This window comes from Lemur catta, chromosome 7 (genome assembly GCF_020740605.2).
Source record: "Lemur catta isolate mLemCat1 chromosome 7, mLemCat1.pri, whole genome shotgun sequence".
Lineage (NCBI taxonomy): Eukaryota > Metazoa > Chordata > Mammalia > Primates > Lemuridae > Lemur > Lemur catta.
Window position 1 is genome coordinate 78797742 of NC_059134.1, and position 261538 is coordinate 79059279.

General features: G+C 39.7%; 2 protein-coding genes and 1 long non-coding RNA gene across 5 annotated transcripts; 1 reads left to right on the plus strand and 2 right to left on the minus strand.

Annotated features, from left to right (window-relative positions):
• Positions 1 to 5765: 5765 nt before the first annotated feature.
• Positions 5766 to 16725, minus strand: LIN7C (lin-7 homolog C, crumbs cell polarity complex component). Its single transcript, XM_045557704.1, has 5 exons — positions 16664 to 16725; positions 12972 to 13090; positions 12682 to 12753; positions 10863 to 11072; positions 5766 to 9605 (listed from the first exon to the last, which is right to left on the minus strand). The coding sequence occupies exons 1-5, from the start codon at positions 16698 to 16700 to the stop codon at positions 9450 to 9452; spliced, it is 594 nt and encodes a 197-aa protein (XP_045413660.1). The 5' UTR covers positions 16701 to 16725; the 3' UTR covers positions 5766 to 9449.
• Positions 16726 to 16794: 69 nt separating this feature from the next.
• On the plus strand, positions 16795 to 149257 carry LOC123642543. 3 transcript variants are annotated; one of them, XR_006736477.1, is made up of 4 exons: positions 16795 to 16877; positions 77328 to 77400; positions 103357 to 103514; positions 146444 to 146829. It is a non-coding gene; the product is annotated as an uncharacterized LOC123642543 (long non-coding RNA). The 3 variants fall into 3 exon arrangements; XR_006736478.1 differs by lacking the exons at positions 16795 to 16877; positions 146444 to 146829 and adding exons at positions 21719 to 21908; positions 149121 to 149257; XR_006736476.1 differs by lacking the exon at positions 16795 to 16877 and adding an exon at positions 21719 to 21908.
• On the minus strand, positions 133808 to 170085 carry BDNF (brain derived neurotrophic factor). The gene is given in 4 exon segments (XM_045557705.1): positions 133808 to 137535; positions 169769 to 169910; positions 169912 to 170054; positions 170056 to 170085. Coding segments are annotated over 4 exon segments (1080 nt in total). The 3' UTR covers positions 133808 to 136770.
• Positions 170086 to 261538: the final 91453 nt, after the last annotated feature.

Here is a 261538-nt window from a genome sequence, read left to right on the forward strand (position 1 = left end):
CACCTGCCTAAAGACTAAACAGCGTTCCTGCTATTCTTGGATACCTCCAGAGTTAGCATACGCATACATCCATGGGTAGTAGAATCCATCTTTGGGCAGTTCTGGCTGTTAGAAAGTTCTCTCTTATGGTGTGCCAAGCTCTTTCTCCTTAATGCTTTTAAAATCCTGTGAAATCAGACACACAGAGGAGAACTAAATTACCCAAGGCAACATACCTCATTACAGACAGAACTGGAGCTAATATCTAGGTCAATTGCTCTTTCCACCCTATACTTGGTTTTATTTATTTATTTATTTATTTATTTAATGTTTTTTTTTTTGAGACAAGGTTTCACTCTGTTGCCCAGGCCAGAGTGCAGTGGTAGCATCATAGCTCACTGCAACCTCCAACTCCTAGGCTCAAGTGATCCTCCTGTCTCAGCCTCCCAAATATCTGGGAGTAGCTTGGACTGTAGGTGTGTGCCACCATGCCCAGCTAATTTTTTCTATGTTTTGTAGAGACGGGGGTCTCACTCTTGCTTGGGCTGGTCTCGAACTCCTGACCTCAAGTGATCCTCCTGCCTTGGCCTATCAGAGTGCTAGGATTACAGGCGTGAGCCACCGCACCTGTCCTTTTATATTTAATTTTCATAGAAAAGAGAATATTTTTGACAAATTTATTGTCACACAAAGCAAGTTAATCTCAATGTCTCAGATGGACTTTGGTTTATTTAAAAGAAGTTGCCATGTCCCCTGTGAAATTACTTTTCTCAAACATTCTGTTTGGGAGAAGATGACTAAGATGTAAAGCCAAAGATAATTTCCATTCAACTAAATAAAGTCCATATTTAGTAGGACTGAAGACAATACTGCCCCCAAACCTTTATACTGGATGATGACTATTCATGTAGTTGGTATTCTATATAGGTTTGTTTGATTTCTTTTAGGGTGTACTTGGGAAGACTTGTTTCTCCACATTTACAATGCTTTAAAATGTATAAAATACATTTCAATTTTAATTTTTCATTTCAAAAGAAAAGATTGGGTAACTTTTTAAGGTTAGGCCTTATCTTTAGTTAGCAAGAACTGCTAGAAAAATGCTAAAATAGAAACAATAGCACTTTGGCGCCACCTTGTGGGTAAATGTGAAAACGTAAACGAAAAAGGTTATCCTTGCACAGTGTGATGAATCTGTGAGGAGCTGTGTATTTACAGGTGACGGGGAAGAAAAGGGAAGCGTGTGTGAGAGATTGACTCCTTCCCTCCTTAATCAGCTTTGAAATAAAAATATTCATATTATAAAATAATCACATATTTGGGGTTTTTAAATGCCAATTCTGCCAATATTTGCAACAAAGGTGATTTAAAAATGTATATTTTAATTTTGTTTCCAGCCATTCTACTCACAAAATTATTTATATGTTCATGTTTTTACCTGGCTGCTGGGACACCACACTTTCTAGATTTTACTTCTACCTCAGTGATCACTCCTAACTGCTTCCACCCTTGGAAACACTCACTCCCTGGGAGATGGAGTGAGGACCTCATCCCGCCCAGGTCTAGGAAGTGGCCAAGCACTGTCCCTGCAGGATGGCGATGGTGGGAGTTCAGTCCTGGCCCAGAAAAGCCTGTGACTGGGTGGGTCGGTCTGGCCAGCTTCCAAGAAGCCCACTTTCTTCTCAAGCCTAAGGTACATGCGCCTGCCCGGCCTTTACAGAATGTAAGCTATGTGAAGGCAGCGGCTTCTCTCCTGAAGTTCTCTACAGAATTTCTAGCCCCTAGAACATGCCTAGCACATCGTAGACATTCAGCAAATACTTGTGGTCAGTATGAATGAATAAATGATAAGGTAATATTTTGGCCCCCATCTGCCACTCCTTATTTCCTACTGTACTTAGAACCCTAGCAGGGAGGAGAGACTCTTTATTGGTCCCTGTCAAAAACCCCAACTCCCCGGATATTTACAGGGGAATTCACATTGTTCAATTCTCTTCAAATGTCATCTTCTCAGTAACTTTCCTGTCCCTCACTATCTAAAACAGCACCATCACATTCTTTCTAATTGTTCTCAATAAATACTGTCTACTATGTCAGGGTATCGCTCTGTCACCCAGGCTAGAGTGCAGTCATTGCAACCTCGATCTCCTGGGCTCACGCAAACCTCCTGCTTGGGCCTCCCAAAGTGCTGGCACCACAGGTGTGAGCCACCATGCCTGACCTGAGTCTTATTTTCCTTACTGCTCTTCGGCCTTCCTACCCTGCTGGACTTCGTGAACCTCAACATCACCTAAAATTACGTTGTTTCTTGTTCATCTTTCTCTCCCACCAGCACATGACCTCCTTATCAGCAGGACTTTGTCTTGTTTACTGCTGTATCTTAAATACACTGCCCAGTACATAATAGATGCTCAATAAATACATATTGAGTGAATGATTAATTTTATGGTTTCTACCTACTAAGATGAAACTCAAAATCAAGCTCATTTTGTTGAAATGTATAAACCCACAGCTGATAACTTTCTTCTCCCAACTTTTCCTATTGTCATTTCTTCACTTAGTCCCTTCTGCTAATTAAAATGCTATTTTGTTGTTTTTTTAAAAATGCTTTTTGCTCTGAAGGTAATTTGCTTAAATTGCTTCCCTTTTCTATAGGCATCGATAGCTTAAATTTTTTTAATTGCTTCAACCTACTTGTTAATAATTTGGTGATACAAAGTAACTCAATAGGTAGAAAGTGTTTTCAATGTGCTAATGCTGTTTAACAGGATAATACCTACATACTAGGGAAAGGATGCCAACTTGAAAATAGTTGACTATCGACGTAATGCACTGGTTAAACTCATACTGCTTTTTTCTTTTTCTGGTGACACAGGGCTTTAGTTCAAAAGAGAAAACATCTAAACAATAGAAAAATCCAACAAGAAACCTAAAAAGGCTGGGCATCGTGGGCCTGCCTGTAATCCTAGCACTTTGGGAGGCCAAGGGGAGAGGATTACTTGAGATCAGGAGATTGAGACCAGCCTGAGCAAGAGCGAGACATTTAGATGTAGTGGCAACTTCAGTTGACACTTGAATGAGGAGCAACCAGTTAGTGGAAGAACCAGAGGGAAAGCCTTCTGTTAAGGGGCACCTGGTGTAGAGTAGAATTAGTGGGGCAGTGAACTGAGATGAGGCCCAAGAGGAAGGAGGGAATGGATTATGCAGAACATTTTAGGTTACGGCAAGGTATTTGGATTTTATCCTAAGTACAGTGGAGTTTTAAGGAGGGAGCAAGGCAATCAGTTCTGGTTGAATCAATGCTTTGCATTAGGTGCACGGACCATAAGGAGCCTGCACAAACCTGTACAAGGTGAAATTACGCCCAGCTAAAGGCAAATTCTCATCCCACTCCAACTGCAGCAAGGGCTGCTGCGGAACCTTCTCTCCTCAGTGCTGAAGAAGACAATATCCTGACAATGCCAACTCCTGGTAAGTCCTTGAGTTGAGAAAGATGCAGCTGTGCAAAAACTGACAGCCTAAAACGAGGAAAAAGCAGAGGGGCTGACGAACTCAGGTGGCAACTTGGAGGCACAAGCTCAAAAGAAGCATTTCAACCACAGGAAAGAAAGAACACAGCATTCTCCTCACCCCCAAGGGCTGGGAATCTCATCTTAGTCAAAACCACTTCTACTGGAACCTCTTTATTGCACAGGGGAAAAACCACATTTAATTTTGCTTTAGTACCCATATTTGGCAGTGAAAGGTGGATTCTTTTATATACTAGTTTTCTATGGCTGCTATAACAAAGTACCACAAACTGGGTGGTTTAAGCAAGAGAAAGTCACTGTCTCAGTTCTAGAGGCTAAAAGTCCAAGATCATGGCATCAGCAGAGTTGGTCCTTCTGAGGGCTGAGGGACAATCTGGTCCGTGCCTCTCTCCTTATTTCTTGTGGTTTATTGGCAATCTTTAGATTCTTTGGCTTGTAGAAGCATCACCCCAATCTTTGCCTTCATCTTCCCATGGCATTCCCATGTCTGTCCAAATCTCCCCCTCCTTCCTTTTTTTCATTAAAGACATCAGCCATATTGGATTAGGGCCCACCCTAATGACCTCACTTCAACTTGATTATCTTTATAAAGACCCTATCTCCAAATAAGGTCACATTCTAAGGTACTAGGGGTTAGGATTCCAACATACCTTTTTGGGGGGGCCATAATTCAAGCCCTAACACCTTAAACCACAAAGTTCAAGGTTAGATAGATAGCATCTAAACTCTGGGCTCAAAAGTATGTCAAATAAAAGATGCCAAGAATAATTTTCCCTTGATCATGTTTTGATTGTATTTCTTTGCCAAACAAAAAAAATTAAAGGTTTGTTACCCTATGATGAAATGAATTACCTTTAATAACTGCCATATATAGGGAACTTATCCTGCTGCCAATAGCTAATTTTCATCTACTTGTTAAAATAATTTTGGAGAGATTATAACAAATTGGAAATCTTCCACACTTCCTCTTCTAAAGTTTTAAAAAGACCAAATCTTTTTGGCTGTGTCCAAAATATGTTTCTGTAGTTGGAGAACTGGGAGAGGTTTTATACACTTTCTTCTTGACATGAAACACTTGTCCGTTTCTTTAAAATTTAAAGTCCAAGGAATAAAATTCACAAATGGGTTCTGTATGAATTTACCTTATGCTCTGTATATAAAGTAAATCTTAAGATTTCATCGGGTGGAAGTTATCTGCCACTAAAGAAATAAATGTACAGGCCAGGTGTGATGGCTCCCACCTGTAATCCTAGCACTCTGGGAGGCTGAGGCCAGAAGATCATTTGCAGTCAGGAGTTACAGACCAGCCTGAGCAAGAGGGAGACCGTCTCTACCAAAAATATAAAAAATTAGCTGGTGTGGTGGCGCATGCCTGTAGTCCCAGCTACGTGGGAGGATGAGGCAGGATGGCTTGAGCCCAGCAGTTTGAGGTTGTGTTGAGCTGTGTTGATGCCACCGCACTCTACCAGGGGTGACAGAGACTCTGTCTCAAAGAAAAAAAAAAAATGTACAAAACATGGGTCACCACTTCATTGTATCAAAATCAGATTCAACAATAGTGAATATAATTAAACTGTAATTGAAAAGTGAAGAAACTGAGGTCTAACACTAAATGTTTTTTGTGCCAAGCCTGATTGCTTGGCACATTTCCATGTTTTTTTAAAGTTAATGACAATGATGCCTTCTACTGTCTAATATCCATTCCAGTAATCCACTGTCTCTAGAGGTAGGTTATCTTTTCCTTACAAATTGCTTTTTTCATTTAATAAATCTTTACCCGGACTTATTTTCCAATGATTTTCATTCTGAATGTGGCCTCAACTCCCAAAACTCCAGGAGTTACTTTGATCAGTGTGGACAGATTTCTATCTGACAATTTCTTATGAATCTTATTCTTCCCAAAGTTTTCAAGCATAATTTAAAGGTCATCTGTTTTCTAGGCATCAAAAAGAACTCGCTAATTTTAATTATTTGGCCAAAATTATTTCCTTTAGCTCATGAGGTCCTGAAGCTATTTTACATGAAAAAAGGCAAATACAAATAGTGCTATATGTCAGGCACCTGTCTAAGGGCTCTACAGATAATGGTCTAACACTTACAGGCACTCTTAATACAAATGACAGATGAGGGAATGAAGGCACGGAGAGGAAAGTAACTTGTCTAAGGCTAACACACAGTAATGGTGGAACTGGGATTCAAAGCAGAGTTTTGGGCCTCTCAATCACATGTCATACTTGCCATTGAAATAACACAAGAAAATGTTTTCTTTAAATTTTATGAAAGACAAAGCAAATACAGAAATTCAAAGTTGCATTTCAGCAGCCACCATGAATTATGCTTTCACCTTAGGTAGAAGTTACTTTATACAAAGCTTTAAGAAACATATCTATTGTGTAGTTATAGCAATTTTTTTCAAATCTAAAGAACAAGGACACAGCTCAGATTTATTTAAATAAGCCTTAAAATCAGAATTGACAAATGAAGTCATGTATTGAAAAGTGTTATTTTACATCCATTTTGGATATATTTATCACAAACTAAAAAAGTAGAAGCATAACATTTGCCAGTATTTTTAAAAACCATGTCCAGATACAAATTAGTTTGAAAGTTCTTGAAAATTAATGATTAAGCAAGTCATTTGTTTTTTTCCCACTATTTAACCATAACTGCAACAACCTTTGAAGAAACACTACTAGTGAATTTTAGACTATAAAAACTATAAAACCAGACTGTGGGCAGAGGAGACAATAAAATGTAAGTTAGAAAATTCATAAACATACATTTATTCAGGAAATGCAATTACTAGACTCCTTGATATTTCAATGATCATTCCACATTATAAAATATGCACAACATGTATTCTTTTAAGTCTACAGCAAGGCATGCTGACATTCTTTTCAGATAAGCCATAACCATTTCTTCTATTAAATGCTATAATATCCACTTTAATTGTAAACAAAGTACTTGGGCCAAATTACTTAAGTACTTCAGCAAAAAAACTTAGAAGAGGAGGACAATGATTTTTTAAAAAACGAAACCACATTCATCAAATCCCAAAGAACCAGGCTGCTATAATCTAGTATTATACTAATGGATAAAGTGGCCACATTAGGATAGCACATAATTATCAATGACAATATTTCTCATATGCAATTTTTAAGCATGCTTTCTCAAATAATAACATTTATTTTTTTGTAAGTTTTAAAGGCAAAGGGGGCAGAAAGATGACAGACATTAAAAGTTTACATTTAAACTACCAGTAGCTATATTTTAAAAAAAGGTAGATTGTAATTATTTCCCAAAGAAGGTATGCCAAGTACCTTTTATTCCTAAAGAAATTACTAAGAAATATAATAACTCATTAAGCACCTATAACTTGAATTATTCTATTCTGATACTTCCAAAGAGTCCAGTGTAATCAGATCATTTTATAATGGAGAAAAGTAGTGGTTCTCACCCCTGGGTATCCACTAGAACTACTTGGAAAGCTTTGAAAAAAAAGTGAGTGATTCTGATTTAGTTGCTATGGGATGAGACTCGGGTAACAATACTTTTTAAACTTCTCTGGGGCATTCCAATACACAGCTAAGGCTGAGAACCACTAAGTCAACTCATTTTGAAATACCAAGAAAATAAATGGAAATTGTTTGTAATTTATAAGTCAAATACCTACTATATACTGTGTGCCTAATTTTATTCATGAATCATCCATTCATGAGATGAAAATTCCCTTCATTTCCTCACTATACTGACCACTACTGTACATCTTTGCCACTGAATGACTGAATTTTTATGATCAAGATTTAAAATTCTCGGATACATTATAAAAACTGCAGTAATGAAAACAAACTACTGCTATTCATGCTCAACAGTAGCAAGCAAACTACTGTAGTTGTCTCCTTTAAACTGTCCTTATTTTAAGAATTATAAATAGGTGCCAACTCACACAAAGAACAGATTGTGGATTAGTGTAGAAAGAAAAAAAATAGCTTACTCAACTTACTAAATTGCAACACCAAAAAAGACTTAATTTGGCTGAAAGTTCTGAAACAGCTGAGACACCAAACCAGGAAGCTATAATTTATAATGAAATGCTGATACGTCCTTAAAAGCTACTGCAGCTGTAGCTATACTAAAACAAGATTTCTTTAGGGTTTACTTACCCTGTAATGCAAGAATACTAGCATAACAATAATATTACTGTTTGTATATGCACCAATAACTCTCTTTAATACATAAAGCTCTACAACAAATACCTCTAATAATTATACAATTAAATTAAAATAAGTCCATACCTCTTCTATACTACTTTGGTCTCAACATTTTAAAAACATCAATTGATTTTGAAAATACACAATTTAACAACATGATCCTATCAATAACAAGCACATTTTGTAGTGGATTAAAGACACATTCAACCATGCAATCCAGTGTTCAATACCTAAATGATAAATAACTATGCTGATTGACTTTTATTCCGAAAAATCATTGAAAACTGGAATAATCTTCTAAGACTCACAATGCTCACAAACATGCAGAAAAAAGTATACATTTCTATTCTTCCTGAAGGAATATGACAAAATGTCCACTTTTTTACACAGAGTCAATAATAATTCCAAATTTCTTATATATTTCAATCCATTATCTTTTTAGTATCTGTCACTTAAAATTTTTTTTTAAATTCAAATGTTCCTGTAAGTTGTAACTGAAAATGAACCTCAACTCTAATTTCAGCCTTTTGGAAGACCTCAGTCCCAGTCATACACTAATAGCTGCCTTTTAGTAAAACAGTGACATCCAGTGGACAAATGAAGTAAAGTTATCTCTCAAAATTCCCATCATTATTTGAAACATAAAGACTGCGTCTCTAAATCCAACCATTTTAACATTAGTTCTTACTCATTTTGACAGAATCTACAGATTCTTATGGATATTCACCTCATAATTTCTATATATCTTAAACACATCTTTTCTTCCTATTTAAAATTAATTCTTTAAATTGAGCTAGTTAAGAATATGTAACTCTTGAGACTAGTGAGGTTAAAGGTATTACTTTTTCTTCCTTATTTCTATTTTCCACCAAATAACTAGTTCATCTCTAAGAATGGAAGGACCAAAATATAAGAAATACTGTATATTTAAATAAAAATGAATAGTATTGAATAATTTTCAAAAGATGAAATCTGACCCTGTTTTATATATATAATTTATGATATACTGAATATAAATAGAAAGGGATGTAATGCTAACAATCAAATTACGTCCTCTTGCCTCAATGCTCAAATATTAATATGTATTTTAGCAATGATTGTTTCAGTGTTTAAAAACTTACTTTTATAAATCAGTATAAATGAATATCCATTAAACATTATGTTTAAAAGTAAAAAACTTCCACTGTGCTGAATTATGATTTACCATTGATTATGTATGTGTTCAAAGTACAAAATGTAGCAGTGATGTTAACATTGACAATGTAATGAACTGCTGTGAGACTGTTATGTTAAAGGTTAAAAAAAATTGATTAAGCCAAAAAAACAAAACAAAACAAAACAAAACTGGAGAACTGTTACTTTTAAATAAGCAGCCAAATGAAGAAAACTTTTTTTCCTAAAAAAAGATTAAGAATGTAAAAGTACATTTTAATATTAAAAAAGCATCTTAAAAAATCTATAACAAGTTTATGACAAAATCTGTATTTGAAAAAGGCCTGTAAAAACAGCAGGACAGAATTGCCCTCATCACCTTTTACTTTTTCTTGTCAGAAAAAAGTGTATGCATCTCTGGAACCACAAATGATGTTAAAATAGGCATTTATAAAATGGTAAGGAGAATTTCATGGGAAGTTTCTGTTTTTTACAATCATTAGCATTGCGGCCATCAGTAGGTCACAAGTAAAACTTCTCTAGCTAAAAAGCAAAATGGAATATCAAGTTTTGAACTGTATTAGGTCTGTTGCCTGCGTTTTGCTGATCTCATTTTTTCAAAGCGTGACTCCATTTCTTCCAAGACTTTGGGTGTATATCGAACAACTAATTTAACCTTTCCTTGAGCGGCTTTTAGCAGTTCTACAGCTTTTTCATGATGTTCTCCTTCCACACTCTAGGAAAAAACACACATTAATGACTAGGTTTTAAAAGTAACTCAAAATGCAAAAATGTTTAAAATACATATAAGTAAAAAAATTTTAATATAATTTCAACAGTATAAAACTAAGAAATAATCCTGCTTATCACTTTAATCATTGTGAAATCCTCTGCTACATCATATTGTTCAGTCTAAAATTGGTTTTAAGATCCAAATAATTAGCACGTCAATCTACATGTCCTATTATTTTACTAAGTCAGAAATACATTAAGCAACTGCCATTCTAGAAAAGTAAAATCAGGGCAGATTTCTAATTTAATGTATTGCCTTAATTACTAAAGAGCTTAATTATGTCATTAAAAAAACATACTAAGCACTGAGCATTGCTACTTTACATGGGAAAGAAGAAAAGCACATTTAAAGTGCCTTTTATTTTTTTTTAAGAGACAGGGTCTTGCTCTGTTGCCCAGGGGCTGGAGCTCAGTGGCATGATCATAGCTCACTGTAACCTCGAACTCCTGGAATCAAGCTTGCACCTCTGCCTCTTGAGTAACTAAGACTATAGGTGCATGCCACCACACCCGGCTAATTTTTATTATTTTTTATTATTATTTTTTGAGACAGAGTGTTACTTTGTTGCCCTGGCTAGACTGAGTGCTGTGGCGTCAGCCTAGCTCACAGCAACCTCAAACTCCTGGGCTTAAGCGATCCTACTGCCTCAGCCTCCCGAGTAGCTGGGACTACAGGCACGCGCCACCATGCCCGGCTAATTTTTTCTATATATATTTTAGTTGGTCAGCTAATTTGTTTCTATTTTTAGTAGAGACGGGGTCTCGCTCTTGCTCAGGCTGGTCTCGAACTCCTGACCTCAAGCGATCCACCCACCTCGGCCTCCCAGAGTGCTAGGATTACAGGCATGAGCCACCATGCCCGGCCTCACCCGGCTAATTTTTAAAAAAATATTTTGTAGAGATGGTGGTCTCACTATGTTCCCTGTACTGGTGTTGAACTCCTGGCCTCAACTGATCCTCCTGCTTTGGCCTTCCAAACTACTGGGATGACAGGTGTGAGCCACCACACCCAGCCTTAAAATGCTTAAAAAAAAAAAAAAAAGGATTATTGTACTAAATACTACCGCCTAGGATTCTTTCAGAGGATTTCCAAACTACAGTTTCTTAGATTTTTCCCCTACATCTTCTGTTTCTATAGCTCAAATACACTCACAAGTGGTCACAACACATTACTACAAATAGAAACAAAATTCATCCGTACCACTCCATTAACAGAAAGGAGTTGATCTCCTCGTTTGAGTCCCCCATGTCTATCAGCAATTCCACCTGGAATTATTCGAGATATATAGATTGGAGAGTTTTGTTCTTTTCCCCCCATAATATTGAATCCAAGGCCTTCTTCTGTTTTTGGTAGCTCAACAACTCGAGGATGAGAATGTCCTTCGCTGGCAGCAAATGCAGCAACAGTAGCCTGAAAGAAAATTTTATGCACTTAAAAACATGAACTTGGATACTTCAGTTCTTTTGTTTCTTCTTAAAAATTACTTTTGAGACACATATTTTTGATGTTTGAATGTCCACAAATTCACTGGTAGTTCTAAGAAAGTAAGTTAAGCAGGTTTTTTAAGAGATGACAAATGAGTAAATACTGTGGGATTATGTAAGAAATATTACGATTTTTCAGGTCACTCCTAGCCCATTCAGTGCCCAGTCTTTTGCAAAGTCCCATATGTACAGGGCTTGGCAAGCAGGCTCACTGAGCAGATGAACACTGTGCACGTTAGGGAGAACCCCTTCTCCAGCGTGCCAGCACCCCTGAGCTTCGGGTCCAGACAGCTCTTTCAGGGGCCCTTGTGCAGGACAAAACCTACCAACATAATCCACACAGAGGTGCACTGATATGCAGTCATTTTGGCTACTATACTAATTGTACTATATACTAAATAACTAAAATGGAAAGAAATAACTCAATATTGACAAAAAGAATGGTATATACAGCCAACCTGAATTTTTGTTTTTTTTGCTAACTGTCTAATTACAACTAAAAACCCCACAGAAGATGAAACAGAGCCATATCTTTTTTAAAGCTCAAGTTTAGACTAAATTCTGAAGTTGGAATATTTTGTTTCATTTTGCTTTTAAAGGTAATTAAGTAATCTGGTACCATTTTTTGTGATGGATTGGCATGTATAAGCAAAAATGGGAGAGGGGAGAAAGGAAATCAAAATTTGTTGAATACTCAACTATCTTTGAAGCTCTGAAAAAGGCCTCATTTTTCAGATAACAGAACTAAGGCTCAGAAATTCAGTATGCTGTGTAGGTCATATAACTCTAATTAAAACCAAGTTTCTATGGTCTTTTCTACACTGACAAACTATAGTCATATGTTTAAGTGTTTGTATTCAACAAAGAATCCAGTATTTTCTTTTGTGAGCCAATAACTATCAATGAAAAATTATCTGCTAATGACTAATTCTTGTACAAGTCACCTACTGCTGATATTAACTTATTCTAACCACATGACAGACAATGAAATCAATGCCTAAATTACTTGAGGAAAACAGTGGCATAGAAATGCACACAAACCTGCCACCTGCACCTCTGAAGAGGTAACCTACCACTGACATTATACCAGATTTGCAGAGTTAAGGTAAAGGAGAAAGTAAAGAGCAACCTGGGGGAGTACTCTACAACCTACCATTTACTATTTGAGTGGTTTGAGGCAAGTAACCTTATCTTAAAGCTTCCTCATTAATAAAAGACAATTCATATTTCAGAATTTGATGAAAATGCACACATTATATGTATAGTATGTACAATGTATCCAACACAATTATGTATTCCATGATATATATTTGTAAGCAAATACACTTCCAATCCATTATCTAAACTGCATGATAAAATACCTTACGTAGAGCCAATGGAAAAAAAGTCCTGTTTCTTAGTACTTGAGAAGTTTAGTGTAGCTTGAAAGACACACGCTAATTTTCAAAATAAGCTTATTATGAATCTAATAATTGCATATTTTTAAACCTTTAATGTATGAATAACTCTCACTTTTAGTAAATAAAAAAACATACCTTTGCAGTTGCATTAGCTCTCACTTCAGGACTGCTACTGATGTCCACAGTCTCATAGACGTGTTCATATACCTGTAAAACCCAAAGTTATCATATTTTAAATCTCAGAACATACCACATTTGAGTTCTTTGTGAAATTAATGTGTTAAAATTTTAGGCCAAGTTATGCATCTTTGTAAAATGTTTTTCTATTAGAATTCTAAAAATGAGAGGGATTAAGTTCTAATGTTTTCTAAAGTTTATTTTCTTAGATTCTGAACTCAAATTTTTAGTAAATCACATTTACTCACCTCTCTCACAGCATTGCAGAACTCACTTTGAAGGACTCTTTGCAAAGCCTGAAGTTTCTGTGGTGGTACCTCTCCACTCCTTTGCAGTTTTTCCAACAATTCAATTGCTCTACAAATATCTAGAGTTAAACACACACACACACACTGATAGATAATTTTCTCTGAGGATTCTCTCAATGCCTATGTAACAGTGTAGCAGTTAAGATTCATTCCTCAAACACTAACAAGAAATACCTAGAAGACAGAAGGAAAAAAGATGCATGTGCACACGTGTATGTGGTGGAAGAGATCATAAATGTGTACACACATGGACGTTGGGAATGTAAACTCTCAGAACAATAACTTTTGCAGATTAGGAAAAATACTAATGTTGCAGAAATATAAAATTTGGAAAACAGCATCTTTGAGAAAATATAAAAAGTGAATATAAAACACCAAATGTCATAGGAAAGGACCAGAGCTCAAATGTGATAGATACATCAACATTATACTGCTTCAGAAAAGCTGGCAGTATTATTTAGTCAAAAAAATTTACCTAATTATTAGTAATGAAAGCACTGAACAGTACAAGACACTGGTGAAATCATTGTTCATTTCTGGAAGGAAACATGATACATATGTAGATACGAACTGTTCAGTAACAGATACAGTAAGTGGTAGGGATGCATGTAAAACAACAGTACAAATGAATAAAGTGAAATAAATTAACTGGTTTGTTTTCAACTTAGCATCATTAACACAATGATTTAATTCATATAAGTTCAATCCTATACACAGGTTTACAAAATAGAAAAATAAAAACAATTAGCTTTGTCAATCTGGTCTTAATAGTACCTGCAGGACTTTGGGCAAGTTATTTAACCTCTTTGTGTCTCAGTTTCTTGCACTGCAAAATGGAAATAACAGCACTTTCTTCATAAAAGTGAGGAAGTTTTAAGTTCAGTTGATGACTGAACCAAACAATATATAAAAAAGGGTCTAGCAAACATAAATGTTATGTTACATAGGCACTAATTAATCAAGAAATATTAAGGAGTTATATACATTTATACAAATATATGAAGCATGTTAGACAATTCTTATTGGGAAGTGTGAGGATATGTGCTTTATGAATTAAGAAATTTCAGAAGATTCAGGGTCATGTTATAACACTGTTAATGACTATCTATACTTTAGGATTTGTTTTTCCCCCCCAAAAAACTGTTTTTGTACACTTTTTGTATGCTGGGGGCTAGAATACCTACTACTCTACTATTCCTTTACCTCTTTTTGACTTAAGTGGAAGAGGTTCCTAATTTCATATTAACCTAAAGGACTGGACATTTTTCCTTATAGAATTAGTATGCTCTTCTTTATGTTTGCAGATGGAAAATTATGAATAAATGTAGTAAAGAAAGCAAGATTTTTCAATTTCAGGTAAAAAAAAAAGCTTAAGCTGATGTTAATCAAATACAATGGAAACAGACATTCCCCATTCTGATTTCCCACCACCCAAATGGCTGATAAATGGAGACTATTTGTTCATCAATTATTTTGATTTATAAAGTTACAACATGTAAGCCATATAAAAATTTCCAATTAACGAAAATATTGAAAAAAGTAAATACTGTTTACTAAATATAAACTGTACCTAATATATGCTCAAATTGTGTTCCATTGAATGTTTTGAGGATTCATAAGGCACTCTAAATTATGTGCGTGTGATCTTGAGCAGATGTATTAATTCTGCACTGTAGGATTGTTGGGAGCATTTGTTAATAGAATCTCTCAGAATTCTAACTAAGAATCAGAGTTGCTGTAATCTGACTTTCTTATCCTGCTAAATGGCAATCTCGGTATTCCTGGGGGAATGGTTCCAGGACCTCCCTCCTATACTATGGACACCAAAATCTGCAGATGCTCAAGTCCCTGATATAATCTATGCACATCCCCCCCCATATACTTTACTCATCTCTAGATTACTAACAATACTTAATACAGTATAAATGCTATGTAAATAGTTGTTATACTGTATTGTTTAGGGAATATGACAAGGAAAAAAAAAGCCCGTACATGTTCAATACACATGCAAGATTTTTTCCTCTGAAAATTTTCAATCTGTAGTTGGCTGAATCCACGGATGTGGAAACCATTTACATGGAGGGCCAACTGTAATTCATCCTATTAAGGGGCTAAGCATTCTATTGTAGAACTGAAAAGAACTCTGAAACAGCAAAAAACAAAGCCATGACTACTAAAACTAAATGCCAGAGGTGAAGTTCCACATTTTGTGCTGCACTGAAAAATACAAAAGACCATCAACATGTTAGATCCTACAACTAGCTTTCAAAGAAAAACATCTCCTATTAACAGATTTGTTCCCATCTATAAAGCACAGTGCCTTTGTGCTCAGGAGAAAGATGTCATTCTTAGGCCTAACTTAGCAAGTCTTCCTAGAGTAACTACTCCTGTGTCATAAAATGATGCTTTAATTAATGGCCTGGTAGGATGAAGGGAGACAATCTCATTTATAAAGAGGCTTCCAAGTGATGAACACCATAAGTAACAAATTAACAATGTTAAGTGCACATTTGTTTGCAGGAAGGCATGAGGAAAGAGGTTTCTAAGCACAATAATTCTAAAAATGTATTTCATTCTTAGAGAAGGATATTAATATTCAAACTGTAATTGAAATGTTATTATGTGCAATATAATTTCAATCTCCATCCTATACTTTGTTTACCACTAGTACTCAAAATGTTTACTTGTACTTCTTGACTCCTACTTATGACTTATAATGCTTATGTGTCAAAAACATGCTTGAAATTTTTTGAAATAAAGGATTTAAGGACAGAGTGGAATGTCCGAAATCTGTAACAATATGTAACAGGACCCTGGTAGGGGCATAGCCAGGTATTTTCACAGGCTTGTCGCTAATTACTCAGCAGAACAGGTTTTATTTTCCTTGACAGTCTGCTGTAAGACGCAATTAACCAACCACAGTTTGCGATCATAGGGTTTGTAAAGAATGAATAACACTGCACCTGCAAGTGTTTTACAATCTACCACTATTCAGCCTGCTTGCATAACCTACTTCCCAAGACTAAATCAGTAGGACTGTTTGTTTTTAAAGCACCCTCTCCATTCCTGGGAAGAGCACCAAAGCTAGCCAATACCCCAATCCAAATACAAATGAGGTTGTGGTGAAAGTAATGAAGGAATTTGTGTGTAAACAACAACGGGGGAGGAGGGGCTGTCTGTGGAAATGCATGGCGTCCTTGGGGAGTGGGTGACACGCGGGTGAAGTCGGAGACCCCGGGTTTGTGCGTGCGTCTGTATAAGCAACGAGCGTAGTCCGTCCGAACCGGGCGGGTGACGTTCGCTTCTCGGGTTTACAGATCTGACTGCCGCCTCTGCCGTGCCCACGCAGAAAGGGCGTGTGCGGCTTATGTCTGGAACGCGGGCAGGCTGTGTTTAGTTGGGCTACGCCCCGGGACAGTCCGTGTGCACAGAGGGGAGCTCTGGGTATCAATAAAAAGGCCGTAAGCGCCCTCCCCAGAGCAGGGCTCGGCGACGTCGGCGGTCTCTGGCGCCAGCGCGAGGGACAGCCTGACTGCGGGCCTCGGAGCTTAGGCCGCCCCTACTCCCCTCCAGCGACATGTTACTCTCCCAACCCCTCCACCCACCTCAGTCCGAGCCTCGGCCGCACTCACCCCTCTCCAGCCGCACAGGCTCCCCCAGCGCCGCCATCTTCTCCCTTAGCCCGCAGACCCACAGGAAATGACGACAGAGGGGCTGCGGGGCGGGGCGGGGCCCAGCGGGAGCCGGAAAGGTGAGGACCGGCCAGTATCGCGAGAGCAGGAGGGACGGCTGGGGACCTCGTAGGCACCCCCAGCGCTAAGGGTGCCTGGATGTGAGGCTTTGAAGGTTAGCCTCGCTCAGTTTCTTCACTGGGGCCAAAGTTCTCTCCTTCCCCGGCTTCGTAAGGTTGAAAAGAGCTGCCTTCCCGACGCTTGCTCCCTGCCTCGAGCCTCACGCCTTATCCCGCCCGCTTGGAACCCTTGACTGCACGTAGAAGGGTCCGGTAGCCTGGATTCCAGTCCCAGCCTGACCATTGGCGGCTCTGTGACTCTGGGCTGCTCACTTAACCCTCCCTCAGCCTCAGTTTCCCCATCTGTGCGACGGGAGGTCTTGTCTCCGAGGTCCTTCGGGTTCTTGAACTCTGAGATTCGGTGACAAGCGTGTAAATGACGTATTGTAAATTTTTCTTTTGTGGCAGCATTACTGTAATTTAAAAAACACAAGGCTTGAATCTTTCCTTCTTTCTCTGAGAGTAAGGGCTGAAAGTATAAACAGCGTGAACATACCTGGGTGAGGGACAGAAGAAAGCACTTTGGTGCACCACAAAGTATAATTTTAGGAAGCTGATTTGAAATCTTAGTGTAAATGAAATGTCATGGAATAAAAGGTATTCTTAATGCACTATAGATTCTTAGGGCCACTTTTGAAAATTTCATGAAACGAAAAAATTTTAGTATTTGAATTCGACTAATATTTATCCAAGCCCTTACTTAGTCTGTGCTGATATTGTTTCAGGTGCTTTCACAGCCAAAATTTTAACACTTCATGATAGGATCGTTTTATTAACCTCCTGGTTGCCCCTAGTCTACCCTTTCCATTCAACGTTAATATTTTCTTCTTCTAATCCATCACGAATGTCACCAGTATGCTTCCTGCCTTCTTGGACCCTGATTTTATCATTACAGGTTCTGTTCAGAAACTTTGAATGGTTTCTCTCTCTCTTTCCTATTTCTATCAAAAATAGAAAAATTAGCCAGGTGTGGTGGTGTGCACCTGTAGTCCCAGCTACTTGGGAGGCTGAAGCAAGAGGATTGCTAGAGCCCAGGAGTTTGAGGTTCCTGTGAGCTAGGCTGATGCCCTGCACTGTAGCCCAGGTGACAGAGCAAGACTCTGTCTCAAAAAAAGCCAAAAATCAAATCTGTACATGAAAATGACTACATATAAAAATACAGTAATTAATATAATATATATTTATTTAAATACTGATTCCCTTGAACTTCATAGACCTTTTTTTTCTGTCTGTTTTTTTTTTTTTTTGAAACAGAGTTTCCCTCTGTCATCCCAGCTAGAGTGTGGTGGTATCATCATAGCTTACTGCAACCTCAAATGCCTGGACGACTCCTGCCTCAGACTCTCGAGTAGCTGGGACTACAGGTATGCACCACCACACCTGGCTATTTTGGTAGAGATAGGGTCTCGCTCTTGCTCAGGTGGTTCTCGAACTCTTGACCTCAAGTAATCCTCTGGCCTTGGACTCCCAGAGTGCTAGGATTATAAGTGTGAGCCACTGAGCACAGCTCTTCATAGACTTCATAAATTAGAATCTGTGGGGAAAGATTCTGGGAATCTACATTTCAAAAACTGTCCAGTGGTTCTGATGAAGTTAGCCTGATCCAGGGACCTGTGTTTGGGGTTCAAAAGATTATTTCTATGGCTTTTTCCAACTAAAATTCTGTTTCTTTATGAAATTGCACATGCAAATTATTGAGAGAATAATTTCTATTATAAAAGAATATCTTGCATTAAGGGCAACATTTCTAGCTGATTTCATAATTAAATTTATATTATTTGAGGCATAGGAAAGGAAGAAAAAAGTTTTGCAAGCCACTTCTGAGAGGGGAAAATATTCAAATTAACTAATAACCCATTTGTATTCAACATACAAATAAGTTAAAAAATAGCTATTGTGTAAAGAGAAAGCCCCAAAATGTTTCTCCCTACTTGATAAATTCTAGAGTATCATTGTTGAGAGAGACCTAGAGAGACCAACTCCACTTTACAGGGGAGAAGATGGATTGCTGTCCTCTATCTCAAAGGAGGCAATTATGAGCATGAACCAGGGAGAGCTGCTTTTACTTTTATGCCTCTGCCAGGTTATTAAATCACCAGACTCCTAATCAAGAATTGCTCTTCCTGTGGAAGAACTCTTCTTCACCTATTGCTTCCTCATATTACTTCCTGCTTCAGAGATGAAGAGGAACTTTAAAATTAGAATAGGAAGTCTGAGTCTAGACAAATCCCAGTGAAAGCTAAATTATGCAAATTTTGTCTTTGTAACGAATGAGTCCTAAATAGGCTGCCAAAGTATGAAAGCTTTCTTAACCCCAGGCATCGCAAATACAACATATTATACTAAGACAGCATCAATAAAGAGAAAAAGAGAATGGGTGGGGAAAGTTAGGGATAGAAGATTGTCTGGAGAGAAGCTGGGAAAATGGAAAGTAATATAAAGCAAGATGTTCCAAGTGAAATGTTTTACTATTTTATTTCCTATTGAACCATACACAAATAGATGCTGTTATATAAAATAGATATTTAAAACAATTATATCTTATTGCAGAGTAGAACATTGCTCTTAAGTAAAGGGGTCTATTTAGGTTTCTAACAGTACAATTAAAGTCTCAATCATTTTTTTCCCCAACAGAGTTTCTATAATATGATCCTCAGAAAAGTAAAATTTGAATAAATGGCTTCCTTTATTTGAGATGAATGATATTGTCAAATGTAAAATAGCCTGCATTTCAAACAAATTAAACAGCATATTTTTAAAAATTTAAAAAAACAAAGAGAGCAAAAAACAATATATAAAAATACTTGGTCTATAGTCAATTAAATATAAAAATATGGGAAAATATCTTTATGAATACCTTGTGAAGGGAAATTTCACCACAGACCTCAGATCAGAACATAAAACTCCATCTTGGAGTTTCAGAGATCTAAGATCTAAAGTAAACCCTACTTTTCCTTGTTAGGATGAGTTGCAGATTATATTAAAGTGCAAGAGTTGACTTTTTTAATGTCAATTGTTTCATCATCACTTTATGGTACATGTAAAGGCACAGATTGATGTATTTTTCTGGCATCTTCCTGACGCACCCTTGCCCTAAATAAATCTGTTTGCCAGGATCTTGTCGCTTAAATTAGCCATCTCAAACTCTTGGTCCTGCCAACACAGGCAATTGTGCCAATGTTCTCAGCATCTACTGGCACATGAGCTGTTGCCTTTTTCTTTGGCTTTCCACGTGTACCTGGGGCCATCATCCTTCCTTCACAAGACAGCAGCCTGGCTTAGTAGTCCCTGAGAAAGACTTCAGGATTGGTTGGACTCACTTTGGTTCTCTCCAGGGTGTGCATCCTGCATGATGTATTTTCAGCCACACAATGTATTGTTTAGAATTTGTCGTGCACATACTTGCAGATTGGCAGAGCCACCTGCCAGAGATGAGAACCTTTTAAGTTGTTGTCAAACGTCATAAAATGTGTTCCATGATTAATTTTGTGGGCACAGATTGGTTTTTGCACGGAGTCCAAAATTTGGGATATGTCACAGTGACTAAATGGCACCGGCATGCTGAATGAATTTGGAATTTGTTTTGTCAAGTGTGGGAGCAGGCACACAGATGGGCTTTGATCCAGTGGTGCTGCTTGGAATTCTCATTATAGCAATGATGTCACTTGTCACGTGGAGTGGGTGATAATGCTGCCAGATTGTAGAAAAAGCAAGGCAAATAAGAAAGTACACAGGCCAAAATAAAGGGCTTAGGTAGCATAGGAAGCTTTCATTATCAGATGACTTCTTCTTAATGGACATAAATATTGTTTCAGGACTGCCAAAAATATGCATAGTGAAAATACAAGCAGAGAAGAAAACTTCCAACTGAAAGGGGCCCTTTAAGAAGGGCCCATATAACCTAGGAAGTCTTCTCAGAGGAGATCAAGTACAACAAACATATCCTTGATTTTTAGATTAAGCTATGAAAGAAATCTTTGAGCTGGAAGTAAGAGTCTTTCTGCAATGTCTAGTCAAACCCAAGCCAAGGCATTTTGCTTTATATAAAAGCTTTGTCTATTCAGAAGGTTAGCAATCATGCTGGAAAATGGAGAAAAAACCCTTATAATGTCAAAGAAATACAGTATATTCTAACCAAGTATGTGCATCAGAATTCTTTATGGGGCTTTAAAAATATATTCATGATGCAGCTAAAGCAGTGCTTGGAGGGAAATTTATAGCTGTAAGTGCCTGTGTTAAAAAAGAAGAAAAATCTCAAATCAATAACCTAACCTTCTATCTTATGACACTTGAAAAAGAATAGCAAACTAAATCCAAGCTAAGTAGCAGAAAAAAACCCAGCAAAGGTTGGAGCAGAAATAGAATAAAATAAAAACAATAGGGAGTAGAAAAATACAGAATAGAAATAAAAGCAATTGAGAAAGTCAATGAAATTAAAATCTGGTTTCTTGAAAATGTCAATAAAATTGACAATCATTAGCTAGAGTGACAAGGAAAAAAAGAGAAATTACTAAAATGAGAAATGAAAGAAAGGATATTACTACCAATATTAAAAGAATAAAAAGAAGTATAAGGGAATGCTATGAAAATCTCTCCCTCTTTCTCTCTCCCCCCCACATATCCACACCCCCCCATATACTACATATAATTATATAACTATACATATACTAATTGTATATCTTCATGCTAGAGGCCCACCATGTAGATTTTTGATTCAAAAACTCTCAAATATGGCATGAACATTTTATATTTTCTGAAAATATGAAAGTTTTTGTGACATGCACTCTTTGTTGAGACCTACTGGCTTGGCATGTAGTAAATATTAAAAAATATTGTTGACTTACAATTAAATATGTATTAATTAGGATTAAGAACTGCTGCATATAAATATAAAAGTCCAAAATAATAGTGCATTTAAAGTGAATAAAAGAAACCCCAAAATAAGTAATTTGGGACAGGTATGACAGCCTCACAATGTCATAAGGGATCCCAGCTTCTCTCATTTTGCACCACCATCCTAGGACATGGCTTCCGTGTTCAAGTTCACTCACAATCTGAGACAGCTGCAGGAGTTCCAGTCATTACATGTGAGTTGCATGTCAGAAAAAAAATAAGGAATTGCAGAAAGGTAAAAATTGCCCTTTCCAGTTGAGTAAGCATCTTGAAAGCACCCTTTCTGGATGTCCAACATAATATTGTGACCTGTATTTTATTAGAAAGAATTCAGTTACATGGCTCCATCTTGCTATAAAGGAACTGGGAAATAAGTTCTTTTATTTTGAATAACAAAGGACCCAGCTACAAAATTGCAACTGTGTCCCCAAGGAAGAAGGAAAAAATGAATCTTAGGATAAGCCTCCAGCAAGCTTTGCCATACCATACCACAACTTCTAAAACTTACCTCTAAACGTAGTTCCTGGAGCATTCCAGGTCAATAGATTTTATTTCCCCCCATTGGAAAGTTTTCAACCAGTTAACTCAAAAGTATTTACTGAGCAAGTGCTGTGGGAGAGAGGAGAAATGTCAGATGTGTTCCCGCCTTAGAGAGACTTTCAAGCAATTTTGGCAAACGGAACCTATGCAGTGGGGCACAGGGCACACAACTGGGGCTGGGGAGGGGTAAAAGAAAGGGGGGTTAGCATTTAAGTTGAGGCAGATTGTGGAGGCTCCTGAATGCTTGGATTTTATTCTTTGGGCCAGAAGGAGTCACACTGAAGGACTTTAAAAATGGAAGGATTTTAAAATCTAAAAATTCTAGAATTAGAACTCTGTTTTAGAATATAATCAGAAGGAGCAGCTTTGATTCTCATAGCAGATAGTAAGAAAATTCCTTTGAGGGGAAGTCGCCTTTGTTTTTGGTATTGTCTGTTGTCAAGCTCTGGTTGCTGGAAAGTACCAAAACTGCAGAAAAGGAGGGAGACACCCTGCATAATTGGGTGGGGTGGGGAATGATGGGAAGTGAGGAGGTAAGGAGGGGTAAGGGAATGAGAGTGTAGTGCAATGGTGAGGTTTTTACTGTGAGACTCTTCCTCGTGGTCTCCAGAGCTTTAGTAATGTTTGCAAAAATCACAACGTGTGTGTTGTATTTAGATTTCTTGTGAAAAATGACTATATTTGGATTGACTGAGGATTGAAGGAGGAGGGTGGTGACAATGGTGCAATGGAGGCTAGAAGTGGGGCAAAGAATTTAGATGGTTCTGTAATAGGCAGTTTGATCTCCCATTCTTTCCTTTCAGATCCTATCATCTTACCCCACAGAACTTCTCATGGTCTTCACATATGCCAGGCTGAGTCATACTGTCTGCCTCACTTCTCTGTCTAGCAAACTTCTGCTCACTCCTCAAGACCCATTTCAAATGTTCCATTCTCTGTGCTGCATTTTATACAAATCATCGATGTTGCATTATGTTTCCTAAAGTGTTTCTTTTCCCCAACCAGAAAGTGAGCCCCTCAGGGATTAAGAATGGCATTTTATTCATCTCTGACTTTCCAGCAGGCAGCAAAGTATTACCCATACTCGATGATCATTCATTGAATGAAGTATGGGTAAGGTCAGTGAGTGGCAGAAAGATTGTGGTTCTGGGCCTATGTAGCCTTTGCCTGGCTGTGGTTAAAACTACACTTTTCCTCCTTATTAATTTTATGTTTTAAGCTTCATCTTCTAGCTTAAATATTTCCGTCCAATGGATGATATTCTATCAGGAAGAAAAAAAAACCAAACAAACAGCATATGGCTTTAAGCCTTGAGTGAATGGGTTTAAATCATGTTTCAATATGCTTTTTAGAATACTTCCATGTTATTAATTTAACATTGACTTTCTTTATTAAGATTCCATTATTAAGGAAACAATTGTAAAAATCATTAAGAGCATTTCCACAGATCTTAGCCAATGACTCATCTTGCTAGTTCTCAATCAGCTTGACCTGAATGTCCCTCATTCAGAGTATCAAGTAAAATTTTATTTTTCTAATCATTAGTAAACATTTACCCTTGGGCTGATTTTTATGTGTTTTTATTGTTGTTGTTGTTATGTGAAGAAAGCTCTATACAGGAACAGCTGCACATATGGGACAATGCCCAGGAATGGTTTAAAGGCCTCTTTCCAAAGCATCTTCCCCACGCTGGTGTTATGCAATGCCTCTCAGCAATTAAGTATTTCTTTTGAGTTAAATCATGAAGCATGTAGTCATACCAGCTTCTTTTGGGATGGGGTAAGACTTCTCTGGCATCAAAAACCTATATTTGGAATGTGGATATTTTGTCATTTCTGTTTGTTATTTCATCTTCTGTTCTCCTTCAGAATTTAGTAAACCTCCTTATGAAAGTATAAGCTGGCTCCAGTTAGGGGTTTTCAACTCTGCTGGGGCAAGGTTTAATGGGGGAGCTGCTCATCCTGGGTCCGAGGAAGTGGTGGAGATGATACCAAAGTTTCATAGGGCCCCAGAGCACTGACAAAGTTCCGGCACGACAGGCCCCCTCCTCCCTCAATGCTCACAGCTTTCCCACCACGATCTGCCTAAGAGGTGATCCAGAACAATCCCACCACTCCCCTTATGCATTATTCCAAATTACCGGGTCCTTCCGAATAACCTAGACCTACATCCGATCCGCTCATTCCCTATTCTGACCACATTGCCCATTTCCCACTTTCCCGCTTCTTCTGTGCTCTGTGTTTCATCAGCAGCAAAAGCCCTTGCGTTCTCGACCTCTTCTCTGAATGCCTGCTATGCACTATTGCTCTAGCTGAAACCTGGCCCTCTGAGTCCTGCTCTCTTGCAGCCTGATTGGGTGGCACTTGTTTTCTGTTGCACACTCCTTTGAGTTAAAGCAGGAAGCCTGTAATCAGTCTAGCTTTTAGGGTGATAGAGTATGACTCTGGTGGGATCAGTAACATGCAGCTTCTATTTGGAATGTGAATTTGAAATAGAATTCTGGACTTAAAGGTGGGATATCGCTTTGGTTTTCATTGCTCCTGCCAGACCAAGTTCTCTTCTTCTTTGAGGAATTTTAGTGTGAAACTTAGATATCATTACCAGCTACCCTTCCTTATTGCAGTCTGCTGACTGCTGCTCACTCCTCCACATTCCTTGAGGATTTAAGCTCCCAGCTCACCCTCACTAATTCCAACAGCATGTCCATCACAAGTCTTAGTGATTTTAATCTCCATGTAGATGATCATTTTCATACTTTGACCTCTGAGTTCCTTGACCTCTTCTCCTCTGGCAATCTCATTCTCTCCCAACCTTAGCCACTGATTCCCATGGAATGGGCTACTCATACCTTACCCTCTACTTTGTCCTTATCAATAACTGTTACCTCTCCATAATCTCAATTTCAAGCATTCCACTCTATGACTACCACTTCATATCTTTTCAGCTCACTGTCCCTAGTGCCCTGACTTAAAAATCCTTTGCCCCAACAATGCATTTGTTCTACTATATTTTCACTGTCTTTCACACTCTCTGTGTCTGTCCTTACCTATCTCCTTAGCCATCCTAGATCTTACAGTCTATCATAATAATCACTGAGTTCTCACACCCTTAACTCCTTGGCACCTCTCTCTCATCTTTTTCCTTCTTTGGTAAAACTCGCGTCCTGGTTGTTTACAACCCTCTTCCTACTCTGCACCTGTTTTCTGGTTGCTGAACTTGGCTGGAGGAAAATACCCAATCTTACTGCATAGTCTCCCTTTAAACTCATGAGCCGCCAAACTTAAGTGAGCCCAGCTATTCTAACTCATTCTGAAGAGTTTGTGAACTCTTGCTTCACAAATATGATTTCAAACCTTTTCCTTGCTCCTCAAACTTTCACTACTTTCTCTTAATTCATTCTCAGCTGATAGCCTTGAATCCTTTTTAACTGAGAAAATGGAAGCAATCAAAAGGGACCTTTCACAAGTGGCTTTCATCGCATCTACCAACCTGCTTGCAACCTTGCCCTGTTCCATCTTCCATTCTGCTACTGTGAGGAACTGTCCATGTGTCTAAGATACACCTTTCTTCTTATGCACTAGGTCCCAGCGCCTCACATCTACTGGAGGAATATCAATTACTCTGGCAATTTTACTCTAGCAAAATTGGAGAGGCTCTCTCTTCTTCATGGTCAATTTATGTCCATCAGCATATAAACATGCTGTATTTCTCCTATTAAAATACTCTACATTGATCCTATGTTTCCCTCCAGCTGCCTTCCCATTTTTCTTATCCCCTTAACAATAAAACTTCTTCAAAGTGTTGTCCATACTTGTAGTATCCATTTATGCTCCCCCAACTCTCTCTTGAATAACTATAATTAGACTTTTATCTACACCATTCCACTAAAATAGCCCTTATCAATGTCTCCAATGACTTCCACATTGTCAAAGCTGATTGTCAGTTCTCAATCCCTATCTCACTTGAAATAATTGATCACTCCATCCTCAAAACATTTTCTTCATTTGGCTTCTAGGATATCATCCTCTCCAGTCTTCTCTGACCTCATTGGACACTTTCTCAATCTTTTTTTAGTGGTTCCTCTTTATCTTCCTGGCTTGTTAATTTTGTAGGACCCCTGGAATTCTGTCCTTAGACCTCTTCTGTTCTCTGTCTGTACTCACTCACCAGATGATCTCATTCAGTCTCAGAACTACCTACTATCAATGTTAGCACTGTCCAGTGTAAATATAATGCAAGCTGCCAATGTGAGTCATAGATATAATTTTGAATTTTCTAATAGCCACATTAAAAAAATAAAAGGGACCAGGTTAGATTAATTTTAATCATATATTTAACCCAATATATTAAAAAATTTAATATTTCAACATGTCAATATAAAGTGATTAATGAGATGTTTTCCCTTTTTTTTTTTACTAAGTCTTTGAACTGTAGTGTGCATTTTACATTTATAGCACATCTCAGTTAGAACTAGTTGTATTTTAAGTGCTCAATAGCCATATGTGCTAGTGGTCACTGTGTTGGACAGCACAGATCTATGTGCTGGACATTAGCTATCTATTACTGAGTAAGGTAGAAGCCACTGGAAAGTTTTGATGTGAAAAATGACATGACTCAATTCACTTTCTTTCTTTTTTTGGGTGACCCAGGCTAGAGTGGAGTGATGCCATCACAGCTCACTGCAACCTCCAACTCCCAGGCTCAAGCAATCCTCCTGTGTCAGCCTCCCAAGTAGTTGGGACTACAGGCTCTCACCACCATGCCTGGCTAATTTTTTAATTTTTTGTAGAGATGGGGTCTCACTGTGTTGCCCAGGTTGGTCTCAAACTCCTGTTCTCAAGTGATCCTCCAACCTTGGCCTCCCAAAGTGCTGTGATTACAGGTGTGAACCACTGCACCCAGCCCTCAATTTACTTTTAAAAGGCCACTCTGGCTGCCGTGTTGAAAATAAACCATGAGGAAGCAAAAAGGAAGCAGGGAGACCAGCTAGGAGGTTAATACAGGTGAAAGATGAGAGAGATAGTGGAGAAGGCGTGGGGAAGCAGTTATATTTTGAAGGTAGAATGACTGGGATTTCCTGATGGGTTTTACAGAAAGAAGGACTCCAGATGATTGCTGGATTTTTTTTTTTTTTTAACTGAGTCACTGGAAGAATTGAAAGAATAGAGTCGCCTTTAAGTGAGACAAGGAAGACTGAAGTAGAACAGTTTTGGAGAAGGCAGGTCAGTAGCTTAATTTTGGATTTGTTAAGTTTGAGTTGTCTATTAAACAAACAAACAAAAAAATGAAGACAGTTTCAGATAGCAACATGTGTCATGAAAAGAAGAAAGTAGCCGTGAAATCACAACTTGATAAGAGAAATAAGGAAGGAAGGAAAGAAGGGAGGGAGGGAGTCAAAGAAAGAAAAAAAGAGAAAGAGAAGGAAGGAAGAAAGAAAGACAAAGAAAGAAAGAAAGAGAGAGAAAGAGAGAAAGAGAGAAAGAAAACAGCTTAGAATGACTGAGGAGATGTTCCTTAGATAGGCTTGTCATTGGAAGCATCTCTGAAGAAGGGGCATTTGAACTGAGTCCTGAATGATGAAATGAGGCTAGCCAAGCAAAAATCTGGAATAAAAGCATTTCAGTCGGAGGGTACTACAAAGATAAAAGCCCTGAGACAGGAATGTCCGAGGAACAAAAAAGTGGCCAATGTCTGAAGTGAGTAAGGTAGAAAGGTAGATGGGTCAGTCATATCATACAGGGCCTTGTCTGTCACAGAGAAGGAGCTTGGATTCTATTTTATGCACAAAGAGAAGTCTTTGGGGGGCTTTAAGCTAGAAGTAGCATGATCTCATTTATGTTTTACAGAGAAAACTCTGGCTCCTGGATGGTGAATGGATATTAATTATTATTGTTATTATTACAGGGAACAAAAGTAGAAGCCAGGAGGGCAATTAGAAGGGTTTACATTAACAAGGCAAAACGTTATGGTTCTTTCCATCACACAGCTCTTCCTCCCTTGCCTGTGAGTTTTTTCTTAATTTCAAGGGATTTCTGGAGGTAGAACATGTGTATTCCTAATCTCATGTCCTCCAGTGTGCCCAGCACTATGTCCTGCCCCCACCGGGAGGCTCAGTACATGTTGTTGAAGGAATTAAAAGCCTCTTCTCATCAAGACTGAGGAGCATATTTTTTCATATATGTGTATTTCTTGTACACAGCATGTTGTCTGTCCCATAGTTAAGACTTGATAATGGTTTATCGGAGTAGAGCAGGGCCTTGCTTAAGATACCTGGTTTACTGAGAGGGATTCCTGGGTGGCCAGAGGCAGCAAAGAGGGTGTGGGCTTTGCTGGGGTGGAGAGTAGGAGGGAAGGTGGAGCATGTTGAAAGAAGAGAGGCGGGTAGGGACACCTAGCTTTGAGCAGGCCAAGGACAGGTTTGGCCTACTTTTTAATTTGGCCTAAGGCTGGCCTGGTTCCATGCATGGTGATGAGATCCCTATGCGTGGGAATGGCTGAAATGGTTTGATCACCATGGGACTATAATCCTCATCCAAAGCCTTCATTAAGGAGATACTTCTGTTCAGCCTCGTACAAAGCCATGCCTACAGGAATTTGCCGTTCAGCATCAACATTCTCTCTGCCGATACTGATGCTGCAAGTCCCAGCAAACACAGGATGGCAGGCTGAATTCAAGCTTTCTGGCACTCCTCCTCTTCTGGCTGGGATGGATGTCCTCAGGCCTAAATCTCAGGCTGGCAGACAGTTAAGTGCTGGGCTGAGTCTGTGCTTTGCTGCATGTGCTGGGCTTGCATTTGATTCTGTCCAAAAGAGGTCTGTGGACCAGAGGGATGACATTTGGCACCAAGAAAACAACCCAGGTGCCTGGCTGGTTTTCAGTCCCAAAAGTCTTATTCATTTTCCTTCAAGTTTCTGCAACCATTTGAAATCCCTCACTCATCGCCTAGAAGTTTCAGTGCCTTTAGACCAGAGATCTACACCCATAGCTGACGATCCACTGGACTACTATAGTTGGTGTCTGAACAGAGCCAACAGGGCTGGTTACAAATTCATCATTAATTACTGTGTGTAATTACACTAGATCTAAGGTTGGAGGGAAACGCCCTACTTTGTTGTTGTTTTACCTCTGAATTGTATATAACTTTTTTTAAAGCACATCATTTTTACTTTCTAATTAGTATATGGGGCTTTGGGGTGGCACCCATTTTGTTCTTTAATCATGCTTTTTGTGGGAGGGGAGAAGAGGAAAAGATTTTCCTTTTTCTATCAACAATTGCTCTCATTTCTGCATTAAGAGGGTGGAAACTTGGTTCCTCCCTCATCCCCTTTAGCCAAAGAGTCCGTGGCTCAGATTCATAAAGGTTGTTGATTTTGAGTTCAGGTTTCCCAACTCTGTTTTCCCCCTCCTTTCATGCTACCTAATGTAATACATAAGTCTTTCTAGCCAACACTCCCTAAGGGTGGGGGTATGAAAGACAGCCCATTTAAGTTTGTTTTCTTTTTTTAAGCTTTGAGTAATCTGCTTTTATATTCAGCCAAATAAGCCAGGTTGGTGGCATATTCTCCTTTGTTTTTATATCTGAGATGAACTTAAAGTTTAAATGGCACCAGAATGAATCACATTGCTTGCATTCTTGTAACAACTAACTGCAAAACGTGCTAGGCTCGGGCTCAGACAGCATGCAGGCAGAGAGTCCTTGCTGCTGTATATTATCCACTCCCTGCCTTGCTAAAAAGTTGCATCTATTATACACAGCCCCATTCCCATGGAGAACTGTTGCCATTCTAAGATCATTCTTGCCCATCATCTCCCTCCCTTTGAGAAGGAGTCAGCATTTCCCCTTTCCCATCCTACTCCCATACCCACTTTCCAGGTTTACTACCTGTTATGTAACCTTTTTGAGCCTCAGTTTCCTCATGAGTAAAATGGAGATAATAAGACACCTGTCTTACTAATGCCACAGAGTTATTGAGAATCAAATGAGATAATGGATATGAAAGTGCTTTATTTCTACAGATGTAGGCTATTGCCATTATCATTTACTTACTGCTCTTTGTTAGCTGGCTACATGGTGTAGCCTACCTGTGTTTCCAATGTGGGGGTCTTGCTGCTCCCAGTAAGTTGAAGGCCATTCCAAAGCCCCAAGAGAGTGACTGGAAATGAATCAATATAAGACAATTTTCTTGTTGGATATAGTTCATTCAATTTTTATGTATGTTATTTATATTCTTTTTACTTGGGTATAGATTGAATTCCGCTGCTGGTACTGTGAAGTAAAAGGCAATACTGTAAGTCTTTTAGTGATCAAGCATTTCCATTATGGCTGCCACTCAAAATTTGATTTCCCCTTGATTTTCAATAAAATGAAGACAATAGAAAGTTATTCATTCTAATTATATAGCAACAGGAATGCTAAGCATTGCTTTACAATAGCTGCCTTCATGTCAAAATGAGTTTGGAGAGGAAGAGCTCTGAGCTTTTTAGTATATTCTTTGTTTTTATGATTCTGTCCCTGTGAGGAAGATGGATAAACTGAGGCATAGAGGTGTGCATAAAGTCTTCAAATCCACAGAATTGTGTCTGAGTTGTGACTTCTCACCTCTTTTTCCATTTACACATTTAAAATATTTTCTATAAGCTTTATAAAAAAATAACTTAGGTCTATGTTTACAATTTTTACACTGGCTTTTAATTTATTTCATTCTTAGTTGGTGTTTACCGTGGGTTTCTGAGAGTTTGAAGCTGCCCTCTAAAAGCTGCTGTCTTTGTCCCAAAGAATATTTAAGTAACTTCTGTGGCATTAGAATCTGCTAGGTGAAGACCATCTTTACTCAGGAAAAAGCAAAAGGAAGATGTTCATTGAGTATCTACTTCATTCTGGGTCTCCTGCTGGGCTCTTTACACATGTTATTTTATTTAATCCTCATAGCAACTCTGTTATATAATATCATCCCCATTTTATTTCTTTTATGTTTTAATTTTTTAATCCCCATTTTATTGACAAGTAAACTGAAGCTAGTAAGTTGCATTATTAGGATTTAAACATATCTATGCTTTATCCCTATGAAAACGCCTAGTTCACTATGTGTCCTGGCCTACAGCATTAACATTTTAAAAACAGTTCATCTTTCCAAAATTATAGTTACTTCCTCCCACCTTGACAGATTCTACTGTCTTTGATTTAAAAAGAATCTCTTCTATCTGCAAAGTAGTGAAGATTTAGTTATATTTGGAAACTTAAATATAAATCTGCAAAAGTGTTAAAAGTATAAAGTTTATTGATAATTTTTATTCAAATATAAAGATAAAATAACAGTGCTACTGCATATATAAATTTTATGCTGATTTAACAATTTTTTAAATTATGACTTATATTAAATCTCAAATTGCATTATGTGGTTTTAATAGACACAGTATACAAATAGTACTCATACTTATTTTTATATTAAAGAATTCTCTGGGTACACAGATTTCCTGGTGGCTGGGAAGCTACCAGCATGTACACCGAGGAAAGTGTGTTGAGTAAACATAGAGACCGGATCTTCTGGTCTGCAGTTATCATCACTGAAGCACCATCAGTGCACATAAATGCCCCTTTGCTGGCAGAAAATTGTGTCACCTTTGCCCCAGGTAAGCCCCAGACAGGATATGAAGGGTCCTTATAGGTAGTGTTACCTTTTTCAGGCAAATCTGAGCCACTTGGAAATAAAATGCCCCTCTGAGCACAGTGTGACCACCCCCTAGTGGAAACTTGCAAATAATATCAGTGCCAACAAGCTAAAGGGCAGAAAAGCAAATGGACCCTTTTCAACTGTCCTTTCAAGGGGGAAGAAAAGTATCACTCGTTGGACAAATTCTTTACACATTATCTGATTTATATCCCATGACCACCCTACAAGGAAGGTGTAATTATCCCCATTTTTTTAGTTTAGAGAAGTGGCTAAGTATCTTGTCGAAAGTCACGTGGGGCCTAGATTCAAAAATAAGGTGGCCTGGCTTTTTCTACTCTATCAGTAGCTCCTCCTTAGAGGAACAATACCTAGAATTTTCTTCAGTGAAGCGTTAACAGATACAATAGAACAAGTACCTTTTGAAAAATAGGAAAACAAAAACATTTCTAGTCAATTGTTGGATTTTGTTGAAGTTCTGGGTTAATATCAGGTAGGTCTTTTCTTAATGCATTTTACTTCCTTCTGTCTGCCACAAGCTGGAGCTACTGTATAAAAGCCAGTCCCTTTGAGTGCAAAGTATAACTCTGGAAGATGACACTGTAATGCCTTTGCCACCAAACAGTTTAAGAATAAACTTTGCAGAATTAAAGATTGGGAAATACAGTGTCATAGAGGGCTAAGTAATTGGACTTGGCCACTGACTAGTTTTGTGATTCTGGGCAAGTTATTTTGACTTTGACTCCCAGTTCAGTTAGTTGTAAAATGAATAGAACAGTACCAATTTTGTAGGCATCACTGTAGTGAGAATTCAATGTTAAGAGCTTAGTAGAAAGCCTACCATGTAATGTGCACTCCATACATGGTCATTAATATCATTGGTCGTCATTATTATTTATTTCATCAGTCCCGCAGCCCAAGAGATGCTCAATTAATTGTAGCTACAATTCATATTGTTACTCATTATTGTGTACCTAGCATATGGGAAGTGCTACTTAATCTCCCATTCCTCAGCAGATTATTCTTGGGTGGATGTTTTAGATGTTATATGGTAAGGGATTATTATGCTGTTGAGCATGAAAATGACCAGAGCATTCCCTGTTTTAGGGATTGGGATTACATTTGAACAGTGAGCTCATTTGTTATGTCAATCACTCAGTAAGGCTGGAAGCCTAGTGAGTGGCAGAACCCAAAAAAGAACAAAGTGAAAAGTTTCTCTTGGATGAAATGTACTAGCCCACCAGGCCATAGCTTCAGTGTGGTGGACAGTAAGATGGCACCTACACATGGACGCATTCTGCTTACAGATCGAAGGAAAGGAACCTGCTAAAGATGTTTTTGAGGTTGGTTAGATCCTTTTGAGTGAGAGCAGTCTTTCCCAGTATGTGTTCTACAGAACTCTTGTCTCACAAGTGTTAAGTTTCCATGGTCAAATAAGAATGGGAAATATACCATATTATATCCCTTTCTCACTCAATTTAGGGAGTTACAATGCATATGAGTATATTGAACCTCTTAAAAATACTGTAAGAATCAACTCTTCTTCTATTTATGCCTAATCATAAGTGGTTCCTTCATTTTTCTCATGAAATTAAAACAAAAGTTTCGGGAAGGATATATAAACTTTGGAGATGAGTGAAATAGTCAAATGTCTTCTTAAAATATGTAATCTATAAATTTAAATGAACATAGGTATTTGTAATTACATATTGTAAAAATATGTTTAGAAATATTGCTTGTTTGAACTCAAATTTTATTTTTATTTTTTTATAGAGGTGGGGTTTCACTATGTTGCCCAGGCTGGAGTGCAGTGGCTATTCACAGGTGCGATCGTAGCTCACTGTGGCCTTGAATTCCTGAATTCAAGTGATCTTCCTGCCTCAGCCTCCTGAGTAGCTGAGACTACAGGCAAATGCCATCACACCCAGGTTGAACTCAAACTTTATGTCTTTTTTCCACTCACATTTTATGAGAAAGACCTCAGTGTTTTCCTCATTATTAGGATCACCTTTTGAGTCACCTAAAATTTTTCTGCTCATTTGCTTACTTGTTTGAGATACAGCATTTTTTAAATATGTATGGTCTGTCAGTACATTTTATGGTGAGTTCCAAGTACCCATTTGTATAACAGCAGAATTTAAAAAAAATTGATCCTGTAAGAATATTTTTGTGTCTGTTATATTAAATGATCTTACTCAAAAGATCACAAAAGATATTTCATGACTGTTATATTGTTTCCTGAAAACAACTAAAATTGTGAGGTTATAATCCCAGAAGTAATCACTAATTTTTGTTAAATTTACATGCCTTCTACTTAATGTTTTTCGTAAGGTAACCTCTGCTAGGCACCTAAACTAGCATTGATTTGGTTAATATGTCTGCCCTAAATAATATATTGTTGATACAATAAGGCAACTATAAGAGAGCCCAGTAATTTTAGAGAAGACATAAGAACTGGGATAAATGACAATTCTTTCTTTTCTGAAGGATAATTTGAGAAAAAGCATTGTCTCATACACATATTTGCATAACCAGTATTGTGTATATGTGTGCTGAAATAACTATTCACATACCAGAAACACCCTCTTGGCAATGGTGGCATAGTGGGTTAATTGTTGCCATCAGGATTTTTGATGAGACTAGGCTGCTAACATGTGCTATAGGTAACAAAGACTATGGTCAAATATCTATATTTATAATACTATTCATTTCTCATATTTTCTTGGTCATTTTTCTTCAGTTTTACCTCAGAATTTAGGCTTTTAAAAAATCATGGCTGAATCATTCTCATCCCTGAGACACTCGACCCAGAGCTTTACAGGAGGATGGACCCTCCACTGAGGTCAGGGTGGTGGTGGATTGGTAGTTAGACCACGGAAGAACCCCCCAGGGGAAAGTAAAGGCCTGGGGATACAGACTTGGCCCCTCTGATTCTGTCATCCCTCTCTCCTTGGAGTCTTAACACTGATTACCCACTAGCATCTCCATGGAAGGTTTTAAAATAATACATGATGCCACCTGAGAACATTAAGTAAGAATCTCTAAGAGTGGACCCCAGACATTAGTATTTTGCAAAATCTTTGCTTGCCTTGGAAGGGTTAAAACTTTTTAGAAGGACATCAGTCCCTTCATGTCATCCTGAAAATTTGAACAGTAGTGGCCTGTTAGAAGCCAGGAGTTGGATCTGAACTGAGAAAGCATCTGTGTAATGTGTTCTGTTTCTTTATGTATCTTCTCCGCGTTCCCAAGTCACTCCTAATATTTCCATTATAGAGTTAGACACGAAAAACCCAGATGAAGACGCTGCATGCTCCCGATGGGATGGGATGTTATTGGTAATGGGCAGTCTCATTTCTGAATTGAATTTGAGTGCTGGGAAAGCATATTGCCTAATGTTTCAGTGCTTTGGTTGAATTTGTATCTTTGACAACAAATGCCTGCGGTTGAGGTTATACAATTCTCATCTCTTTCCATTTCCCCTCACTGGGATGAGCATCCTCCGTGTATTCTTTCCTCTGATGGGAAAGAGAATCTGCAGCTACCTCTCTTCTCAGCCCATAGGCTACCTCCTGGTGAGCTGTGAAGAGGACAAAAAATGGTGTCTGCAGTGAAGAGCAGGACTCTTCTCCCATGGACGTGGCCTGTTCAGGAGACAGACAATTTTAGAGATTCAGGAACACCAGTGCAGCAATAATAATACCTTGCAAGTGTATACCTTACAAGTTACAATATCCTATACTTTTAAAACATTTCCATATTCATTGCTTTCCTTTTGAACATTCCAAAGAGATTGATAGGACAAATACCAATAGCCTCATTTTAAGCTGAAGAAACACAGATGCCGTGAAAATAAATCAGTCCCCATGAGAACATGGGCAAGGACAGAGGTGGGACTGATACCAGGATCTTCAATAATTACCCACTTTGAACAGCTCTAAAGATCTATGTAGACCAGAGGTCCCCAAATCTTACTAGTATGGCCAGGGAAAATTATAAAATATTGCAATTACCCAACTCACCTCTGAGACTCTAAGTCAATTAACCTGGGATAGATCTCAGGGAATCTGTAATTTAAAATAATTTCCCCGCATTTATTCTCAATTCTGATTAAACATTAGAATCATCTGGGGGCCTGAAGCAATCCCATTTCCCAGATTGCACTCCAGACAAATTAAATCAGAATCTCTAGCGTTGGGACCCGGACATCAGGGGTTTGTAAATATCCCCAGGTGATTCCAAGGTACAACCAAGGTTGAGAAATACTGCTCTAGACTAGAGCTTTGCAAACTCTGTTTTACAGAATTTCAGCAGAGCAAGTAGGGAAAGACAAATGTAGAATTGGCAATGAGAAGACCAGGATTCCAGTCCTGGCTCTGCCCCTTGGGAATGTCACTTTCTTTCTCTGTGGCTCAGTTTTTTATTTCATAAATTAAGGAAAATGAGCAGTACTTACCCCTCAGGGATGCTATGAAGGTTAGATGGGGTGATGTATGTGAACAACCAAGTACCATACAGCTGTCAGCTATTCCTGCCATTTCCCAAAGAGCTCCTTTAAAGATTGTGTGTATTTTTTCCCCCAGATGTTCCCTTTGTGTTCAAAATTTGTACCCTCAACCTTACACGGAGACTCCTAGGGCATGAACAAGAGCTCGAAAAGTTTCCACTAATGAAATAAGGTTTGGAAATTGGAGGTATGTCCTCCAGGCTTCCTTTTGCTGTTGCTATTGGTGTCTTCAGCCCTCTGAACCCTGAAGTTATGAATCTGCCAGTTTGCTAAATGTTTACTCAGAAGGGCAATTTTGTTTTCAGAATACAAGAACACTTTTTGCTATTACCATTCACCTTCTCCATTGCTTCTTCTAGTTCTTTGAGTTCCCTTGAATGTGCCCCCAAGCACCTCTTGTTTATTCCCATTCAGCAAATTAAGGAAAGTTCTAGTATGTGTTTCTTATTCAGTAAATGCTGAGTTCACTGTAACCCAGGCCTGCTGGAGAACAAATAAACCCATACTATAAACGCCCACTCCCTTGCCTAACAATTTGTACTGGTTAGAACGGAATCTTCTAATATTAGGAAAGGTAGTATGAGTATCATTTCATAACCACAAACACAGCAAAAGCAATCATGAAATTACGGATGACTCATTGTCAAAGGAACACTTAAATCATCTTGATCAACCCCCTAGATTGATCAAACAGGGAGACTTCTGCACCAAACTCACCCTGAGCTGTTAGTCTTCTCTCTAATTGATTGTTATTGCTGGATTTTTCTTGGCCACATCAGACCTATTTTTAAACCTTTTACAATTTCCTCCCCACTAAGTAAAATATTGCTTTTGTGAGCACCTTTCTCTTATTTCTTACATATTTATTTGTTTCTTTCTTAAACTAGATTGTGTGTTGAGGACATAGATTCTTTTTATTTTTAAATTTCAAAATATTAAGGGGGTACAAATGTTTTTGTTACATGGATAGCTTTTATAATGCTTCAGACAGGGCTTAAATAAAGTAGTATCTGGCAAATAGTAGGTTCTAGGACATACATGTTAAATATATTATACATCCTACATTCTTTTCCAATGAAGAGGGTTGTTTATAACAAGCTAAGGAAACTAAAATTTGCTTTGTATACTACTTTCTCCAAGGTTTCATGAACAAAGAAATGTTGCCATAATTTGTATGCATATATAATCTAGAGAGGAGAGGGGAGAGAAGAGAGAGGAACAATGGAAAGGGCGAGAGAGAGAATACTATGTGTTAGATACTATTCTAGGTCCTGGGATACGAAAATGAACAAAACAGCCAAAAATACCTCTCACTGAGTCTCCATTTGTGTGTGAGTGTTTATTGGGGAACAGACAACAAAAACGTAAATAAATACAACATAATAGTGTTAGATGGTGATCAATGCTATAGAGGAAAATAAGTTAGGGAAAGGGAACTAGTACTGGGTGGAGAGTGGGCTGTTCAATGGAGTGGACAGGGAAGGCCTCACTGAGTAGACGAAATCTGAGCAAAGACTTAAAGAAGGTGAGGTAGGGAGTCTTGAAATTATTTGGGTGAAGAACATTCCAGGTGGAAGAAATAGGAAGTGTAAAGTCCCTGAGGTGGGAGGTAACCAGGAGTGTTCCCAGAGTAGCACGCAAGCCAGTGGGCCTAGACTGGAGCCCTGCAGGTGAGAGTGCAGGAGAAGAGGCCCCAAGGCTGGCTGGGTGGGGTGGTTGGGCGGCAGGGGTGGGTGAGCTTCGGAGGAACCTTTTAAATCGTTGTGAAGACCGACTTTTACTCTGACAGAGGTGGGAAGCCATTGGAGAATTTAATCTAATTTATGTTTAAGAGTCATTCTGCCTGCTGGGATGAAAGTAGTGGATGGAAACAGTTAAGAAATTATGGCAATAGGACACGTGGCTCAGACCATGACGACAGAGAAGGAGGTAGTAGATGTGAGGGAGTCTGAGTAGGTTTTGAAGGTAGAACTAATAGGATTAGCTCTCTGATTGATTATGAATGATGAGAAAGAGTAAAAAATTACCCCAAGTTGTTTGATCTGACCAGCTCAGAGGATGGATGAAATTGCCAGTAATTGAGAAGGGATGCCTAAAGGACAGGTTTTGTGGTAAAAGGGAAGGTGATCTGTCTGTTCATTTGTCTGTCTCTGTTTCTCTCTTTCTCAATCATCTATCTCTGTCTCTCTCTGTCTGTCTCTAATAAGCCCTATTTTACATGTGAAGTATCAAAACTCAGAGATGTTAGGTCTTGCTGAAGGTCTCATAGCTAATATGTGATGATGCTGGGTTTGAAGTGGAATATTACTGTACAGACTTCAAAACCCCTGCTTTCCTTACCCTACTAGGTCATTTTCGTATATTATCACCTTTAATCCTCACAACTTTTATCCCCATTTTTCAATTTAAAAACCTGAAGTTCAGAGAGTTTAAATAACTGGCTTAAGTCATGCAGCTAATAAGTGAGAAAGCAGAGATTCAAACTTGGTTTCTGATTCCAAAACTTATATTTTTTCTGTAAAACTATTCTCTCTACTATTAATAGTTATATCCTGCAAAATGGTGGTAGAGATTAAATGTATGTAATGTATTCAGCACATACAATGTCATGCATAGTATGTTTACAACAAATGATAGCTATTACTGATTGATGTAGATCTCATTTGTGAATATTGTGCTTCTACCTAAGGGAACTGTAAATTCATTAAAATATAGGACTTAATTATTTTTTTAGATTCAAGCACATCAGAAATATTTATTAACATTTATTGAGTAAATTGCATTGGATATAATTGAGTATATTGTAAACAACATATGATGGACACTCCCACAATGCATATTTGTATTTTCTAGTAGAAGAGACTAAGGTAGGAGCAGTGTGACTAAAGAAAGCTAGTATAGGCCGGGTGCGGTGGCTTATGCCTATAATCCTAGCACTCTGGGAGGCCAAGGTGGGATGATCACTTGAGTTCAGGAGTTCCAGACTAGCCTGAATAAGAGTGAGACCCTGTCTCTACTAAGAATAGAAAAAATTAGCTGAGCATGGTGGCATACACCTGTAGTCCCAGCTATTTGGGAGGCTGAGGCAGGAGGATCACTTGAGCCCAGGAGATGGAGGTTGCAGTGAGCTCTGATGACACCATTGCACTCTAGCCCAGGTGACAGAGTGAGACTCTGTCTCAAAAAATAAAAAATAAATAAAAATAAATAAAGGTTAGTATACAAAGGGCCATCAGATGCCTTTTAGTAGAAAAGGTCTAGAACCTTGCACAAGAGCCTCCCACCCTGTTACAGAGAATGCTTTGTCTATTCTTTGCTTCCTGAGAACTCTTGCTTATTATCACTCTGTGATTAATTCTGCACTAGGTTGTCTAGCGCTTTCATATTTGGGATCATTTTGTTCCCCTCTCTCAAATAAATTGATGGGTTCATTATTTCACAAATATCTTGTCTTTCATTCAAATGTAAATCTGACACACCCTTAACTCCCAGGTGTGAATATTTTCCTATACCCAGAGTGTTTTGCAAAAATTTAAAAAATCAATAGCATTAAATGGTTATGTATGTGAGAAAAGAAGAAAGGTCTCAAATCAATAGCCTAACCTTCTGCTTTAAAAAAGCTAGAAAATCAGGAGTAAAATAAACACAAAGCAAGCAGAAGGAAGAATATAACAAAGTTAAGAACAGAGAGTAAAAAAAATTGAAAACAGAAAAACAGTAGAGAAAATCAATAAAAACAAAAGCTGATTCTTTGAAATTAATAATATACCATGGCAGATCTATTAGAATAGCTAAAACAAAAAATATTGACTAGTGCTAGTAAGAATGTGGAGCCACTGGAACTCACATGCATTGCTGGTAGCAAAATGAAACAGCTACTCTAGGTAACACTGGAAGTTTCTTATAAAGTTAAATATACTGACCGCATGACCCAGCAATTCCATTCCTAATTATTTGTCCTAGAGAAATGAAAACTTATGTTCACACAAAAACCTGGACATGAATATAGTAGCTCTATTCATAATCACCCCAAATTGGAAATACCCAAATGTCTGTCAATAGGTAATTATATAAACAAACTGATACGTTTGTACGTTGGAATACTACTTAGCAATAAAAGGAACAAACTGTTTGTACACAAAACAACTTAGATGAATCTGAAAGGCATTTCAGTTGAAAGAAGCCAGTTCTAAGAGGTTGTATACTGTATAATTAATTCCATTCATATACCATTTTCTAAAAGACATAACTGTAGTAACAAGGAAAGCAGCCATTTCCAGGGATTATGTCCAGGGATTATGTCCAGGGATTACGTGTAGGGAGAGGGTTTGGCTCCAGAAGAGATAATATTGAGAGAGAGGGAGAGAAAGAGAGAGAGAGAGAGAGATGATTAGTTTATATATTTATACACATTAATGATGATGGAATAGCTTTTGGATGAAATAAAATGATTTAGTGGGATGATTTATGCCTTAAGGTGTATGTGGGATATTTCTGATAGAGATATTTGTTGTATTCATACATGGAAATCTGGAGAGAGCAGAGATTGTGGAATTCTACTTAGAAAATGAGAGGTGTGGATGAGATCACCCAGGGAGAATGCATAGAGGCAAGGACTGAGAGTGGAACGTGGGAGTACCAATATTTGAGAGAAAATGAGAGAAGGAACTCATAAAGGAGTTTGAAATGGGGTTACGAGGAGACATAGGGCATCAGAGAAGAGAAAAGGGAAGCCAAGAGAGTTTAGTAAGTAAAGAAGACACAACAATCTCCAATGACATGGAGAAGTGGAGTAAGCTGAGATTTTAAAAGTCCTCAATGGGTTTGGCAACTTGAAGGTCATTGGTAATGTCGCAAGAGCACTTTTAGGGTTGATGTAGGGGCAAGAGCCAGAGAGACATAGTTTTAGGAAGGAATGAGAGGTAAGGAAGTACTTTCATAAAGCTTTGGCTTTTCTGTGTTTGGTTTCTTGATAAATTAATAAATGTTAGGTTTTACTTTTATTATTAATTAGGAGTGTGGCTCTATTCTGTAGGAAATGGCCAAAGACAATACTAGCCAACATTTTCAGACACAAATAGTTCCTGTCTTTTGTAAATTGATCTTTATGTGGCTTAAGCTGGCATGGCTAGGCCCCTCAGTGGGAATTGCTGAGATATTTAGAGTTGAATGCAAAGGCCTGAGCTCAAATGGGATAAATGATGAGACACTCCTAAAGATAAAAATGGACAGGCACACTATAGTAAGGGATGGAGGAGGGGGTGGAGGCATTATTTGTCAAGTGGCATCATGTACATAGCCAACTGTGTCTGTGGGAGGAGGGGAGACTGGATGGCAGTTACTGCTGCAGAAGGGGCCTGGGAACAGGGAGCAGCATGAGTAAGCAGCTGATCAGATTTCTTTAGGACGATGAGGGGATTATAATGCCCTGAGAGATTACAGAAGCTTAGAAAGAGGAAGTAGTAGAATCGCATCTTCCTGTCCTTGAGAATTTATGGTGTTGGATACCATGTTTCCAATGTTTCTTATTCATCCATTCCTTTTAAAAAAATTACTTTAAAATAAAGATGACAAAATAGGTTCAAACCATTCAACTCATTTGTTTATTGTAGAAATACTCTTGAATTGCAAAGTAAAGAGAGCAATGGTGCAGGGAGTGAAATTTATATTCCCTTCATCAATCACTGCTGCAACTTAGATATTTCATGTACGAGTGCTTATATACAGATACATGTATATAAGCAAAAGATATTCTATGAAATTCATTTATGAGGACTCACCATTGCACTTCTCAAAACAATTTCCATTTCAGTCATTTTTTTAAAAAATTGTCATGGGATTGTAATTCAGTTACCTCTTTCCTGGAAGCAAAATTCCCTGGTAGACCAGGAAGTTTGCTAACAAGCCCCAGTGGTCCTCAACCCTGGCTGCACTGCGAAATCAGCTATAACCTTAAAAAAAAAAAAAATTCTGTGCCTGGCTTGGGCCCCACTCCAGAGCATTTAAATTAGACTCTCCAGAAGTAATTTTCTTCAGTTTACTCTATAAGAATTTAAGATTTAAAAAAATCGAGTTGGCACATTTGTAGCTCTTTTAACAAAATTCTTGACTTAATGAATCTTCTGTGAATAACTTTCAGAGTATTAAAATTTTGTAAATTCTGACCCAGCATAACTATCCTGAGAAATAGAGCAGGAGGAAATGGTCGTGGATGCATGCAAAAATTGATCAATCATGAGTCATCACAACAATGTTTGAAATAGTAAAAATTGGAAACACTCTAAATGTATAATAAAAAGAAGTGTTTTGTTTCAACTATGGTACATCCATTTGATGAACACTTTGCAACGATTAAAAATAATATAAGAGAAATATGTAACACATATGACATGCAGGCAATTCATAAAGAGAAAAAAAGGATGTTATGCAAATATGGTGAGATATATTTAAAGAAATCTATCATAGTAGAAAAAAGACTAGAGGAATATACTCTGAAATAGTACTATTTATTATAAAGAAATAGCATGGGAAATGTGATAATTTTTATACTCTTTCTTAGGCTTCATATTTTCAGATTTTTTATAACATGCATGAATTACTTTTATAAAGAGAAAAATGTTATTAAATTAAGAGCAAAAAAAAAATCTAAAGAATATTTATTTTAAAATACTACTCTATGGAACTGTGGACCTTGTATGTTTAAAGTAATTGACATTTTCACATGCTACCTGTGTGACTGATGGACTCATCTCACTCCCTCCTGCAAGCACCAGTTCCAGTGGCATGGGGGAATACTGATAAAATAGTTTGGTTCTCCCCGAAGCACCTGCATATTAAATAATCCCTCCCCCAACATGTGTCCCCTTCCCCCCACTGTTCCCTCCGCTCTCTCCAGTAGAAAGAATCCCAAGGGACTAGAGCTGCCATACCCGATACCCTTTATTTAACTCCTATTGTGTTTAACAGAAGAAATAAAAGAAATATCAGCAGAAAAAAAAAAAATTTTTTTACCTATTTTTTTTACCTATTTTACCTATTTTTTACCTATTTTACCTATTTTTTTACCTATTTTCCATAGGTAAAATATCCTTATAGAAACACCCTTTATTTTTGTGTGAAAGTAACCATAGACAAATCCTTGTTCAATGTATGACTTTGATATAGGAAACAGAGTCTGGAACAACAGGCTTAATTTGTCAAAGAGAAAGGAAGATGGGATTTTATATTCTGTGATTGGTTTTTGCAGTTGTTCTGAACTAATAGGCTGCTTTCTTCCTTAATGTTTTATAATTAGGAACAGCTGCTATGAGCTGTGCAGCAGGTTTTCTTCCTCTTCTTAACCCCCCATCCCCTGAAGTTAAATCAATCTCTGTAATTAAAGAATTGGTGGGATAGACAAGGAGGTGGGCTGGCAAATTTGTATATTTTTTCTGTTTTAAGACATAATTTAAGTATCTTGTGGAAGAACCGGACTGTTGTGACATGGTGGAATAATATTTACATTTTCCTAAAAAATGTCTTTTATATATATGTGCATACACAAACATATTCATCACAACATAAGGAGAATGTATGCATGACAATTACAGTTCTCATTTTTGTAACTGATAACATGATTGTAGCTGGTATTTATAACTACCTTGTTCCACTACCCATTCTGTATTCCCTTTGCTTTCAGCAAGTACCTCAGCTGGTTGTGGTCCTGTACCTGGTGGGATCACCAAGACCTTTATTCCTGAAGGGTCTGGGCCATTCTTAGTCCTGCCTGGATTGTGGTGTTGTTTCCCATTGACCTGAGTCACAGGGCATGATAAAGCTAAGAGACTCCATAAGAAATCTCCTATATTCCAGACATACTCTTCTTTACCTCCATGATGAAATAGCAGTCCAATTTCTCCTTGGTAGTTTGGATCAATCATCCCAGCCAACACTAGAACTCCCTTGTCTGCTGAGAGGAATGAGAAGCCCAGCATGGTTGGATGGAAGTCTTAACATCCAGTTCAATGAAATCATCATTGTGTTTCCTGGTGAAAACATTCCTCCCTCTGGAACTAAGACCTCTGGGCCAGCAGAAGCATAAAGTCATGAGAACAACAGCAGAAATTTTGCTAATGAGTCACTAGGGGTAACAGTGAGTGTTGCCACTACCATTTCTATCCCTTGATTCCTGGACCCATGAATCCTGGCTATAGGAGAAATAGCACCAAGTCCTGAAAGAAGAACCTTGCCTAATCCCTGAAAGGTATTGCCACCTAGCTGGCACTGTAACTGAGTCATTCTAAATGAGTGGAAAGGCCATTCCACTATTCTATCAAGGTAGCTATTCAAGATAGTGGGGAACATGGTAAGACCAGTGAATTCCATGAGTATGGGCCCATTGCTGCACTTCTTTTGCTGTGGCATGAGTTCCTTGATCAGAAGCAATACCATGTAGAATACCATTATGGATAAGGCATTCTCTAAGTACAAGGACAGTAGTTTTGCACATAGGGAAGACACATCCATATTCAGAGGAAGTGTGTACTCCCGTAAGAACAAAATACTTTCCCTTCTATGATGGCAGTGGTACAATGTAGTCAATCTACCACCAGATAGCTGGCTAATCACCCTGGGGAATGGTGTCATACTGGGGGCTTTGTGTTGGTCTCTGCTGCTGGCAGAATGGGCACTTGGCTGAGGTCACCCTTTGGTGAGCATTCTCATGGGACACAAATACCTTCCCATTTTTTTGCCCATTCAAAGAGGTCTATCCATATACCTCTTCCCTAAATTTCTTTGTTATCAATTTCCCAATTATGTTGCTTCCAAGTCCCTGACCATCTGGCCAAACTATTGGTTATAGCCCATGAATCAGTATATAATCACATGTCTGGGCATTTTTCATTCCAGGCAAAGTGCACAACCAGGTGCACTGCCTGAAGTTCTGCCCACTGGGAGAATTTACCTTCACCACAGTCCCAAAGAGGGCTATAGTGCTTCAGCTGTCCACTCCAGGGCAGTGCCTGCATATCACACAGAACTAGGCCCAAGTCATCTCTTTCTCTGCCAGTTGACAGCAGGGCACTCTCCATGAAGCCATAGGTACAGCTGAAATGGGGAATGTGGGAACTTGGGTAACTTCCTCATGTAACTCACTTGTGCCTTCAGGGCCTGCTTGGGCTCGATCATTTGTATATTCCACTTCCATTTGATGATGGAGTATTGCTGTGCATGCCTAACTTTATGGTTTGGTGAGTCAGCTGCCCATTCATGATAGGCAGCTCAAGTTGCATGGTAACATTGTGCCCATGGTCAAGTGTTCAGTTTCTACTAAGGCCCAGTGGTAAACCAAGAGCTGTCTTTCAAAAGGAGAGAAGTTATATGCAGATGATGGCTTGGCTTTGCTCTAAAATCCTGAAGGCCTGCACTGCAATTCGCCTATTGGAGCCTGGCAGACGCTCCTAACAGCTTCCCTATCTGTCACTGATACCTCAAGTGCTACTGAATCTGCTGGATCACATGGCCCAAGTGGCAGAGAAGCTTGGACATCAGCCTGGATCTGTTGTAGAACCTTCTCCTGTTCTAAGCCCCACTCAAAACCAGTAGCTTTTTGGGTCACTTGGTAATTGGGCCAGAGTAATACCCAATTGAAAAATGTCTTGCTTCCAAAATCCAAATAGGCCCACTAGGTATTTTACCCCTTTCTTGGTTGTGGGAGAGGCCAAATCCAACAACTTATTCTTCACTGTAGAACAGATATCTCAACATGCTCCATACCATGGACCCCTGGAAATTTCACTGAAGTATATAGCACTCAAATTTTTTAGTTTTTATTTGTGTACTTTTTGTAGAGACAGGATCTTGCTGTTCCAGGCTGACCTGGAACTCCTAGACTGAAGTGGTTCTCCCATCTTGGCCTCCACAAATGCTGGGATTACAGGCATAAGCCATTGCACCCAGCTGGCACCTAAATTTTAGTTGGGTTTATTTCTCACCCTCTGACACATAAATGTTGTACTAATTAAATATAGAGTAGTTGCTACTTCTTGCTCACTAGGTCCAGTCAGCATAATGTCATCAATGTAATGGACTGATATCTTGTGGAGGGGAGAGGTATTCAAGATCCCTGTGAACTAAATTATGGCAGAGAGCTGGAGAGTTAATATACCCATGAGGTAGGACAATGAATGTGTATTACTGGCCTTGCCAGCTGAAAGAAAAGTAGTGGGCCTTATGGACAGAAATGAAGAAAAGGGCATTTGTCAGATAATAGTTGCATACCAGGTACCAGGGGAAGTGTTAATTTGCTCAGGCAATGAAATCAAATATGATACAGCAGCTGCAATTGGAGTCACCATTTGCTTAAGCTTATGACAATCCACTGTCATTTTCTAAGATCCATCTGTCTTCTGCACAAGACAAATAGGAGAATTAAGTGGAGATGTGGTGGGAATCACCACCCCTGCATCTTTCAAGTCCTTGATGGTGGCACTAATCTCTGCAATCCCTCCAGAAATGTAGTATTGCTTTTGATTTACTGTTTCCTAGGTAGAGGCAGTTATAGTGGCTTCCCTTTGGCCCTTTCCATCATAGCAGCCTTCAATCCACAGGTCAGGGAACCAACATGGGGATTCTGCCAGCTGCTAAGTATATCTATTCCAATTATGCCTTCTGCAACCAGGAAATAACTACAGGCTGGGTTCAGGAACTCTCTGGACCCACTGTGAGATGGACCTGAGCTAAAACTTTCATTGATCATCTGACCTCCACAAACCCCTAATCTGACTGAAGGGCCACAGTGAAATTTTGGGTTTCTTGGAATCAGCATCAATTCAGAGCCCATGTCCGGTAATCCCTGAAAGGTCTGATTATTTCTTTTTCCCCAGTGAGTAGTTTTACCTTGGTAAAAGAACATAGATCCTTTTGGGGAAAGCTGGAAGAAAGATTAACAGTATAAATCTTGGATAGTGTATTAGGGTCCTTTCTCAAGGATCCCTTCATTCAGGGAGTTCTGAGTCTTTACACTGGTTCAGGTCTAAGAATTGATTGACGGGCTGTGGCTCTCTGTTTTTATGATAAGAGTTAGACTGTTGTTCACTTGAGCTGAAATTTTCTGTTTATACAGATCAAGTAAAAATTGAGTAGACTTTCTATCTATTTCACTTCTAGGAATACCATGATTAACTAGCTATCATCACAGATCTGCATGAATCAAAATATTCTGTTTGCTGTGTTGGTGCTTTGACTCTGTGACCCAACACAGTAAATATGCCCACCTTGCCTTTGGCAGTTGAGTGCCACCACTTGGCCTCTGCCACTCCAGGATCCAATTACTCCCATTGCATTCACGTTTTTCAAGTTGGGTGGCTGTGGTTCCCACTACAGGGTCTGGCCTACGAAGAGTGATCACAGAGTTCGTCACGATGCTAGGGCTCCCCTCATGAATTTATTTCTGAAAGTATTGGCAAAAGGTACATCTTCTGGACCCTCATAGTGTGGGTGCATATGTCTTAAATGACAAATCCACTCTGGGACATTCTAATCTCCCTAAGCCTTCAAATCCTTCCCACTACATTAAACCAAGGGAGATTGGGCTTTACCAATTTGCTTACAGTGAGCCATCTTTTGATCTATATTTCAGCGAATCAACAAAACAAACTGTTAGAGCCCTTTCTAATTCCCAAGCTACAACATTAAATGCAGACTCTGCTTAGTGAGCCAAGCCCGTATCAACAAATTCAACCTGATTCAACTTTATATTCCTTTCATCATTACCCCATACCTTTAATATCTATTCTTACATATGTTCCCTGGATTTTTGCTTATATAAATTAGAAAACTCAAGTAGTTCTTTTGGAATGTAGCACACCTCTACATGAGTCACATTTTGTACTTAACGGCCTTCTGGGACTTGAGTCTAGTTATTGGTCTAGAGACAAAGAGGGTTGGTGGGATGGATATGAAAGAGAATCAACATTGTCCTGCATGGCAGTTGCCTCAGAGAAGACCATTACTATTTCCTCAGGAGATGCAGGGCTAACTTCCTCAGAAGGAGGTGGAAAGGCTCATACTACCATGTGTGGGGGTGGCTACCATTGGGGGTAGGGATGCTGATGCCACTGGAAGTGGAGAGGTACCTCTGCTTGTATTGGGGATGACATTTTGCTAGGGGTAGGGAGACCGATTCCTCTGGCGGTGGGAGACCACTTTTAGTGGGATGGGGAGACTTCTTTCACTGGCAGAAAAGTCTAATCACAATTTAGGTACTCAGTGTCCCCAGCTTTATCAGGGTCTTCCCACACAGCCCCCATCCCAACTTATAAGATCTCATCTTTCCCAATCAACGCCCTCACTTTAACAGTGTACATTCTGTGTGGCTGGGAGTTCAACTTGCATTATAATTTAGCCAATCACAGGATGAGATCCTACATTCAGCAATTTCAGCCCTGCACCACAGGAGATAAGGCTCTCCCTCAGGGCACAACTAGAAGCTCTTAGATCATTTATGCAGCACTTGAGGTGGGAATCCCTCAGCCATCCTTTTTTTTTTTTTTTTTCTCCTTACCACTTTGTTCAGTGACATTAGGAGCAACCATCCAGTGTCATTATATTCCTATTTCCCAAAAATGTTCAACAGTAACATATGCAGAGTCGCTGAGCTTCTTGCTTCTTATAAGTGGTTGATTAGGAGTATCCAATGCAGATACCTTGTATGCTGTATAAACAGTTTGTACCATGGACTCTCAGTGTTCTCTTTATTACTGTAAAAAGAGTCATTATCATCTTTAAATCTAATCAGATCAAAAAGCCAATTCCGGAAACTCCAGAACCAATTAAAAAAAACTTACCCTTAAAATTCTGTTTCTCTAGAACCAATCTTGGATCCAAAATTTGTATTAGTTACTGTTCTTCAGAAAAACAGAACAAATGGGATATACATGTATGTATGTATATATATATGTGTGTGTGTATGTAATATATATATTTGAAAAGTCATCCCTTGATAACTATGGGGGATTGGTTCCAGGACCCCCATTGGATATTAAAACCCATGATACTCAAGTCTCTTATATAAAATGATGTATTTGCATATAACCTATGGTACATCCTCCTGTGTACTTTCAATCATCTCTAGATTACTTATAATGCCTAATAAAATGTAAATGCTGTGTAAATAGTTGTTATACTGTATTGTTTAGGGAATAATGACAAGGAAAAAAGTCTGTACCATGTTCAGTTCAGATGCAATCATCCATATTTTTTTCTAAATATTTTTGATCTACAGTTCAAGGTTCTGTGTTCTGTATCTGTGGTTGAACCCACAGATGCAGAACACATGGATATGGATGGCTGGTTGGAGAACCAGGAAAAGACAGTGGTATAATTCAGTCTGAGTCCAGAGGCCTGAGAACCAGAGAACTGATGATGTAACTCTAGTTTGAGTTCAAAGGCCTAAGAACTGGGGTGGAGTGGGGGATGGTGATACCTTGTGTTAGTCCTAGAGTCTGAAGGCCTGACTTGTTATTCTCTAAATAATACAGTGTAACAATTGTTTATACTAGGAGCTCCAATGTCTGAGGGCAGGAGGGGTTGGATATCCTAGCTAAAGAAGACAGAAAGAATTTGCCCTTTCTCCACTTTTCTGTTCTAATTGAGCTTTGAATGGATTGGATAATGCCCATGCCATAAGTGAGAGTGACCTTCTTTATCCAGTCTGTCAATTCAAATACTAGTCTCTTCTGGAAATACCCTCACAGACACACCCAGAAATAATGTTTTGCCAGCTATCTGGGCATCTCTTATCCCAGTTAAATTGACACATAAAATTAACCATTGCAGAAATCATCTACTTATCTGTACCATTTCTCAGATGATGAAGCTTGTACAAGTTTACCCAATTCAGAGTGGAAAGGATAGAATTAAAACTTTACCATACCAATGTTCTCCCAATGATTTCCCTCTGCCCCCTCCCCCAATGCTATATCTCATGATGGAAGTGGGGGGATCTGTAGGGAGGAAGACAGCTTCTGTCCACCAAAACTCACAGGCTGATGAGAAGAGATCCCATACAGTATTCACTGCAGAAAATAAGGAAGTGGCAGAGGAAAGTGCTGGAGGGAAGCAGACAAAAGAACAAAGCAATTGCCAAGCTCAGTTATAAGGTCTTCCTGGGGCAATGGCAGCTCTGATGGGAAAGAAGGACCAAATATGAGAACATAAAGGAAGATTTGACCATACTTGTATATAGACCAGCTTCCTCTGTTCATCCTTAAATGTGATGAAAAGCCTTAGCACCATTCCAAGCATTTGATAAGTACTCAATAAACATGAGCTTTTACTGACCATAGACTGGACATATAGGCTACTAATTAGAAAGTTCCTATACTTGAATAAGCCTTAATGAATCTTCCATGACCCATTGCTAGGCAGTTTTATATTTTTGCTGGACTGTCACAGGATTAGCATTAAAGGCACATTAAAATATGTATTAAAGATATATTATATTGCTAATGTATCTGTATTACACATTAATACATGTCTTTAAAGCTATGTCACTTTCTTTTTCTTCCTCTTAACATATGTACACACACATACGTACTTAAACCTCCATATCTCCATATATATATATACACACACATATATGGCACATTAGCATTATGTAGAAATAGATACACATGCATTAAACTATCATAAAGTTTACATGCACCTAAAGGCACGTTAGTTCTATCTAGGTATATTTCTCTACTATGTACTGTATATCTATATGCATATTCATATATTATTCTATCATCTATCATAAATTTCTGTTTCCTCACAGGAAATGACCTTTGTATTTTATGATCATTGCAAGGACAAAAGATTTTGCATCTTTAAATTGTATTCAATACATAGTCTGGGAATAAAAATGCTAGAACTTAAAATATCACCTTTGGTATTTGCATAATGCCTTTCATTATTATTGACCAGAAATGAATCTACACATTCCCTTGGTGGAGATAAGTTCCATAAATGTGATAAATGAGATATTTTCTTCCTTAGTCCTTAAAATGATAGTGTAAAGAAATGGAATTCTTTTGCTTTGAGATGAGACTACCCAAGTGGTATAATATTTCCAGAATGGATACTGTGAAGTGGTGGGAAGCTGCTGTATCTCCTTTCCAGTGAGGCCACAAGAGAAAATGATCATAGCCGGAAGTTGTGGTTTTAGCCTTTAAAATGCCTTTGTTGTAAGATCGCACAAAAGGCCATTAAAGGAGTTTGTGTAGTCTCTCCTTTGTTGATGTTTCAAAAAGGCAACCAGTTATCTGAGATTAAGTCAGTCAGTCAGTCTATTCCACAGCCTATTCTAAGAAGAAATGGCACCTTCTTACTTCCAATAATTTTCTTCAAGGTGGTAGGTGAGTCTAGATACCCAGTTTTGTATCACCATGACCTTAATACTCCTTTCTTCTCCCCACAACATGTGCTGATTGAACCAGGGATGGAAACCCATCAGAAAGCTGGTCTGAGACTCTGTGTGGCCTGATATTAAAATATAAGCTGGACCTATCTTATTTATTTTCTCAAGAAATTACTAGAGAATATACATTATAACAGTGGGAGCTGAAGCTGAAAGGAAGCCATGAAATAGAGGAGGGTTTTGACCAGCCATTTAGTTTAAAAAGTAGCAGACAATGTGAATAAATGGAGGAAATGATGGCTAGAGAGAGGAGACTGAACAGAGGCAGGAGAAAGCATGGGAGAGTGCTCATTTGGCTGGCGAGAGAGCTGCCTTATGCATCCTGGCTTTCCACACCATGTGGTATGCACCCCACCCCTTTTTTTTCTTGAAGAACTTGAATCTCTATATCAACTAGCTGATTTTGGCTGCAAGGAATAAAAGAACCCAACTGAATGCACATTAAACTAAGGACATTTATTATGTCACATAACATGAAGTCTAGAGACCAGGACAGATTTAGGCTGGCTCAGTGATGTCATCAGCAGCATAGTTCCATTCTATCTTTCCTGTTGGCTGTACTTTTGGCTAAGGCTTGCTCCCTCATAGATGCCAGATGCCTTTAGTAGCTCCACTTATCCACCTAATTTTCTTTGATATATCTTCATGATTTCCTACCTGTGCCAACGTGGACCGATTTTCTCCCTAGGCCTGCAGCCCAGCTGTCATCCTGGGTCTCCCTCCACTTTCACCCTGGAGTTCTCTAAATCTATTCACATTCATTCGTTCATTCATTCTCACTATGTTGCCCAGGCTGCAGTGCAATAGCTATTTACAGGCATGATCATAGCTCACTACAGCCTTGAACTCCTGGGCTCAAGCAATCCTCCTGCCTCTGCCTCCTGAGTAGTTGGGACTACAAATGCACACCACCATGTCTGACTCAAGGTCTATTTCTTGTGCTGAATACCTTGCTTCCTGAACTTCTTGATTTCAATTTTTCTGGTTTATTCCCTTGTTTTGGTGGAGTAAATCCTCCAGTAGCTTTCTGAGATAGCGTACATGGAAGGTAAATTTTTTGAGATTTTAAATGGTTGAAAATGTATTTTATCTTCATATTTAATTGATAGTTTGGAAATAATTTTCATTCAGAGGTTTGAAGGCATTGTTTTACAATCTCCTAGCTTTCCATGTTACTGTAGAGAAGTCCAATGCCATTCTGATTCTTGATCCTTAGCCTGTAATATGATCTTCCCCCCACCTCTAACATATATTCTCTTTATCCCCAGTGTTTTGAAATTTTATTATGATGTGCCTGTCTTAGTATGCTCAGACTGCTATACCAAAATAACAAAAACGGGGTGGTTTATGAACAACAGAAATTTATCTCTCATAGTTCTGGAAGCTAAGAAGTGCAAGATTAGGGCACCAGCAGATTCAGTGTCTGGTGAAGGTTTTCTGGTTTGTAGATGGCACCTTCTAGCTGTGTCCTATCATGGTGAAAGGGACTGACTAGCTCCCTGGGGTCTCTTTTATAAGGGCACTAACCCCATTCATGAGGGTGAAGTTCTCATGACCTAAGTAAGCATCTCCCAAAGGCTCCTCTCCTCTGAGTATTTTCTTTTTTCTTACAAATTTATGCCTTAAAAGAAATTCCTTTACTGTTTCTTTGTTGGGGTTTTGGGAGGGACTAGTGGTGAATACATGTATTTAATCATTCAATCTGTCAACTTTATTATGAAGCCCTTTGAGTATCTCCTTTTAAGACTGAAGATATTTTCCCCAGAAGTTTTCTCACTAGACTTGCCCTCCCATATCATTGGCGAGGATGGAGCTGTATGTTAATCCATAAACCAATCACTGGCAAGGGGACCGAGGTCACTTTGATTGGCTCGGACAAACTGTCGTTCACTCCTAGCAATGAGAAGGAGCCCCTTTCCTGAACACACAGCTGAACAACTTGAGAGTGATATTTAAAATATTGAACAATGGATAGAGCATGGACACTGGCCAATCAAAATGGGCATGTGTGTTAGTTTGTTTTGTGTTGCTATAAAGGAACACCTAAGACTGGGTAATTTATAAAGAAAAGAAGCTTATTTGGCTCACAGTTCTGCAGGCTGTACAAGAAGCGTGGTGCCAGCATCTGCTTCTGGTGGGGGCTTCAAGGGGCTTCCAGTCAAGGCGAAAGGCAAAGAGGGAGGAGGTGTGCCACTTGGCAAGAGCAGGAGCAAGAGAGAGAGGAGGAGGTATCAGGCTCTCCTGTGAACAAATAGAGTGGGAACTTACTCATTACCTGGGGGAGGGCATCAAGCCATTCATGAAGGATTCGCCCCCATGGCCCGCACACCTCCCACCTCCAACACTGGGGATCAAATTTTAACATGTGATTTGGAGGGGACAAACATCCAAACTATATCAGCATTCTACCCAAAAAAGAGCAAAGGAAACCCTGTGAATACTCTAGTGAAATCTGTTTCTTCCAGCAAGGAAGAAGCTGGGAAAAGATTTATATAAACCACCCATGGTGGTTGCAAAAGTCTTGGTTCTGGCACCTAAATATTAATTGTAGAAAACAAAGCATAAAACTGCTTTGGAGAAAAGACTAAATCACCTCATAAGGACCATTACAGCCTGTAAATTGTTACCCAAAATAGAATTGCTCCATTTAACAAATCTTTTCTTAGAGCAGCTTACCAACCTGAACTGAATTTCATTGCAGGGAGCCAGAGTACATACGAATTACAGAGTTGAGGGCACTTTCCAATTCTGGCACGACCTTTACGTAAAATGTTAATCCAGTACGTTAAGAGTGAACTTTTGGAAAAAAGGTTCTACCTCAATGGTATTTTCAGTTAATTGGCTTTATCTCACCTGCCAGCTCTTGATTGATGATGACTGGCTGAAGGGCTGGACTGAGAACTCTGGGGTTGGGCTGGGATCCGCTGGAAAGAGCACCGTGTTCACTTACCAAAGTGTGTCTGAGTGTTGGCATGGGGCATGGCAGCACTTGGGCCAGTCTTTCCTCTCTTCTTTTACATCATTCGTATATGGGCTGAGGCTCCATGGAGCTAGAGCCTTCCAGGTTATGAACTGTACCTAAGACAAGGGGACACCCTTTCTCATGGGTGACATTCTCTGTCTAGGAAAAGGAGCATCCTTGAGGAAGAGTTCTCAGAGATTTTGCTAACACCAGTGTCAGAAGGAAAAGGAAGCTTTCTTGAGCTTCATATTTGAGAAGAAGGCAGAAGTCCAGGGTCCAGGGGTGTTTTAGTTACTCTGAAAAATGAAATATGAATGAGAGAACTATGAAATATTTCCAGAGCTCTGCAACTAGCACCACCAAGTTTGCTACTTTTGTTCTATGGTGGTAATAAGCAGTCAAAAAACTTGTGTGCTTTGGGTCATCAAATATGATCATGGGTAGGAAGAGCAACATGATTTCAAGGGATTAAGTGAGTGACAAATATTACAGGAGAGGAAAGCAAATGGAGTCTCTGGTGTCTTGGGTACAGAGGAATAGAGAATGGGAGGGACAGGCTGAGAAGATGCTCTCGGCTAAGCACCAGAAAGGGCCTTGTAAAAGTTTCCAAACACAATGCCTGTACTATTGAAAGCCTTTCCTATCATCTGCTACTCTTTGGATTGGGTGCAGTTGATATTTTAAGCTCTGTTTTTCTAATGAGTAAATTAATTTTCAGAGAAGGCAAAGTAACCCAAAGGTATACAGCTAGATAGAAGCTAATCTAAGACCAGAGACAAGTTCTTCCAAGTTATAGATCAGGCCTTTTCCCACTCTGATAATGCCACTGAGACCCAAAACAGAACTTCCTGATTTGGAAGATTTCTAGGAGTATATTAGGCAAAGGCCGGGTGTGTGTGTGGGTGGGGAAGAGAGTGTTCCAAGTAAAGGAGATAGCACTTGCAAGTCCCTGAGGAAGGAGCGAAAATGGTGGTTCCGAAGAACCCAAAGCAGACCAACATGGCTGGAGGAAAAAAAAAGCAACATGAACATTGGTATGAGATGAGGCTAAACATGTAGCAGGGGCCAGATCATGAAGGGCATTGAGGGCTAGTTTTCTATTTCTTTAGTTAGGTCTTCCCACACTCATCAACAGATTCTCTTCTAAATGAGATCAACACACTGTCTTCTTTGGACTCTTGCTAACATCAAATGGTACCACTCTTTGAACCACTGGTTGTGGGGGGCGTTTTAGTGGGGGAGGATGACAAGGAATTAGTATACGCATATATTTCTATTTACATGCCAATCTTAATCTGAATAAATAACATGTTCTGCACTTTAATGTGCTAATATTTTCCAAACGAATATAGATGTTGTGATGATTAAAACTCAAATTCATTTCCATGTACTCCTGAATTCCTGGGAGCTCTTAGCCATTATGTATGTAACCCTTATTTCTTCTGCTTCATCTACCTGTGACAACAAATACAGTTGCAACTCCTTTTACTCTACAAATTATTATGGCTTGAAAGTTTGCCCAAAGTATCACTCAGCTGTTTCTGCATGTTTCCATGGGTATGGAGTAGATCTCTTGGATTCTACCTACCTGAGTTTCTCCCTTTGCCTCCATACTATTGTCCTTGCTCTGCTCCCTTTATGATTCACTGCTCTTCTGTGCCCATCTTTGTTCATTCCCACCTCCCATGAACCCACCACTACCTTTCTTCCTTCCCCCTGCTCACGTCTCCCTTGCTACCTTTGTTCATGCTTACTGGTCATTTAAGCACTGCTACTGTTGGGCTCAAAGGCTAAGAAAGTTTGCTTTCTACACGGAATGGAATTCTGGCATAACCTCCTGAGGTCAGAGGGTGTCCCTGTCACTTCCCTGAGATAGACTTCCCCTCCAGCCATCATCTTCTGCACTTCTGCATGCACAGTTGCAGCTGATGTAATGAGTGCCAGCACAGGTGCTTGTGGAAAGCACAGACTTGCTTTTACTGCCCTTTTCCAGCCTCCCCCCTATACAAGGACAGCTTACTCCCCAAAATGGGACTTCTCCGTGGGTCTTGACACTTACAATTCCAGTACAAATGGCCCAACAGAAATAGAGGAAGCCTTTTGTTCCTTTAGTCCAAGAGTCAGCAAGCCAACTCAGGGGCCAAATCCACTTGCTTTTATAAACAAAATTTCATTGCAACACAGACACACCCATATATTTATGGATTGTCTATGACTGCTTTCATATGACAGTGGCAGAGTTGAAAGTTTGTGACAGAGATGATGTGGTCTGCAAAGTCAAAAATATTTACTGTCTGGACCTTTACAGGAAAAGTTTGTCAGACCTTTATCTAGTTCTAGTCCATTATCTATTCCATAAAACCATTCAAGAAATGGTTTTAGAATGGAAGGTGGGTGTTATGACCAGATTTATACTTTTCAAAGTTGTAATGACAAGAGGTGATGGTGGCCTGAACCAAAGCAACAACAGTGAAAATAAAGGATTTGAGAACTATTGGGGAGGTAGAACTGATAAAACAGAGTAGTTAATCAGGCGTTCCATGCCTCTTCTCTGAGATCCATCCCCCAAGCTCTAGGTACCAAAATTCTGACAATGGATTTTCTTCCTTGTTTCTGAGGTCTCCCTATTCCTGGGGATCTGTCTGGGTTCACTCCTAACTCCGCCTGAGTACTAGAGGGCTGTTCTCCTACTTTTGCCTGATTGCTAGGGCTCTGCTGTCTCCTGACTGCCCTCTCTGAGGCAGTTGGAGGAACTCACCCTCAGGATTGTATGTCTCTTACCTTTGTCCACAAATAAAAGATACTGCTAACTTGGATTGTATTGCCTTCTGATATCATGGACTAGAAGCTCTGTGGGATTCTATGATTTCTCTGTCAGAGTGAGCTTTCTGTTAGCAGTTGTATATTTCAGGGAATGGATATAGCTCCAAATCCAACTTTTCATAGTTTACTTGGTTCTTTTGTCAGTACCTGAGATGTGCTGGGCCAATTCCAGGATACCACAAAGGTAAAGAAGAGTAGGAAAGTGTCCTGTGGCTTCATTCTATTAAAAAGTACCAATTCTTTTTTTATTTGCTTATCTCAACTGATTAAGAATTTCTTGATGGAATGAGAAGTGATAACTCTCTTCTGCTTGTCCTTCTGGGGTTCTTTCTCAGTTCACTCTATGTCTCTATATGCTGATGACTTCCAATTTTATAGGTTCTCTTCTAAAATCTACAATAGATCCAACTGCCCACTGGATTCCTCCAGCTGGATGTCCCTAAAACACTTAAAGTTCAATCTGTCTAAAACCTGAAACCTTTATCTTATTGCTCCTTTCCCTTCTCTTCCTCTCATATGATTTGTGCTAATGAATGACAAGATTAACCAATCAGTCTTGTCACATGGCAAAAGATGTGCAAGTCACCCTGGAGTTATTAATTCTTCCTATATCCTTATTCTACAATCTATCAGGATTCTGTCTCTTAAACACATTTTTATTACTTTTATAAAAAAATAACATGCTCTAATTTTTAAAGGCTAGGACCTGGGAAAGTCTTAGCCTAGAGAAGTAATCTGGTCCTACTTTTTTTGTTTGGTTGTTTGTTTTTTGAGATGAGGTTTTGCTATATTGCTCAGGCTGGTCTCAAACTCCCGGACTTAAGCAGTCCTCCCATCTCAGCCTACCAAGTAGCTGAGATTACAGGGAAAAACCATTGCATTCAGCTGAAATATATTTTTAAAAATTCCTTATCTCATCTACATTCCTGCTGCCTTAGTTTAGTCTTTTTATGTCTCACAATGACTAGTCATTTCCTGGCTCATCTCTCTGTGTCTTGTCTTGTTCTGATCTAATCCTTCAAGGACAGAAACCAAATGACCATCATTTAACTGAGTACGAGATGGGAACACAGAAGGTCCTTGTTGAATATGCATTCAACTTTAAATAAAGAGGAAAATAAGGATCCCATGTGTCTTTTCCTTTGGATACTTCTTCTGAGCTAAGATCTTCTCTTGTCAATATCTTCCTTCTGGTTCCTAGAAAATTCCTCCTATGCTATGGAAGACCTCAAGCAAGGTTTCTACCAAGACTTTGAGAAGATTTGAAGCTCTTTTAAAATTAAAAGTTTAGCTTTTTCACAGGCACTGTTATGGCTCACTGGGGAGGTGGGAAGGCCTGCTGGGGTGAGAATACAAGTCAGGCTCCTGAATTTTCATAACGGAATGTCAGCCTTGCCACCTGACAGTCTAAAACATATGCCTAAAACATATGGATCTTTTTTCAATCAACACAATGTCTTCACTTCCTCTAAAGAGCTCAGTCTTGGACTGACTGATATTCATTCCTATCCAAGAAGCTCAGCTAAAAAGAGTGATATTTGAGAGATATTTGGAGCTAATCATTCAGTTTCTAAGTTTTCACCTTAAACCAAGTTAAAAATTTGTTAAACTTTTTGTTTAAACCTCAGCTCTTATTCCATTAGAAATGTCATCACTGAATAACATTTAAGTGATATGCTTTCTGGTTTTATGTGGGAATTATAAAGAAATGTTTATGTCTGAAGATCCACCTCCAAAGTATTTGTCCATTATCTTATTCAATGTTTCTTCTTCAAGGAAAAAAAAAAAAGGTTTCTAAAGAAGTATAATGCTTTTTATATTGGGTAATGAGAACTATTATAGTTCTGTTCAAGACAAAATTCAACATCTGAGCTACCTCTTTCTTCTCTGGGTACAATAATTATAGACAAAATAATAAAAGAGAAAATTTAAAGGATAATAACACTTTAAAGAATAAAATAAATGTTTTTTTGAAGAAGAAAGAGAACAGAAATGGAAAGCAATAAGTGGGGCTGGAGCTGAGGGTCTGCTGGGCTCTGGCACTATAAACAGGCAGAGGTAACTAGGAGTTCAGCACTCATGGGATGATAGGATCTAAATGTGTCAAGCAAGTGGGAATGAGACCTTGGATCATTGTTTGAAATTGGAGTTTGGGGTGGAGTACCACTCCATGAAAGGAAGCTTAACACCTTGTTGGCTTATTCTACCTGAATATCAAGGAAAGAAGGATAGAAGCAAACACAGCTTCAAAGCCAGAACTTTTGCCAAGCTGCCTTCTGGCTCAGTGACTGGAGCTGTAATGTCACAACTATCCCTATGGGTCAGGAGCCCTGATGTAACAGTATAAGATCTATTTCTAGCTTGGGATCCCAGCAGGGTTGGGCAAATTCTATTGAAAACCCACCAAGAAGGAAGGAGAAAGAATAGATGGAGGTATGAAATCCTAAATAATATTGACAAAACTTTCTCCTACTCAAGACAAACCTGAAAATCTAAGTTCCATAATTCATAAAGAAAAAAATGCTAAAATAGCCACCAAAATAAATTATTGAAATTAATTCTTTATCAGATGAAATAAAAATAATCAAACAATCTGAAAAAGTTTTCATAATGAGACATTTATAGTCTTTCACTAAAAAGATAAAAAAAGAAAAACATTCACAAGGAAGAATAAGAAAATATGGAACAAAAACATGCAGAAATGAAATTATAATAGGCAGATCTAAAAATAGTCTACTAGAAATCCTAGAAATAAGATGGTATAAACTTTAGGAAAGACAGAACCAAAAAGAGAATTAGGAAATCAAAGAGTAGAACTGAGAAATTGTGAAAAGCAGCTTAGAGAAAGGGAGGATAGATTGAGAAGGTGAAATTTGAGTCTAGCAGAAGCTCTAGCAGAATAGAATAGAGGAAAGAGTGGAGAAGCACCAATTAAAGAGACATTGGCCAAGCATTTTTTTAGTGTTGAAGACATAAATCCTCAGATTAAAAATGTAATCCAGGCCAGGCACGGTGGCTCACGCCTGTAATCCTACCACCACTCTGGGAGGCAGAGGCAGGTGGATCGTTTGAGCTCAGGAGTTCGAGACTAGCCTGAGCAAGAGTGAGACCCCATCTCTACTAAAAATAGAAAGAAATCAGCTGGACAACTAAAAATATATAGAAAAAATTAGCCAGGCATGGTGGCACATGCCTATAGTCCCAGCTACTCGGGAGGCTGAGGCAGAAGGATTACTTGAGCCCAGGAGTTTGAGGTTGCTGTGAGCTAGGCTGATGCCACGGCACTCTAGCCCGGGCAACAGAGTGAGACTCTGTCTCAAAAAAAAGAAAAAAAAATGTAATCCAGGTTCTAAGAAGGATAAATAAAAATAAATGCATACTTAGATGAATCTTAAAACAATTAAAGATAAGGAAAAATATTATAAAGTTTCAGTTATGCAAGATGAATAAGGTCTAGAGATCTTGTGTACAACATTGTGCTTATAGTTAATAATACTGTACTGTGCACTTAAACATTTGTTAAGAGAGTAGATCTCATGTTATGTTCTTACCAAAATAAAAAACAAAACAAAGCAAATGAACAAAAAACTATTAGAAAGAAATATCAGATTCTTAAAGGAATGACAATTAGGCAGACAATTGACTTCTTATCAGCAACTATATATAGCAGGTGACAATGGAGCAATATCTACAGATTGCTGAGGGAAAATCACTGTCAATCCAGAATCCTATGTCTGGCTAAACCACCTGTGAGTAAAAGGTTAACATCAGGCCTGGGACCCAAGTATAAGAAGCCTTTCCTTGGAAGAAGACATCAGTTCTGCCTTCTCACAACATCATTTCCTTGGACACTTCCTGAGTTAAGATAAATATGAAATGTTGCATGCTAAGAGCTAATGACCTGTCTTGTTTACTGTGAAATTACTGATTAGTGGGAGTATATCTGGAGTGAGGTTACTGTAAACAAACATGTAAGCTTTAGGCCTATATGACAGGAAAAAGATATAAGATTGATGGGAAACCAAGGCAGTGGGTTCTTTGTGCCAAGTAAAACCGCATACACATTGAAGTTATCTCCATTTGTTGCACACATCTTGTGTAGGGAAAGAGGAGATACAAACAGCTGTGTACACAGTAGTAACAAGACAGTTTTTCCTGACTTCTGTCCTTCTATAAATCTGAATAATTTGATAATAGATGAAATTCTATTGTGTTATGTGAGTGTGTTCACCAATCCTAACTTGTGATCACTCCTGGGGGTGAAATCCTCATTAAAATAAAATAAAAACATTTTTAACTTAAAAATTAGAATTTTCCATTCACAAACCATTATTGAACAAACTATAAAGGGAATACTTTAGCAAGAAGAAAATTGAACTCAAGAAGGAAGACGGAGATGCAAGATACAACAGCAAGCAGAGAAGCTAAAAAAAGTAAATGGAGAAGTATTTTCCTATTTAAAAAAGTGAAAATTAAATCTCTAAACCACAATAACAGAAAATGAGGTGGGTCTTCACTGGATACTTAGTATGCTAATATCTTTGTTCTAGTTGAGTGGAGATAAAGATACTGATCCTGAATGACTTTACACTCTTCTGGAAACACTTATAAAGGTTGTATTTTTAAAATTATAAAGTATTTATTTTTAAAATTTAAGAGGAACCATTAAAAGGATAGAAGTATTCTCCATAGCTTCTGAATTCATAGAGAAAAAGGAAAATATAGAAAATTTTATCAGTACAACCAGAGAGTAGAAAAGGAGGAAAAAAAGAAGCAAAGAGAAAGGAGGAGATCTAGATAATCAGTGAGTTTCCCTTTTGTTTTCTATGGCTGACAGGAAGCCCAGATAAAAATTTTTTTCCCCAATAATTTCATTCTGTGTTTCTAGTATGGTTATTTACTTTTCATAAGATAATTTCAGATTTCTTTTACCTTCATTTTAGATATATACTCATTCAAGTTAATTTCCTTTTTGTATTAGAATCATACCATTTTAGACCTGGAAAAGTCCTTAGAGATCTTCTATTACAGGGGTTAAAAGCAAAACAGTTATGTTATCATGATCTTATCTTATGCATAAAGCAGACATCATTAATTAAATACAGTGTTCCTTCTCACTAAGCCTAATCATGATCTTACAGTACTTTTCAACAAGGCTTTTTGATAAAAAATCCTTATTTTATTTTATTTTTTTGAGACAGAATCTCACTCTGTTGCCTGGGCTAGAGTGCCGTGGCATCAGCCTAGCTCACAGCAACCTCAGACTCCTGGCCTTAAGCAATCCTTCTGCCTCAGCCCTCCGAGTAGCTGGGACTACAGGCATATGCCACCACGCCCAGCTAATTTTTTCTACATATATTTTTAGTTGTCCAGATAATTTCTTTCCATTTTTAGTAGAGACAGGGTCTCGCTGTTGCTCAGGCTGGTCTCGAACTCCTGACCTCGAGTGATCCTCCTGCCTCCCAGAGTGCTAGGATTACAGGCGTGAGCCACCACGCCCGGCCAAAAAGCCTTATTTTATTTTGTTGGCACAAGAGATGAAACCTATTTACTAATCCAGATCTAGTCCAATTATGTCTTTGATAAATGAAGAGACTGAGACATGGAAAGGTGAGGCAATTTACCCAAGGTCACAGAAAAACTGAAATAAGAACCAAGCCTATCAAGTCCATTGTTCATTCTTCTATATCAGATGGAGTCAATAAATCTTGGAGGTGTCTCCCAATGAAAATAACTTCAAGAACCCCCAGGAATACTGCTGTTAGTCTCCTGAAATCTTACTTTCAAGTTTTATTTTTATAAACCAGTTGTAGTTTCCAATTCTGGACAAGATAAAATTGAAACATGTCATTTCACTCCTCCCACTAATCACACCAAAAATCCCTGGACAAAATACATAAGTATGAAAAGTGGAGAAGAGAAAGTAGATTAGCTAGAGGCCTAAGAACTCGAGAACTTACCTGGAGGTGAGTTCCCTGGGTTTTTTTATTACCTTTTATTTGTCCTGCCTTTGGCATGGGAGAAGCCTACAACTTGGACAGAGGCACAGAAAAAAAAATAAATAAATAAAAATAAATAAATAAATAAAATATATATTAATAGCCACAAGAGAAGCCTCTGCTTTCTAACTAAAGAACTGTGAAAAGTTCTTAATGAACAGTGTGACCCAGTGAGTCAGAAGCCATTAGCCATACTTGCCTGCTCTCAAGGTGAGTAACACAGCAGGTCATGCCCCTCATGCACCTTAATGGGCACTGCAGGGAGTAGAGACCATGCACAGAACCCTGTTTTCCAAGTCCCTTGCAATAAGGGGGAGGTGCCCTTCCCCTGTGAAGACTGTGGGTGGAATTCTGACTTCCAACCCTGTATTAGCCTGCTCCTGTGTCATAACCGAAGACCACAGAGTGAGTGGCTTAAAGACTAAAATTTATTTCCTCACAGTTCTGGAAGCTGGAAGTCCAAGATTAATGTGCTGATGGTGTTGGTTTTTGGGGAGTCCTCTCTTTTTGACTGGAAGACAGCCACCATCTTGCCATGTCCTCTACCTTTCCTCTGTGCCCATACAGAGCGGTAGGGGCAGGTAGATCTAGCATCTCTTCCTCTTCTTATGAGGACACCAGTCCTATCGAATTAGAGTTCCACCCTTATGAACTCATTTAACCTTAATTACCTCCTTAAAGACTCTATCTCCAAATGTAGTCACACTGGGAGTTAGGGCTTCAACATGAATTTTGGAGGGACACAATTCAGTCCATAACAACCCCTGAACCTCTGTCCTACAGTAATGTCCTGTATGCATGGAACCCTGACCTCTATCCTTGCCCTACACTAATGAGTAAACAAAATTGACAAATTGTACTTCATCAAAATTAAAATCTTTTGCTATATAAAATACCTGCTGAAAGGATAAAAAGATAGGGCGCAGACAAAGAAAATATTTACAAATTACATATCTGATGAAGGACTTGTATCCAGACAATATAAAGAACTCTATAAACTCAACAGTAAGAAAACAAACAATCCGATTAGAATATGAGCAAACGACTTAAATGACTTAAAAAACAGATACTTGTCTAAAGATGATATACTGATGGCAAATAAACACATGAAAAAATAATCAACATCATTAGCCTCTAGGAGAATGCAAATTAAAGCTGTATGTGCTACCATGACACACCTATTAGAATAACCAAAATAAAAAATACTGACAGTACCAAGTACTAATGAGGAATGTAAAATGATGGAGAATAGTTTGGCAGTTTCCTGTAAAGTTAAACAGATGCAGACCATACAACCCAGCAATCTCTTTCATCCATGTTTATCTTAGAGAAACAAAAAGTTTGTATCCACACAAAAACCTGTACATGAATGTTCACAGCAGTTTTATTTGTACTGTAACAGTCAAAAACTGGAAACAATCCAAATGTCCTACAACAGGTGAATGGATAAACAAACTGTGGGACATTTATACTATAGAATACTACTCAATAATTAAATAGAATTAACTATTGATATGTGTAACAACTTGGATGGATCTCAAAGGAATTATCCTGAGTCAAAGAAGCCAGTCTCAAAAAGGGTTACAGATCTTTCCCATGTAGTGGATATGGCACCCACCCTGATACCAACCGTCCGTCCCCAGACTCGACCTGCAGCGCAGTCCCTCAGCGTCCTACTGATGTCGGATGCGAGAGCCTGTGCTTTAGTAAGAAGCAGCTTCACTGGAGACAGTCAAGCCAAAGGTTGGACAACTTTCCCAGAACAGAAAGGAAACTCATGCATTAGAAAAGGTGACTAATAAACCTACCAAAAGAATATGGCTACACAAATACCAGAATCTGATCAAACAGTTTAAGGATTTCTTGGGGCCTTTTGGAACTGTGTTAAAGATTTCACAACAGGTGAAGTAAAACCTGAAGAGAACACCTGTTCACAGCATTGCTTACAGAAATATTTAAAAATGACAGAAAGCGTAGCCATGAGATTTCAGGACTATCATATTCAGCAGGATGAAGCTCTGGCAGCCAAAGCAGGACTCCTTGGCCAGCCATGACAGAGAAGTCCTGGTGGATGGACTTTCGATGGAAGATTGCCGAGAGCCACTGCACTGGAAATGAGGAGTCATCTGACAGAATCCCCTGAAAGCAGTAGCTGCCATGTTAAACCATCTATCATGACTATTTGACAAATGGAAACCACTGGAGAAACAAAATTGCTGTTTACCAGGAATAATCAAAATTGAAGGTCTTATTGTTCAATGAAAATGCTAAGATGTAACATTTATGGAGGCCTTCAGATTCAGCGGCTTGGTCACTTGACTAGGAAAATAAACCATTGTTTTTTCAATTGTGACTGTTAATTTTAAAGCAAATATGTGTTTAATCATGTATGAGATAGAAAAAAATTTTATTACTAAAAAGAAAATAAATGGAAATACCACTGAAAAAAAGGGTTACATACTGTCTGATTCCATTTATATACTATTCTTGATGTGACAAAATCACAATGGTGAATAGATCTATGATTGCCAGGAGTTAGATTTGGGGGTAGGATGTGACTACTAAGGTGTAACTCAAGGGAGTTTCATTGTGGTGATAAAACAGTTCTGTATTCTGACTGTGGTGATGGCTACACCAATCATAGAACTATAAACACACACACATACATGCACACCCACGCACACACACACGCACATATCCCCAAAGAAGTTCACTAAAACCTGGTGAAATCTAAATAAGATCTGTGCTTTGGAATATATTGTACCAATGTCATTTTCTTGGTTTTGACAATGTTCTATGGTTATGTCAGTTATTACCATCAGCAGAAATTGGGTAAGGGTACATGGGAACTATCTGTACTATTTTTGGAATTTCTTGTGAGTCTAGAACTATTTCACAATAAGAAGCTATAATTTTTAAAAATGAGTTGTAACAAATTTTAAAAAATGTTCTAGTCTTAAGCCTGTCCGACTTCAAAGTCACAGCCCTTAACCACTACACCACACTGGTAAGGATCCCCTGGAAAATGCCTGTATTAGTAGGCACAAATAAGGGGCTCTTTCAGCTATTGGAAATTCTTTTTGTCTCCTTAGACCCTAGAAGGAAAAAACACAAAATAAGAAACGGCTAATTGGGATAATTATGACATTTGAGGTGGGATAATTTTAATAGATTTTATATACTGTTTCAACTCTTTTAGGGTAAATCCCACTTGTTTGTTGTGTAATGGTCTCAACAGATATTAAGAATTCTCCTTGCTAGATTTTTACATCTGTATTCAGACATCACCTTATTCTAGATGTTTTTTCCCTTGGATATTCTTTTTGTTAACATTTTTACTTCAGAAACCTCTCTCTTGTCATTTTAGGCAGTTAATTGAGAGCAAAGCTTAAGGGAAACCAACATATTTAAGATTTTTAAAATTGGAGACTATGCTTTTGATTATTTTTCTTTCTCTAATATCTCATTAGTGTTATCACATTCCTGAAATATCTAAAATGGTTAAGAGTGTGAAAACCACAAGTATTGGGAGACCTTAGGAGACCACATTTTGAAGCTCTCAAAAATGTTAACTGGGAAATACATAAAACAACCCTATTTGTAAGGGTTAAGGTCATGGGAAATACATCTGTTTGCATTTGTAGAGTATACTGTCATAGAAAACCACACTGCATGAAGCAATGGAGCAAAAAGCACAGCAGCCCTTACATCATCTGCTAAGCACGTATATCACAAATTACTTGAAAGCAATCATCATGATATTCTGGGTCCCACCAAATTGTTATGATTAAACATCCACAACAAAGGCTGTGCCCAGAAGCCTTTGTTCTGAGCAGGGTTTATTTGAAGGAAATGGAATGTGATTGTAATAAGAAGCCTGGGCTGGCTCTGTCTCTTCAACTCATTAGGCTGCTATACTGTGCAAAAGGCAGTGGGGTGAAGGGAGACAGGCTGGGAGAGGCTCATAAGTTCCACACAACACCCTGGGGCTTGACAAGGGAAGAGGGATGACAGGTGCAGAGGAGATATATGAAGTCCTCCATCAGATAGCTCCTGCAGAGTTGGAGTCCTAGCCTTCAGGGCAGAACTCTCAGGAGGGTGCACTCTATCATAGTCAAAAATTCCAGTGATACATTGTTCATGAGAAAAATCAGACAAGGCAATTACAGGAAAGAGCAGGAAGCCACCTCCATCTTCCAATCAGATTTTCAATATTTAACCATCACTTCCTAAGTACAGTTGGGCTTGCTGAATTATGCAGCATCCACAAGGCTGTCGGGAGAAGATTTGTTCCTAATAATGGATTTTTGCATCACAAATGAATAGGGCTCTTCGTCTTTATATTCATGTCTCCTGCCTGTGGTTACTTCTGCCTAATTTGCATTTTTACCTGTGACTGTGCCTATATTATAAGAAACATGAAAAATATGAAGAATCCTCTTTTATTGTCATGGCCTATGAGTGCCCAAACTGCTTGACCCTATAGTAATCAAATACCCTTTTTTGGATATTTTGTTCTCACCTGTATGCAGAGCTTCAAATGGGTACAAATAATATGTGGTCAAATCCAAATGTGCTCCTTCCATCAGAAGAATAAAAACAGGCACTGGCCTGCCGGAAGCTGAAGGTGACAAGAGCTGAGTTGAATCAAATAAAAAAGGGAGCCTTGGGCATTTTTCATAACAGCACTGAAGTTAGTGTTGGCTGGGAATGAGGACTGTCCTGTGGGTGGCTTCGAAGCTATGGGGAGGTCATTCGCATGTAGCACATTCCTCTCAGGCTGTGGGGGTAAGTGTGGTGCTCATTTCTCTTAAAAAGGGAGAATATTCACTTGCTTAAAGACTGCCTGGGCTATGTCCTTTTCCAGGCACCATCTAACTATTAGGATTTCTAGATCATACTTGGCATTAAGGATGTCATAACAAACTTCACTTTCTAAGGCTTCTGATCCTTAAATATAATTTAAGGAAAGTAACGGTTTATTTTTTATCTCTCATGCCTTCATTGAGGCTATGCGAGGAAAAAGCAAGAACATCAATATAACGGTAGTCTCATGGCTCCCTCCTTTTCTCCCTCTCCTCCTTCCCTTCCTCTTCCTTCTTTCCTTCCTTTCTTTCTTCCTTCCCTCAGCAGAAGTTTTTGAGTGCCTGCCATGTGCCAGGTAGGCACTGTGCTAGGCTCTGGAGAAATCACAGCTAACAAGATGTAGCCCGTGTCTCAGGGATGATTTTACAATCCACTGTAGAATGCAGAAAAGTAAACAGGCAATCACAAACCAATGTAATAAGTAGAACAACATCTTATGTTGCTAATGATAACAATAATTGGGGTTTATGTTCATTAGGTTGTTCTGTCAAGTACCGCTTGAGCCAGGTAATAATTTTGTTCCTATTTTACTGAAAAGGCTTGAGGCTGAGTCAATTTTGCAAGTTCATAAACTTAGCAACTGTAAAGCTGGAATTTGAATCCTGGCCTGTGGAATTTGAATCCTGTTTGTGCAGTCCTAGAACTCAAGCACTTAACTTTGACACTAATTGGTTGCTGTGGGAAAACAGGGTAGTGGGAATGAGTGTCTTACATACTCTTGGAAGACCCAGAGGGTGGTCATGGAAGGCTTCTAAGAGGAAGTTACAACTAATCTGAGAAGTGAAGAAAGATTAATAGGGGGAAGAATACGGTATGAAGAATAAGATATATATCAGTCTGAAACCTGGCTATTTCTACTTCTTAGCTCAGATGAAATGTTTAGCTTCTCAGCCTCAACTACCTTATCTATTTAAAAAAAAATGAGGCTAATATCACTATTTCAGAGTTGTTAGAATGGAATGAGACAGCGTATGTGAAAGTTCTAACCTAGGCCTTGGCATTAGGAAGACACCCAGTAAATGTTTTATTTCTTCTCCATTTTTCCAAGCAATAATATTCTTCTTTTTACCATGTGTACCATGGAACATGAGATCTTCATTAACCCCAAAGCCATGGGATAATTCAGATAGTTTAAAATGAGAGTTTATATTATTTATTCTAATTTATATTAGTACTAACCCTAATATTTCCTTAGTTATTTTGGGTATTTCATTTATCTACTTGCTTAACAACTCATTCAGCTATTACTGGATATATTTTAAGATAAACATTCCTGGAGGAAAAAGATGCTTGGCCATTTCTCAGAAATAACAGTGCCTGAAAGGAGCATTTATCAAAACAACTAAAAAAAATATCTCTGTGACTGGTTGCTGGATTAAAAGAAGAGGACATGGATCTAAAACATAATCAATTGCTAATTGTTTCTCAAGTTCATGGCCATTTATAACATTTAAAAATAACTGTGTACATTATGAAAGAATCACTTCCAGATGTAAGAAGCCCCTCTTCTCAACGCCATTTAATTAAATAGTAGGTACTGCTGAAGCAAACTGATGCAATTGGTTTAAGATAAATGGATGTACCACTGGTACCTCAAGATGAATGCTCCAAAGTAAGACTAATAATGTTTCTTATTAAACCTCTTTTCTTCTTGTGTGTCACATCTCAGTTAATGTCATTACCGTCTTCTCAATTACTCAGGCTAAAAACTTGGACTGATCTTGGCCCCCTCCTTGTATCAAATCAGCTGTTAAATGTGGTAGGCAGAATTTTAAGATGGCATCTGAGAGTCCTGCCCCTGGTGTAATATGTGCTATATAATCCCTTTCCTCGGAGTGCTGGATGTCATTCCAGTGACTGGGTTACATTATATGGCAAAAGTAAAGGGATTTTACACATGTGAATAGGTCAGTTCATTATGACTTAATTGGGGGTAATTATCCTGCATGGGTCTGACCTCATTGGGTGAGCCCTGGAAAAGAGGGCTTTGGCCTTCTCTGAGCCCAGGGATTCTGAGTAGCAGAGGTTCTCTTGCTGGCTTCAAAGAAATAAGTTGTAATGTTATGGGAGGAAGGAGCATGAGACATGGCCCTGCGAGTGACCTGTAGGAGCTAAGGGGTGTTTCCAGTCAAGAGCTAAGAAAATGGGGAAGTCAGTCAAATAACCTCAAAGAAATGAATTCTGCTAATAACCTGAATAAACTCGGAAGTGGATTCTTCCTCAGTCAAGCCTCCAGATAGGAATGTAGCCCAACTAACACCTTGACTGCACCCTTGTGAGGCCTGAGTAGAGACCTAGCTAAGCCCAGACTCACAACCTGCAGAAACTGTGAGATAATATTGAGAAATGTATGTTGCTCTAAGTGACCACATTTGTGTTAATTTGTTATGCAGCATAGAAAACTAACACATTAGGTTCTTTTAATGCTCCCTTCCCAATATTACGATTGCCCTCATTCATGCCCTCGTATCTCTTACCTGAACTAATAACTTTCTAACTAGTCTTGCCATTTTTAATTTCTTATTTCTCAGGAAGTCCACTGCCACTATATTTTTTCTTCCAGAAATGCAGTTTTGATTGTCTTTCTCTTTAAAAACTGTCATTGCTCCTGATTTTCTCCACAATCAAGGGAGTATAGCTGAGTCATTTTAGTTATGGGTCTTGGATTTAGAGAGCTGTGGATTTGAATCAAAATTCTAATGCTGAACTAGCTTTATGAACTTGGGCAAGTTGATAAATCTCTTTAAGCCTCAGTTTACAAAATGTGGATCATAATTTTACCTTCCTCATAGGGTTATTGTGAGAATTAAATGATATAATGCATGCAAAGATTATGTCACATAGTATGTGCTCAGCAAATCATAGCTATTATACTCATTATTATAGAATTAAATTTGAACTCCTTATTCTGGTACTCAAAGCCACCAACAATCCTCAGTAGCTTTTCTTGCCATGTCTCCTTCTACATCTTTCTAGAAATCTTATGGACTAGCCATGCCAGTCTATCAATGAACTTGAAGTTTTTGGTTACATATTATGTCCTCTTTTTTTTTTTGTCTGCATATTTATTTCCTTCCCTCAAATTAGAGTTATTTTCTCTGCCATTCCATACCTATCGAAATTCCATTAATCTTTTGAGGCTCAGTTCTTATGAGACCTCCCCTCTTACTAGAGTTAGCTGTCAGCTGGCACCTACAAATGTCCCTATACTTGTTACCGAAAGCCTGAGCCTACTTGCTTTGTCAGAGGCCCATTCTGATTTGTAATGCCGTATAAGTTGTTATTTGTTGTAGCAGTCCTGCCTTTGATCTTTTGACTCAGCATTATTGCTCCCTTCCTTTGTGTTCCTGCAGCAATGTTCTTATATCTGTGTTTGGTATTTCAAACTATGTTTTGAACTTCAACCTACTCACATAATTGTGTACCGTTTTTATATTCCCGGTTCACTTGGCACATAATGAGTACTCAGGTCCTTGTGGGGATGATTAAGAATGAGTTTCATTGACCTCCTTGTCAGTCTTCAGAAGGATGAAGCAAAGTTTTGTAATGAATGATATCTACTAATGGTTGACTGGCTTTAGAAGCATCTTATTTGGCTTAAATAATTAAATATTCTACATAAGAACACATCGAAGTAAACTATGTAGGCTTTTTAAAGCACAATAAAATCTATAAAGATCTAGATGGCCAATTTATTTAAATGAGCATATCTCTATCTCCATATACACTTCTTTGTCAGAATAATTTCAGATCTTCTTTGTGCCAACAAATCATTTTTTTGCCAAGCGATTGCATTTATGATTCTGGAAAAATCTTGAGACACCACCTAGCCTGTGGATCTGGAGATTGAAATCCATGTAAAGTAGTCCTTTCCCTCTTCTAACTTATTGTTTGCTACATATTCTCTTTGCCTGGCTTCCTCTTCCCTTTCCAGTTGAGAATCATTCTTCTTACTGGAAAATGTAGACCTCAAATAGAAATAACATACCCCTGCCTTCTCTTTTTCATCTGGTAAATTTGATAACAGTTCCCAGAGAGTATGTGAGTTCTGTCCCTCTTCTTCTTCCCTCAAAATGTAGCTGAGGAAGTGGTTTTGTCTTTAGAAATATTACTTCATTTCTTTCTGAGCACTAGCTTTTAAAAATTCTGTTCTTAGACGTTTGGTGTTTATTATTAGTCATATCCTCCTTTATTTCATCTTTTATTCATTTTAAATCTGAGCTGGCTAGACTAGTTTCTTTTATGAATCCTTCACTTCTTAGAAGTTAACAGTCCATAAAATACTGTATATAACGTGTGTTGGGGGGTTGTGGTTTAAAAATGCTTATCATTTGCCAAACTCAGTGGTAGGTATTTTACATGCATTTTCTGAGTTAGTTTTTCGAACAAACTTATGTGGTATATACTATGATTTTCCCAAATAAAAAAACAGGCTTAGAGAGTTTAAGTGATTTTTCCCAGTTTGTGCTCTCCTTGCTGTCCCTACTTTACAAAGGAGAACTCTGAGATTTAGAGATGCTAAATATCTTGCTCAATGTCACACACCTAGCATTCAAACCTGCATATTCTTGAGTCTGCTGTAGTCTGGGCTTTTACCCTCTGTGCTATAACTCCTTCCTTCCCTTTGAAGCTTTTGACATCTGCTTTCTTAAAATTTTCAGCACATGCCAGCCTCTGCCCCATATTTCCTTTACTTATTACAAATTCCAAAATGACATGGAAACCATTCAGTTCTTCCGTGTTAGATGGAAGTTGGTCTAAAAATAGCAGTCTCTTTGCTATATTTTCTGTCACTTCGGAGATGATACTGTCAGTAAGGTAAGTAAAACAAGTTTTAACCACTTTACTTTGAGCTGTAAAAGGCTTATAGTAAATGTTGTGAGAGTTGAGATTTCCCATAAACACATAGCTTGCCTCTGTGCTAGTTTTGTCATAAAGGCAGTCCGTTATTTTAGAACGTGATAGTTCCCTGAGACTGCAGGAAATTAGATGTACAGATATTGAATACTAGAGTTGGGTATTATGATGGAGGACTCTGTTTGCAGAAAAATAAAAAATCCTTAGTTGTACCACAACTTTTAAGAAAAAAAAATTGATGATAGTTCTACATTTCAATTTATTTTCTTTAAGGATTTTTTTTCTTTGTAACTAATGACCCCAATTGAGATATCAATGACCTCAATTGATAGCAATGGATCTGCCATTTTTGACACAACGAATAACTCCAATCTAGGTTTTAATGGTAATAAGTGTAGAAGAAATAATATTCTTTATTAGTAGCACTGATACCTTTTTAATCCCTGCTCATATTTTAGGAAATACCTGCAAAGGTATAATAGATACTCATAATTGCATCAACACTGCACTAAAGGCAAAGATGGCTACACAGCTAGCACTAAGCAATTTTGGCCAACCAACAGGAAATGTCACACAGTGATAGCTTGAAATGTTTATTGAAAAATTCACGGATGAATGTCCAAATTCAACATGTGTAAGTAAATTTAGGGATATTAATGTGTAATTATGAAAACTCACGGCTGCCAGTATATTTTAGGAAGGGATTCATTATCTTTAACTTCCATTTGATTAAATACGCTGTATCATACTTCTATAACTATCAACTCTGTTTCTCTCTCATTTTATCTTTACTCAACTGGTCTTTACTATTCTCCCAGTGTCAAGTTTAAGAATTCCACTAAGATTATACCTCACAGAGGTTCAGTTTGAAATGATGAGAAAGTTCTGGACATGAGTGGGGGTGATGGTCATGCAACAATGTGAATGTATTTAATAACACTGAACTGTACACTTAAAAGGAGTTAAAAATTCATGTTACATAGATTTTTACACAGTGAAAAAAATGATCTAAGTCTTAATAAAAAAAAAGATTATCCCTGGGCTTTCCTCCTTCCTTTTATAGTTAATTCATTTCTTTCCAGAAGAAATTCCCTTTGGTTGCCATATTCTTCACATGAATTATACCAAATGCAGGAATAATTCATTGTTACTTTCTTATAGTAAAATATCAAATTCACCTTTGTTATCTGTCTTAGTCAAGGTTCTTTATTAGTAACAATTAGAAATCTGTCGAAATTAGGTTAAACAAATGGGAAATTTATTAGAAGGGAATCAGATGGCTTTTTAAACCCTAGGATAAGAAAAGAAGCTGAGATTTTGAGGGTCTGGAACTGGCACATGGGAAGCCAAGAGCTGAAGTGTCACTCTCTGCCTTCTATGGGGTCGTAGGCTACTAACTTAGTGATTAAGTCTATACCTCTCCAGGAGTTATAAACAATGACCCATTCTCAGAACAAATAGATCAAGGAGCCTATAAGATGCTTTTCTGTTATCCATTACCATTAAATAAATATTTAGTGCTACTGTCGTTCATTTTCCACATTTTCACAAAGCCTCATAATACACCAGGTAAGCATACTGCCATGTACATAATAGAGGCTGAATAAATATTTATTGAATAAATAAATGTTATAACTCACTTTTGGATGCTGTCACACATTCCTTCTTGGATATGAAGGAGATGCAACAGTGGTATCTGTCCCTCCATTGACTTGTTGTGCATATCTGTATTGCCCTGGGCGGGATTGATTTGACTGATCTGACACTTTATCCTTGTGTTCCTTGCAGACTTTAATTTTCCACCTAACGCATGAAAGCCTTAGAAGATCAAATAACACTAGTCTAGGATAATGATCTTAGAAAACCATTTGATTAGTTTTCTTTGAAAGTCAGGCCTCCTGATTTGAAAAATTGTTTTTTTTAATAATTAAACAGTTTGAATTAATTAAAGGTCTGAGTTAAGAAAATCTTTGCAAGAATAGACTTCATTTAAAATTTTTTTTTGGTACAAATTGTAGCTCTACTTGAGTGCCAGGAACTTAATGCTTTAAGATATCCTTGTGGTGAGATCAGGTCAATAAAAAACTGGAAGAAGCAGCAGGAAGTTCCTTGGCAAAATTATTTTATACCAGACCCTCCCTGGCTCCTATCTGGGACTTCTCCCTCCCATTATTTTTCCTGATTAGATTTGGTCCCTGGGACCCCGGTCCTTAGATCTGCTTTTCTCCCAGCATCTTAGCAAGTCCTTTCTGATTTCCACCCAAAATCTTCTGATCCATTGCCAACAACTCCAATGTGGTTTTCTAGTATCTATCTTTAAGTATCTCTCATCATCCCCTTGTGAAAATATTAATTGTTTACTCTACTACATGATTTAACTCCAACTCCCATGCTATAGACTAAGACTGACTCCCAGTCACACATTCCTGGTAAAGATCTGGTTCCCCCTTGTGAGGATACATTATTAATCATTGATATATTTCCAAATATGGGTCTTTGGATCTGCTCTAATGAAGAGATATGACTCATTTATTAGTGTTAGCATCAATGGTAGAGTTGCCATACAAATTTTTGCCTACACTACAAAATGTGTTAGAGAAGGGAGCATTATTAATCATTACTCTGGAATAACAGGTACACATCAGGATTATTATGGGCAAACTGGAACTATTGTCACCCTAGTCATTAGTGATTTTTTGATTTCTCAGGAAAATATTTTGTTTCTCTATTGCAATTCACTTATTTTTCTTTATGTGTTTAAATCTTTCTCTGACTTTGCTCAGTTTTGGAAATAAGCAATTCAATAAATAGATTAGGGACCAGTCTTATTGAAATGCTTTTTAAAAGCAAACAAACATCATCCCAAGGATATTAGACTTTCAAAACTAAGGGACATTTGACATTTTACAACTTACTTGACAGGGACACTTTTCTTTTTAAAATACAGAATTGATTCCCTTGTCAGAAGGAGTTGCCTATTTTTTCTTTATTCATGTACAATCACAGGTCTTCACATTAGGATGAAACTAAGTCTTTAGGTTTTCTTTAGAAGCCCCTGTGACTTAGATCAGTATGAACTATAATTTAAAGTTCTGTTATTAAAAAAACATATCTAGAATTGACTAAGTAGTTTAGCCTCTTTTATGTAACAGTTTCTGAATTCCTAAGTTTTGGATACTTCTTTATACATATATTACATACACATATATTTATAGAATATCTGAATTGATAACTACCTCAAAAACTGTCTAATCTGGTGGTTCTCCCCCTTGGCTGCATATCTGAATATTTGGGGAGCTTTATAAAATGCTGTCTTTCCTATCTCCAGAAATTCTTTTTTTTTTTTTTTTTGAGACAGAGGCTCCCTCTGTTGCCCCAGCTAGAGTGCACTTGCTGCTGTGAGCCATGGCCTCAGCCTAGCTCACAGCAACCTCAAACTCCTGAGCTCAAGCGATCCTTCTGCCTCAGCCTCCCGAGTAGCTGGGACTACAGGCATGCGCCACCATGCCCAGCTAATTTTTTCTATATATTTTTAGTTGTTCAGCTAATTTCTTTCTATTTTTAGTAGAGACAGGGTCTCGCTCTTGGTCAGGCTGGTTTTGAACTCCTGAGCTCAAGTGATCCTCCTGCCTGGGCCTCCCAGAGTGCTAGGATTACAGGCGTGAGCTACCTCGCCCTGCCCAGAAAGTCTAATTTAAGTGGTTTGGGATGGGACCTAGTCATAGGCGTTAAAAACAATGCCTCAGGTGATTCTGATGAGTAGCCAAGGCTCAGGAACCTCTGATTTATTTCGTTTTACATCTGTGAAAACTGAGGCCCTCTTACTTCAACTATCACTGTGGGTTAACAATCTAAACATCCCTGTGAATTGCTAGATGTTTTTAAAAGGGCTCTGTGAATGTGACATCACCTTCTTTATTTAGAACTGATCATAATTTTTATGGCTTCCAACAGATGTCTTGGTTTCTTGAATTATCCTTTGACGTCATGGGACTTCTAAGGCACTTGCTGCCAAAGGAGCCGGAAGGTATGCCTCTTTTTCTGTTCTCCAGGTAGTAGAGCATATTTTAGCTTTTTATTTCTTGCCAGTATTTTTGCTTCAATTTCTTCATTTATTTTTTTGTCCACTGAAGTTTGTCTTCTAACACTTTAGATACGTGGCTTATACCCCTGAAGGTCTCACAACTTCACAAATATTTACCTTTTGCCTTTATAGTTGAGTGATAGCTTAACTCAGGGGTCAGCAGATCAATTCCCATGGGCCAAATCCAGCAGGCTGCCTATTTTTGTAAATAAAGTTTTATTGGAACGCCCATTAATTCATACATCGTCTATGGCGGCTTTCAGGCACAGTAGCAGAACCGAGTAGTTGTGACAGAGATTGTTTAGACCCACCAAGCTGAAAATATTTACCATCTGGTTCTTAAAAAGTTTTCTGACTGGTTTAGTTGGTTAAAATCCACCAACTATAAGACATTTGTAGGCATCGTGCCTCTGTGTTCTAATGTTAAATGATGCAGTGGAGATGTCAGAGGTCAATTTGATTCCCATCTATTCTTTCCTCATCCACATTAATGACTTGGTCTTTTGGGCTGTATGTCTAAAGAATTCTTTATTTATCTCTGAAATCTAGTAACTTCTAGGCTATATCTTGGTGTCAGTTCTACATCAATTTTTTCTTGGCATACTGTACATTTGATTCTTTTTTGTTGTTTATTTTTAAATTTTATCTTGATTAAATACAGAATTGAAAACCTGTAATCCAAAGATATCAGATATCCACATTTTTCTTTCACTTTGTAGGGCTTCTATAGCTCTGAATTTTTTCATGTTTATTTCATTTTGCTCACTTTTTTAGCCCTATAATCTATATATCTTATAGTATTTTCAGTAATATCTATTCATCCTTTCCCTGGGTTTTGTATCTCTGCTTTGAAAATGTTAAAAGTTTTATTAAATTCTTGGAGTATATGGGAATATGATTGATCACAATTTTATCTGCCTGGTGGCCACATTGTTTTTTAAATGAACATTGTTTTCAGGTGTCATTTTTTTTTTTGTTTCTTTCCTCCTTTTTCTTGTAATATCTTTATGTAGTTTGTGTAATGGTTTCTTTTTAATCATTACTTATCTTTGTTTTTTATCCATTTTTAAAATTTAAACAAATTTTAAATTGACATAATAATTGTACATATTTATGGGGTACAGTGTGATACTGTGATATATATATATAAAGTATAGTGATCAGATAAGGGTAATTAGCATATCCATCATCTCAAACATTTATCATTTCTTTGTGATAATATTCACTATCTTCCTTCTAGCTATTTGAAATCATATATTATTGTTACCTATAGTCATTCTACAGTGCTATAGAACTGCCATCCCCAACCCCTGACCCATAACCGACACTGGTTTGTGGCCTGTTAGAAACTGGACCTCACAGCAGGAGGTGAGCAGTGGGTGAGTGAGTGAAGCTTCATCTGTATTTACAGCAGCTCCCCATCACTCGCATCACCATCTGAGCTCCTCCTGCTATCAGATCAGCAGCGGCATTAGATTCTCGTAGGAGCACAAACCCTACTGTAAACTGTGCATGCGAGGGATCTAGGTTGCATGCTCCTTATGAGAATCTAATGCCTGGTGATCTGAGGTGGGACTGAGGCAGTGATGCTAGTGCTGGGGAGCGGCTGCAAATACAGATTAATGCAGGGAAAACAGGCTCAGGGATCCCACTGATTCTGCGTTATGGTGAGTTATATAATTATTTCATTATATATTACAATGTAATAATAATAATAGAAATAAAGTGCACAATAAATGTAATGTGCTTGAATCATCCTGAAACCATCCCCCCTGCCTCCTGTCCATGGAAAAATTGTCTTCCATGAAACCGGTCCCTGGTGCCAAAAAGGTTGGGGACCACTGCATAAGAACACTAGAACTTATTCTTCTTATCTAGCTGTAATTTTGTATCCTTTAACAAAGCCAAGAACAGAAAGTTAAATACTGCGTGTTCTCACTAACATGTGTGTTAAGAAAAGGCAAAGGCAATCTCATAGAAGTAAAATGTAGAACAGAGGATACTAGAGGCTGGGAAAGGTAGGGGGAAGTAGGGAATAGGGAGAGATTTGTTAATCACTACTTAGCTTTGAATGAGATAAGCTATTTCTAACTAGCTATTTGCAGGAGACAGGACAGCATTGTGTTTCTGACCTATAAAGAATTTCTCTCTGGTCCATAGTTGTGGCAGAAACTGCTAACTGCATTCTCCAACATTTGTTTCTCCCTTCTATTACGTGATGATAGAAACCAGATTCTACTCATTGTCATTGTGCTCAGCAAAACCCCTAAAATTCCCAGCTTTCCTTATAGCTGGTTATGGCCATGTGACTAAACTGTGCCCAAGAATATATATAGCAAAAGTGTTGGGTGTGACTTCTGGGTAAGACCCTTGAAAGTAGAAGGAGAATGGGGCCTTATTCCTCATTTCTGCGGCCTGGAATATGGGTTTAATGACTGTAGCTCCAGAAGTCATCTAAAACCACGAGGTGGCTTGAAGATAGAAGCCGTATACAGTGGGTAGCAGAGCAGATAGTTAGGAACCTGGTTCCCTGATGATGCTATGAAGCCACTATACAAATCCTATTCTTGAATTTTTTTAAAGAAACCAGCGTTATTGAAATACTCACACATCATACAGTTCACCCACTGAAAGTGCACAATCCCATGGGTTTCAGTTTGTTCACAGGGTTGTGCAACCATCACCACAATCAGTTTTAGAATATTCAAAATTTTTCTAAATGAGAGAAAAATAATCATCTATCGTCTTAAAGCTTTGGGTGCTTTTATGTCATATAGCTGAGCTTAATCTTAACTGATACGATAATAACGCTTCTTCTAACACAGGGTGGTGTGAGAGTATGTGGGTGTACAAGGGAATTGCTTTGCCTTTAGTTTTTCACTGAGAACCAAAGGTGTCAGCTTGTAGTGCAAAGTCTTCCTCCACCCTGCTTTGTCTCACCAATAAATTGCTTCCTGTTGAGATGTCACGTCTGTGCGATTCTGCTTTCATCCCCAGCTTCCCTGCTTCTTTAAGGTGTCAAATGAGCACCAAAGAAGCTTCCTCTGTAAGCCTGCATGTTCCAATACCATTGATTAGACAAGGAATTGGTGGTGGTTCTCCCACTTCTTAGGAGAACAGGTGCTCAGCAGGCTTTGTCTGAGCTCCGCATTTTCAGACAGGTCCCGCCTTTGTCTTCCCGTGGGCTTCTCTAGTGGTGCCCACATTGGGAAGCCCCTTCCTTCCATAGCATGATTCAGGTTTACAGTTGTTTCCTAGTTTCCTCAAGGATGGAGTCTGCATTTCTGTTTTCCTTCTGCTTGTTGTTGCAGAATGACTTTGGTGAAGAGAAGGGAGACAGATGTCTTTATTCCATCATTTTTAAACCAGAAGTCTCCTTGCTTTATTTTTAAAATAATATTTTTTCAGTTAGAAAAAAATACATGGTCACCAATCAGTGGTAACTACTGTTAACATTTTAGAGGATATTTTTCCAAATTTTCCCTCTCGTAATCTTATTATCTATAAGTAGATTGATAGGTAAATTATGTATGTACATATTTTTAACCTATTTAACTTCTGGGGAACATGATATGGAATATTATTAAATAGTCTACAACATTTTTAATTGCTCTTTGGCATTCCAATGTATGGATATATACCATAAGTTGTTAACCAATCTCCTAGTTTTGAACACTATTTTTTCCCATGCCTTAGTTATTATAAATAATGCTGCAATGTACACTTTTTTTAACTGAAAAAATAGACTAAGCATGTCTTATTTTTCACATTTGCTTGGAAAATCTGTCTACAATGAAATTTCAGATCAGGTCAGATGGTCACTTATTATGAATTAGTAGCTGACTATGAGGTTCTTGTTATTATTCAAGGTCAGGGAGGAGGCAGAATGGTAATTGGGAACCCTAGAGCTCAGTAATTATTTCATCCTCACCGCTGGAGTTGAGGTGTTGTTCTTCAACCCTGTGGCAGGGCCCAGGCTGAAACTCTCTGTATGAACAAAGGCACAAAAGGCCATAGACTTTCACGGACTGGGATACCAGCCCTGCTGGAGGTTCCTAACATCATAAGACCAAATAGCCCCCTCTACCTCCCACTGAGGTCTTTTAAAAAAGTTTTAGCTTTGTATTTTAAGCCAGTTTTAGACTTATAGAATAGTTGCAAAGGTAGTACAGAATTCCCTTATGTCTTTTACCCCACATCCTTTAAAGTTAACATCTTACATAACTGTAATATAATGATCAAGAACAGGATATTAACATTGGTACACTACTGGCAACTCAACAACAGGTCTTATTTAAATTTCACCAATTTTTCCATCAGTGGCAATTATATTCTGTACTAGGATCCTCATGATAATCCCACATTGTATTTAGATCTTATTTCTCCTTAGTCTCTTCCAGTCTACAACACTTCCTCAGTCTTTCCTTGTCTTTTGTAACAATTACACTTTTGATATGTACCGGTCAGTTAATTTGTAGATGTCACTCAGTTTGTATTTGTCTGATGTTTTCTCATGATTAGATTGAGGCTGTGTGTTTCTGGCAAGACCACTACAAAAATGCTCTTGTATCTTTCTTAGTGTATCACATCAAGGTGCTCATGATGTTGACATGTCTTATTGCTGTGACATTTACATTGATCAGTTGGTTAAGTTGGTGTCTGACCAGTTACTCAACATTCTTTTTCTTTAGCCTCACATTATCCTATCAAGATACTATTTTCCATGTTTACTTAGGTTGGTTCTTATCCTCCCCATCCATTTCAGTGCGGTTATATTATTCATTTATAGAACAGTTTGGTTCATTTGTTAGTGTTTTTTGCTTCATTCTGAATTTTCCTTTCCTCACATCCTGTTTGGTTTTAAATTTTTGTTTATTTTTTGGGTATGTGAAGAGTTTAAGGGACATTACTATGGTTTTAAGAGTCATAGCTATACAAAAAAATATACATAGAGAAGTGTCATTCCCTTCTCATCCCTGAGACTCTTCCCATTCTCAACTTCTTTCTAGCCTTTTCCCACTTGCTCCTATAGGTAACCATTTTATTTAGTTTCTATTTAACCTTCTTTTATTTCTTTGCACATATGAGCAGACACCTGTGTATTTTCTTATATCCGTCTCTTACTTCCTAGAGATACTCTTTGGGCTTTGCTTCCTTTCACTTAACAGTGTGTCCTGGAAATTACTCCATTTCTGTTCATAGGGATCTTCCTTATTCTTTTTTACCATTGCATAATATTCCATGGTGTAGATGTACCATTAAGCAATGGTACACATCAACCACTTTCATATGTATGAGCATTTGAGTAGTTACCAATATTTTACAGCTACAAACAGTGCTGCAATGAATAACATTGTTATGTATTTTTGTATTGTTGGAAGTATGTCTTCAGGGTAGATTCCTAGAAGTGGCATGCCTGGGTTGAGAGGCAAAAATAACATGTAGTTTGGGTTAGGTATTGCCAAATTTCTTTCCAGAATGGTTATAACAATTTGTATTTGCACCAGGAATGTATGAGAATGACTTTTCCCTATCAGCATCACCAGCAGAATGTATTGTCATGCTTTTAAAGTTTTGCCAGTCTGATAGTTGAGAAGTGATACTCAGTGTTATTTTAATTCATATTTCTGTAATCATGAGTTTGGGCATTTTTCCATATATCTGAAGTCTGTTTTAATATCTAGTTTCTGTGAATTGCCATTCATGTCTTTTCCCATTTTTTAAGTTGAACTTTTAGTCCTTTGTACTTCAATTATTAAGAGCTCTGTATATGTTAGGAATATTAGCCCTTTGTCTGTGGTATATGTTGTGAATCTTTTCTCTCAGTTTTGTTAGTTGCTTTTTAACTTTCTTTATGGTGCTTTTGTTATGTAAACTGTTTTTTGTTTTTATGTAGTAAAATTTATCAATCTTGTCTTTTGTTGCCTCTGACTTTTTATTTTTATTGCTTTTATTTTTATTTTCTCTGGATTTTGAGTTGTCTTTAGAAAGCTGTTCCCTACACAGAGGTTAGAAAGGAACTTATACATGATTTCTTCTAGTACTTTTATAGTTTCATTTTTAAATATTTATATCCCTAATCAGTTTGGAGTTTACTCATATGGATGATGTGAGATATGGATCTAATTTTATCTTTCTCCAAATGGCTACTCAGGTGTCCTAGTACCATTTATTAAAAAATGTCCATCTTTACCCCAGTGATTTGAGATGTCACCTTTATCACATACTAAGTTTCCATGTTTTGGAATCTAATCCAGGACTTTCTATTCCATTCCTTTGGTTTATCTGTGTATTTGTGCACCAGTACCAACTGATTTTAATTATGGAACCTTTGTATTAATTTTAATATCTAATAAGACTAGTTCTCTTTTGTAATGTTTCTTTGTTTAGTGTTTCTTACCTATTCTTACATGTTAATTCTCCATGTAAACTTCAGTATCAACTTGTCTAACTCTATAAAGTAGCTTATTGGGATTTATATTGGGATTGTATTAAATTTATAAATTATCTTATATTAATAGTAAACTGAGGCCAGGCATGGTGGCCCACACCTGTAATCCCAGCACTTTGGGAGGCTGAGGTGGGAGGATTGCTTGAGGCCAGGAGTTTGAGACCAGCCTGGGCAACATAGCACTATCTCGTCTCTACAAAAAATAAAAATAAAAAGATTGCCAGACATGGTGACATGCACCTGTAGTCCTAGCTACTCAGGAGGCTGAAGTGGGAGGATTGCTATAGTCTCTTCAGTTTCCCTCAACTGTAAAATGTGAGTGGGGTGGGGCAATGGAGCAATAATTCCTAAGGACATTTCTGGAGGTAATTTTGCAAAATTCTTAGAAAAATTTAAATTGCAAAGTGAATATACAAGGGGGCAGTTGTGCAAGCATCCTCATCCCAAGATGCTTCAAGAATACTGAGTCATCACAAAGGCCAGAAAAATGGACCTTATCTCTTACAATCACACATTGAACCATACATGAACTTAAAATGTAAAAGGAAATTACTTTTCTTTCATATGATACAAAATAAGTTCCTGAGAACAATATCTTGGCTAAAGGAGTATTTGATATTAGTTGAATCATAAATTTTCAGGAACTTAATATTTATTACAGCTTTGTACAAAGAAGACATGAGGAATGGCGTGGGCTGCTGTCAGCCAGGAAAGAGTGTTGTACTTGGAACCATGAGAAGTATGTGTAAGTGGTCAGGGTGCTGACAGAATGGGACTGAAATGAGCTGTCGAGAATGCAGAATGATTAATACATAGGTGCAGCAATGTGGCTTGGAATATATTGCACATTTGATTGAGTGGAAAAAGTTGGGGGGGACCTACTACCTATAAATGTATGTCGGATTGTTTTAATCATGCATTAAAAGACACTAACTCGATCCATTAAGAGGTTGTCACCAAGACTCATCAATTTTTCTTACATTCCATTTGTTTTATCCACCCTTCCTTTTTCATTTCCTCTGCCTTAAATTTAGACCCCACATTTCATGTCTTAGCTATTGCAATGGTCTTCTAATTAATTGACATGACCAGTCTTCCCCACATCAAGTTGACAATACCTAAAACCAACAGATCACTATTCCTAAAGCATCATTCTTCTACCCCAATCCTTTATTTTTCTTCTTCCTACCCCTTCAAAATTGCCCCCTTAGTGGGTTTCAAATTGCATCCTAGGACTATAAGTAGCATGCTCCAGAAATATGAATTGTGTTTGTTTTTACTCAACAAAGGTCTCTCCAGCACCTAGCACAATGCCCCTAGACAGAAGTGTTCAGTGAATATTTGTTGAATGAGTGAATGAGATGACTCATTGGTTTCTGGGAAATAGAATTAGAGAAGGACAAGAGACTGGATTCTAGGGCCCTTACTTCCTCTCAAAGCAGTAGCTCTATTGTTAATCTATTTAATATGTTGGTGCTCCTGAATAAGTTTTGTTGAGAAAGAGTCCTGTTGTTTTAAGTGTTTGTTTGAAAACCAATGAACTAAAGATACTTTATCTCTTACACTTGACATTCAAAATCTCAAATTAATCTTTCAATTAATCTTTCAATGGCAACTGCTACTACTCCCCAAAATGTAGAGGATATCATCATGGTTTTTTTCCCCAGCAACCCTTCTCAAAACCCCATGGGTCAATGGGGCCATGATGTTTGTTCTTATACGATGCCATTCCTGAAGAGCAGGTTTTGACCCCAAGCCTGGCCCATTGTAATGCCTTGACATCCAGCAGGGCTATTCATTATCCTTTTTTGGGATACAAAACATTTTTTTTTTATCAGAAACTGAGCAATAACAGTCTGACCATTTCTGTGGCAGAAACTCTTTGTGATCAGGTTTTCTAATATCTGGAGAAAGGCAATCTGGAGTGGAAGAGACAGAAGGAGAGATCCAGAGGGAAGGAAAGGTGAGAGACAGAGAGAGCATCCTCTTGGCATTTGAGTCCTTGTTCACATTTCTTAGGCTCTCAAAGGTTAGGTTCCACTGAAGATGGAGCTTGGTGTGCAGGATATTTGTTAGGGAGCAACACTCAAAGAAAGGAGAAGGAGGAAGCAGGATCAGGTAGAGGGAGAAACTGAACTAAATGCGAGTGTGAAAAGGACTTGGCCGACTCCATAGAGAACTCTAAAGCATAAATGGCCCATTGAAATAGTCCCTTATGGGCTGAGACGGCCTGACCCTTACACTCTCACCATGATCAGTCACTGGATGTGGGCTGCCCAGGGAAGGACATGTTCTTGGGTGAGACAACTCTCTGCAGCTGAGGCAAACCCTGAAGTAGCTGGCTGACAGCTAAAGGCTGTGTACTGAGCATATGGCCAGCGTCTGGGGAAACATATCCTTCTTTGAAAGGGGATCTGGGTGGCACATTTCCATGTGTACCATGGAGACCCACCTTCACCCTGCCTTCATCATATTTAGTGTTCAACTCTTTCTTTTAATGATGTGAGACACTCCAATATGCTTTCAATTCATTTTCATATTTTTTTTCAAACCAAGGTGGTTAGATTTTTGTCACTTGCCACCAAGAAAGTTCTGACTAATATCCTCCAGCCAGGTTGCCCTCCAAAATGCTCTCTCTACCCCTTTGGCCTTGAAATACCTGTATTTTTTTTTATCTCTACTGCTAATGTTTGAAGATTGGTCCTCCCTTTCCCCATTCATATGTTAGAACCTAAAAACCAATGTAATAGCAATAAGAGGTGGAGCCTTTGGGAAGTAAGTTAAGTCATGCAGGTTCTACTCTCATGAATGGGATTAGTCCTCTTATAAAAGAGGCTCCAAGGCACTCCGTTGCCCCTTCTGTCATGTGAGGACTAAGCTAGAAGGCACCACTTATGAAGCAGAGAACAAGCCCTCACCAGACACTGAATCTGCTGGCACCTTGATCCTGAACTTCCCAGGCTCTAAAACTGTAAGGAATAAATTTGTGTTTATAAATTAGTAGTCTAAGATACTTTGTTATAGCATCCCAAATGGACTAAGACATCTACCTACTCATTCGTGCAACAAATACTTCCTGAGTGCCCACTATGTACCAGGCAGGAATCTAAATCCTACTTTTCCTAAAGCTCTAGCTGTTGCCCGACTGCCTTTAGAAAGCCTGCAGAAAGCCTTGCTTTATCGATGATCCCTCAGGAAGTTTGAATGCCGATAGCACTCATATGCCTCATCATCTCTACCATTCATTCAGCACTACTTTGCCTCCTCCTGGACCACTGGCCCTTGGCAGAACTGGTTTTGTGACACTGTTCTGTGAAATAAGGGACCCCAAATGAGAAATGGGATAAGAAAAATCCCATGGGACTTGCCCCAACCTCTAAGGGTGTTGTTCACTACCTTGAAGTGCTTTTTCTGTAAGGCCCTCAGGAGAAATTTCTTTCATATCTCAATATCAATAGCACACGTGTTTCTGAATAACGGCCGAGTTTTTTTCTCAGTACTTTGTAAACTGTGCAACTGGCTAAATTTCTCTTTTCACATTGGCTGCTAGAGAGCTCAAGCCAAATCTGTGCCCTATTAGCAACTGCATAACCTTCTATGTCAGATGTCAGTAACTGTTACCTCCAGGTCATTGAGACTGAGGACATGTTTTATTTGCTTCTTACACATTTAATCTGAATACCTTAAGCCTAGGCATATAGTCTCTTGGTTGCCTCAAACATACTCACTCCCCGCTGTAAACACCATTTGTCACTTCACATGTGTATGTACCTGCTAGTCCTCCTCAAGTTATTTGATTTTATAATTCTTCCTCTGTGCTTTGCATTTTAAAAAATTTAAAATAATGATATGTTTAATTTAACCTACCATATCCAAAAATTATCATGTCAACTTGTAATTAATGTAAAAAAAGGTATTTAATGAGATTTTTTTTTTCTAAGCCTCTGGAGTTCAATGTCTTTTGTTTTATTGTGGTAAAATATATATAGCATAAATTTGACCTTTTAACCACTTTTAAGTGCACAGTTCTATGGCATTAAGTACATTCACAATGTTGTGCAACCATCACCAACATCCACCTCCAGAAATTTTTCATCTTCCCAAACTAAAACCCCGAGTCCATTAAACAATAACTTCCCATTTGTGCCTCTCCCCAGCCTGTGGCAACCGTCATACAACTTTCTGTCTCCTGAATTTGACTACTGTAGGGAACTCATATAAATGGAATCATACAGCATCTGTCCCTTTGTGTCTGGCTTATTTTACTCAGCATAATGTCCTCAGGGGTTCATCCAGCATGTGTCAGCATGTGTCAGCATGCTACACATGTGTAGCATGTGTCAGAACCTCCTTCCTTTTAAAGGCTAAATAATATTCCATTGTATATATATGAGACACATTTTGTTTATCTAATCGTCTATGGTTTGCATTTTTATATTAGCCTCATTTTATGTTGTTACTCTTGCTCTTTCTCTGTAACCTGTCTTTAATTATTTTCTGAACAGGGTGCAGCATAGGTAAATACATCTATGCTGTTCATCCTCAGTAAGACCATAAGCTCCACTCCTTCCTATTCCAGCCTCCACTGCTGTTCTTTGTGGAGACAACCACTGTGACATCATAGTAGACTAACGTGTAAGGTTGCTTTAATGCTAAGAAGTTTCCCAATATTCAAATTCGCTGAGAAATGCTTTTAAGGTTTAAAAAATAGAGATACAATTTGGTGATTTTGGGGAAAGCCTTTAAACAGCAACCTACAAAGAGAAGCTTTAGAAAGAATGTAAAAGCAGAGCCTGGTTATCCCAGATGGCAAGGTTATATGGGTTTGGTGGCTTCTTCCATGGCATAATTTAAAAGGGTTAAAGTCTCTCCAACCCCATCCTCAGGGGGCCTGGAGAATTCTCCCCCTTGTAGTCACACCTTTGATTGAGGGCACTAATGCCAAAAGGCTCTTGTGAACGGGTTGCCTGAGAGGTGTAAGGCAGGGCTATACTGGCACTGCAACACAGGTTCCTCTAGAATCAGAGACGGAAGGATCTGGAAGCAGGTTGGAGCTATCTAATGTAATTAGTTGAGGCCAAGGTGATCCCCTGCACTATCCATCCCTGACAGGTGGGCATCGAGCTTGTGCTGGAGCCACTGCAAGGATGGGAGCTCAAGAGCCACCCATGCCTCCCCTCACCTGAGTAGCCCACTCTGGTTTTGGACAGCCTTATTGTTAAAAAAGTCTATTTTATTGAGAACAAGACAGCATTCTCTATAATCACCTTTGGCTTGTGATTTGCCTTAACAAACATGTTTAGCTAGCACTAACCTAGCCAAGAATCGGCACCAAGGGACCTGAAAACTGAATTGAGTAATTTTGATGACATAGGAGTGGTTTATGTTATCCAAGGAGGCAAGTCCAAGTTGTGGGGTGGGGTGAAGAGTGGGGAAGGGCAAAAGCTCTGGCAAGGTGTTCTGGGCAGCCAACAAGCATCAGATGGGCTTTGAAGGACACCTGAAGACAGTCCGAGAAAAGAATTAAGTGGGCCAAGAAACGCTTCACTCACATCCCTACTTTCCCTGGGATCTCTCCTACCCTAGCAATTCGGGCATCAGAATTCATGGAGCTCTGGGCTGGCAGGTAAGAAAACTTAGAATCAGTCTATTTTTTCACTAGTTCTATCACCTTAAGAAGATCATTTAAGCTCTTCATACCTCAGTTTCCTCATCTATAAAATTGGGTTAATAATATCTAGCCTTTCTACTTCATAGGGTTATGTTGAGGATCAAATGGGATAATGCCCATGAATTCTAGAAAGGATAAAGATCTTCAAATCACATGCATCAGGTCACATAACCTCTCTCTGCTTCCATTTTACTTTCCTGCCTGTTTTCTTTGCATTATGTAGTCACCTATTTTAAATCTTTTGTATAATGTTAAATTGTTTGCTTATTTTAAGGTGCCCCATAACCTCTTGAAATATACTGTGGAATAAAACATAAATGTACAGAAAATCAAAATTTAATGGATTGTTATGATTCCTATTACCTTAGAGAAATATATTAGGGGGATTATGTATGAAATATATTATAGAGAGAAGATATTATGGACAGAATATATTATAGAGAGAATATACGATATTGTATGATTGGTCTAGACCTTGGCGTAAGTACTTTAAAAGTGCTACTCTCTCTACTAAATGGGAAACTCCTTTACCTTGAAATGCATGTCTCAGACCCAGTTCCATAAAAAGGAAAACTCACCAGGAGTTGCTGCAGAGCATTCTTCCCCACTCAACACCAGGAAAGCCACTTGCTTTGTGACTGAGGTGGGGCCTGTGGATGAGTTGGGGTGCAGCCCAATGTGTGGCTTCCTTTTATTTTGTTATTTTAAAATTGCCATCTGTAAGGTATTTTGCAAGCCACCATTTATGTCCTCTGTTCGTGACAATAGCCACGAAAGATGGAGTAGGCCTGCTCCTATTCTGCAGATGGTTAAAAGGTATATTAGGGGACAGGGTTGTATGGTGGGAAGTGCAGACTGGGGCCAAATAGACCTGGGTTGGATGCAAGGTCCACCAGGCATCTGGGTCCACACTCCCTGTTTGGCGTTGGCCTAGTAATTGAAGCTCTCTGAGCTCCAGTTTGCTCATCTATAAAGTGTAGAAAATAATAGCAGCTGCAAAACAGGGTTATAATAAAAAATAAGTGTATAAAATTATACAGCCTAAGCTTAAAGCTTGGCTCATATTATTGTTGTTAATAAACTATTCTCCACCCACACCCTTTCATTTGAGTAAAGCTGCAGCCCAAGCTTTGTTCAAAAGAAAATATTTTGCATTGTGGGAAAAGGAGAATTAAAAAAAAAATCCCTTTCTTGTAATACCTGGAGTCTGTTTTATGAACCTAGAAATTAAATATTCTTATGAACTTAGTAAATAAACGAAAACACAATTATGTCACATCAAACTGAAAATGTAGGTGCATCTTCTTGCTTCTGATTTCAAAAAGCTGTCAGGACTAAGCCACCTAGTTTTCATTCTAATCAGCATTCAGGCCCAGTTTGCACAATACCAATCACGTGCAGGCTCTGAACCCAACAGCTGGGAAGCTTGGCTTCAACAAGAACTCTATTAAGGAAAACCACCTCTTCCCCACCCCCTGCTCATTACCATCCTCAACCCCCACCACAAACCACAAAGGAATATGCTTTTTGCACTTGGCTTTTGCCCTTATTATGCACGCTGTAACATTTATAATTTCACTCAACACTGCTGGATAAAAGCAGTGCTCTTTCAATTTATAAAGACTCACTTTGGAAGAAACATAGGAGGAAGACCAGAGTGCAACTGAAGGGTGTTATCAAACACATTTGCCCAGAAGAGTAATTGTCTTTACTGTGCCACAGTTCCTAGAATTGCACCGGAGATTTGAATTTTTGGTTTCACCAGTATTGTATCCTCAAAGACTTTAAGAGAAGTGCAAATGTTACGTACTGTTCACAATGCATTGCCGTGCACATTTGCATGTGTGTCTGGTCCACTCTATTCCAAGGCCCTCCATGAACTTTGCCCCTTATACCTCTCCTACCTCTTTTTGTCCCTCTCTGCTTCAGCCAAACTGGCCTTCCTGTTCACTCACCAGGCAAAACTAGTCTTGCCTCAGGATATTTGCACTTGCTATTACTTCTGCTTAGAATATTCTCTGCTTGGCTGGCTCCTTCCACCACGCAGGTCTCAGCCAGAATACCACCTCCTTAGAGAAGCGTTTTCTCACCATCACCCTGAAGTGGCACTCTTCATCTTTTCTCTATAACACCCCTTCTATTTTTGCCTTCATGGTACAGTCATCCCCTGATATCCTTGGGGGATTTGTTCTAGGACCCCTAGCAGATAACTAAAATCCAAGGATGCCAAGTCCTTTGTATAAAATGGTGTAGTATTTGCATATGACATAGGCACATCCTCTTGTATACTTTACATCATTTCTAGATTACTTACAATACCTGATACAATACCTACACATCACTTCATTTGTGTGGATTCAGTGTGGTACTTGGCACATGGTAAATTCAAGTTTTGTTTTTTTGAACTTTGTGGGATTTTTTTTCCCCGAATATTTTTAAGCCACAATTGGTTGAATCCATGGATTTGGAATCCACAGATATGGAGGGACAACTGTACTTACCACTGTGTCTCAATGACTTTAGTTTATGGAAGTGACAACATGGAGAAGCCAATATCATTGAAAGATTTATTACTTACATTTTCCAAGAGAAGGGGACATACCACACCATGCAGGGCCACAAAGGAAGCACCAGCTTTTGGTAAGAGGCAGAAACAGGAGAGAGGAGAAAGTTTAGGCAAGCGCCTTTATTAAGGATTCTGTGGGAAAGCCAAGACAGGGCAGAATAAACACTTTAGGATTGGCTCATTTTAATAATTTTGATGGGTTTTTGGGCTGTAGGGGTGGTCTCTTGTTGCCTGGTACCTGGCTCTGAGATGATGCAAAGAAGGGAAAATATTAGCTTGGTGTGCGCGAGTTAGATAAAAGGGATTGTTGGGGGTGTAGACTCCAGGTTGGTTGGTTGGCATATGAAAGGTGTACCCCTGAGCCCTTTACTATCTCTAAGAATTGGCCAGCCTTGGAGGGGGCAGTCTCTTTCCTGCCAAGATTTTTAAGATGTCAAAATATCATAAGGTACAGAAAATAAAAAACATGATTAACACACACTATACAAAATAGTCTCATCTATTTTTTTTGTCTACTCCAATAGAAGGTAAGCCCCATGAAGGTAGGGACCTTCTCCTTATTGTTCCTCACTGTATTGCCAATGCGTAGGACAATGCCCAGCATATGGAAGGTGTTCCATAAATGCTGGTTGCATGAATAAAGAAACAGGAGCTTCTAAAGTCTGCAACTGTGTGATCTTCACATTTGGATCTCCCTTTCCCACCCCATCCTTACACTTTGCCCAGCACAGTGCAGAATGCATAGTAGCTATCGTTTAAAACAGGATTGTTGGATTAAATTGAACTGAGAATGGTAATATACCATTTTAATTCTGTGTAGTTTAAAGTAGTTTTAGCAAATTTATTCATTTGTCACAGACAAGGTGGATGGCACGAAAAAAATCATGAATTTTGGTGGGAAAAAATAAGATCAAATAGATTCAAAACATTTGCCTCTTTTAATCAGGGATTAGCAATAGCATCTTCAAATATCAAGGACAACACATCATGGTTTATGATTATTTGATCTCTGCATTCAGGAGGTATTTAAGTTAACTTTTAAAAATAGGAATGCAGGCATGTTCCTGTAGTCCCAGCTACTTGGGAGGCTGACGTGGAAGGATCGCTTGAGCCAGGAGTTTGAGTCCAGCCTCAGCAACATAGCAAGACCACCATCTCTAAATGTAAATAATAAATAAACAGCAATGCAATACACCAAAATGTTGAAAGCATTTATCTCTAGACAGTAGGATGATAAGTATCTTTGTAGTTTTCCACATTTTCCATATTTTCTACAATAAGCATGCATGACTTTTTAAATAAGAAAAAAAATCACTCCCAAAGAAATTAGCATTTTGGTCATATTTTATTCTGGCTTCCACATTAGAATATGCCAAAAGATTAATAGAACTAACAAAGGAAGCTCAATTCTGCATTATTTTTTCCAGTTCCTTTTTTATTTATTTATGCCTCAGAAGAAATGTGAATCCCTAAATTATCTTTCATTAAATATAATCAGAGTTTTGATTAACTCCAACTAAGAGAGCATAGCACATTATTACCATGTCATGCAAGAACAGAAAATAACCTGGTAAATTCTCTGTGTCCCTCTACCAATGTCAGCCCTGCCAACGTTCTTCACTGACGTTCCCGAAACTGACATTCCCCTTTCATTGATGTCACTGAATCAGGAAGCTGAAAAGCTGTTGCAAAATGACTGTTTCTATTGCAAAGGTTTAAAACTTTAGAGATTGAAAGGTTAAAGTTAAAAATATGTATTTTAATTTGAACAACAGATGGCCTTGGAGTGACTACAAGGCTGAATTAACTCTCGAGTCTCTATGGCTGTTTGTGGAAAGAAAAAATAAAAAAGACAACCAAAACCCTTAAAAAGCCCACACTGGAACACACAGCTCAAGTGCTGGTGACATCAGCAGAATCTCTCTGTTGAATTAGAGTCCCGAATTTGGCTTCAGAGCCATCTGTTAGCCTCCAGATAGAATAATCTTCTATGAAATTATACTGCATAGTTTCACTAATGAATATTTCCAATTGTCAGAGCCTCAGCCTCATAGCTGTTGCACCTCTTGGAACCTCCACAGCTTCCTGAGCCCCTGGGGTACACAGAGAGATCCTACTTGCCACAGGGGATCTGTCCTTTGAAAAGATACGCCCTGTCTGAGAATGAGTTCTACAGAAACAGACTTTGAGTTGGAGAATTGTATGTGGAAGGTTTATTAGAAAATGCTCTTGGGAAATACACCTGTAAGGAAATGAGGAAAGTAGCATTGGGCAGAGGGAGAAGCTGACCCACAAGGCTGTCCCTCCATTTGGGACAACTCAGGACTCAGCCACCCTATGAAGAGCTCTAGTGCTGGAAAGGTCCCTCAGAGTTGCCCCAAACTGAACCACAGAAGCCAGGTCTTTTTCTTTGTATCCTCACATCAGCTGCTCCTTGAGAGAGCGCTTAGTAAATGATTGCTTTATTTTTACTCTTGTTATTATGTTATGAACTGAATGTTTGTGTCCAAAATTCCCATGTTAAAACCTAACCTCCAAGGGGATGGTGTTAGGATGTCAGCCACTGGGAGATGATTAGGTCGTGAAGGTGTAGCCCTCATGAATTGGATTAGTGCCCTTATAAGGAGCTAACAGCACTGCTCTCTCCTTTTATCATATGAGGGCATAGCAAGAAGGCAACATCTATGAGCAAGAGAGCAGGCCCTCACCAGACACCAAATCTGCCTTGATTTTGGACTTATCAACCATCAGAATTGTGAGAAACAAATTTCTGTTGCTTATAAGCTACCCAGTTTCTGATATTTTGTTGTAGCGGCCCAAATGAATTAAGACATTATTATTCTTAAAGTAAGTGGGTCCTTCTGCTCAACACAGGCACCATTCAGGGAGATTTGGGGCCATTGTATGGGTGACTTCAAAGGCCCAAAGGATGAGAGTGGAGCATAAGTCAGATGTGCAGCACTGGAATGAACAGAAAGGCAATGTCATCCTAAGATAACTACAAACATGTACAGGGTATCAAAATATGGGGAGAAGCCAGTCCCCCTACCCAGCAGGGATGAATGAAGCCCTAGAGTCTACTGGCCTGGGCATCTTACTGCTCTAAGCCGGAAGGTTTCCAGCCTGGGCTGCTGCCAGAGTGGGTATAAGCAGTCCCTTTTTAGGCAGAACATTATCTGGATTGGATTACATGGCTGTAAACTGATCAGTGCATCCTCATATGCTGTCAAGCAGCTGAGTTCAAACAATTGGACTATTTTAATAAGATTAGCAATTGGCCCCTTCGTATAATTTTCTCTCTGCAGGATTCCATTCAGAATCCTTTGGGTTCTTAGGGAAGTAGTAAGATTTCAGGGTGCCCTTCATTTTCCTTCCTGAGGCAGACACAGCTAAAAAAGGCCTACATGTCTGTCACCTAGAACTACTTGTGTACCCAAAAATGGGCCAGAGAAATGTGCCCAAAGTCAGGGGAGTGGTAATGTGGGCAGGAGGTTTAATAGGATGAATATGTCTTCTTGAATAGTAAACCTCACAATGGGTGTGCTTGTAACTCACCATGGATTCAAAGCCAAGCTCTGCCTACAAAGGCCAGAGTGTAACAAATGGCCATATGTTCAATAATGTGAGGCAGAATTTCATAATTACATAATGGTTAAGGGTTTAGAATAAAGGTTGTGGAATCGCACAGCCTACTTTTCAAATTTTAGTTCTTCCACTTACTAATTTTAAGAACCTGATGAAATGATTTAACATCTCTAAACCTTACTAGTTTCCTCCTCTTTAAAATGGGATAATAATGCTACTTGTGGCAAACGGACCTAAGCCAATAAACTTATTCACAAATACTAGATCCTCCAAGGATTATTATTATTAGGGGTTTTTTTGGTAGATAGTAGATAGCCTGTAATAATTACAGGTAGAGGGCTATGGGTTTCCTCCTCCAAAATCTCCCTACCAGGTATTACTTTGTAATGAAAGCAAGTCTCAAGCCAATTCTCAACTTCTTCCACAGGTAGGCACAAAAACAGTCATCCCATCCATTCTGTAAATGTGACAAAGTCCCAGGTCTCTATAATTATTTGTAGGGTAATATGAAAATTTTTAGAGGTAGAATTCAACTTATATTTCTAGTAGGAGCCAAGTAACACCATCCTCTCTTCAGAATTCTAAATCTAGGGATTCATTTTTGAAGTGATTAGGGTACTGGGTGGTTAGATTCTTATATTCTGTTTTAGTAATGGGGAGAGGGCCTGTATGATATTTCTATCCAATGCCTGGAACACTATTTCACCAGCGAAAAATGATTTCTAACATTTTTTATGCTACTTAATAAGCCTTTGGTGTTGATCAGAGATCTTGATAGCTAAAGTACTAAAGTAGTTTTGTAGTAACTGCCTCTGAAATATTGGTTCTGATAAGGTCTTGCAAAGGCTAACTAGCCATATGTGAGTGTGTTTTCCTGATTAGAGTTCTTTGAATATTAATGGACCACTCTAAGGTGGTTTTAATTAGGGCAATTAACTAGGTAATTACCCTAAGAAGATTAAAACACATGCACATTCTACTGTCTATGCTGACATATTTTAAAGTTAAAGACCACATAGAATATCTACTAGAGTTAAATGAGATAATCCAATGGTGAGTTTTAGGTATTAATGTTAATGTAATATTAGTAGGTATCACCACATAATAAACTCAATAAGGACAGGAAATTTTTCTGTCTTTTCCCCTGCCGTATCTCAATGCTTAGAATGTGTGCATGTAGCATATTGTTGTTGCTCAACAAGTAGCTGTTGAATGAATGAATGAATTTTTTAGGCCTAGTCTGATTCTCTTGAGGATGTTCAGGGCTTAGTGCAGTGCTGGGCATAAAGCAGATGCTCAATAAATATTTACTGATTGATATGAATGAATGAAGAATAAGCAATTGAGTGAAAAAAATGAAGAATTCCTTAAGGAATATTGTCAAACTAGATCAGAACAATGCTTCATGGAAATTTATGGTATGCTGTATTTATAGCAACTCTAATGACAATATTTTAGATAACTGGTCTGAGCATAGTGGCATTATAACCAAACAATGTCCCTACCTGAAGAATACAGGTGAAGAGATGCATATTCGTCTGAAGACAGGGCTCTTAAGGAGTCATTGGAGGGCTCCCTTCTAAGCTCATCATAGTCTCTGTTAGAGATTGCCATTTTTAATTTTTTATGGCATTTTTTGATAAACAGTTCTTGATTTTAATTATTAAATTTATAAATTTTTCCCTTTTTGGTTTGCACATTTTGTATCTTGTTTAAGAAATTAATTCTTTTCTAGATCAAGGTTAAAAATATATACTTCTTTGTTTTTTACCGAAAGTTTTAAAACTTTGTCTTTTCTCAGAGGTCATCAAGCCATTGAGAATTGATATTTTGTGTATGGTGTGAGGAACTGTAGGATGTACAATTTCATTTTCCCCCCATAGGGTTAATCATTATTTAAATATAATTTTATTTAGTCCCATAACCACATTTTATCACTTTGATCTTTTTGGCCAGTGGGTTTTTTGAGGGGGTGTGTTGCACAAGTCATGCTAATTTCAATCTCCTACCTATTAGTGTGAGTGGGGGCCCATGGTTAGGTATTTGGGGAGAGAAGAGCCTTCCCTCCACACACCCCCTTTTCCAGCTCCAACTGTTTGAAGCCTGACACAGGCCAAGACTTTTTTCTCATTAATCATCAAGGATGTCAGCCTTTTGGGGTTTAGGGTACCTTCTTTATTCTAGCCTCTCTGTTTACCTTCTCCTGCTGCTTTGTGCCCTACCAGCTTCACATTTCATGTGCGGCCCAATAAAACGGAGGCTTTGTGTTACTAGGAATAAGGAATTTCAGTACCAAATTATTTCTTCTTATTGTTGATTCTGGCCTCAAGGACTTTGAAAACTCCCTTTAATTTCCTGACAGCTCATCCATGTATTAAAAATATATTTTAAACATTTAATTCAAATTTTTAGATATTTTATACCATGAGGGAGTTTCCAAAAGCATAGTCTTTCATATTGCTGAAATAGAAGTCTATGGTTTTATTTTTTATGTTTATATCTTTGATCCATGCAGAAATAATTTTGATATATTAAAGGGTATAGGTGATAGGGATTCTGATTCATTCTTTCTAAAATCAGAAAAATCTAAAAGTCCAGTTAGCACAACACTATTTATTGAATAATTCACAGAATGGAAGTTTTAGAATGATGTAATGGGGAAAAGAACATTAATACAAACATGAAAAGACACAGGTCCTGCCTTGGAAGATCTTACAGTCCAATAGACAAACAACCCCTATTACTACCACTTTGCCAGTCTACACTGGATGCAATCAACTTCTTGTATCACTGGGGCTATTTGTACTAGAGATACCTCCATCTCTTTTGAGCTCAAAATATTTACAGAAATACATATACTGTTGGGAGTATAATGGAGGATATATTAACTTTTTCATGTTCATTGTTGTGTTACTATACATAGTAGATGAGTTTCAGAAAAGTTGTATTACATTTAAATCATGTTTTTAGTTCCCTTGGTGAGTTTTCTCTTTAAGGGGATTATACTTTGAATTATTTTTGAAAATCATTTTAAGAAGTAAATAATTATTCCCTAATTTTTCTCTGATGCATATGAGAGTTTTCATTTACTAAATTTCTTAATGCAAGATACACTTGCATAATTCAGATTCTTGTCTAATAGAGGAAAAAAATGTAAGGAGACTGAATTTTAAAAGAAAATCAATGTGTATTTTAAAAAATGCAATTGTTGGAATACAGACTTAAAGACATTTCATAAGGATCATTTACATGAATCCAATTTGCTTGCTTCTGCATGAGAGGCAACATTTTGGGTGATTTTTTTTTTCAAAAGCTAATTTTTAAGCTTTGTAGGGTAGGTGCCAAATGGTATTTTTAAAACACTCATTTAAAAAAAGAAGAACGTGCAGTTTTGCCTGGAGTACAGATGGAGCCTGTGTCAATTGAAGGCATTTTGCCTAAGGACACAGAGAAAATCACTTTTTCATAAAGACCATAAACTCCACTCTTATGTTTTTGTTCATTTTAATTTGCGGATGGGGGAAGGAATCAAATAGGGGGCATAAGTTGTTCAATTGTTTGAATAATCTCATCAGTCAAATTTTATATCAATTATGCTATAAAAATTATTTGACTCTCAAATTAGTAATATAGTTTTATATGAAGGAATAGGATCATTTCTGGTTATTTCTTGTTACTTCTCATTGATTTTTTCCCTATTATGTCCAGATATAGACAAAATTCTATTCTATATCTATATTTAATACATATCTTCTATATCTCCTCACTTTGGCCCCCTGAAGCATGCAGTATATTAATAGTGTTAAAAATGATGATAGGAACTCTCATTACCTGTGCCAGGCATTGTGCTAAGAACTATGGAGGCAACTTTTCATTGAAATTTCAAAACGGAAATGAGGAACCAGAGAGTATTTGAGAGGTAAGGAGTAGGGCCAAGATCTGAGTATGCACTTTGGCTTTAAACCCTTGACCTCTACTGCCCTACAAATAGCCCTTTGTAAAAACGTATATATATGTGAAACTGTTAGTAAATGGATGATATAATCTTCATTTATGGACAATGGAAATATGTCTGTTGCATAATGCTATGTGTAAAACTCAGGTTGTAATATAGTATGTGTATCAGGATCCCATTGTTGTAAAAATAAATTTGTGTATGATTTTCAATATTATTTAAATCTTTGAATTTCATTTTTCAGGGAGCATTTTTCAGTCATGGTTCTTTATTACAAGCAACAATCTGGGGGGAAGAAAAAAATAAGCAGCACCACATGGCCATTAGTAAGATCTTTGGTTTTAATACCATGTGCTGCTACATCACTTATAGATGATAATCTTCTTTTTCACTTTATTTTCTTCCTTATGCTTTTGATTATAAAGCCAATTCTCATATTATCAAATAGCTGAGATAAAATTAATCCTGCCTGGCAATAATTTCTCACCAGTTTTCTATTTTTAAAGATTAACTCATTTTTGTCTGTCCTCTCTATATCATTGAGGGGTATTGTGATGGGGTCAAGCTATAGAAATCCCTGCACAAAGTGGTCTATACTAAAAAAAGGAGATTTATAGACTCCCATGACTGGAGTGCAGAGGTTGAGTCAGAGGTTCTCAATGCCATCAGGGTACTAGAACAGTTTCTCTGCGATTCATTTGCCTCTGCTCTCCCCACTGTGATAGGCTCATTCACAGGCTGGCATAAAAAGGCTGTAGCTATTCCAGGCTCCGCATTCTTACCCTACTCTCTTTAGAGGGAGGAAGACTATCACCTCTGATAGTTCCTGGGGAGCCGTAAAGAAACTTCTTTTCCAGAGAAGCCCCAGCAAATGTCTCCTTGTTTCTTACTGGCCCAAAGAGGGTCACCTGCATATTTCTGAACTAATTACTATATAACTAATTTATTACTAAATACTAAATACCACGAAGCTGATGTGGAGGGCAGGTTCCTAAAGCAAAATTTGGATGCTTTTGGTGGGAGAAGAGGAAAAGAGAGGCTGAGGGGGCCACCCCTGTACATTGGCTTTTCTATTCCAGCTCTTTCCATCCACACACCCCTCCCCTAAATGCCACCTTCCCACCTCGACACACACTCTTAACCCTTCCTTACTTCATTGGTGCAACGGTGTTATTCCACCTACCTACTGAATTATTTTCCTCATTAAAGGTTTTACACTCACCTTAAGAATCTAACATAACTTGTTTGGGGCCACAACATCAACTCCAGGCTCTCACAGCCATTGAAATTTTTCTCTTCCCAAACATTCACCACCACTTGATCTATCATCCTAAATAAAGTTCTCATTTTGCCCCTTCCCTACTGAAATCGTCAGTTTTCCTGCTGCATAACAGGTGAAGTTCATTCACCTTATCCTGTCATTTGCAAATTTCAACAATCTGGCCTCATCTACAATTTAATTTTTTCTCTTGTCCTTCCCCTTACTATTTCTAGAAAACACCATATTCTTTCTTACCTCCACAACTTTGAAAACACTGTTTCCTTCCATCTGGAAATCTTTCTTTTCATAGATCTGGATAACTAAATAACATTCCATACCATGTACTTCTGTATATTTATGCCTTTTTCTGTGAATTATAACTGTTCATAAAAATACAAACTAGCAACGTTTCTATAAATGTATATTTCATTCATTAGTTTATTCACTGACCACGTTCTATCATGTTCTACGTGAGTAGATGCCCACCTTCCTCCCAGTCTCGTGTCACACTCTCCTTTTTCTTGCCTGCTTTAATGCTATTTCCTGTTTTAGAAATTCCATACACGTATCCTCCACCCAAAATGCTCTTTTACCACCTCTTCATCTCAATAAACCCTATTCCTCCTTTATGTGTCTCCTTGAATGCTATTTCTTTAGGAAAACTTTCTCTGACTCCCAAAAGGTTTGGTCCTCTTGTTATATGCTTTTATGGGTGGGACCATCTACTTTTCTAATACTTATTTCAGTCGTAATTAATTATCCATTCAATTATGTCTTGAATGCCTATTTCTCCTTACATATCTCCAAGCACCTAACTTAGGGATGGACTGGGTGCTGCATTCTTTTTAAAATAGATAATGGTGAATACTTTTTCTTCACAGTGGTAGTTTTTTTTTTCACTAATCTTCACTGGCTAACAAGCACTGCTTAATGTAACATTGGTTTTGTCTTTGGATAAAGAATTGTACCCAAATCGTTTCATTAGATTTAGAAGCTTCCTAGAAATAGACACAAACTGCCAACTCCAGAGCTTTGAAGTCACTTTATTTCCAGCCCTTCTGCTGTCTTCTCCTCCTATCCTTAATCCTCTCGCTTGCCTAACAAGTGAGTCATTCCTGTCACATAACATTGAAGAAGCTCCCATTTGCTACTTTGAGTCCTGTTCCACGTCTTCTTTTCCTTAAGGACAACACACAAGATAAAAGATTATAAGCATTACGTGAATGTCTCTTCATCGTGTCTGGACTTTTCCAATCAGCATTCCAAAATATTTTGTTAGTTTCAAATGAGATGTAATTAAATGCTATTTTGTATCAAATGTCAAAAATCCAATTAGCTATTCAAATAGACTCCAAAATTCTTTCAATTTTGTCATTATTTCTGAACACTTGAGGATCTATTTAGTCAAAATCTTATACTGTTGGAACTGAGGATACAGAGTTTCAGAATGAGTTTTCAAGAAACTAATTTCAGGTATATTCCTATTGATCCTGTGATATCTTCCTGTGAGGGCTATAGAAACAAATATTTCTCTTCTATCTTAAAAAATGGGGAAATGGTAACTAGGTCAGTGGCCCACTTTTCTTTAGAACAATGAAAATGTTCTAAATTTTGGCAGTCCAATCTGGTAGCCACATGTGGCTACTGGGCACTTGAAATGTGACTACTGTAACTGAGAAACTGAATTTTTAATTTTATCTAATTTTAATGAATTTAAAATTACATCATCTCATGTGGCTAGTGGTGGTTACTATATTTCACAGCACAGCTTTATATGTTCAAAGTGATGGATAAAGGGCTTCTGGATTTGTGAAAGGAGAGTCAAGAAGTGATGGTTAATTCTGGTCCTCTCTCTCCTTATTTCTCCTTTAGGTGAGGGGGTAATTCAGAAGCAGACACTTGTTTCTAAAAGGATGACCTGCCTATGTGGGACATTCTGTGCTGTAAAAACTACACATCACCTCATTGGAAACACTGAAAGACAGCACTTCCACAAAAACAATTCCTTAAGCATGTTTAAACAGATATGCTGAGTCTCTTGTAAGACTCAAATGTAGGAATGTTGAAAGGATTCCGCGTCATACCAATAATATGAGTACATATTGTGGCTGAGTGTTTGTGGAAATATTGCACATCCACCCAACTCATCACCTGTTAAGTCACATCTGTATTTAATTTTCAAAAGTGAAATGATCCATAATCATTTCATTCATGGGAGTTGGTGCCAATTCATTTCTGGGAGTTCAACCACCAGCTTCTGGAATTGAGACACAAACATCTTATTATAAACAGGCTCTATGCAGGAGCTTTCAATCATGTTTCCCCTTGGAAAAGTATCAGTAATTTCATATTTGGTCTAATCAGTTTCCGGAAGAATGTTTGTTGACATCATTTTTTGTATTCCCCACAGGTTTGATATGGAAAAATAGCCTGGTCATGTTCAAAGAGAGAGATTAGCACTGGTACTGTCTTTTGGCCAGTTGGAGTCTTCACTTCTCTGCAGTCGAGGTTTGGAAGTGGTTCTATCCTGGCACAAGAGAAATGCCTTTGTGAAAGGCATATTTGGAGGTATGTTGGCCAGAAAGGCTGGAAATTGATCTTAACACATTGATTTCATCATGTCCATGTTTAAGTTGTGGCTGCTGTTTGCTATTTTCAGAGACAAGGCCAATGTCTCAACCCATATTCAAAGCTCTCCGTCATCCATCAAGCCAGACCAAGGTGAACAACACTGCACAGGCCCTTCTCCCTCACACTTAAAATTTTATCTATGTGAATTTTCATCAAGATTAACATCAAAGGCAGCCTTGAAGGCAAAGAGAAAAGATTTCATAAAAAAGTAACATGCAGCACGAGCATTCTAAAAAAAGAATAGAGGTTTTCTGTCTGGACAACATACTGCTGTGATGGTATGTTTAAGAGCACAGAGGCATTTCCCATTCAGGCTATAGCTGTTTTCCATGCTCCAATTGTGGCAACTCACTGTGCACTTATTAAGCACCTACTATGTGCAAAGAACTGAGCTCAGTGGTATAGGAGGATTCATTTTAAGCCTAGTTGATTTTTTAAGCCATGCATTTTTAAAAATGAATTTTTATTTAAAAAATTTCAAATATGTAGGAAAATTGAAACACTAATATGATGATCTTCTATATATTCATCACCCAGCTTTAATAATTAGCAAGCATTTGCCATGCTTGCATCATTTATCTTTTTCTGTTGTAGTTGTTATTGCTAAATATTTTTAAGTGAATCCTAGGTTTCATGTCATTTTCTTTTCTTTTTTTTTTTTTGCTTTTTACCGTAGGGTTTATTATTTTTTTTTTATTTTTTATTTTTTATTTTTTATTTCGGCTCTTCATGGGGGTACAACAGCTCAGGTTATATACATTGTCCATGTCCTGCCCATCCCCCTGAGTCAGAGCCTCAGGCGTGTCCATTCTCCAGACAGTGCACCTGGCATTCACCATGTAGTCATACCTCCATCCCCTCCCCACTCCACACCTCCCCGAGTCAGCACCTTCAAGCATGACCATTCCCCAGATGGTGCGCAACGCACTCATCATGTAGGCATACATCCATCCCCTCTCCCTCTTCTCAGTCTGACATCCAATTGGTATCCTTCCCCAGTGTGCATTTAGGTGATGATCAGGGAAACCAGTTTTCTGGTGAGTACATGTGATGCTTGTTTTTCCATTCTTTGGATACTTCACTTAGTATAATGGGTTCCAGCTCTCTCCAGGAGAACCAAAGAGATGTCGTATCATCGTTATTTCTTATAGCTGAGTAATACTCCATGGTATACATACACCACAGTTTACTAATCCATTCGTGGATTAATGGGCACTTGGGTTGTTTCCACATCTTTGCGATTGTGAATTGTGCTGCTATAAACATTTGGGTACAGGTGTCTTTGTTATAGAATGACTTTTGTTCTTCTGGGTAGATGCCCAATAATGAGATTGCTGGATCGAATGGTAGGTCTACTTGAATCTGTTTAAGGTATCTCCATAATGCTTTCCACAGGGGTTGCACTAGTTTGCATTCCCACCAGCAGTGTATGAGTGTTCCTGTCTCTCCGCATCCACGCCAACATGTGTTGTTTTGGGATTTTTTGATAAAGGCCATTCTCACTGGAGTTAAGTGGTATCTCATTGTGGTTTTGATTTGCATTTCCCTGATGATTAGGGATGTTGAGCATTTTTTCATACGTTTTTTAGCCATTCTTATATCTTCTTTTGAAAAATTTCTATTCATGTCATTTGCCCACTTTTTGATAGGATTGTTTGATTTTTTCTTGCTGATTTTCCTGAGTTCTAAATGGATTCTTGTTATCAGTCTTTTATCTGATGTGTAGTATGCGAAAATTTTTCCCCATTCTGTAGGCTGTCTTTTTGTTTTCGTGATTGTTTCTTTGGCTGTGCAGAAGCTTTTTAATTTAATCAGGTCCCATTCATTTATTTTTGTTGTTGCTGTGATTGCCTTAGGGGTTTTCTTCATAAATTCTTTGCCTAGACCAATGTCTGTAAGAGTCTTTCCTACATTTTCTTCTAGAATTCTAATCGTTTCCCATTTAAGGTTTAAATCTGTTATCCACCGTGATTTGATTTTTGTGAGAGGTGAAATCTGTGGGTCCTGTTTCAGTCTTCTACATGTGGCTATCCAGTTTTCCCAGCACCATTTATTGAATAGGGATTCTTGTCCCCAGAGTATGTTTTTTTCTATTTTGTCAAAGATTAGATGGCTATATGAGGATGGTTTTATATTTGGGTTTTCTGTTCTGTTCCACTGGTCTGTGTCCCTGCCCTTGTGCCAATACCAGGCAGTTTTAAGAACCACAGCTTTGTAGTATAGTTTGAAGTCTGGCAAATCAATACCTCCCATTTTGTTTTTATTGATTAAAATTGCTTTTGCTATACGGGGTCTTCTCTGATTCCATACAAAGTGTATAATTATTTTTTCTAGATCTGTGAAAAATGATGTTGGTAATTTAATAGGAATTGCATTGAATCTGTAGATTACTTTGGGTAGTATAGACATTTTAACAATGTTGATTCTTCCAATCCACGAGCATGGTATGGATGGATTTCCACCTATTTACGTGTTCTGCAATTTCCTTCCTTAGTGTTTCATAGTTCTCTCATTTTCCAACACACTTGTATATATCTCCAAAAATATTAGCATTTTCTTCCATAACTACAGTGCCATAATCACACTCAATAAAATTAAGAATAATTCCTTGGTAGCCTCCAATAAGCAGTCTACAGTCAAATTTTCCTACTTATTAAAAAATGTCTTTTTAAACATTGATTTGTTCACATCAGAAATGAAACAAGGCCCAAATATTAAATTAACCCAACCCAAACCAATTTTCTATTATAAAATATCTAATGTGCATATTATATATTTTTTATAAAATATTTTTGTATTTATATAATAGAATATATATATATTTGATATGTTGAAGAGGTCAGGTCAGTTGTTCTTCAGCCTTTATACTCCCAAATTCTAAATGTTTCTACTTACGTCTTTGTGTTGTTATTTATCTTGATCCTTTATTCCTCCATTTTCAATAAACTTAAAAGTTTATGTTCAACCTTTTTTTGGCAAGCATACAGTGCTTCCTGAGTGCTGCTCTGTGTTGCCGGTTATGATGTTGATTATATCACTCTCTAAGCATCCTCCTTCTCCCCCCAAAAAGTTAAAGGTGACTTTGAGGGAATCATTTAACCCTGTAGAACTTCAGTTTTCTCATATAGACAATGAGGACAATAGTAGTACATACTTGCAAAGCTTGGTGTAATGAGTACATGATTTAATCTTTATAAAGAACATAACATGGTGCCCAGTACATCAAAAGACTGTAAAAGATGTTAACTGTTATTATGAATAAGATATATAAAGTACTTAGTACACTGGTCTAGGAGACTCTTAATGTTAGCTATTATTGCCTTTATGATTTATTTTGGCTGAACACCCCAGGTAAATTTCACTGGGTAGACAGTATTTGAAGGATAAAGTGAAAAAGGTGTAGACTCCAAGACACTGAGGCTCAGTGAAATATCTCTGATAAGTTTCTTTTTAGGGCTAGACTGTAAGCTTCAAGATGGTAAGAATTTATTAATTCCTGTATTAATAGTATATAGCCTGGTGCATGGCTTTCAATAATGCATGAGTAAAAAGCCCTGCACAAAATTCAACCTTAGTTTGGCTGGTCCCTTATTGTAGAGTCCCCTGCCTCTACCCTGTGATGCCCACGTTACAACTCCTTATTGCTGGCTCTGGACATTTGCCCCTGCCATCTTCACTGCTCAGAAGACTTAGGCCCTTTGGCTTCTACCAATGGAAGTTGGACCAGTTCTTCCATGCCATTTTCTCACCCATCTCCTCTAGGAGGACCTTTCTGAGACTGTTTCACCCTAGATCACTCTTTTCCTCTTCTCAACACCTACACCGCTTACCATTAGCCCACACAATTTGATACTGATAGTTTATAAATATGTAGGTTGTTTTAATTTCTCATAATTTCCCACACTTCCATCTTATTTCCTGGGAGTTAATTGTGAACTCTTTGATGGCTGATATGGTATTTTCTTCCTTTCCAACTTCTATTCTTCTCTTCCCCAACCCCCACCCCCCAACCCAAACACCTGACACAAGAGTAGACACATAGTAGAACTTTATATAAATACTACTTACTAATTTAGCATCTCCTTGTTACACTTGTTCGATGTACTTGGAAACTCAAGGACATACTCATCAGTACACTTCCAGGATGAGGTTGGTTGTAGCTCTGTGCTCAGAAGCATTCTGTGCATAGCTCCATTACCACTGCCTTATGATTTCTTCTGTGCCTGTGTCCCATCAGACTGATCAAGTAAGTTCTGGAAACAGAAATTATGGATTTTTCACTTCAGCTGCCCTCAGATCTAGTGTAGAGCTTGGCATGTGACTTATGGTCAATCAATGAATGATGAATTTAAGAAATGGTGGGTTAAGCAATTGATAAAATTCACTTTTGTCCAAAAAATAATTTTGACCAAACTGGTTTAGTCAACAACTTAAGATGTTTGAACCATTTACATATGTGGGCCCAGTCCTTGTGAAAATATGAAACACAGTTTTAGGAGGCATATAAAATTAAACCTAAAATATGAAATGGAAAAAAAAATTAAAGAGAGCCATTGACTACTAATGGCTTTATTGTTCTGCTCAGGAACATTATGGAGCTTTCAAGGTTTTATACCTAAAGAAAAACTCTAACAGTAGAATTTCAGACAGGAGAGAGAGCTATTTTGAGGCCTCTTGGTACTGCTTAATTCACACTCAGGAGATAGCTCTTCAGGATGCTTCACTATTGCTTCTCTTTTCCCACACCCAGCAACCAAAACAAGGCAGCTTCAAGTCCTAGGAGGTACAGAACAAAAATAGCCTATGCTCATGTTGTAGGTATGTTTCTTCCACTATTTGCAGTAGAACTGATGAACCAGGTTGAAGCATGTCCAGGCTGTGTTCCACACACCTTCTCCTGAATCCTGAGCCCAAGTATAAATCAAACACCCCCATGTTGGCATTCAAGAGAAGAATTGACATTTCAGTGTGTTAAACATTGACATTTTCTGGTTCAGTGGCCTAGCCAAAAGTAAGGAAAGAGTGTTACCCAATTATCTTCATCCTTTGAGCCAAAAAGATGTCCTTCCTTGAGTTTTACTCCACCTGACTGTTGCCTGGCTTGTGGGGGAAAAAGAAAGCTCACTTCAAGAGCTGGGAAAGTTGGCACTGATGATTTAACATAATTTAGTTAAAAGTTAATCCTTCCCTGCCTCGAGCCACAGCTGATTATTTAGAGAATTATTGCCATTCATTGTTCATTGAGTTTTATCTTTTTGAATTTCCACTGATGTAGCATGATGTGTTACTAAGAAAAATATTATGATTTTAATTGCATTTTGGCATCTTAAAAGAGTGTTTCACACTGCTTAACATCTGCAGTCAACAGATGTTTAAACACCACTCCCTCAATGACTAAAATTTGGCAAAATGTGTAATCGTTGGAACAGCTTAAAATTCTAAATATATTTCTAGGAACATGATACAGGCAGATGAAGTACTACTTGTATGTGTTTTATATTAAATATTAAAATATTATATATACCATCTGTCTAGGAGATGACAGGTTTCATGAAGAAAACAACAACAGGCAAGAGATGTTTCAATTCTACCACCTAAGAAATATTCTATAAGTGGGGTTATGTCTTATGGTCACTGTCAATTGCAGTAGGGACCCTTTTTTTATGTGCTACTATTTACTGGGGTTAACTCTAGAGGCCAGTAGAAGAAAATCTGGGAGGCAGACAGGTTGATCCCTTCTGCTTCTCCTTTTGGAAGATTCCCAGAGCTTCCTTGCAGATAGACTCTGATGTTAATACTTCATACTTTAGTTCAAATTAATTGGCCAACATTCAGTTAACTGAAGCAAAGACCCACTCATATCAATGTGCATGTGTGTCTGTCTGTCTATCTGGGGAGGCAGGGTGCAGAAAAGGAAGAGGATTGCCCAATTAATTTTTGACCAACCAACTGTCTATCTTGGTTAGCATAGCTTAAAGAAATCCAGAGATAATCATGAATTTCATTTCAATCACAACTTTCAACAGTCTACCCCCACTGACCCTCTGATAACTCAGAGCTTAGCAGAGAGCTGCTTGCTGTCCCCATGTTAAACTAAATTACAATGGAAACCCCATTTCCACATCCAGCATCCAGGAGGCTGAGGGAGAAAGTGTGAGAAGCTCACATTTTCTAGAATGGTTAAGTTCTCAGTCACAGGACTGTACGGTATTTGAGATTCTGGTTGCTATGTGAAAGCTTTCAATAGATAACATGTCTGCCGGAGCTCATGATGCACTTCTGTTCCCTGCCCTCCAATGGTGGAAGATCCTATTGAGGAGATAAGATTCAAATACATAAAATAATAGAATGGTATAGGTATGGTGGTGGCTAATTGGGTGTGTCAGCTTGACTAAGCTAATGTGCCCAGTTGTTTGTTCAAGCACCAGTCTAGACTTTGCTGTAAAGGTGGTTTTTTTTTAAATGTGATTAATATTTAAATCAGTAGACTTTAAGTAAAGCAGATGACCCTTCATATTATGGGTGGCCCTCATTCAGTCAGCTGAAGGCCTTAGGAACAAAGACTAAGGTTTCCCAAAGAAGAAGGAATTTGGTTTCAAAACTGCAGCATAGAAACCCTGTATGAGTTTCCAGCCTGGCCTGACCTGTGGATTCTGGACTTGAGACTAACTGCAACATCAGTTATCTGAATTTCTAGACTGCCCCCCTTGCCGTGCAGATATCGGACTTGTCAGCCCTACAATTGAATGAGCCAATTTCTTAAAATCTTTCTCTCTCTCTCTCAGTACATAGATGGATAGATAGATAGATGGATGGATGGATAAATAGACAGACAGAGTTCTGTTTCTCTAGAGAACCCTGACTTTGATACATATGTATATGTGACATCTGGATTCAGAGAAGGTGACTGGCATGGAGGAGGTAGGATCATGCGGAGATGAATAGGATTAGACTTGGAGAAGTACCATGGAGGTGATTTGTCAAGAAGGGGAAGCAGCTTGTAAAGAGACTGGGCGATGGGGCCTGTGCCCGTGAGGGGGCTAGTGGAGAGTCCTAGACTGCTGTTTGGAGGTCACGTGTTAGAGGGCAGTGGGTACTAAGCCTGGATGGACTCGTGGGACCTTTCTACTGATGTGTAGAAAAGAGCCCCTTCCTTTTTCTTCCATGCAATAGGCTTAGCAGAATTATTGCATTTTTTCAGAACTGTGTCATCTTTTCTCCAGCCCTATGATGACAGAGTCCACTTCAGTCTGCAGCTGTCCCCAGCCATCCGTATATCCTCTGTCCTTCCTATCCACCCCAGAAACATTTTCTCTTCCTAAGAGGGATGCTCACCAAAGAAATATAAAATGAATCTCATCAAGGAAACCTGGAGAATGAATGTGAAGGTAAAGTCACAACATTGGAGTGAATAGAAGAAGGGTTCCTTTTTGAGTGAGTAGAGAATTTCAGAGGGTCCAGGAGAACCGGAAACTCAGGACCCAGGAAGGTGAGCATCCCTGTTTATGCAGCATCAGGGACCATTTGAGTAAGTGGATCTTTCACCTGATATTTAAATGAATAAACAATATCGATGTCTCAGGGACAGAAATGGTGCTTTTGTATTTAGCTCTGTCCCTCTTGAGAGGTTGCCACCAGACTGTGAGGGTGGGATGACTTAATGAACATTAAAAACAACACTAAAAGCCCAAATCTAAGACTTATGCAAGGTATCCATGTAACAAACATTTGTACCCCCTTAATATTTTAAAATTGTAAAAAACAGTGTTATTAGAAAAATGCTCCGGGGAGAGGGAGTGGCAAAAAAGGGAAAAATCAGAACTATCAATAATCCTACCACCTGAAAATTACATGATGTAAGAAGTGACATTCTCCCCTCTGAATCTCCAATCCCATTGCTTGTAGCCAATATCTTATTCCACAAACTCTGATGTGCAAAAAATAGCACTTTTTATGTAAAATTAAATCTAATTCTGAGCCTGTAGCCACTCTCTTCAGCCTATCAGCTGATGAGTAATTTACTCTCAGCCATTATTGTCACCCTCCGGGGTAGGCAAGTGTCCCAGGTTTTTTTGTTTTTGTTTTTGTTTTTAGTATAGCACCAAACTCTTGTGAGGTCTCTTCAGCCATTGGACTTAGTCTAGGATATTAACTGCTGGGGTGTCCATAGTCTCAGACTACATGGTCTCTTCCAGTTCTAGCTTCTCTGCTGCCTCTTTTCAAGCCAGGAACATCTCTGGCCAGGCTTTGGAGTTCCCAGCTCCCTCACCCAGTCTAAGATCTTCCTCCTCTTCAAAGTGCTTCAGGACTCACAGACTTCTATCCCATTTCCATTTCAAATGCCTTCTCTTCTCTCTTCAGCTCCTCCAGGACCAAGTATAATCTCCTCAATGGGTTTAGGTTTTATAAAATTCAGGACCAGGATCGGAAGTATCTTGCAGACAACTTTGGCTTCTGGCCCTATGACAAACGTTTCCCTTGCGGCAAGAGGCCATAAAAAGGCCTGACCATCTGCTTACAATGGAGGATGGGAAGAAACACAGGGAGGACAAATGCATGTTAATATTCCAAAAATTATACCACCACAAACTGTTGACAATTTGGTGAGTATCTTTCCAGAATATTCTTGTGCTTACAAAGCAAAATATTTATCTAATCATAAGCTTTTGTTTTTTAAACAAAAAGAGGATAATACTATATATACATGCAGTTGCACCTTGCTTTTTTTTCACTTAGTATAGTGTAGATATATTTCTAGATTATCTTTATTTTATTCAATGACATTGGGTATTGTTCCACTAATGAATACTCAGGTGGTTTCTGTTGTTTTGCTCTTTTACACATACTGTATTGTATACACACACACACACACACACACACACATCCTTGTGGGTTTTCTTTAATCATCACTTCCTAGAAGTGAAATGACTAGGTTGATCAAGTGGCTAATGAATCTTTAAGATTTATTTGCAGACTACAGCATAGTTCTTCATTTCACTACATTGTGGGCCCTGGCCAGCTCTGGCAGGTTAGAAGACAGGGCCAGAAAATAAATTTCTGAAGATTGTAAGCTCCATGAGTTTGATAAAGGTGGTGGGATTGGTGCAAAGATTATTCCAAACATCTCCTTAGTTTTCTCCAGTGATTAGGACTCTCACTATTAATGTTTAGACAACAAAAACCTGAGCTTTACGATTAATCAGCCCAGTGACTCTGGACAAGTCATTTCCCACTCCAGATCTCAGGTGGATCATTTGTCACATGATGATGGGACAGACACATGATCCCCTGAGGACTTCCTGCAGTGATGTCATGCGTATATTGTATGTTCTCTGAGTCTGTACACATGGTTCATACACATAGACTGTCCCAGGCTGGTACCTAGTATCCATCTATCCACCCTGCCATGTTTCTTTAGTCTCCGACTTTATATTTTAGCAATACTAAATTTTTGTGTTAGCTTGTGCTCTCCCAAAACCAGACTCCAGGATAAGGAGTCAAGTTTAAGAGGTTTATATTTGGAAAATGCAGGAAAGAACAGTAAGGAATAGGGAGGGGATATAGTAAAGGGAGGTGGCTGATATAAGGTGTGTTATCAAGCCAGCTGTCACAAGCTTAAGCCCAAAGAGCAATGCTGAGAACGTATAAACCCTTGCTTCAGAGTTATCTGACCTGAAGACCAAGGGAGCTGGGGTGTTTATACCCCAAATCCTATCAGCACACCCTGATGTGCTAATGTGCTAATTACCAGCACATCTAGCCCACCATGAAAGGCTGAGCTGCCTCCCTTGATTTAGAGAAAAGCCTTCAGGTCAAAAGTGCAAGAAGAGTTCTCTGGGACACAGCTCAGGGGTGTGGTCACAGTACCCACAATGTCTGCCAAGTGACTGTCATAATTCCCCTTCACATCCAGGTTGTTTTACTCTTCTGTGTCTTTACTCATGTTTTCCTCTCTCTTTTCTCTTTCTTATTAATTTAAAATCCTCAGACTTCCAGGGTTTGTGCCCTGTCTCTGCTACTTGGTAGCTGTGTGACTTTGGGCACATTACTTAAGCTCTGTGTGCCTCAGTTTCTTCATCTGTAAATAGGTATAGTGATAAGTTTCGTCTCATTAAACAGTTATTAGGATTAAATGGCAATGGTGGAAAGCACTTGTAGCAGTGCCTGCCACTTAGTAAGTCTTCAATAAATGTCAGTTATCATATTTACTATCCTTCAATAGCCACTTAAAGTGATAGTTCAACCTTGAAGAGAGCATCCTTGAGACCCCAGGCTGGGTTAAGGGCTCATGCTCCTTCTTAACATTTTTTTTTTTTTTTTTTGGAGACAGAGTCTCGCTTTGTTGCCCAGGCTACAGTGAGTGCCGTGGCGTCAGCCTAGCTCACAGCAACCTCCAACTCCTAGGCTTAAGTGATCCTACTGCCTCAGCCTCCCGGGTAGCTGGGACTACAGGCATGCGCCACCATGCCCGGCTAATTTTTTCTATATATATTTTAGTTGGCCAGATAATTTCTTTGTAGAGACGGGGTCTCGCTCTTGCTCAGGCTGGTCTCGAACTCCTGACCTTGAGCGATCCACCCGCCTTGGCCTCCCAGAGTGCTAGGATTACGGGCGTGAGCCACCGCGCCTGGCCTCCTTCTTAACATATTATGGTGACATTTTCCATATACAAGTTTGTCTTCTTCTGTGGACAGTGCGTTCTCCAAGAAGGCATCACTATGGCTTACTCAGGTCTGCATCCTCTGCAGTTAGTGCAAGGCCTTGCCTGCTATTCAGTTAACAGATAATAAACAGAGACTTAGATTTCACCCACTCAGAGATAAACTCTGTGCTTTAAGACTCACTCTGAATAAAATGTAAATTTCACCAAACAGTAAACACTTTCTTTATTCTAACATACACACTGTCACTACTGCCCCCCTTGAAACACACACATACACTCACCACTTTTTTACGTTTCTGAAATCAGGTCAAGTCAATCTTAACACAAATATTTTTTTCACTTCATCTGTCTTTCTTCCACAAAGTAAGCTGTTATTTAAGAAATGGTAGCCCCACTATTAAAATTGACAATGTATGGTTTAGACTTCAAAGTGCAGGATAACGTGGAAACAGTTCTCAGTTCCTCTTCAAGAAGAAAGCAGGTTCCTGGGGTGTTTCCCCCCCACCCCCCATGGTGTGGATCTCATCCTCCTGTCATTCTCCCAGCACTATCCCGGGAGCTGAATCTGCTGCGTCTCACAGGGTGTCAGTCTCGTGCTGATCAAGGCCAGGCAGGCCAGGCTGGTAGGGTCCCAAGAGTGAGAAGGGGCAGAAGAATTATGTGGGATGGAAGCCATGTGAGGGTCAAGGCAGAGATGCCAAACCTGATGTCAGGATGAGGGAGTAGGTGAAAATGGGCACCAAGGGACAAAGTTCCATAATGGAGTGAGAGTAGCAAGAAAGTGGGAAGTAATAACCCAGTGCAGAGGTGCGGACCCAGCCAGAAAGTTATCCTGTGCTAGATGACAGCTGCATGGTGTGTGAGTGAACGGGCCTGGAGCAGACACCCCTAAAACAAGACCCAGGATAGAGAGGCCACTGACAGTAGAGAGCCAGCCCTGGGTACCCGATGGGAGAAGCCGTTGGGGGTGTTGGAGGAAAAGGCATTGACAATGATCCACACCTTGGGAAGGTTTGGTGAGTTATTAAACATTGATTCATTCGATTTTGCTTGAAGATAAAAATAACCCTGGTTAGAAAATTTTAGAACATTGGCTTGCTCATATTATTAAACCAGAAAAAAAAAAAAAAAACTTTGTCAAAAAGAATTAAAAGCAAATTCAGGTTCGAATCCAGGCTCCTTGACATACTAGCTGGACGAATGTGGGTTAGCAATTTGGACAAGTTAACTTCCCTGCACTTAAGTTTTCATCATCATGAATACAGATAATATCCCTGCAGTGTTGTGAGGAATCATTGAGATAATAAGATGAAGATAGTGATGACCTATTGAATACTTAATATGTACCAGGCACAGTATCAAGAGTTTTCCCATATTTTGTTTTATTTTCTGTAGTCAACCTACAAGATAGGTACTATAGGTTCTTATTTTACAGATGCAAATTGAGTCTAAGTGTGATTAAATAACTTGTGCTACATCTCATAGCCATATATATATATATAAAACATCATTCATGGAATACAGGAGGTGTTTAACACATGCGAGTTCTCTCCTCTCACTCTGCCTGCAGTGCTAGCCATAGGCGATTTTAATATTGTCTGATTATTGAAGATAAACCCTTGGAAGAGTACTCCTTCTCTACTGGACTAGAATTTGTTAAACTATCATCATGTTCTTTGTGAATTTGATAGCCTTTTAATCCACCGAGGCCATGACCTTATTGTAATGTGTTGACTTTGTCTGCCGCCAGTGTTTCTCGAGGGACCTCCATCTGCATTTGTTTGTGGCTGGTCTCTCAGTGACATTTCCTCCTTTACCTGATTCCCAAGATAATTTGCTTCTCATTTGAGCTTGAGCAGCCTGAGAGATAATGTCAAAATCAATCAATCCCCCGACAAGCTTTATAAATACAATCCCTTGGCTTTGCATAAAGGATCTGTCTACTGCTCCATTCTCACAGGAGCGGTGGGACCACCCAGAAGAGAACGAGGAAGTTAGAATACATCCTAGAACATGCAATCTCATGCATGGTGAGACTTCAGTGTCATAGCACCTCAGACCCAGTGTGGGAAGATGGGAGCTGAGGAGATGTCATCCCCTGGGACTCCTGGGAACTGCAGATGGGACATGGGAGCCCTTGGTCCACTGTGTATAATCAAGATCCCCTTTAGAGAGCCACAGAAACAATCCCTGAAGTCCCATCTTCCCTTCTCCCTCGGTGTGACCTTCTATGCCAGGGGAGGCAAGGATGCCTTGGGAGGTTTGAACTGGTTTCTGAAGAGAGGTTAAAGCTGGACTTTCACGTTTATCTCCTCCCTCAGAAGACAGCCAGAGGATACAAGCCATGGACTGATTGCAGCCCATTGTGGATTTGCCTTATAATGTTTTAGTACAAAATTTGAATTGGTTGCAACATTTAAAATAAGAGACATCACATGAAATTCCAGATTTCTGGCTTCTCTTGACAAATTACATCTGATAATCCTGGGCTGGTACTTCCATGGGCAAGAGTAGACTGAATCTAGGGAAGCCTCTTCAGATGGGGCAGGTGCTGTTCTGTGTGCCCTGGTCCTCACTTGGCCCTGTGCTCAGTTAGGTTACCTGTCTGGTTCCCTGGGCATTTGAGTTCTAAAAGAAGGAAGGGGAAGAATAATAATATTGGGATTAAGAGACTTATAATCTAGTTTAAACCAGGAAAAGTAAAATGTACTTTATGTAACTATTTCCTTTATATATTAACCCAGTTTTGCAGAAAGAGAAACTAGAGATTAGAGAAGTTAATTAACATGGTATAAAAGTTACATGGTTGGTAAGTGGTGAATTTGAGGTTTGGTCTCTCTGGCTTCAAGTTGTGTGACCACAAAATCCCACTCTGCCACAATGGCCTCACCTAGGACCTGCTTCCCCTTACGAGTAGGATGCCCACACATTTCTGCAGCCCCAGGGCACTTGATGCCCTGTCAGGTATCTCAGAGTTAATAATATACCAGTTACCATTCTTGGTATCAGGAAAATCCAAGTGGAGTCTTGTTTTTCTCCTGCCCTGGCTGGCATCCTCTCTGCTCTCTGAGTCTCTAATGAGAATATGTGCAGTGATATTCAAACAGAGTAGGAGAAACCTCTTTGTATATCACTGAGGTTACCATTTGCATTAAGGGGAAAGAGATTGGATGACTCTCAGTCCGGCAATTCAGCAGCCATCTGCACTTCACATCACTGGCCTGAATTTTCAGCCTCATTAAATTCTTTCAGGTCATCTGGTCCCAATCTCTGTGGTTGCCGAGTGCATTTTTATGTCCCATGAGTTATTGCCATTTCTAACCTGTGCTTTACTGCTCCCACCTCCCAGTACCCTTAATTGCTCTTGCAGGACTTCTGGTATTATTTTAAAAGTCTTCCCTACCCCAATTATTTCTGAGAGCCACAGGGGTTGCTGCATGTGTATCAGACACTTTGTCCTCTGGGTTTCTACAGGGTGTCCAGCTTGTTCTGTCAGAGCTCCCTAGTGAGCCATTTTTGCTATGCACCATAGTCTTCCACCTGACACCACTGCAAAGAGGTGTTCAGGCACTCTGAGGTCCATGTGGTGGGTAGAATGGATGCTTCTCTCTTGTGTTCTGCTGGTAGCCCAATGTCTTAGAATGGTTGATTTTTATCACAACACCCCTCTGCCTCCATATATATGAATACTCCTACATTGCTCCATGGGATTCAGAAGAGATGTCATCAGGAACTGGTGACAAACAACACTGAACTAGGGTTTGCTTCTCCCCTTTGGTGACTAAGGCTTTATTTTTGCACCAAGACTGTCCACCTAATGCCCTGTTCCCTTAGCCTGAGTTTCCCCCCAGGTGGTTCTTCACTCCCCTGTGCAAACCTTTGCTGTCTTGCCTGTACTGGGCATGGCTGAATGTCAGTGACGGCTGTGGCTCAGAGTCAAGTTGGAATCTTTGAAATCTTAGGTGGCATTATTTATATATAAAAATACTTAAATCTTTAAAGCCCAACTCATCTGAAATAGGTTTATTACACAGCCTCAATCAAGACACAGCTTGGCTTACGTGTTCCTCTGGGTTCTTGGCCATGCAGCTTCTGTTTCCTCTTTCCTGAAGAGACAAGTCTTGTCACTCAAGGGAGATTTGGGGGTTTGGACTCCAACACAGTATGAGCTATAGGGTCACAGTCGCTGCTGCAATAGGTGGGACTCCTTGAGCCAGCTTAAGCAACAAGGAGGAAATGGGACAAGGTGGAACCCAAGGAAAGAGTTATGGCTGGGTCTAAGGTTGGGACTGAGGCAGTGAACTTTCTCTAGTTTTCGCCTTCCTCTGTAGACTGGCTTCATTCTCTTTCTCTGCAGACTGTCCATTGCCTCCCCAGTTGATGACATGGCACATGGCCATCCTATCACTTTCAGGTTTACATGTAGTAGTTCCAGAAATATGCAAGACTTGTCATGTTCTTTCCAGTCCTCATTTTAAGTTCCCAGGAGGGAGAATTTGATTGTTTTTGTTTAGATCATTGTTTACCTCAACTCTGCTCCATCCACCCAGTCTGCATCTGTGGATCAAAGACAGTCCATGGAGAAGGTCAATGTGAGCTGGACAGCCATAAACGCATCTGTTCTACCTGATTATATTTTTCCCCCAATTTCTCACATTTACTGTACCTTTCTGGAAAGGCATTGAGGAACAGAGGAGTGATACTCAGAGAAGGAGTAACATCTAGCAAATAATCTTAGTAGCTAATATTTACTAAACATTTTATATGTGCCAGATCCTGTCTTGAGTACATCACAGGAATTATCTCACCTATTACATACAAGAAAACCTTACCAGTGATTACTGTTACTAACCTAATTTCACACAAGAACACCAGGCTTAGGGAGCTGACTGAACCAAGATCTATGTGCAGAGCAGAGCTCAAACCAAAATGCAGGCTTTCAATCACTGTATTTAGAGTCAGACACACCTGGCTTCAAACCCTGAGGTTGCCATGAGCCACATGATTATGGACTAATCACTCTGGATCTCAGTTTCCTCATCTATAGATGGAGATAAAAATATCTTTCCAGTTAAAAATGTGTTTCAACTAGGCAACTAAGGCCAATCATTCTTTCCTTCCTGTATTAGGGATTTCCTGCCTCACCTAAGCACACCTGTTCTCTCTTACTCTTCCTGACTATAACCAAAACCTCCACAGCCCTTTACTTACCCTCCCATTGCCATGAAACACCGACCTCAGACAACAGTTTAAAAAGTGACAAGGACGCAAGATTTGAAATCAGAAGACCTGAATCTGAATCTTGCATCAGCCTCATTCTAATTGTTTGATTTAAGGCAAGTCTTTTTATAGTTCTGAATCACAGTTTCCCCATCTGAAAAATAAGATGTGGAGTCGGTGGTGGTGGTGATGTGTATGTCTGTTCTAAGGATTAAATTAAGAAAAGCATGTGAAATGTTCTGGAAACTCTAAGGTACCACACACTTGGAAGAGATTACTATTAAGGCAGGAAAATCCTAGAATGACCTTTTGTCCTCTTGTCTGGTTCTCAGGATGTTTTAGGAAGGCCATTGTTTGCACAATACTTTCACACACTTAATTTGTAGCTGTATATGTTTGCATGTCTTACTTTTTAAGTGGCGAAAATTTTGAGTCTAGGGTGTGTCTTTCAAGTTTCTTTACAGAACTTAGAAATGATCGATGTCTAATAAATGCTAGATGTACGGACAAAATTCAGGCTTTCTATGCATCTGTCTTTCATGTTTTGCAAAGTTTTTCAGTAGTCTGGAGACCTCTTAACAATGGGGGTGATTTTATCTTTCTTTTTTCTTTTTTTTCGTTTCCACTCTTACTTCTGTAGCTTCATAGACAATGGGGGTGAAAGCCTTTGAAAAATCTCGAAAAGTCTTGTATAAACACAAAGGTATTGTTAAATTTACAGGAGGAGCTATTACTACTATTGCTGTGCAAATTTATGAGTAGTAATGGAAATAATAACTCTAACTAAAAATGCTTTCATTTCTGTTTTTTCCTTTGCATTTGGCGAATACAGTCTATATAAGTCAACTTTCTACATTTCTACATCCTGTGTGCCTTAAGGCACATTTAGAGATATCAAAAGACGAAAGATACATATAACATGGAATCACAAAATGTTGGAGCTTAAAGGTCATAATGTTCAGCTATGTCATTGTACAGATGAGGAGAAAAAGTCTAGGAGACATGAAGTCTAAGACTAAGAGACTTGCCTAAGGTCGCACAGCAAAATAGTAATCTTTTTCTGTCATTATTCTCCCTTTGAAATATTTTGATGTCTTTAGTATTGTTGACATATTTTTGGAAAAAGAGTAATTTTTAAAATGAAATATTTTCTTCCAAAGGCCAGTGCAACTTATCTTAGGCGCACTTGAGAGGGCTGTAGAGAAAACAAAAAAAGGCCTTCAGGTGCACCAATTGTTTGTTGGCTCACTACAAAGGTGTCATTCAAGTGGCTAATCATATAACAGCAAAAATGCATCTAACCAGGTGAATTTCTTCAAATTAAATATTGAGTCACTTCATTCAAATAATTATTTCTTGAGCACACCAGCAGTGTGTTAGGTTCTGTAAGAAAATAAATTCAAATGATAGGCCGGGTGCAGTGGTTCACGCCTATAATCCTAGCACATTGGGAGGCCGAGGCAGAAGGATTGCTTGAAGTCAGGAGTTGGAGACTGAGCAAGAGTGAGACCCTGTCTCTACAAAAAATAGAAAAAATTAGCTGGGCGTGGTGATGTGCGCCTATACTCCTAGCTACTGGGAGGCTGAGAGAGGAGGCCAGCTTGAGCCCAGGAGTTTGAGGTTGCAGTAAGCTATGATCACATCACTGCACTCTAGTTTTGGGGAGAGAGGGAGACCCTGTCTCAAAAAAAAAATTCGAATTACAGATAAAACTAATAAACATTTATAGAACAGAAGCAATATAGCACAGTAACCAAGAACATGAATTGTGGAGCCAGTCTAGCTACTTACTATTAATAGCTGTGTGATTAATTTTGAGCAAGACCCTTAAGCTCATTGTGCTTCAGGTTCTTCATGTGTAAAGTGGGACTTACTAATAGTTGCTGTGAGGGCCATGAGTTTAATAACTATGAGGTGCTTGTAAGTGTCTTACATATAGTAAGTGCTATATTAACAGTTATTTTACATATACTATCACAGTGGGTCTCACCCTAACCCTATGAAGTAGGTACTATCCACCTTTTATAGAGGAGTAAACTGAAGCTAAGAGGTCAAGTAGCCTGCTTAAGGTCACCCAGTAACCAGCAGCAGAGCCAAGATTCAAGCCCAGGTCTGTCCAACAGCCAGGCCTGGCCTCATAAGCCCTGTGCTGTGTGTTGCCCTCAGACACAAACCTTGCTCTCAAGAAGGTTGTATTCTAGAAGCCTTATTGCAGGGCTGAAAACACTAAGTGCCACTAGAGAGAGAGAAATAATGTGGGATGGGGATTTCAGGACAGGATTGTTTCTAGCTTAGCAAATCAGAAGCTTCAAGGAGGCAGTGAAATTGGGTTGAGTCTTGAAGGACGTATTTATGCAGAAGCAGGCGTGAGAAAGGACCAGCAAAGGGCCAGGGGTGGGTATAGATGGGAAACATCCAGTAGTTGGGTCAATAAAGATGGACCCTGGGATATGTGTAGGAGAGCAGTGAGGGGTGAGGCTGAAACCCTGAAGGCAGATCACAGGGCCCTCAAGGACCAAGCGAAAGAGTGCCCATCCTTGAAGGGCTCTTTAAAAAAAACCAAGTGGAAAAAGTGTGAATGTGTGTGCGAAAGCAATGTGGAAACTATAAAATATATACAAAAAGAAAAAAAAAGAAATCCATAACTCTTACCTATATTATCTTGTTCTTTCTCTCTGTCATAGATAGAACCAGAGAAAAATATTGGCCCAAATCTCCAACAACCACTCATAGTTTTCAACCTTGCCTGCCTGGTAAAATCATCTGGAGGCTCTCAAAATAATACCAATGCCTGGGCTCCACCTACAGAGAGTCTGATTCACTTGATCTGGGATGGGGTCTAGACATCAAGATTTTTAAAAATGCCCCAAATGTTTAATGTGCAACTAGTATGAAGAATTAATTAGACATCAGGTAGCTTTCCCTGACTGCTGGGTTCCACTCCTTGTGCTGCTACTACCTATTTTGTAGCCACTTAGGGCTAAATACACTCATAATGTGGTCTTACACCACATGCGTCCAGTTTAATAGATACTTGTTTAGCACCTCCTGGCACGTGGCTAGATAGATGGACTGCAGTGAGTGTACAGGTGAATGAAAATGTTCACTGCCCTAGAAGAGCTTAGGGTAAAATATGGGTTTCAGTCACCTATATAAATAACTACTGCCTAGTAAGGGAGCACCTCCTTTTTCCTGGGAAAATCCAAAAGTCCTCATGGAATTGAACCTTGAAGATTCTATAACATGCAGGAACGTTTTTTATTTTCATAGGAGAAAATTTCTTTGTAAAGAGAAAGCTGCTTAATTGAAAATTTGCTTTGATAAGTCCACCATGGTGTACAAACGAGCCTTGGGCTAGTGCCTGGATTTGGAAGACAGAAGCTTCTCTGCATGATAGGGAGTGGGAGCAGGGGATGAGGGCTAAATGCTAGGTAGTGTCAAAAGAATACTTAGCAACTTTTACTCTAACAACAGAGGTCATGAGACTTTTTGGGGTTTGTTTTTTTTTTTTTTTTTTGAGACAGAATCTTGGTCTGTCACCCCAGGAAGAGTACCATGGCATCCTCATTGCTCACGGCAACCTCAAACTCCTGGTCTCAAGCAATTCTCCTGCTTCAGCTTCTTCGGTAGCTGGGATTACAGGCATATGCCATTGCACCTGACTAATTTTTCTATTTTTAGTAGAGATGGGGTCTCACTCTTGCTCAGGCTGGTCTCGAACTCCTGACCTCAAGCTATCCTCCTGCCTCAGACTCCCAGAGTGCTAGGATTACAGGCATGAGCCACCGTGCCCAGCCCCACGAGGCTATTTTTAATAAGAACTTTAAAAAACAAAATGTAGGTATTATAAACTGTAAGCCCCATTTTCCATATTTATTAATACATCTATAAAATACACATTGCTCATTAATGATTTGATGAGAGTGGATTCTGTATGGAAAATACAAAGAGGTGCTAAATCCCCCTTTGAGATGGGCGGAATAAAGCCAGAGGGTACACAGAGGACAACCATGGGTGGTGGTGCCAGGTTTTGCAATTAAAATTGCAGGATACCCAGTGAAATTTGAATTTAAATGAAGGCACAATTTTTTAGTATAAATATGCTCCATGGAATATTCACACATACTTATATTAAACAATTATTCATTGTTTATCTGAAATTCAAATTTAACTGGGCATCCTGTATTTTATCTGGCAACCCTTCTATGGGCTATGGTTGGGTAGCGTTTTTATAATCGGAGAGAGACAGGGAATGAACAAAGGCACAGAGGAGGGATAGTGTAAGGTATATTTAGGGAATAGGGAGAAGTAGGGTGGGAGTGCAATGCAAAGTGTGTTGGGAGTTGTCTGGGCATTAAAAAGCCACATCCTAGAAGGCCATGAACGCCAGTCTCACCAATTTGTGCTCTGTCAGCAATAAAGAGCCCTTTGACATGTTAATGGGAGGGACATCGTATGCTCCATCCGTCCGTCCACATCAATGTATCTGTATCAATATGGCACATTGGAAAGCACATGTCCTCTGAATATCTATTCTGGTTCTGCTATGTGCTCTCTGAGTGATGTTCCACAAATCTATAGCCACTCTCAGCCTCAGTTCCCTGAGAAATGGCATAATTAGATCTGCATCCTATGCTTCTTATCAGGATTATCATGGTGACATACAATTACCAAGCAGACAAGGCCACTTTGAATGCTTTTTTTGAGGACTAATTTAAAGGTTCCAGTACTGTGTGCACCAACTCATATCCTTGTGACCCTAAAATATTCCTCTCAGTCTGCTTATGTCATCCCTTTGCAAAAGCACTGGACTTTACCCCTGTGCAGTCAACAGTGAGTAAGGACTACATCCCTGTCTCTCCTGCCAAATTGGTCCATTTGGGTCCATTTGTGTATAGGTGGGTGTTGCTATTTGTACAACGTGTCACAAAGTGTTTTCACATTCATTACTTCTATGGAACCTTCAGAGCAATCACTCTGCTATCTTGGGAGGATAGACTGGAAGGGCATGGGTAATGGATGGGAGGTGGAGAGATCAGGCTGCCGGGACAGTCCAGGTGAGATGCAATGAAGTAGTGGAAAGGGACAGATAAAAGAAATGACACAGAAACAAAACCGAAGGGAAGTTCTGACACCCACGTTTTGGTCTCCTTGACGTTGCTTCCATTTCCTCCAGGGACATGTCCTGGATAAGGGTGAAACCGGATGCTCCTTGGCAGTTTCAGATGACACCACCCCTAACTTTCCATTGGATAAGGGAGGGCCCAAAATAGCCTCTGGTCCCACAGACTTGTGATTACTGGGACTCAGATTCCTGTTCTGAAAACATAGGGAAGAAGCCAGGCATCTGCCCACTTACCCTTTCACCAGCTGACCTGGGCATTAGCGCCCTGGTGCCTGCTGACACAGAGCATCTGCCAGATTCGATTAGCTCCGTGGCCTGGCTAAGCCAGGCATGTCCTGCATTGCAGCTAAAAGAAGCCCTCCAGGAAGGAGCCATGAGACTCAGAGATGGTTTTTTTTTTTCCTTCTAAGTATCAGTCAGGACTGACTGCTTGGCAATTTGAGGTAGGGGTGAGGAAGATATTTTAATATTAGAAGGAGCAGAAGACAAAGCCAAATATTAATCTAATAGTCATTTCTGAGACAGAGAAAATACTCCAAACAATAGACATAAATTGTTTGTTTTTTCTTCTCTTTGCTCAAACTTTATAAGTCCTTTGGAGTCCTGGAGAATGAGCCAAGCAGCCATGGAATGGCGGGTGGGAACATGCTGCCGGCTCGGAGCAGGTTGCTTGGAGGTGGGACAGGAGATGACCTGCCTGTGAGAAGCCCATGGCGCCCTGTTCTCCCCACCCCTGGGCCGGTTAACCTGCATCTGTGAACTCAGCTTTCTGTAGCCTTCAGCCTCTCCTGTTTCTGATCAGAGGGAATTGGAAGGGATTTAAGGACCCTAGTTTGGGAGCCTGGATGGAGCTTTCTCGTGGGTCCATTCAGACTCTGAATGTCGATTTTACTATCTAAAGTTGTTTTTCTTGTTTCTATGGTTAGGCTCCTGCTTATCTTCAATTTCCCCTATTACTAGGATCCTGTTTACTTAATCCCCAGTCATTAGAATCCCACATCCAAGCCCTAGCCACCAGGTTAGGGCCCTGCTTCCTGTGCGCAGAATTCTCTGATAGCTGTGAGTCCTGTTTACCTGGAAGAAGAGACCTCTAGGGCGTCAGCTCTACCCTGGCTGGTCAACAGAACTCACTGGGAAGATTTTTTTAAAAATAGAGATTCCTGAGCCAAACTCCTAGAGATTGTGACTTAACTTTAAAAAAAAAAATTCCCTATGTGATTCAAATGTAATTCAAATGTACAGGTTAGGATTGAAAGCCATTGGTCTGGTGGTTAAGATTGAGGCCTTGGGATTATATAGATGTGGCTTTGAATCTGACTATATCATTTATTATCTGACCTTGGGCAAGTTATTTAAGCTTCTATGTTGTCAGTCTCCTTGTCTCTAAAATTATACCTGTCTCATGGTTGATGAGTGTTTTAGATAGCATGCAAAGCATCTAGCATGCCATCTGGTACAAAATAGGGATGCAATAGTATTGCCTATTGCCAAGCACTTGTCCTTGTGTCCAACCCATTCCTAGGGTAGTCACCCTTTACTGGGCTTCTCGCATATGGGCCCTCTGTCTGAAGCTCATGGATACCACTGTATATGGTTGTTATAGAACATTCTTCACCCTTTCACACCTAACTTCTGCTTAAGTGAAGGGGCACATCTAGTCCTCAGGACCTTGATTTTGCTGCCTGATCTACCCCACCACCTGTGGGATCTGTTCTCGAGAAACGGGGGAAACCACCACAGCAAACTGAGTTCATCTTTTGGGTCATTTCTATTCAATTGGCAGTTACTATGTGGAGCACGACCTTGAGAAGGATTCTGAGGCTGAGGCTGAGCTCAGCTAGGACTTGCGAGTAACGTCTGCCATACATAGAAGAGTTGGGGAGAGAAGGCTGGCACTGGTGTCCAAGACTACTGCAGACCCATCAGGCCTGGGTCATTGTCCCTTCTCTTCTCCACCAATCCTAGACACAAAGTAACTGTAAAGTATCCACCTAGGGAAGACTGCGAATTCTTGAGTCTAGCAAGTGGTTCCAGAATGCTCTGCCCATCTACCCAATCCTGGTAACTCACAAGAAGCTTTTCAGATCTGCCATGAGGTTGAAGGGATGACAGCTGCCCCATTTCCAGGTATTGGAAACAGGTAGCATGGAGCTCTGGAAACCCTGCACTGAGATTGTTCAGCACAGAGCAGTGTTATGTCCACTTCTGGAAGGGCTTCCATGCAATGTGAGCCTGTATGTATGTTAACCCTTAAAAGAGCAAGCCAGTGCTCTCTTGAATGCTAAAAAATGTAATTACCACTACTATTCTCCCTTTCTTTTTAAATTTCAAAATATTAAGGGTGTACAAATGTTTTAGGTAACGTAGATCGCTTTTGTAATGCTTGAGTGCCAGATGTAGGTGTGACCATCACCCAAACAGCGTTCATTGTATCTATTAGGCAGGTTTTTGTCCCTCCCCCCTCCCCCCTCCCCCCTCCCTTTTGGTTGATTTCCACTGAGTTTTACTTCCCTTTGTGTGCATGTATGCTCATAACTTAGTTCCAATTTGATAGTTAGTACATGTGGTGCTTGTTTCTCCATTCTTGAGATATTTCACTTAGGAGAATGATCTTCAGTTCCATCCAGATTGTTGCAAAAGGTATTAACTAATCTTTTTTATGGCTGAGTAGTACTCCATGGTATACATATGCCACATTTTATTAATCCATTCATGAATTGATGGGCACTTGAGTTGTTTCCACATCTTTGCAATTGTGAATTGTGTTACAATAAACATTTGAGTGCAGGTGTCTTTTTTGATGAAAAGTCTTCTTTTCCTCTGGGTAGAAACCCTATAGTGGAATTGCTGGATTGAATGGTAGGTCTACTTTTAGTTTTTTGAGGAATCTCCATACTGTTTTCCATAAGGGTTGTACTGATGGAAGCCCAAGTCCTCTCAGACATGTAACTATCAACTTTCCATTCTTTTCGCTTCTATATTTTCTTCATGCCCTTCACATTCTTTCAATTTTGCAGTGGTTAAGCAGATCCAGGCTGCATGGAGTCCAGTCCCTGGGCTGCTGCTCACAAGTATCGTGATTTTTGGCAGCTTAATTGAATTCTCTGAGCCTAAATTTCCTCATCTCTAAAACAGGAGTACTAATACTATCGCCTAGTTTATGGATTGTCGTGCCGTGAGTAAATCTGCATAAGGTGCCTGGAACACTGCCTGTGGATAGTAAATGCTAGGCATCACAGTTGTGTGGTGGACTGCGTGTATGTCAATGATGAGGCAGAAGGTCAAGGGAGGATTTTCCTGATGAGCCGTGGTGACTTTTAGAAGTGTGTCTGTGGCCCCTTGTTTGTCTCCCAGACTACATGAGTTCATCCATTTCACCGTGGCTTCAATCATTGCCATTCCGCTGGGTGGACATGTAGGGATAATGGGCTTCATTTGGAATGTACAGTCTAGAAAAACACCTTTTATTGTATGTATCTCCTCCATTTGCCTAAGTGCGTGTCGTGGCCACAGCTTAACTGCCAAGCAGTGTTGTGAGTTAATAAATAAGAATTGCTTCTTAAATAAGAATTCCAGAAAAGATAAAGTGGCCCTAGATGCTGATGACACAGACAACATGGGAATCCCTCCCAGGAGTCAGACTATTAGAAAAATATCTCTAAGGTCTGCTCTAGGTAAGACCAGCTTATTACCGGTCAGCAGAGTAACTACTAAGAGTTTGTAAACAATTTTTGAGGCTTCTTTTCAGGCGCCATCACTTTTCTAAGTGCTTTGTATGTATTACCACATTTGATTCTCACAAAATCCTATGAGGTAGGTGGTAGTGTTTTTACCTGTCCTTTATAGGTGAAGAAACTGAGGTACAGAGAAATTAAGTGACTCGCCCACAGTCCCACAGCTCTTGGGGCAGATCTGGGATCCAGACCCCAGGGGTCAGGCTCCAAAATCTATACCCTTCACTACCATACTATGTGTCCTCTGAGAGGTGAAAAGTTAAATCCCAGAGGAAACAAAGCCCGGAGGTCACCAAGAGGAGAAGCAGGGCATGAAGTGGGAGCAGAGCAGAGTGGACAGAACTATTAAAATAGAAAGAAAGCAGAGGTTTCTCAGAGATTCAGGCCCAAAGGACTCTGGGCTAGGAATAAGCCAAAGTTGGATGGCTAGGACGAGGAACTCTAGACCCTGGTATGCCAGTGAGGTTTGTCTCCTAAGATGGCCAAGTCTCCACTCAGAGTGACCTTCCCCACAATATTGAAGTAGATTTTGTTGCTCTGCTGGTGTGGATTTGCCATGATTTTGTCATGAGACACCCTTGTCCTCAAGGCTATTCTCTCAAGGAGAGAATGTATCCAGAGTGCTTGGGGGTGGCGGTGAAGTAGATTGAGAGCTGCACATCCTTGCTGAAGTTATAAAGCCTGAAGGAACTAAGATGTGAGCCCACTTTGTTTCAGAGAGTTCTATAAATAGTGACTCTACAGGATGCAAATCCAATGGTTTAATCTAGTTTCCTACTCTGCAACTCAGCAAAATACACTGGATCCCTCTTTTTCAGGCACCATGCAATATGGCATAAATGAGTGATGTAAAACATAGGTAAATGACATTGCCTGGCTTTGAAAGAAAGGTTAGAGCCAGGCAGAAAACGTTTGCACCTTGAAGAATATTTGGACACCGTCCTCAAGGCATTTTCTGCCTGATTGTCAAAGAGTTGGCAACATTTTTATAGTTACCTATGAAGTGAAAAAACCTTCCTTGGGGTACATCTCCCGCTCCCCAATCCCCACGCTGACCCAAGGTGCCTCCTGGTTTCAACCTTGTGGCATGTGCCAAGTAATAAAAACACCAACAATGGAGAGAGGCAGGAAATGGACAGGGAATTATCTCAGAATGTTCCCCAGCCTTTCAGTGCTTCAGAAACCTCTTTAATCTCTTTTTACTGCAAACAATGAAGTGGGAAGAATGGAATTGTAGAGTCAAAACTGGAATTTACCCCTAAGGCCATCCAGTGCAGCCTCTTCCTCTGACAGATGAGGGCTTGGAGGCTCAGAGAGCGGAAATGGTTGGCCAACCTAATGACTGAACTACTGGGATTCTTGGCTCCTAAGGCAGGCTTGTTAGAATTCACATTTCCATATTGCTTCATAGCTGGGTAATATATTTGGACACACCCCCCTCCATGCCATGAACAGAAAATCTTCAAATGCAGTTTGCAGCCTAAAACGTGCAGGAGTGTGCACACACAGACATACACATACACACAGAGATGGGGTGGGGATGGGAGTAGCTTATGTTCAGGTCCTCATTTTCAGAAACCAGTTCCTACAGTTAGGAAATGGTTTGCCACAACGTCTGGGGAAGCCCTTTGTATTTACAATCTGGTCATTTTGGAGGCGTGAACCTAGGATTCCTCAGCTGGACGTCAATAGCTGATTAATTCAGGACACTGATTTAATTTGTGACCGATAAACCTCTATTTCACAGAGAGGGCTGTGTTGGCATGTGCAAAGCCCAGCTCCCCAGATGGAGTAATCTTTTCCTTATTAATGTGCTGCATGTTGCGTCTCAATTCTCACAGTCGTTCCAAATGTGTTACAAACGACTATATGCTCTGAGTCCCGAATCCACTACTGCTGTCATTTTGAAAGGAAAGGAAAAAAAATTGTTGACTATAAATGGCAGTGAGCTTTCCTGGCTCACATTTACATGCTCGCTTTCAAATCCTCAGTGCACTCTTCCAACTCCTGCAACACTAGGCATTGCTCCACCTGCAAGCACCCATTGCTCTTGTGTTTTTTAGGAAATGGAAACCCTAGATGGTTTGAATGATATTTTCAGGGTCAAGGAAAAAGGTAGTGATGTGGCTAGGTTAAGAACTCTCAGTTCCAAATTCTTGGGCTATGCTATCTTCCTATTATCTAGAAGAACATTGGAAAGCTGATTGTTTAATTTCCTTAGTCCAGTGAGTCTCAAATTTGAGTAGGCACAGAATCACCTGGAAGTCTTGTTAAAGCACAGATTGCTAGGTCCTACCCCCAGAGCTTCTGATTCAGTAAGTCTAGGGTGGGGCCTGAGAATGTGCATTTCTAACCAGTTCCCAGAGATATTGATGCTGCTGTGGTTGTAGATTGGAGATTGCACTTTGAGAATCATTGCATGAGTCCACTTGGAGGAGAGTATGGGTAGTGCCAGCTCTAAGTAAACACAGCTTAGTATCTTTTGGAGAAGGCCTCTGCTGTTTAAGGGTTTCTATTTTATGTCTTCTTCCTCTTTGCTTCCTGATATGCACCAAATCCCAATTTAGAAACTATTTTTTAAATGTTGGAGCTCAATGGAGAATGCAGCTTGCCTAAATAAATTTGAATGTGTACTGCAGTACTTGATATGTATTTTTCCAAAATGTGAGCACTTAAGCTAGACAGAAATATTTCCCCTGGGTTCAGCCATTCTGTGCAGACCAGCTCCTGGTTTCTAAGGAATCATTTGAAACAGATTACAGTACCACAGTGCAGTGCTGCAGAAGCATCCTTATGTCCTGTCTAAATGTAGAACATACACCTCACGCTCAACCACTTTTTGGTCATTTACAGGCTTAAGACAAGTCCTGTCATTAACTGCAGCATCTTGTGTGATGTTTTCTTCAGGACAGAAGGGTTTGTTTTTCTAAAGGACTTTTTTTTTTTCTGCCAGATATAAATTAGCTGCTTACACTTAAATATGTAATGAATGCAAAGGTCTTGTGTGTGTGTGTGTGTGTGGTGAGATTTAATCGGAAGGCCAGCTTTTACTAATTCCATGCTACTGACATTACCAAGTACACAGAATTGTTGTTAGTCAGGAAAGCAAATGTCAAGTTGAGGAGCTCCTGATCTGGTGGTCCATGCCTCGCAAATAATTAGAGGGGTTGAGGTGAAGGCCTATGGAAATCTTACCGAGTGCCACGTAAGTGAGTCTTTCTCTTAATGAGGAATATAATGTGTAACATCACAACTTTTTTCTCTTAATATTTTAAGCATATTCTTCAGGTAATTTACTGCATCTAATCTTGTATCAAAAAGTAAGGAGGTTGTATTTTTTTTTTTCTACAGAGAATTAAAATAGTGGCCAGAATTGAGAGAACAGGTGAAGGTACTCAAAAGATTGGGAGTAGAGGTAAGGGCTGGGTGGTTTATTAGGGGGAATGCCCGTTAACACTGGCTGGTTTGGGGTGGCTGCACCCACTCTAGTCAATGAGTTTGATCTTAGGTGGGGAGTTCACCACCCACTAGTTAGTTCAGTGTAACCAACAAGAGTCAGATTCCCAACCACTCACCTTCTTGCCCTCAAACCAATCAACCTTTAAAGTAACAGAACAACCCACAGCTAAAAAAGAATGGCCCAGGTTCCATCAAATGCTAATTTTACTATTCAACATTTTGAAATTGGCTCAAATCCATGGATGGCTCTTTCCAAGCTAAATACTTCCCCTACCTACATGTATGCACATATATTGTTTCTTATTCTAATTATTAGAATTCTTTACTTAACAATGGCTTACCAAAAGATGCAGCCATTTCTGCTTTATAGAAAAGGCTTGAAGTTAGAACATGATGAACACATGTATGTTTTAAATTAAGCTTAAACCCTAGTACTACCAGGAGTGCTGGCTGAAGCCTTCTGTTGCAGTTCAAAAGGTTTTTGACATTTTGTCTGGACTCTAGTAACCACTTAAATGAATAACGGACAATGTAACATTGATCCATGCTAGGATTTAGTTCAGATTCTCACTCAGAACTGTCATGTTATTCGTAGACTTAGTAGAGCCAATCAAGACTTCATAGACACAACTAATGACCCCAGAGGCTGATCAGTATGGAGAAAAACAACAGATCAAAGTAACGATCTGAGATATTTCCAGGCATCTTAATGATTAAACAGGTTTAACTGCTTACCCAATGAATACAGTACAAATTGGGTACTCCTATTAACCCCTTGGTTAATTGAGTAGATACTTTCGTATTTTGTTGTTTGTTTCTCTGACCTCATCTTCTAATGAAAACTTGCACTCTCATGTTTACCAAACTCCTTTAACTTCAAGTAATTTAGATGTCATGTTTAATTGTCACTTCTTTTTACTCAACCTTTTCAAAAATATTTTAGTCTTCCTTGACTATGCAAATTGGTTAAGCCTGAAGTTTATGAGAGTTTTAATTCCATGGCTGGGCTGTCACGACGGGCAGTCAAGGGCTGCTCTTAGAGTTTAGAGGACCTTTGCAAGTTCACTGGACACATTAGAATAATTCATCTCATTCGATCTGTTCTTCCCTATACACAACACAAGTCAATGTTTGTTATGACTTCCTTGATCCTTATTTATAAGACAATACAAGAGGAAACCATGTGCGTATGTTTAGAAATAGAAATGATACATTGCACAGATATAGTTCACCACGTTCTGGGATGGGTTGTCAGTGTGTTCAAATGGGGAGTCTGAAGAGTAAGAACAGATGCCTTTTTTCCTTAATGGCCCTTTCTCTAATTTAAATCCTTCCATTGATTTCCCTAAGATTTAGCGATAACTTTAAACACTTTAACTAAATTACCCAGCGGCTTGGCAGCCATCACGGAGGCAAATCCTTTTAGAAATCCTAGCAATCTGTTAGATCATGGGTACTATGATATAAAATCTGTGTGCTCCATGTACAAAAATTAAATCAGTGCAATGGATACAAATACATACTGCAAATGGCACCATTTTCAAACCAAGGGTACATGCCCTATCTCCAAATATTGAATTTCTATATTTTTATTCAGTAGTTGACTTTCTAAATTTGGGCCAACTTATAATCATTATCCCTAAGTAAACCTACTTTGATTTCTTTTAACAGTAATTTATAATCAAATAGAGCCAGCCAGCCCTGATTCATGGATTCTGATGTTGCTAGGATACACGGTTTGGTATTTGATGAAAGTATATCACTTCAAAGGGGAAAACTTTCAAGTGTCCTAGAAAATGACACTCTCATCTTCCACCATGGAAGACAGACCCAATCCTAGAGCTTCTCAGAAGCTCACAGACTGCAGGATTGGCCTCCCCATGCTTTGAAATAAATATCCTCTCTGGAGGGCTGTTCAATTGCTAAAACTAGTCAGGTTAGTCTTAAAGCAAGGAACACACATATTTATAATAAAACATGTTTTCATGTTTGTTTTACAGTGAAGAGAAAAAAACCCAGAACCCCCAGATTTTATGTACTTTGAAAATATATTTAAAAACATTAAAAATTCTATATTTAAAACATATATTATATGTTAATTAGTACACTTAAATAGAACTTGTATTTACAATAGGCTTCTGATGCGGTTAAGTTTTAATGCCAATTTTTTTCAATAACATAATTATATAAATATACTAAAATACAATAAATATTTTTTTTTTGTTTTACATGGTGAATAATATCTTTACCATAAAGAGAACAAGGCCACAGACATTTACTTACATTTTCAATGGGAATCACCATAAAAAAGCAACAGGCCTGCTGCCATGCATGAAAACACTTCTGCCACAGAGACCACAGCAAGACTTTAAAAAACAAAACAGAACAGAACAAGAACGAATAGCAACAGAGAGAGATTTTAACAAAATAAATCTTAGGTCAACATAAACCACCAAGCATGTGACTGTGATGTATCTTATTGGGTAAGAGAGCCACTGACCACACAATTGCTGAATGTCTCCTACAAAACCACTTAACAGATCTGGTCTTGGCAATCCTTTGAGATTGTGATGGGGACTTTTTGTTTGTTTTTTAACTTTGTCCCTCAAAAGGAAGCTGCAAAGGTTAATATATAGCAGATATTCCAAGCATTCCTTACATGTTGAAAATAATTAGAAAGATAATATTTTTTCAAACAGCACAAAACAAACCTATACTACATAAAGTCTTCCTTCTTTTAAAGACAGGTATTAGGATGGTACTGTAAAAGACAGGCTAGCTCCAAATGAAACACTGAACAAATAGACATTATTTGCTGATGGTATCTTCATTCCCTGGATCCTGGTGGACAACCTGTTCTGTTTATCCTCACCCTTCTAAGATGTAGCAATTGCTTGCGGCTTTCTGATACTCAAGGACACTGTTCCAGGTGGTGACCACTAACATTTTCAGGCTTGAAATGGGCTGAGTGGGTGAATGGGCTTAGTTAGTTTTCACTGGGGTACCCATTTCCCCAGAACCACTATTCCAGGCTCCCAATGTGACTTCTCCTATCCCAAAATGGCAGAGGTGAGGCAGGACCCTCTCCATGAACAGACAAGATGGGCAGGAGGTTGCTGTGGCCTTCACTGGGGAGCAACATTTTGTCAGCTCTGTCCTGGCCTCTTCCATTGAGTGAGGCACCTTCAAGCTGTGGTGTCTTGGATGTCCAGACACCTTCTCATAGTGTTATCTCTGGACAAGATTTTCTATTGGTCCCCTTGATCATTCGGCCTGAGTTTTGGGGTTTTTTTCCTATTCCCTTTCCCCTTACCAAAAGTTTGCAAAAGATAAAACCCTGGTTTCCTCAAGTCTAATTTCAAAGCAATAAGTGTTCATGTAGCAAACATCTTTTTTCTCATTGCATAATCTCATGATCACAAATGCCACATTTGGCTTCAAACCTACTCCAGGCTAATCCAACTTTATGCAAAATTATCTAGAGGTGGGATGGAGGGCATAAGTCGGCTTGAGTGTGGTCCTCCAGTTGAGAACCTCTTGAGCACAGTTAGATAATGTAGGCACTTAAAGCACGAGGTCAAACCAACTTGACACATGTCATACCAGGGCCACCTGAAGGGTCCTTCAGAGGCCTTCCTTTTGGAATGTCTCAAGTACCATTCCTCACCTCTACCTAGACCTTGGGAGGGCCACTCAGAAATTCCTCCTGCACTGCCGGTAAATGACACATCAGCTCCACAGAGCCTCCATATAGCTGCTTGGTCTCATTTCACTGGCAATGTGGATTCCTGCTCTGACCCAGGTATTTCTGGGTTCCTATAGAACTCTACCTTTTGCTTGCAAGACATTTTTAAGCCTTACCATGAATTTTTTTTAAAGCCTTACCATGATTTATTCAAATGTTTACCCTTCATAAAAAAGAATCTTAATTTTAGTTTTTTTGCTGTTCTTTTTCTCTCCTAAAAATGATAAATAAATAAATCACTGTTCTCCATGCTTATGTGAGTGCCATGATGTGATACAATTTGTTCACGTATTCATAGCAGTGGTAAAATATTTCGGAGCACGCAATTGATTTTTCTTCCTTAAGATAAAAACAAAACAAAGAGGGGACCAGAGGGGGAAGGGGGGAAAGAATGTGCTCTAACCAAACATAGGTCTTTCCAACAAAAGAAGCTTCCCCTGACCAACACCCAAAGGGTGAGCCAGGGGCCAGGGAAGGTACATCATGGATGTGGAGTGTGAGCATTTTTTTGTTCAGTTGCCTTAATTTTTATTCACTTTCCAGTCTTCTGATTGATATTGCAAACATCTTTACAACAAACAAATGTATCTTTTATCAACCAGAATATATATTTAAGGAATTCTTTCCCCATCCCTACTCCCTGTGGGAACTAAAAAAACAAAACAAACAAACAAAAAAAAACACAAAACAAACAAAAATATACCCTCCCAAACCCCATCCCCTAAAGCCAGTAAAGCAATGACAACAGCACCTTGACATTGTTTTAATTCCAACGCTATCAGAAGTTAAAAGCAGTAAAACAGATATAGTACTAACAAGAACGAAGATACTTACTGTCTAAAATGTAAACGGAATGTTTTGGTTCAAATTTTTGTCATGTTTTTTTTTTTTTGTCTGTTTTCTGAAAGAGGACAGTTTATTATCAATTCACAATTAAAGCAGCATGCAATTTATTCTTATTTTTTTTTTAAACTTTTTATGTTTTCAATTCTTGGCAACGGCAACAAACCACAACATTATCGAGGAATGTAATGCAGACTTTTTTTTAAAGTTGTGCACAAATGACTGTTTCCCTTCTGGTCATGGATATGTCCAATAAATAGATTGTAGAACCACTGTACTGTATAAACTTCATTTATACATGCAGTTCATAAAATTATTTTTTCTTAACTGAATAATTTACCCTGTTATGTATATATACAAATAGATAATTTTTGTCTCAATATAATCTATACAACATAAATCCACTATCTTCCCCTTTTAATGGTCAATGTACATACACAGGAAGTGTCTATCCTTATGAATCGCCAGCCAATTCTCTTTTTGCTATCCATGGTGAGGGCCCGCACGTACGACTGGGTAGTTCGGCATTGGGAGTTCCAATGCCTCTTGTCTATGCCCCTGCATCCTTCCTTTGTGTAACCCATGGGATTGCACTTGGTCTCGTAGAAGTACTGCTTCAGTTGGCCTTTCGAAACAGGGACTTTTTCAAGGACTGTGACGGTCCCGCCCGACATGTCCACTGCAGTCTTTTTGTCTGCCGCTGTCACCCACTCGCTGATACTGTCACACACGCTCAGCTCCCCACGGCGGGCGGGGTCGGAGTGGCGCCGGACCCTCATAGACATGTTTGCAGCATCCAGGTAATTTTTGTATTCCTCAAGCAGAAAGAGAAGAGGAGGCTCCAAAGGCACTTGACTACTAAGCATCACCCTGGAAGTGTACAAGTCCGCGTCCTTATTGTTTTCTTCGTTGGGCCGAACTTTCTGGTCCTCATCCAACAGCTCTTCTATCACGTGTTCAAAAGTGTCAGCCAACGACGTCAGGCTTCTTGAACCTGCCTTGGGCCCATTCACGCTCTCCAGAGTCCCATGGGTCCGCACACCTGGGTAGGCCAAGCCGCCTTGTCCTCGGACGTTTGCTTCTTTCATGGGGGCAGCCTTCATGCAACCAAAGTATGAAATAACCATAGTAAGGAAAAGGATGGTCATCACTCTTCTCACCTGGTGGAACTGTCGGGAGAAAACAGAAACAAGACACAAAACTGGTTAGGGTTTTCTTTCACAGGAATACAACGTGGCCCATCTGATTGTAATTCCAGCCCATTCTGCAGGGTCAAAGGTTTTTATGTCTTGGTGATAAACTCCAGCTGCACCAGACACAAATCATTGTCAGTAGTGTGCTATACATGGTTTAATATAAACCAGAGACATGCAGTGTTTCCCCCAAGATTTACCATCTAAACCTGAGATTAGATGGCTTCTAAGCAAGTGAAAAAAATTGTGGTTTCAATTTCTCCTCCTTCCTCCCACTTTAGCAGCTTTGTAAGTTTAATTTTTAATGATCTCTGCTCATGCTGTCATAAGAAACACAAAATCAGAAATGTTACTAAGCAACAACTACAACTGTAATAGTAATTTTTTTTCAAGTGAGCAACATGGTCCTTTGCAGGAACGTGTGGCAGGAACGCAGTGGCCTGAGGGGTCTGATGGGCCTTGCTAGCTATGTGATGTCCAGGCATGAATAGCACAAAAAACTAGCAGTCAGGGAGCTATAAGGACCCTTTCCATTGATTTTTTCCCCTCCCACAGAGATCCTCTATGATAGCAAAGAAGAAAGATAATTTCATTGAGCCATCCTGTTTTGCAGATAAAGATGCCAAAGGCCATAGAGAACTTGCCTTGTGTCATGAAGAAAGTTTGTATTAGAATTGGGGCCTCCCAGCTCCACTGTTCTTTCTACTATACCTGGGTGGTCATAACTGAAAATGGTTTGCTTATTTCCAAACAGAAATCATTTTCTACATGTTCATTTTAATGATGTGTCTGTGCTTGGGGCGGATACATGAAAACAATGTGTCTGCTTAAGAGAAAACTGACAAAGTCAGCATTAAAAAGGCATGTAAGTCAAATTCAAATGCCTCCCATATGCAGACTCCATGTTTAGCTTCATCAACTCTCTGAAACCCCTTACACCCCCTTGGCTTTTTCTGACTAATACACAGACCTAGCTAAGAAAGCTCAACTTCTTTTTTTATTAGAAATGTGGTCCTGTGTATGTTTGTGTATGTGTGTGTGTGAGCTCTGAGTTTATCACACCTTTAAAATGCTCAGTGGTATTTTACACCTTTTGGAATAGGCAGTTAGTGCTTCTTTCTGTGCTTTTGAAGTTCCCTGGGAAGTCCCTTAACAGCATACCACAAAATTAATCTCTTCCTGTTTGCCAGAGGGTTGTTCTCCTCTAAGTTTGGCTCTACATCTACAGGCATGCTCTAGGAAGCCAATTAGAATGGATGAACAAGCAAAATGAAAACATACATATGGACCAACCCAAGGTTACCATCAGGTGGTGCAGGAGTTCAGAATCACTTACCTGAAGCACTATGTCCCTTAGTAGTAACAAGTAGCATCCCCAGCCCTGACACGCTAACTTTATCCCTGCTTCTCAGTTCCGGGGCATGGACTTACAAAAATTTACATACATGCCACAATCGTTATGCCGTGCAAGTAAGTAGGAAAATGGACTGTGTTTCTGTCCATGAAGTGTCACTGAATGCAAAGGCAACCTACCTCCAGTCAATAGGTCAGAAGGTAGAGAAATGGTCGAAAACTCGGGTATTGAAAATCAAAGGTTTCTGATCTCCACTTTTATAAGAGATGACATTTTCTATCACTAAAAGACTTTATTACCATCCCTAAACACATACAAATTTCCTTTAGATTCCCTCTCATCTTGCATGAATAGCAAGCATGTTCAGAACTGCCTGGATCGCTCAGTGGTCAGAGATTAGGAAGGACAAATTGGTTTGAATAAAATACAGATGTCCATTCTGTTAATATCTAAACCTTTGTGAATGTTTTAGATTTTGTATCATCAAAGAAATGGATCCTCCAAGGAGAATTTTATTACTGGCAGATGATACATCATTGAATGGATGTATCTTTCTCCTAATATTCCCAGGCCAAATTAAAACAATCCATGGGGGTACCTCCTACTTAGGTTGATGAAAGGATGCAAATTTAGAATCCTTCAGCCATCTATGTCAGATTGATAGAGATTTTCTGTGATCAGCTATCTTTTAACACCATATTTCATCAAATCTAAGATACCATCATTATAAAACACAACATTTTATGTACTACTAAGAGAGAAAAAAAATGCAGCCAAAGTATTGCTTTATCACTTAGAATTTTTATTATATACTTACCAAAGGACTTCTTTTAGACTTATTTAGACACCTCTTATCATATATAACTTTTATGCATGTGTAACATGCATCAACTATAATACACAAGCCAACTTGAGAGATGTTAACATATGAAAAAAGGTATATCTTAGAATTAATGAAATATATTAAATTTAATAAGTAGTTACTAAGTGCCCACACTAACTGCTTAAAATGGCCAAGGTAATGAGGCATCTTAAACTACAGGGTTGGAAAATTGTTTTGATATCATTGCTATAGTAATGAGTCTTTTAATGATACCTTTTCTGTACTTGGCTTTGAGAAGTTTATTCTGCCTTTCACTGGTCTAATTTATCTCTTTATTAATAACTTTTTGATTAGAAAGGTGATTAATGCTTTATATATCATTTTCTCATCAGATCCACAAGCAAACATTTCAGATAAACAATTAACATCTGAGTAAATATTACTTGGCTTTCATTCTGAAGACCAAACATGGGCATTCCTCAAAGCTGAACATGTGCATAGAATTAGGAATTAACTAAATGGTGATAAAGTCCAATCTCACATCTATACTTCTGTAATTCTAACTGCCTATTCACTTATAAGGCCTTGAAGTCAAGTTGTTCCAATACCAAACTCAATACTTTTTGTCAGAACAATGGTACCTCCTACTTTTTCTGTTTCTAACCAGCCAGGCATCGAGTAGAAATCTTGGAATCAAGATTGACAATACATTTCTTACATAGCCTTCAAATCCAGTCAGTAAAGATGTCCTGCTAATTTTTCCTTTAAAACACTTCTCCTCATTCATCCCTTTTTCTCCATCCCATTGCCACCAGCTTGGCTCAGCCTTCACCATCTTGTTTGGTGACTACAATGTCCCTCTGCTGTACTGGACACCCATTCTGCTCCATTCAACTCTGATGACCACCTCCTGACTAACCACCCTCATCTTATTCTTCTCACACACAAAAACTTGCAATGGCTTTTTTGTTCCATCAGATCAAATCTAACCTCTTCTGCCTGGTATTAAACACCCTCTAAAATCTGGCCTCACCCTTCTTAGCTAACTTTCTTGTATTACTCAATGCTTCATCATTTCTGCTCTGATCAGACCAGAGCCCTATACACATTATTGCCTGGAAGTGACTTGTCCTATTCTTCTGGCAAACTCTTCTCTCTCTCTTTCTCCCGGCTAAATCTTTTCATAGTCCAGTTGAAGCATCAAGCCACCTTCTCTAATTACCCCAACACATACTACCTTCCTTCTCTACCATTCCACATTATATCTTATTTAGTACTTTATCCCCTACTCATTGTGAACTGTATTCACTAATTATGGTCAGTCCTCAGTTGGAGGATAAGCTCTTTGAGGAAATGGATCATGTCTGATGACCCATAACGCTTAACACAGGAAAATGGAATAGTAGTACTCAGTAGAAACTTACTAATGGGTTTATTAAACTAAGAGAAAAGACAGTTCTGACATAATTTTTATGGGAAGCCTTTTCATTTGGAAAGCATCAGTGAACTCACTGAAATTCCTAAGTAAAGTATAGGCTATATTCACCCCAAATTATAAGCTGGAAGGAATGTGACAGATAGCAATTATCAGCCATGAGCAATTTCTTGAGTGCCTCTAATAGGGTAAAACTTTACTTGAATAATTAAAAAGCAAATTACACTTCAACATACTAACTGTCCTACTCCTTCCTGTGCAGCTCCATTTCTAACAGATCAATAGAATACTTGGAAAGTAGTCAGTAGTAGTAATAATGATAATAATAATATTAAAATTTGGAGTTTTCAGTCTTTTAACTTCCATTTTCCTGTTCCACCAAGTTCATCAATGAGTAATTTTATACACTGCATTAGAAAATCATAAAAGATGAAATAAAAGCTTCCATGACAATTCTTCATTTTCACCCTTCAGATTAGTCTTTATTACATAAAAGATAAAGAGGTTGTGCAATATTGCTAAGTAGATTATTAGTCTATATACCTATTTATACTGCATAAATTCATTGGTGCTGTCTAATTCCGCTCCAAGGCTTAAAGCAATCAACTCAACCACATCTATAAAATGCTAAGAAGGTTTTCTTAGCTCCACTCTCAGAAAATTCAATAGAGTACATAGGATTGAAAAAAGAAATCAAAAAAGTTGATACGAAGTTTAGCTTTAAGCATGACTCACAAGTCTTAAATATTCTATCAGAAGAATGTCCATGACATTCAAATGCTCTCCTTACATTTGTCTAAGAGACTATAGAACATTCACAAGCATCATCTAATTTGATTTTTATAAGGACACAGGATGGGTGTTATTATCCCTATTTCACAGATGAAGTAATTACACTTCAGAGAGGTTAAATACATTGTCAAACGTCATAAAGCGAGTAGGTCACCTGTCTCCTGATCCAAGCTTTTACCATCAGGACATGCTGCCGTTTTTAGGACATTAACTGCAGAAAGGACAGAAGCCATGACAATGAGGGAGCTTATAAAATGCGGACACAGCATCCTACAGTGATGTGTATCCTGGAGCCCAACTATCTAAAGGCAGCACCAATTCAGATACTACTTCATAGGACTGGATTAATCATGACCTCTAAGACCCTTCAGCTTGAAGGCTTGATTACTTCAGTGGATGGAATTTCAGACAATGCAATCTTCTTCTAAGAGAAAGCTTTGCAAAAATTTTGGTTTGTTAGAACTAAGTTTCCATGGCCAAAGCTGAGAAGAGGAACCAAACAACAGCATGGGCAACCCGGGCATACAGGGAAAAAAATGCAAAATTTGTTGTTCCCAGCCCCTTTGTGTTTTGTAATGAAAGAAAATACAGTTTAAATATATGACTGCTCATTTTAGACAGTCCTATAAGCAACAACAATAATGGTAATGTTGAAGAAATTATCAATTAATATTTAATTTCTAACCTATATTATGCAAACCAATTAAGGGACCACTTTAATGAAATCTTACAAATCAATAAAATCTTTAATTTGCATCCAGTCCACTACATCCACATATTAGCCTCCCTTTTGTTCATTCATCCATAAGAACTGAAGTGTACTTTCCAGTCTTATAGTCTAGGAAGGAGGTAAGACATTTATGTAATTAGAATATCAAGGTAGAAACAATCCAGGCAATGTATGAATAAAATTCTGTAAGGAGAAAGAAGTTACTTCCATCTAGACAATGAAGGCATGTTTTGTGAAGAAGATTGCAAAGGGTTTGAATGTACCCAGAAAAGATACCTGTGGGTGAATGGCAGCTTGATTAATGGCACGGAGGTGGGAAGGCATGGAGTGCATGTCCAGGGAGAAGAGTTTTAGAATAGTAGTGAGAAATAAGACTGAGTGATTGCCAGATTTTGGAAAGCTCTGAAGGTAATGCTAAAGACTATGGATGTCAGCATATGGGTACTGAAGAACCAGTGAGAGTTTTGGAGCAGGGGAATGTTGCAAGCAGACCAGTTTATCGGAGGATTTGAAAGAGAGATAGACTGGAAGAAATTAATTAATTGACCGATTTTATTCTTAGTGACTATTAAGCTTTAAAAGCAATATTAGTTACCTAAGTGTGGGGTTAAAGGCCTAGATATATCTTTTTAATTAATTAATCTATTAAACAATTAATGAATTTATAGGCTGACATGGGTTGCAAAAAGAAAAGCAGTTAGAAGTATGCAGAGTTGAGTAGTAACCATCAGTGATGTCTGGGTTGGCAGGAAGAACAGGACAGAGGTAAAGTGAAGGTGAGACCACAAACTTTCATTCCAATTATAATTACACTGAACTTTGATTCCACTGTTCAGCACTTTTAATTGAAAGATCTCTGAACACTTTGCAAATATTAAGTAATTAAGACTCATAGGACCCTAGAGGTGCGGGTAACTATAATTATCCCCATTTCGTCCAGGAGGAAAGAGGACCAGAGTTTTTAATCAACTCATCCACTCGCTGTGGTTCCCCTGATAGAACAAGGTCAGAACTCCAGGTTCCAAAGGAAACTAGGCCTTACACTGCAGGGACTAGTTTGTTCCATTTTTCTACATTATTTCCCCATTATATACATATTGCTTAGCCAAGAAGACTAAACAAACAAATAAAAAACCACCCACCACAAAACTGCCATACAAATTCCTCAAAGAAAATAATTAGTAGTTGAAATCCATAAATAAAATGGAAAAAAATGTAATGATCATTACAGATACTCACCTACTTATCTGGGTGGCCATTCAATTAGAACTAATAAATATTTTAGTAAATGACACCTGATATATCTAATATTACCAATATTAAAAAGCTTTGAAGGAAGTGCCTTTTAAAATGTTGTGTTTAACCATAATGTGGTTTATGTCCTAGTATCCAAATACACGTCCAACAAAACATAGTCCTTCATATCAGAGGACCCTCTGATCCCCCGGTATGCCCACGGTGTTAAGTGAAACTTGCAGACATTATTTAAACTCACTAAGAGTGCCAGAGAGACTGCTGATTCTTAGTTCATACCCAGAGTGATGCACACCTGTAACTATTATACCATGAGGAAAAACTGTATACTCTCCTGAATCATTAATCTAATAGATAAATTTGTATATGCATCTTTGATAGAAAGCACATAGCTCTGGTCCTCTGTTACCTCCCCCTATTCCCCAACCTATCCCTGAAAAAATAAGTCTTTTCTACTGGCAGGCAGTATACCCCTCTTCAAGAGTAAAACTAGACCACACGCTCCTTAAGGATAGGGATTGGGTATTCTTCCTTGAATTACCACCTAGAGCAATTTGTACAGTACCTTGCACAAACTAGGTTCCCCCAACACACTGAATAACTCTTTGTGCTGGTAATATTTGTCTAGTATTTAGGAAGGTGCAATTAAAGTAAGCGCGGTAAGTCTTAAAGTGAGCTGAAATGATGTCATGAATTTCGAATAAGGAATAAATAATGCCCAGCACAAGGACCAGATCCAGGCAGAGAACATCCTACTTGGCATCCTGACCCCAGGGATAGCTGCCACCACCCACAGGGCTCTAAGTGCTTCTACCATTGTTGCCCTAGGAAACTGACTGCTCTGCTATAACTGAAGTCTCCCTGCAAACTAGAGCCATGAGAAACCCAGTCTCATCCAGGCCGTGCCCTCCTCCTCTGCCTCCTTGTCACAAAGCAACACTGCCCAAATTGCACACACCTCTAATCTATAATACAGAAGTCTTAGCATCAAGCATACTCAAGCCACTTGCATATCAAATGAGCTTATCTGAAAATACTTTAAAACTACTATTTTTTAGATTACAGGACCCAAATGGCAGTTTACAGGCAGTTAACATTCAATTAAAAAGTTTAACCTCTTTAATTAGGATTCTAGTTTCTTTAGAATTTCAGGTGGGATGTGTTACAATTCACTAAAGTAAAATTTAGATTTAACAATGTTCCAACTACTGAGTTTTCAACAACAATGTATTATTTACCAAATTCCCATACATGGCAGACAGTGAAATTAATTAAGAAGATAATGCCAATTGGTTCCATGAAGTCTCAGTGACCCACTTTGTAATGAAGAACCTAGAAAAATTATCAAGTAAGTATCACATTTAATGACAGGTGTTCTACAACTACTGGGAAGTCATGTGGGGAAAAATCCTGTGTAATGGAATCATGACTCTGAAAATGGTGAATAGAGAGCTAGAAAAACAAATGTCATTGTAACACATGTAGGCATTTGCATTGTACTTAAATATATATATAAAGACTTTGAAATTTATAGAAAAATTTCAAGTATGAAATCAATTTGCAACCTAAAGTCTCAAACTTCAGATAGTTTTTTGAGTGCTACATTTATAAATTACATATATTAATACAATTCAAATTTGTTACTAAAAATATTCTAACAAAAGGAGAAATTTATGGGGCCTGAAATTAGAGTTTTAGGTAACATAAGTATGAGGTAAACTTCCACAGGCTGAAATTAAGTGAAATCTTATTTCTCAAAGAGTGAGATGGATCAGCAGCTTTAGTGTAACCTGGGAGCTCATAACAAATGCAGAAATCTCAGCTTCCCCTCCCCCAGCCCACCCACCCCACCCACTCAAATCAGAACCTGCATTTCAACAAGATACATATGGTTCAAGGTGGTTCATGTACTTATTAAAGTTTAGGAGCACTAGACTAAATGATAAAGAAAAAAGAAGCTGCTTAAGATAAGAGAATGAAAGGGTTAAAGTCAACTTAAGTATTATGGTACTTTCTCAGCATGCCATGGGGTTACCTGTCATCTTCTCTCTTTGGTTCAACTTGTTTTATGGGGACATTTATGTGGGAAATTCATCTTTGCTTTTGTAATGGTATTAAGTAAAATATGCATTCCCTTTATGTCAACTGGCTTTTCCACTATTGTGGTTATGTCATAAAGTGTAGGATACCTATAAATGTTTATAGAGTACTGTTGACCTAAATCTGGACTTCTACTCAGCCATTAATTTTTACCTAAATGTTACAAGGTAAGTGCAACCATAACTGGCCTCCCTGATCACTTAACACAGCCTAATATCACTCACTCAATCAGAATTATACTACAAATGATATGACCAGCTGTAGCAGGTAGTAGATTTCCGGGCACACTAATATTATTTTCAGATGGATGTCTCTGGCCCTTGTGAGTTCTTTCTGTCCTAACATGGCAAAACAGAGACAGAGGCAGGGAGAACTAACTCACTCACTCAATGACAGATTTCTTATTTCTAGACTTGTCTTGAAGCCAACAGATCCAGCTCTCTCCTACCAAGTACCAGGAAATTTAAACAAAACAAAACAACTCACAAGATAAAACAACAGCAGCAGCAACAGCAACAAAATCTTAAAATACATTATTATTAGTGTAAGTATCAAGCATCAAAAACCCCTAAGGTTCCCAGCAGGTAACCCAATCCTTCAGTTGGTGTCCAATATTTGGGATCATGTGCTTTAAGAATGAAATACCCCAAATGGTATAAAAAAAAGAAAGAAAGAAAGAAAGAAGGAAAGAAGGAAAGAAAAAAGAAAAAGAAAAGATTTCCAGAGAAAAGTATAAAATTTTTTGAGTTGAACATTGTGAGGGAGTTGATGGGGGCAGTTTTGTAAACACAACTAGAGACCAGTCCACTGTTTAGCCTTTTTACAAAAGACTATAAAGATTGCTAATTTCCAAACACCAGGAAGTCACCAAGTTCACCAGTTGAAATGCAAACGACTCTCACTGGAACCCTGATAGTGCTGTTGTTAAATCATTTACAAAGGGGTGGGGCTGAGATGACACATAGCCCTAATTTCCTAGGTGGTATCTCAAGTATGGTTGGGTTCCACCTTCAGCCCCACATTGAAAAGCACAGATGTCAACACAGCTAAGGGACTGCCTCCTCCAAGTTATTATACACAAGGCACACCTACTAACAGGGGATGTTGTAAGAGCCAAGCAGGGCACTGTCTTCCAAGTCCCTGCATCCATGAATCAGCATGCTCTGTACCAAAAATATAAATAAACCAAAAATGCAAGGGTGACGCAACTTCATTCTTTGTCCCTAAGGGGAGGAACATGCACTAACTCTCAGATCCAAAGACAAAGGGAATCTGCCTTTAAGAAAAGAAGTTTGCCATTATTTTGGGATTTGGAATGTGCCAGAACAATCACAATTTTTTTAAAAAAAGAGAGAGAAAAAGAGATAGAAAGTTAAGACCAGTCTGTCTCATTTCCGTCTCTTTCTTCAGAATTGGCAACTGTTAATCAACAGGTCGCTTTTAGAGTATTGCTAGACACCCCAAGTTCCTGCCATGAGTTGCCATGGTGAGCCAACACCCCACTAGACGCCATCACCCCACAACTACTCTCTTAATGGACCCCAGAGCTGCCGTAAAGGCACACCCTTCCCAGTTTTTCCACAGATGGTGCTACCAAAATTTTCCACAGCTAGTGTATTCTTGTGGTTAATTAGTTACCTGAGCAATTTCTATCATAGAAAGAATATCTGTACATAATTAAACCCATCTTAGGACCAAGCTGGCAAGCTTCAACGTCATTAACCCAGCAAGGGCTAAAACGAGCATGGGATGGATAATTCTCACCTGATGAAGGAACCTCACTAGATTAGACCTTATCCTCTGAAGTACACAGAACATTAAATTTTAAAAAGCAAGAGAGGAGAAAACAGGTAGGGGAAGAAACTGGAAAGTTAAGTTGCCTCTAGAGACAAAAGAATAACGTTCCTTTTTGAACTACTATCAAGAAAACCTGGGGAAAAGATAAAATTAGCAAGAGAAGGCTATTAGCTCTGTGTTGCTCACCTTTATGAGACCATTTTCGGGGATCAGTTTGTTAAATTCCACTGAAGTGCAGAGGCACACACCACAGCCCTCCTCCTGGGACGCACAGTCATACCACACAGAAGCATGTGGGCAGATGCCAAAACATGTGGGCAGATGCCAAAACATGTGAGGACACGCAACCCTTTCTGCAGAAACTCAATGCTCTGTGCAGCAATGAGGATTAACCTTGTGCGCACATGGAGAAAACTGGTGGCTCCACACGTCCACTGGTCCTTCGGGTTTTTACATCCAACTCTATAATTTCTTTTAATTATTTACTGTAAAGCACAGGAAAGTGCTCATTGTTTATAGCTTAATGGAGGAGGAAAAATAATTAAGTATGTTCTCCTGCCCACTGCTCTAGCCCAGCTCCCAACTCTTCTGAGTGTCACTGTTCATCCGAACAGCACAAGTAAGGCAGTTTCTGGGCCCTATTCAAGATAATGAGCTGTGTGGGCCCTATTCAAGAGGCCGGCTGTGCTCCAGGGGTACTATAAAATAAAAGGGAAAATATTAACATCTCAGATGACACAAGATCCTTATGGCTGGCCAGAAAATGTCCACATCATTTAAGTCATCAGAATATACCTATACGGAAACCTTCACTTCTGTGGTTTCATGAATAACAGGACTGGGAGAACATCTGTTTGTCTCCACCCGTTTTCACTAAACATTGATTCCTACAGATGACATGCAAACTCAAATACCAATATATTTAATCTAAGCACAGGACGGGGACTGCATTTTTATACAGTATCTATAAATAAATATAGTACTGTATTTGTTGTTGTTGGTGGTAGATGGGTGAGATCTTTGGAAGATGCTCTGGGCAGCTGTATAATGATAAATAATATCAAGCTTCTCTTTGAATTAAACATGATTTAACAAATAATATTAGGTTGGTGCAAAAGTAATCGAGGTTTTAGCATTGCTGAAATTTGTTTTATGATACTGGAATATATTCTTAAATAAATGTGGTCATGTTATACATCATTTTAATGTGCATTTCTCGCTTTATGTTGTTTTGCTAATGACTTATTATTTTCTGTTTATTTTATGTTTATTTTAGACTATGGCAATGATGTTAGACAAAAAGCAAATTCAAGAGATTTTCATATTTGAGTTAAAAATGAGTCATACAGCAGCAGAGACAACTTGCAACATCAACAATGCATTTGGCCCAGGAACTGCTAATGAACATACAGTGCAGTGGTGGTTCAAGAAGTTTTGCAAAGGAGACTAGAGCCTTGAAGATGAGGAATGCAGTGGCCAGCCATCGGAAGTTGACAACGACCAATTGGGAGCAATCATAGAAGCTGATCCGCTTACACCTACATGAGAAGCTGCCAAAGAACTCAACGTTGATCATTCTACGGTTATTTGGCATTTGAAGCAAATTGGAAAGGTGAAAAAGCTTGGTGAGTGGGTGCCTTATGAGCTGACCAAACATCAAAAAAATTGTCATTTTGAAGTGTCATCTTCTCTTCTTGTATGCAACAAACCATTTCTCAATCGGATTGTGATATGCAATAAAAAGTGGATTTTATAAAACAGCCAACAATGACCAGCTCAGTGGTTGGAATGAGAAGCAGCTCCAAAGCACTTCCCAAAGCCAAACTTGCACCAAAAAAAGGTCATGGTCACTGATTGGTGGTCTGCTGCCAGTCTGATCCACTACAGCTTTCTGAATCCCTGTGAAACCATTACATCTGAGAAGTATGCTCAGCAAATCGATGAGATGCACTGGAAACTGTAATGCCTGCAGCTGGCATTGGTCAACAGAAAGGGCCCAATTCTTCTCCGCGACAACACCTGACTGCATGTTGCACAACCAATGATACAAAAGTTGAACAAACTGGGCTACGAAGTTTATCCTCCTCCATCATATTCACCTCTCGCCAACCAACTACCACTTCTTCAAGCATCTTGACAACTTTTTGCAGGGAAAATGCTTTCACAACCAGCAGGATGCAGAAAATGCTTTCCAAGAGTTTGTGGAATCCCCAATTTTTATGCTATAAGAATAAACAAACTTATTTCTCATTGGCAAAAATGTGTTGATTGTAATGGTTCCTATTTTGATTGACAAAATTTTTTTGAGCCTAGTTATGATGATTTAAAAGTCATGATCCAAAACCGCAATTACTTACGCACCAACCTAATAGCTGGTCAGATGTGGTGGCTCATGTCTGTAATTCTAGTACTCTGGAAGGTCAAGGTGAGAAGATTGCTTGAGCCAGGAGTTTGAGACCAGCATGAGCAAGAGCAAGACCCCATCTCTACAAAAAATAGAAACATTAGCTGGGCGTGGTGACATACACCTATAGCTCCCAGCTACTCAGGAGGCTGAGGCAGGAGGATCGCTTGAGCCTGGGAATTTGAGGTTGCAGTGAGCTATGATGACCCTACTGTATGCTAGCCTGGGAGACAGAGCAAACTCAAAAAAAAAAAACTAGTTAACATTTATTAACTATGAAGTAGATAATTTGATCATCCATAGTTTACAGCTGAGGAAACTGAGGCTCAGAGAGATTCAGTAAATTGCCAAAGACCATATACCAGGTATGTGGTAGAGATGGAAGAGGAAGCCAGGCTGGCTTGCAGTGGCTCTCTCCATACTGGGTCAGGTATGCACAGGGTGTTTTCTATTTTGAAAGAGGTCTACTTGGCAGAGATATCTTGCAGACCCTATGCACCAGTTTCTTATTTATTTAAGCAAAGTACCATATGGTCATTTCTGATAAGCTGTTTCTTTACATACTAATTCCACAGAGGTTAATATAACCCTAATGTTTCTTCATTACTACCCTTTTCCAAATACTGAATTATTTCCGCAAGGTACCAACAAACTATGCACGAAGGTAATATGTTTGAGATGTCAGAACATTTTTCCCTGAGATGATCTCTTCAGGTGTTGGAATAGAACCACATGTTTTTCAGACCAGTAACCACAACTACCAAATACTCCTCTGTCAACTCTACTTGAGTAAGAGTTTTCAATCGAGGCCCAAATGTCAATTGCTTTTTTAAAAAATAATTGTGACCTAAAATCTTTCTTTTTGGCACTCAAACCCCTCAAAGTCTTGTGGTCTGATACCCTATATCACCCTACTTGCAACCCATCCATGTGTCCTGTTCTTCAGGGATATAGCTGAGGGCCTGAGGTGTGAGTGAAAAGAAAGATATAGCAAGACAATCTCAAATTTATTCTCAAGGAATAATTCAGACAACTGGTTAAGACCACAAAGACAGCAGAACAGATGGTCCAGCATGGAGAGAGCGGTCAGACGCTCACAGATTGTGCCAACAAGAGTAAAAGAGTCAAAACAGCCAAAGGAATGAGGGGCATGGAATGGGTTCTTTCCCACCAAAGTGGTACCTGGAGACCCTGGGCACAAATGACAAAGGCAATTGGACCCCATAGCCACACTGAGTTGATGCAAAACATATACCTGGGCTGACATCCTGAACGTGCCCGGTGGGTTAGATGCAGAAGGTACAAAAGACAACACCTTACTCCTGGCCCTAATCAACCCTTGGAAGAGAGCAGACTTTTAGAGAAGCAACTGCAAGGAGCCTGAGAACAAAACTGGAAATGCCTGTTATGGAAGCCTTCACTGGCATTATTTGCAAAAGAAAATGTGTATTTGTCATTGGTGTGTCAACTAGCCTTTGGCTATCCATCCATATGCCCCAGAAAGATCTCCTGTGTAGACCACATACAGTCATCAATGCAACTATCCAAGTTCAACTGTTCTGTGAAGGGGAAAAGGAGTGGCTTTCCCCTAAAAAGTGGTCCCGTCAACAATTCTATGAAAAACAAACAAATAAACAAACAAACAAAAAGAATGTCCATTTGGATGGAATAATCACTTTGCCTGGCTCCATTTATCACACTTTTCTATGCAGTAGACCTGAAGGGGATTTTTTTCTGTCCTCAGAGAAAGGTAAGACTGAGAATCAATCTTTCTAAAGAGAATGGTAAAGAGTTATATGAGGATGACCTGGAATGTATACCTTGTAAAATGTGGAGATGTTATCTATGCCATAAATCATGGTGTTTTTATATGATTCCCTATTTGTCTAATGCAGGAAACTGCCTGGCAACTTTAAGGAAGAAATCAACAATATCACATCACAGTTCAATGTTCATACCACATTTTGGCAGTCTTAATTTATCTTATAAAGTACTTGTTAATTACAAATCTTGGGGGAAGTACAAAATCATTCCTCAAAAATGTATCCCTTGGTTATTAAAGTTCCAAGCTTAGCAAGACTTCCTCTGTGATTTAAGATACATCTCTTGAACTCCGCTCCTGGAAAAATGTTGAGAAGAGGGCACTGAAAATTCTCTTCCTGTTCTAACAAAACACTGTTGTGCTCTTTAGATCCAGCGTTGCTAGTTAGGTGCATAATGAATGCATCCTCAACTTTCTGTGACAGGAAATTCTGCAAGTGGCAACATGGGTCCCTTCCATGTGTGTCACTAGAACTGGCACAAGCCCATGGCTGTGGTGAGGGATTATTTCCATTGGAACTGACGCCTGCACCAGCTCTTGGAACTGTGTAGTATTCCCACTGCAAACTAGAGACAAGGCAAAAGACTGAGTCTTCATTTAGAAGTTTGCCTCCCATTTCTCATCTCATCTCACACACTCTGTTTGGCGAAGCTATGGAGAAATAGGTATTCTCATACACTAATGGTGGATGTAAAAACAGTCCAATTCCTTTGCAGGACAATTAGGCAATACCTGTCAAAATATAAATGAATTTTCCTGCTGACCCAGCAATTCCACTTCTGGGAATAAATGTACACATGTACAAAATAATGTATATACAAGGCTATTAATTGCAACAAGGTATATAATAGCAAAAATACTAAAAATAGCTCACTGTCCAGCTACAGAAAAGTAGATAAACTATAGCATATACTTGCAATCCATGCAACTGTAAAGAATAATATTTCCCCATATACTAAAATGGAAAGCTCTCTGGAATGTATTGGTAAGTGATAAAAACAAGGTACAAAACAATGTATATACGGCATGCTATCTTTTGTTTTAAAAATAGGGGAAAATTGCCAGGCACTGTGGCTCATGCCTATAATCCTAGCATTCTGGTAGGCTGAGGTGGGAGGATTGCTTGAGCTCAGGAGTTCGAGACCAGCCTGACCAAGAGTGAGACCCTGTCTCTACTAAAAATAGAAAAAATCAGCCAGGCATGGTGGCACATGCCTGTAGTCCCAGCTGCATGGGAGGCTGAGGCAGAAGGATTGCTTGAGCCCAGGAGTTTGAGGTTACTGTGAGGTAGGCTGATGCCATGGCACTCTAGCCCAGGCAACAGACCAAGACTCCTGTAAAAAAAATCTAATCTAAAAAATGGGAGAAAATAATAACACATATTCACATTTACCTGTATTTACATAAAACACACTATAAAGGATTCACCAGAAAGTAATACAAATGATCATCCATTGATGGTGTGTGTTGGGAGAAACAGGTGAGTGAGGCACAAGTAGAGCAAGACCCCTCAGCTTCTTTTTAATACTATTTTGATTTTTGAATACTACAAATTAACTGTCAAAAAATTAAATAAAAAATTTAAGTACCAAGTACTTATCAATTTAAGTAAAAATGTTTAGCCTAGTGGCTTTACTTTTGGCACCAAACCATCTCCCACAATGCTCTGATGCAACAGATATTCCAGAGGTTTCCTTTGCTTGTGTGTGTCCTGGTGTTGATGACAATTAAGAAGTCTGGTGGTTGCCATCTCAGTTTGGGGGACACTTCCCTGGAAAAAACTAGTTCAAGGTGGGGCAAGTGGGTATGGATGACAGTCCTTGGGTCTGTAGGCTGTAGACCTGAGTTTTGCTCCTGCCTAACCTTCTATTAAGTTGACCCTATGAAATGGCTGATATTTGACCACGTTTTACCAACAAATTAGACATATTCATGGGTGAACATGCTGCCTCACTTCTGTGATACAATGAGGGTAAGTATACCCACCCTGCCTGATGCTCAGCTTCACACCAGGGATTGTCAATAGATGGAAAAGGACTTTGTAAACTGTAAAGGGCAATTCTACAAACAACTTTTATAAAACACAACACAAGCCTGAAGGGTGGCCATGGGCAAACACAGGAGGAGAATGGGACACAGTACCTGAGATACTGAGAAAGTGGAGAGAAGAGGAAACTTCCAAAAAATAAAATCTAAATATAAACCAAAAAACAAGAGCAGGCTGATGCAAAGTGGAAGATGTGGTTAATATGTGGTCATCTGCAACTGAACATACTGCAAATTCTGTAAAGACTACTAGGGAAATCAGGGAGACGTAGCTGGGAGCAAACTATAAGGATACAGACTTGAACATGAATGTGAGATCAATGTTGAATGAATAACTCAAAAGGATGGCCCTCATTCCTGGTGATGAGCGTAGCTGTTGGAGATATGTGTCTGTCACACACAGGTAGGCCTCCACCTTACCTCCAAAATCAAATGCAAACTTCAAACACTTCTGAAAATGCTCCCTAGAGGACCTTTTGCCCCACATTTAGAGACTGAAATGAAAAACCACTCCGTGAAACGGCAAAAAATAAAACAACAAACTTGTCATCTCCATATGTACAGTCATCTGGAAAACAGATCTCCCATTAAATGGATGGTCAAGGTTCAACCACAATGTTTAACTCATCATGAAAATTCGAGGGCTGCTTTCCTTACCTTCCTGAAGTGAAACATTCCAAAAGGCTAGAAATAACCACATGGGCAAGTTCAGAGAAGGTGCTGCAACTTGGTGCTGCTATCCAGACACTGGGTTAGGAAAGCAGTTATTTCGAACTCAGAAAAAGCAAGTAAAGTACTCCTATTTTGACTAGGCAAGGGGTTTGTGCAGGGTGCCTGGTTCCAGTGGGGTCTAAGTAGTCTAACTGGTGTACACTCAGGGACCACCTCTTAATGAAATGAGGCATCTTGACTTTAGGCCCCAGGTTGAGAAGCTCTGAGGCCACTTTGGGCCAAATATAATGTCCTCTCAGCTCCAGCTTCATGTTTCATAGCAGACCATGTTTCACTGCAAAAATTGCCCTAGGAGGTTTACTATCCTAGGTTATTTCAAGTCAGGGCCTCCTCTTGCACAAAAAGCTTAAACTGCCTCTGATTAAGAATTAAAAATGTGTTACGTTTTAGTTAATTATTCATTATTCATTCAGCAAAGGTTAATTAATAACCTTCCAAATTTAGTTGTACTTTGCTTTGGGAAAATCATTTATAAGGTTGCTTTAAGTAAAATGGGAATATTAGTTTGGTAATTCTTAATGGATTTGTTAAGTGATTATCCCAAGTTTAAATCATCACTGATTTTCAAGTATGACAAGAAAAGCAGAGACTCATGGAGGAGGGCACACTCCCAGCTATCAATAGCCCTCAAGAGAGGTGTTTCAGTATTACCCTAAATGGTCAGTTTTACATGGTTAATCATTTAATTAGAGGTTCACAAGATCAAAACAATTCTTAAGAAAATGTTTACGTGAACACAGGGACAATGAGTGGCTACTTCCAAAGTGTATGTTGGGGCAGAGATTTATATCTTTCCTCCTTCATCAGCAGAGTTCTAGTTGGTCAGTTGAAGCTGAAGGTCAGAACCAGCTGTGTTTCTGTCATTCCCTCATGTGAAGAGAACTCAACTGTAGACTATGTTTATTCTATGAAAAAAAAACACCCCCACAAATGTTTTTTAAGCTTCATTTTTGCCTCTTCTCCTTTCAGAGCTACAAAGGTCACCTAAATTTCTGTGTCTAGGTTATCTGTGAAAGCCTTTCTTTCAGATTTCTTTTCTTTTTTTTTTTTTTTTGAGACAGAGTCTCACTTTGTTGCCCGGGCTAGAGTGAGTGCCGTGGCATCAGCCTCGTTCACAGCAACCTCAAACTCCCGGGCTTAAGGGATCCTACTGCCTCAGCCTCCCGCGTAGCTGGGACTACAGGCATGAGCCACCATACCCGGCTATCAGATTTCAAGTCATTAGACTTGTAGCTTAGGATGACTGTGATTTAGCCTCTTTCTAAAATTTACTTTTTAACAATTGGTTCATTTAACAGACATTCTCTGAGCACAGGCAATGGAGACACCAAAATGAATGAGACAGAATCTATGTCTTTGGGGACATCACTGTTAGAGAGGGTATGGGGCACGGGCTAGACACTTAAACCAATAATACAGTACATGCTGTAACTGACATGTGCACAAAGGGCATTACCATAAGAGGGAATAAAGAGGAGAGGCGACTTCTGGCCCAGGTATTGCTCAATGTAGAGCAAAGGAGTATAATATCTGATTTGCCATCCTCTTGGCATGTACAACCTATAAAAGCAAGACAAAAACCCATGAAGAGTTCAATGTTGGTGAGCTTCTGGGGCACATACATTGGAAACCATAACTCATTTATAGATACTTAGCTAGAACTGATTTTCCATTCAAAATGCTTTCCTTGCTGATAACAACAATGCTGAAATACTTCTTTTCCATGTGGGAAAGACATGTTGAATCACTTAGCAAGTACCTACAGGGCCACCTTCTATATGCCCAACAGTCAGCTATGTGCTATGGGGACTAAGACAATGTAGAAGACATTTTTTTCTTTCAAAAGGGTTTACAATCTAATTGTAGAGTTAATACCAAAATATGTGTGAGACAAAAAGCAAACTTAGTTCTTCGGGATAAGGACCATATCTCAAGCAACTTTGAAAAAATTAACCATTTGTTCAACTTCCTACCATTACATATTTCTGGTAATCATATTCCTCCTCCCCTTGGGATTTTGAATTGAAAATAGAATAGAAACAAATTGCCAATGGGAATCAAAATACAGGGTCAGCCTCAATTTCAGTGCAGTGGTCCACTGCTTTGGTTCACATGCTATACAGTCCAGAAGATGCCAGATTCTTGTCTTTTCACAGAAAGGAGCAAGAAATGGGGACAAGGGTCTAGAATATTCTTTTGATAGTGTTCCTTTTTAGAAAGTACCTTTGTGGAAATACAGGATGGGGGGAAAGGAATTCCCTCAACATTGTTCTGGACATAGAGAATTTAAGTAATTTACCCAAGATCAAAGAGCTAGCAAGTAGTGGGCCTAAAATCAAACTTGATCTTCAGACCCAGGAATGCAGGTACCAGACATGGGCTGCCTCCTGAAATTTGTATTTAGGAAATCCTTCTTTCAAGTCAAGAAACTATCCTAAGCAGGACACTCTAGGACATCTTTCTAGACTAAAACATTGTACCTGCAACTCCTAGCATAGGATCTGACACAAAGACACACAATAATGATTTAATGGTTGTACAATTGCTTATATAATTAATTACTAAGTTGTGAGGTACAGACCATAGATGACCCAGGAGCTCTGGATAGGACAGGTTTATTAGGGACAGGAGCCTTTCTAGAGGAAGTAGAATTCCAGCTGGGTCTCGAAGAATGAATAGGATTTCAATGGATAAAAAGAGCAGAAAAAGTGATGAATAAACAAATTAGTCTCAGAGAATTACATCAGAGTTTGAGTTTTGTCAATCTTGCTACTAAGTGACGCTCAAATTTAGTTACGAAGCATGCTGATGAAGCTTTGTATTGTCTTGATGGCAAGTCATTAAAAAAGTGGGGTTTTTTGGGAGCTGGAAAGTACTCCTAATAAAAACAGTGGTTGAAATTCATTAAGCATTTACTATGTCAAGCACTGTTCCAAGCACTTCATATGTATTAACACATTTAATCCCTACCAATACTCTGTTAAGAGGTCAAGGTTCAGAGAATTTAAGTAACTTGCCCAAGATCAAAGATCTAGTAAGTGTTAGGCCTGGGATCAAACTCAATCCTGGGGCTCAGGAATATTGTCCCAGGTTTTTTGCTCTCATGTGGAAGTTTCTTATTAGAAAATTTCTTTTAAGTCAGAAGAAAATCTTCCGCAGGCCTCCCATCTCAAAGCCTCTGAATTTTTGATTATTTACAAGGCTGCAAATCCCTTCTAACCATGCTCTAATCCAAGTGTTTGGACAATGAAGTAAATTATAAGTCTCTCTAAAGCACAGGATATTCAGTTTATTTGGTTTCTAATTCAGGAATTCCCAAACTTTCCTGTACATCTGAACCACCTGTGGAAGTTTCTGAATATAACATAGGCCCAGGGGCCCTATCCAAAATCTACAAATCTCAGACATTAGGACTTCATATCTATAGTTTTTAAAAGTTTCAGAAATAATTCTGATGATCACCATGGTTTTGTTGTTGTTGTTGCTTGTTTGTGTTTGTTTTGAGGCAGAGTCTTGCTCTGTCACCTAGACTAGCATATAGTGGCATCATCTTAGCTTACTGCAACCTCAAACTCCTGGGCTCAAGTGATCCTCCTGCCTCAGCCTGAGTAGCTCAGACTACAGGCAAGCACCACCATGCCCAGCTAATTTTTCTGTTTTTTGAAGAGATGGTGTCTTGTTCTTGTTCAGGCTGTTCTTGAACTCCTGACCTCAAGCAATCCTCCCACCTTGTCCTCCCAAAGTACTAGGATTAAAGGCCTGAGCCACTGCGCCCAGCCTGATCACCATGTTTGAGAATCCCTGTCTATATTCTGTTCTATTTTATTAGTATCTCCAATAGCTCACTTACTGAGGTCATCAGCTTTAAGCAAAATTATAACTAAGAAGCTCAAGGAACAATACATCAAAATCATATATTCAATTTCCCTGTTTTCAAGAGTTTTCCCTTAAAAAAAATTTCAAAAACTTCTTAGAATAAACATTTTTTTATCTTCCCATTACTATATTTTTCCTTGACAAACAGAAGGGTATCAGACTCTGCTGTAGAAAGAAAAGTAAACACTAGGCCAGGGTGACAATATCAGCTTGCGTGTCTGCTCTAGACCCTCACATTATTCTACTAAGTGAAGTATCACAAGAATGGAAAAACAAGCACCCTATGTACCATCAAATTGGTATTAACTGACTTAACTGACCAACACTTAAGTGCACATATAGTAGTAACATTCATCAGGTGTCGGGCAGGTGAGAGGGGGAGGAGGGGATGGGTATATTCACACCTAAGGGGTACAGTGTGCACCCTCTGGGGGATGGACATACTTGAAGCTCTGACTCAGGTGGGGCAAAGGCAATCTAGGCAGCCTAAACATTTGTACCTCCATAATAGGCTGAAATAAAAATAAATAAATAAATGCATCAAGAGTGAAATATGGTTTCTTACTTGAATACTGTAGGTCATGGCTATAGACAACCTGGGTGGTTGTAAGAGAACTGGGTTAAGTAAAGTCACTGGGCTATAATCCTTGCTCTGGTTCTATAGCTGTGCATTTTTGATCATTATTTAGCTTCTCTGAGTTTCAGTTTCCCCCTCTGTTATATACAAATAATATCTGCCCAGTCTTTTAGGGGGCGTTATTTGTAGTATCCAATGAAATGAGACATGTGAGTGTATTTGTTAGTGTATGGACTACTACTTATTTGGACAAGATTATTATCAAAGGATGCAATCTTGTCTACATAACTTTGGCCAGTAAAATCAGATAGGAATTTTAGTGACAACAAACCAGGTGAATTTTGGTTCTTATTCCAATGCCTAACTGGGGCACTACACAAAGGCAAGTTTTTGTAACTCCTCATGTTGCTTGGAACAGCTGTGGTGAGGTTCTCCTAGGTTTTTATATGAGACTGACTCTGAAGAGCAATTACAGGCTCTGGAACAATAGATGCTACCACGTTTCAGAAAGTCATTGTTAGAGATGTGAAAACCACTAGATAATCTGGTATTTTAGGAAAAGCATTTTAAAATAAATTTCATTAATGATAAAAACATTTAAGATGAGGTCATCCTGTAGTGCTTCTCAATCATTATACATGATTATTTCTAAAAATTATGCAATGCAAAAAAATTCATATTTTTAAAGCAATATCTACTTTATCAGGTTATCATTTGTGAATGTTCTCAACAAGCAGGTGAACACTGCTCTCAGTGCGAGTGCAAGTGAATGGTCACAGAAATGGGCAGCAAGACTGTCATTTGCACGATTGCCCTGCTCAGGTGTGAGAGAGAAGGCTAGGCACTTGGCTGTAGTTTTGGTATTAGAAGGAAAGTGGAACCTAGTCCCATTTCCTCATCCTGTGATTTATTTTATTTTATTTTTTTTGCAATTCACAAAAGAACTATGCAAATGTTTGCTTCCTTGCTGTATATCAAGAGGTTAAACATTTATGAGCTGATGATGCTAAATTGTGCTCCAGTCATATTAGCATATTTACAGGATCCATGAATACCACCTGTGGATTCTTACACTACATACTTGAGCAAAATCACCGGTTGACTTCACAGTGATGGGAGACCTAACGAGTGAATGTGTTTCTAGCAAACTCAAGAGATGCCATTACTAAATTACTAAGTTAAACATGTTATTAACTAATATTTGAAGGCAAAATAGTATTCGCTAAACTGATTTTTCGTCTTTTTCCTCATTCAGCATAATCATGAAACCAGCTTCTAGTAAATGGAAACATTCCCACAATTTAAGTCTTTTAAGGAGAGGAACACACAGAATTTATAAATACTGTCAAATTAAAGACACATTCCTGAATACTAGGAGACCCATCCATGTAAGAAAAAACAAATCCATCATAAAGTCAGTGGAAGTAAACAACATCTTTGGTCCAGAAATTTCTTTTCTATTGTGGCTTCTGTTGTAGAGGCATCGCTGCACATAGTTCCTCATGAAATACTCTTAAATAGCAAAATGGCTTAAGATATTGTCTAACAAGCATTTTTGTTGTCTTAATTTGAACACAAAATGATACCTGAAAATCAGAGGATAAAAAAAGTTCAACCTCTAAAAGAGAAATAAGTTCTTTCAAAATGTTACAGTCAATAAATGAAAATACAGTATGGGCAAGAAGTTCTGAAATAACTCAAGAGAATTTGCTCAAGACTTTTTTTTTTTTTTTTTTTTTTAGAACAGGCCTCTTTGGGAGGGAATATATGCATAGGTAATAAGAGCCTTCTGTGGGAGAGTCAATGGAGTTCCTTCTCAAGTACACCTGAAGGAGGATAGGATCAATGTAGGGGAAAGGAAACCCAACTAGCCCAGTGCCCAATTAATGCTTGTTGAATTAATGAGTGAAAGAATCATTCCCTGCAGATAACACTTTTACTTTTTTTAAAAAAAATGCTTTGACATGGAAGAAAATATATATAAATTATAAAATATGTGATATCCTAAAGAGATGGGGAATAGTAAACTGTTTTGCTGACCGACAGTATTAATACTTGAAAGCAGTTTGAAAGATCATAAAGAATAAATATTCATTGATCCTTGGAGTGGGCTGCTTATCTTATGGTCTAAACTTGCATTATGTGACATCTCCATGTTGGTTAATCTCCAACTGTTCTCCAGAAGGGTAAAATAAGTTATATATAAAAAAGTAACTCTATGCATGTTGAAGCCTGATGGAGTTGGGGAAGGAGTCAATTTCTTTGAGAGTTTACATTTAAAAAGAAAAGCTCTTTGGAAAACTAATATCTGAAGATTTTGTACTCCCCAGAAAGTGAAGGGGATAGGAAGTTTTCTTAGTTCAGCTGCTGAACTCTCTACAACAAATCTAATGTTAAAAGTTAATTTCTTAAGCAATTTGGGCATCTGAATCTGATAAGGACTCTCGTTTTCAGACATTCTGTTCTGCCTGACCCAAAGGAAAAATAACTACTTTTGAGAATCCATATATAAGTAAGGAAAAAGTAAAGTATAGCACTTTGCAAAGAAATGGAAAGAATTTCTGATACTGAGTTCATGATACAAAACACATCAAGAATTCAAAGACAGACATATATGATTGTCTTCATGTGGATTGTTTGGGAACTAAGAATAAGGAGCACACTTATGATCAGTATATTAGAAAATAAAGAAGATAAAGGTACTTCAGAGAATATCTAATTCCAACCTCCCACTTTAGCGTCATTTCTAAAAGGGTTTCAGCCTCCGCTTAAACATTTACAATAAGAAACTGACCAGATTCCAAAGAAGCCTCTTTTTTCTTTATCAGAGTATAAATTAAATTGAACTGAAAGTTCTTCTAGCCATCATAGTACCTAATTTTACATCATTGGTCCTAGATCTGCTCTCTGAGGCAACAGAAAATACACCTACTCCTTCTTCTATATGATAGTTCTTCAAATTTTTAAAGATTGTCCTCAAAATAAGGATGTTGAAAATACATCCTGCATGCTGCCACTGTGATCCCCCAGCCACAGCAGGCATTAACAATCAGAATATCCTTTTTCATTGAGCCTGGACAGTTTCGGAATTCTTCCCAACCCAGCATTCCAGGTAGCTACTACCATGAGATTAGAGTTGCTAAGGGAAACAAAACCCATTTGCCATTCCAGCCTAAGTTTTCTTGTCCCCACGCCAGCCATTTCAAGTTCCCTTAATGATTCCTCACATGCAATGCTTTCAACTTCCCTATGCATCTGGTCACAAAGATCTGAGTGCACACAAATTTATCAGTGATGTACCTAAAACAACCTATTTCAGTTCTTGAACCACAGATAATATTTTAGACACAGTCTATTTGACAGAGAGTTATTAGCTTTTGACTTTGAGTATTATGTTTCTAACGGCACAGCCCAGAATTTCAGTCATATTGTCAACAGCCCCTAGTCACACCACTGGCTCACATTGAACCTGTAGTTAATTTAAAACACCCATCCCACCTCCCTTCCTATTCTATCCTGTGTGTATGCAATTGATTTTTTGAACTTAATCACAGTAATTTGCATGTAAGTAAATGTAAATGATCCAGATTCTATCATTCAACAGAATGTCTGTAATATCTGCTGGCTTTACGTTTCAATATGATAAGCGTATCGTCTGCGCCTTCAGACACATTATCAGCCAACATGTCAGTGCTGGGTGTACGTTCCCACTGTTGCGTAAGAGAGAATACCTTGGAGAGTTTGGCCTAGGAATGTGGCCTGGGACTCCGCCAGGCATCTCGTTCCAGCAACATGATTGCAAATTTCTCGACCTTTAGATTCTACATGATGTAAAAGAAATTTGTCTGTGTTTAAAAACACATTCACGAAATAAGTGAACATGTGAAAAGATAGAGAAACTTGTTTCAATTTGGGCATAGTTTCAGTTTCCAAAGGCACATGAAAGCAGAAAGAAGACATCAGAAAATGGAACTGCTGATGGTAGCAGCTCCAAAATCAAGACTGATTAGACTAAATTCCATGTGACAAAAATTTTATTCAATGAGCTTCCTTCTCTCTTCATCCCCCCACCACACCTTTCTTTAAGACATTTTCTTCTGAAAAATATATTTACACACACACACACACACACACACATATCCTTTTTTTTTAGACATTTTTTTTCTGAAAAAGAAAGTTTTCTGCCCCTGATTGCTTCTACGGATGACAAAAAGCACAGGCAATATAATGACTTTCTTTGGTTACCATGCTATATTTTCTCTGCTTATCAAAATGGGCACAACTTTAAGATATACTATATTTCATTCCCCGAAGCACAGTAACTGGCATCTCCACTGGCATCCAAAAATTTCAAGACATTTAAAAGAAAATCCACAAGTTTACAGTCGCTGTCTAAATGAACTTTAACATTTCATATATATATATATGAACTTTTCATATATATTTCAAACATAATTTCATGAGTGAATCAAATTACACATAAGAAATTTTAGAACTAAGCCAACTAAATGACTTTTATAATAGGTATTTCCTGTTTTAAAATTTTTTTCTTATTTTTTTAAATTTCAGAATATTATGGGGTACAAATGTTTAGGTTACATATATTGCCTTTGCACAGCCTGAGTCAACAAGCAACAAGCATGCCCATCCCCCACACAGTGTGTAAACTTATTTCCTTCAATTTCTGCCTTGTCAGCAAAACAAATAATTATTTTTCTATAAAGTTTCTTCACTGTCTACATCACTAGTGAGAATCTGAAGCAACTATTAATCAGTCTATTTGTTCATTCAGCAACATTTATCAAAGTTGTTGAAAGCCTCCTTTGCCATCAGCATTATTCTAGATGCTATTATGGGAACATGTAAAAATGAACTAAATATAGTCTTTAGCATCCAAGAATTTTAAGCCAATTTGCAATTATTGGTTCCTGGTTCATTTACTATTTTTTTGGTGCTGGCTCAGATATATATCTTTATTCTAAAGTTGAGGGAATCATTATAATTTCTTTCCCCTTCTTTTTTTTTCCTTACTTTTTTTGGCATTTAAAATCCTGCTACATATATGACCCTTTATTTTCTTCTTATGCCTTCTTAAATCACTAAAGTTAAAATTGAATCATAGCTCAAAGACATTCTTAAAGGTCTCTCTACTCAATTTATTTGGTGTTACCGTATCTCAGAAAGTGTAATGAATTGCCTGTGGCAAATGAATCAGATCAGAACCTTTTGTACTCAACACTTCAGTACACATCCCTAAAAATAATAAATGTTAAAAAGGGGACCAGCCCTTGATTCCTGGCAGATTATTTTATATTTGGCTACTACGTTAAAATGCTAAAAGGACTTTGTGTATATATCTAGTTGTGGATCTGCTTGTTTTTAAATTTCATCTACAATTCCATATGCACACTCTCCCCTGCCCCCCGCACCTGCTAAATCTGAATAGGATGGCAAGGAAATCCTAGTAACTGTAGCCTTGGAAAAATGGTTCATGTGGAAATAAGCCATTTGGCTGGTAAAGCTGGAGATTTCATTCTCTAGGTGGCACTATTACTTCAATTTTTGATGAGTTGCTTAAATTACTTGAAACTGCTCGGGTGCCTTTTCTTTCTTTTTTTTTTTTATTTTTGAGTTTCCATTATACAAATCTTAATTTCATATGAACTAGTTGCAATTAAACGACAGACTGCCTTCTAGGTTTTATTTTAATAAGCCAATCTGAAGTTCAGTGATTTTTTTTAATCATATAATTTTACATTTCCTTGTTATATTGTCTTAGAATTAAGAAATCGTCTTTTGCCTGTTCTCCTCTCTCCAAAAATGCAGAGGCATGTCAAAAACACAGAAGGTCGTCATAAAAGTTTCCGTCAGACCAAAGGAACAAAGATGAAAGCACATTTAAGAGCTACTAAGTTCTGGGAGCTTTCAAAATCAGGACATTACTACCATGACAACCAATGAAAAGTTCTTTCAAGTAAACCTTTGGGGAAAACTACATAACATTCGTTACTCTCTGGAAATAAACTTTTACTTTATATGGCTGTCACTGAGGCTTGTAAATTTACTTCGCTTCCCCCTAATCACTCTCCTGTCCCACACTCAGTTCCCTAACTTACCTAATGCAACCCATCCTCAAATGTTAGGCAATCTATAAGTGAGATATCAGGGCAATAAGCCACTTCTTAGCAGCCAGTATATTTAGTCAGATTTACCTACCAAGAGCATAAATGTCTCAGAGTTGTACCTGAACTTGAATACTTACATTTAAATGAAAGCTTCCATATGTATCTGACCAGATACTCATGTTTTTCTACAGAAAAGAGAATACCTTCCTGTGCCACTTGGAAAACACACCCATTTACCACCCTCTCCCCAGGAAAACTTTTTCAATGTCAACACATTAGAGAGCTCCATTGTTCTGTATCTGCCATCAATGATTCCCTATGTTCAACAATTGAGTCCATGACTTAGTTCTAAGCCTTTTTAGTATAAGTATTCCAGAAATCCAGTGATGCATTTAAGTATAAAATTATTTAGGATTAAATAATTCTGTATCTTAAGTGGAAGTTTAAGGGGACTTTTAGGATACATATGCCTGAGCTTAATAATACCAAAGCCTTCCTATGTTTTCTAGGGGTAAATCCCATATGCAAATGACATACGGATTTCATTTGCCAACATCATTTATTGTTTAGCATTGCTCCATACTAAACAGAGTAAATGGATGCAGAGTGTAACCAATAAGTTTGCTCATTCACTTCTGAATCCCATCTGTGCATGTTATTCATCCTAATAAAGAAAATTTATCACAACACAACTTAATGTGATTCTTGTTCAAATGATTTCTTCCTCCATTGAACAACAGCCAGCACTTTAAACCTAGAATTTCACAAAATTCTCTCCTCCATTCCTCTCTAAAATGCATTCACAGCTTGAGATCACAGAGCTGCCAGTGGATGAATGGCTGCACTAGATGGTTGAGAGTCCTTCAATTAAGCAGCAATTTTGCAATTAGTGGAAACTGAGTGCTCTACAATTGTTTGAAAACAAGTTGAGACAAGTTAGCAATTACCCTATTAAAGGGATATATTCACTTGCATTGGACTAGGCAGCCCCCTCACACAAACTGAACTCTTCCACACAGGGAGATGCAAGTTGAACATTAATGTTTTTATCATTAAGATAAAATCAGTATTACGGACATCTGAAATGGAAGTGCCTTTCATCTTAAAAGATAGTCAGAGTTGTCTGTTTTCATTCAGGAAGTCTGAAATTGTTCTTCTCTCCACTCTGGGACTAATTTCCTAGATCTTAAAATGTTAAAAACTGCTAGTACATGACCTTTCCATTCTGTACATCTTCAGTTTTCTTAAGATTAAGTCTATGACTGAGATCCAAAGCTGCTGGCTGTGTTATATGTCACAGTTCACATATATAAGAGCTCTGTGTGTGTCTCACACACACACATAGATTTACAGAATGTTTTAAAAGATAAATGCAAAAAAAATGTAAACAAGCTCTTTGCTATACTATTAGGTGGGCGTGCTGAACTCACTATGTGTGCTGAGCTACAAACCAGAGCTATTTATATTAGAAACAAATGAGATTATCAATCATCCACATTTTGACTACTGAAAAGCTGGGACTCTTAAAAGATTCCAGGAAGAGGGGGATAGCTTACATTCTAATGATGCCCCTTGTAAACAAGAAAACCAAGGACTTTGAGCCAGGATTTTAGAAATTTGCATTATTTACAGGATTTCCCCCTCCTGGGGAGTCAAAATAAACCAGAAATACCCCAGCACCACCCTTCCACACCTTTGGCCATTGTAAGAATAAGGCGATTAACTCACATAGTATAAATAAATCATTTGAGGTGATCACTGCATTTTAGGCAAATGATCCCTTTCTTGGTTCCTTTGGTTTGCAAGCAAAAGTTACACACACTGAAAGGATATTCTAAAGCAGATTTCCCAAATGCTTTATTTTCTGGGATACACAAACATTGATCTACTATCTTAAATGGCTTTAAATATCACCTTAATTTAAACAAGATTTCCAGGTACTAACTCAGCTCTGAATGGGCTATGAAAGTCTCCAAAGGTATGTGAAAAATTACTGTTATTTTGCTTTAAAAAAAATGTGATGTCTAAGTGTGTCTGCAATGTTCTAATGCTTCAAAACACGTACGTAAGTCTTGTTTATCTGGAAATTATTTCTTTCTGCTTATATCATTTATAAATAGAAAATGTTCTTGTAATAACTTAAAATAGTTCTACATACATAATGCTTTTCGTGTCATAAGACTTACTACTGGTCTATATTTACCAGCATTTATCACATTTTACAAAATAAAGTAGAAGGAAAAAAAGACAACGACTTTATGGCCCTGGAATTCCAGTAATGGTGACCAACATGTTTTAAATTCCAGTAAAGGTTATGGTTACATTTCAACAAGTGTTTCTTTCCTTTCTCTTACCTCTGCTGCTAACCCAGAGGTAAATTTACAAAAGAAAAGAAGTCCAAAGCAAGGCATTTGCAAAATCAGGGAACAGGAGTTTAGTGATTGTTTTAAAGAGGTGCTGTTCCCAGCGTCAAAACTTGTAGTATAATTTCAGTATGCCATGTGATCTGTCATGTGTAATGGCATGAAGTTCTACATGTCATAATCTCAGAAACCTCCGACCTAAAAATGATAATGTTCCATGAGGTAAAGCACTGAAGGCTCCCACGCTAAGACAAATTAAATCCGTAATTATACTACAATAAATTAAAATGTAAAAAGTACTTATCAAATTGTAAGGCCAAAATGGCTTTTGACCTTATAACAAACTCATATAAAAACAGATTTTGGATAAAAATAAAGGAGGGGGAGGATATTTTCCAAGAAGGTGAGTCAATCTGGGGATCTCGTTTAATAGCATAGCACCTTATTTATAGACAGCTAAAAAAAAAAAATCAACGTTCCCAATTATATATCACTTTGCTTTAAAGATAACTGTACTAGGAAGATCAGTAAACACTCAGAAATATGCTTTTCTTTGCTTCTGGCCAAGAACACGCCTGCATTCTTGTCAGAAAATGTTGCCTGGTTGCTGCTGACAGTGAGGAGTACGTGCAAGATACCTGGAGAACCCTGAAATAACATCCAGGAAGCCCTAACACAACCACCAACTGTGGCTTACCAGGGCTTACCAGAGCTCCCCAGCGCAAGGAAAACTTTTTGCATTGGAGCCAAAGAGGAGTGAGGAGTCTAAATCCGACTAGTCGCACGCCCTACTGAGCTGGAGTCAGAAGCACCATTCAAGTCCCTCCTACCGGCTCCCTAGGGGATCCCGTAAAACCATCCTTACCACTCCCCCACCCCCAGCCTCCCGCCCACAGCAGCTGCTCTTGGCAGCATGGCCGGCAGAGGGCACTCTCTACCTTCCCTAGCACGGCTCTCCCAGCTCCCTCCTCCTCGTCTTTCTCCTCCTCCTCCTCCTCCTCCCCCCTCCTCCCCACCCCGGTCCCTCATCCCCGCTCCACCCCCAACACACAAACACTGCATCCTCCAGTTCATCCCCGCAGGCCCAAGGCTTCTTCCCCTTGGGGGTGTCCCCAGTCCGCAATTTCCCCTTGTCCTTGCCCATCAGGCATGAAGCCCCCAACCCTCAGCTATTGCTTTCCAGGCTCAGCTCACCCATTTCTCGCTTCCTGGCTCTGCATCCCCAGAGACCAACCGGAGTCAGGAATTCCCCATGGACCTCCCACCCACCCCCCAAAAGTCAAAACTTTTACGTCCCCAGAGAGAGCTCAGGAGCGGGGGCGGCAGACGGGGAGAGATGCGGGTACGGCCCGCCCCGGGGTCTCGCAAGACCCTTGCAGGTCTCCGTGGCAGAAATGCTCCAAGTTTTCCAAGCTGTACTGGCTGTGGACTTTTAAGTCCGCTTTGGTCTCAACTCCAGGGGAGCAGGTGACCACGTGCAGCCGGGCCCGAGCAGCGGGGTCGGGATGCGGGCAGAGGACGCAAGCTCCCGGGCCCCTCCACCTCGGCAAATGGGCGCGGGGCCCGACCAGCGCCCGGGGGGGACTCGGATCCCAGCCCCAACACCCTCCCCTGGGTCAGGGCCCCCGACAGCTGGCGCCTTAAATCTCTCGCTACCCCTCCTTGGCTGGGGGAGGGTTTCGGGGATCCCCGGGGCGCCGTCTTGGCTCCCATCGCGAAGCTCCGCGTTTCCTCTTGGCCTTCTCTCCCCTACCTAAGGGCTTCCCGGGGTCCCTCTCCCCGGGGGTGCCGGCTGCCCCTCCGGGGCGTGGGACGCGGGGAGAAAGCGCCCCAGGGGCAACTCCAAATCCTCCCTTCTCCCGGAGGAGAGGAGAGGAGGAGTCCGGCCTCTTCCCACAACTTTGCTGGGGGGGCCTCAATCAACTTTCCCCAGCCGACGGGCGGCCCCGCGCCCAGCCCCACGCCCGGCGCTCGCCTACCTCGGGGTCCACACGAAGCTCACGGGTCCCCGGCGGCGGAGTCACATCGCTGTCCCGCTCCTGGCCCCAGCGCCCAGCCCTGGCCCCCGTGGCGGTGCTGCTCCCCGCCGGCCCCACGGCAGCGGTGGCAGCTGCATTCAAATGTCTCATCAAAGCTCCACGAGGAGGAGGTGAGGGGCGCGCCGGGCCCGCTGCTCGGCCCGGCCCGGGAGCCCGACGAGCGACGGGGAGCGCGGGGCAGCAGGCGGGCGGGTGCGCCCGGGCGCGGCGGCGGGGACCCGGAGCTCCAGCCTGCGCCTCGCGCTCGGGTCAGACATTATTTAGCTCGTCGGTTGAGCTTCGATTGGTCAAACGGCGCCGCCCCCCGCTCCCCTCCCCCGGCTCGCCCGCGCCACCGATACCCGTTCGGGGCGGCAGCTTAAAGTGAACGCCGCGCCTTTTCCCCGCCCCGGCTCGGCCCCCGGGCCCCACGGGACGCCCGAGACTCCCCTCTCCCACGGGGCCCGGCCCCTGCTGCCGTTCCCCCGGGACCGCGCGACGTCACCCCGCGAGCCCCGCGCCCGCCCGGGGCGCCTCGGTGGGACGCCCGCGGCTTCGAGGGCAGGTCGAGTCCCCAGCCCCGCGGAACCCCGCGTCCCGCACCCTCTGCGGAAACCCGGGCAGTGTGCGCTGGGGCGGGTGGGAGCCCGTGCGAATCGGACGCCCCGAGGTCTTGCTCCCCTCGCTTGCAACTCTCCCCCTCCTCCCCATCCCAGCACCCAAGTTCTGTGGGAGAGGTCGTGCGTTTCCCGGGCCACAGACACACCTCTCCGCACCTTCCCGCACGACAGAGCTTGCAAACGCGACCACACAATGAAACGGCACAGAGCATGGGGCTATTGGTTTACTCCGCTGCCTTAAACACGCCGGCTTAAACAGAGTTCGCGCACTGACCTCTCCGGAGTTTGCCTAATAGGAATTCAATCAAGATAATAACAGCATTTTTTATTAATGAACGCCCCCAGATAACGTTACACCAAGTTACTTGTTCCAGCCAGGAAGCCGAGGCAATGACAGACCTCACGGAAGGCACACGCTTTCCAGCAGACCCAACAGAAAAACGGAAAGAGAAAGAAAAGAAACCCACCTTTTCAGTTACTACTTGTCAAAGTAAACATCAAGGCAGCTGCTCTGGGGAAGACTTCGGCCCGAAAACTCCCAGACTCTATTATTTTTTCGCGTCCCCTTCGCTTAAAAAAGGGCGGGTTGGGGGGGCGAGTCTTTGGTGCCCAGTATGTACTCCTCTCTTCTGCAGCAAAGAAGTTAAATTATTGATAGTGGAAATTGCATGGCGGAGGTAATACTCGCACCCCTTGAGCGAGGAGCTCCATTTGATCTCGGCAGAGGCAGGGAGATTTCATGCTAGCTCGCCGGGGGGAGAGGCAGCGCCGGCAGCCCTCTCCGCGGTGAATGGGAAAGTGGGTGGGAGTCCACGAGAGGGCTCCACGGTGCCTTGACGTGCGCTGTCATATGATACCTCCACTGCCTCGAAATAGACACTCTAGTGCACGAATTACCAGAATCAAAATTCAGCGCATTTAAAATGATACATCTTTTATTAGAAGAGTTCCGTTCTAGGGCATTGCATGCTTTTGCAGATGTTTTCACTTCCAGCCCTAGCAAACTTACGCACATAAGCTAACCCTTTTTAATAATGATCCTAGGCAGCAAAGATAAATAAAAAGCCTCCTGCTTTAACCAGAGTAGGGGGAGGGGGTCGAGGGGACAGTTGGCTCTGTTACTCCTCCACCACTCCCCCTCTCCCGCCCCCGCCCGCGGAAGAGCAAACAGTCTTTCGGGTTCTCGTTTGCCTGTAGCCAAGACCCTTGGAGAGAACTTACATGGCCAGAGGCCAGAGGACTATTTTCAATTAGCCATTTGACGGACTCCGTTAACCATCTACCTGTGTTCCTCCTTTAAAGCTGATTTTTTTTTCTTACTAGTTCAACCAATTTGTACGCACTAGGAAATAACCTTAAAATTTAGAATAAAGAACAAGACAGCAGTACCGTACCTAATTTGGAGCCCCTGGATCTCCTGGAAGCATAAAAATCACCTGAGGGAGTGTTAAAATGAAGGTTCCTGCTCCTGAAATTGTGATTTAGTAAGGGTGGGGCACGGTCCAGGAATTAGCGTTTTAATAAGCACCCCAAGCAATTCGGATGCACACACTTTGAGAGACACCCTCTTAAGGTGCAAAAATGGGTGTCAGAGAAATCTCCCACCCACTCCACATCTGAATTCTGTAGGAAGTTTTATGTGTATGTGCATTTTTCTGTAATCTCAGAGGTGGTTTGACCTCATAATTGCTAAGACTCATTGCTGTAAGAATTTTCCTAAACACTCCAACATTAATTTTGCTAAAGGAAAAGATTTATAAACAGTTTCCTTCCCTGGACCCTCTTGTGGTTATCAAGAATGTGCTGTTGAACTGAATATGTAATATTATTACATACTTAGTTCAATTTACCTAAGCGTTTACAGTTAACAAAATGAGTTCACTAACATTGGCTATTTTAGAGCTTCTAAAGACTAATGACAGAAATGATCATTCCTGGCTTATAAAAGAAGAATCTGAGACTCGGTGCCAGGAAACAATTTACCCAAGTTCACACAGTTATGTACCAGGGAGGAGACTTAGTGAACTCAAGAACTCCAGCTAGAAATAACTCTGCTTCCATCCCCTCCCCCGCCCCAGTAAAGGAAGCTATCTGTTCCCTGGCAGTGTTATCAGAACGTGTGATCATCCAGAGCTCCTTTGCAAATTGTTGGACTGAATAGTCAAATTATTCAAATATATGCATATTCTTAGAGTATCACACATTTAGCTTTGCACCTCTGTCAACTTGACAGAGCACATGACCAATACAAACTACCCTAAAACACAGATGGTGGAGTTTATTGTGGAATATTTAACGTATGTGAAATATGCAGGCTAACCAGAAAGCAAAAAGGTCTGAGGGCATGAAGCTGGGCTTGGCCTCTTGGAAGACCTTCTATACTGGTTCCCAGGGCTGTAGGCTGAATGCAGACCCGATTTCTTCAAATATTGTGACACAATTTGAGAAACTGCTTTTACAAATAAAAAAAACATACTTGTACTACATCATAAGGGACTGTAGGATCCCCACTGCAAACTTAGGATAACTTCAGACTGATGCTTACTTTCCAACTTTAAATTTGCTTGAAAATGAGTTATATCCGTAGGTTTTTAAGCTCAATTGTAATTTACTTCCTTTCTGAAAATTACCTGGCAAGTTAACGTCAGGAATCTAAGCTAGCAGTCTCAAACATGCTCAGTTAGGAGTTACGACAAATCTTTTACCTGCTAAATTCACATTGCCACGTCAGCATTTCTGCAGAAGAAAAAAGTGTTCTCATTTCCCAGACTCTGATTGGGCGGGTCTATGGCCAATCTTCTTAATCCTACTCTCCCTTGACATTATATAAATAAATGTGTGTATCTTCACTTTCCAGTGTGTGGTGCAGTTTTACTGAAGAAAAGACAGAGGAGTCAGAAATGGCAGGGAAATTTGGAAATAAAAGAAGATCAAATGCCAATTCAGATAAGCCTGATGAATCACACCTCTCAACACTTCTGAGCATTTCCAAACTTTCTGATTTGTGATTGTAGCATTACCAAAACAGTAAGAGACCAGACTTAAAACACTTACCTATTTGCCTTAAATGTACATCTAACATTCAAAACCAATGAAGCCAGGATGAACTAAAGTTGTACCAGTGCCTTGCATGGAATTCTGAATATTTTTTATTTGTTTAATTCAGGTAGCATACAGAGATAGTTTTGGAGGTCTGAGATTAAACTTTTTTACAAAAGTTTTATCTTCCTATTGTAATAAAGGATGATGCTGATAATATAGAGCAGACATTTCTGATTCTTCTTAAATATTGGCCTCTGATATAATTCATATGTTAGAAGCAAAGATTACAAGTTTATGATTGAAACATTTTCTCTATCTCCAAAAGAAAGAAAACTTCACAGCTTGAAAACACTACCTTGAATTTCACTTTTGTGGGACTTAAAAATTAATTTTGAATTAGTCTAAGTTTTTATTCCTTTTTGGTTATGGTCTAATACTATCCTAACCCAATGTTCCAGGAGGACAAAGGTCAAGAAGAAATGTGAATTCCCATCTATTCTTGTCAGGAAATATAAACTAATCCTCATTACTCAAGTGAGAACAGAGGCTCAATTTGACACTGACATATTTTTTTCTATTAATAATTTTAATTGGCTGAGTTCAATTCTACTATCCCTATAAGCATTTTATGTTTCATTATGTTGGTTTAAGTTTCCTAGTTACTCCTACCTTTCAGTCTTCCTTGCCAAAACAAAAAGGGTTGTCTAGTCTAGTATCAAATGAATTGACCCCAGGAACTGCTGCAAATTGGAGGAAGTAATTAGCATAAGGAAAATAGTATGTAAACAGAAAACTTCTCTGCTGAGCAGAGTGGTAAAGATGTTTTCAAATTCATTCTGAATGATTTCAAAGGCCCAATCCAGCGTTCAACTGTGTAACTCACAATTTTCAGGATTATTGTATAAGGCCTGTTCTGAGAAAAATCTTAAGGGAGAAATAACTTCTCTATCAATTAGATGATACTTTTTCTCTATAAGCTTTTTATGAACCATAAGAATAGCTCTGTGTCATTCTCATATGTCTTCACATTGGTCAACACCTGTTACAGGAGTTATATAACTAGGCATGGCCATTAGTAGCAGACAAAGGAAAGGAACTACAGTAAGAAAATTTTAGAAAGGCCAAGATTAGAAGAGTAGAACAAGAGGTTCAAAAACTGATCCCATCTGGGAATAATATTTAGTTGGATCAAGAAAAACAGCACACAAACCATTAGGAAACTGCTAAGACTAACCTACAAACATATGAGAATCATCAACTCGTAACCCTCTGAGTTACCAGATTTTCCCTGAGAACAGTTAAAAATTAATACCAAAGAATAAATTTGGTTTATTTATTGTAATATTTCTATAAGCATGGTCAAAAGGGATGTCAGGTTGAGGACTTGGGACATAAGTCAGAGCTGACAATAATAAGTGGCTGTGGTATTTGTTAGTTTTGCTAGGAAAAGAGCCATGAGAAAAATTAACAAATTTACCGAAGGGTTTCAGGACATTGCATTGGCTGTAAGGAACAGATTACCTTATTTTTAAAACTCAAGTATTTAGGCTGTGTGATGATTGGAGTGAGAGATTTTCTACTGCTTAATTTTATATGCCTCATGAAAAAAATGAGAATGTTAGAAAAGTAAGCCAAAAAATAGTTTAGAAAAAAATAATTACTGAACTTCGTAAAGTCATATTTAAAAAATCACACTAAGAATTTGGTCTATTTATGTGTGATTCTGATATATGAATCTACACAGTGCCTGTCTTTAGTGATCTTTTTAACTAAGCGCCTGGGCAGGATGTACAACTCCCTCTCTTTTCCTAGTCCTCCAGACAGCATAGGTATGGTGGGAATGAAATCTTTAATCACACACATGTGCAGCACAGGTTAGGCTTTAGATTTGTCTAGCCCACGTACAACATCATTTGGAAACATCTGAAATTCTTGACTTTCTCAACTTCAATTTCCCTTCAGTTTTCCTTCATTGGGTAGTTATATTCGTTCAATTCATGAAAACTTGCTGAGCACCTACTGTGTGTCAGAGGCAATTGTGTGAGCTGTGATACAGGCAAATGAATAAGACAGATTTCAGCCCTTTAGGTACTTGTATTCTAGGACATAAGAGTTGCATTTTAATTTGTTGGGCCACTTGTGAATTTGTTAAGGGTAGGATGTTTTTGTTTTGTTTTGTTTTGTTTTGCAGTAGCTTTGGTATATAGAAAGGTGATGCCCCTAGTGGCCAGGGGGTAGTAGTGATGGACAAGAAACTTGTTCCCAAAGTTGGAGGGGTACCAAGGGGTTGGAGAGGGCCACTGTGATTGTCAGTGCCCCAGTTATTCTTGGTTAGCAGTGTTTTACAAAAGGTAGACAAAGGATAAGAAGTGGAGGGTGTGGGGGAGGGGAAGAAATGAGACAAATCATTTTTGCTTGAGGCAAATAATTTTTCTACATATGGTAGGTAGACTTATGAAAAGATAGGTCCAGAAGGGATCTCAAGAAATTATCTCATCTTCTTCCTCACTTATAAGCCTATCATTGTAGACCAGGAAATTAGACTATACATCCTTCTTCGGAGGACCTTTCTAGAATCCAGCAATGCTAGTGCTTGGAAGTTCCCACTTACAATGCATTTTTGTTCTTGTTGCAATTTATATCTTATTTCATTTCATCCAACCTTCATGAAGATGGGGAACAGCTGCTTACTAACCTCCTTGTGTTATTAAGTCACCACTCAGACTTTTCTCATAGCGAAAGATCAGATCTCACAACCTTTCTTCATAAACTCCAACTTTCAATCCATTAATCATTTCCCTTGGTCTACTCTGGACCTCCTCCAAGGTCTCCATATTCTTCTGAAAATGTGGAGCCACAAACCAGACATGTGTGTGAAATTATCCAGGGCTCAGGAAACATGGGAGCCATGAATTATCTAAACGCAGCTGTTGGGAAAAACTAAAGGGAAGATTCAATCAGATTGACAAATCCTTCCCTTGCAACTTGGAGACAGAAGTGGTTGTTTAATAAAGAGATGAGTCTTCATAGCAAAGTTATATCTTTTATACTTAGCTTTTAGATGAAGCATTTTTTTTCCAAAAGAAACTCATCTTGAATAAAACATTTAGCTTTCACTTTTTTCCCCATCAACAAAATTGTTTAAGAACAAGTGATTTTTCTGTATTCCGCTTAACATCCCAAGTTGTGGACCTTTAACTGTTGGGTTGGGATAGTGCTTTCGTATTCTTAGGTGTTTATATTTTGATATAATTTCTCTCAGAAGGTAAGGTCTATGAAACTCTACACTATATCTGAAGCTTTTACTTTCTCCTAAATTGAATCATTTCCTTTCATTTTGTCTGCATACAAAACCTAATTAGAATAAAGTGAATGAAACTAGGTTGAATCCCATAGAAGAGAATTGTGCTAACCTAAATGTTAACTAGAATGAAGTTTACCTGAATATTTAACTCATCCGTTATATCTTCATTATAGCCTCACAATTCAATTCGACCAAATATTTTGGGCCTTCTAATTCTCTATAGCCCAGCTGAAGAGTGTGAGATCAGCAGAAATACTATTCCCAGTACTCATGGTTATCTGTGCAGGGCATATTCATTGGTTACTGTAAAATCAATCCAATTGTCCCAAGAAGAAATTAGGCCAGATATAGAATGAAGTCAGCACTCTAAAAAGAAACTGGGTAAGAGTGGAAAACATTTACTCCTTCTTCATAACATCACTTTGAGAAATTGTCAGGGGAATCTGTGACCTAAAGGGGACTAATAAAAGTATTTGCTATAAGTGGTTAGTTCCTTCTGAAACCTTAATCTGCCAGTGAAGGGCACCAAGAAGTGGTAAGTTTAGTTAGACCTAAAAAAGAGTGATGCTGACACAGATGGATAGGACAAATATAATATTTTATAAAAGTAGAGGACAGAGAGATGGGATGGAATGAGGAATGAATGAGTGAGAGCAGAGCCATGCATTTAAATTCAAAGACCCCATAATTGATTTTTTTCCTTTTGATAGTCACTGCTATATATGCTTTATATTTTACAGCTTGGACAGTAGTCATGACCTGGGAGAGGGGGTGGTGTGTGTGTATGGGTACGGGATGGGATTGTATATGGTAAGATACCCAATTTTGGAAGTCAGATGTTGATGCTATGACACAAATTAAATATATTTCTGGGACATAGACCACGGTCAGCTTTCCTCAAGACAGCCTCCATGCTGAATTATTAATATAAAAATGAAGACCCAATACTTCATTTATTACCACATTTCCTGCCTCTCCCAAGTAGAGTAAAATTTAGCATTGAGGATCTTTTATTTCATAGGCATGTTTTCCTGAAGACCTCGGGAAGAATAAGCCAAACATATCACCCACCGACCTTTTTCATAAAAAAAATTCCCAGTATAAACAACTGAAATTAGCTTTGCATTGCTCATTGCATTATGTTGATACCGAATACTAACTTCAACTACCATTCTCACATGATGAACATATTCTTATAGCATTATAACAAGATTGTGGATGTATTATAGATCATGTTATAACTACTTTGCAAGCCAAATTTCCATTGCCTTACATTTTGTCTGCACACAAAAACTAATTAGACTACAGTGAGTAAAAATAAGTGAATCCCATAAAGAAGAATCTTGCTAATCTATATGATGCCAATTTATCTAAAAAGTATGCAGAAGTTTGACATATTCTTGACTATTTGCTAGACTAATGTTTTTTGTAATACTACTTTTTGTCATTGTGTTTTTGAAAATTCATATTTATGTATATGAGTTTGCCCTCCATTTCTAGAAAGAGTTTATAAAATATCTACCTCACTCTTCAGTTAATTGATGTTTATAAGAGCAAAACTTTAGGACAGTAATGGAAGTTAATCACGAAAGCAGGGTTGTATGTATGGATGTCACATGACGGACAAAGAAACAGCTTTAAGGAGTATTTCTTTAGAAAATGTTGTGGGTTAAAAAATATAAATGTTAAACTATTAAACATTTTCTAAGATATTTTGGACTGGGGATCTTAACAGATACAATTAATTTTAGAGTTCCCCCCTTATCTCTTAATCATTTTAAGGTAAACAAATCAGTTGTTGTTGATTTCCTGGGGGTGGGGAGGGAAGCAAAAAGAATTTTGTCACTGAAAATCAAATAAAACTGTCAAATCTTAGATAGGAGAACCAAAGAAAGAAACTCTGAAACACAATAGTAATGTAGGAATCAATGAAAACTTGAGGTTTTAATTCATCTTGTTTTAGCTAGTGTCTCAATAATCATAAAGTAACTATAAGGTATTTAAGAAGTTTAAAGGATACTTAATTTTGTCACACCATTTTGGTAGTAGTAATATCTTGTTAGCATGCTGTTAAAATTTTGTTTATATTTTAGTAATTAACCTAAGTTTTCCACTTTATTTTGAAAATCAAGGTAATTTAAAATCTTTCACAGACTGTCCATGGTTTTCTTTTATTTTGATTATTGAGAAATAGAAGAAATATCATTGTCATGTGATATGATTTTAAGGCCCAGATAGTACTCAAGAGAACTTAGGTCCTAATTTAAACTCTGTCACTTTCTGGCCATAGGACCTGGGCAAGCCACTTCACTAGCCCCAGCTTGTTCACATAGCTACTAAAAGTACCATACAAATGTTTACTGAGTAAATTGAGAGATCTTCATTACTGTGCACCCCAGTTGCCCAATCAATAAAATGAAGTCAGTGGGCTATAAACTGTGGTTGTCAAACCTGGTGACACATTCAGACCTTCACTCAAAAAGAATAAATGGTTCAGGCGATTTCAATGTACCAGGGGAACGAGTGAACTGGATCATCTTTAAGGCAACTTTTTACATTTAAATTTGGACTCCTTTCAGGAATTGTATATCATTTGGTAAACTTAATTTGGAACTCATGTAATTATTTCCTCTAAAGTGAGAGCTCTGAGCCAAGGTAAGGATTCATACTCTTCCATTATATTACTTATTTATGTCTGACAAGACTTTAGGTGGACTTTTTCACACATTGAAATGTCCTTTAAGAGCATCCTTTCTGCTGAGCTGGTTTCTGAGCTCTGGGACATATTAAATACATTATGAGTTCACAGTATCCTTCCCTGCATAAATCTGAGTGGAGGCGGGATGAGGTCTCTCCATAGACTTCTGCATCTTTGATTACTTACATGACTTTGGCAGTATTGCAAAGAGATCTGACTTGTGCTAAGACATACCAGTATGCATCCAACCCCTCATTTAAAACCACATCTTTCTAGGAGTTGCTTTCTAGGAGGAAGACGGATGAAATATATCAGGAAGATGCTCATGTAGATATATGACTCCCTTATGCAGACTATCTCCCAGCTTAGTTTCTAGAGTTGGTATCCTGAATTCTGAGTCAGTGCAAAGACACAAAGGACCCAGACATCAATTCCTGGAATTCTCCCAAATGGGATACTATATCCAGAGAAGTTCCAAGTTTGGAGTGGAGCCTTTGGAGGAAGAACATTGAATTACACAAGGAAAGCCAATAAACATTTCAGTCCCCAGCAGGGACTGTAAGCCCTGTAATTATGTTTAAGACTGTGCTTGCCCATCCTCTTCTTCTCCATATCTGTAAACAACATGTTAGCTTTGGAGGTTTGTCATCCACTGTGTGTCTTTGGAGAGGGCGTTCCTCATCACAGCATCTGCAGTGTTACAGCCAGTAACAGTTCGAAAAGGCAAACTTATGAAATGGCTTCTAAACACACTAAATCCTAATCTAAACAATTTATAACGTTTCTTACTCAATAACTCTCAGAAGTCAACTAACTTGGAACTGCTCTAAACAAGTTAAGAAAGGAGTTAGACATCATCCATTGCATTAATAAACTAAAGTAAGTGGAAGGAAGAAATGTGCAGGTGAAGAGTTCCAGATTCTCATCTTTCTCTTCAGTGACCACGATACTTATTTCTGGACAATTCTCTATCTTGATAGTGTTTTAAGTGTGATAATTATAAAAATAATGGCTAAGATTGCATAGTAATTTGGAGATTATTTTAGTGATTAAAAGAAAGGGCTTTGGCATTAGACAGACCTAGGTTTGAGTCCAGCTTTGCCACTTATTGGCTCTGCTAATCTAGGATAGTTAATTAATTAACTGATGCCTCAGTTTCCTCATCTTTACAATAAGAATAACAGTCCTTGCTTGGAAAGATTATTGTGAGGATTCAGTGAATTATGGAAATACAGAATGCTCACCATAGTGAGCTCAATAAATTTATTATTCATTTATTTGATCCTCACAAAACACTTTAACACTCCATCCATTCTATGATTGTGAAAACTGGGCTGCAGATAGATAGGTAACAATTAGTGATTTGAAAGTCTCTCATTAGTTAGCAAAAATTCAAAGTGATTATAAAGTAGCACATATGGCAACTAATTTTGAGACTCTCAACCATCTCAAAGGGTTGTGGTTAAAACCTCTTTAGAAAATGTGTGTGCAAACCATCCAAAAATGAGACCCAAATCAAACCCAAATCAAATCTGGGTGGTACCTATTAGATAGGAAGGCATGATTGTATAATGGACTTTGGAACCAGAAGTTTAGCTTTTCCACTTGAGATTTGCTAGTTTAGGCAAGTTACTTAAATTCTCTGAGCTCTAGTTTTTTAAATCTATCTCTGAGAGTTCCTTTGAGGATTAAATAATACATATCAAATACAAAACAAATAACTTAGCACTGAATGAATACAAAATAAATTTTTTCCCACCTCATTGTAATTTGCATATACCTTCCCACGGTGTAGTAATGACAAACACGAAGAGTTTTAATGGTCTATTGAGTTAGTGAGGTCATATCAGGGATCTGAGGCAATGCTCCCTGGGTTAATGACCAGAGTCTGAATTTTTTATTTTTTTCAACAGAGTTATGGATATCTAGGGCAGTGGGGTTGTGCTGGTGACACTAAGGATAAACTTCAGAGTAATAGCAAGTTCAGCCAATATAAACATGCTTATCACACCCTAGACATCTCATCATTTGGTCTTTCCCCCACTTGGCAGCTTGTCTAATGGCAAAAGTGAATTTTACAAGTTTTCTTCCAAAGCCAGTTTCCTTTTGCCAGGAAGGAAAACCCAATGGCTAATGTTGTCATTGACTAAATGAACATCTCTGAATTTACACTGTATTAATAAGTGCTTCCCAAGTGTTCTGTTATCAAAAATGTGTGGGAAATGTTATGCAGTAGGATTTACAGACTTTATCACCTATAGAAATCACAGACACCTTCATATCACATAATAGTTGTTATAGATATTTCAAAAGACACTGATGCTTATCAAAACTACTTCAAAACTATAGTATTTACCTTGCTCTTAGATCTTATTTATGCATTAAAAAATACATATATTACTATGTCACATATTATACTGCTTAAAAATATTTTTATAACTGTGTGTCAATGTAATTGGCTTCCTGTATAATCTTATACTTTTCATTTTATTTCACTTAGCAACATTTTTTTGAGAAGGGTTTGCATAGGCTTTACCAGACTGCCAAAAGAGTGGAGTCCATGGCACAAAAGTGGTTATAAGCCCCATATTAATTCAATATACTGTAAAGAATAATAACAACAGAACAATTCTTAAACATTGATTATGGGAGTTGTTGGGCAGAAAGGAGCCCTTGGTGGAGGAGGAAGGTGAAAGCAGAAGAAATCATTGTTTCCTACTAAAGTAACCATAACAATAATGCGCTGGAAGGTAGATATCAATCTCAACAGACAAATGGCCTTAAGGAATACTCACAGAAAGGACACTGCAATTCCAGAGCCCTTGTATAATTTTAACCCTATCTTGGTTTCCCTTTTTATTTCTGTACTCAATTTTCTCCACATTCCCTATCTCTTCCCCATTCATGCACCCTGCAATGTCCTATCCCAAACCCTTTGGATGTTGTGGAGCCTTTCTGCAATCACCTAATTTGGATATTTCTTCCCACAGTAGCCTTATTACTTAGGGATAGTAGGTGGTTGATATATTTCCACGAAGCCAGAGATAAATCAGTTCTAACTCCTTCTGGTACTGATGAGTAAGGGGTTTAGCATATTCTGAGGGAATTTCTAGATACCATAGCATCATAACATGTACTCTGGGCACAGATATCTCAGAGCATTTTCTGCTGTTTAGGGCAATTGTTGGATTCCCTTTCCCCACGTGAGAAGGTTTTGGAGTGCATTTAACATTCACTCAGAGGTTAAAAACATTGGCAAAGTACTTTCTACTTCCTGTGGTGGTCCAGAAAATGCCCACAAGTGATCAAAATGTCTCATATAAGCTATATATTTCTCCCAGCTTCATGCTGAATTGTTAAATTCTGAGGTCACATGTTGCTAAACTACTGGTTTTTAGAAACTAGCCTTTAAAGATCTTTTTTTATTTTAAAATTAATACTTTGGAATATATTTTGCCATTTGTCTAAAATAGAATTCAAGAATGATGTCTGTCATCCCTAGTGCATCAGAAGTTATTTTAAATATGGCATCTTTATAAAAGTCAATAGCTGCCTCATCAAAGGGCAATCATGTCTAGTGTGGGTGGTTGTGCCAATTGTTTTTGAACTACTGCAGCAATTTAGCCAATCCCAGGGAATGGCTTGCAGTCTTTCTACACCCACATTTTTTCTTAATTATCTCCACCAGGCTGAGTTAGCTAAGGACAGATCTATAGCATTTCCTGGATGTCAAAATGCCCACACACCTTCTGCAATCCTTGGGCTACCCACTTTCTTTCATGTTTTCTTTTGGGTGGTCCATCTAATTATTTATTATCATGTGTATATAATGCATTTTTCACGAGACCCAGGCAACTTCAGGATGTGACATCTTTGATTTTAAAAGGAAATGACCTGAAACATCAGAACTTCTGCTTTCACAAAGGAAATAAGCATTAAATGTGACGGCAGGTCTACCATCACATCACCCCTTTCAAAAATAATCTGCAAAAGTTTGAGATCTTTGTTTACATTAAAACTATCCAAGTCATCATTCTTCATAAAACAGTAGGCTTAATACCTAGATTCCTTCTGTACTGGGTTCAAATAAGTTGCTTTGGTTTTTCATAATGTACTTCTTAAGTTAAAAATCGGTGGTACCCAAAATTGTAAATCATCAAAGGTTAGGGTAACTTAAGCCCTAATTCCCACCACGGAATTGTTATCAACTATATCTTTTATATCACTCAAACTTGGAGCTGAAATGGAATTTAGATGTTATCCTGAGAACATCTTCTTTGTTTTACGTGTGAAGAAACAGACTTGAGATCAAGGGTGACTGATTGACTTTTCTAGCTACTGACAACTAGTTGGGAGTACAGCTTGAACTCGGGCATTTTAATCTAATTTACTGTGTTCTATTCAAAAAGGTTAAGAATCAGAAGTCCTTCCCCTTCTAGGGATCAGAACACTTTCTATGAGGCCTGCAGAATTTTGGGACCAGTCTTTGTCTCTATGATACAGGCCCCACCAAGATAGGGACCATTCAGTCTTGCTCACTGCTGAATCTCCAGATTCCAACACAGTTTCTGGCACATAATAGGTTGTCAATTAATATTAAATACTTATAGAATAAAATTAGGAACGTGAGCATCTCTATACAAAGTATACCTTTGGACAAATTGTGAAATGGCTGGTCAAGCTCATGATCCACATAAGTATCAGAATATCTGCCAAGTTAATTGAGCACCCAGGTGTCCAAGACTGGGATGAAATTCCAGAGGGCTGAAAGAAAACAAACCAGCACGAATTCATGCGTCAGATATGGGCTGGGCTAACTGACCTCTGAGAACCTTCCCAGCCCTCAGATTCTATGACTCAGAAGTAAAAGTAATGTACTTCTTGGCTTCGGTACTTCCTATTCTCTGTGTGTGTTTTTTGGGGAATTAGCAACTATGACTTAGATGGTGTGTCAGCTACAGGAAGTTTCTTGCTCTCTTTGCACCTACAACTGTGGGAGAGGGAAAGAATGGCTCAGTAAGGGAAGTTCGTAAGCTGGTTAACACTTTCTATTAGGCCTGCAGAATTTTGGAAACTATTTGTAGATAATGTTTTTTATTTAATTAAATAAATCAAAATAGGAGAAATAATACATACAGCTCCTTCAGATGCCATAATGGGGTTTGAGGCAGTATGGTCTAGGGAGGAACAAACACAAATTTCCTTGAAGTTTGAAGAAATAGATTTTGAGTCAGTCTTTACCTCTTACTGGCAGTATGGTCTTGGACAACTCTGCACCTTAGTTTCCTCATCTGTAAAAGGTCATTGATGATTTCTACCCTACATAATTGATAAGGAACTCAAATGAATAAACCTGTAAAGAGCTGTCAAAACACTATATGAATATATAGCACTGTCCCTAGGAAATAAAAATGAGGTCTGCACTATAGTAGAAAGAATTCCTTGCAGGATTCTTTTGTTGGAAACCAAGCAAGCAAGAAAGTCCATGTGAATTTTAAAAAACTCAGAATGAACACTCCAAAAATCATCAAATGAAAGTGGAGGAAAAAATAAAAGAATTCAATATTTCTATCTCTGCACTAGGGTGTTTGTGGGGGGTTAATCTTTAAGGAACATGTGTATCTTTCTCAAGAGACACTTGTTACAGCAGCAGCTCTAAACTCCAAAGTAAAAGAAGAAAGATTTCATATTTTTGAAATTATGGCCATGGTTAAGCTAAAAGGGAGAGAAAAAAATTGCTTTTATTTTTCAAGAATTTAATATTTCTCTTCTTAAGGCACCCCTCTCATTTCTATAGCACTCAATAATGGTAAGCTTTCACTAAATGCTAATGTTTATTTTTATCATAAAGTACTATGCATTGTTCTTTACAAAGATTATGGCATGTAAATTTAAGAGACTCATTGCTTGTTAAATTCCCACTAGAAAACACACAGAGACACACGCCCATACACACACACACACACACACACACACACACACACACACACACACACAGCAGTAGCAGATCAGCAGAGAAAGACATCAGCCAAAGAAAGATAATTTGAGATACTTCTGAGGTAGCAGTTGTAAAATTAAAATAGGCAACTCATTAAATTATCCACAGAGAGTGAAAAGAAAGCTACAAAAATAGATATTTTTCTGGCAAGTCAGTGCTTTTCAGAACAAATTTAGTTTTAAGCAGAGTTTTAAAATCAGATGATATCAGCTCATATTCATTAGGATTATTTAAATGGTTAGATTAGTTTGTCCTTATTAAAAGCAAAGAATAGCTTTACTGGCCTTTGATAGAAGTATATTTAATACAAAAATATGCTCAGTTAGACATCATTTTAACTGACAGATTGTAAGCAATATGATTGAGTGAATGTCATTTGTGCAAGTTGGAGTCTGGTCCCAAAAGCACAGAACTGAAAAATAAAAACCTTGTGTAAGTCATGCTTTAATGCTGATTTTCTCTCATTTCTATTTGTTGGCTTTGTGACTGATTATTTATTTTGTGATCATCCAGTCCCTTGCCTTCTCTCTCACTGCCTGATTTTGGAATGATGTTTCTTACTAAAGCTTCCCCTAGAGGACAGGCCAGGAAAAGGAAAGAAACTAAATTCACCAGCTTCTCTTTTTATTAAGAATTTAGATCAGAGATTTGATAGGGAAAGCGTCTGGCAAATGAAAAAGGAAGCTTGTGTATGTTGATTTTAGATCTTTTTAAAGCCTTCTTTCCAATTTACGTTGATAGACAATTGACAACATTTTGTAAGCCAATTAATCACTTGCTTTTCAAATCCCCATTTACTGCCTTGAGCATACAAATTAGATGATGTTTTTAAATAACTAGTACTCTGGTTCAATCAAATGAAAATGCTGTATGCAAAGAGAATGTCATAATGATATCTCCCATTTATGGAGTGCCTGCTTCCCAGTTTGCAAAGCCCTTTCAGACAGTCTTTTCTATTCTCCAAAAATCGCTGTGTTGTAGGTCTTACTATCAATGACACTGAAAAAGCTATGGGAAGGATGCACATATTTTAATCTGAATCAATACTGATATATTCCATTGGGGGAGCTAGACCAAGCTAAAATCTCACATATAGCAATATTAATATGCAAGACTAGGGTGTACAAAAGTAGGCTAGGTTACTGTTAATTTTTTAAGGTTAAAAATTCTCTCTCTCCTTCCTCTTTTTTTCCCTCTCCTCTCTATCACCTTCTAATTTTCTAACTGATTCCAAACAGGACAAGTGAAATTTCTTGCCTTCATGCTAAAAAGCTCTATGTAAATACGTATAAACAGTGCATGTCAGGTGCACTATGCTTAAAGTGACATCCATTTCCACGACACTTTAGGCAAAACCATTTCATCTTGAGAGAGAGAGAGAGAGAGGATGACGTGACACTTTTGAGGTTTATTTAAGTTGTTAAAGATCTCGAGGTTACAAAAATTAGACTGTTAAGCATTTTTCCTCCTTGTCTCCCAGAGACACGAAATCTACAATTTTCTCGGTTCAACTGTCAGATGAATGGGCAAGTCGACTAAAAGGATAATATTCCCTTAACGATGCATTCATTTGAAGCCCTAGCAACTGTATTAGGCGGCAGCGAGCATTCGCTAGCAAGGCATGGCGCGAGGAGAGGGAACTCTGCAATTTAGAGTGACAGATGATTTTTTTCCCATCCATCAAGCTGCCTCAAAATGTCACAATATTTACACCTCTTCCTTGGTGAATTAGAATCCAGAGACAAGCAGACAGGAAAAAAAAAAAAAAAATTCCGACCAGCTTCCGCTTGATTGGGAAAAGCAACCGTTGCACCTTTAAATTCTGCCCCTCCATTCCTCGTTTTCCCCCCCTTCCCGGGATTTTGCAATAAATCTCCCAGTTCTGCGTTCAGCCCTGCAGATCCGTATTTAAAACAGCACCATCTGGGAAGGGTGGGTGGCGATGGTGATGCGGGCGCCTTGGAGTTCCTTTGCAGCACGCTTGGAATTGCATCAGACTGATCAGAAATCCCCCCGCCCCCAAGCCCAGCCCCGCCCGCCACGCTCCCCTCCCTGCCCCTCCCCTCTCCTCCCTTCGCGTAGATCTGACTGAGAAAACGACTGGATCTCAGAACAATCTGTGCCCCATTCGCTGCAGGCTTGCTCCGTAAACCCTGCCCTACGCTCCCTTTGTGTGCCGAGCAGCCTATCACCGTCATCTGATCCTAGTGCCTGTTTTTTTCCCCCCCCTTCTAAATTTCCACAATATCCTCGCGTTGCCTATGAATCCATCCTTTCCACCTGCGCAGAGTTGGGATTCTTCCTTTCGTTTGGAAAAACAGTGGAGTCTGGAGTTTCGGAAATAGGTTTTTCCCTGCGTTCCCCTCACCCCTACCCCAAGCCCTCACCTCTTAATTAAGAAGGGCTGAAGCGGGGAGGAGTCCAGAACGGCCAAGCCCTGGGGCGAAAAGCTGCCACCGGGCACTGCTCCGTGGCCGGAACAAAGGGCCCGGGAAGGGGGTGGGGGTGAGGGTTCCGGGAGTGGAGGGAGGCCGGTGGCCCCCGCCCAGGGGCGCGCAAGTCCCCGGGCTCCCCGAGGAGAGGCGAGAGGACAACGCAGCCGCGCGCTCCGGCCTTTCGCGGTGCCCCGGGGGCGCAGGCGGGGGCGGGGAAGGTGGAACGAAAGGCTGGGCTCCTCCGAGCCTCCTCCGTCTCACTCGCCAAGCCCCCCACCTCCACCCTTCGCCAGGCCCCGGCCCACCCGGGTGGAGGTGGCCGCCTTCCACCCGCGCCCCGGGACGCAACCTCGCCCTGGCGGGGCGGGCTGCACGCCCAGCGGATTGGTGGCTCTGTCCAGCCGCCGCACGGAGCCACGGGGTGTTCTTCTCCACCGCCTCCGGCCAGCCAGGCCTCCTCCCCCGGCCCGCTCCCTAGCTCTTCGGTCCGGAAAGGACCTTTTACTCCCAAGTGGAGGCCCCCCTTTCCCTGAGTTACCCCGACTGACTCGGACCTGGGCTCAGTGAGGCATCCGGCCCGGCGGGGGAGCGGAGCGCGGTCTCGGCAGCTCCCCTTCCCTCGAGAAAGCGGGAGCCCTCTAAGCCAGCGCCCAAAACTCGCGGGAAGGGAGGACAGAAAGAAAAAAAAAAAACCCCAGAAAGAAACATCCAGCGAGGAGCGAGGGCGACGGAGAAGAAGAGATAGAATGAGGGAGGGATGGAGGCAGGAGGAGGGGGCGGGGTGGAAGAAGGGGGGGCGGGAAGGAGGGAGGGAGGGGGAAAGAGAGGGAGGGAGGAATACAGAGAGAATGAATCCTTCTCACTAGAAGAGCTGAAATTACCTTGATTCATTTTGTGTTGGGGATTTAGCTTTACCTCCTTCCCCCTCCGCAACCTCCACCTCCCCTTTCCCCACCGCACACCACCTCCACCGCCACCGCCTGATTCTAAATGGTACAAAGTCAAATTTTAGGAAATCGAATGTTGTGCAAAAGCTTCATAATTAGTAATGAATCTACTGTACATACACCACACACAGACAGACAGACAGACACACACACCAGCAAAGAGAACGGAAAAGAGGGAGGTGAAGGGGAGAAAAAGAGAGAGAAATCTTACATTTGAATCAGACATTTGCAGGTCCAAGTTAACTAAACTCATTATATCCGCAGGAAGACTGAAGGTGTTTTTTTTTTTCTCTCTCTCTCTCTCTTTGCCCCAGGGTTCTCACCTAGGGCAATTCAAACTGGGCAAATACCAAGAAACAACCCCCTCTCATGCTCTCCCTCTACCTCCTCCCCTCCACCACGCGTCCTTTCCGGAAGATCGAGTATCAAAATAGCTCAGGAATTGGGGATCAAGGGGTCCCCGCCCTGGTGCTTACCTTCTTTGCGGCTTACACCACCCCGGTGGCTAGATCCTGGAGATAAACACTTGCATTTCCCAAAGTTAACCCAGTATACCAACCCGGAGCTTGCCAAGAGTCTATTCCAGCCTACACCGCTAGGAAGACAACTTCAGCGAGCTCAATGAGGGGACAAAACTGGGGCTCGCTTTCCAAACGCTCCGCTCCAAAATCTGACTCTCTCTCCAGCCCCGATCTCAGTGTGAGCCGAACCTCAGAAAAGATGCTTTTTAAGGGCGACACGGGGCTGGCTTTACCGCTGGGCCAAGGAGGCTACCTGGGGTTCCGCCACCTCGGACAAATCCGTTGGCTCTGTCCAAGGTGCTGAATGGACTCCGAACGCCCAGATTACACACCCGGCACAGCAGGAGGAAAAGGCTAAAAAATCTCTAATTAAGTGATACTTGATATTGCTCTAGACGGTTTCTTCCACTTCCTTACGTTTTGTCACGTGCGGATGGCTTTGCCAAAGCCATCCTGTTAATAGTTGATCACATGTTGATGAGACCCTTTTCTTCTATGAGAGGATTACCCATTTCATTACCGGTGATATGCACTTCTGACTTATTTCTCTCCCCCAACCCCACCCCCATCTGCACCTAAACTCCCAGCCTCTACCCCACCCTTACCCCCACCCCACCCCCTAACCCCAAGCTCTAACAGAATTCTTGTTTTTAGATGGAAATTAACCCCCTTGCGAATGTCAATTACATGCCCACATATAAATCATAGAATATGCTCATACACCATACACATAAAGGCAAAGAATGGAATGCAAGACCGCTGAGAGACAAGCATCAGCCTTGAACAGCCAATATAACACACCCCCCTCCAGCTCCAAGTTTGTTCCACGCAGTTCCACATTGCCGCGTTAAATCTCAAATGATTCCAATTAAAGTTGCACTGTGTAAAAACCCGATTCCCCTGGCCTGAGTAGCTGCTGTTCTTTGGCGTGTGAAGTGCTAGGAAGAGCCGTGATATGCCCGTTGTTAAGCAACATGTCAAGATTTTTCAATTATAATGCAGGGTTTATTGCTACTCACCATTGTGCCTTTGCTGTCCTGGAGACTCAAGTGTCTTAAAATCTCGTCTCCCCAACAGATGCTGGAAGGTAATGTGTCTTGTTTGAAGTCATCATGTGAGAAGTTCGGCTTTGCTCAGTGGATCGCCCACCACTTGGTGTGACTTATGAATCTAATAACCCTTTGCAATATCCGCAAGCTTAAAACTCTCAACCACCTTGGCGACTACAGAAGACAAAGCAACTGGCACCGATGTTGAAAAACCTATAGATTTACGCAAACGCCCTCACTCCGAGAGACACGTTTCCCTTTGAGTTCTTACGTGATCCTAATGAATGAGCGAGGTTACCAATGATTGCCCAACTGTCCTGCTATATAGCGGGTGGTTTCTGGGGCTGCCTTCTGCCCGCCCGTCACTGGGTCCTGGCACAGAAAGTTCACAGAGAAAGTGAGGAGTTTCAGGGTACCCCCCCTAAAAATAACCCAGCCTGCACACCGCCCCCTTGCCCACCGCTCAGGTCACACCTGGGGCTCTGGCAAAGCTGAGTTCGGCTCGGGAGATTTCCCTGTCGCCAGGTAAGAAAACCTTCGCCTTGTCAGGCTAGGGCGGGAAGACCGCTGGGGAACTTGTTGCTTATCGGCGCCAGCAGGCTGCCGCTTTAATAATAATACCAGAAAAGCGCAGCGGGGAGGGGGCGAGGGGGGCGGCAAAGACGACGACTATCCGTGCTGTTTACGTGACCAACTCACTGTGACTTCCTCGGTAAAAAGGAAACTTCTTAGAAAAGTTCGTGCCCCTCCCCCTCCCCCCATCATGACTAAGGGTCTCCAGCCGCTGAGGTCGTGAGTGATGATCAAATGGGAGCTGGGGGGCAGGGCGGCGGGGGGAGGTAAGTGACTTGTCGCTGGGCACCACTGCATGCGTCGAAGCGCGCATCAGCCCGGCAACTTTCCCTTTTCCTCTTAGGGACTGATGACTAGGCGAGAGGCACCAGGGCGAGCCACTAGTTGCCCACAGGAACCTGTGTAAGCCGAGCTCCCGGGCGGCGGCTGAGTTGAATGAAGTTCTGACTGCGTGTGCTCTAACGGGTTATGGCTTCTCAGCTGTGCGTTAACGGCCCCGGTGCGCAGCGAGGCCGGCCTGGCGCGCCGCGGGGAGCGGAGCCGCAGGCAGAGGCGGGGAGGGGAGGCGCCGCGGCAGGCTCGGAGCTCTGCGTCCGCTCGGTGCTTCCTCCCCGAGCCGCTTCCGCAGCATCCGGGGGCCGCCCCGCCGCCGCGGGGCCTGGATGAGCGCGCGGGGAGCCGGGGCCGGGCCCGCGAGCCCCGGGAGGGGGCTCTCCCTTTGAGCCGCGCGGTCGGCGCCCGCGCGTCCCCACCGGTGGCTGCGCAGGCCGGGCAGAGGCGAGGTCACGTGTTGGCGGAAAGTAACTTGGAAGGGAAAGGAGGAACTTCTCCAGAAAGAAAAAAAAAAAAAAAAAGCAAAATAAAACAAAGCACTCCCCACCCCGGTGTGTAAAATAAAGGGAAGGGCGGGCGGGGGTGGGGGAGGGGCGCCGCTCTTTGCTGAAGACCTGGAGAGAACTCTGGAAACCTCAGGAAATAAGCAGTAACTCGAGCGTTGGCGACGTCCCCCAGCGTGGGGAGGCGCTAACCCGAGGTATCTTTCCACTCGCGCTGCCCTTTGCCTACCCCCCAGCCGACGCCCGCACAGCCAGCGGAGGAACCGAGCTGGCTTGCACGCCAGTTGTTATGGAGATGCCCGTCGCTCTGAGGAGCGCTACTGCCCTGGGAAGTCCCCAGACGCATTTCAGGTTTCTTCGTTTTGGCGCTGACACCATGATTTTACTCTCCGGCCAGAATTCCCACCGAGGGGAGCCCACCAACGGCGTCCCAGGCCCTGGCCGTGGCGCTATTGACTGCAGGGATGAGGCAGAGCGATGCTGCAGTTGGTGGATAGCTCTTAAGTTTCAGACCACTCGGCCCTTTCAAATTTCCAGTTTCTTTATTCCAATCACAAGTGCTGTGTTTGAATGTTATTCGTGCTTGCTTATGTATAAAAACCTCAGTTACACGATAGGATTATGAGAAGCAACAGAACATTAGCATTCAGTGGCTGCTTGAAGGTCCTCCCCCCATCCCAGAAATGCTTTCTTATGGAAAATAAGCTGTTCTTCCTAATTCTGTATGTGGGCCTCTGTTCAGTGGAGCCCCCATTGGTACTGGGTTATTATTATTAGCAGTAAGTCCATGCCTCTCTAGAGATGTTTCCAAGGCCAAACCAGCTTGTCCTAGGCTCCAGACAAGGTACAAATACACAAATGCTTCCTGGACCTCATAAGGGACGATTCTAGACTTGCCAGGTTCCTGAAGACCTGAGGTAGGTCATCATTAAAGGATGCCAAATACCCTCAGAGCCACCAATGCAACAGTTCCCTCCAAGTAAAAGGACTGCTCAAATTGTCCACAAACTGCCACTTTTTGTCCATCCATGAATTAGCCAGCAGATGCTGCCCTAAGACAGGGACAGCTGGCACATACCATCTTTAGAGGTCTTGGGGTACAGGCTTTGTGGGCAAAACTGGTTTCCTGAGAATGCCATCCATAATGCTGTTAATAACTTTCCTTGCCTACTGACAAATTCAGTGACTCTAGTACAAATCAGCAATTCTGAAATGACACAGGGAGATGATCACTATATGAACACATTTATTCCCCATTGTCATCAACGTGTTACATCTATCTGACTTCCTTGTCAACAGTTTGTGGTCTGTGTAGAGATTTCAGCTATTCCTCTGATGGATCATTATCCTGAAAACTGTATTTTGTAGTGGGGTACCCTGAATTACTGGTATAGTTACCTGATGATTCAAACATGAATGATTGATTAGTGTATAATTATTAATATTTAGACAACACATGATTATGCTCAGAAAATATGTCCCAAGAAAAATTTCTGACTATTGCCCTTATTTCTTGGAGCCATTACTAAAACCTCCAACTGGTGGATGAAGATGAAGAGTTAGAGTTGCTATATAATCTGAGTTGCTACAGGGAGCTGGGGAGAGTGGTGAAGAGATGGTATTTGACTCATAGTAGTTTTCTTTCCTCTCTTGGTTTCTCAGTGATCTGAGAGAGAATTCTTTTCTCTTGGTGCATTATCAGCTCTCCAGCCTTTTATCTCTATCCACTCACTTACACATTTTCTTTTTTTTTTCATCTGCAGAAATCCAGTGTCTAGTATAAGCAAAGGTTACAATCATTTCATTCGTTAAGATAGATGCCAAACACTGTACCTGCCATGATTTTAATCTCAGGGGCACTTATTCCTGAGGTTATCTTATTTTTTTCACACAATCCTAATCAGTGTGGTATGAATATCACACTTCTCTAGATTCATCTGACCTTATTCATTTTTAGTAATGGTAAGAACATTTCAAACTGAATGGTAAACAAGTCTTGTTCCTTAAAGATCACTACCTAACAATGTAGCCAAACTTAAAGCAAAATGTATTAACACAACCTAAAAGGAAGGATTTTTTTGCTTTCAAACTTTGTTCCTTATAGGTGAGCTGTTTGATGTTCATAGTTTTCTGCCAAAGCCATAGCTCTATGCCCATATCTTTATGTAGACAGGTTCAAAAATTAATAAGGGGTTTATCAAGACTAGAAAGCACAAGAACATCATTAAATAGGTATGCAGAGAACCTTGAAATTAGTGGGAGGGGGTAAAAAAACAGAGTCTACCAAATCAAAAATGAAAAAGGACTCATTTTCCTTAGAGAATTAAGAGATACTTGGAATATCGCTTCAAAGTCTACTCTATAGATTTCTAAAAGGAAATTCAGCAAGTCACTTTTATTTATTTTATTTTTTTTGAGACAGAGTCTCGCTGTGTTGCCCTGGCTAGAGTGAGTGCCGTGGCATCCGCCTAGCTCACACCAACCTCAAACTCCTGGGCTTAAGCGATCCTACTGGCTCAGCCTCCCGGGTAGCTGGGACTACAGGCATGTGCCACCATGCCCGGCTAATTTTTTCTATATATATTTTAGTTGTCCAGATAATTTCTTTCTATTTTTAGTAGAGACGGGTCTCACTCTTGCTCAGGCTGGTCTCAAACTCCTGAGCTCAAACGATCCACCCGCCTCGGCCTCCCAGAGTGGTAGGATTACAGGCGTGAAGCCACCGCGCCCGGCCTTGCAAGTCACTTTTAAAAAGATGATTTGTGAACTCTTTCCTACATATCAAAGCAGATGTAGATGAGATAGTACTTCCATTCTCTCCTCCTAACTATTCTTTCCAAATCTATTTGGTTGTATTTAATTGCCAGGCTCTCCATTTTACCTGGTATTAGGTAGATTATGTCCTTCCTTCCTGGTCCTACTTCTCCTTTCTTTTTGGTACTCATTCTAAGCCAGGTGCGTTGATAAGGGCTGGTGATCCATTTATTAATAATTCCCTACCCTAAAGCATCTTAGAATCTCGGAGTTGAAGAGTGGTTAATTATTGCTGAGATGTCAACAGTGCCCTTTCCTCCTCCAAGTCTTGCCCAAGTCATTACCTTGGGATCACTTGTTAGAATCAATGAAGAAGAATGTTCACAGAGAGGCTTTAGATGGTGGCATAATTGTTATCTTGGATTCTAAGAAACAAAAATAAAACAGGTAACAAAAGACTTGTGCTTATGATACAAGAAGTGATTCTAACCAGCTAGGAAGAAAGATTGGCTTTCTTAGTCACTTCCTGATCTCTAATGGTTCTCCACAGGCAATAGAAGGAGAGGCAAAGAATCACGATGCACAATTTGGAAAGCTTTCTAAAACAAGATTAGTCAATGATTGCCAAGAACCTGGTGTTGAGCTCATATTTAAAAAGAACTCAAGGAATCTTCCATCTACCAAACTTAGTTTAGTTAAAAGGGAAACAATCAGAGCATCAAAAAGAAACAAGCAAGAGAAATACTTGGGAAATTCATGATTTAGTTTACAATAACCTCTGTGCATTCCTGAATCTGGCAAGTAAGCATGAGACAGAAGATCTGGACATGACTTAACTCAATTTCAGAAAACCAGACAACCCATAATGAGGATGAAGCAAGACCACATGGAATACTGAGGAAGAACTGAATGACTCTTTCTAAACCATCTTACAGACAAGAGATGAATAAGAGGAAGTATGGGTGGCAAGTAAGAGAAAGTGACGTTGATATGAAAAGTTGTTAGGAGATTAAGACAGTTCAAGAACATGTCAGGTCAGGACTTGAAAGGAATACTTAAGGAAAGGTCATGTTAGGAATCGGGTAAGATGAGAAATCAAATTTCCAAGGAGTCACAAAACTTAGATTTATGGAAAGGCACATGAAAACTAGTAAAAGTAGTAGAGAGTCTATATCATGGTGGGGCCTAGAAAAGTATGCTTGCGATTTAATCTGCCTTGAACATCTGGAGGGAAACTTAAGCAGATGCTAAACTATGCTCCCTGTAATTTAATGTACACATGAATCTCCTGGGCAGCCTGTTAGAAAGCAGATTCTGAGTCTGAGGTGGGCACCACGATTTGGTATTTTCAACAAATTCCCAGGTGATATGAGGCTGTGCTACATTTTGCATAGCAAGGTGCTAAAGCATGCTGCTCCCGCCTAAGGTTTCATTTATATTATGGCTTTATTGAAGACTAGCTAATCTCTTTAGTAACTGAAGTGAATGCCATATAACAAAAATTAATTCAAGGAAAAGGCCTGTTCCTTTAACCCTAGTGTTACACAAACCACAAACTCGAACCTGTACCTGAGCCCATTAATTCTAGAAAGTTCCTGAGCACAGAGGACATCAACCTCTTACTATCAATATCATTAGCTGTCATTTGAATATTTGTCATTTCATATGTCTTGGAATAAAAGGAAAGAGAATCAGTTTGGAATACATTGGGCACACTGCAAAATGGGAGAGAAGTCAGGGAAAATTATTCTAGTCATGTAAAGAGGATTGGTTAGGTCATATTATGAGTCCTGAGCTCATTCTGGGTTTCTTTCTATAAATAGGATATTTTGGAACTAGAGAAGGCATAGCAGAAGGCAACCAGAATGACAGAGGGATTTGGGGAATTTGCTTCTGCTGAAAGGTTAAAGAAACTAGGTCTGTTTTCTTTTGTAAGGAGAGAAAAGATGGTACCTCACTGAGGTGATATCATTCTAAAAGTAGTGGAAGTAATAGGATGCGACAAGAGTGCCTTATGGAAAAAAGAGTAGAAGGATTCTGGCAGGGAATGAAGGCCAGAAGAATGGCTCTAGCTTTTCTAAAGGTCCTCAGTTAGCAGTGTTCCTGTTGGCAAAACTCCACTGCTCACAAAAGGAGGGGTAAACACTGGATTGAGATCAAGAAATAAGTGAGAGAGAGAAAGTGAGGAGGTAAGAGGGACCTTATCTCTTTGTTCATTGAGAACATTTTCATTATTAACTTATTAATCCTATAGAAGCCCTGCACTCCCAGCATATGGTGAACTTTACCAACATTCCCCAGGCTCGAGGGCTCTGCTTCTGTAACACAGCACATTTCTGTTTCCTCTTCATCCCAAAATGGCACGTTTTTCATCAGTTCAGCAAAGAAATGTAAATAGTCAGTTACAATATCCAGGGTTCTTCCTCTAAGTTACTTATTCCTTTGCATCAATCCTGGAAAACATTCCATTTTTTAGTTGTTAGAAAAGCATTGTCCATGACTTTGCATATAAGGTTCCACCATCTTCATTTGATCTCTGAAGCTCAGGGATGAAAAGACCGACAGGTCATCCTGGGCAACCCCATCATTTGACAACAGGGGAAGGTAGAGCTCATAGAGTTGATAATCATACAGTTTTGTCTGTATGGTAGTAGAATATATAAGCTTTCCAGAAATTTAAAAAATTCCCCAATGAGCTAACTAGAAAATATCAATTATACCATGAGTTAACTCAGTACTCTGGGCCTCTGTCAAAATTTATTTTCAGCTCTGTGTCTTTTCAATAGGGCAACCCTTGGGGAGAATTGTTCTAGGTTCACTGCCTTAGGTGGTTGCTTTTAGGCTGCTGTGAATGGTTGATAATTCAGGTAAACAAGTGAGAGAAGGAGGTAGCTTTCTCTAGCTTCTCCTTAGAAATAATGATGCTCATATGCATGCTTGTTATTGCCTCTAACTCCCTCTCCCTCCAGCAAGAAAGTGCATTCCCACTTTCATACTACCTTTCCCTCCTCTGTTTTCTGAATAAGGGTTAGCTTGAGAAAGAGAGGAAAGAGTATTCCAAGAAGAGAAAATTGCCTCTGTGAGGCTTCTGAGGTGGTGTTTTAGTTATTTACTGCTGTGTAACAGATCACACCAAAATTCAGTAGCTTAAATAAAAATACACATTTACTATACCCATATTTTCTACGAGTCAGGAATGCTGGAGCAGCTTAGCTGGGCAGTTCTGGCTTGGGAAGGAGGGAGGGTGTTCTCTTATGATGTCTCAGTCAAGATTTAGCTAGGGCTGCAATCATCTGAAGACTTGACTGGCTGCGCTGTGAAGACTGGATTAGAAGAGTCTAGGTTTGGAGTCCAGGTAGGAGTCTACTACAGGTGCCATGTGAGAGATGACAGAGGCTTATATTTAGAAAAATAAATGGATGTGAGATATATTTTAGAGGTAAATCAGAAGGACTTGGTCACTGATTGGTTCATGGGAAATAAAGAGGAGGGAGGGTTCTGACATGAGCAACACATGTTTGGAGAAGATTAGAGGAAAAGCAGATACAATATGGGTGAGGGTGGGAGAGATCAAGAGTCTAGGTCATTAAATACTTATAGCCATACTGAGAGACTGGTTAAAATGATAGCTACCATTTATTGGGTACTAATCCTGTGCCAGGCACTGTGTTTGGAACATTCCTACATTCTTCTGTTTAATCCTCTCAGTAATGCAACTATTATAACTCAGGTATGGAGAGGTTAACTAAGTCACACAGCTTGTAAGTAGTAGAATAGGAATTAAAACTCAGGACTTTCAGATTCTAAAGTTTATGCTTTTAAGCATGAGACTATATTTACCCCCTTCTTGCCTTCTCCCTCCCTTAGTACACACATCTTTGCTTTTGTTGCAGTTTATTTTGTGTTATCATATTGGGACAAGCCATTTGTACATAACTATACTGCTCCCCCCTTCCCCAACACCGTGACTGCTGTATAATAGAAGTTTAATATAATTTTGCTACAGGAGTTGGAATTAAATTGCTCCTTTTACCTCTGGGAAGACTGTTTTTTTAACCTCATACAACACAGAAATACAGATTGGAATGCAAGGGGAGACTGGAAGAAGAACAGTGAACACCCATTGTCCTGTGTTCTGGGAGGCTTAAACCATTTCTGGAGTCTTCCCTTCCTCCACCTCCATCCTAGATGGTAGCAGATGCATCCTAGAAGAAGCGTAGACAGAACACAGGCCAATTCCTTTCTAAGATGCAGGTTATTCTTGAAATCTAAGCACTGCAAATCAAAGGTGGGGTATACACTGCAAATTAGGGGACACTAATGTGATGACTCAGAGTACCAGAATGGGTCTGAGTTTGCAAATCACTGTGGAGTTTTTCCCAAAGTCTTGACAGATCTATGTTAAGGCAGAAACAAGGACATCATATTCTCCAATATTACTGTGATTCAGAATCTAAATAGTGACCTGAACACTAGAAATGTCAGCCGAGAAATGGGAAAAGGCACGAGCAGGCCAGAGATCTGGGTCTGTTGAGAGGCCCATGAACCCAGTGACTTGGAATAAAGACAATTGTAAAAATCCTGAAATTTCAAAGGAAAAGGGAGAATCTCTGGCTTCCACACTGGGTCTTTCTAGATGTTCCCTGCCTTTGTTTCCTCATTCCTGTAAGACAGGATATGTTTTGAATCATCTGATGTGTTAGAAGGGACTGCAATGAAAAGAGTTCTCATTCTGATTATGCTACAAGTTGGATTGCCTGACCTCAGCAAACCATTTTCTCTGTCTGGGTCTCAATTTTTCCACTTATATAGTGGTGTTAGATTTGACATTTGTTGTGGACTGAATTGTGTCCTCCCAAAATTCATATGTTGATGTCCCAACCTCCAGTACCTTAGAATGTAACCATATTTAGAGCTGGGTCTTTAAAGAGGTGATTAATTTAAAATGAGGAGATTAGGGTCCTAATCCAATATGCCTGGTTTCTTCTAAGAAGAGAGAGATGCCAGGAATGCACATACACAGAGAGGTGAAGACACAGCAAGAGGGTATTTATCTGCAAGCCAAGGAGAGATGCCTGAGGAAACCAATCCTGACAGCACCTTGATCTTGGACTCTCAGCCTGCAGCACTGTGGGAAAATAAGTTTCTGTTGTTGAAGCTACCAAGTGCGTGGTCTTTTGTTTTGGCAGTTCTAGAAAACTAATACAGATTTCAAACAGCCGAATTATCTGCCTTCCTGTTTCTGTGGAACTTTCTTCAATAGGCTTAGTATTGGGATGAATTGAAGTTGACTGTAAATTCTTTGGTAGTTCTCCCATCAAGAAGTAGGATCTTTCCTCCCTCACCTCCCTCCTACTCTCCCACATTTTGGAGTCTCAGTGCCTATTATATCACTCTGTATGTCCATGTGTACCCATTGTTTAGCTCCTACTTATAAGTGAGAACATGTGGTATTTGACTTTCTGTTTCTGAGTTATTTCACTTGGGAAAATGGCCTCCAGTTCCATCCATGTTGCTGCAAAAGACATGATTTCATTCCTTGTATGGCTGAGTAGTACTCAATAGTGTATATATACACACATTTTCTTTATCCAGTCACCCATTGATAGATGCTTAGGTTGATTCCATAACTTAGCTGTAATAAATTTCACTACTATAAACATGGGTCCAGATGTGTTTTTAAATATTAAATATAATGATTTATTTTCCTTTGGGTAGATACCCAGTAGTGGGATTGCTGGATTGAATGGTAGTTCCATTTTTAGTTCTCTGAGTAATTTCCATACTGTTTTCCATAGAGGTTGTACTAATTTACATTCCTACCGATATTGTATAAGCATTCCCTTTTCTCTGTATACTCACCAACATCTGTTGATGAAAAATTACCTATTACTTTAAATGTACAGTACTCAGATGATGGGTACACTATAAGCCCAGACTTTACCACTGTGTAATATATTCATGTAACAAAACTGCTCTTGTATCCCCCAAATCTATAAAAATAATAAAAAGGTGGGATCTATGTGCTCCTCCCCTGCATCCAGGTGGGCTCTGTCACTATTTTGACCAGTAGAACATAGCAAAAGTGACACTGTGTCAGTTTTCGGGTTCCAAGCCTTAAGAGACTCTTCACTTCCTCTTCCTGTCTCATGGAACACTTGCTCTTTGAGCCCAGGGCCACCATATAAAAAGCCCAACTACCCTATGGGAGACACCATGTGAAGAGGCCATGAGACGACATGCAGAAGAAGAAGGGCCCAGCTGAGTCCAGCCTTCCGGTTTGCCCTGCTGAGATGTTGGGTATGTAAGTAAAACTGTCTTGGACTCTCCAGACCAGACCAGCTACCAGGTGAAGTCATTAAGTGACACTTGGTCAGTGCCACATGGAATGAAAGAATTGCTGGATTTTTAACACACAAAGTCATCAGATGTAATATAGTTGTTGATGTGAGCCACTAAGTTTTAGAGTAGCTTGTTACAATAACGTAACAAACATTTCTGAACTGATTTGCTAGAGGCTTATGGCTATATCAATTCTATACAGGCCCATTCTTACCAGGTCTTATTTTGTGCCCAGGGATGAAGTAAGGTGCTATTAGTAAGGGATTGGGTTTGGGACTGAGATTTGGATTCTGGTAAGCTCTACCACTACAAGTTACTTGTTTTGCATCAGACAAGTCACTTGACATCTCTGAGTCTCACTTTCCTCATCTGTAAAATAGGGGTAATCACACCTGCTGTGTGGAGTTTTGTGAGGATTTAATGTGTTAATTAGGTACCACATTGTAGGCAGATAGTGAGCATCCTATAAATGGTAACCACTCTTACTACAGTAGTAATGTTACTGCTGCTGCTGGCGGTGATGGTGAAATCAGGTCATCTTGCCTATGGCTGCCAGTGGGGTTGAGTGAAATGCCCCTTCCAGACAAGCAGCTCTCATTGGTCTGCCACAGGGCCAGCATCTTACCACTGGCTCCTTTGAGTTGTGGCATTTCAGTTTAAGGACTTCACTATCCTTTAAATTTTCAATCACACCTGGCAAAATTAATGTATGCAAAGGCATTACAAACTGGAGGCAGTGTAGCAAAGTGAAAAGAGCATAAGATTTAATTAATTTTAGAATTAGTTATGGCTGCAAGGGGCTCAGGATCCAAAATAATAGTGGATTAAATGTGTTAGAAATTTGACTTTCATGTAAAAGTACAAGTTGGTGGTCCTGAGCCCTATGATGTTTTCTGGTGGCAGGAGCCCAGGCTCTTTTTGTCTTCAGACTTCCTTCTGCCATGGGTGGTCTCATTCTCCATGTCACCTCATCATATAATGTGGCTGCTTCTTCTTGGGAAGTGGTTGGAGAAGGGCATCCCCTACCACTTTAAGGACACTTCCCAGAAGTTGGACACATTCCTTTTGCTTATGCAACATTGGCCAAATCTAGATGATATACAGGCTGGGAAATCTGGACTTGATTCAGGGTACCCATGTGCCTAGCTAAGTTTTAGGAATTCCATTATTGAGGAAGAAGAGAGGCTTACTGGGGAAAAGAAGTCGACTTGTGACAGTTACAACTTCTTGAGCACTATTTCAAGTCAGGAATGGTGCTAGGCACTGTTGTAATGTTTGTGCTGTTTGCTAGCCCTATGCGCTTATTTATTTTTTTCCTCTTTTTTTTTCACCTTGTCATCCAAGGGCAATTATGAGTTTATTAATATCCCTATTTAAATGCAAAGGAAAGTGAAAACTGAAAAGTGACTTGCATAAAGTCACATAGCTAGTTAGTGCCTGGGCCAGGATTGGACCCAGGTCTGTGTGATCCAATGTTTGGGCTCATTCTACTCAAGCAACCTTGGTTCCAGTTTTGGCTTGGCCTGTTCACTCCCTGTGTGACCTTGAGCCAGTTATCTCTGCAAACAAAGGCAGATTTACTGCGAAGCTAGGAAAGCACCTCACTTGCACAGACCCCTGGAGAGACAGGAGTTTCTAGGAGCTGCAGGGTGCTGGGGCTGGAGTGGGCAGATGGAAGCCAGGTGGAAATCAGGAAGTATTCCTATGTAAGCATTTTTGGCAAGTTGACAAAGAAACCCAAGAAAGGGACCCAACCTCTAAGGTTACAACAATTTGTTGTGATTTCTTTTCTTATTCTAAACAAATATTTGCTTTGGGACCTATGGTTGTATTTGTAACATTGTATTCTTTTCTTAAAGAGGGTCCCCCAGATTGTATGTACTTTAGCCAGATCCAAGCCTGGATCCACCCCTGTCCCCATGCCAAAATTGAGCAAAGTCCAAAAGCATGAAGTTGAGAGAATTTTGCATAAAAATTTAGGTCTGAGAAATGGCAGAGCAGGGACCTTGACCTGGAGGACAAACCCAGTGGGAAGCTGTGATGGGGTTTTGGATGCCCAGGAAGGCAGACCTCCCCCAGGGAGCCCTCCCAGATTCCTCCAGAGAGGGTACTCTTTCCTTCTGGTATACCCTGTCCCTTTTTTACGCTAACCCATAGCACCTTCTGCCTTCTGATAAAATTTCGTACGTCCCCATCATTTCCTCCATCCTGAGTAGCAGTTGTTAGAAAGCAGAAAACAGGTATCCCTCACCTCTGTACATTCCCAGGACTCCAGCAAAGGGCCTGGCATGGAATAGGAGCTAATAAATAGTTGCTGAATTAAGTTGAACTCAGGAACTGTGGACTCAGGATCCTAAAAAGGAGCACAGAAAAACAAAGTTACTAATGCATTTTTTTAATTACGTGATGTTTTCCAGGCCTCATTTTTCTTCTGTGAAATGAAAAGTGTTGGATCTATTGATCTCTAGGAGGGCAATTCTGAACCTGACAGTAGTGAACTAATTAACATCTCTGCACCCTATACTCTCAGAGTACAGGTTTTATATCTCGAATTGAGGTGAAATCCAATCTGGAGGCCTCATGTTCATTAAAAAGTCTTACGGCATTCCTTGGAAGTGTCAGATGCTGACCTGACCAAATTCCAGCAGGGATAATTACATTCCGACAACTTCAAGTTCCCCTAAACTCTTCGATTGGATAAGGTAAGCTTTGCTTCCTGGCCCAAATTATTTTGTACTGCTGTCCTCAGCTGTTAAACAGAGATGTCACCTCGTTTGTAAGCCGTTTTGTTCTTTCTGTTAAACAGCTATGTACTTTTGCTGGGGTTTAATAATAATTTTGACCAGTTAAGACATTGTATGATTTCAGGTAGTTCTCACAGATGAAAGGCTGTTCTTGCATACTGTTAAAATATTGGAATTATTTCAAAACCTTACAATTTGCCCTCCAGTGCTACAGAAAGGCACTTTGAATGACATGACAATTCCGTCACAGTGATTGATCCTAGTGTTTATGGGAGGAGAATGAAATGAGATGAGAATTCAAGCTTCCCTTTATAGATGCATGGTCTTGGCTCTAAAATTTGCCAGGCGCCACATATGTTACCTAGTCAGTAAAATAAATATGATTTTAGTGGGGCATATACATTTGAGATTCAAGCATCCCCAACCTGGCTTGATACGCCTTTCAATCTTGTAAAGGAATGGGGATATGTGTGAAAGGTATTGGAAAGTGAGGCAGCTCCATAAATACTGGTGTGATCATGATCACATTTATTTGTTCATGTTCCATCTTTGTCATGGAATGCAGTAACGGGGGTGCTAGTGTGCCATGACCTGCCCTCATGCTCAGTTCCAGCAAGACAGCACTGTAAAATCATTGTTTAATATTAAGGAGGTAATTTAACCCATTTTACGAGGCTTAATTTTATTAGAAGCTGCTATAATAGGTTTGCATCTAATCATCTTTCTGTGGTTATAATACTAACATCCTTATCCTTATAATGATGAAATTTTCTCTACCCCTTTGATGTCTTTGTTAATTGCTATCTATTGTAATATTTAAATTCAGAATTAGAATGAGTTCCTTCCTTCATCTGTCGCCCTTAAAAAAGCCAGTTTGTGAACACTATGACACCAAATCAGACCCAAACTTGAAACCCATAATAATCTGGCTTAAAACTCAATGACTCTGGTGCTTTAAATAGATGGTTCCTTCCCTCTATCACCAAATGTTTACTGAGCAATTCCTTTGCCTAAGTACAGGTGATGGAAGAATTGCTATACCGATATGACCCTCTTTCCTTGCTCCTCCTTGACATGGGTAGTATATATCTTGAAAAAAACTTAACAATTTCTAAGTTGTATCTAAAGTTAAGATAAATGAAGATGGGATGTGGAGGAGAGGTGGTCATGAATTAGAAGATCAAGGCCCTGTAGGAGGCTTCTTAACTATTTTTGGACTTTTCCTGGAGGCCCTTCTTAGAAAAATGTGCCCATTTTCAAAATTTCACTTAGAAGTTTAAAGTATTTACAGATTCACAGAAGTCCCTCCAAGCAGCCCAGCTCCATAATATAATAGTATATCTGGTAACATTGAGAGAGCATTTAAGGTGTTACACAAAGCATGCGATATACTACTTGTAAGATTTCCCACATGACCATTAACCTTGCTCCAGAGTTTTATGTATTGCTAAGCTATGTTATCCAAGACAGTGAGCTTCCTGTTAAAAGGCCAGAGTGTCTTTATAACTCTAAGTTTATTGTCATTATTTTAGTTAGTAAAATTCTCCTAATTGTGTGTTCACTCTATTGATGGTTAAAAAGCCTTTGGATTAGATACTTTTTCAGTGATTAGGATTTAATTTAGTAGTTTAGTTAAAAAACTGTCAATATTTACCCCTTAATTTAGGTGACTGAAGGCAGAGTTGTCACATGATATTCATACAACTTCTAGGCCAACTTGATACTTTATTTGCCTGCTGTTATCACTTTAACAAAGAGAGACAAGCAGAAATGCTCATGGATGAACATAAACTTAGGGTGGGTAATGTTTCTAGGAAGAGTCCTAGAGACATGTAGGTCTTACAGGCAAACCAAGGCAAAACCATAATCTCTGTTATCATGGTTTTATGAATGAGGGGTATGTGTGTGACAGAGAGAGAGAGAGAGAGAGAGAGAGAGAGAGAGAGAGAGAAAGGGAACACTTTAGTCTTTTCAAGGAGGGAGTGAGAAAATTTGACAATCTACATATAAGGGGACTTCTTTCACCTGGTGGATGCTCAATAAATGTGTTGGTTGGGTAACAAAAGTAACAGATATATATAAGGAAGCCACCTAGTTTATTGCAAATAGTCTTAAAAGTTACTCTCCTTCCATTTTATTGAATTCAATGAATATGCACTGTGTCTACACATGACATAAATTGTGCTATGCTCTCTGAATGACTGAAAGATAATTACTCTCTTTTCTTGAAGGTATTTACTGCTAGTGCAATTGGAAAGCACGAGTATAGGCACTCTCCCTTCTTTCTCCACATCAGACATTTCCAATTGATCATAGTGCTCTTTCTGTCTGAATCTGAATTCAGTCTCAAAATGTTTTTGAACCCAATGCTCTGGGCAGCTGTTTCCAATCAATTTGAGTTGGAACAAGCAATAAAATCTATTTGCCATCTTGGCTCTAGAGGAAGGACAGATATATAAACAGATACCTACGGTATCAGGAAGATTATAGTCATCAACAAAAATAGATATTCCTTAAGTATTTACTATATGCTGAATCAAGTTCTCAACAATATATTGTAGTAGCAATGTCCAGCAGATGAAAACTATTTAAAGAAATCCTATTGGGACCTCCTTTTGGAAAGCAAAGAATTATTTTGAAAGCAAATCATCATCCTCTGATTGATCTGTTTGATGAGATCAACTGTATATTAAATTTTCTTTTTCTATCACATACCTAAGAAGGAAAACAGGGTTCAATATCAATGCCTTAACTAGAATATGAGATGAAGCTGAACAAGCAGAAAGGAGTGGTGTCTTAAAGAAAAACAATTCAAAGTTAACAAAAAAAAATTAAAGCACCCCCAGGAATTAAATGGAAAAAATATGGAAACTAAAATTAGTATATGAACCTCTTTTTCCCTCCACTTGACATAGAAAAAAATATTTATTTCCCTCTTTTTCCCTAATGGAAAAAAATATCTGATACCTATTAGATCAGCTTTTTAAAGAATTTCTAATCCTTAATTTGCTAAGAAATCATAAAAGAATATTTTTTAAAGTGAGGCATTTCAATTTAACAAGGACTTTCCTTAGAACCCATAAAAATTTTTAAAAAGTGAAGGATATGCACACAATGCAAAGAGAAATACTGCATCAACAAAGAGCCCCAAGTATGGCATTTGTTAAAAGATAAAATAGACATATGAATCACTAAGTGGACAAATTTGAGCCCCATTGGGATACTTAAAAATAACTTAATTTTCTAGTTCAATCTTTGTTTTGAGGAAATCTTGGGCTTAAAAAATATTGGATCAGTTGTTGATCACCTATCATGTGCCACGTAATAGTAATAACAGCTACTTGGATGCTTTCTGAGTTTCAGGAACTGTTCTGAGAGTTTAGTTCGTGTGTCTTAACATCTAATCTTCTAGAATCTCTGGGGTAGATATTGTTGTTATCCTCATTTTAAAGATGATGAAACTGAGGCAGAGAAAGCCAAGGAACTTGGTGAAAGTCATGTAGTTAGTAATAGAGCTGGTCTGGTCCCAGTGTCTGCACTCTTAACTGATAATACTTTACAGCTTCAGATGGGAAATTGAGGCCCAGAACAGGTTTCCTGGGATAGTTCCACTTTGAAACATTACTATTAGGGCTACAGTATTGCCAATATAATTATATTTCTCCTTTTAAGACTATATGTTACTAAGAACATAAGGATGACCAAGACTTTTGCTCCAAAAGCAATATCCTATTCATCCATTTTCAATACAAATAATTACTGGCATCTTCTTTATTGTTTTTCTCATCTCACTGGCCACTCCTTCTTGGTCTCAGCTTGCTGAATGTTCAGCTCTCAGTTTTAATTCTTGTTGTTTTTCTCTATTTACAATCTTTTTCCAGTTGAGTTATTAAACCTCATAGCTTTAAATACCATTTATATGATGTTAACTCTATAATTTATATTTTTATCTCAGACTCCTCCTTTTAATACCAGACTTATATATCCTACTGCCTACTTGATAGACACTTGGATGTCTAATGAGCAACTCAAATTTAACCTGCCCCAACCTGAACTACAGATTCCTGCTCCTTCCTTCAAAGCTTGCTTCTCCCACCATCTTTCCACATCAGTCAGTGGCAATTCTATTTTTCTATTCAGGATAAAAATCCTGATGTCATCCCTGCCTCTGCTCTTTCTCTCTCCATTTCCAACCCATCCACAAATCCTGTCAGCTCTCTCTCTCTTTGAAACATAACCAGGACCCCACAACTTTCTACCACTCTCCAGTATTCCCTTGGTCCATGCTATCATTATCTCTGCCCTGAGTTATTTCATCAGCCTCTTAATCGGTCTACCTGCTCCCACCCTGGCCCATTTTCAGTAGTGCGTCTATAGTATCCCTAAGCACAGCACTCAGAGAGATCATTTTAGAATGAAAGTCAGGTCAAGTGGCTTCTCTGTTCAAAACTCTCCAGGGGCTTCCAACCTCATTTGGTACAAAAGCCAGCATTCTTACAGGGCTTATTATGACTTAGTCCTTATAGGACCTGTGAGACGCTACGTTATTTCCTCCTCAAGGCTCCTACTACTTCTCTGACTATATTTCCTTTCCCTCTCCTCCAACTTATTTTGTTCCAACTACATAGGAGTCCTTACTGTTCTTTAGACATGTCAGACACTCTTCAGTACCTTTGGACTTGCTGTTCTTGGCCTGCTGGACACTCTTGCTTCCAACAACTACATATCTCATTCCTTTACTCTTTCGGATCTTCAGTTAAATGTCATTTTGTCAGAGAGGTCGTCTTTGGCCACCTTAGATGATATGCACCTTATCCTCACTACCTGTCCTCTTCTCCCCACCCCTTAGCATTTCCTATAATATTATTCTGCTTTATTTTCCTCTAAAGTACTTATCAATGATTGACATTTTATATCTTCATTTGTTTATTGTTTAGATCACTCCATCAGAATGTGAGCTCAATGAAGACAGAGACTTCTCTTTTGTATTTTGTTCTCTGTTGTATTTCGAGCTCTCAGAGTGGTATCTTGCATGTAGTTGGTACTCCAGAAATCCTTGTGGACTGACTAAATGAATAAATGGGTGAACAGATGAATGAATGGAGACTGAGTATGAACCAGACACTGGGCTCGGCACTGTGGATTTAGCAGTGAACAAGACCTGGTTACTGCCTGTATGATGCTCACACTATTGGTTGTTGGCATTCTTATTTTCTCTAAAATGTAGCTCAAATTTTTTATAGTCAATTGAAAACAGAAAGTGAGGAAAAAGCAGGGAAGGATAAAGTGGTACAGTATGATAATGGCTTGGGAAAGGGAAGGGTAAAGATTTTAATGTACAATGTGTTACAAGAGTTTTAATACTCCCTGTACTACACTAGCTCTGAAAATACTGAAGTTCTATTAGGAAGCCTTCAGATACAGCCTGTTCCAAAATTTGCCCTGTGGACTGTTGTTATAATGCCCCATCAAGGGAAGGAAGCTAGAAGTCAAGCCAAACTGCCATGATGGCTGCTCACCGTGGCACAGGTGCTACTCACAAATGCTTTTTTTACCCAACATTATTCTTGGAGCACATTCTACATGGAAAACTCACACCTTACTATTTGCTTTGTTTCACTGAATATCAACCTGCTTTTTCTGGCTTGTTCACATTTCCAGTGTTTCATGTGTAGCAAACCCAGAAACATCAATGCTACCTGAATCCTTGGGGCAAGTTGAACATTTTGGAAATTATTTTCCCTCTCCCCTTAGAAAATCCTTGAGCCCTCCCCTGCTCCTTTCCTGCTTAATTTTATTTAAGGCTGATTTATTTAGTGATAATGGATTCTCCTTTCTTACTCTATGGATAGTTCTCCAGCCACTTTGAGCTGTGAAGAGGCCATTGGAGGAACCTTGCTAAGTAGAGGGACAGAGGCAACCTTTAGGACTCCTTTAAGGCTCACTGACATTTTAGGCATGGCTTGGGACAGTAACTGGCTACTTTGCTACTGTGGAAATGAGCCTTTTACTACCAGCTGTGTGGGTCAAGGTGTCAGAAGACAGAACCACTTTTTTTTTTTTTTAGCTGGTTGTTTTTCCCCATAGTTATAGAATATTGAGTAGATTTATTTTGCTTCTTGAGATTACCTTAGTGGTGGAGGATGGTCAGAATTTGTGTGGGGATTTTACAGGTATTAATTAAAATAACAATGGTACTATAATAGAAGAAATGCAGGTGTGCCACATTGTCCTGACTCAGTGAGAGTTTCCCACCTGGTCCTGCCAAACATCTTTGTCAGATATGGAGGACTTCTACTTGGACTGCCATCACCCATTTAATTGCCTGGGCTAATGAGTGTTCTGGTCACCAAAAGGGAATTACAGAGTAGGTTGGATGGGTCTGAACAAAGCCTTAGGGAACAAATGGGGATCACTTTCAGACAATCATTGGGTGGTCATTGGGTAACATGTTGGTGGCTGTCATTGGGTGATCCTCACCAGGTGATGGGAAGAAAGCTAATATAGCTGCTCAAGTCAGGAGATACTCAGGGATCACAGGAATGGACAGGGAACTCTATGTGGGTGCTGAGCCAGTTCTCTGCTGGTGCCTCCTTTGCACTTTGGCCAAGTTCATCCATTTCTCTCTACTCTGTTCTCACCCTTTCTGTGTTAATAGTCCCTCTCTCTTCTCTGTCATGCAGTCTTTACTTGGTCTGGAGAAAGAAAATAAAACTTAAATCATTTATTCTTATAAATCTTTTTTGAATAACATTTAGATCACCGTTCTCAAAACTCAAGAGCCTAACACGTTTTTGCCTTTCTTCCCTGATTTTACACTGACCCCTTTGTTTAAGGCAAAGGGTGACTGCCAGACCTGAGGAAAGGGTCCCAGAGTTCATGTGAAGAAATGAAATGAAGAATAGAGGAGGAGGTAGAATGAGGAAGACAGTGCATCACAGTTCAGAATGTTCTCTTGCTCTACTACCGTTTTATTTGCTGGTTAAGATGCTGCGTGCCAAACAATGTATCAAATTCTGTCTCAGGTATCTTATTTAACTTGCATAACAATCCCCTGCAAAAAGTATTATTTTCTGATTTAATAGATGAGGCAAAAACAAAGCCCAGAAATGTTAAGTAACATGTACAAGATCATACAACTGATAAGGGACAAAGCTGTCATTCAAAGTCAGGGCTTTCTAATTCCCAAATCCATTTGCTTGAGCACTCGTTCACTACCCCTAATGCCAGCCCAGAGAGATGCATTTTGAGCAAATAATGCTGTGGCCTCTCCCTTGCTTCATTTCTATATTTCAAACACCATATTAGATGGAAGGCACATACAAATTGATATCGTGGGTGAATAGTCCTTTTGGTGTAGAACTGGACTTTGTGGTAAGGATGCACGCATTGCTGGAATGTTAAGGAGTGGAGCTTCTTGTTGCTGTCTGAGCCAGTGCAGAGGTGTCAGTTTTTCTTTTATCTACTGGGGGTGTCTCCTACAGAGGCCCTAGGGACCCGAAGGCGCCCAGCCTGCATCCAGCACTGTCCTTCCTTAGGAGGCTGTGGAAAACAGCGATCAATTGTTTTCCTCCCTTTCACTCACAACTCTCTTTGCTTTCACCTGGGCCTCCTTCTAGTAAACTCCATTCTTCCATTTCCTCTGGATGGCTACTCTGGCCCAATGCCATCTCCACAGGAAAACAAGAAGCCTTCCTTTCTGGGTTAAGAGATTTCTCATTCCCCACTGTAGCTCTCTCAGTAAAGATTTTTTGGCACGTTTTCAAGGATGTTGTAGCTGAATTATCCACCTCTGTGCTTTCTTCCATTTGCTTTTATGACATTTCTTTCATTCTCCATTGTTCCCTGTAACTTTTGTTGATGACAAAAGATATCCTCCATTTACATTTGAAAAAGGGTAGCGACTGCTATTACCAACCCAGAACAATACCCACAGAAGCTCAGTTTCAGTCCCACTTACTCAGTTGAATAGTCGTTTAATATTTTAATAAAATAAAGACCACTTTTAGTACCTGCTGCTGGGTCTGTGAAGTTTATGATGCATCTTTTACATTCATTTCCACGTTTAAATTCTAATATTTTCTCTTTTGCCCCAGAGCAGGTTAATACACTGTGGGGAACACTTTCCCTTGATGATGAAAACAATATTTTTAAGGTAAGTAGGGCTTTTAGCTTAAGTATAACCAGGGGACTCATTAAGGAACGTGTTCAATGTACCAGTACCTGTATTCTCACTTCTAAACCACTAGTATGTGTGCTCAAATTTCAAATATTGTTATTTGATCGTTTCTGGGGGGAAATAAACCATTTGTGTAAGGTTAATGAAAAACCAGTTAGTAACATCTACTACCCAACCCCTACAAAGCCTCAAATGATGACATTATCTTGGTGAAGTCAGGTGGTTCAAGATCTGGCCTTTAAGGCTTATAGCCTCTGAAAACTGATTTGTCGTTACATGGAGAAAAGTATTATTCTCTCCTAGACAGATTTATATTAACTGGGTGTATTAAGATTGTTATATAAATTGCCAATGTCAGTTGATCAATTCACAAAAAGAAATGTAATTATCATTTGCCCTGGAATACTTACATGGCAAGAATCAGCATATTCTTTCTCTGTACAAAGACCTGCATGTAAAACCAAATTGTAACTAAAGATTGCATGATGATTCTGGAATCTGTAGAAAGAGGATTAAATTGATTCCAATGTCAGGCTAAAATTATCTGGTGCAGTGGTGGTTCTCCACCCTGGCTATATCTCTGGGGCGATTGGAGTTTACAAAATTTTTAGAAGCCCATTTCAGACCTAAAATTAGGGCCAGGTGTTTGTATTTTTTTTCTTAAAAATTATATATGCAATTCTCTTGGTCAATCAGGGTTGAAAGTATTAGTCTGAAACATTTGTCTCCACTATAGGAAATGTTTTGCAATAGTCCCATATTGCTTAAAGTCCACTGGGCAAGACTCCTTCTCTCCGGAATGGTGCTTGAAATCACAACATCAAGATTTGTTTTGGTCATTTCCCTTTGTCTGGGGTTACAAGGACAATCAATTCTCTTTTTAGACAGGTTTTTGCATCTAGACAAATGCATGCTCTGGCCAGAGTCCTTTTAATTTTAGATAACTTTGCCCATCCCTGCTCTTGTCCATGTTGCACTGATCATGCAATTAAATCTTCCAAACACATACAATCTTGTTTTTTTCTCTGCAGGTTTTGGGAGACCCCTGTTATTTTAATCTGATGTTCCGCTTTTGCAAACAAGAAAAACAAATCAGTGGGCAGAGGAAGATTTTTCCCCCAGCCCTGTAAGATTATGCAAAAGTAAGATATTCCACACAAATATGTATTTGTTGTCATTGGGACCACAACCAGAGGCTTTTAACCCTTTCCCCAGATTGTAGCCAAAATGATCTTTCTTTAACATCAATTTGATCATGCCAGTCCTCTTCAATGAATTCCTGTAGTTCTTGTACTAAACTCTGAAGCTTGCTTCCAAGGCCATAGGTAGCACGATCTGTGCATCTCTTACTTCTCTTGTCTCTCACTCTCCCTCACCTCCACAGTCATGCTAAGCCGTTTCTGCACTTTGTTCAGTTCCTTGAATGTGTGCGTCTCTTACATTTTCTCTGCCTAGGACGCTTACCATCTTCTTTTTCACCCATTAGCTTTTCTCCCCCTTTGATTCCCAGACTCTACGTCACTTCTTCTGTGAGGGCTTTCCTGAATTCCTGTCTCAGCTTAGGAATGTTAACCATGAGCCCCTGTGATGCTCTTGACTTCCATGGTCATAACTCATTATCATGTTTTTAAAAATTGCTCAGTGACTTGCCTTTGCTTTTAGGATAAAGTCTAGTTTTAGCTCAGTATTTAATCCATTAGCCCACTGCTGGGATTCTTATTCCTGTATCCTCTGGACCATTCTTTCTCCAAGTCTCTTGATTCCAGTCATGGTAGGTTACTTCTTAGCCATCTATAACTGCTTTTATCATCACATCAGTATACCAGAAAGACATCTCGGCCTTTTATATTGGATTCATATTATGATGAGAATTAAGGCCAGGTGCGGTGGCTCACGCCTGTAATCCTAGCACTCTGGGAGGCAGAGGCGGGAGGATTGCTTGAGTGCTCAGGAGTTCAAGACAAGCCTGAGCAAGAGCAAGACTGCTTCTCTACTAAAATAGAAAAATTAGTCAGGTGTTGTGGTGAGCGCCTGTAGTCCCAGCTACTTGGGAGGCTGAGGCAGGAGGATTGCTTGAGCCCAGGAGTTTGAGTTTGCAGTGAGCTGTGATGATGCCACTGCACTCTAGCCTGGGTGATAGAGCAAGACTCTGTCTCAAAAAAAAAAAAAAAAAAGAAAGAATTAAACATATGTTCTTTACTAGCGACTATAGACATAAGTAGAGAAGTGTGATATTTTCAAGGTGGATTTAGTTCAAAACTTTTAAGATGTTCTCTTTCTTTACTGCTTCTAAGCTTCATTTCTAAAGGCAGCCACTCTTGCTGTTAATCGAAGTGCTAGCCCTCCCTGTGTCTTTACTGAATAGAATAAGGGGGAGAGAACTCTTTTGTAAGCATAAGGTCGCAGTCAATCACATTTCCCAGCCTTAATTGGGAGGAAGCTAGGCTATCAATGTGTTTGGACCGATCTCAAATTTTCCAGTAGTGTTAGGATTTCATGTAATTTTTTTTAATTTTTCTATATTGGCTTTGTGTTAAGTGTTTCCCTAAATGGGATTTCATTTTTAGAACTCTTAAAGGTATAAATAAATTTGCAAACTTTTCAAATAATCCTTTGTCAAGATATATAACTATATTTAACTGGATATCTCTGGTTTGGCAAATTCTGTTGCTGTATATATAGAACCTTCATCTTTCTCCAGTAGTTGTGTGAAGGGAACAATGTTTCCCTTTACAGTTTTCTCTGCAGTCTTTCCGCCCATCCTGGATGCCCGTATTCTCTTTGCATATAGCCCACTTTTCGGAAAGTCCTGGATCCAATTTTGACTTACTGTCTTACTAGCTCTGCTATTTGAGTTTTTAGTTTCCTATTCTAAGGGCTAGTAATATGCAGTGGGAAAAATTAACTGAGATAATATACACAATATGTTCAACATGGTTCCTGGCATAGATCAAGATTAAAAAGATGAGAGTTTGATTTGATTTCCCTTTAGCCACATTGACTTCTCAAATCTTCAAACCCCCATGTTAGTGCATATCCTCTTCCTTCCACCATAAAGCCTTCCCACATTCAGAGTTATTCCCTTCTTTCTCTGGGTATTCATAGCCCCTTTGTTCTTCTTACTCTCATAACACATCTCTCCCTGTGTCGGGAATCATTAGCACGCCCCAAATGCTGTGAGCCCCTCCAGAGGAGATGCACTGCCCTATTCATGCCTATGTCCCTAGGGATAACAGTAGTACCTGACTCCGAGGTTGTTGTGAGGATTGAGTGAGCGAATACCTGGAGAGCTCCCAAGAGTATCTAGCACATAGGAAGGCTCCATGAGCATTAGCTGTGTTATTATGTTTATGATTATCATTAGTGCCCAGCCCAGGGACTTGTACAGAGCAAGTATTCAACATGGGCTAAATGAATGAGAAAACGAGACAGGAAGAAACACACATTTTTCTCCTCATTATGCTAGCTTAGCATCTTAGAAACAAATTTTACTGCAGTTGACCTCTGTATTTCCATCTTCCTTTTTATGGTGATAGCACCTCTGTTTTCCTTTGGAAAACCATCTTTCTCTGTGCACGTGGTTCAGAGGGTATTAAACTCATTCCCTCAGCTCTAGGGCGAGCAAGCAATGCAGATGTGGTCACTGAGCACATTTCTTGCCCATTGTAACACTGTGCATGGAGGATGGGCACGTGACCCAAGTTGGTCTATTGAGAGTCAGGCTTTGGACTTCTGTTAGCACTCCTAGAAAGGAGGTACTGTTTGCCCTGGGGGTGCTAATTTACTCAGATGTAAGTCTGGAGCTGCTGATCGCCATCTTTGCTGCTAATGGGAGAGAATCTGCCTGAGAACAAAGCCAACACAAAGCAAAGCAGAGCCACAAGACAGAGACAGATGCTCGACCATATCTCCTGAGCCCTTGGATGTGGCTCTGCCTGAATTCAGATCTATTCCTGAACCTTTCACATTCACACGTAACTAAAAACTGTGGTCTGAGAAACCCTGAGGATCCCTAATACCCTTTCAGGTGTCTGCAAGGTTAAAACCATTTTCACAATAATATGTTATTTGTCTTTTTCACAGTCATTCCATCAGGAATGTATTGTGGAACTTTAAGGGCTAAGTTGTATGTGATTTAATTCAGTTTTTTGAATGTAGAAGCAGATACAAGAATGCAACTAACTGGACATTGAAGAGATTCACAAAAATGTAATATAATAGTATTCTTCTGACTAATTTTGCTCTGGGACTATATGGTTTTTTTAAAATAAAATGTTTTATATCAGTATATAATGGGCTTATAATTGTTATTTTTAAATGAATGAATAAATATTTCAAAATAATTGTCAGTATTAATTTCTAATGTGATAGATATTGATAGATATAATCCATGTAAATGAAAGCTTTTTCAGGGTCATAATTTTGAGGAGTGTAAGGGGATTCTGGAGCTAAAATATTTGTGTACCTCTAAATTACACAAACTAATAAATTCTATTTTTTATGCTGAGGTCATTTTTAGTGGGGTCTCTGTCACTTCTCAATGAAAGAGTCTTGATATTGCGTTGGGTTTCATAGGAAAATCATATTACCTTTAGAGGCTTGTAATAAGTGGAAGACTCCAGGAAACAGTGTGTGTTGTAGTGTGAGCTACATACAGGAAAAAGACTCTTCTGTATCCTGGCAAAGGGGTCTATGAAATCTGTCCTTATGGGAGTACTGGGGGATGTTCCAAACCATTGGGATTATTCACTATGATTTTGGATCAGCAAGGCAAATGCTTTAGGTTAAGGGGCAGCAGTTCTTTTGTCTTTCTAATCCATCAAGACAAAATTTTATAGCCTGAATTCTTAAAATCACTTTCCTCTAGTAGGGTTTGTTACTTGGTTTTTGATTTTCATCAAAATTGTTCTCAGTTTCAAACTTTACATGTCAAGAAGCTGCTTAGAAAATGTCTGAAGATTCAGCTGAATGCCGATTTTGGTACTTGGGCAGGACTGGTCTATCTGTAGATGAGGCAATTTTGAAAAAAGGCCCATAACAGACGTTGTACTTTATTTTTTCTTTTAAATTGCAAACACGAGCAAGAATGCATGGATTTATTTATTCAAGAAACACTTAAGCAAAATGTCATAATGACATGTCATAATGACACATAGGTGGAGAAGGCCTCTCTGAAGAGATGATGTTTGAGCTGAGCCCTATTGTGGGAAGATGAGGTAAAAGAAAGTTATTGGCAAAGCAAAGAACAAATGCAAGAGGCCCTAAAGTGCAAAAAAGCTGATAAATTTGAAAGTCAGAAAAGGGAATGGTGGGGCTAGAGTAGAGTGAATAAACAAATTCTATGAAGAAAAAGAGAAGTAGGCAGGAGACAGATCATGAAAATATTATATAATTGGAAGTCATTGACGGATTTCAAACAAAAGGATGAGGGGAGAGATGTATATGAACATAGAAAGTAAGGATGTCCTTTCCTTGGATTGGCATCCAGAGAAACTGGCCATTGGTGGTTCCTATGTGTACTCCTAGCTGTGCTACGTCTACTCAAGCCATTCTTTGTATTCAGAGGCAGTTCCTCCATCTATGCCTGTTGAAATCCTACCTAGCCTTAAGAGAACCCCTTAGATACCAGAGCTCCTTGATGAAGCTATAAAGTTGGGCTGTCTGGTGCTATGAAAAGCCCATGGGCATTGGCACCCCAGAAATCTGGTTTTGCATCCTGGCTCAGTCACTATTAAAATCACTGTGGGTTTTGTGCAACATTCTTAACCTTTCTGAGACCATTGTTTCCTTATAGCTGATAATAACATCCATCTTGAAGAGCTGCTGTGAGGATCAAATGAGATGGCATTTGTAAAGGGAATGGCATATGATAGATGCTTCATAAATGTTAGTTATCTTCTGCCTTGAAAGGCAACATGGTAGTATTTAAGAGCATGCCTGTGAATAAGAGAGGTTTGGGAATCGCATTCCACCCTGCTATAAACTTCCTGGGTGATTTTAGGCAGTATCTCACCTCATCCCAGGTTCCTCATTTGTACATGGAGAAAATAATAGTACTAAAACCATAGGATTGCTGTGAAGATTAAATGAGATAAATACTGAAAGCCCTTGGCACAGTGCCTGACAAATAATAAGCATTCAATAAATATTGGCTATTATAAACTAGAGCAGTACCCAGAGTGAGCGCTTCAGGAAACACCTATAGTGTGCTCTGTTCATACTTTTGGGATGAATAACTGCTGATGGGAGTTGGTAAATTCAGGTCTGGAGCATGAGCAACTGGGTGAGTACAGGGGGGAGAGGAATGGGGAGCTCATGTGCATGGTGGGTGGGCCTCCAAGAGTAAATTCAAGGAGGCACAGACAGCAAAGTGGGCTCAGGAAGCTGATGGTGACAAACCTTGCCCTCTTCATAATTTTGGTGCATGAACAACACAAACTGAATCTCCCAAGCTATAAACAACAAGAATAAACTTCTTTAAAAATACAACTGAATTTCGATGAGTCATATTCCTTTCTTGATGGTATTTGGAGAGATCTAGGGTCCAGACGTGATTGCTCCCACAGAATGCATGCATCTCTATCTCTGCTGGTGGAGTGGCGAGCTTGCCAGCTCCGCCCAGGGAGGGGGTGGGCGTCCAGGCTGGCTGCACTTGATTAGGTTATGTATCACACTCTAATGCTACCCCCATAATCAAGGGGTGCCACTGGCTTGAAATTCTTGAGTAAGGAGTCTTGGGGAAATGCCAGGAAAGAAGGCTCTAACAACATTGATCACTGATGACACGAAGACTCCTTTTCTTGGTATAAGCTCATATTCCAAGGGAAAGCCCTTGAGTTCTAGAATATTCCCAAATGAATGACACATGCTCAACCCCTGGTACAATGGCTTTCACAATAAACACTCAACTCAGTTTTTTTTTTTTTTTTTTGTTTGTTTCTTTGACTGACATCAGAATGGATTTGTATCAACTCGTTTTATTGGAGTTATATTTGGTTACAGAAAGATGGAAAAAACCCTAAGCATAATATTGACAAAAAGTCAGAGAGTCCTGAAAGTCAGAATTTTCCCTAAAGGAACCTCTTTACATGACTCCATTCATATCACAATCTATATAATAGTGCCCCTTAGCGTTGGGCAGTATATGGGCTGTGTGACCACTTTTGGCAGCTTTGGAATTTTCAAACTGAAAACTTCCTAATTCCAAAATACATAGATGGATATTGAGCCCCTATTATATGTACCAAATACTTTCTTACAGATGATATTAGCTTACTAAAAGCAGGCCAAAAATCCCAGGGTTCATTCTTGATTCCCCTTTTTTCATTGCCTTACCCCCAAGTAAGTAGCCAGTCTGGTCAGCTTGACTTTTAAAGTATAACATGAATCTGGTCACTGCCCAGCACCTTCTCTGCTACCATCTAAGGTCATACCCTCATCATCCCTCACCTGCAGGATTTCAGCAGTCTCCTAACTCTGCCACCTGCCCAGCAGCCAGTGTGCTCTCTGAAAAATGTATGTCAGATTATGCTGCTTGCCTTCTTGAAACCCTGCAGGGGGCTTCCCATGATCCTTCAAATAAGATGCAACCTGCTTACAATGGCTTCCAAGGTTCTACCTGATCTGGCCCCACTGCCTATCTCTCTGATTTCATCTTCTCATTCTCCCTCTTTGCTCACTATACTGTGGTGGAGCTAGCCATTTGGCTGTCCAGGAAAATCTGCAAATCTGTTTCTTCCTTGGGAATGCTCTTCCTCTAAATAAAATGTCTTCCTCCCTTTTTTATCATTTTTGATCAGATATCACCTCCTCAGAGATGCCTTCCCTGAGACTGCTGTATCTGCAATATCTTTCTCAATGAAATTCACTCACTAGCACCTTAACCTGCTTTACTTTCTGCAACGTACTTACCATAATCTGAAATGTTATTGTTCATTTATGGATTTCCTTATTGTCTGCAGCTAGAATGTAAGCTTCATGGAGGCAGGGGCTTTCTCTTGTTCACTGCTTTTTGTACTATACTTGGAACAGTCCCTAGCACACAGTGGGCTCTCAATAAATATTTGTTGAATAAGTGCTCAATAAATTTAATCTGTAGAGTAGGGGTTCTCAAAGTGTGGCCATGGTCCATTAGCATTAGAGACAACTAAGAAATTGCTAAAAATGCAATATCTTGGTTTCTAACTCGGATGGACCTACTTAAAAACACTAGGAGTGGAGCCCTGCAATCAAGGTTTTAAGAAGCTCTCCAGGGGATTCTGATGCATACTCAAGTTTAAGAACCATTGCCTTAAAACAAACATGTAAAATATTATTAGGCTTGTTGTACTGATAAGAAAGTTAAATTTCAGAAAGGTAACACAGTTCAGATAAGAAAGAATTCACATTTATTGCCAAATATCGTACTATAAGCACTCAATAAAAAGTATTACTAAAGTATTTATAATTGTATTGTTATCTACTATGTACCAGATGCTGTATTTAATCTTTACAATAATTCTGTTCAGTAGGTATTAATACTTCTGTTGCTTATATAAATTTATAGAGGCTCAGAAAGTAAGCAATTTATCCAAGATCATCCAGCAATCAAAAGGCAGAAAGATCTGCTTGCTTGCTTGCTTCTTTCCTTTTTTCGAAGAGATCTAACTAAGGACAGATCACTGATGTGGCAGCAGATATGCAAGGAAAACACATTTGGCATTTTCTGAAACAAATGCCAAGTTTCCACATTTGGAAATGATGAATGGTGGGTCTTGACATCAAGGAGCCCTCAAAAAGAGAAGTAAATGCTCTTTCAGCCTGGTGGCTTCAACTCAGAGATACTGGCTCATGCTGACCTGATGAATTTCAAGCACTTCTACATCAGAAACAAGGGCTACATGGACTTTGGATGTGGGCTGGCAAAAGCCTGACTTGGGCATCAGGAAGCATGAATAACTGTGGGCTCAGCAAATCACATGGGCCTCACTGCCTTCATGGAAGAGAACTGACATTTGATGGTGATGGAGAAGACGATGATGGAAATATATAAATACATATACTTCTGAAGTCGAGTCATAGTTGTTCTTGGAACTGCACACCCTGAACACATACAGACAAAACCCCAAACAGCAAACTCCTAAAATTATGCTACAGCAATCTGGTCAATTTAACCATGTATATTGATGGGGAGATTACGTCAACTGGCCTTTCCAATTCCTCCTTATTCCTTTCTGTGTCTTGGTTTTTATAGCAACATTAATCCATTCTCCATATTTTTTAGTTCTTTTATGATATGGAGGCAAGCTTTCATGGGATGAATATACTTTTAAGTCTCTCATGTAGACAAAATGAGTGTTGTATTACTTTCTGCCTAAAGTTGACATTTTTACACATGTGCATTTATATATGGAGGACTTCCCAAAGAACCAAGATATTGCTGTTGAAGTTTTGCTTTGAGATGGCTTAGACTCTACAGATTAACTGCCATGAGTTAGCTGGACTTAGAGAAAGCAAAGCCAAGGTGCTTTGAGTTATCAGAGAAAAGGGACACTGTCTGAACCATGTGTGTCCCAAACCCTAACTCAACACCTAGTGCACAGTAGACATCTGATAAATTTGTATCGAGTGAGTATTTAGATGATGGATACACAATAGGAACTTAAAAATATTTTTTGATTAGATAAAAGAAGGAAGAAAGGAAGGACTCTGACTATATTTGTCATATGATAGGCTTTCAACATTTCTTGATTAAGAGCCTCAGTGAATGTCCCGTGAAGGTTTGAATAAATGCTTGCCACATAGTAGGCAAAGAATGACACCAGAACAAACAAGCAGTCGTGTTTTCTGCCACATAAATGATGTCCACAGAGTATAATGGAAAGACACTGGGCTACTTCCTGAGAGCAGAATCCTTATGCTTGGAACATGCCTTTTTATGTAAGTCTTTGTGTGTTCTATAGCATTAACAGAAACTTGGGCTTTAGCTTTGTTTCTTTTCTCACCATTTCTCAGAAGCACATAGACACTCATTTACCCAAGCTCACACATTAAGACAAGGGTACAATTCAGGCTTCTGATACATCCACATTCATTAGAGCCACTAGAAAAGTCATTTCCCCCCCAAATGCCTAAAGAGTGGTTCAGTTTGCGCACATAGATCCTCTGTGTCTGCCTGCATGGTGCGGTTCTGACACATTTGGTGTCATGAGCCTGTGACATCATGAATTTTTCTAGACATCTCCCTTCGCTGCCCAGATACCAAGGCCATGGAACCAACTCTACTAAGCTCTCAAAAAGGACTATTGTGGAAAAACTTTTCTGAAAAACAGTAATATTTCACCTGTGACTGGTGTTTCCTTCAAAACCAAGATGCTATTCTCTGCTCGGTTTTAGTTTTCTTTGGGTCAGGAGACCAGATCTCACTAAGGATCTGAAATCTCTTCTCATTCTGGAAGGAGGCATTCACTGTTAGAAGTTTTAATTCTTGGGCATGTTGATTAAACTCTTTGTGCCTCAGTTTCTTCTTCTGTAAAAAAAGGGTGAATAATGATACCTATTATATAGGATTGTTGTGAGGATACAGAGTTATAGTATGGAAAACACTGTTCATTGGAAGCCAGGAGATCTATCTTTCACTATTACAACAGTCACGCCTAGGAGACCCTACGGAGATTGTGGGGTCCTTTATTTTGCAAAGTGGTCTTGGTAGGAGAGAAAGAAGGGCATAAGAACTTGGTCCTATCGAAAGAGCTCTGCACCCCTGTGCTATTTCAATCTGTGTAGCACTCTTACCCTATAGTTTGGGGCTCCATGTCAGATTTCAGGAGCCAACACTATTACCTGCTACCTAAGAACAGTTACAAAAATTAAAAATCATGGATTAGTATTATCTCTCATTTTACAAATGAGAAGACTGAGGACTTAGGGTGTGCTGATCCCCACACCAGTGACTGCTTCACTCTCCATCTTTGCTCCAGTCATACCTCTCAAAATTGATTGTTCTCACCCTATGGCTACAACCCAGACCCCACTGGATAGACACAAAACAGACAAAAGTCAACTCTCCTTTTCCAGTTGCAAATGAAGCCTAAATATTTTCAATAACTTGTCTGAGGCTATGTAGTTAGAAAGTTGCTTGGACTATAATATGGGTTTCTTTTATTCATTATTCAATACAATTTATAGAACATCTACTACATTTCAGTCACATTCGGTACTGTTTCTAGGTGCACTTTAGGACCTTCTGCTCAGGATAGGGCTATAGCCATAAGGCATGAAAATTCCTGTAATGCTACAAGATTACTTTCCAAGGTTTTCTTCCCTCTCATTTCTCTTAAGGAGCCAAAAAGGACTTAAGAAAACTTTATGCCTTCCAGGGGAAAAAAAAAATCTCATAACCTCAGTTGTGAGGAGGCCAGAATCTACCTTTAACTGGTACCTTTGATTTCTTGGTGTGGCTATTTTCATTAATGAAACGAAGACGAAAATGCCCATCTCACTAGGCTGATGGGAGGGTTGAATGAGCTAATGTTCACCTGTAGTCAGTCCTCATTGAAGAAATTCAGCCAATTAGATCTTCCTTCTTCTCCCTCAGGGAGTATGTAACACTGTTTTACCTGATTCCTTTTAGGGAACCACCCAGACAGTTTGGGTGTACAAAGTTCTTGTTTCCAGACTTTTCCTTCTGGCTCAAATGAAATTCTTCTTTGAGTCCTAGCTCCTCAAGGTCCAGTCCCCTGGTCGGCACAGTGGCTGTGATCATTTTTTTTTTGGACCCTCACGTTAGCCCAATGAGGTAAGCAGGGCAGGTGACATTATGCCCATTCTTCAGATAATAAAACTGAGTTTTAGGGAGTGACTTGCCCAAGGTCATGTAGCTTATAGTATCTGAGCAGGAATGCAAAACGAGGTTTGTCTGACTTCCGTGGCCGCCTCACTTTGAGACCTTCCTCTAACCTTTGCTAGCATGGTGAGCTGTATTTTTATATAAGACAATTTTAGTCTCCTCTCAACGGGTGATAAAAATACTGGTAAGGGAGGTCACTCCACCTTGGCGGCTGCTTCGAAGGCCTGGAAATGTGTAGGAGGCAGAGGGAGAGGGTTGGAATGACATTCAGCCCCCAACACGGTGAGAGTTGAGGAGGTGGGAGACATTGGGATAAGTCAAGCGTAAAGGAAGAATGAGACTTTCCAAGCACTGCCCTATATAAACACAGCCGTGGCAGAGGGAAGGTTGCCTACAAGGACACACTTGACATTTCCTTGGGTCTTTGAGGGGAAGGGCTGAGTCATCACGGAAACACCATCACTTTTCCTCCCCCAGGGTGGAGACAACTGAGGTGTGACTCTAAAACAACGTGACTGATGCTTTGCATTCCTGAGCTGCTCACACAGCCGGAGCAGAATTGCCCCCTTAGCCCACACACTCCTCACCCTGGCCTTCAAGGTTCCACTGCTGTTCTAATCTCCCCTTCTCCCCACCAGTATTCTCCCAACCTAGAATCAGAGACCTTGATCTTTAACTTACAAGCAACCTATCTCTCACCTACCTGCAGACTCATGTAAAATTTCACTTGCAATTAATGGAAGACGCAAGTTAAAGTGGTTTAAATGTAAAAAAAAAAAAAAAAGAGTATTATCTCAAATAAGAAGAAATGGGGAGGATTGGTTAATTCAGAGGCTTAAAGTCAGCAGCTCCCCTTTTCATCTGTCTCTACTATCATCTTTAGAGGGTTAGTTTTATCTTTAGATTCACATGATGATGGTCCCAAGAAAGCTACCACAGCCTCAAGATTCACACTCATAAACAGATGCACCCAAAGGCAGAAAGAGGGGTCTTCCTCTTGGTGAGGTTTTTGTTTTTTTAATCAGGGAATAAAGTCTTTCCACAAGTCCTCTGTGAGGGAGAAGAGGATTTCTTTTTTTGATCAAATCTCATCTTGCTCTTAGCTGAAATGCTCTGTGCCAACAGGATTGGAATTACTATCACCAGCTTAGACTTACGAAGAATTATTCCTTGGAGCTAGGGAAGGGCTCTTCCACCAGGACAGGTCTGTCCAGGGGGAATAGCCAAAACTAAATCAGTGCTGGGTGACAAGGATGGAAGAAAAACAAGGCTGTTGGGCAGGCGACCAAGAGTGTCTTCTACTCCTGCAGTCCTTGACCCAGTGCCAAGGACCAGTACTGGTCTGTGGCCTGAGTGGTGGGCTAGCAAGCTTCATGTGAATTTACAGCTACCCCCATCGCTTGCATCATGGCATAAGCTTCGCCTCCTGTTAGATCAGTGGCAGCATCAGATTCTCATAGGAGCACAAACCCTACTGTAAACTGCGCATGGGAGGGATCTAGGTTGCACGTTCCTTATGTGAATCTAATGCCTGATGATCTGAGGTAGAGCTGAGTGGTGACACTAGTGCTGGGGAGTGGCTGCAAATACAGATTATCGTTAGCAGAGAGGTTTGACTGAACAATAAGTGTAATGTGCTTGAATCATCCTGAAATCATCTCCCCCCAACCCACTCCTGGTCCATGGAAAAAACTGTCTTCCATGAAACCAGTCCCTGGTGCCAAAAAGGTTGGGGACCACTGTTTTACACCATGACCTAATATTACCCAAGACTGCTGGTGAAGATTAAATGAGATTTGTGTAAAATACTGTGCTTGGTTTCTGGCAGATAGTAAGTCTCAAAGAAATGATACATGCTACCTTTTCTGCCCCAGTTTTTATCCCATCCCTCACTTGCTATTCTTCAAATGGGCTCACAGCGTTAACCCATATTCTCTCTGATTAGGATGCCTTCTTCCCATTGCAGTGCTACCAAAACCCAAAGGCTCATCTCAAATACCAAATCTCCAATAAAATCTTCCTTGAATTCTCAACCCTCCGAGGTATTTGTTTCTTATTTATGGTTTTATCACACTTTGTCTTGTATTTGTGTACTTAGAGAACTCTCTAGAGTGTGGGCTCCTTGAGGATTAGACTAGGTCTCATGAATCTCTAAATTCTCTGAATAGCCCTCTAGCAGCCCTGACATATAATAGGCACTTAGGAAATGTCTCTGGAATGGAACTTAAGGCATTTTGTTCAAAGCTGCTACCTTGGAACTGCAATATCAGCCAGAGCTTGTGGCATATTCTTTTCTATTGTGGTAAAATAGACATAACATAAAATTTATCATTTTAGCCATTTTTAGGTGTACAGTTTAGTGGCATTAAGTACATTCCCATTGTTGTACAAATATTGCCACCATATATCTCTAGAACTTTTTAAATTTCCCCAAACTGAAACTCTGTACCCATTGAACAATAACTCTCCATTTTTTGCTCCCTCCAGCCCCTGGCAACCACCATTCTAGTTTCTGTCTCTATGAATTTGACTACTCTAGATAACTCATAAAACTGGAAAAATACAGTATTTGTCCTTCAACGTCTAGTTTATTTCACTTGGCACTTGGTCCTCAAGGTTGATCCATATTGTTGCATGCGTCAGAATTTTCTTTCTTTTTAAGGGTCATGTTCCATTGCGTGCATATGCCACATGTTGCTTATCCATTCATCCATTGATAGACATTGGGGTTGTTTCTACCTTTCCACTGTTGTGAATAATGCTGCTATGAACTTTGGTGCACAAATATCTGCTCAAGTCTCTGCTTTCAGTTCTTTTGTATACCTGCCCAGAAGTGGAATTGCTGGATCCTATAATAATTTTATGTTTGATTTTTTTTGAGGAACCACCATACTGTTTTCCACAGTGGCTACACCATTGACACATTCTTTTGACTTGTGCCAGTGGTAGCAAATCTCAGACCTTGGAGAATGGATGTGATTTTTAACACCAGCCAGATGTCATGTCAGTTCTTGTCTATTATAAGCCATCAAGCCTACCATGATAGGTTGCCGTCCAAAAGAAGATGTAGGGCAGATCAGTATAGTGATTCAGAGATCATGGTCTGAGCCAAACAGACCTACTTTCTGAATGTTGCCACCACCACTTACTGCATAGCCTCCGGCAAATTGCTCTACATCACTGAGTCTCAGTTTTTTCATTTGTAAGATGGGGATAATAATAGAATGCACCTCTTTGGTTATTGTGGTAATTAATAGGATAGTGCAGGTAAAATTCTCACTGCAGGGCCTGAGAGAGTAAACATCCAATATATGTAGTGATTAAAGCATATGATAATGATAATGAGTGATGGGATGGGCTCCCACACTGATTTTGAACGCTATTCTCAGAGGGAAGCTTCAAACTGGCTTGATCAACAGTGATATTGACGAGTGTTTAGCCCATGCTGGTGTCTACCTCAATGCATAGAATTCATTTGGATATCACAGTTTTGTCACATGTTGCCTGAGCTAAGGTTCTTTTGGTTACTAGTAAGAGAAGCCTGCTCAAACTGGTGTAAGGAAAATGAAAAATTTATTTTAGGGATACGAGGGGGTGGTCTTAAAGAACCCCACAGTAAGCCAGGCAGAGTGTGTCTATTTGTGTCTGGTGCCCCGTGATATCTCGTTGCTGCTTCTCTCTGGGCATCTGCTCTGCTCTCCTCCTGTCTGAAGACTGGCTTCCTTTGCTGGTTGCTATACATGATGTGCCCACAGCTCCTGGGTTTTGTGCCTGTCAGCTCCTGCCTCAGAAGCTAAATTGCTGAATCTGAATTCCAATCACGAGTTCCCAGGAAAATCTGATTGGCCCCGGTGGGTCAGGCCCTCATCCCCTATGAAACTGGGACAGGGAGGCTGTGCGAGACGTTCAGGTAGAGCAAACTTGGCTGCCAGAGTAGCCACAGGGGGTGGGGGGTGGGGGGTCTTGGAGAAAGGGAGTTCCTGTGCTTTTTGTAAATCCACCAATAGGCATTCACAACAAAGGACTTTAACACTCAGTGTGGCTGTTTTTAGTCCCATATTAAACCCATCTAAATCATTTCTTTAAACATTTAAATGGCTTCTTGGCTGTCCAAGGGGAGGAGGTGTCTCCCATGCTTTAATCAGAAATTCTGCCAAGAAATTGGGTTAAGAGAAACCTCAGACCGAGTGTTCCCCTTCACATTTCTTCTCAGTCAAAATATTTCATATGTTCCAGATGTCATTCTCTTTTGAGAAGTCCGCACTGGATAGGAGGACTGGTCTTTGGCACTGTTACAGACGGATGACGGATGGCCCATTATTATGACTCTATAGATGTGTTTTGCCAGCACAAAAGGGGAAAAAAATACCACAAAAGGAGAAGATGGAGGAAAGGTCTTTAACATTTTGGCCACTGAAACCTTGTCATCCATCAGGACCTGGAACTCTGCCATCCACTCACTTGGCTGCTACTGGACCAGAAATGATGAACATAAGTCACTGTGGTTTTTTGGTTTCTCAAAAATAGGGGAAAAGAGATGTGGCTAGAATGTGGCATGTCTGGGTTTCTAGATATATCTGCTTATGCAGGGAAATGAAGGCCCCAGCAGCGTGTGCTTTTGTGGATGTTATTACAAGGCCCCCCCAAATCTCACTTTACAGAAATGAATGACTCCTCCATAATCTTACTCTTCAGATACAACCACTGGAAGTCTTTGGTTTATATTCTTTCAAAATTTTTTCTATACATGTATGCTAAATATAAATAAAGGGACACTTTTTGTACATATAATTATTTTTACCTAAGTGGACCAACACAATAGTGAAGCTCTGAAATTCTTTTCTTAAAAATTTTTTAAAAGTATTTATTGATTAATCAATTGATTGAGACAGAGTCTCACTCTGTTGCCCGGGTGAATGCCGTGGCATCAGCCTACCTCACAGCAACCTCAAACTCCTGGGCTCAAACAATCCTCCTGCCTCAGCCTCCCGAGTAGCTGAGATGACAGCTGTGCACCACAAGACCGGGCTAATTTTTTCTATTTTGAATAGACACAGGGTCTCCATCTTGTTCAGGCTGGTCTCGAACTCCTGAGCTCCAGCTATCCTCCTGCCTTGGCCTCCCAGAGTGCTAGGATTACAGGCGTGAGCTACCACACCTGGCCTTGAAATTCTTTTTTCACAACAATATATCTTAGACATTTTTCCTTGTCAGTACCTAAAACTCTCTCTCATTCTTTACAGGCTGCACAATTTTCCATTGTATGAATGTACTTTAATTTATTTATTCAGTCTCTATTAACAACTATTCAGAAAATTTGGAAAATATTTAATATTCATATTTTCCCTCATTCTCTCTCTTGCTTCCTGCATCTATAATATTTTACGGGTGAAGGTAATTTTTGGATCAGAAGTCAGAGTGGCTTCTGTTTACTCCAGTGGCTGCGTGGTTGCTTTAAAATTAGCATCTCTCTTAGTTATTCACTGTGAGGCTCAATTATTTGGTTATTCTCATCTTAAAGAAATTATCCTTCATCTGTCAATTAAATGGTATAGAATGCTCACAGACCTACAGAAATCTAAGGGGTGTCTTGGAGCTGCAGGTCTGGGGAGAATCAGAGAACAAGGTCAGAGCTCTTCCATAGTCTCTGCACTGCGTTTCGATTTTTCCCCCTTGTTCGGTTTCCATGGGAATTGGTGGAGTGGATGGTGTGTGTGTGTGTGTGTGTGTGTGTATGTGTGTGTGTGTGATATGCATGAGTGTGCGTCTGGGGAAAAAAAGGGCAGGCAAGGATGAGCTCCTCAGAGCAAATGGTGAATCTGTACAAAGCCCAAGGAAGCGGCCAGGCAGAATTTTGGGGTCACCAGGCAGTAGGACAAGTGACCCTAGTAAATTAGGACAAAGCTCAGGGCAAAGCTTGGATGCTATTTTTGTGGTTTTCATGAATTTGGAAAATTGATTCTTTTGCCAGTGTGATAATGCCTCGGGCATCTCTGATTAATTAAACACCTCTGGGCCCCCTTTGTGACAAATGTTGTGACTTCTGTGGAACACACCATCGCATAAACTAGCAGATCCTGGAAAAAAATCTCTGGTGGTTCTTATTATTCATATTTGTTTGGGCCACAAATGTTGGAAAATAGCTTCAATTTAGGTTGTCAGGGGTGTGAGGCTGGGAGATGCAATTGGAGAGGGCTGGGTAAGGATTTAGGATGAATTCAAGGCATCTTGCTTTCAAAACACTGTTGTCTGTAGTGATAGAAATGTTAGTCTGTGTTGCTCAGAAGGGCAGCCTATCTTAGAGAAGCTTTTATTCTTCAAGTGCTAATTTAAGCACAGCGTGGTTTCCTGAGTATAAATACAGATTTGGTGTGTACTCTTCCCTACTCAATATACGATTGTATATCTGCAAAAGCCACCTTGTTGTCGGTCTCACATTACCAAACGCAGATGAAAATAGTCTTCCAGTTTGGATTTTTTCTGGGGACAGGGATTGTTTTCTAGGGACCAAACCCTTTCTGATAATAAGTACAATTTTTTTTTTACATTAAATTGTTCTTTTAGTGTAGAAAGCCCCTTCAATCCATGATTTCATATGTTCCTCTCTAGAAATCCTGGAAGGTAGACATGGATAATTACCCTCCTTTTTACAGGTGGGGAAATGAGCTCAGCAGCACTAAGTAGGAGCCAGGTACCACGGTGATTAGTAACATGGACTCTGGGGTTAGGGAGAACTGGGTTCAAATACAAGCTTCACCCTTTATTGTCTATGGGACCTTCGCCAAGAGATTAAATTTATCTGCTCTTCAGTCCCCTTTTCTATAAAGTGAGGATAGAGATTTCTACTGTACAGGGATTATTGTGAGATTAAGTAAAATAAATCATATTAAGCATTCAGCATAGTGCTTGGCACGTACCTCAGCAAATGTAGAAACTCTGAATTATACATTCAAGGACAAAAAGATGGTAAGTTAAAAAACAGGACTAGAGTTGGAGTCTTACTCTGAGCAGAGTGGTTTTTACTACCCCATACAGCATGTCCCGAGACTCTTTTGGGGAAGTGAATTCCTTCCTGTTGGAACAGTCTAGAATCAATCTGTTGTAGAAGATGCACATTTGAAATGGATTGATTCTGCCAACCTGAGGCAATTTTAGGAATGAAAGTATGCAAAAGCAGCTAACATGTTCTGAGCCCTTGCTGTGTGTCAAGCAGGTTTGCAATGTTATCTCATCTCATCAGGACACTCTTGCTCATTATGAAGACAAAAAACAGGAGGCTCGAGTAGGTAACTTGCCCAAGGTCAAGCCATCTTTCTGCTGCTGCAACTAAGGACCACAAAAAAGGCCCAAGAGACAAATTTGGGCTGAGAAGGTGTGGGCTGTATTTGATTTGCCTGCCTGTTCAAAAGCCTCCTTCCTCAGTCTGACTCCCTGGACTATTTCGGGGCTTTCATGTCATTTCATTCCCCCTGAAAAGAGCCCTGAAGAATGTGCAGAGGAAAAAAGAAACCCAAGGAAATCTATTACTGGCACTTGCCCTTGATTTGCTATTATGACGTCCATCCTGCAAAGAAGTGTTTATCCCCTTATAAGGTTCCCAGCATCAATTTAACTGAGTTATCTCCCAGTAGATGAGACAAAATGCAATCTCAGTAGCATACGGCACAGAGAGGTGGGAGAGTTTCTTGGCTGGGGAATGAGAGAGAAATTAAAAAGGGCCTACTATGCTGAGTCACTAAGGCAAAGCAGCTTACTATGGACCACATTCAGGCCCGAGCCAAGACACAGCAGTGAGTCAGTTACTGGTTAGGGCCGCTGAGATGTTCCTCATTGGGAACGCATCTTCTGAGAAGCTGCAGCCAAAAAAAGGGGGGAAAAATGCCAACATCCTGAACATTTTAAGTTCATCAGTTATATTTTTATACAGTTAAATCAAGTACAAAAACAGAAAAAAAGAAAGTCATGTTTCCACCAGCTTTCCTCGAGCCTCCCCCAACACAGGCTCACCAGCCGGATGCGTTAGTTCTCCTCCCTTTGTCCTCATAATAATCCGCCTAGAAGGACTGAGTGCTGTTCACGGGCCAGGCACTGGGCTCAGAACACCAAATGCTTTGTCTCATTTAATCCTTGCAAAAGCCATGGGGTAAGTACAGCTACCATTCCTGCTTTTGAAATGAGGAAACTGAGGCTTAGAGATGTTCAGTAGTTTCAGGGCTAGAGAGCTAGTTACAGAGCCAGAATCAGCCAGATGATTTCTGACCCCAGAGGCGGAATCTCTAACTGCTGGGCACTGCTACTTCATCACTACCTCAAGCTATTAATAAAAGAGACGAGAAATCTTTTAGTTCAGGGGTCACAAATCTGGCTTATTATTAGAATAACCTGGCAAGCTTAAAATAAAACAGAAAAATGAAACACTAAAAAACCTCTCCTAATTCTGGACCCACTCTGGAAGATCCTTATTTGGATAGTTTATGTTGGACCCCAGAAATTTAAATTTAGTGAGCCCCTCCACTCAGGTGATTTTAATCAATCCAAGTTGGGAAACACGGATGTGATCATCTCATTTACTAAAAAGCAGCAGCTTAGAAGAATGGTGACTTGCCCATAGAAGCACATCAAATTGGTGATGTACCAGAACCTGATTCCTGGTCTTCTCCCTGTGTTACCTCATCGACTGATTGATTAATGAATCAGCAACATATGTGGTCGAGTCATCAACTCTGTGAACTAGACGATGTGCCTTGGTTTGAAGGAGGGGGACAGGGTGGGGTCTGGGATATGAGTGAGGACCAGGCCCATCAGGGAAGGTTCTTGGAAGGTGATAGATCTACGTTCAACCATGTCCAATTAACATGCCAGGCTCTTAGTTCTCCATAAGTAGGATTTGGAGAGTTGGGGAATTGCGAATCATACCTGGGATATTTTCAGAAAGAGACAGAAGAATTGCCAGAAGCATACACATGAGAATGGAAATCCCGTGTCAGGATGTGAAAATATTCCAATCTGAGGGGCACACCAGATACAGATGAGGAAGTACTGGGTGAGCTCCATAGGGACATGAAAGTCAGATTTAGAACATATAATTTAATAAGATCACCTGCAGTAAGCACTTGCTGGTTTGTTTACTGTCCGTAATCTGGAGCACCTTTTGATATTTAGGGAATTTGCTCTAAGGACGTCTGTGGAAGTGGAAGAGGCTAGACAGGTACTTGCTGTCTTTGCCTCTGGAAGCTGGTGCATGGACATGGTGGACAATTAGAGACTCCCACATTGCATATCTAATCAACGGACATTTAGAACTCAATTGGGTGCTTGAAATAGGACATTCAAAGTCCAGCTGTGGCAGAGGATGCCAGGCAGAGGCTGTGTCCAGTGTCTAAGCAGCCTGCTTCTGGGATGAGCGCTTGGCTGTGGACGTGGTCACTCAGCTTCCCTTAGCTCCTGCCCCTCGCCCCAACCAGGCTCTCCAGCCTCCCACTGACGGGGTCTGGGAGTCACTCAATGCCCAGCCAAAAAATTTCTTTATTGGTTCAATTAGCCAAAATCAGTTTATAACCTTTGCAGCCAACAATCCTGACCCATGTGCCTTTCCACCCTGAAGCCTCCTGCCTCCCTGCTAAAATTCCTCAATAATTTTCTGTTTGACCTGTTCCAACCTTTTCCCTAACAATCTGTTGAAGAGATGACTTTCAAATGCTTCATTTTTTCAAATCTTTATTTGTGAGGTAGCTATCGCTATCACTCCACTGCCGCTCTGGTTTTTAAAGACGAGGACACTGAAGCTAATATATTAATAAATAAGTAAGAACACCTGGATTCAGACCCCGACTCTGATACTTAGCTCTTCAGGTGAATTAATTACCTCTCTGAGTCTTCATGTACTTGTCTTTGAAAGGAAGGCAGTGACCACATATCTCCCAGGGTTGTTGGGAGGATGAAATACATGGCAAAATAATCTAGATGTTATAAAATATATCTTAAGTAAAAGTTATTTATCATCGTTGTAACTTTATCACACAACTTCATGCATTTTAATTCACATTAAATTTACTGTATTTCAAAGGAATAAAACTTATATCCTAAAAGATATCTAATCCAACATGTAAAAATTGATTAATTTTCAACAAAATTGGTTTTCAATTGCATTTTGATTCCAGTTCTGTCAATGGTTCATTTTTTTTTGTACTCGGATAGAGTATTTTATGTGAGTTATAGCTATCTTATAGGAACAGTGGGCTGAAGGCATCTCTTCTGAGAAAGATGAGCCAGTACTGACTCCGAGGGATTGGGCATTCTCCCTAAAACATGTCTGAGAGTGGAAAGAGAAGCTATCTCTTTTAATTGGAAGGCTTAGGAGGTTTCTGAAGCCTGACCTGCCGGAAACAATAAAGCCGTCACTTAGAACACTTGTCAGTGGTGAGGATCCCAGAAGCTCCCCCTAGATGAGATGCCAAAGGCTTAATGGGCAGAGGAGGGGTATTGGGCTCTTTCCCCGATGCTGGAAGGGAGGAAATGCCTTTCTGGGCACAGAGGCCTTTTCTGGAGGAACAGTTCTGCTGGCGTGTTCCTGGCTGGCGCTATAGTGTTTAGAACCTTAAGGGACTGGTGTTAAACTCTCCCAAGAAAGAGGGGAACGTTTGTCCTTTTCCTTATTCCCTACATGTCCAGATCAGGAAACAACTGGATTTTTATGAAGTTAACTGTTTATGGAAAGCCTCTTTTCAGCTACACCCCCTCCCCACTTCCTTTCCCATGCTGCAGGCCCTTCTGAGTACTTTCTGTGAGCCTAAAATACAATTTTTATCTGTATCTATACCTGTCCTTCCTCCCCTCTCCCAATTCCCTGACCCCTTCCCACCATGAAGTCTCAGGAGAAAAGACGTCATTCTTCTCATCCAGGACTGACCACTGGACTTGGTCTTGACCCCATCTTTTCCTACTTCTTCACCCCCTTTCTTCCTTTCCTGGCTCTTCAATATCTCCCTTTATTTTGGCTCTATCTCCACGGACTATAAGTGCACTACAACATTCTCTTTTCTTTCTTTCTTTTTTTTTTTATTTCAGCTTATCATCATGGGGGGTACAAAAGTAAGATTCTCTTTTCTTAAAAAAAAAACCAACCCAAGAAAGTTTGTCTCTACCCTGTGTTCTCTCCTAGCTACTATCTTTGCTCTGTCTTTGTGTTTACAGTTAAGCCACTGGAAAGAGTTTACGCTACTCCCTGCTGTACTCCCTCCCTTCATTCTGCTTTATATGACCATTCTGTCCATGGAACTGAGAAACCGCTCTTCCTCAGTTTATCAATTCCCAGTTCAGCGGACTCTTTCAGTCCTTATCAACCCGAAGACAAGCATTTGACTGTGATGACCTTTCTCTCCTCCTTAACATTTTCTTTCTTCCTTTTTTTTGTTTCCTTGACACTTCCCCTCATTTTCCTCTAACGTCTATGAGATGCTTTCTCATTATCTTATACTGTCTGTCTTCTTTCCTTCTCCTAACCCCTTAAAATGTTGCCCAGATGTGACAGGTGATAGCTACACAATAGTCACTGCCCCTAAAATTTTGTCCAGCTCTTAAGCTGATCTATGGATTTTAGAGAAGGTAGACTCCTGCCTCAGATCTGGGGTGTACATCATGATAGGTCTATTAATTCAGGAATATTAATTCCATTTTCCTGCACTAGTGATTTGCTTACAAGCCAGTTATGGTCAATAAGACATAAGGACAAATCTGCTGAAGGTTTCTAAGAATTATTTTTCCATATGAAAAGATAGAATTTCACAATGTAAAAATCTTTTTTCCCTACTTTTACCAGCCTGGCCCCTGGTTGGGTGAGGACATGGAGTTTAGGCTGTGGCAGCCATCTTGACACCATGAGGCAGCAAACCTAGAGGTGAAAAGTCTGTTTCTATTCTGGTCTAAAAATGGCAGAACAGAAACAGAAAGAGCCTGGGTCCTCAATGACATCACTGAACTCTGGCCTAAGCTCAGAACCACCCAACTCTATGATTCTTATTATGCAAGATTATTAAATGGCTCTGTTAATAAGTTAAGCTACTGTTAGTTGGATTTTTGGCTACTTGCAGCTGAATGCATCCTAAGTTGTATTGTAGGGATTCAGTTTGTTTTGATTCTCTTCTCTTCTCTTTATATATTCTCTTTTTGGACAATCTTATAATATCCATGGCTTCCTCCTACTTGAAGGGAGGTACTTTGTACCCTGATGACTTCCAAATGTATCACTCTAGCCAACTTCTGCATGAAGTAATATATTGAGCATTTACTATGTATCAGGGACCGTTTTAGGCACTTTACACGTTTTAGTTCATCTTTGCCACAGTCCTATGAGGAATGTCTCATTATTGTCATCATTTTACACGTAAGGAAACTGAGCCAAAGAGTTAACTTGCTCTAAGTTCATAGCGTTATTACAGGTCAATGCCACAGTTTGAACCCCATTAGTCTGACTCCAGAGCCTGAGTTCTTAAGCACTATAATCTGCTTCCCACTGACAGAGTTCAAATGTTAAAAAGTATTTCTTTTTATAGAAGTTTAATTTTCACCTTATTTATTCCACCTTGGTTGGTGATCTGCTTATTCAGAATGTTTCTTCTATCTTCCTCCTGTCAGCTCTTCAGATATTGGAAGACTCTTGTTTCTCGCCTCTTCTCTAGGTTAAAGAACCCATTAGGAACTGTTACTAGAACAGTTCTTCATATAATAGCGTTTTCAGACCACTCACCAACTGGGCCATCACTTTCTAGTCTAGACACACTCTAGTTTATGTCTCCCTTAAAAAGGGATGCTCCTCATTGGACTTAACACCACACACATGTGTGGTCTGACCAGAGCAGGGACCAATGATCACATTCCAGAAATTCCAAATAGTGACCTTTACTATTTATTGACCACTTACTGCATACTGAACTCCGTGCTACGTATTGTATGTTCACCGAAGATTCTCAAATTTTCTGCTGAAGTACCCTGATGACAGAGAAAGTGAACATGTATACCTAAGAAACTCAGGGCACAGACCATGCAGAAGCTGTCTGCTGTCTTGAAAGTTCTTTACCACTCTGAGCTTTAAAAATGGCATCAGATTTTTCCTTCTATTCAGTAATAGCTCCCTGTTTGGCTTAATATAAAAATAGGTTGTAAATGATTTGCCATTGAGTAAAATAGAAACACTGGGAACATGCCTTGTGTTTATGCCATGGCCTCCCATACTCCCAGTCATACTGCCAAATACTCCTAGGAATTTGCCAGCCTAATCTGAGAAGTGTGGCCATACATTATCTTTATTACTTACAACAACCAGGCAAGGGAAGCATGTTTTGGGATAGCTCAGGAACAGAGGCTCACAGGTAATTGCCCAAGTTCTCAAAGGTAGTAAGTTGAACCTGGCTTTGAATCCAGATTTGCCCAAGTCCTTGCCACTACACTCTGGGATGCCTTTGAAGACAGTATGTATGAGCATATATCTGAGAATCTAACTTGCATCTTCTGTATAGCAGAGAATTCCATTCTTGAACGCTTTTGAGCCAGGCTGATTCACAAGTACAGACATTCATCCATGAGCTCAACCCAAGCTGGTGTGTGGCACTGCTGGCTTTTGTCCACCTTGAAGCCTGTTTCCCAGGATCTGCTGCAAGGATTCTGTGTGGTAAGAAATTTAATTTTTGGACCCAGATGCTGGACTTGATGTTTATCTCTCCTACCTTTCCTTCCTGCCATCTGTTTGAACTTGTCTAGGTAATGTTGAATCCTAATTTGGTGAACAAACATGCTTCCTCATCCCTATGATATGAGATGCTATTCCAATTGCTCCAGGAACTTTTCTTGAGGCCATCTTAGACCACAGAGCTATTAGATAATATTCCTATGGAAGCATCATTAAAGACGTGTGTGTGTGGTTTTCAAAATTCAAAACTAGCCACCTCTAGCAAAGCAGGCTCTGACATTCACTGCTCATTCTTCTCAATATTGTCAATGAAGAATTGTTTTTGGTGGTTCTGAGAATATAAGATATCTGGGGCTAAAATCCAGACACTCAAGCCCTGTCTCTTTAGCAAAGAGAAAATTTTTTTGTGACAAAATCTGCCCTTCTGTGTTCTCCATGACCCTTTTCTGTGTTCTCCTCTTTAGCATCCTTCCTGAGGGCTGCTCCCTTCCTGCTTCACCACTTCCTCCACCAGCCCTTCCCCTACCCCCAGCACGGAGCCTGGGTCCCCGCCTCCATTCTGTGATCACAGCTCCTACCCCACCATTAAAACCTAGAGCCTGAGTGAAGAATGTGACAGCTGGACGTATCTATCTGAAATACAGCTTCACTCGTGCTCACGCTTACCTTTTAACAAATGGGTAAGGTGAGGACCAGAGAGAAAAAGTGATAGAACAGAGAGAGAGGAGCAAATGACAGGATGAGATTAAAATTGCAGGCTCCCTGATCAGTGTCTAAACCAGCTAAACCAGCAAAACTGGTCTGTACTGTCAAGGCCAAAGCAGGACTCTGTCTCCCTGCATTTATCCAGAACTCCATTTTTTTTTTTTTTTCCTGATGAGAGCAAGGGGAAATGGTTTGAAGCAAGGATGAGGTCCATTGGCAGGGTAGAGGAAGGGTGGGACAGATAAAATGTTTCTTTCCCTAGAGAGGATATCCAGAACAAAGAAAACAGATGCCTCAGCATCTTGGGTAATGCAGTTTTCATAGCCCTGGGCAGAGCCACAGCAGCTACCCTTGATGACCAAGGAAACCCTGCAGCTGATTGAGCCCTGCTGCTGGTAGTCAGCTGTCTGCTCTTGCAGATCAGACAATAGAACAGGTGCAGGGCAATTCTATAGGCCTATGCTTCCCACTGCTCCCAGTGCTGGCAGCACTGAGCTTAGGTGAGCCTCTCACTCCCTACATCCCCTGGCAATCCATCAGCTGCATTGACTTAGTCTGTTCACTGGCCTTGACTTCCAAAACACCGTGCATTTTCCATTGTACTGATTTGGTCCCCACTAGATGTCTGAGGGCCCTGAAAGTAAACCACTAGGAAAGGTCTTCTAGTAAGGAATCAGGATCATGTAGTAGTGGTTTAGCATTCGGCCTCTGAAGTTAAATTTTCTGGGTTCACCCTGATAGGCACAGAATCCTTAGCAAGTTATCTACCCTCTCTAATCTTCAGCTCTCTCATCTATAAAACAGAGATAACTGAGCCACCTAGGGCTCTGGAGAGGACCAAATAAAATAATGCACATAAAGTAATTGGTACCATAGCAAACGCTCAGTAAATGCTAGTCATTGGTAATGTGTAATTAACAAATCGTTTGCCTGTCCCAGGTCATGGAATGTGAAAATGGGAAATGTATTTAAGGCTCATGTGATTTTGCTATGGTATAACAGAAAAGCACGGGGCTAAAAAGCTGCTCTGCTGTTGCCTTCTTGTCTCACCTGGGGAAAATCTTTCTCATCTCAGGCCTCGGTATTCCCATCTATAAAATGAGGACTCACCAAAATCCTTCCATAACTTACATTTTGTGCCCCAGTTTTCAGTAACACAGCAAGCCACTGGGGATGATATATGGAGATTAGCGTTAGCTACACATGCTGCTCGGTGGTAAAAGCTTCCTATTTTCTTGGCCTCTCCTTTGAGCCAAAGGAGAACATGAGTGGTGGTGGTTTTGGGGGGCGGGTGGTAGTGGAGGCCTGTGTCTGAGACATGGAAAACATAAGAACAGACTTTTTGGGGGAAAAATGTGTGTGTGTGTGTATGTATTTTAAATTAGATGTCCAACAGAGAGATGGGAAATGGAAATGGCTTTATTCTTATGACGAGAAAGTTAAGTGTGACAGAGTTATGACTAATTCACAGGTAACGTAAGCTCCAGAGGAGAGCTTTCAGGAAATGGATTGGCATGTGTGCTATTTTTACTGTCTCCCTTCCTCCCTGGCTGTCCAGAGCCTCAAGTGAGCCTTGCTCATGGGCAGGTGGGGAATTTCCTTGAGGTATTGAATGTGCTGATGTAGCTTTATGGCCTATTTGTTTCATGAAAAGAGAAGTGGAAGAGCCAAGGCAAACAGTGCCAGATGGGATGGAAGATGAACTCAAAGAAATACCCTGTCTTTGCAAGTCTAGGCTCTAGACTACCATCTGGGTTTGTGTTGGGCATCCTTTCTGTCCAAGGATCTGACCAGCATGTTTCCTTTCTCTGTTTTTCGAGGCACTGCAGGCAGGTCCACATCAAGTAAGAAAGCCATCAAATGCTCATCTGACCAATGAGAAGGGGAGGAGCTCAAGATCTAGTGGGGGGCCAGTGAAGCACCATATACTAGGCTTGTTGATTCACACACTTTCTCTCTTTAATATTCATAATATCTTATGAGATGGGTTTTGTAGTCCTCATTTTGGTTAAGGAAACAGGTTCAGAGAGTTTAAAGAGTTTGCCAAAGTTTAGGCTGCTAAGAAGTGGAAAACCCAGTATTTGGACCGAGATACATCTGATCCCAAAGTCTTTGCTCTTTCTAGAAAACCACACCTCCAGGTCAGCATCATCTTCTCAGCCAAGAGTCAGGGGATAGACTCACTTTTCAGTCAATTCCCTATAACTCTTCATTCATTACCTGTTTTCTAGCCCCATTGTTTCCCTTGGTCTATACTAGAAGGTCATTATAGAAAAGACTAAATTCAGTAAGAATATATTTAGCATTATATGCATCATGCAGACTAAACTTAAGTTTCTGAAAATTCAAAGGCAAGGAAAGGATATGAATCAATGAATATTATATAACATATGAAAGAAACATGCCCAAGGTGAAGTATTATATTTTATAGTACAGATTCTTTGAGCAAGAATACCAAATATGTATACCACTACTCCTACTCCTAAGCTGAAGTCAGACATAATTAATTGATCACAGAACACCTTCTCCAACAGGCTGAGTAGAGCCTCAGAATTCTTCCCTAATCTTCCTCATGACATAGTCACCAATTAATTTGGAATTTCTTTGTAATTCCTGTCTTACTGGGGAGCTATTTATTTTGGCTTGAAGAAACAACCAAATTTTCTTGGAAGAGACTGAATTTAGAAAGACCTTGAGGAATGAGCAATATTTTGGTGGGTAGGGAATGCTCATCCTAAGGGAATAATGTGAGCAAAGCTACAGTCTGAGAGGGTAGAAGAAATGTAAGAATGATGAGTAATCTGGTGTGGGATCTGTGTGTATGTGTTGGTGAAGGATGGGAATTAGTCCTTGGGAATAAAAAAGACTGGGAAGTTAGGTTGGATTAGGGTATAGAGGGTCTTGAAAAATCATGTTAAGATAGCTGTACTTTCTTTCCTAAACCATAAGCTATGGTGTTCAGGTATATTTTAGATAACACTTCTGGCAGTAGGGTGCAGAAAAGGTGGGAGAGATGGGGAAACTGGAGAGAGAGGGCTCCATGAGGTGTGAGCATTTTTAAAATTCTGGATGATAAGACAATTAGGGCCTGAATCAAAACAGTGGCAGTAGAGAAAAAAGGAAGGAGGGAAGGGAGTGAAGGAAGGAGGAAGAAAGCCATATATTTAACAAATATCTATTATGTGCCTGGCATTGTTCTAGGCTCTGGGATACAGTAGTGAACCTGACAGATAAAAATCCCTGGCCCTCGTGTAGTGTACACGGGTGATACAAATAAGAAACAAGTAAAAGTGACAACAAAAAGATCAGGAATAATTGAGACAGAAATAAGTGCCATGGAGAAAGTGAAGCAGGGTGAAATGTAAGGAGGTAACTGGGGGAGACTAGATTGGACAACCAGGGAAGATTACCGTGGAGGGGATATTTGTGCTGTGTGATATGAATGGCGTGGAGGAACCAGCCATGCACAGATATGGGGAGGAATCAAAGGCCCTAAGGCACGATACACTGAAAGAGCTTCCACATCAGAAAGGAGCCAGTGGGTCCGAGCCTTGGAAGTGGCAGAAGAGGATGTGGATGTGGCTGGAGAAGTAAGAGGGATCCCATTATTCTAAGCTGCTCAAGAGTGTTAAGCACTTCATTGCTTTACATTTTGAACAGAGCACTTTGGCTGCTACTTGGAGGACAGACTACAAGTCAGTTAGGAGGCCATCTTAATGTTCCAGTCTAGAGCTGATGGTGGCTTGACCTAACAACGGTAGCCAAGGAGACGAAGAGAAGCACGCAGATCCAGGTTAGATGCTGGAAGTAGAAGTGATTGGAATTGATTCAAAATTAAATATGAACCTGGTGAGGAAAAAGACGGATCAAGAATGATTTGTAAGTTTCAGGGTGGAGACACTGGGTGGATGAAAAGAAAAAAGAAAGTAAAAAAGAGCATAATTACTATCTCTATATTATGCTTTTTCTGGAAGGGTGTAACACTTAAGACCATGGCAGAAGTATCATGTCACCATCCTTGCTTTTACAAGGACTCATTATGGTTTACTCAGAGCTCTGTGAAAGGGCACAGAAGGAAATGCTCAGAAAATAAGAATAACCTTATTCCATTCTCGTACACTGCTAAGGGAATGTACAGGGTTACAGTATTTCTGAACAGCTATTTGGCAAACTGTGTCAAGAGCCATAAAAATGTTCACACCCCATTGGCTAAGAAATTTCAATTCTAGGAATAGATCCTAAGGCAACACTCAGAGAGAAGCATAACCATTATTAACATATGTTAATGTCAACATTACTTATAAGATAATAACAAATGGAAAGATACTAAATGTCCAACAATAGATGATTGATTTAAAAATTATGATACATTCATGTGCTGTTACATTAGATAACCATTACAAAAATAAAATTTTAGTGGACTAATTAATGACTTGAGAAAAATGCAAAAGTGGAGAGTATAAAACCACAAAACGATATGATCGCAATTCTGTAAACAAGCATATAGGTGATAATAGGGGAAAATGTATCATCTTAGCAGCTGGTATTGAAATTTCTCTGGGTTGAAGTACTGCAAACATTTGGAAGCTGTGTTTTGATAAGTTGCTTGGATGGATATAAGACCCCCCAAGGGTATACTCAAACAATAAACTATAATCCCTAAACTTTCCTGCTTTCTAAAGAGGTGCGTCCTATTGATTATAGGATTTTCTGAGCAGAGGATAAAATATGCGAGTCTGTGAGTAGAACAGCATTGTTTTGCATAGGTGAGAGAGGGCAGTCAGGAAGTTGGGGTCCTGTGTGAGGGAGAGAGAGAAAGGAGAGAGAGAAAGGACATCTGGGAGGTGGGGGCAGGTGGGGGCAGCACAGTGAGAAGGGGGCTTTGGCAGAATATTTAAGTGGTGTTATCAGGTTGTTTGATGTAGGCTTTTTGTTTTACATCCTCTCTTCCATGTCCCTTAAGGTATCTTCAGTAAATTATCTGTTTTTCACTAATTAGAGTGGACATCTGTTGTTTATGCCTATCCAGAATGTATTTCATCTTCTGCTAACAACACCTTGGTTTTCTTCTGGGGAACCACCCATCATTCCCTCCCAGTCCGTGTGGTTTGGGTGTAATCCAGGGGTAGGTACATGACTGAGACCAGGCTAATGAGAGTATCACACATCCCCTCCCCCAAGGCGATAGATTCAGAGATGGGCATAGAATCCCATGGAATAGAACTGTGCCATTCTCCTTGGGACTGTTGAAAGAGTGTTTTCTCCCTCTCTCTTTCTCTCTCTCCCTCCTCCAGATTTTTAAGGACAAAGTGTGAGTTTATCGGCAAGAATTGTGAGACCATCAACCTAAAGCTTTTTTCACCCCTCTTGCCACCGCAAGGGGAGAGCTTCCCTATGAATGGAGTTAACTTGCAGGCAGAATTGAGAGACGGAATGAGACTGCGATACAGCCACACCAGATGCTGGCATTTTCCCTGGACATTTTTTTGGAGTGTGGTGTATGTGTGTGTGTTGGGGGGGAATTGTTCTTAAAAATATATTATGAACTCATTCAGGTTTACAAAAATGTATAGCATTGGTGTAACAAAGCTTGGATACTCATCACCCAACTAAGATATAAAGTAAAGCATCATGAACATGGTTAAAGCATTCTTTTTACTTCTTCCTGACTACCCCCATACTCCTACCTTTCCAAACTAGGGTTTATTTCTTCCAGTTCCTCCTTTTCTCATTATAGATATGTATGTATTGTTGAGCTATGTTTGTATGTATCTTTAAACAATTATACACACAATGGTGTTGCAGTATATGCATTCTTTTGCAACTCGCTTTGTTTCATTCAACATTGTATTTGTGGAAATTGTTTATGTTCCAATGTATAGTTTTAGTTCACTCATTTTCTCTGCTCTATAATATTTCATCGTATGCTTATAGCATAAGTGTATTTACTCTTTTTCCTGTGGATGGACATTTAGGTAGTTATACTGAAATTTTCTATCATTCAATAAATTTCTTTTTCTGCCCAAGCCAGTTCGAGCTGAGTTTTCTGTTCCTTGAAAGAGTTCTGACAAACACATAAAAAGCTTTTTTGCGGCCTATTTCAGGCTCAAAAAGAGTAAGAAGGAAGAGCTAATGTTTGGGTTACAATTACATGTATTGAGGAAAAAAACCAGGAATAAAACACATCAAAATGCTTGGTGGTGACACTGTGGATAATTTTTAAAAATGTGTTTTAAACTTTTCTCTGTTTTCCACATTAAATATGTATTATTATTATAATCAGAAAAGAACTATTATAAATAAAGATTAGGAGACAGTCATTGCAAAGCAACTCCTCCAGGGTAAAAATGGCACAGATTCATTAGTAGAGTGCAAGGAAGAGAGGATTCGCAACATGCACCCCATGGCAAGCAACATGAAAATACCATTTAGATATTTCTCCAAAGAACTCCTTTCTGCTGTGCCACTTGACTCCCTGGGGATAGAAGTCCTTATTTATCAGGAAAGTCTGGGCCTCGGAGATGCGGCTCTCTTTGCTCAGAGGGTCTTTCTATTTTTGGCTGTTGTGTGTTTCTCTGGAATGAGGAGAGGAGGCAACCAGGTGGGAGTGGTGAACTGATGCTCCTTGTTTTTCTTCATCCTTCACAGTCTCACGGCTCCCCCCTTAGAAATGGAAAGCTTCTGAGCCCCCAGCTGAAACCCAGCCCTGTGAGTCACCCCACTTAATAGCACTAAAGCATGGGAAAAAAATAACAACAAAATACTATCAGTCTTTATATAGGGTGCCTTGGAAGATGATGCTGGAATGAAAGAGGCAGTGAGAAATCGTTCCCCAAATTAGGGATAAGGCAGTTCAGATTTAGACTCTGCTAGCAAGAACGGGCCTTAAAAGTGATCTAATCCAACCCCCTCATTTTACAGATGTGAGAAGTGAGTCAAAGAGGATCAAGGTGGTTTGCCCAAGGTCATACACCTAGTTCATGGTAGGGCTTAGATTTGACTATTTATGTCTAGATTTTTCTGCCTCATTATTTTAGCTGAAAAACAGTAGTGAAGCTATTGCTTTTGCTATCAGTGATGCTGAAATCATCAGAATTCACATTAAATGATTCCAGGTTGCCTTTTCTTTTTTGTGGTAGGACAACCTCATAGACAGTGTACATATATGAATGTCTATATTTGTAACAAGAACAACAGGTGCCAATGTGGACCTGCAGCATCATTGATTGGGAACAAGGTAGGTGGTAGGAACATCCACTGTGGTTTTTAGGACATGAGTCAGTGAGAGTCCATGGACAGTTATTAATGTCAAACTCCTTAAAACAAGAATGCAATTATAAACGTAAAAATTAAAAAGCAGGCCCTAGAAATTTCAAGTTGTGAAAACTTTCTTCCCTGATAGGTGGCAAAAAAAATTAAGCAGACATTGGGGATTTAGTGGGAAAAATTACCAGCTGATAATGGAAGACATTGTTATGCTAGGTCCTAGGTCCAATACATACTTAGCTCATCTCCTAAATTGTTGCATCCTTGGGCAAGGGGCATTGACATTCAAAATGAAAACTCAGGTTCCTGGGGAAGGCTCAATCATCTGAGCCTCTAAGACTCACTCAGGAGAGTTATGTGTTATTATTAAGGTAGAAAGCAAGACTCAAGCGTTCTTTTTTAAGTCTAAACATTTTCTTGCAATAGAAATGTGTTTGGAATTTCCCCTAAGATAACTAGAGTATCAAATTAACTAGACACTTCACTCTTCTTTCTGATCCTTTTAGGTAACTTGTGTCCTCCTGTATACAAAATGGTAGAAGTCAGAGTTGTACAAACCACTGCAAAAGGGGGGCAGCTTTAGATGTTATTGCTACTAGATCTCGAAAAATGGATCTATATAGATAAAAATTCTCTAGTGAGCAAATGCACTCACTATCCTACACCATTTTCTCTGAAGCATAAATGTTCATTTATCCATTTAGGCAAAATTTTAAATGAGTCACTGAGAACATAAACTAGGAAGAAAGAATGGCTAGAATTGTAAAGCAGAGGCAAGAGCAAATATTTAAACTGTGAAATGGAGCCAGGTTACTTTAGAAGTGCATTCAAGAGGAACAGGAGGACAATCCAACAGGGAACAGGTGGCTGGAGCATCAATGGGCTCAGGGAGGGGACAGGTCAACAGTGATGCTGCCATAAAAGACACAGAACCAGGAAAAAGAATAGGTGATTTAGGGAAGACTTGATTCTTAAAAGTGTTTTGTTGAAGTGATTCCAAGAGGCTAATCTATTTATATACTTTTAAAGATGTTTGCTGCTGGTTGCCAATAGCTCTGAACGCAGCATCTGTTCAACAAACATGTGCTGAGTACCTACCAAATGCTAGGGACTCAGGGATGGCAGATTTGTTTCATCTGTACTTGAAGCCACTGCTTGCCACTGGTGTCCTTTTTTCCACATGAAACTACCCTCCATATCGATTGCCTTATCACCTATTAAATTTTTGTGCATTCTTCATCATGCAACTCCTGAGCCAGCTTCTCGCTTAAGCCTCCCCGGTCATTCCAGCCAGCTGTGTTCCCTGCCTTCTGAGGTCTCCTGGTATTGAGTGATGACTAGTCCCACACACTTGTTATTTGAAGTCTAGTTTGGTGGCCATTTGTAGACATGTCTTTGGGACCTCTACCCCAAATCACCAGTGATTATAACATCCTGGAAGACAGGAAACATTTTGCAACAAACGTGGTGTAGAAAAAGAACTTCAGACTCTGTAATAAAGCGGTCTGAACTTCCAATTGGATCGGTATTATCCTTAACTGTGACTCTATATAAGTCACTTAATTTCTCTGAGCCTCATTTTTCTCATCTGCAGTGCTTCTGTGAAGGTAGATGTGGTCACTTATGTAACTCAATAATCCTCTCCACCAAACTGGCTTGACCCCTTGTGTTCACCGTCTCATGGATCAGTACGTCATTCAGTCACTTGTGATGTGATCCAGGAAACATTCTTGACAACTGCCTTTCCCTCGCTTTCACATCTAATGAGTTGCAAAGTTCCATCGATTCCACCTCCTGAAGGTTTTTCAAAGCCAGCTATTTCTTCCCATCGTACTCTAGTACCATTTTCAAGACACCACCATCTCTCATGTGGGATAATCTAAGAGTCTATCTATTCACTGGTTCTACCCTCTTGCCCACCTCTGATCCCTCCTCCATTCAATGTTCAGAGTGGTCTTTCTAAAACACAAGGCTGAACAGGTCATTATCTTCCCAATCCTCCAGGGGTTTCCAGGTGCTCCAATCTTTAAAATATCTTCAAGGTCTCTCGTTAACCTAACACATGTGTTCTTTAACCACATGCCACTCTCCCTCACTGACTGTTTATATTCCAGCCACACCAGCTTTCTCCCTGATGCTTGAGCAACACTTAGCTTCACATATGTTGTCCTGTCAGCCTGGAAAGCTCCATCCCACCTGTATTCTTTTGGGTGTCTCTTATCTTTTAGGACTCAACTGAAACCAGAGAAACCACTGGAGACCAACCTTTACAAACCAGGTTGGTCTCCTCTATAATCTGTTTGCTTCATTCCTGCATCTTCCTTCTTGACACCACATATGGAATCAAATGATTGTTACTGAAGCAATTATGAGTTAATGTCTCTTTTCCCTAACAGACTATAAACGCAATGAAGATAGACCTTTGTCTTGTTCATCCTTGTACCTGCCACTGTTAGCAGAGAATCTGGGATATACAAGAGGTTTCTATATAGTAGTTATTCTCATCTGATAAAACTCAATGCACTCTTCTTATAATAAATATTTTCTAACACACCTTTCCTATCCTGAAACAAAATTCATAGATAACATAATCTGCCTGTACTCACAGTTTTAAAAATAATCAGTTGAAATGTTTTAAGTGTGAGATAAAGAATAATTAAAAGGAAAGTAAATGATGATAAAATGAGACATATTTCAGTACATAATTGCTTTAGCACAAGCACACTAGAAGCACATTAGAAGACATGCAAGACTCAGATAATTGCACCTTATGTAAAGAATTTCTAGGAATGTTATGCACAGACAGCTACAGGTGCCATTCTTAAATGCCTTGAATGATGTTACCTTCCACCATGTATTTTTTTTAAATGGCAAACAACTTTCAGTAGAGTCTTTTTTAAAATTACAAACTACTTTTGATTTACATGGAAATTGCATTCCTGGAAAATTCAGCATATATTAAAATTTTGCAAATAAAAGAATTTGTTTATATGCAAAATGGAGTTGGCTGTTAGACTCAGATAAAAATAAGCACGTTTCTTTCTCACATATGAATGGGTGGAACATTAGAAAGTTGTGTGGAACATGAACAATCTTTCATTAGGCAAGACTATCCCACACTTTTCAAGGTACCTAGTATTCCCAATCCTTGTCTAATAAATGCCAATGATGCTCTCTCAAATCATTGTAACAATCAAAAATGTCCCTATAATTTTTCAAAACATTACCCTAGGGGTGGAATTGCCTCTACTGAAAACTGTAGATATAAAGCATGATTTCATATCACTGAAAGGTTTAAATTTTTACTTTGCATGTAGTCAGGAGCTTTAAAAGATCTTGTGAATGAATAGGATACAAAAGGGGAAAATTTTAATAAGATAGTTGATTTCTGTGATGCTGATACAATGAATAGATCTCTTTGCTAAGTCCAACTTGAAGGAATTAGGACAGGGCAGCAAATATGGGCAGCTGCCATCTTTTAACAGGTATAACATAAGGAGACATGTTTATTTTATCATGTTTTGCAAACATGAATTAAGCATCTCCTAGCTGCTAGGACTATGCTAAGGCTGTGGGATTCAAAGAGAAATACAACACAGTCCCCATAAAGCAATCACACCAGGAAAGGACGAAGTATTGAAAAAGAAATGGAATGTATTCAGCAGTCTGGCAGTTAGCAGAGCTCATAAAAAATGACTTTCCCTTAAAAACAGTTTTTACAGTGTTGTGCTTTTATTAAAAATCCTAGTTTTTCTCCTGAGAGAATCATTCTGCTGGAGCAACAAGCGGAAACAAAGCAGAGTGGGTGACATCCAAGAAATGACTTCGGAGCCATAATGTACATATCCTACACAATAAACACTGTCACTTCATGTAAACTGGCGAGAGTGGGGTAAAACACTTGCTATTATGGAAATCACTCTAACACTTCTCAGTTCTACAGATGTAGTCTCAAAAAAAAAAAAAACGCACAACCATATCAAATGGAAACAGATTGCTGGATACAGCAGGGAGGTTGACAGGCAGTGAACATTTCTGTTAAGAAAACATTCCCATCTAACTCTTTCCACCTCTGGATTTGATACTGTTTCCCAACTGGGGGATGCCGCTAAGGGATACAGTGTCTGGGTGACAGGGTTGCCCATCATAGCAGCCAATATAAATCCAATGGCTGAAATTATGAACCATCATTCACTCCCTAAATAAGTATGGGGCACCTACTATGAGCCAGGCACTGTTTGGTTGCTAAGTTATAACAGTAATCAAGGTAGGTAGAGTTCTGCTCACAGGCATTTCCATAACACAAAGTAAGTACATTAGTAGGTCAATATATATGTCAATATCTGTAGTGATAGGTAGTAAGAAAAGAATAAAGCAAAGTAATGTGCTGATGGGTGAATGGAAGTGGGGTTAGGGAGCTATTTGTCTGGGGTGTTCAGGGAAGGTGTCCACTGAACTGTTAGGGGTCATTTCTGTCTCAAGTGGTGATTTAGGAACTGAAATCTAGATAGCAACAGTATTCACTTAACCATTGTCCTCATCTCAAGTGCCCAGTGAGGTGGGTCTCTTATGCTGGGTCCCTCAATTTTTAACAGAATGGGAAAGTAGGCAGAAGATACCTGTGTTTCTTCTTTGACTTAGTAAGTACATCCTAGACTTCCATGAGGCAACATAGCATTGTGCAAAAGACTCAGCACTGGAAAACAGGAAACCTGGGTGCTAATTCTGATGTTCCCTGGTAATAGGCTGAGTGACCTTAAGCAAATCATCCATCCTGCTGGGTTTGCATATCTGTAAAGTGAAGACAGACTGTACACTCCATAAGAGAAGACACTGCATTTGAGTTGTTCCCTGCTGTCCCTCCAGCACCCAGCACAGGTGTCTGGCAATGGTTAGTACTCAATAAAAGTTATTATTGTTGTTTTTATTATTAGCTGATAGGTAAGCTTTCTTCTCATCTTAATATTCTAGTACTCTAGCTCAATCTCTTTATGGTAACAACAACTAAAAATTAACCAAAAAATCTATTTCTTCTGCATTTGCTACATCTGGCTCCACTACCCAGGGGCTAGTCCCTTCTTTCTGGGACTCATTTCTCCTCATCTATAAAGTGAAAAAGTTTATCTCAGCAATTCATCCTGACTCCGGAATTACAGATTTTTAATTAAAGTTTGCAAATAAAATTGTATTTCAAATACACTAGGGGGACCCCGTGGTGAGTTTTAAAATAATCATGTAGTGGAATTCTTTCCCAAAGCAGAATGTATCATTTTTGATACTATTCTTCCAGGTTGGGTCTTATTGCATGAGCATGGGCTTTCTTAGAGGGAGGGATACAAAGGTTTTAAGGCATCACTATTTCTTGTTCCCATTAAGTTGTCAGGGTCATTTCTTGGCTCTAGAATAACACTCCAGGTTGTTAGGGAGAGGTGTGAGCACAATAATTTGGCATTCTCCTGGAAGCTACATTCTACTTTGGAAATGGACACGCTTTCTCTTCCTTCCTTCCTTCCTTCCTTCCTTCCTTCCTTCCTTCCTTCCTTCCTCCCTTCCTCCCTTCCTCCCTTCCTCCCTTCCTCCCTTCCTTCCTTCCTTCCTTCCTTCCTTCCTTCCTTCCTTCCTTCCATCCTTTTTTGTTCCCTTTCTTTTTTTCTGTTGGGACTTTTGGCAACATTACCAATAAACAATTACCATGTGGGGAAGACTCAGAAAGTATGCTCTTTTCAGGAATAGAATCAGGGGCAGGAAGGAATAATTTTTAATTTTTTTTTCTTAAAGTAAAGAAAACATAAAAGAAATAAAATAATAATAAAGAAGAAGCTAATATTTATTGAGTGTCTATGATACACCAGGCACAACAACTCTACATGCATTTCATGGATGATAAAACTATAGCATTTCAATTTAAACCTCATGAAGACAGCCACCTTACATAGGTTTAGGGAGTGAATGAGAACAGAAGGAGGAATGGAGAGGAGAATGAGAGATATTAATTCCAGAGTCAACAGTATGAATTGGAAAGAGCCCAAACTGGAAGTCAGGAGATCTGAGTTGTAGTCCTAGCTCCTCTACTGACACATCTGTCAAAGGGAAAGATTACATTCACTTTGAGAGTGATGTGAAGATTAAACAAGACTACATATGTGAGGGATCAGCACAGTGTATCCAGAACTTAGCAAGAGCTAGTTGCCTTCCACACCACAATGGTCTTCTTGCCTGGCCCCAAGCAAACTTTTGTCTATTTTTTGTCCTTCTCAGCCATAACACTGTTTCTCCCCATGCTCTATTGCAAACCCTCTCCAGTCAGAACCACAGGATCATGATGAAGGCCTCCATTCATTCCTTTAAATCAAAGATCTCAAAATGGTGGCCCACAGATTAGGTCTGGCCTATGAATGTGTTTTGTCTGGCTAATATGGTATTTATAAAAATGTTTTAATTAGTTGTCGGCACCTAATGTTGAGGAGTTTCATAAAAATTACACAATTTTGACTTTTCTTGAAAGATCAGAAGATTTAGCAACATGGGGCCTCCTCCTACCCACCAATCTTTGGCTGAACTTGATTGGGCATGGGGACCTCCAATCAACCAGTCTCCATCACTCTCTATAGATGTCCAAGAGGAGTCTAGGATAGCATTCCTTCTCCAGGGGTAAGGTCAGGAGGTCTAAAATTGGATGCATTGGGGATGGAAGTCACAGACTTGGCATATAATAGGCACTCAAAATGTTGTTGAATAAATGAAAAAGAAATGATGTGTTATGAGGGGTACCTGAATTCAAGCTTTTGCTACAGATGACCAAGATGTGCTCTCTGCACATTAGCAGAGATGCTGCTGGAGAGGCCCTGCATGATCCGTCCTCAGCCCTTACCCTTATTGTATTTCCAAAACTAAATATGGGACCATATTTCCTAAGCTAGAAATAGGGACAAAGTCCAACTGAAAGTTAGTTTGTCACTTGAATTTAAATTAGTTTTAAAATATATTATTAATTAGCTTTATTAAACACAAGGCACTTTGCTAGGCTTTGAGGGTGTAGGATGAATCAGAGTTTTTTTTTTCCTCAAGAAACTCAGTCTTGTCAGAAATTCAGAAAATAAATCAGCAGTTATAGTGTGGGATAAGGGTTATGATGAGAAATGTAGGTTGGTGTTAAAGGAATACCTGAGAAGAGAGCATACTGTGTCTCCATTAGAAAGGATGTCTTCTCTAATTGTAATTCTAATTGGGTGAGTAGATCCAGCCCAACTGAGGGCACATGGCTTGTTAAATACAGCTTGGTCTGAAAATCAGAAGTCTTGACCTGGTGCCTTTAGCCACAAATGAGGTGATGCTGTTAGGTAGGTCAATTAGGTATGTTCTGCTACAAGTAATAGAAAAATCAATTAATTGTAGCTTAAGCCATAGAACATTTACTGTTTACTTAACAAAAGTTCCGAAGGCACACAGGCAGATCCAGGGTTGGCGCAACAGTTCCATGGTCTATGGGTCAGCAGGTCTATGTCTTGGCTATTCTATAGGTATTCTCCTCATGGTCACAAGATGATGGTTTGCATCATCTTTTCTTGAAAGATCAGATCCAAGTTTGCAGATCCAAGTATCCTCATGTGATCATTTTCAATTGCAGGATATGGAGCAGAATGACATTTCTCCTTGCATGTTCTCTGCTTTGATCAGGGAGGAAAATCTTTCCATAAAGTACCCCCAGGAGATTTCCCTATATATTTCATATGCCAGAGTTGTACATGATCACCCCAACTGAAAGAGAGGCCAGGAAAGCAAGTATCCGGCTTTTTCAGTCTTTGGAGAGAGAGGTGCTCTGGGAAAAAGGTTGTGAATGCTTTTTGGGTGAAAACTTACAATGTCAGCCACACTAACTCAGATTTCAAGGGTGAGAAAAGGTTTCCTAGAAGAAGTGTTATTTGAGCTGAGTCCTAAAAGATGAGTCAACCCCAGGAAGTGGGGAGGGAGGAATTGGAAGTGGAGACTATGGAGGCTGATGGAAGAACAGTGCAAAAGAACATGGCAGAAAATTCCACAGGAATGATAAAATCTTGGAGAAACGGAAGAAGTATGATAAAAGAAGGGACAGAGAAGTAAGGCTTAGCTTAAAGATGAAGGGCTGTGCAAACTGGATGGAAGAGGCAAATTGTAAGTTTTATTCTCAAATAAAAGCACTAGAGTATCTGACACAGCAGTAAGATGTATAAGAGTTTTAAATGGGCATAACCCTGCATCTTTTCAGGTGTCTGGGTGTTCGGTGTATAGTGTCTCCCTTGTGAGCTCATAGGTAATGGAGCATGAGTACCCACAGGGAAAGACTCTGAAACTGATCTGTGCTTCCTTGAAAAATAAAACTCAATAGACACACGATGATGATGATGGCAGCTAATACTTATCAAATAGTTATTATACAGCAGACACTGTTCTAAGTGGTTTACAAATATTAAATTATCAAATCTTTTCAACAACTCTATAAGGCAAGTGCTATTAATTTCCCATTCTGCAGATGAAGCAAACTGAGTCACAAATAGGTTAAGTACTTTCACCGAGATCAATGTAGAGTGGCTCAGCCAGGAGACAGCAAAGAAAGTTGGTATTAAAATTGCTTCTCTGTCTTCCTGTCAGTGGGCCATGCTGTCTGTGTATATGGTCTCTGATCCAGTAGAAATTAACCCTAACTGTCCTGGGCTCTATGGCTAATGTGTCACATAGTCACTAGGGGACAGAAGTGTGAGCTGACTGGTGCTCTGTAAGCATTGCTTTCCTAGGAGAACAGACTGAAAGCAAGGGGTCTGGTCAAGAGAAATCAATATGTCAATGTAGATGTTGTATTAAAACCCTAGCCTTGGTTCCTGGCCCAATAAAGTAAATTGCTTGGAGCCTAATCAGAGCTATTGCTGCCACCCACCTGCTGTGGCAGACAATATACTCAAGTCAGTTTGGGTAATTGATTTCAGCTTTTTAAGCCCCCCCAACACACACATTTTTTTTTCCTCCTAAGAATCTTATATTAAATGCCTGATATATGCTGTGTCCTATATAAGACCTTGAGGATAACCAAATGAACAAAATGCAATTCTTGCCCTTGAGGGATCAGGCATTGATGTTTGTCTTCTTGCTTTTTTTTCCAATCTGCTTGTTATCTCTTTGTGTTTTCCTTGGAGACGATAGAAGAGAATACATTCTCAGATTTGGCCCAGATGCCCCTAAAGCAGCCTGGTGTGATGGAAAGAATGTGGGCTTGGAAATCAGGGAACTAAACCTGTGATCTAAGTTCTGCTATGTACTCATGAGTCCTTTGGACTGATGACTTCTCATGAGGTTGACAACATGGGAAGAGCATGGATTTAGAGATGTGGGTTCTGTTATTTTATTGATTGGTTGTTTACTTCTGTCTCTAACCAACATGAGAAAAGGCCCAGCCATGGCTTTGTCTCAAGGAGAAGCTATGTTTCCAGTGCCCAGCCCAGCCATGTTTCTATTACTATCAAACACCCAGAGTTGCCTGGGTGGTAGCAGAATAGATGGGAGAAATCAGGAGGTCTGGAATCACACCTGGATTGAGATATGCACTCTATCACTTTCTAGCTGGGGGATCTTGGGCTAGTGGTACAGGGAAAAGCCCAAATAACCATTGGGCTAAACAAAATAAAAATTTATTTCTCTCTCATGTACGGGTAGGCCATCTAGGATCAATATAGTAGCTCACACTCATCAGGAACACCGATTCCATCTGTCTTCTTGCTGCTCTACCACCTTCGACATGTGACTTTCATCTCATGGCTGAAATTGGTTTCTCCAGCTCCAGCCATCATTGTAATCACTGTGTAATAGTACAGTGCCTGTCATAGGTCTGGCAGATTTATATGCAAATGATTTATTAATAAAGTGTTCACAAGAGAAATGATAAAGAAAAGAAAGAACCTGGATGGGGGAGGAGAAGTAGCTTAGCAAGAATATAAGTTCCCAAAGACGGTAACGTCAATCTAACCTCACAGATTTTTGGATTATGCTTTATTCCAATCTGATGCAGGGGAACTGGGCTCCACTAACCTCAGAAGAGTCACTGGTGTAGGCTTTTGGAGGAAGAGCACATGTAAATTAAGAGGAAGGACACATGGAAATGCAAAAAGGACCTGAGAATATCTGGTCAAAGCATTGGCTATTTGCTCAGTAGTAACAGTCAAAGTATTTTCCCTAGATCAAGGAATATTACCGATCTGCAATGAGATAAGTACAGAAATTGAAAGCAAGCATTTAGAAATTTTTATAGCAATTTGACAGTAATTTTATGTCTATTGAATATAATACTAATTTAAAAATTGGCTTCATTTTATTTCACTTTTCTAGTAATTTGCTTCATTGTACTTTATAAAAGAATTGGTCTATGATTTATTAGAAAAAACAAACCTGGATTCTTTACCACAGAAGCACTGAGCTATGGTACACATAAAAACGTAGCTATTATTAAAATGAAAAAACATTCATTCACCTATTTAGAAATATTTATTGAATTTCTGTTATGAATCAGGAATTTTTCTAGGGGTTGCAAATTCAGTTGTGAATCTTTTGAGATCTTACATGTTAGTGAAGGGGAAGATGATAAATTTATGAGTAAAAAATGTAAATGTCAGATGGGGTAAATATTATATAGAAAAATACAAGGGAAGAGAAAAGGGATGCTGGAGAAAGAGACTTTATGGAGTGGTTGTAGTTGCTATCTCTTGTTGCATAACAAATTACCACAAACTTGATGGCTTAAAAATACACATTCATCATCTCACAGATTCTATAAGTAAAGATTCAGGCATGGCTTAGCTGGGTCCATTGCTTAAGGTCTTGTAAGGTTGCAATTGAGGTATCAGCTGAGTTGTGTTTTTCTCATCTGGAGTCTAAACTGAGGAGTAATTCACTTCTAAATCACTCAGGTTGTTGGTAGAATTTATTTGCTGCTACATAACTGAGACATCTAGTTTCTTGCTGACTGTTGATCAGAGGTCACCTTCAACTCTGAGAAGCTGCTCTTAGCTCCTTGCCGCTGGGCTTCCTAACATAGATGCTTATTTCTTCAAAGCCAGCAGGAAAGAAAATCTCTAGAGTAAGTCTGATTGCAAGATGGCATCTTATGTAAGGTAACATAATCATAGGAGGGCTAACCTATCACCTTTGCCATATTCTGTTTCTTAGAAGCCTGTCGCAGGTCCCACCCACACTCAACGGGAAGGATTACACAAAGACATGGACACTAGAAGGTGGGCCACCTTAGAGTCTGTCCATCACAGAGGTCAAAGAAGACCTGTCATATTCAAGCAGTGGCCTGAACGAAGCAAGAGACAAAACCACGCAGACATCTGGCAGAAGATTAATGCAGGCAGAGAGAAAGGTAAATTTAAAGGCCCTGAGGCCAAGCTTGCTCGGTGGTTCAAGGAGCAAGTTTGGCTAGAGCAAACTGAGGAGAGGAGAGAGTAATGAGAGATGGGCTCAGAGGAATATCTGGGAGCCAGGTCATGTGGGGCTTTGTAGGTCTTTACAAGAACTTTGGAATTCGCTTTGAGTGGGATGGAACTATTGAAGCGTTTTGAACCAAGGGGTGGGAAGATCTGACACGATCTAGATGCCCTGTGGTGTATAAACTATGCGAGGCAGCAGCCAGGGCAAAAGGAGGGAGAGCAGTTAAGACTCTATTTATTAATAGAGGTAAAAATGGGGGCTGCTTAGACCAGGGTGGCAAAAGCATCAATCAACCTGAAAAATGATCAGATCACAGATATATTCAGAAGGGAATGTTGACAAGATTTGCTGGATTGTTGGACATGAGGCAGAAGAAAAGGAGGGGAGTCAAAGATGACTTGAAAGTTCTTGGCCTGAGCAAGTCAAACAATGAAGTCACTATGACTGAAGCAAGGAAGATGGTGAGAGTAACAGTTCTGAGGAAGTCTTCACACAAGTGAGCACAGAAGTTTGGTTTTGGATGTGTTCATTCGATTTGTCTATTCCTCAGGCAAGTGGTGATGTCAAGTAAGGTGCTGGATATGTGAATTAGAAATTTGTAGGTGAGGAGACAAAAATTTGATAGTCGTCAGCACATAGATGTTATATAAACCACAGGACTTGGGGTGATCTAGTGAGTCAGCAGTGATAGAAAGAGAAATCTGGGAACTGGCTTTGAGCCAGGGAGATGAGGAAGGTCCAACAAGTGACATTAAAGAATGACCACTGAGGTAGGAGGAGAAGCAAGAGAGAGTGGTGTCCTGGCAGCCTGGAGGTCTGGGAGTGTGTCGTCAAATTCTTCTAATAAGACGAGGAATGAGAATTGGCCATTGGCTTTAGCCACATGGAAGCCAGTGGTGACCTTGACAGGAGTTGTGGGAGGCACAAAAGACTGGTTGGAAAATGGAGGGGAGAAATTGGTGCAGAAAATATAGACAACTTTTTCTGAGAAATTATCCTGTAAATGAGAAGAGGACAGTAGGTGATCCATGGAGGGGCATTTGTCAAAAGATCATCTTTTGAAGATGGGGGAGATTAAGTCACATTTGTGTGCTCATGGGCATGACCCATTAGAGTGAGGAAAGTTGAAAATGTAGAGATGGAAGGGACAAGAGCTGGAGTAAAGACTCTGAGTCTGCAGAGGGGAACACAGTGATGCTGCATGGAGGCGAGGGGAGGATATAATAAGATGCTCTCTGTAAGACCTCAAAATGGTACCCGATGCATGGTAGTTGGTCAGAAAGTGATACCTTTTACTATTATGACATAGCATCTTGGGGCAGGAGAGAGGGTGAAAGCAATTTTCAGATTCGGAAAACTCAAGGCTGAAATTACAAACAAGTGTGAGTGGTCATGACAGGTGTTAAGAGAGTATAGGCTGGAAACTGGGATCACTGAGGCAGTTCAAGTTTGGGTTCTCCAACTAAGAGAAGCAGGGAAGCAAGAGGCCACAGTGTCAAATGCAAATAGCCTTTGCCTAGGAATGTGGTCTAACTGCATAATAATAGCAAGTTTTGGAATTACTTTATCACTCCATTTTCTCTCCTACAAAAGGAGGTTAGTAATACCCATCTCTTGACTTGGAACTAAATTTTCTAAGAAGCCAGCGAGGCTAAGCAGAAGAAACTAGTTTGAAGCAGTGGTGTGCAAATGAGAGTTGTTTCAGGAAGAGGTGTTTCAAATAGCAGAGAAGTAGGGATTCCAAAGACTCCCTGGGGTTAGAAAAAACAAATACTGTACTGTATGCAATAAGTCGTTGAGTCAGAAGGAGGGGAGAGTAGGAAGGCAGAGTGGTATTCGGGGATCAGGAGTCAATCAGCAATTAAGGGAACAAAGGTCAGCTGGATGATAATTACAGGCGGTTAGGGAGGGAATTACAGCTAGAGAGGTACTAATTACATAGGCCACTTAGACAAGGGTGGAGCCTCACTGAGAGGAACACAAAGAGGGCTGATTACCTGCTAAAATAAGGGTGCGGGGCTCACAGGCCTGGCTTGGTCCCAGGTAGCATGAGGCCGTGTGCTCCACTGTGCTGAGCCTGCTGCTCCTAGTGTGGGCAGGGCCTGCCCCCACCCTTCTCCCAGTCCTGACACAGGGTCTGGGAGCTCTCTGTGGCTCACTCACGAGCTCTGCAGGAGGAGGTGGAGCGGGGAGGGGCAGGACTTGTGGATGGAGAGTCAAAATCTGGGCATCCATCAGTCAATATGATCATTCTTGGGGCTGGCTGTGCCCTCCAGAGGGGTGCCAAACAAGATGGCCAGAGGGAGTGCAATCCAGGCCATCTTTTGTTTTTCATACCAGTGCCCTGGAGTGGGGCTGGAGGGAGGAAGGGGGGCCTTTTCTTGATTTGCATTAAGTCATTATATAGATTATGTCAGCCTTGTGGCCAGTTCAACAAGTTTGACCCAGCTTTCTCAAGGGCTGGTACTGTATCCTTTATTTTTGCTATCCCCTCTGAGATCATGATTCCCCCCTCGAGGCTTGTGGGAGAGATGGCAGAGGCAGAAAGCACGTGCTCAGAGCATATTCTCCCAGTCCCTGTTGTACTTGTGTCCATTGTGAGGCTTCCTGCAGCACCTGCATCCAACTGCTGGCGTAGATGCTTTCTCTTATACCATGAAGATTCTCTGTTATCGTGGGTAAAATAGACTACCAGAGATTGTAAGGTCTCTATGTGCTTCATTTGATAGTTTTGCTTCTGTCTTTTTTGTTGTTTTCCTTTGTAAAAGTTATCTATCAATGCATGATAGATTACCCCAAGACTTAAGTGGCTTAAAATATTAACACTTATTATCTTTCATAGTTTCTGCAGGTCAGGAATTCAGGAGGAGCTCAGGAGGAGCTTAGGTGGGTGGTTCTGCCTCAGGGTCTCTCATGAGGTAACATTCAAGATGTCAGCTGGGGCTGCAGTCATCTGCAGGCTTGATGGAGGCTGGAGGATCTACTTCTAAGACGTCTCTGGCAAGGTGGTGCTGGATGTTGGTGAGAGGCCTCAGTTTCTTTTCATGTAGGCCTCTCTACAGAGCTAGCTGAGTCTTCTCCTGGCATGGTGGCTGTTTTCCCCAGAAGGAGCAATGCAAAAGCCCAAGGTGGAAGTGACTATGCATTTTTTGACCTATCCTTGGCAGTCACACATCACATGCTATAACTTCTGCAATATTCTATTGGCCATACAGTCATCCTGATTCACAAGAGTGTGAATACCAGGAGATGGAGATCACTGGAGGTCATTTTGGACCATTGTAATAGCCATTGTAGCAGGCATCTTGGTCATGCCTACTGAAAATTAAAAAATACTGATGCTTACTGCACAGCTATTAATTCTCCAGTAGGCTTCCAATCACAGTAGCTTACTTGATCTTCAAGCAAATCTGTAAATGGGTAGAGATGGATATGTATTTATTCACCCACCCATTCATGCATTCATTCATTCAAAAGTATTTCTTGGGTAACTAATATGTGCTAGACACTCTTTCTGGGCACCTGACAGATGGAGAAACTGAGGCATAGAAGTCCTGTGACTTGTCTAAGGCTGAGTGACAGAGGGTGATGAGAACCCAGGTGTCTGGCCACTATCACTGAGCATTTGAACAGCAGTTGAGTAAGGCTCTGGGGGTAACAGAGGTGAATGGTATTCCTGCCCTGAAGGTATTTGAGGTCTGGTGAGGACTCTTACTGATAAGACACATATACACAGAGCCAGTAATTGTGGTAAGTTCCTAAATGCTGTAGGAAATAGTTGTGGGAGTTCCAAACATGGTCACTCCCAGCTGGGATGGTCAAGGATGGAGGCATACACTGAGAGATCAAATTAACAAGAGGACTGAGAATGGAGTTGACAAGATGGAAAGTCTTTGCTAAGTTTGACAAGAATAGGTTTAAGCTAAAAATGGAAACACTGTGGTTGAAATCAGATTGGGATGTGACCAGGGTTTGTTAGTGGTAGTGGGAAGGGCTGGAGCTAACTTAGTATTGTCTGCTCTTCACACATAAACACACATACCACCCACTCCACACACACCCCTTAACTCAGAAGTGGTCCCAAGGCTCCTTCCTAGGAATGTGACCAGTCAATGAACACAGTCCTCCACAGGGCCTCTCTCTTGATCCAGCCGCGTATGACATATCCTGTGATATGGAAGGTACTTCCTGAAGCCCCATGTTTTTCCTGTTTAGGTTTCATGTGTATGTATTCTGAGACTAAAACCTTCAAGGGCCAGAACTATGTCATTTTGCCCTCTTGTTCTTAGCATGCTCAATGGGCTTCCATATACACACTTAAGTTTTCCTGTTACTGATGTTATCTCACTTAGGAAGAAAGGTGTGGCTGTTAAGGGCATAGCCTTTGGAGCCAGACTGCCTGCATTCAAACCCCAGCTCTGCCACTGGGATTACACACTTTGCATTTATGTAAACTCCTTAATTTCTCTGAGTCTCTTTCCTCATCTGTCACATGGGGATAATGATCTTATGATCTCAATGAGTTTTGTCTTAAACATTAAAGGAGTTGCTATGTATAAAACCTTAGAACAGTTCCTGGCATGTAGCAATGTTCAAAATGTATTAGTTATTATTTAACCTTAAATATATATAAGATCCTTAATTTCTGAGTCTCCTTCCTCACTGTAACTTGGAGATAATGATCTTACTATCTCAATGAGTTTTATCTTGAACGTTGAATGAGTTGCTGTGTGTTAAACCTTAGAACTGTTCC

Excerpts from the sequence above, each read along its gene's own strand:
- LIN7C (XM_045557704.1), bottom strand. The coding sequence starts at position 16,700 with ATGGCGGCGCTGGGGGAGCCTGTGCGGCTGGAGAGGG. Across the intron at positions 12,754-12,971 it reads TCTGCAATGCTGTGAGAGAG|GTATATGAACACGTCTATGA; the intron begins GTGAGTAAATGT and ends TGGGTTTTACAG. Across the intron at positions 11,073-12,681 it reads GAGCTAATGCAACTGCAAAG|GCTACTGTTGCTGCATTTGC; the intron begins GTATGTTTTTTT and ends ATTTTCTTTCAG.